This window comes from Hemiscyllium ocellatum, chromosome 15 (genome assembly GCF_020745735.1).
Source record: "Hemiscyllium ocellatum isolate sHemOce1 chromosome 15, sHemOce1.pat.X.cur, whole genome shotgun sequence".
Lineage (NCBI taxonomy): Eukaryota > Metazoa > Chordata > Chondrichthyes > Orectolobiformes > Hemiscylliidae > Hemiscyllium > Hemiscyllium ocellatum.
This window is the reverse complement of record NC_083415.1, coordinates 63,525,626-63,802,427: the sequence shown is the minus strand read 5'-3', so window position 1 is coordinate 63,802,427 and position 276,802 is coordinate 63,525,626. Positions and strand designations below refer to the sequence as shown.

Here is a 276,802-nt window from a genome sequence, read left to right as displayed (position 1 = left end):
GTAAAGTGAGGGGGAGAGAGGATGGAAGGAGGGAGTGAAGGGTAAAGTGAGGGAGAGAGAGGATGGAAGGAGGGAGTGAAGGGTAAAGTGAGGGAGAAAGAGAGGATGGAAGGAGGGAGTGAAGGGTAAAGTGAGGGAGAAAGAGAGGATGGAAGGAGGGAGTGAAGGGTAAAGTGAGGGAGAAAGAGAGGATGGAAGGAGGGAGTGAAGGGTAAAGTGAGGGAGAAAGAGAGGATGGAAGGAGGGAGTGAAGGGTAAAGTGAGGGAGAAAGAGAGGATGGAAGGAGGGAGTGAAGGGTAAAGTTAGAGAAAGAGAGGATGGAAGGAGGGAGTGAAGGGTAAAGTGAGGGAGAAAGAGAGGATGGAAGGAGGGAGTGAAGGGTAAAGTGAGGGAGAGAGAGGATGGAAGGAGGGAGTGAAGGGTAAAGTGAGGGAGAAAGAGAGGATGGAAGGAGGGAGTGAAGGGTAAAGTTAGGGAGAGAGAGAAAGACATGGCTTGGCTGGTGGTGAGAAGGGCTCTTCCTGTGAGATCCTTTATGCATGCCAGGACTCTCAGCCGCACCGCACGGTAACTGTGGGGAGGATGGGTCTGTCAAACACCTCCTTCTGGAATGTGCTTACACAGAAGAAGTCCGGAGAGGAATGCAGTGGTGTTTGTCGAGCAGTGCCGTGACGTGGGACTCTGTGCTCTAGATGCACACCAAGACGAACATCAACTGTGCCTGGAGAATCATCACCTCGGTGAAGGACCCTCTTTGGGCAGTCCAAAACCTGTTGATCTTCCAGCTGGAGGAGTTGACCCCGACTAAGTGTTGCAGACTGGCACATTCCAAGCTCCAGGACTACGTGTTGAGGGACGCACTGAAGCTTGGGGCAGCTGCCGCCAAGGCACGGTGAGGAAAGACCACCGTGTAACATCTGCCTGCCTAAGAAGAACAGGGGGCCCATGCAGTCATTTGGGCTCTGGTGACACCTCGGCTAAACATATGGACATATGATTGATAAACATACAGACCTGTATATAAAAATGATAAATTCTGATCTGAGTACGTAAATGTTTATGTATGTATGGCATGACCAACTGTACAGACCAACAAATTATTTTATGCGTAAAGTATATTTTTGAAATTTAAAAAAAAAGAGAAAGAAAGAGAATGGAAGGAGGGAGTAAACGGTAAAGTTAGGGAGAGAGAGAGAGAGAGAGAAGGTGGAAGGAGGGAATCAGAGTGGGTAAAGTTGGGGAGACCGGATGGAAGGAGGGAATTGGAAAGGGTAAAGGTGGAGTGAAGGGTAGAGAGTGAGGGTGCAGGGAGGAAGGGAGAGATGGTCGAAGGCTAGGTTGGAAGAAGTAGACAGGTAAAGGAGTGAATGAGAAAGGGGGAAAACATGCAGTGAAGGATAAAGACAAGAGTGAAAGGTGGGAAGGAGATTGGATTGGATGGAAGGTTGAAGCAGGGAGTAAGAGTGGGTAAAAGAGGAACTGATTGGTAGAGGAGGGAGTGACAGTGAGAGGAGGAAGGGAGAAAGTGGGAAATGAAATGGAAATGGGAGAAAAGAGGGAGTGAGGAGAAATATTAGGGGAGCTGAGGGGGACAGGACTGAAGAGAGAGGGAATAGGATTATTGTAAAAAACAAAACGTTCTGAAGAAAGGTCTCTGGACCTGAAATGTTAACTATGCTTTCTGTTATGCTGCTAGACCTGCTGTTTTCCCTCCAATAATTTCTGTTTTATTTCTATATCCAGCATCGGCAGTTGTTTGGCTTTTTTTGTATAGGATAATTGTAAATTGGCACTTGGGTAGATGTGGGCAGGAGAGGAGAATGTGAGGATTCAGGAAGCAATACAGTGCTATGGGAATTTAGGAAAAATGAATCAGGAATGTGTGTGGATAGAAGGTGTGGATGGTTAAAAGGAGCAATGGAGAAAAATGCCAGAGCAGAATGGTCAGTACATTCTGACATGTTTTTAATGGATATATTTGCTTCCTTTCACACATGGATCTAAATGTTATGTGAAAACAGCATTGCATGCACAAAATTCCCAAGTACATCATGGGCTCAGAAAACTTAACCCATAATGATGATTCGCTTGCCTCTTGCAAGTCATGACATTTATCCAACATTTACAGTGCTAATTACATAACATTTCACCTTTCAAAGGTGATGTTTATCTTAAAAAAAACGGTAGAGCAAGCTGGAGTAAAATGGTATAAATTGTCTTGCGGAAAACTATTTGTGATGTTTATATTGATTAGTGGGTTTCTACACTTGTACCAATACTCACTAAAAAATCAAAGCATGGAATCTTCTTGCCTGACAGAATATCCGGACCATTTAAAAGGTCAGGCAGGAGAATCCAGTTTCCCCATGGCAGCTTAAATTTTTTCTATTAAATTCTCAGAATATTCCAGGCAAATCAACTTTGCTGACCTGTCAGGAACATCTTTTGCATTTGTTTGTATGTTATGAATACTCATTAACACCCAAGCCCCTGGAATGATATTTACATGTCATAGAGTCATGCAGTCTTGTTAGACAAAACCAGGAAATGTTTGTGCTGACAGAGAGAGAGAGAGAGAGAGAGAAACTCAGCATATATGAGTCATGTCCCTGGCAGAGTAGACTTCATCTTCCAAGTTCTGGTGAATACAAACTTCTTCTGTTATTTGACTCTTCCTTATCAATTTTAAACCCTTCCACCTCTCCATTGCGGGTAAAAACCTGGTCATCAGATGTGAGGTATTCTCGGTGCTGTTGTACATGTTGCATACATTTGGTCCATTCCCAGAACCTGTGCTGTTCCAGTTACCCCGGCCATCTTCCATTTCATCAGGAGGCCTAGGATGGACTGTATCTGCAAGGGCACCATGTGCAAAGCTCTGGTGTAGCCAACACCGCTCTCATCCTGATGGTCACCTTTGTGTGTGGCTGCATCAAGCTTGGTAGACCCTCAGTACCAAGTGTCAAAAATGGTACTGAGGTTCTACCTGTCCCTGGTGTTAAGATTGGGAGTGGCCTTGGCACTGTCAAATGCTCCAAGTAATTGGATTATTCTGTATCACCTGTACTTTGTGGAGAAATTTGCAAAGAAAAGCATCTTTGACCACAAGACCATCAGGAAGCGGTCAGCACATAGTGGCTTTGAGACCATGTGGGAAAAGGAGAGGGTGGATCCTATCAGGTGGTTCCCTGAGCAGACTATCAAAGTCATTTGCAGAATGTCTCCTGGCAGAACTTGCCAACAAGCACTAAGACATTACTTGGCTGGTGGTGAGAAGGACACGACCTGTGAAATCGTGTGCCACTACAGGCTGCTTTTGGTGGGGACAGTGATAGAGAATGCCCACATCTCTTGCTAGAATGTGCCTTTGCTAGATAAGTCTGGAGAGAGATGCTGTGCTTTGTGTTGAGGTTCGTTCCGAGCAGCTCCATGACACAGGAATCTGTGCTGTACAGCCTGTTCCCAGGGACACATACTGAGACAAACATCGACTGCACTTAGAGGATCATCAACTTAGTGAAAGGTGCTCTTTGGTCTGCCTGAAACCTGTTGGTCTTCCAGTGCAGGGAGTTGACCTTGAGTGTGGCAGACTGGCACATTGTAAGATCCAGGACAATGTGCTGAGGGATGCAGTAAAGCTTGGGGCACTTGCTGCCAAGGTACAGTGGGGAAAGACTACTGTCTAAGAGATTTTAGCTAAAGTACAATGGGAATCTGTTCAGTTATTGGACTTTCCCAATGCCTCAAGTCTATGTAAATAGTATCCTTGCATTATGCTTTTTGTTAGAACTGTTAGAAAGCCAATTTCTAATGTTTGTTTGTTTGTTGTTTTCCTTCCTTCCTATGCAAGGACTGTACAAAACCAAACTGCTTTAGTGATTATGTGTGTATATAAAAAAATTTTTATAAATAAAGTATATTTTTGAAACTAAAAAAGTCAATTTTAAGCTCTTGCCTGTCACAACAATGTGGGCAGCATCTGCCTCTTGGGTAAAGACAGATTGAAGTATTCATTTAACAACCCAGCTATGCCTCCTGTCTCCATGTATGAGTCACCTTTTTGGTCCTCATTATCCCAAATCCTTTTAACATTCTTGTACGATTGATGTACTTATAAAAAATTTAGGGATTTACTTATTTGTTAGTCTTTTTTCATAATCCTTATTTGCTTCTCTTATCTGCCTTTTCACATCACCTCTGAACCTTCTGTATTCAGCTTGGGTTCTCAATTTTATTTTCTCCCTGCCCCATGTTGTAAACACACCTCTTACCTTCTCTCTACATTGTCATCTAGGGAGCTTTGGAGTTGTTTGTCCTACCTTTCCCTTTTGAGAGAATATACGTTGTGTGTAATCCATGTTATTTTGAAGGAATTTCTGTATTGCATCTCGTAGACAGTACACAGTGTCAGTGATGGAGGGAGTGAGTGTGGTGCCAATCAAGTGAGTTGTTTTGTCCTGGATAGTGTTCAGCTTCTTGAGTGTTATTGGATCTGCAGTCATCCAGGCAATGTTATTTTTATTCATTTGTGGGACCATGAGTATTGCTTGCTGGCCAGCATTTATTACCGGTCCCAAGGTGCCCTTGAGTTGTGGAGAGTATTCCATCATATTCCTAAATTGTATCTTGTGGATGGTGGACAGGCTTTGTGAAGTTAGGGATGAATTATTGTCTGTGGGGGATTCACAGTCTGTGATAGCTCTTATAGTCACTATATTTGTGTAACTGGTTCAGTTCAATCTCTGGTCAATGTCTGTATGTTGATAGGGAAATTCAGTGATGGTAACACCATTGAATATCAAGGCACAATGGTTAGGTTCTCTCTTGTTGGAGATGGTTATTGCCTGACATTTCTGTGGAATGATTGTAATTTTTAACATTTTTCCTTTCCTTTCTGTTCTCTTTCTCTCTTGGCTGCATGTGTGACTGAATGAGTGTCACAAGCCATTGCCTGGGTTTTGAACAGGAATAAACCCTTATTTAATCCTCGAGAATTTCCAACGAGTCATTTTAAATTGGACTTCACAAACAGGATTTAGTGAAACACACCATCATCTAAGAAAAATGAGAAAATAGAATTATAAATTACCCAAAACACATACAGGCGAGCGGACAGTAAAAATAATTCAACTGTCTTTCTTGTCCTGACACCTACATGCATAAACTATGAGCTGAGAAGTAGATAGTCACATGAGAAAACACTAATCCATCTCATTGAGCAGATTGACTTACTGGTTTTAGGCCCACTTCTATATTTGATCTATATAAAAAGCAAATTTTCCCCAGTTTTGCAATCATGTACCAAAGCTTTTTAATGATTTAGTTTTTCACAGGATCTGGGCATCACTGGAAAGGCCAGCTGATGATCTTAGTGGCTCTAGATCATTTCAGAGAGCAGTTAAGAGTGAACTACATTGTGGATCTGGCGTCACACGAAGGCCAGGCCTCTCATTTAGACATGGAAGACACTAAGGTCCCTTCCTACAGGATATTAGTGAACCGGATTGTTTTCTTTTCCAACAAGGATCATTTCATGAGCGTCATCCAAGAGAGTATCTCATCTAGAATTGAATTTAAATTCCACTAATTGTATTTTGAACCCATGCCCCAAGAACATTGGGTTCCCACCTCAGGCGACTGACTGTGTGGAGTTTGCACGTTATTCCCGTGTCTGCATGGGTTTCCTCCGGGTGCTCCGGTTTCCTCCCACGGTCCAAAGATGTGCGGGTCAGGCCATGCTAAAATTGCCCGTAGTGTTAGGTAAGGGATAAATGTTGGGGTATGGGTGGGTTGCGCTTCGGCGGGTCGGTGTGAACTTGTTGGGCCGAAGGGCCTGTTTCCACACTGTAAGTAATTTAATCTAATCTACAAAACATTAATCTATGTCTCTGGGTTATTGCTCCAGTGACATTACTGTGTCACCATCACCCCTGAAGGCATGACTCTGCTTTTGTGTCAGGAGGGAGGGTAATACTTTGTACATTTTGCAAATCCTTCTAGAATATTGCCCCACTCTATCTATACAACCTCCCCTAGTGCTATAAACATCCTGAAATCCTATCCTTTTCAGCTCAGTATTAACCATTTGAGCTAGAGCACTGTGCATTAAGCTGCATTGGTCTCTAGCGCTGCAAGATCCTCCCTGAACTTTTCCTTCAATATTTATCTGAAAACTTCCTTGGCTTTTTAAAAATAATCAATTTTTTCAGATTTGGTGGACAATCAATTCAAACCTTCAACATAATTCATCTTTATTTTGATCAAATCAACTGACATAAGAAATCAAAAATTAAGATTACTGAAAGGAAATATAAAACAGTCCCCTCATTTGGATCCTCAAATCCAATCCACCTACTCCAAGGAGATATAATGTGCTTTCATTTTGAAAGAATTTTTTTAAGAACCAAACCTTGTGCTTCATTTTGTGACAGATGCAATGTATTTGATTCTAAAGCTCGAAAAATCATTCATTAAGTGTAATAACGACATCATCGTGCTCTCCCTTCCATAACATTTCGCCCTGAAAGTCTAGCAGTCCATGCTTCCTGGCCCTCATCAAAATCCCAACGACTTTATCTGAGACAGTAACATATCTGTCAAACAGATTGGCAAAGGTAACCCTGGTTTTCCCATCCACTCCCAGTATCCCCATGGTCCTGATAATGAAGCACATCTCCTGCATTTCCTTGTACACGTGTTCCTGAGCTCGCTGGCCTCTCTCTGCCGTCTTGCTTCCCTCCTTTGGCTGTCCATAGCCCTGATCTCCTTTCTTCAATCGGAGGCTTTTGGCATAATCGTAGTCAAACTCATCACTGAAAGGGTTTGTCTTTTGCCTCTCAATGTGATCCTCGGCCCATCTCAGCCAGGCCTTCTTCAGGTCTTCCATCGTGCGCACTTGGGCATTTGGGACTGATCTCTTCCTTTTCCCTCTGTCAGCTGCATCATCCTTCTTTTTAGGTTCTTTCTCCTTCCTTTTCTCTCCTCCACTGATCCTGTCTTCGCCAGTCACACTGCCTTTCTCTTCCTTCTCCCACTTCTCCCAAGTTTGTGAGATCTCCGATGCCTTCTTGTGACACAAACGCCTCCTCGTGGGTGACCTGTTGGCCAAAAATGGTTTTGGTGCCACATCTGGTTCCGGCTGATTGAAACGGTCAGTCATGAAACTCACCAGCTCGTTACTCCCTGACTTGGATCTGTTATTAACTGTTTTAGTGACTGGAATAGTTCTGATGCTCAGTTCCGTTCCTTGAGATCCACTCAGCTCCTTGCTAGAGTTCACATTTCTGCCTGGCCGGGTGCTTTCGGGTTTAATTTGGAGAACCTTTGCTAGCCTTTCCTGCTTGGTGATCCAGCTTCTGTTTTCCTTGACAGGGTCGTCATCTTTAAAACCTTCAGGGAGCCAGCCTTGAGGCTCTGATTTCTGTCTGAGCGAATGCTCATTTGCCCATTTCTGCCAGTTTTTGGCCAAACTGTTCACCAGGGAAACGCACCTGAATTTCTTGATGGCTTTACTGGCTGGTCTTGGAGACCTGGTTTCGGTATTCATTGTGGCGTGAGCAGCTTACAGAGCGAGGAAGTGTGTGTTCAGCCTTGTTGAGCTTTAACTCAGCACTGGATGAGATTGATTTCAGCTGCTTTATATAGAACGTTGATTGGAAGGTATTTAAAGCATGAGCGGTATTTCAGTTTCAGGACAAGCTCCGGGCTCACTCTGAGCCATGGAAATGTACCCATCACAGATTGGCTTTCACTCTGAGGACTTGGCTGCGCTCCAGTCTCTGCAAAATTATGTCAAGCTACATTCTATATTAAAGTGACAGGTGGACAGACGCAGGATTAGTGCAGTCTATCTGATCTAACTAACTCAAGTCCAGCGGAGTCTCTCTCAAGACGAAAGCAATATTATCTGGAGCAAAACAATGCTGCAACAGTGGAAGGAAGAATACAGGGCTAATATGGTATGGCAACTTTGTGGTTATATTACCAGACCAGCAATCCTGAGCCTTAAACTAATGATCCAAAGAATATGAGTTCATATGCCATGAGAATAAAGATTTACAAGGATGTTGCCAGGGTTAGAGGATTTGAGCTATAGGGGGAGGCTGAACAGGCTGGGGCTGTTTTCCCTGGAGCGTCAGAGGCTGAGGGGTGACCTTATCGAGGTTTACAAAACTATGAGGGGCATGGATAGGATAAGTAGACAAAGTCTTTTCCCTGGGGGCGGGGAGTCCAGATCTAGAGGGCATAGGTTTAGGGTGAGAGGGGAAAGATATAAAAAAGACCTAAAGGGCAACTTTTTCACACAGAGGGTGATATGTGCATGGAATGAGCTGCCAGAGGAAGTGGTGGAGGCTGGTACAATTGCAACATTTAAGAGGCATTTGGCTGGGTATATGAATAGGAAGGGTTTGGAGGGATATGGGTCAGGTGCGGGCAGGTGGGACTAGATTGGGTTGGGATATCTGGTCGGCATGGATGGGTTGGACAGAAGAGTCTTTTTCCATGCTGTACATCTCTATGACTCCAACTATCTATGAGGTTGTTGGATTGTCTTTTAAAAGCTCATCTGGTTCATGAATGTGTTTGAATCACTGTTCTCCCCCAGTTGATATGTGACTCCAGCCCAGAAGAGTGTGGTTCACAAGTAACTACCCTCCAAAGTCATCTGTAAAGCCTCAGAGTAATGATGAACAATTGTGCTAATTTTTTAAGTTTTCACTAAGATAAATAATTTAGCAAACTCAATTTTGTCAGAACTTAAAATTATTACAAAAGAACCATAGGCAAATGGGGGAAAATATTTCAATGGTAGAAGTGGCTTGGATTTGGATACACAGCCTGATGAGTTGTTGGCTACAGCTTTATAGCCTTCAGAAGGGAACTGGACAATACACAATGCAAGAAAAATTGCCATTGTATGGGGGAGAAAGTGATACAGACTCAATGAGCAAATAGTCTCATTCTGTGCGATACAGCTCCAAGATTCTCATCAACAATGTGAATGAATATCAAAGAAGCCCATTTGGCTCCCAATGCACTTTTCCCTGTGCCTAAGAATTATATTTCAATTGATAAACACATCAGGGAAGGACGTGATCCATTGACCTTGAAGCATTAACTTGGAGAGGTGCTGTTGACACTCTAGCTAATTGGTTTATGTCAGACATTTTTTAAGAGCTCTGACAAAAACAGAAATTACTGAAAAAACACAGCAGCTCTGGCAGCATCTATGGAGAGGAAGAAGAGTTAACCTTTCAGATCCAGTGACCCTTCTTCAAAATTGATTGTAGCTAGGAAAAGTTTGGTATATATGCTAAAGATGGAGTCAGGGTAAGGGGGAGGAGTAAACAATAGGTAGAGATGGAGTCCATGAGAGAGAAAAACAGTTGGGCAGACAAGGAACGGGAGAATAAATAGCAGCTAATGGTGATTATTAGTGGATGATAATGGGTTGTTTGTGGCAGAAGCCCATGTGATGACAAAACCTGATGCGTGGAGGTTGGGGTAAGGACTGAGAGGAGGTGGTCAGATCCTAAAATTATTGAACTTGATATTGAGTCCAGAAGGTTGCAGGGTTCCCAAACAGAAAATGAGACACTGTTCTTCCAGCTTTTGCTGAGTTTTGCTGGAGCTACAGCAAACCCGAGACAGAGATGTTGGCCAGGGAACACGATGGTGCATTGAAGTGGCAGGCAACTGAAAGCTTGGGGTCATTTTTAAGGATAGAACATAGGTGTTCTGCAAAGGGGTCATCCAATCTGTGTTTCATCTCTCCAATTAGAGGAGACCACAATGTGAGCATAGAACGCAGTAAACTAGATTGAGTAAGTGCAGGTAAACCACTACTTCACCTGGAAGGTGTGTGTCTGGGGCCTTTGGGGACAAAGTAAATGGGCTGGTGTTATACCTTCTGTGATGGCATGCGAAGATGCTTTGGGGATGTGGGGAGGTGTTGGGAGTGGATCAAGGTATCCTGGAGGAAATAGTCCCTGTGGAAGGCTGACGAGAGGGGAGAGGAATATGTGTTTGGTGGTGGCATCTGGCTGAAGGTGGCGGAAGAGGTAGGTAATGTGGATACTGTTGGGATGGTAATGGAAACAAGGGGGACCCTTTCACCTCTGAGGGGGTGAGGCCTGAAGTGCGGGAGATGGGTTGGTCATGGCTGAGGACCCTGTCAGCCACAGTGGTGTCAATGGGTTATAAAATCCAAGAGAAATAATTCAAATTATCCAGGCTCAATTCTCTCACCACAGGAGGTGCCTGATCTGATAAACGTTTTCTACTTTGGAATCTTCTTGGGGGTTTGAGCAACGTGGGCTATGGTGGGATGTGTGGCAGAATTAGACAGGAAAGACCTGGTAAGGATGTTCGTAACATTGGCACTGTCTTGCTCTACCTTTTCTGTTTTTTACACTGTAGCTGGAGAGTTTCTCACCAGGCGGCAGCAAATTGCCAATTAAGGGGAATTTTTGTTTGTGAGATGCCTTGCAGGTGGCCCAATGCACCTTATAAATCAGCTTTCAATCTTTCCAAACTCACTAAACAGGCTATTGATGTCAAGGAAAAGTGACATGGAAACCAGGGGTGTAGCCGGATTCTGCCCGCCACTTGCTCCAAACAACTGGTGGTGGCATCCAACTGTAGGTATCGGAAATAACGACTAATCATGTGGATGCTGCTGCAATGGGAGGTGAGAACAAGGGGGCCCTTTCACTGTTGTGGGGCTGACATCTCAGGGCACACTTTATGAGCACCAGCCTCACACACTCCATGCCCATGGACACTGCATCCAATATATGCCAACCTCGAAGAACCCTCATGGCACACTCTCATGATCCACTTATAGCACACCTCTACACCTCAGTGCAGGAGCTAAGGTTGCAATTGTAATTGTTACCATTGTAATGCTGCAGCAAGGAAACTATATTCTCAGGGACACACACCCAGCTCATGGACTGGGCCATGCAGTATCTCTGGTCTCTTCTCTCGCCCTCACAGTGTTCAATCTCTTGGAGCCTGCCTCTTCCAGCATCCTTGGCCAGCATTATCTTGCCCTGCCTTTTTGCACTTTGCGTCCTCAGCCAGAGATACAAAGCTGACATAACTTCAGTCTTGCCACGCTATTTACCTCAGCCACACAGAAAGGAAGCTTATCATGGTTGTTAGCAGTTCTCAGTCAAATCACGGGGGATAAACTTCGCTCAGGGATCCACACACAATAAGTCAAGGGCAGCCTCTGGGACTAGTCCGGGGGTGAAAAATAGTCAGTCAGTGACTGAGAAAGTTACAGTCCGAATGCTGTTCAAATGAGGAGTGAGGAGCTGAACATTGGGCAGACCACTAACCTTTCTTGAATGTTTCTGCCTGATTGTGTGCTGTACTCCTCCTGGAATGAGAGAGAGGCAGATATTAATGGAGCTGAAAGTAGGTGGCACACCTGGTACTGAAGGTGTAGATAGGGATGATTCCCTACTGAGTGAGTAGGAAGCACAGAGGGCATGCAAGGTCAGCGGTGCCAGGAATTGGGATGGGTGACAACAAAAGTGAGAGTGGTTAAACAAGAGCCTCAGTGGGAGATGGGTATAGAAGCAGAGATAGAGTGAGTGGGACACTCTGTCAGTGCACCACTCTGTCAGCAGAACCAGGATCTTGCCTACACAAAGAGTTGCTGATTTCCCCCATCTGCCACGTCTGTGGCAAATGTCAGGGCACCATATCAGGCAGCTCCAGGTTGATGGTGTTTGTCCAGGTATTTACCAGGATCATGGTGTCATAAGTGAGTTCTAAAATAACCTGGCATAATGAGTTGTTCTGGGAAAAAGCACATGGTAAGATGTGACCAGAATCAGACATGAGAGTACTGTAGGTGCGGGGTAGGGAATTAATGAAACAGGTTTGGTAAGAAGCAGTAAGAAAACTCAGTCAGAAGGCATCATGGTGAAAATCCTTTAAGAATCTCAATGCAACTTGAACTTAGCAAAAAAAAATTAAGATTCAGCCCCAAGACTTTTCTGTTTTCATATTAGTTCCATGTTACAGTTGGACTTGGGGAAAGTTTCGGCATAGTGGTAATGCCACAGATTAGTAATCCCCAATGATCTGGGAACTTGGGCTTGAATCCCATCATGGCAGATGGTGAAGTGTGGAGAAAGTGAGGTCTGCAGATGCTGGAGATCAGAGCTGAAAATGTGTTGCTGGAAAAATGCAGTAGGTCAGGCAGCATCCAAGGAGCAGGAGAATCGACGTTTCGGGCATGAGCCATTCCTGAAGAAGGCTCATGCCCGAAACGTCGATTCTCCTGCTCTTTGGATGCTGCCTGACCTGCTGTGCTTTTCCAGCAACACATTTTCAGCTCAAATGGTGAAGTGTGAACTCAATCCTGAAATAATATTGAATTAAAAGCTAGTTCAATGGTGACCAAGTAAACACGGTCAATTGTTCATTGGGAAGGAAAGCTGACATCCTTAATCAGCCTGTTGTGATTCTCACAGCAACGTGATTGGCTCTTACTGTTCTCTGAAATGGCCAACCAAGCCACCCAGGGGCAAATAGGGATCAGCAATGACTGCTATCCCAGCCAGTGACACCTACCTCCTGTGAACATATGCCTTTGGGAGGCAGGAAGGCTATGAGAAACTATTTGGTGCCTACTAGAGGGATAAAGCAGTTCTTTCAGAATAGACAGTGCTCATAGCAAATTGTGTTGACAGCATGTACAGGATCCTCAATGGAAATAGCTCTATGATGAGGCAATGAAGCATAATAGACAGGAAAGTTACTGCAGAGTGACCTGTGTGATATTTTTGTGTGGATGCAGTATGCGTGCAATCTCCTGTACTATGTATCACTCATCCACAACAGAAGATTACAAGCACTGATGTTCCTGTGAGTCATGTACTTCATTTGTTCCACGTAAACGGTTTTGAACCTGTTGAAATCATGTCCAGAAATATATCGGTGTCATGTCCAATCTTAAAGGGACCACATCTTCACCAAAATTTGCTGCCAGGATAGTAGGAGTTTAATGAGACTTGCCATTAATAATGAACAAATTGTCCAACATCTCGAAGTTAGAGAGAGTTACCCTGTGAATTACAGATCACCGCAAATTTGAAGAAATTGCACTGCTTGCTATCAGCCTCACTGTGTGTTTGTGAAGTTGTTGGATTTTTAAAGATTATTCATGGGAAATGGATATCAATGGCTGTTCATCCCTAGTTGCCTTGAGAAGGTGTTGAGTTGCTTCTTGAGTACCTTCTTGAGTTGCTGTTGTCTGTTTGGTGTCAGTACACTCACAGTGCTGCTTGTGAGAGAGTCTCTGATTTTGACCCAGTATCAATGAAGGAACAGTGATATAATTTCAGGTAAGAACAACAAGTAGTGTGGAGATAGTAGCATTCCTATGTACCCTGCTGTCTTTGACCTTCTAGATGGGAGTGGTCATGGGTCTGTTCTAAAGAAGGGTCACTCGATCTGAAATGTTAACTCTGCTTTCTCTCAAAAGATGCTGGCAAATCTGCTGAATTTCTCCATTTTTGTTTCAGATTTCCAGCATTGAGAGTTTTTTAGTCTCACTGTCATATTATGGGTTAGGAAGGTGCTGTCTAAGGAGCTTTGGTGAATTTCTGCAGTGTATCTTGTAGATAGTACACACTGTGTCAGTGGTGGCCTTGCGAATTGTGGACAGGCTTTGGGAAGTCAGGAGGTGAGTTGCTCACTGCAGAATTCCTAGCACCTGACCTGTTCTTGGAGCCACTATATTTATATAGCGAGTCCGGTTGAGTTTCTGGCCAATGGTAACCCTAAAGATGTTGATAGTGGGAGCACACTATTGAATGTCAAGGGGCAATTCTTAGATTCTCTCTTGTTGACAAAGGTCATTTCCTGGCAGGCATGTGGCACAAATGTTATTTGTCACTTGTCAGCCAAGCTGGGATATTGTTATTTATTATACTGTCAAATATCATCATATTTGGAGATTGACCATAGTATTTCATTATCCAAAATGTTGTGGATGGTTGCTGAACATTGTGTAACCATTAATGAACATATCGGTTTCTGACCTTATGGTAGAGGCAAGGACATTGATAAAGCAGCCGAAGACGGCTGATCTAGGAAACTACGCTGAGGAACTCATGGAGCTGAGATGACTGGTCTCCAACAATCACAACCATCTTCCTTTGCACTAGGTATGATTTCAACCAGCAGAGAGACTTGCCTCAGATTCCGATTGGAAACATTGGAGCCAACTCCAGTTTTGCTCGGGATCCTAGATTCCATACTTGTCAAATGTGGTCTGAATACGTACCTTTAAGCGAGAGCGAATGCTGTTTTGCACTGAAAGCTTACAAGATCCTGTCATATGACTAGCTAGCAGTCCCAGAATGTACTGGAAAATAGAAAATATCTAACATTTGGCTGTGAAAATGGATATCTGAGTTGTTTTGACAACCTTTGAATCTAACTAATTAGTTTAAATTATGCCCCAGGATACTAAAACCCAATCAAGTTTGAATTTATTGTTTTTGCCAACTGTGAACCAATGGGCTGATCCGATGTTTGAGTATAAAGAAGCAGACATTTTGAAAGTTAGATAGAGAGCAAATTGCCATCAAGAAAAATTGCCATTCAATCTCCACTCTATCAAAAGTACCTTTCTTATATGAAACATCTTTGCAGTAAAGACACTGTGGCACAATGGGCGACATGGTGGCACAGTGGTTAGCACTGCTGCCTCACAGCGCCAGAGACCCGGGTTCAATTCCCGACTCAGGCGACTGACTGTGGAGTTTGCACATTCTCCCTGTGTCTGTGTGGGTTTCCTCCGGGTGCTCCGGTTTCCTCCCACAGTCCAAAGATGTGCGGGTCAGGTGAATTGGCCATGCTAAATTGCCCGTAGCGTTAGGTAAGGGGTAAATGTAGGGGTATGGGTGGGTTGGGCTTCGGCGGGTCGGTGTGGACTTGTTGGGCCGAAGGGCCTGTTTCCACACTGTAAGTAATCTAATCTAATACAAGTTTTTATGAATACAGTATATTGTTACTGAGTTAGAGGCAGATAACAAACGTTTAAGAGAAAGGAGGTTTAGAGTTGTAAATAGTTGGTTAATGTTCACTTTTAGAGCAAAGGAATAAATTGATATTATTTTCTTTAAGTAGTGGAAGTTGGGAGTTCTCTGTCACTCATTTATTTTTGTAAATATATTTATTAGCAAACGTATAAAATTATTGAAAAAAAACGATCAATCACAAATATCAGTATAATATAAAGAAAAAAACACAAATTACAATACAACTACTATCTACTAACTACTAACCTACTTTATAATACAAAGTAAACCCTAACACTGTGCAAAGCAACACCAAAAAAAGGACAAGAAATAAAAAACACAATATACAGAATAGCTATGCTCATCACAAAGCTCCCAAATAATGGAACAGAAGTATTGTATATATCCCCATATTAACTCGGGAGACACCCTCCAGGGCCCAGGGCTTAACAAATCTAACCATCCTGGTTAAACAAATGTCCTAGTTAAGATAACTGATAAATCTATATCCAAATAACTCAAGTTGGGCTGTCATGTCTTATAAAATTGTCTGTTGTGTGGTGCGCCATGTTTGTGAAAATGTCCAAAGGAATGTGCTCCATAATTCATTTCTGCTATCCCAGCAAGCCCGGCGGGTTCTCGTCACTCATATTTTAACAAATTATGAGGCGACGTGAGCTTTTCTGGGTGTTTGGAGTAATATACAGAAGGGTTTACCGCTGTATTGTAACACTGACTTCCAACAATCACAACCATCTTCCTTTGCACCAGGTATGAATTCAACAAGTGGAGAGACTTCCCTCTGAGTCCTATTGGAAACTTTAGAGCTGACTCCAATTTTACTTAGGAGAAAGTGAGGACTGCAGATGCTGGAGATCAGAGCTGAAAATGTGTTGCTGGAAAAGCGCAGCAGGTCAGGCAGCATCCAAGGAGCAGGAGATTCGACGTTTCGGGCATGAGCCCTTCTTCAGGAATCTTTAAGTGTTCGGGACACCACCCACGCCCTCCACCTCCTCCATGATTTTCGCTTCCCCGGTCCCCAATGCCTTATCTTCACCATGGACATCCAGTCCCTGTACACCTCCATCCCCCATCACGAAGGTCTCAAAGCCCTCCGCTTCTTCCTTTCCCGCTGCACCAACCAGTACCCTTCCACTGACACCCTCCTTGGACTGACTGAACTGGTCCTCACCCTGAATAACTTCTCTTTCCAATCCTCCCACTTCCTCCAAACCAAAGGAGTTGCCATGGGCACCCGCATGGGCCCCAGCTATGCCTGTCTCTTCGTAGGATATGTGGAACAGTCCATCTTCTGCAGCTACACTGGCACCACCCCCCACCTTTTCTCCGCTAATCGATGACTGTATCGGCGCTGCCTTGTGCTCCCACGAGGAGGTTGAACAGTTCATCCATTTTACCAATACCTTCCACCCCGACCTCAAATTTACCTGGACTGTCTCAGACTCCTCCCTCCCCTTCCTAGACCTCTCCATTTCCATCTCGGGCGACCAAATCAACATAGATATTTACTATAAACGACCGACTCCCACAGCTACCTAGACTACACCTCCTCCCACCCTGCCCCCTGTTAAAATGCCATCATTCGTAAAGAAGGGCTCATGCCCGAAAAGTCGAATCTCCTGCTCCTTGGATGCTGCCTGACCAGCTGTGCTTTTCAAGCAACACATTTTCAGCTCCAATTTTACTTAGGATCCTAGATTCCATACTTGTCAAATGTAGTTAGTCATATCTCACTTTTGAATAGCTGAGGCCAAATTCCCTGGCAGCCATGCTGGGATATGAACTCCTATTTCCAGACCATCAGTCCAAGGCTCAGGATTACTAGCCCAGTAACATAACTACTGTGCTATCATCTAAGAGATAGTGAGGACTGCAGATGCTGATGATCAGAGTCAACCACACTCTTCGACTACTGTGCTATCATATCTGTAGTTCAAAAGAAATACGTGTATTTGTGTATTTCTTTTCATGGGACAACTCAAAATATTTTCCAACTAATTAAGTCCTTTACAAATGTGGCTACCAGTCACTATAAGAGTCACTATCTTTGAGGTCGCTTCTGCACTGAACAGAGAGTCCTGGCTCTTGACATTTATGCTGGTTTTCCCAAGCTCAGCATGGGCAGGATAGGGTTTAATTTTCCCAGTTATGGTCCTATCATGACATGGTCATGCAAATTACATGATTGTTCCCTAATCCTCTGGTGTAGTCATGGCCAGACAGGAACACCCAGTATGTATGACACCCAATGAAAATCAGTCAGCTCTGACAGTAGACTCATTGAGTACATTCAAGGTAGAGGTGAGTAGATTTTCAGATACTAAGGAAAACATAGAAAATGCAGGAAGCTGGAGTTGGCATGGTTGATCAGCTCTGCTATATTGAATGGTGGAGCAGGCTGGAGGACTACATGGCCTGCTTCAGCTCCTCATTCTTTTTGACTAATGTGAATATATTATCTACACCTTTTCAAACAATTGACGGGAATATTTAACAACCACCTAAATCTGGTAAAAGACATTTAGATCAGAGCTGAAGCATGTCAGGGATGTCAAGACATCGGAGAGAGTGCAGGGAATCTTATCCAAAATCCAGTTCAGAGGAGAGACTGTGAATCCTGGGTTGTTCAGCTCAGTTCAGGGAAAGTTAAGGACAAATTTAATAGATGTTTTTGGAATTAATTTTGTTTTTTGTAAAGTAGGGAGAAACTGCAGCAGGAGGGTTGGGAAGGAGAGGACAGAGATTTAAAGTAAATAGTTAAAACGACCAGAGGTGGAGATGAGGTGGAATGTTTTCATGTAGTGAATTGTGATTTGGAGTGTGCTGCCTACAAGGGTGGTCAAAAGTAGATTCTAAAAAGTAAACTTCCAAAGGATAGAGTACTTAAAAGGGAAAAAGGTTACAGGTCTGTGGAAAAGTAGTGAAAAGAGTGGGACTAATTGGCTAATTAAAATCGGCAGTAATGGCAGTAAAGCCAAGAGCTTTTGTGACACAGTGATAGTTTCCTTATCTGTGGACCAGAGGTCTGTGTTCAAGGTCAACTTGCCCTGTGTTATAACATATCAGAACAAGTGTTAAAAATCTTTTTTTAAAATTTGTCAGCCATTTGTCAATCCAGTTGATTCAACCATCCATTGAATTCCACGGTATTGTCCCTCTCCCACATTAAAAAAGGTGCACCACAGAAAGAAGCCATTGGGCATTTCATATCCACCCTGGCTCACTGCAATTATTATATTAGCTGTTTGTTATTAAATAACACCACCCCTGAGTAAGGATCCACTGAGGGCGGGGAAAAAAGTGGGTTAAGTTGCTTTCGCTGGTTTAGAAAATAATATTCCCAAGGTGTGGCTGTCACTGTCCAGGCCACCATTTCCTACTCATCCTGAGTTGCCCCTCAGGGAGATAGTGAGCGAACTTTCTGAACATCTGCGATCTGTAAGGCTCTCAGAAGATAAGGGACTTCCAACATTTTGATGATGGAGGAACTGTGATATATTTCCAAGTGAGGGTCATAAAGCTAAAATAATTCTTATCCAACATCTCAATGTCAGGCCAAGCTCCTCATAGCATTATTCTATTTATAGAAGGTTGTAAATTACTTTAATAAATTCTGATGAAGAAAGTACATACAGCATGACTTGTGACGTTATCTGGGAGGTTAAGTTTCACAGCCTGTGTAATTTTGCAGTAAATATCGATTGCATTTTCTTTAAAACTGTCCAGTTATAATGGTGGCAAGGCAGCCAATGAATTAATTTTCCTCACACAGCTGACACTGATATCATTAGGGAATTTCAGATTATTTCCATTTGGTGACATTTGAAAATTAGGGGCAGTGATTGACACTGGTCCTGGTTTTACATGTTCCCACACTGGATGGAGTTGGGGTGTGGGTGGAGGTGGTGGTGGGGTGGCAATTAAAGAAAGAAGGATTTGTACATCTACAGTGCCTTTCACAACTTTGGGATCTTTTAAGCCAATGAAGAACTTTAAAGTGTACTTGCTGTTACAATGTAGGGAACACCGTTGCCAACTTTCAAACAGTGATCACCCAGGGCAGCAACGTGATGGTTGTTTTTGTTTATTTTTTATTTATTTGTGGGATGTGGGTGTCACTGACAAGGCCAGCATTTATTGCCCGTTTATAATTATCCAGAGAGCATATAGTATTCAAAGGGTCTTTGTGTCCACCTAAGGATCTTAGTACACCTCTATCTGAAAGACATAGGAGCATAAGAAATTGAGGTTGCAGTCCTGAAGAAGGGTTACATCCAAAATGTCGACTTCTCCACCTCCTCATGCAGCCTGGCTTGCTGTGTTTTCCTGTCTATTATATTGTCCCTCTTTTCTGGCCATTCAAGTGATTGTGAGTGATCCTTAGTCTCATGTCCATTTCCTCCCTCATCTCTTGATTCCAAAGATCTATTGAAGTCAGTCTTGATTGTTCAAACTGACTGAACACCTACAGCTATCATGGTTCACGTATTTCAATGTGAATGAAGAAATGTCTCCTTATCTCAGGCACGTCATCCTAACATTGTACCTCTTGTTGCTGCGTTCACGGACACTGTTGGAAATATAGCCCTCCCTGCACAGGGAAGGTCAGCCCGAATTCTGTGCTAAAGTCTTTGGAGTAGAATTTGAATGTACAACCTCTGACTCAGAAACAACAGTACTACAGAAACTAAAATGTGGAAAATTACTGCTCCATTCCCAATCTTGCTGCTAATTTGCATCTCCCAATATCAAACTGGGCTGGAAAGAAAGAGGAACAGCAGACACCCTTTTCAACACAGATAGGTGCCCCATTGCAACTTTAGTTGGAGTTCTAACTGATGGGGTTAATGACAGCTTTCCCCTCATGAAGGCTGGTGTATTCCCTCAAGTCTTACAGTGAAAACTTGGATCTCCTTTACATTGGGCCACACCTCTCCTCCTGATCTTTAAAGGCACTCTTCCCTTAACAAGTTGATCCCGTCAGAGGTCTTCCCTACTAACTGTAGGTGGTCTTTGCCCCTATCACCCATCCCCTCACCACAGCACGGGTCCCTGATTGCAACCTTCTGCCATAAGATTCCTAACAGATTAAATATCTGGTAAGGCCATAGAAAAAGACAAAAGCCCTAGGCAACCCCCACAGTAGTATATCCTGTCCAAAGGTCAGGGGAAATCCAATCAGTGCAATTACTGCCCTATTAGCATTCATCAGCAAAATGATAGCAGGTAGCCTTGATAGAGCTGTCAAGCAGCACATACCTCAGCAGTAACCTGCTCACACATCCTCAGTTGGGTTTTGCCAAGGTCACTCCAGATCTCATTACATCCCTGGTCCAAACATGGTTAAAAGATCCAAAGTTGAGATGAGGTGACAGGGTCTGCCCTCTACATCAAGGCAGCATGTGACTGAGTGTGGCAACAACTGGAGTCAGTGGGGATCAGGAGAAAGCTTTCCCCTGTTATCTGGCAGGGAGGATGGTGGTCACTGTTAGAATTGGACGACTCAGTTCCAGCATATCAATATCTCCCTTCCCTTTTTCTAATTATGTTAACAAATACAATACAAATTAGTCTATATAGACAAAACCTTATCATAGAATATAAAATAATACAGGACAGGAAATAGGCTCTTTGACCCACCATCTCTGTGCCAATCATGATGCCATTCCAAACCGATCCCATCTGCCTACACATGCTCTGTATCCCTTTGTTCTGCCTATGCAAGGGTCTATCTAAATGCCTCTTAAACATTGCTATCATATCTGCTTCTACCACCTCTCCTGGCACTGCGTTCCAGGGACCTACTACCCTCTGAAACAAAACTTGTCTCTCACATCTCCCTTAAACTTTTCCCTCTCTCCTTAAACCTCTGGCCTCTAATATTTGACATTTCCACCTTGGGAATAATGCTCACCCTATCCATGTGGCTCATAATTTCTATCAGGTCACCCCTCAGCCTTCGACGCTCAGCCTCTCCTGATAGCTAATACACTCCGAGCCAGGGAAAACCTTGGTAAATCTGCTTTTCATCCTCTCCAAAGCTTCCTCATCCTTCCTATCATGTGGCAATCAGAACTGCACACAATCCTCCAAATGTGACCTAACCAAAGATTTATATATCCGCAACATGACTTGCCAACTTTTATGCTCAATGGCCTGACTGATGAAGGCAAGCATGCCACCTGAATCATTTATGCTGCACTTTCAGGGACACATGGACTTGCACCCCCAGATCCCTCTGTATGTCAATACTGCTAAGGGTTTGACTCATTTACTGTATATTTCCCTCTCGTAATTGACCACCCAAAATGCATCACCTCATACTTGTCCAGATTAATCTCCACCTGCCATTTCTCTGTCCAACTTTCCAACTGATCTAAATCCTGCTGTATCCTCTAATAACTTTCCTCTTATCCACAACTCCACTAATTTTTATGCTGCCTACAAATTTACTAGCAAGATCGCCTATGCTTTCATCCATATCATTTTTATATATATTACAAACAATAGAGGTCCCAACATTAATGCTTGCCAAACACCACCGGTTACAGACCTCCAGTCAGAAAGACACCTCTCCACAAATACCTTCTAGCTTCAATGAACAAGACAATTCTATATACAGCTTGTCAACTTACCATAGATCCCATGTGACTTAATCTTCTGGACCAGCCTTCCATAACGAAACCTTGTCAAATGCTTAAGACAACACCCTCTGCCTTACCATCATCAATCATCTTTGTTACTTCCTCAAAAAGCTCATGTTTGTGAGACATCCTGTGAATAAAGTCATGCTGACTGTCCCTAATTAGTCCATTCTTCTCCAAATGCAAGTAAATCCTGTGTCTAAAAAATCTTCTCCTGTAATTTCCCTACCGCTGACCTATAATTTCCTGGATTATCCCTGTTGACCTACTTAAACAAAGGAACAACATTGGCTATTTGCAGTGTTCTGGAGCCTTGGTAGTGGCTAACTAGGATACAAAGATCTCTGTCAAGATCCCAGTAATCTCCCCCCTTGCCTCTATCAGTATCCTGGAATAGATCCCACCAGGCCCTGGAGACTTATCTACCTCAATGTTTTTCAAGACACCAACACTCCCTCCTGTATTATTCAGCTCAATGCACCTAACAGGTTCTTTAAGGTCTGTCCAAATAATTACAAGAAGACATGTGCATTTGATATGAAGCAGATTAATTCACCTAATCTACTTAATAAATATTAGAGACGTACGCAAACAAATGAATGAATCTATTATCTTAAACTACACAGTATACATATATACACAGACAAGTGAGTCACATACTAGCTTCTGACTATCAGGGATGTTGATAATAGTGGCACTTGGAACTCTATCTCAGGTTCCATGGCACCAGTCTCGTGAACCTCAGCCCAATGGTGTAAAGTCTGAAGAGTATGTCAAAAAGTCCCCGATATTAATACTATTCCTAATCTAAGATTATGTGCTGAATCTCTATTCGATAATGCTTGCAGTACTTTTCCAGAAATCCCACTGTGCAGATAATAAGTTGAAAACATCTCCAGATAGCTCTATGTTAACTAAAAACATGGTTTCCACAGACAATCATGGTTATACAGCTACCTCCCATCTACAAGAATCTCAGTGAGTCCCTCTCACTGCACCCACCAGGTCATCTCTGCCCTGAAGCTCTTCAGCCATTGTAAGGATGCCTAACTTGAAGAAGCTCTCCTCCTCCCTCTACAAGGATCTCAGTGAGTCCCTCTCTCACTGCATACCCCAGGTCATCTCCACTGCCCTGAAGCTCTTCAGCACATCCTGAGACAAACTCGCTACTACAGCCACATCTCTTTCCACTCCACTACCGAACAACTCAAATGGCCTCCTTCTTCAAAGACCGCAATTTCCCCTCTGACGTGGTCGACGACGTTCTCCACCGCATCTCCTCCACTTCCCGCACCTCCGCCCTTGAGCCCCGCCCCTCCAATCGCCACCAGGACAGAACCCCACTGGTCCTCACCTTCCACCCCACCAACCTCCGAATACACCGTATCATCCTCCATCATTTCCGTCACCTCCAGACAGACCCCACCACCAGGGATATATTTCCCTCCCCACCCCTATCAGCAGAGACCACTCCCTCCGCGACTCCCTCGTCAGGTCCACACACCCCACCAACCCAACCTCCACTCCCGGCACCTTCCCCTGCAATCGCAAGAAGTACAAAACTTGCGCCCATACCTCCCTCCAAGGCCCCAATGGATCCTTCCATTTGTGTCGCAAATTCACCCGCACCTCCACACACATCATTTACTGTATCCGCTGCACCTGATGTGGTCTCCTCTACATTGGGGAGACAGGCCGCCTACTTGCGGAACGTTTCAGGGAACACCTCTGGGAGACCCGTACCAACCAACCCAACCGCCCCGTGGCTGAACACTTTAGCTCCCCCTCCCACTCCACCAATGACACGCAGGTCCTTGGCCTCCTCCATCGCCAGACCCTGGCCACACGACGCCTGGAGGAAGAGCACCTCATCTTCCGCCTAGGAACCCTCCAATCACACGGGATAAATGTAGATTTCTCCAGCTTCCTCATTTCCCCTCCCCCCACGTTATCTCAGTCCCACCCTCAGATTCAGCACCGCCCTCTTGACCTGCAATCTTTGTCCCAACCTCTCCGCCCCCACCCCCTCTCCGGCCTATCACCCTCACCCTCACCTCCTTCCACCTATCGCATTCCCAACGCCCCTCCCCCAAATTCCCTCTCCCCTACCTTTTATCTCAGCCCGCTTGGCACACCAGCCTCATTCCTGAAGAAGGGCTTATGCACGAAACGTCAATTCTCCTGCTCCTCGGATGCTGCCTGGCCTGCTGTGTTTTTCTAGCACCACATTTTTCAACTCTACCTCCCAGCTACAACAAGTATTTTTTTTTCCCGACTAGGCCTATTTTCATGTATTTTTCCACTTTGCTTCAATTGTTCATTGCCATGAGCAATTAAAGTTAACAATTAACCCTTAATGGTCTGGGTGAAGACATCAATTTTAAGCCCAACACTACACCTCCTTCTTAATATCCACATGGCGCAAAAAATCAACATGCTACTTCCTAACGCTACCATCACCCATGTCCTTCTCCTTGGTGAATACCGATGAAAAATTTGAATTATTTCCCTTTGTCTCACTTTCTCCTTTTTAAAGTGCCTTCTTTTTGTTTATTTCGCCCAAAGTTCCAAAACAATGCAACAGCTTAGAAAACAATAATTACTGCTCTTCGAATTCAAGAAATCAGCTCCTGCACTGAAAATACTTCAAGAAAGGAGCAGCTTTAACAGCCACAAATGTTTCCTATCCTCGATCTTGGATTAATGGGAAGGTCCTGGGGATTATTGCTGAATAAAGAGACCTTGGAGTGCAGGTTCATAGTTCCTTGAAAGTGGAGTCTCAAGTAGACAGGATAGTGAAGAAGGCATTTGGTACGCCTGTCTTCGTTGGTCAGAGTATTGAGTACAGGAGTTGGGAGGTCATGTTGTGGCTGTACAGGACATTGGTTAGGCCACGTTTAGAATACCATATGTAATTCTGGTCTCCTTACTCATGAAAGAATGTTGTGAAATTTGAAAGGATTCAGAAAAGATTAACAAGGATGTTGCCAGGATTGGAGAGTTTGAGCTATAGGGAGAGGCTGAGTAGGCTGGGGCTATTTTCTCTGGAGCATTGGAGGCTGAGGGGTGACCTTATAGAGGTTTATAACATCATGAGGGGCATGGATAGGATAAATAGACCTTGGGGTGGGGGGAGTCCAAAACTAGACGACATAAGTTTAAGGTGAGAAGGGAAAAATTTAAAAGGGACCTAAGAGGCAACTTTTTCACACAGAGGGTACTGCGTGTATGGAATGAGTTGCCAGAGGAAGTGGTGGAGCTTGGTACAACTACAACATTTAAAAGGAATCTGGATGGGTATATGGATAGGAAGGATTTAGAAGGAAATGGCCAAATGCTGGCAAATAGGACTAGATTTATCCAAGATAGCTGGTCAGCATGGACGAGTTAGAACAAAGGGTCCATTTCTGTGCTGTACACTTCTATGACTCTAACTACTCATTAAGCAACTCACCTATTTGTACTAGTCCCACACATAAATTCTCTCCTTTCTCCTTGAGTAGACCTGCCCTTTCATTAGTGACTCTATTGCTCCTAATATACATATAAAATGCCTTGGGAATCTCCCGAATTCTATTGCCAGGAATATTTTATGCCCCCTTTATGCCCTCATCATTCCATATTTAAGGTCTTCTCTGCTTCCGTTATACTCCTCAAGCACCTTGTTTGATTTCAGTTTCTTAAACTTTGCAAATACTTTTCCTTTTTTTCCTAAACTTTCAATATCTCTTATCATCTGGGATTCCCAAATGATGCCATCCTTATCTGTCACCCCCACAGGAACATGTTGGTCCTGAACTCTGATTAACTAGCCTTTAAAAGACTCCCACTTGTCAGATGTGGATTTAACCTCAAGCAGCTGCCCATAATCTAACTTCTCCAGTTCCTGCCTAAAACTGTTGTAATTTGCTGTCCCCCCGTTTAGCAGTTTCACCCAAGGAGCAATCTTATCCTTATCCATAACTCTCTTACAATTTATGGAATTACGATCACTGTTCCCAAAATGCTCCTCTGCTAAACTACAATCACCTGGACAGGACCATTCCCCAATACAATGTCTAGCATGGCCCTTCCCCAGTTAGACTATCTACATATTGATTCCAGAAATCCTCCTGGATGCACCTAACAAATTCTGCCCCATCTAATCCCCTGGCACTAAGGGAGTCCAAGTCAATGTTGGGGGAAGTTAAAATCACCCACTACAACAACTGTGTTGTTTTATATCTTGCCAGGCAGCATCTCAGGAATAGAGAATTCGACGTTTCGAGCATAAGCCCTTCATCAGGCTTATGCTCGAAACGTCGAATTCTCTATTCCTGAGATGCTGCCTGGCCTGCTGTGCTTTGACCAGCAACACATTTGCAGCTGTGATCTCCAGCATCTGCAGACCTCATTTTTTACTTGTTTTATATCTTTCCATGATCTATTACAAATCTATTCCTCTATCTCTGGCTGGCTATTGGGAGGTGTGTAGTATGGACTAGAATGGTGCTAGAAAAGCACAGCAGGTCAGGCAGCATCTGAGGAGCAGGAAAAATCAACGTTTTGGGCAAAAGCCCTTCATCAGGAATGAGGTTTTTGCCTGAAACGCGATTTTCCTGGTCCTCGGATACTGCCTGACCTGCTGTGCTTTTCCAGTACTATTCTAATCATGACTCTAATCTCCAGCATCTGCAGTACCCACTTCCGCCTAGGTGTGTAGTATCGCCCTACCATAGCAAATGCACCTTCCTTATTCCTAAATTCTCCCTACATGGCACGCTGGATCAGCCCTCCAAGATGTCCTCATGTAATACAGCTGTGACATTCTCCTGAGTCAGAGATGGATCTTCCTCACTCCTTTCACATGCCTCTATATCACACCTGAAACATCAAAAACCTGGAACTTGGAACTGCCAGTCCTGCCTTTCTCTCAGCCAAGTTTCTGTAATAGCTACAACATTGTAGATCCACGCAGGCTCTAAGCTCATTGTCCTTACCTGTTATACTCCTTGCATTAAAATAATTGAACTTCAGATCTCCAGTCCAGCTGTGTTCATTAACAAGGCTCTGTCAGTTCTTCCAATTAGATTTACTTGATTTAATCTCTACCTTCTCCTCAATCACTCTTCATACTGACCTACTGCTCTGGTTCCTGCTTCCCCTGTACACTAATTTAAACCCTCCCGAGTGACAGGAGCCAAGCTCCCTGTCAGATTATTGGTGCTCTTCCAGTTTAGGTGTGATTTGTCCTTCTTGTACAGGTCACACCTGCCCTGGAAGAGATCCTGATGATCTAGATATCTGAAACCCTCCCTCCTACCCCAGCTCCTTTGCCATGTATTCAACTTATCTTACTATTTCTGGTTTCACTAGCACGTGGCATGGGGAATTATCCCAAGATTCCAACCCCAGAGGTCCTGCTTTTCAACTTCCTATCTTAGTCCCTGAACTCATTTAGCAGGACCTTATCTCTCTTCCTGCTTGTGTCGCTGGTGCCAATATGGACCATGACCTCTGACTGGTAACCCTCCCTTTTCAGAATGTCCTGTGCTCGCGTGGAGTCATCCATGACCTTGGCACCAGGAAGGCAACACATCTTCCTGGAGTCTTACTCAGAAATGTCTATCTGTCCCCTAGCTGTAGGATGCCTTGCCAGTACTGCTTGCCTAAGCTTCGACCCTCCCTGCTGTAGAACAGTACCAGTTGTGGTGCTAGCTGCTGCTGCTGTTACAGCCTGTCTGTTTGAGACAGAAATGGCACCAGGGGACTCCTGCACTGCCTGCCTACATCTATTAGGCTTCCTGATGGTCACCCATCTGTCTGAGTGGCCCAATTGGTGGTGTGACCAGCTCACTAAACATGCTTTCCACATTATTCTCAGCCTCGTGGATGCTCCCTCCCTATCTCCAGGTGCTCAATGTGACAAATCAGGAGCTGCAGCTGACTATAACTCCTGCCTACATAGTCACCATGGAGATTGGACGTGTCACTGATTTCCCACGTTCTACATCTGCTGCTAACCCGTGTTTCTGGAATTTTCAATCAATTTGGCCATCCTGCTAATGTGAAGCCAGATTTTTGCTGCCTGTGGGGCTTTGAGGTGGAGTTAAAATTCAACAGACATGGTCCCATTGAAGCAAACAGAAACAGAAACTATTGGAGAAACTCCACAGGTCTGGCAGCATCTGTGGAGAGAGAAACCAAGTTAATGTTGCATTTCTAGTAACTCTTCTTGGGATGCTCAACAGTTCAGAGTTGAAGGAAGATCTGCAGCAGATCACCACTCTTATTTATATTCAAGGACTTGTCTTATTGCAAAAAGAGATAAGATTATACCACCCGAGCACATTGCCTGATTGAATTTTTTTTTTAATTTACTTGTGGGATGTGGGCATCCTTGGCTGGGCCAGCATTAATTGCTGCAAATGTGTTGCTGGTCAAAGCACAGCAGGCCAGGCAGCATCTCAGGAACAGAGAATTCGACGTTTCGGGCATAAGCCCTTCATCAGGAATGAGGAGAGTGTGCCAAGCAGGCTAAGATAAAAGGTAGGGAGGAGGGACTAGGGGGAGGGGCGATGGAGGTGGGATAGGTGGAAGGAGGTCAAGGTGAGGGTGATAGGCCGGAGTGGGGTGGGGGCGGAGAGGTCAAGAAGAGGATTGCAGGTTAGGAGGGCGGTGCTGAGTTGAGGGAACCGACTGAGACAAGGTGGGGGGAGGGGAAATGAGGAAACTGGAGAAATCTGAATTCATACCTTGTGGTTGGAGGGTTCCCAGGCGGAAGATGAGGCGCTCCTCCTCCAGCCGTCGTGTAGTTGTGTGCACATCCCTATTACCTTTGAGAAGGTGGTGGTGAGCTGTCTTCTTAAACCACTGCAGTGCATGTGCTCTAGGTAGATTCACAATGTCCTAAGGGAGGGAGTTCCAGAAACCTGACCCAGTGATCTATTTCCAAGTCAGGATAAATGGCTTGGGGGGAACTTGTGGGGTGTGGTGTTCCCAGGTATCTGCTGCCCTTGTCCTTGTTCTGGAGAAGGGGCGCTGAACCTGAATCACTAACTCCACCTCCTGCTGCCAGACCGGCTGAATTCTCCCAGCAGTTTCTGTTTTTGTTTCTGATTTCCAGCCTCCTCTTTTTCCTCTTTTGCAAATCACTTTAAATCTATGTCCTTTTGTTCTTGAACCTTTTATGTTTGGGAAGGATTTCTCACGGTCTACCCTGTCCAGAGTGCTCATAGCCGTCCATTCTCCAAGGAAAACAGTATCATGACTTTGTCATTTCAGACTATCAAGAACTACCACCAGGCCATGAACTGGTCTGAGACTCCAAAGTTCAAGAGTAGCAAGAAGCCAATGAAGAAGAGAATTAGTTAGTTAACTAATTAATTAATTAATTAGTCAATCTCATGCCGTTAACCTCCAGTTCCCAAGCCACTGGGGACACTTTAGACGGTGGCATAGAGGCAGGATCTCTAGGTGGTGAGCAACTGGGCATGAGGAGTCTGTAGCTAGGGCAGAGGTAAAGGGTAAAAAGTGAGGTCTGCAGATGCTGGAGATCAGAGCTGAAAATGTGTTACTGAAAAAGCGCAGCAGGTCAGGCAGCATCCAGGGAACAGGAGATTCGACGTTTCGGGCATAAGCCCTTCAAATGGTAGCCCAGATGTTGGTCAGCTCTCAGCTGGTGAAGTCATATACAGATTCTTCTGCTGTGGGCATGTTTCAGTGGCGTGCAGGAAAATGCTGATGGACAAGCACAAAGAAATGTCCAGTGCCTTGGCAAGCCTGCCAGACAGGCTCATGTCAGCGTCAAGGAATGTAAAGGAATCTGGCTCCAAGTTGGCACATGGTTCCATACTGGCACCTGGAGCAGAGAACCTGCAGGTGTCACGGGAACTGAATTTTAGAATCTAACAATTGTCACACAGCTGACACATGCTCTACACCTGCCCTGTCCCAGAAGTCTTTACTTCAATAAGAGAAAATATATGAACATCAGAATGAATGTGAGAGCAGGGTAAGGGTAACTGCTTCTTCAGAACAGTGATAGGGTTCCCCTTGACCTTACCTGTCATTCCACCAGCATCCACATCCAGAAGATCATCAGCTGTTATTTCTGGCATCTCCAGTGAGATGGCACCACCAGAAACATATTCCCCTCCCCTTCCTTGTCCACCTTCCGCAGGAGACATTCCCTTCGGGACAACCTGGTCGACTCTTCCTTCACTCCCAACATCTTGTCACATTCCAACGGCACCTTCCCATGCAATCGCCAAAGGTGTAACACCTGCTCACTTCCCTCCTCCCTCCTCAGTATCCAAAGGCCCAAATGTACCTCCCAGGTGAAGTAGCACTTTACCTGCACTTCACTCAATCTAATCTACTGCATTTACTGTTCACAATGTGGTCTCCGTTGCATTGGGAAAATGAAGCATAGATTGGGTGACTGCTTTGCAGAAGATCTATATGTTCTGCCCGCATAAGAGACCCTGAGCTTCCCATTAACTTGCCACTTTAACACCCCACCCTGTTCCCCAGCCAATATCTCTGTCTCAGGTTTGCTCTGTGCTCAAGTGAAGCTCAGCACAACCTCATTTTCCATTCGGGACCCTGGAGCCCTCCGGACTTAATATCGAGTTCAGTAACTTTAGGGCCTGAACTCTGCCACATCCTAGCCCCACCCCCACACACCAAGCCTTGTTATTTCACAGTCTGCCATTACACACTACCTATTGTTAGCCACTAACAGTCTCCATTAACAGCTATTCACCCTCCCAGCCAGATCATTATCCAATCCTTTGTCCAACTGTCCTTCTCTCTCTCGGACTCTAACCCCACCACCCTATCTTTACCATACAAACCAACATTCAGTGTCATCATTTCACTCAGTTTCTATGATGTTTTATTGTTTATCATGAGATTTGATGTGTCCTATATTGGCATCACTAATTCTCCGGTGTTCACTGATTGTTATGTGTTGTAATCTTTTGTGAACTTGAATAAAAATATAGATATATAAACCAACATTTTCCTGGCAACCATCAGTTCTGAGGAAGGTTCACTGGATCCAAAATGTTAACTTTGATTTCTCTCCACAGATGCTGCCGGACCGGCTGAGATTTTCCAGCAACTTCTGTTTTATCTTCTGATTTACAGCATCCGCAGTGCTTTCGTTTTAGCTGAGTGTTTTATGTTGTGAGGATGTAGTCATTTAAAGGGATAACATCACAGTGATGTTACCTCTGACAATGTATCTTCAAGTTACAGGTCATGTGCATGTTTACTTACAAGACACCCTTCCTGCCAAAGATCTGCACTTTATAAATAAAAGACAAGCATTGGCTGCTGATGGACATCTACATCATAGTAAGACAGATGTCTGTGTTTACTTGTATCATGTAACTACAGTTAAATTTATTGGACAGTTTTTTTTCAATGTGTTTCATGGAGGGTTTCTGTCCGCAAGGCCTAATGAGGTCTCTTGCCATATCTCACCAAACCTGCCTCATTAACTATTACCATGTCTGTATAGAGACCGTCTTGCCTGATTCTAGCCCCACTTTACCACTCACCGTTCCAAGATCAACTTGTCCCCAGCTGCCCTCCTCAGTTATTGGCAATCGGTCTGAAGGTGTCAGAGCAGGGGAAGGTGGTACCATGATTCTCCAACAGGGACTGGTCCAGAGGAGGGCCATCCATTTCTGGGAGGACTAGCAGCAGGGACCATGCCACACACCCTGGCTTCTGGTCCAAAGTGGCCACCAAGGTCACTGCCATTTTCATGGTGTGCAGGAATAGCCAGGAATGTCACCGGAAGGTGAATAACCATCTCTGGTCTGCTAAGGTGAGAGCCTTCTTCTCTCTGCCATTTCACACTCAATATCTGATTGAAGATTTGTAGCTCGGGTATCCGTTGTTTTGGTTCTGCTCGCCGAGCTGTAAGTTTTTGCTGCAAACGTTTCGTTCCCTGGCTAGGGAACATCATCAGTGCGGTGGGAGCCTCGTGTGAAGTGCTGCTTTGATGTTTCTTCCGGTATTTATATTGGTTTGTTCTTGCCGCTTCCGGATACAAATCACTGCAGCTGAAACTGACACCCGGAAGCGGCAAGAACAAACCAATATAAATACCGGAAGAAACATCAAAGCAGTGCTTCACACGAGGCTCCCACCGCACTGATGATGTTCCCTAGCCAGGGAACGAAACGTTTGCAGCAAAAACTTACAGCTCGGCGAGCAGAACCACAACACTCAATATGCCACTGCACACAACTCCCAATCTCAGTACTTGCTGCACTATTTCCTCTCACCAAAACATCCCCCCAACCTCAGCCCTGCCCCTCCCTTAAGCATTGTGCTGTCCTTACTCACTCACTTGGGCACCTGACAGCCTTTGACCACCATTCATCCAACCCATTTTATATGAGCCTAGACTATTTCAAGATGGCAGCAGAGTAGAACACTCCTGCCAGAGCCCCTCTGCTCGACCCATTCTTTGTCTATTTCTCTTTCCTTGTGTTTTAAAAAAAAATTAACTTTTAAAACTTACTCAGTGGGGACTGGAGGCAGTCCAGAGGCTGGTGTAGGGAGGTGACTCCCAGACTGGAGGCTGGTGTAGGGAGGTGAGCCCTGGATTGGAGGCTGGTGTAGGGAGGTAAGTCCCAGACCAGAAGCTGGTGTAGGGAGGTGAGTCCCAGACTGGAGGCTGGTGTAGGGAGGTGAGTCCCAGACTGGAGGCTGGTGTAGGGAGGTAAGTCCCAGACCAGAAGCTGGTGTAGGGAGGTGAGTCCTGGATTAGAGGCTGGTGTAGGGAGGTGAATCCCGGATTGGAGGCTGGTGTAGGGAGGTGAGTCCTGGATTGGAGGCTGGTGTAGGGAGGTGAGTCCTGGATTAGAGGCTGGTGTAGGGAGGTGAATCCCGGATTGGAGGCTGGTGTAGGGAGGTGAATCCCGGATTGGAGGCTGGTGTAGCGAGATGAGTCCCAGACTGAAGGCTGGTGTAGGGAGGTGAATTCCATCTGTGAGGAAATTCCAGTCTGTGAGCTGGGTGTTGGGCCCAGCCTGTGAACTGCATACATGGCCCTGTGTGCACAGTGTCTTTGCCTGTTGCTGATGTGCCCTACTATGCAGCTCTGTGCTCCCTAAGCATCCTGAACATGTGTTGCAGAGGAGCCTAGAGAATCCTGAGAGGTTGGCAAATGTCAGCCTCTGAGGGGAGTGCCCAAGATGGTATTTGATGCTGAGGAACATGGAGAATGTTCACAGGCAGTGGTATGCTGAAATTGCCAAGTACCCGCTGTGTCGGGATTTTCTTGGTGTCTTGTTTGCCCACAGGAGGTGGTCGGACAGGATGCTGCACCTTATTAAGGACAGCTGTGCAATTAGTAGAATCATAGAATCCCTACTGTATGAAAAGAGGCTATTCAACTCATAGAGTCTGCACTGACCCACTGAATATCATCCTTTGGCCCCACTCCACCCCATCCCCATAGCCTCACATTTCCCATGGCCAATCCACCTAACCTGCACATCTTTGGGCTGTGGGAGGCAACTGGAGCACCCGGAAGGAACCAACACAGACAGCCACTTGAGGTTGAGAATTGAACCCAGGTCCCTGGCGCTGCAGGGCAGTAATGCTACCCACTGAGTCACTATGCCCCTCCCATTTATTAACGTCATTAACAATCCCCTTTAATCAGCAACTGTCCACTTCCAAGCAGGAATCTTGCCTCAACGCCTGGGATCTCGCTATAAGATGCGGCTCATTGCTCCCGACGTCGAGATAGGACTTACTGGGCTTCTCTCACGATTTTGTCACATTTCTAAGCAAAGCCTATACTTCATACCCCTGTGAAACTCCACTCACCGCCTCTGTGAGGCTTCAGGCCCTGTGCAGGCTGGATAACTCAGGCCCAGTGTTCAAGGCCCAGTGATCACCCTCTCCCTGAGGTGGAGCTCTGCCATGGAGGAGGATAGTTACTGTCCTTTCCTCCTTTTGGACCGGGCTTTGATCCTCGCTCGTACAGAAGTGGCTGTATGCTGCATACATGACATATTTTTTCAAATTTGTGTCAACCCTTTTACTGCAACAAGTGTTTGGGATGTGGACTTCCCACTAGTGTACTACAGGCCTTCAAAAGGGAATTGTATAATTACCCGAACAGAAAGGGGATGGAGGTGCTATGTGGAAAAGGCTGGAGTGATGGGATTAAATGATTTACTCGATAGGGAGCTGGCATGGATATGGAGGGTTGAATGGCCTTCTGCACTGTAACAGTCTATGATGCTATAACTCAAATGCACTGTAGCAAAATCTGCCAATTACTCTCCACCAACAGAGGAGCGGCGCTCCAAAAGCTAGTGTGCTTCCAATTAAACCTGTCGGACGATAACCTGGTGTTATGTGATTTTTAAATTGACAACAGCATGTGAATCCATGCACAGGAATATTTTCCCAGTGAAATTAGACCTTGCAGGCTGCTCTTTACCCTCTGAGATTCCACAATAAGCTCTTCCCCTTCACTCATCCCCTCCCCCGAACCGAGCCGTGGTGTCTCCTGCAAGATCAGTCAGGCTTCCAGTCGAGAGGAGTTTATTTATAACCTGCTGCTGAGATATAAGTTATTTGCACAAGGTGATTTAACAGGTGCTCAGGGGCCGAGGTCAAATAAAAATGAATGTCTATTTCAACCCAGCTTTTGCATTAGGGTTGCTTCACTATAAAATAAATTTTCAAAAGCTGTTCACAGGAATAACGGATCGATAGAGAGCAGGATGTTGTTGTCAAGTAATTGACTCCTCCTTCAGAACCCATTGGTTCCTTTCTGTCTGTTTGTTGTCTCTGTGCCAGGTAAAAGCAACATAAAGTCACAACCTGCTCCAGTAACCACCATTTTTATAACATCAGCCATCTCTTTGCACAGCTGCAAATGTGTTGCTGGTCAAAGCACAGCAGGCCAGGCAGCATCTCAGGAATAGAGAATTCGACGTTTCGAGCATAAGCCCTTCATCAGGAATAAGAGAGAGAGAGCCAAGCAGGCTAAGATAAAAGGTAGGGAGGAGGGACTAGGGGGAGGGGCGATGGAGGTGGGATAGGTGGAAGGAACGAGTCTGTTTGAGAACGTGGCTGAAGAGCTTCTGTGCAGAGGAGATGACCTGGGGGGTGCAGTGAGAGAGGGACTCACTGAAATCCTTGTAGAGGGAGGAAGAGAGCTTCTTCAAGGAAGGCATCCTTGTAAGAGGATTCGCAGTAGGTTAAAATCTTCGAGTAAAAAATGAGGACAGTTGCCTTGGTTCAAAACAGTAACTTTTTACTTCAGTTCAGTCTCAAAATAAAGGGAATGATGACATGGTCTTTATTCCCTGATTTGTACCCTGAACCCAGTAACTTTTTCCACTTTGAGGATTTTTCCAGTCCCTTTCTAAACTTACCCTCTTAAACAGGGCTGTCACATTAGCCATTTTCCTGTCCTCTGGGATCCTCCCTGGCTTAAATGATTCTTGAAAGATCACAATCAATGCCACCACAATCTCCACAGCTATCTTTGGAACTCTGGGGTGTGGTCCATCCGTTCCAGTTGATTTAACCACCTTCAGATCTTTCAGCTTCCCCAGCACCTCCTCCTCAGTGGTGGCCACTACAGTCACTTCTGCCCCTGACTCCCTTGAAGTTCTGGTATACTGCTGGCATCTTCCACTGTGAAAACAAATGCAAACCACCTACTCAGTTCCTCCGCTGTTTCTTTGTTCCTCATTACTACTTCTCCAGCCTCATTTTCCAGTGATCCAATGTCAACTCTTGCCTCTTTCTTATAGAGTCATAGAGATGTACATATCTAAATAAAACTCTTAAAGTCTTCTTTTATATTACCAGCTGGCATACTCTTACATTTCATCTTCTCCCCTCTCTTCTTGCTTTTTTTGTTATCTTCTGCTGATTTCTAAAAACTTCCTAATCCTCTGGCTTCCTACTAATCGTCACCAGTTTGGATGTTTTCTGCTTTGTTTTTATGCTATGCCTGACTTCCCTTGTCAGCCATGCTGGCTTCATTCTCCCCTAAGAATGCTTGTTCCTTCCTTGCAATGAATTTCTGCTGTGCCTCCCAAACTACTCCCAGAGACCCCCACCATTGCTGTTCCTCCATCTTCCCTGCTATGGTCCCTTTCTAATAAACTCTGGCCAGCCCCTCCCTCATGTCTTTGTAGTTTCCTTTATTCAATTATAATACCTTTACATCTGATTCCAGCTTCTCCCTCTCAAACTGCAGGATGAATTTTTTTACATTATGATTACTGCTCCCTGGGGGTTCCTTCACCCGATTTGATTTGATTTGATTTGATGTATTGCTGTCATATGTCCCTAAGTACAGTGAAAAGTTTTGTTTTGCAAGTAGTACAGGTAGATCATAACAAACAAGGACATACAGATCATAGGGTACTTAGAGTGAGGCACACAAGGTTATGGTTGCATGGGTGATACACAAAAGCAGGATCAACATTAGATTTGAAATTAGAGTGGTCCACGCACAGCTGGTTTCAAAACAGTTTCTATCCGACTGTTGTTAGAATACTGAATGGACTCACAAGCACTTAACCTTTGCCTGTACCTGTGTTTTTTGTTTTTGTCACTGTTTACCTATTATTTACTGATCTATACTACTTAAGTCTGTGAGCTGTCTATTGCTCGCAAGACAAAACTTTTCACTCAGCCTTTTATGTGACAGTAAATTCAATTCAATTCATTTCAATTCAATCTGTTCAGCAGTCTAGTAACAGTGGGGAAAAACCTGTTCTTGAACCTATGTGTGTTCAAGCTTCTGTATCTGCTGACTAACAGAAGAGGTTGGAAGAGAGAATTACCAGGGTGGGTGGGGACTTTGTTGATGTTGGCAGCCTTTCTGCAGCAGCGGGAAGTGTAAATGGAGACCATGGATGGGAGGTTGATGTCCGTGATTGTCTGGACTGTGTGCACAACTCTCTGTAGTTTCTTATGACCCTGGGCAAAGCAGTTGCTGTACCAAGCCATTACACACCCAGATAGAATGTTTTCTATGGTGCATCTGTAAAAGGTGGCCCTTAGGGACATGCTGAATTTCCTTAGCCTCCTGAGGAAGAAGAAGTGTCATTGTGTCTTCTTGACCGTTGCATCAATGTGGGAGATCCAGGACAGATTGTTGGTTATCGTCACTCCTAGGATCTTGATGCTGTCAACCCTCTCCACCTCTGCTCCATTGGTGTAGAAAGGGGCATATCCTCCTCCTTTCTTCCTGAAGTTAATGATCTTAAACTCCCGAATCAAATCTGCTTCATTACGCATCACCAAAGCCAGAATTTTATGTTCCCTAGTGGGCTCTACCACAAGCTATAGTGCCCTGGTTAGATCACACTTGGAGTATTGTGCTCAGCTCTGGTCGCCTCATTATAGGAGGGATGTGGAAGCTTTAGAGAGGATGTAGAGGAGGTTCACAAGGATGCTGTCTGGACTGGAGAGCATGTCTCATAAAGAAAGATTGAGGGAGCTAGGGTTTTCTCATTGGAGTAAAAAAGGACAAGAGATGACTTGATGGAGGTGTGCAAGATAATGAGAGACACAGATAGAGTGGATAGCCAGGGACTTTTTCCCAGGGCAAAAATGGCTATCATGAGGGGGCATAATTTTAAGGTGATTGGAGGAAGGTTTAGGGGAGATGTCAAGGTAGGTTCTTTACACAGAGAGTGTTGGGTGCATGGAATGCACTGCCAGCAGTGGTATTAGAGTCAGATACATTAGGATAGGCACATGGATGATAGTACAATGAAGGGTATGTGAATTAGTCTGATCTTAGAGCAGGGTAAAAGGTCAACACAACATTGAGAGCTGAAGGGTCTGTACCGTTCTCAGTTCCTTGTTCTACAACCTGCTCCAAAAAGACATCTCATAGACATTCCACAAATTCCTTTTCTTGAGATCCACTACCAACCTGCTTTTCCCAGTCCACTTGCGTATTGATGTCCCTCACCATTACTGTAATAGTGCTTTCCATGCCTTTCTGTCACTTGATGTGTTTTCTTCCCCAAATCCTGAGTACTGTTGGGAGACCTGTACACAACTCCCATCAGGACATTTTTCCCTTTGCAATTTCTCAACTCTACCCCCCCAGGTTCTATGCCTTCCGACTCGATATCACTTCTTGCTATTTATTTAATTTAATTTCTTACCAACCAGGCATCCATGCCCCTTTCTATTTGCCTGTCCTTTTGATTGTACATGTATCGTACATATTTAATTCCCAGCTGAAAATGTGTTGCTGGAAAAGCGCAGCAGGTCAGGCAGCATCCAAGGAGCAGGAGATTCGACGTTTCGGGCATAAGCCCTTCTTCAGGAATTTAATTCCCATACCTGGTGCCCTTTCAGCCACATCTCAACCACAACACCATACCAGCCAATCTCAAGCTGTGCTACAAACTCATTTAGTAAAAAGTGACCAACCAACCCAACCACCCCGTGGCTCAACACTTCAACTCCCCCTCCCACTCCACCAAGGACATGCAGGTCCTTGGACTCCTCCATCGCCAGACCATAACAACACGACGGTTGGAGGAAGAGCGCCTCATCTTCCGCCTGGGAACCCTCCAACCACAAGGGATGAACTCAGATTTCTCCAGTTTCCTCATTTCCTCTCCCCCCACCTTGTCTCAGTCAATTCCCTCGAACTCAGCATCGCCCTCCTAACCTGCAATCCTCTTCCTGACCTCTCCGCCCCTATCCCACTCCGGCCTATCACCCTCACCTTGACCCCCTTCCACCTATCACATCTCCATCGCCCCTCCCCCAAGTCCCTCCTTCCTACCTTTTATCTTAGCCTGCTGGACACACTTTCCTCATTCCTGATGAAGGGCTTATGCCCGAAACGTCGAATTTCCTGTTCCTTGGATGCTGCCTGACCTGCTGCGCTTTTCCAGCAACACATTTTCAGCTACAAACTCATTTACCTTGTTTCATATACTACATCCATTTAATTACAACACCCTCAGCCCTGTGTTGAATGCCCTCATTCTCACAGTTGTTCCCACATCTGCTGTGCCTGAAGTTAGATCCCTAACCCTTCCCATACTCTTGGAAACTAACCTCTGTTGAGCACCCGCCCTCCATTTAGTTTAGATGATGCTATGTCCCCAGTTAGTATCCTCTGGGTAAGCTTTTTGATGTAGGGAATCTTTGTGTAATTATATGTGCAGCCCATTGAAATCTGTGAGTTGGTGTCTTTCTGTTTTGAACTTTTATTTGTAGAGTGATGAGTCCATAAAACTATAAGAAATAGGAAATGGAGTAACCCTGTTCAGCCTCGTAAGCCTGCTCCAACATTGGGTGGATGTCCAAATCTTGAAAATGGATGTCCTCAAAGTGATCCCAGAATACCCAGCATCGCTTTGTCAAGGACAAATGAGAATGGCCAATCATTATTCTTATCATTTTCTCTGAACCCTTCTGGAAATGCGATAAAAACCTGTTTGATTGGAATGAGGAAGTCATGTGATAAAACCTTCAAGTATGGATTGAACCAAAGTGAGTGAGTCTAATACACACGGACATTCGGAGCCATATTCCTTTAATAGAAGGATAACTCCAGCCCTGAACCACAGCCGTGGTGAAATTAAAAAACGCCATCTGCCAGAAGGTCTCAGAAAATAGGTGAGAGAAACTAGTACCTACTCATATCACAGCTGGAGCACTGGGTGTGGCGGACTGGGTGTAGCAGTTCATTCTGACAATCCAAAGAATCAGCAAATGTCAAAACAGTATCAGGAGCCAGATGCCAGTGTCAGTAATCCGTTGTGGATTGATTGCACAGACTGGCCAGCAGATGGTGACAGAGTTTCAGCTACAAGGGACACACCATGTGTAAATTCTGTGGGAACTTCGGAACTGAGAAATGCAATAAAAATGGGGCAGCTGCCGGAACAAATGTCCTCCTCTTGACTCTGATCACTGGGGGATTTAATTGAATGTTGTATCAAGCAAAGAAAAAGCACGTAACTATCAAAGACATGTGCCACTTCAGAAGGTTGGACAGAATATCTTTTAAAATTATAACAAAATTAATACATAAACATTACAGGGTCATAGAGATGTACAGCATGGAAACAGACCCTTCGGTCCAACTCGTCAAGGCCGACCAGATATCCTAACGTAATCTGGTCCCATTTCCTAGCACCTGGCCCATATCCCTCCAAACCCTTCCTATTCATATACCCATACAGATGCCTTTTAAATGCTGTTATTGTAATAGCCTCCACCACATCCTCTGGCAGCTCATTCCATACATGTACCACCCTCTGTGTGAAAAAGTTGCCCCTTAGGTCTCTTTTATATCTTTCCCCTCTCACCCTAAACCTATGCCCTCTAGTTCTGGCCTCCCCCACCCCAGGGGAAAGACCTTGCCTGTTTATGCCAGCCATGTCCCTCATAATTTTACAAACCTCTATAAGGTCACCCCTCAGTCTCCGACGCTCCAGGGAAAACAGCCCTATCCTTTTCAGCCTCTCCCTATAGTTCAAATCTTTCAACTCTGTCAACATCTTTGTAAATAATTTCTGAACACTTTCAACTTTCACAACATCCTTCCAACAGGAAGGAGACCAGAATTGCACACAATATTCCAAAAGTGGCCTAACCAATATCCTGTACAACCACAAAATGACCTCTCAACTCCTATACTCACTACACTGAACAATAGAGGAAAGCATACAAAATGCCTTCTTCACCTGTGACTCTACTTTCAAGGTCTCTTTGTTCAGCAACACTCCCCAGGTCCTTACCATTAGGGATATAAGTCCTGCTAAGATTTGCTTTCCCAAAATGCAGCACACCACATTTATTTAAATTAAACTCCATCTGCCACTCTTCAGTCCGTTGGCCCATCTAATTAAGATCCTGTTGTAATCTGAGGTAACCTTCTTCGCTGTCCACTACACCTCCAATTTTGGTGTCCTCTGCAAACTTCCTATGTCCACATCCGCATAATTTATATAAATGATGAAAAGTAGTGGATCCAGTGCTGATCCTTGTGGCACTCCACTGGTCACAGGCCTCCAGTCTGAAAAACAATCCTCCACCACCCCCCTCTGTCTTCTACCTTTGAGCCAGTTCTGTACCCAAATGGCTAGTTCTCCCTGTATTCCATGAGATCTAACCTTGCTAATCAGTCTCCCATGGGGAATCTCATTGAACATCTTACTGAATTCAAGGGAAATCTATTTAGAAATACAAAAACAGATAGCAGAAGATCCGTAGCTATTTAAAACAAGAAAGAGTTAAAAAAAAAGGTGAGCATTAATCCTGTAAAAAGTGAGTCTGGAGAATTAACAATAGAAAATAAAGAGTGGGCTGATGAATGTAACAAATATTTTGCATCAATCTTCACTGTTGTGGATATAAATTATATCCCAGAAATAGTGGCAATTTAGAAAATGGAAGAGAAGAAGGAATAGGGTGTAGGTTTGCTCGCTGAGCTGTGGGTTTAATATCCAGACGTTTCATTACCTGGCTCGGTAACATCATCAGTGGTGACCTCCAAGTGAAGCGAAGCTGTTGTCTCCTGCTTTCTATTTATATCTTTCTCCTGGATGAGGTTCCTGGGGTTTGTGGTGATGTCATTTCCTGTTCGTTTTCTGAGGGGTTGATAGATGGTATCTAGATCTATGTGTTTGTTTATGGCGTTGTGGTTGGAGTGCCAGGCCTCTAGGAATTCTCTGGCATGTCTTTGCTTAGCCTGTCCCAGGATAGATGTGTTGTCCCAGTCGAAATGGTGGGTTTTTTTTTCATCCGTGTGTAGGGCTACGAGGGAGAGAGGGTCGTGTCTTTTTGTGGCTAACTGGTGTTCATGTATCCTGGTGGCTAACTTTCTTCCTGTTTGTCCTACGTAGTGTTTGTGGCAGTCCTTGCATGGAATTTTGTAGATGACGTTGGTTTTGTCCATGGGTTGTACTGGGTCTTTTAAGTTTGTTAGTTTTTGTTTGAGAGTGTTGGTGTGTTTGTGTGCTACTAGGATTCCGAGGGGTAAACCACCACACACTGCAGCACAGACGGACTTTGGAAAACAGAGGAGAACCACCTATACAACATATTCGAGAAGAAGGGATACTCAAAAAATACAGTGCGCAGATTCCTCAAGAACAAACCATGACAAGCAGACCAAACACAGCCAGAAACCCTAACCACCTAACCATCCATCAAAGAAGTTTCAGAAATGACAGCCAGACTACTAAGACCCCTCGGAATCCTAGTACCACACAAACCCACTTCAAGCGTCACATCCTGCCAATTAAAGACCCCTTCCTGCATGCTCTCTGCTTTATGTCAGTAAGCCAATGTTCTATCCATGCTAAAATGTTAGCACCTAATCCACAAGTTTTTACTGACATGATTTAAATGCAGTTTACCTCCAGCCTTTCCTTTATCTACAGCGTTATTCTTTCAAAGAACTCAAATAAATTGGTTAAATATAATTTCCTTTGAATGAAAGCATACTGATTTATTCTAATTGAGCTTTTCCAAGTACAATGTAATAATTTCTTTAATGAAGTCCCTTTCTTCAACAGTTATCAAGCTAACTGGTCCATAGTTTCCTGAGTTCAGTCTCTCTATATTTGCCATTTCCAATCCAGCTGAACTTTTCCTGAATCTAAGGAATTTTGGAAAATTAGTACCAATACATTATTAAGAGCCTGTTTTAAGATCATCTGGACCCAAGACTTAGCAGCCTGATGCTCCACCAGTTCCACTGGTGATTGTAATCTCTCCAGGTTCCTCTCTCCCTTCCCTCTTCTGAACTATAGCTAATACTGGAATGTTATTGTTATCCATAGCAAAGATAGAAACAAACTATTTGTTAATTTTATCTGCTGTTTCTTTATAGTCTACCATAAACTCCCCATTCTCACTCTCTACATGGCTAATACTCATGTTACTTACACTTTTCTTTAGATAAGAGATTAGATTCCCTACAGTGTGGAAACAGGCCCTATGGCCCAACAAGTCTACACTGACCCTGCGAAGGGTAACCCACCCAGACCTATTTCCCTCTGACTAATGCACCTAACACTATGGGCAATTTAGCACAGCCAATTCACCTTTGGACTGTGGGAGGAAACTGGAGCACCCGGAGGAAACCCACACAGACATGGGGAGAATGAATAAACTCCACACAGACAGTCACCCGAGGCTGGAATCGAACCCGGGTCCCTGGTGCTGTGAGGCTGCAGTGCTAACCACTGAGCTACCGTGTCGCCCCTATTTATTAAGTGCTTGTCTTGCTATCTGATTTTACATTCCTAGCTAGCTTTCTCTCAGATTCTAACTTATTCTGATTAAGCTTTTAGTCATTGTCTGCTGTTCATTCTATTCTGACCTGATGCTCAGGTCTGTTTTTTACTTAAGTTTGATGCTTTTCCAAACTTCTTTAGTTAACCACAGATGGCCGATATTCCTGTTAGCACCTTTTCTTTACGGTAGGATATACTGTAATTCTGAAATATCTTTTTAAATGTCTTCCACTGAGTCCTTAGTGATCAATCTCCTAGCTTGGTTTGCCAGTTCACTTCAGCTAGTTCAGCTTTCGTACCCACATAACTGACCTCAGTTAGAATGAAAACTATAGTCTTTGACCCAATCTTCTCCCTTTCAAACTGGTTAAAATTCAATCATACAGTGGTTACTGACAGCGGTACTATAAATCAGACTGCCGGGACATAGTCAGATGTGGCTTCACACAACCACAAAAGATCACTTCTTTTAGTTGTACGAGGATCCGTAACCAGAGGCCACAAGCTTACAGTAATCGACAAAATGATCTAGAGAGTTTCACTGCCTGTATAGGTAACGGAGCCAGATTTAATCATAATTTAGTCATAGAGTCATAGAGATGTACAGCATGAAAACAGACCCTTCGGTCCAACCTGTCCACGCCGACCAGATATCCCAACCCAATCTAGTCCCATCTGCCAGCACCCAGCCAACATCCCTCCAAACCCTTCCCATTCATATACCCATCCAAATGCTACTTAAATGTTGCAATTGTACCAGCCTCCACTACTTCCTCTGGCAGCTCATTCCATACACGTACCACCATCTGCGTGAAAAAGTTGCCCCTTAGGTCTCTTTTATATCTTTCCCCCTCACCCTAAACCTATGCCCTCTAGTTCTGGACTCCTCGATCCCAGGGAAAAGACTTTATCTATTTACCCTATCCATGCCCCTCATAATTTTGTAAACCTCTATAAGGTCACCCCTCAGTCTCCGATGCTCCAGGGAAAACAGCCCCAGCCTATTCAGTCTCTCCCTGTAGCTCAGATCCTCCAACCCTGGCAACATCCTTGTAAATCTTTTCTGAACCCTTTCAAGTTTCACAACATCTTTCCGATAGGAAGGAGACCAGAGCTGTACGCAATATTCCAACAGTGGCCTAACCAATGTCCTGTACAGCCGCAACATGACCTCCCAACTTCTGTACTCAATACTCTGACCAATAAAAGAAAGTATACCAAACGCCTTCTTCACTATCCTATCTACCTGCGACTCCACTTTCAAGGTGATATGAACCTGCACTCCAAGGTCTCTTTATTCAGCAACACTCCCTCGGACCTTACCATTAAGTGTATAAGACCTGCTAAGATTTGCTTTCGCAAAATGCAGCACCTCACATTTATCTGAATTAAACTCCATCTGCCACTTCTCAGCCCATTGGCCCATCTGGTCAAGATCCTGTTGTAATCTGAGGTAACCCTCTTTGCTGTCCACTACACCTCCAATTTTGGTGTGATCTGCAAACTTACTAACTATACCTCTTATGCTCGCATCCAAATCATTTAGATTAGATTAGATTACTTACAGTGTAGAAACAGGCCCTTCAGCCCAACAAGTCCACACCGACCCTCCAAAGATAACCCACCCAGACCCATACCCCTACATTTACCCTTCACCTAACATTACGGACAATTTAGCATGGCCAATTCACCTAACCTGCACATCTTTGGACTGTGGGAGGAAACCGGAGCACCTGGAAGAAACCCATGCAGACATGGGGAGAATGTGCAAACTCCACACAGACAGTTGCCTGAGGCAGGAATTGACACTGGGTCTCTGGTGCTGTGAGGCAGCAGTGTTGACCACTGTGCCACCGTGCTGACAAAAAGTAGAGGACCAGAACTGATCCTTGTGGCACTCCATTGGTCACAGGCCTCCAGTCTGAAAAACAACCCTCCACCGCCACCCTCTGTCTTCTACCTTTGAGCCAGTTCTGTATCCAAATGGCTAGTTCTCCCTGTATTCCATGAGATCTAACCTTGCTAATCAGTTTCCCATGGGGAACCTTGTCGAACACCTTACTGAAGTCCAAATAGATCACAGCTGCAAATGTGTTGCTGGTCAAAGCACAGCAGGCCAGGCAGCATCTCAGGAATAGAGAATTCGACGTTTCGGGCATAAGCCCTTCATCAGGAATGAGGAGAGTGTGCCAAGCAGGCTAAGATAAAAGGTAGGGAGGAGGGACTAGGGGGAGGGGCGATGGAGGTGGGATAGGTGGAAGGAGGTCAAGGTGAGGGTGATAGGCCGGAGTGGGGTGGGGGCGGAGAGGTCAGGAAGAGGATTGCAGGTTAGGAGGGCGGTGCTGAGTTGAGGGAACCGACTGAGACAAGGTGGGGGGAGGGGAAATGAGGAAACTGGAGAAATCTGAATTCATACCTTGTGGTTGGAGGGTTCCCAGGCGGAAGATGAGGCGCTCCTCCTCCAGCCGTCGTGTAGTTGTGTTCTGCCCCGCCCCCACGCAAACCTTCGTCACCACACATAACCCCGCCCCCACGCCGTCTTTCGTCGCTTCACGTAACCCCGTCCCCACGCTTATTTCCGTCACGACGCATGACCCCGCCCCCACATCGAGCAACGTCACCACGTCTAACTCCGCCTCTACTTCGATCTCTGTCCCCGCCCCTAACCCCGCCCCCAGCCCCAGCTCCAGCTCCAGTCCCACACCAGGTCCTAGCTCTCAGCCTTGCCGGATTTTCACCATCCCTCCAGACCTCCCCCTCTCTGAGGATGAAAGATCAGCAGAGGCCTCACCTTCATTCCCCTATGCCCTCGGATTAATGAGTTCAACACGCGGCGAGATATTGAGCAATTCTTCCGCCGCCTTCGCCTCCGTGCCTACTTTCACAACCAAGACTCCCGCCCACCCTCTGACGACCCCTTCTCCCGCCTCCAACACACCCCATCCACCTGGACACCCCGTGCTGGCCTCCTACCCGCCCTCGACCTCTTTATAGCCAACTGCCGCCATGACATCAACCGACTCAACCTGTCCACCCCCTCACCCACTCCAACCTCTCACCCTCAGAACGTGCAGCCCTCCACTCCCTCCGCTCCAATCCCAACCTCACCATCAAACCCGCAGACAAGGGAGGCGCGGTGGTAGTTTGGCGCACTGACCTGTACACCGCTGAAGCCAAACGCCAGCTCGCGGACGCCTCCTCTTATCGCCCCCTTGACCACGACCCCACCTCCCACCACCAAACCATCATCTCCCAGACCATCCAGGACCTCATCACCTCAGGGGATCTCCCATCCACCACCTCCAACCTCATAGTCCCACAACCCCGCACCGCCCGTTTCTACCTCCTGCCCAAAATCCACAAACCTGCCTGCCCCGGCCGACCCATTGTCTCAGCCTGCTCCTGCCCCACCGAACTCATCTCCCAATACCTCGACACGGTCCTGTCCCCTTTAGTCCAAGAACTCCCCACCTACGTTCGGGACACCACCCACGCCCTCCACCTCCTCCAGGATTTTCGCTTCCCCGGTCCCCAACGCCTTATTTTCACTATGGACATCCAGTCCCTGTACACCTCCATCCCCCATCACGAATGACTCAAAGCCCTCCGCTTCTTCCTTTCCCGCCGCACCAACCAGTACCCTTCCACTGACACCCTCCTTCGACTGACTGAACTGGTCCTCACCCTGAATAACTTCTCTTTTCAATCCTCCCACTTCCTCCAAACTAAAGGAGTTGCCATGGGCACCCGCATGGGCCCCAGCTATGCCTGCCTCTTCGTAGGATACGTGGAACAGTCCATCTTCCGCAACTACACTGGCACCACACCCCACCTTTTCCTCCGCTACATCGATGACTGTATCGGCGCTGCCTCGTGCTCCCACGAGGAGGTTGAACAGTTCATCAACTTTACTAACACCTTCCATCCCGACCTGAAATGCACCTGGACTGTCTCAGACTCCTCCCTCCCCTTCCTAGACCTTTCCATTTCTATCTCGGGCAACCGACTCAACACAGACATCTATTATAAACCGACTGACTCCCACAGCTACCTGGACTACACCTCCTCCCACCCTGCCCCCTGTAAAAACGCCATCCCATATTCCCAATTCCTTCGTCTCCGCCGCATCTGCTCCCAGGAGGACCAATTCCAACACCGCACAGCCCAGATGGCCTCCTTCTTCAAGGACCGCAGATTCCCCCCAGACGTGATCGACGATGCCCTCCACCGCATCTCCTCCACTTCCCGCTCCTCCGCCCTTGAGCCCCGCTCCTCCAACCGCCACCAAGACAGAACCCCACTGGTTCTCACCTACCACCCCACCAACCTCCGCATACAACGTATCATCCGCCGCCATTTCCGTCACCCCCAAACGGACCCCACCACCAAGGATATATTTCCCTCCCCTCCCCTATCAGCGTTCCGCAAGGACCACTCCCTTCGTGACTCCCTCGTCAGATCCACACCCCCCACCAACCCAACGTCCACCCCCGGCACCTTCCCCTGCAACCGCAGGAAATGTAAAACCTGCGCCCACACCTCCACACTCACTTCCCTCCAAGGCCCCAAGGGATCCTTCCATATCCGCCACAAGTTCACCTGTACCTCCACACACATCATCTATTGCATCCGCTGAACCCGATGTGGCCTCCTCTATATTGGTGAGACAGGCCGCTTACTTGCGGAACGCTTCAGAGAACACCTCCGGGCCGCCCGAACCAACCAACCCAATCACCCCGTGGCTCAACACTTTAACTCTCCCCCCCACTCCACCGAGGACATGCAGGTCCTTGGACTCCTCCACCGGCAGAACACAACTACACGACGGCTGGAGGAGGAGCGCCTCATCTTCCGCCTGGGAACCCTCCAACCACAAGGTATGAATTCAGATTTCTCCAGTTTCCTCATTTCCCCTCCCCCCACCTTGTCTCAGTCGATTCCCTCAACTCAGCACCGCCCTCCTAACCTGCAATCCTCTTCCTGACCTCTCCGCCCCCACCCCACTCCGGCCTATCACCCTCACCTTGACCTCCTTCCACCTATCCCACCTCCATCGCCCCTCCCCCTAGTCCCTCCTCCCTTCCCTTTTATCTTAGCCTGCTTGGCTCTCTCGCTCTTATTCCTGATGAAGGGCTTATGCTCGAAACGTCGAATTCTCTATTCCTGAGATGCTGCCTGGCCTGCTGTGCTTTGACCAGCAACACATTTGCAGCTGTGATCTCCAGCATCTGCAGACCTCATTTTTTACTCCAAATAGATCACATCTACTGCTCTGCCCTCATCAATCTTCTTTGTTACTTCTTCAAAAAACTCAATCAAGTTTGTGAGACATGATTTCTCATGCACAAAGCCATGTTGACTATCCCTAATGCCTTTCCAAATACATGTACATCCTGTCCCTCAGGATTCCCTCCAACAACTTGCCCACCATTGAGGTCAGGCTCACCGGTCTATAGTTCCTTGGCTTGTCTTTACCGCCCTTCTTAAACAGTGACACCACGTTTGCCAACCTCCAATCTTCCAGCACCTCACCTGTGATTATCGATGACATAAATATCTCAGCAAGAGGCCCAGCAATCACTTCTCTAGCTTCCCACAGAGTTCTCAGGTACACCTGATCAGATCCTGGGGATTTATCCACCTTTAACCGTTTCAAGACATCCAGCACTTCCTCCTTTGTAATCTGGACATTTTGCAATTTCCAAACGTATATTGGATAAATGCCTGAAAAGAACAAGTGTGGGAGTGCTGTGAGAGTTGGCGGTCTGTTGGAAAGGTATCCAGGTGCTGTTTTCCTCAGTCTAACATTCCGCGTAATCTCCAGGTAAGTGAGTTACAGAGTTACAAACTTATCACAGTGCAGAAGGACACATTGACCCATCGGGCCTGTACTGACATGTTAGATGAGCATCATTACCTAATGCCAATCTTCTGACTTCTCCCCCATAGACCTTTGCACATTACTTTTATCCAAATAATCATCTCATGACAAAATCCTTTGAAGTCTCCCATTCTGACTCAAAGTCAGAAATGTTTTTGCATGGTTCTGGACACAGGTTGGAAGTTTAACTTTCCTGGACAATTCCCTTGTGGTATTTTGGGGAATTCCAATCTATTTGGAGAGCAGAAGATCTGGTGATTGCTACTTGTCGGAGATTTTTAACTACCGTCTTTATTAGATGTGAGTGTAGCTACTAATACTCGACATTAGGACTCACTCTAGTCTACTCAGAGTCCTGAGATCCCTAACCGCAGCTGACAGTTCAGCTGTTGCGAACCCATTGCTCCAAGTGTTTTACATTTTATATGTTCTCCCAAACTAGGTTAAAAACAATGACTGCAGATGCTGGAAACCAGATTCTGACTAGAGTGGTGCTGGAAAAGCACAGCAGTTCAGGCAGCATCCGAGGAGTCAATCTGAATGCCCAAACCAAACCTTCTTAGGCAGCCGGAACTGTGGCGCAAGTTGGGGCCAGCACATGTTTGTTCATCATTTTGAAAAGAGAGATTTTCTGTTTCTTTCTGTTCATTATTGTTGCCCCTGTTCCATGTTATCGTGACAGCGCCAAGGCAAGGAGGCAGGTTCCGAGAAGATTTGAGCAGGGACAAGGATTCAACCAAACTTGATAACATAATTCTACATTACATCCAGCTAAGTGAGTTAACTAACATCTTAATATCGTGATTAAGGAATTCAACCAAACAAACTTCGCAGGAGTTTAGAATCAGAGGAAGTGAGCAGAGCAGAAACAATATTATTCGAAGAGGGTTTGGTAGGATGGATGGTTGCCCTCGTGGGAGAAATTAGAGTCTACAGTTTCAAAATAAAGAACCTCCCATTCAAGAAATAGATGATGAGGAGGTTTTATCTCTCAGTTGTTAGACTTTATTTCTCAGAGGGCAGTAGAGGCGGAGTCATTGAATATACACAAGCCTGAGTTAGATTTGTAATCGATGGGGAGGGGGATATCAAAGGTATGGGGACAGACAGGGAAATGGAGTTGAGACTGTAATCAGATTACCCATGAGCCTGGGCACCCATGTAGGTCAGAGTAGGGCTCCTAAGATGGAGCCCATCTGCTTTTCTGTCTTCTTTCCTTGCCTTTTCATTTTTGTTTTAGTTTTTTTTCTCTAGTTACCTTCTGGAGAGGGCTCGGTCATGGAGGCAGTGGAGATGTTGGCAGCGGCTGGGGGCTCGGCGTGGGGACTTTGCCAGATGGTCATGAGGCAGCTGGTGTAGCCCGGACAGAACTCTGACAGTCAGCAACATTGTGGAAAGCGGGGGGCTGGGAGTGGCACCAGAGTGGGACTGTGGCAACCTGTGGCGAGGCTGCTGGTGCGCCAGGTTAGGAGTTAACGGTGAGACGGTAGTGTCCATGCACAGGGATCGAGAGATCGAGCTCAGCATGAGAGAGAGAGAGATCGAGCTCATGTGGGGAGAGCCCATCATGGAGTGACTGCAGGCCCAGGGCTGGAGAAGGACTGTAATTTGAAACTTTTAAACTTTATTTTTTATTTACTAATTTATACTCATGAGAACTGTAATGTTGAACTTTTAAATTAGTTCTTTATTTTTCTACTTCCTACCTAAGGTTTTCTGTCTTGGTACATTGTACTAAGATGGCACCATTAATGGTGACATGGTACACTTTTCACTGTGCTCCTGTATCCATGTACTTGAGTACACATGATATTAGAACCTAATTCTAATTCTAACTTCTGGATTGGCTTGGCAGGATTGAGGGGCCGAATGGCATCCTCCTGTTTCTATCTTTTATTGTCACATGGGTTGGCAATCCTTTTCCTGGGTCAAGCTTTCTTTCCAAATAAGAAACATTTTTCAAGGCACTTCCCTGAAGTTTTTGAGATGAAATTCAACCATCGATCCCAAAGAGGGAGCTATTGTTTCTACTGATTTGGAGATGCCGGTGTTGGAGTGGGGTGTACAAAGTTAAAAATCACACAACACCACGTTATAGTCCATCAGGTCCCCACGACCACCTGATAAAGGAGCAGTGCTCTGAAAGCTAGTGCTTCCAATTAAACCTGTTGGACTATAACCTGGTGTTGTGTGACTTTTAACGTTGTTTCTACTGTTTGCAATGTCAGGACAGACAATTGGTTTTGATTTCAAAGTGGCCTTCTAATCTAATCTAAAAAAAACTCTTAAGTTAATCTAATGATTGGTCTTTTGGCAAGGAATGTGCATCTTACCATGAATTGGATCCATCCAGGTATCAATAGTCAGTCTGTTTGTATTAGATCTGGTGTAATTATAAATCTGTTATCGCACTTTTATTGAAAATCTGAAATATATAAGCAAACTTTTTATTAACCGGAACCTCTAGGAACAGGAATGTACCAGGTGATCAAATATTCTGGTTGATGAAGAAATTCACTAACCCACTGAAAACGCACCCTAATTAAGAGGAGATATGATTGGAAGAGAAACGCATATTTAGAAAACATTCTCAGTATTTAGTATTAATGTATATAAATATTGTTACTTTGAAGTCTAAGTCTGAAAATAATTCTTGTCTTTGCTTTCTCCTTGACTTGCAAGGCCGGGTGATGTGTTGTATCTGCATTACGTGGATGCTGGTGGACCTCATTGTGGTTCATAGTGACCACATTTACAGCAAGTGGTGGTTGCTCGAGAAACTCCAGCTCAGAGTTGATGACCTGGAATCTCAGATTTAAACACTGTGACACATCAGGCAGGAGGCAAAGTACCGGGACATTGTGTTTCAAGAGACAGTCACATCCTTTCGCTTAACAACCTCATGTTCGGTCAGTACTCAGGGACAGGAAGGTTTGACAGGAAGGTGCTGGAGATCAGAGTCAATTCCTGATGAAGGGCTCTTGCCCGAAACTTCGATTCTCCTGCTCCTTGGATGCTGCCTGACCTGCTGTGTTTTTCCAGCACCCCACTCGTGACTCCACCTGAATCATGCTAGGTCCAGAGTCCTGGCAAATCATGTAACTATGGTTATAGATAGGGCTTTAAACTAAACATTTATGGTGTTGGTGAGTGGAGGGGGAGGGAGAGTTCAGTTGCATGTAAAATTAAACAATCAAACTGTAAAGGGAATGTGAAAATGCAGGTTAGTGATGAGGGTGATAGTTGCCAGAAAAGGAAGGGATAGAGTGTGAGAATGTCACATTATACAAAGGAATCATACAAGAGTATGGAAAATTGATAACAGGACAAACCTAAGGCTTTTTTATTTGAATGTGCATAGAATACTCAGAATAAAAACAATGAGTTATCAGTGATAATGGAGACAAATAGGGGATATGGTGTGATAGCAATTATTGAGATGTGGTTACAAGGATCATCAAGGGTAGAATGTTTCAGAAGGATAGACTGAAAGTTGAAGGAGGTGGTGTAGCTTTGCTAGTAAAGGAAGAGATCAATACCACAGTGAGAAATGATTGGGGCACTGGAGATTAAGATGCAGAGCCAGTCTGGGTAGAAATAAGCAATAGCAAGGGAAAGAAGACATGGGAGTAATCTATAGATCCTTGAACAGTAAATCCACGTTCGGATACAGTATAATTCAAGAAATACTAAGGGCTTTTAAAAAAAGTACAATGATAATTATTGGTAATTTTAATATACACATAAATTGGATTGGCAAGGGCAGCTTTCAGAGAGAGACATCCAGGCAAATCTTATCTTATCTAAGTACATCAGGGTAATAGAACAGAATGCAGAATATAGTGTTACAGTTACGGAGAAGGTGCAGAGAAAGATCAACTCTAATATATAAAAGTCTGATAACAGCAGGGTAAGAAGCTGTTCTTGAAACTGCTGGATTCAGTTAATGAACACGGTTGATGAACAGCTGCAAATGAGTTGCTGGTCAAAGCACAGCAGGTTAGGCAGCATCTCAGGAATAGAGAATTCGATGTTTCGAGCATAAGCCCTTCATCAGGATGAAGGGCTTATGCTCGAAACGTCGAATTCTCTATTCCTGAGATGCTGCCTAACCTGCTGTGCTTTGACCAGCAACTCATTTGCAGCTGTGATCTCCAGCATCTGCAGACCTCATTTTTCACACGGTTGATGAACAGCAAATATTTAAGGATATATTCAATTCCTCCCAATTAAAATATATTCCAGGGAGGAACAAATATTTTAAGAGGGGAGAAACCATCATGGGCTAAGCAAGGAAGTTAAAGTTAAACAAGTTAAAAATGAAGGCATACCATATTGCAATGGTCATGGCAAGCAGGAGTATTGGGAAATTTGTAAAGACCAAGGATATGTTACTAAAAATGGTATAAAAGAGCAAAGGGAAATACTGAAATAAAGCTAGTGCAGGATATAAAAATGGAGAGCACAGACTTCTAAGTACATAAAAAGGGAGAGTAGCTGAAGCGCATGTTGTTCCTTTAGAGGACACGTTTGGGCAGTTAATGATGGGGAATGCAGCAGGGGCAGGGACACAAACTCAATATTTTGCCTCAGTTTTTATGATGAAGGACACTCATATTCTCCCAATAGTAACAGATGGTGCAGAGGAAAGGGGGAACATAAAACAATTGCTATCAATACAGGAAAAAAATTGAGAAAACTATTGGGATTAAAGGCAAACATATCCCCAGGGTTTAATGATCTACATCCTATTGCCCTACAGCAAGTGATCGAAGAAAGTGAATGCATTAGTTATCGTATTACAACATTCCTTGGATTCTAGTAAAGATTCAATGGGTTGGAAGAATGTTAATATAATGCTGTTATTCAAAAAGAAGGGGAGGCAGCTAGTAGGAAACTATAGACAAGTTAGTTCAATGTCTGTCCTCAGGAACTTAAAGGAATTCATTATGATGGATGTAGTAATGGAACATATGGCAAATCCAAGCAATATCCAACATAGTTTGATGAAGGGTAAATCATGTTTCACTAATTTGCTAGAGTTCTTCCAAGATGTAACAAATAATGTGGATTGGGGGGTCCTGTAGATGAAGTTTATCTGGACTTCCAGAAGGGGTTTTTGATATGTTGTTGCACAGAAGGTTAACACACAGGGTCAACCCACATGGGTTTAGAATAATTTATTAGCCTGGATAGAGGATTGGCTAACCAACAGAAAGAAAAGTGGCGTAAGTGGATCTGTCTCTGATTGGCAAAATGTAACCGGTGGGGAATCATAGGGTTCAGTCCTTGTCCCCGACTGTTTACAGTCAGAAAGTGTGGCACTGGGAAAGCACAGCAGGTCAGGCAGCATCCGAGGAGCAGGAGAATCAACGTTTCAGGCACAAGCCCTTCATGAGGAACCACATTCCTGATGAAGGACTTACGTCCAAAATATCGATTCTCCTGCTCATCAGGTGCTGCCTGACCTGCTGTACTTTTCCAGCACCACACTTTTCAACTCTGATCTCCAGCAACTGCAGTCCTCACTTTCTCCCAACTATTTACAATCTATACTAATGATTTGGAGGTAGAGACAGAAAAATTAGAACCAAATTTGAATATTACAGTTAAATAGGTGGAAAAATAATTTGGTATTGAAGAAATAAGAAATTTGCCAATGGTTTACAGTGAACTGGATGACTGCTTTACAATGCTTTACACTATGATGCCAATAGTGTCAGTTCAATTCTTACATCAACTGATTTTACCAAAGACTCTCCTTCTCAACCTCTTCCTCACCTGTGTTGCAGTGACCCTCAGGTTAAACTGCCATGAATTGTTTCCCTCTAATGTGAGAGCAGTTCTCTGGGGCTATGGTAACTTTACCTTTATTTGGATTGGTTAGAGGAATGGGCCAAAATTTGGCAGATGGAGTTTAACATGGATAAGTGTGAGGTTGCCAATTTGTGTGAAAGAATAAAAAAGCAACTTATCATCTAAATAGAGAGAAACTTTAAAATGTTTTAGTGCAGAGGTTTCTGGGTGTTCTCGTGCATAAGTCACAGGAAGTTAGTAAGCAGGTATAGCAGGTAAAAGGGGGAAAATGGCATTTTAGTATTTATTACTGAAGGAATGGAGCAGACAGGAAAGTGTTGTTACAATTGTGCAAGGCATTAAGACTGCATCGGGAGTATTGCGTATAGTACTTGACAAAGGACATGACTGCATTGGACACAGTTCAGGGAAGGTTCACTAGATTATTTCCAGAGATGAAAGGCTTGTCTTATGAGGAGAGATTGAGCAGTTTAGGCCTAAACTCACTAGAGTTTAGAATGAGTGGAGATTTAATTGAGCTATACAAGATGCTAAAGGGGATGGACAAAGATGCCCCCTATTGTGGGACAATGTAGAACAAGAGGTTATAGTTTTAGGAGAAGGGATGGCAGAATTACAACAGAGAGGAGGAGGAATTGCTTCTCTCAAAACATCCTGAATCTGTGGAATTCACTCGCCCAGCGTGCAGTGGATACTGGGGCACAGAATAAATTTAAGAAGGAGATAGATTTTTGATTAATAACAGTATAAAAGGTTACTGTTAGAAAAGCAGGAAAGTGGAGTGGAGATGAGATTGACCAGGATTGTAATGAACAATGGAGCAGGCTTGGGAGACTGGAGTTCTTGTGAGTGGGTAAGGTGCTACATAAATGTGAAAGCCTCCTTTAACAAGCTTTTGGAATTTGTCCAGCTTCATCATATTGCTGCAGGGGAAAATAAAGCAAAATGTAATCATAGCCTCCCAGGGCACCAATTTGTTAAACTGTTCAGAATATAAACAAGTGGAGGGGGCATACATCAGTGCTCCTTAAGGCCCTTTGACCCAGATTCAACTTCACTCTTTGCTCACAGGAGTACACTCTGATTTGTCTCATTGTCTATTATTTCATGCAGGCTACCTTCACTACCCTCTCTGTTTCTTGGACAGTGTACACTCATTCTCTGCTTGTTCCTCTTCCAGACTCTCTTCAGGAAGCAGCTCCTTCAGCAGTTACAGCAACAAGAGTCACAGCTGCGTTTGGTGCAGCATCAGGGAACGTTGGCCTGGATTTGTTAGCAGCAAATCACCTTTACCGAATTCATTGTAGTGTTGATGTAACAGAGATGGCTGAGATGGGTAAACGTGATTGACGTAACAATGGACGCCCAATAGTCATTTGATAAAGTGGCTCATAGTGGGTTTGTCAGGAAACATTGCTCAGCATTAAAAGACCTGCTTTTCTTAATCGATATTAATGACTTAGACTTGGATAAAATTTCAAAATTTGTAGTGGCACAATATTTGAAAGTGTTGTGAACTATGAGGCTTTAGTGATGATAGACTTTAAGAGGACATAGACAAATGGTGGACTGGGCAGACAAGTACAGAGTAAATTTAATACAGAAGTATTTCATTTTAAAAGGAAGAGTAATGGAAGTAATAAAGGAAAGGTTACAATTGTGACAGAGGTAGAGCAGCAGAGAGATGGTGGTGGTGGTGGTGGTGGTGGGGGGGGGGGGGGCGTGTATATTGTGGGTAATTTGCTGACAGTGGCAGTATAGGTTGACAATTCCAGGCTATAGTGCAGTATAACAAGATTCATGTAAATCCTCACGATATAACTGATATATCATGATATAACGTGGGTAGGGAGTCCAAAACAGGAGGGCATAAGTTAAAGGTGAGAAGGGAGAGATTGAATATGGATCTGAGGGGCAAATATTTCATGCAGAGATAGTGCGCTTTTCCAGCAACACCTTTTTCAGCTCTGATCTCCAGCATCTGCAATCCTCACTTTCTCCCCATTGGTTATGCCACTTTTGGAATATTGTGTGTAATTCTGGTCTCCCTGTCATAGGAAGGATGTTGTGAAACTTGAAAGGTTTCAGAAAAAAGTTACAAGGATGTTGCCAGGGTTAGATGGTTTGAGCTGTGGGAGAGGCTAAATAGGCTGAGGCTGTTTTCCCTGGAGCATCGGATGCTGAGGGGTGAACTTACAGAGGTTTATAAAATCAGAGGGGCATGGACAGGATAAATAGACAAGGTCTTTTCCCTGGAGTAGAGGTGTTCAGACTAGAGTGCATAGGTTTAAGGTGAGAGGGGAAAAATTTAAAAGGAACCTAAAAGGCAACATTTTCACACAGAGTGTGGTTGGTGGCTGGAATGAACTGCCAGAGGAAGTGGTGGAGGCTGGTACAATTACAACATTTAAAAGGCATCTGAATGGGTATATGAAAAGGAAGAGTTTAAATGGAAATGGGCCAATTGCTGGCAAATGGGACTAGATTTATTTAGGATATCTGGCCAGCAAAGACAAGTTGGACCAAAAGGAGTTGGCGAAGATTCTTAATGATTAGGAGTCAGCAGCCTAAGGGAGAGCGTATGTGCAGATATTCCCAGACCAGAGATACTCTGGAATGGTATCATAATGTGCAGATGGCAATATTAGCTTAAAGCACAAAGTAAAGCAAACAGCTTGGAGAAGCTGGGAAGGAGATTTGAGATAGAGGGCAGGGCAGATAGAGCAAAACTGTTTGTTTTTCTGGAAGGGCTGAGACCCTGAGGATATGTGATTGAGATGATTGGCAAGAAAAATGGCAACAGGGGAAAAAGCTGTTTACACAGGGAGTGGTTGTGATGTAGAATGTGCTGCTGGTGGTGGCAAAACCAATCATCTTCAAAAGAGAGCTAGTACTTAAGAGATAACAATTGCTAGCCTTCATAGGGAGAGCAGGAGAGTAGGACAAATTGAGCTGCTCTTCCAAAGAGCTAACATAGATAGGATGGGCCAAATGGCCTCCTTTGTGCTATAACCATTCTATGATTCTATATCTATAGGAGTCTGGTCTGGTTTCAGGCCTGGTCTGTTCCTGATTCTGTTCTCTGTCAATGTATTGAGGGCTGGGAGTCAGGGGTGAGGGGAGAGGAGGAGGCAGTGCCCAAAGAAAGAGGCGGAAGAGTGGAGGGAGTTGCTGCTTCTCCACCATGGCCAGTACTTCCCAGTGTACAAGCAGTGTATACACTGTTGTGGACCAATTCATCCCAGACAGTAACAACTGGAAATGGGATGTATGACACTGCTATTTGTTTAGGGACTCTTCAGCAGTTGGTACTCATGGGAAATGAGGGCGGAAAATGAAGTGCGTGCTGCAGCATGTGGGAATTTGGCATAACAAATTCTAATTCCTACAAATTCCAAAAAATTGGTGCAGTCAGAGCAAATTCAATAGGCTTTGTGTTTGGTATAACTGCAGATTCCAGTGCTGTTGGAAATGAAGCCAGTTTCTGATTCATTCTGATTCATTCATTTGGATACATCCTGTCAACATGTTGGTGTACACGTATCAGTGGGTAACTTTAATCCAACTACTGAATGGTTTAAAATGCTCAGGTTAATGACAGTTAGAACAGGAGCAAACTGATGTACAGGTGGAAGACTGAAACATCCAAGTCCTCATTACTCTCATGTTCTGATTGTTTGTGATAAGTTGGTATAATGCACAGTGTGCATGGGATACAGTGTCTGGAAGAATGGCTGAAGATCCTCTTAATCCTGAAGTTCATTTCAAAGTATCCTCACATTTGTGTCAGTTTCTGCTGGAAGTTGTCAGTTGCATCTTTGTGAATTTACTGAAACAAAACAGAAATTGCTGACAAATCTCAGCAGGTATAAAGAAGGGTCACTCAACTCAAAATGTTTACTCTGTTTTCTTCCCATAAATGCTTCCAGACGTGCTGAGTTTCACCAACAATTTCTGTTTTTGTTTCAGCTCTCCAGCATCTGTAGCTCTTTGCTTTCTTTCAGAGAATTTACTGCCTGGTCACATTGAACATTCTATTAACATGGAGAACGTGAGGACAGCAGATCAAATTCAAAAAGTGTGGTGCAGGAAAAGCAGGTCAGGCAGCATCTGAGGAGCAGGAGAATCGATGTTTCGGGCATTAACATGTTGAGGAGAGAGGAAGTCAAAATGAAAGGCATGTTGCTGCTTCAAAGCCAATCAAAGTTCAATTCAATTTCCTGTAATTATTACACCAGGAAGATTACTTGCTGAATGCCTGCAGAATGTAAGTAATACAGACTCTTCACATGATTGCAAATTCAGCTGGGGAATTGTGCTCAGCTCTGGTTATGGTATAAGAATTTTTATAACATATTGTAAGTACTTGTTGACTTACATCTGTTCACAGAATACTAGCAATAGCTACATCAGAGCAGCATCACTGATTGAATCACACTTTCACTCAGCTGGTCAGACTCTCATGTAGTTCTACCAAAGGACTAGAGGAGAGAATGTTCCGGATACACAGGACAGAATCTTTCCCCAAAGAGGGAAGGAGAGGGGGAAGGTAGGTCCAAACCAAAGTGGGGGAAAGAGGTCACTTGACTTAAAAAACATTGTTTGAAAGCCTTAAACAAATATATTTTCAGATGAATGGATTGTTTCTTATGTGGCCTGATGGTGAAATGAGGCCATAAATTAAGTACAAGGAATTGAATCTACTCACTGGAGCTCTGAAAGTGATTCAGTGCAGTAAAGAGTTAGACTCAGCTCAAAAATATCGGGCAAGGCATTTAAGGTTTCCATTTGCGATCAGTCTGCGTTTTGTCCCCCAGTAATGTATTGCTTGGCCCTGCCTGCTTTGAAGTCAGATTGTCTTATTAAAAATATAGCTGAAAATATGTTGCTGGAAAAGCACAGCAGGTCAGGCAGCATCCAAGGAGCAGGAGAATCAATATCTCGGGCATGAGCCTATAGCCCTGCACAGGTCTTATGCTCTCGTGTCTGGAGTTGGTCGGTGGTGTTCATCAGGGGCTGATCAATCGTCTCTCTTTGGTTTCAGTAATTCAGAGTTTCTTACAGGCACTGTTTTCAGAACTGATTGTTCCAATCATCCATCCTCTGTAAACATAAATCATCCAAAACTCTCCTGCCCAAATTCTAAACTTTCACCAATTCCCATTTGGCTGTGACCTCAAGGCATTCCTTCAATTCTAGCCTCTTTGTGAATCCCTAATATCCATTGGTGATCGAGATTTCACCTGGCTGCAGCCAAGCCCTGGAATTCCCTGGCTAAATCTCACTACCTCTGCATATCTTTATTAAGAAGCTCCCTAAGACCCACCTCTTTCACCAAGTTTCTGCTTCCTAGTTCGAAATAACTCCTGAAGTAATTTGATGTTTGTTATTCCACTGTGAGGCATTTTCTGAAGTTTTGCCCCTAAGCAGTCAAGATAAATAAAACTTGATGTTGTCGTTTGTGGTTTATTAGATCGGTGGCTGCCACTGAATACAATGAAGATGCGCAGAGATAAATCAGGTAGATTTGTCAGGTGTACAGCTTCTCTGCTTCATCATCATTACCTGAACCTCAACCTATCGTTGTGTCAGCTACAAACTTAGCACCAATTTGGGGCAGCACAGTGGCACAGTGGTTAGCACTGCTGCCTCACAGCGCCTGGGACCTGGGTTCAATTCCTGACTCAGGCGACAGACTGTGTGGAGTTTGCACGTTCTCCCCGTGTCTGCGTGGGTTTCCTCCGGGTGCTCCGGTTTCCTCCCACAGTCCAAAGATGTGCGGGTCAGGTGAATTGGTATGCTAAATTGCCCGTAGTGTTAGGTAAGGGGTAAATGTAGGGGTATGGGTGGGTTGCGCTTTGGCGGGTCGGTGTGGACTTGTTGGGCCGAAGGGCCTGTTTCCACTACTGTAAGTAATCTAAACCTTTAATTCCTTCATCCAGATCGTTAATGTATAATGTGAATAACTGTGGTCTCAACATGGACTCCTGTGGACTTATGCTAGTCACCGGCAGTCATCCTGAAAGATGCGCCTTTATCCCCAGTGTCTGCCTTCAAAGATGTATGGGCATGAACCCCAGAGTCCCTCTGATTCTCAGCACTTCTGAAAATCCAACTATTCAACATGTACTCCCCTGCCTGATGGATCTCCCAAAATGCATCACCTCACATTTTTCTTTTCAGGATTAAACTCCATTTGTCATATTTACTGCACCCATCAATTTTTATGTCATCTGTGAACTAGCTGATCATATCTCCTGCATTCATGTCTAGATCATCAATGTTCACGACAGACAATAAAGGATGCAGCTGTGAACCCTGTGGTACACCACCTGACACAAACTTGCAGTTTCAAAAACATCCTTCAAGCATTACTCGCTGTTTCCTGCCACTAAGCCAACTTTGGATCCAATTTGTCAAAGTATCCTGGATTCCATGGGAGCTCTTAGCTTCTTAATCAGTGTACCATGTGAGACCTTGTCCAAAGCCTCACTGAAGTTCAAAGAGTAAAAATCACCAACAATCTGTCCCGGTCCATCCATGTCAACACTAAAATCAAGAAAGCACATCAACACTTCCATTTCCTCAGGAGGCTAAGGAAATTCACCCTGTCCATAAGGATTCTTACCAATTTTTATAGATGCACCATTGAAAACATCCTATCCGGATACATCACAGAGTGGTACAGCATCTGATCTGACCAAGACCTCAAGAAACTACAGAGAGGTGTGAACAGAGCCCAGTCTATCACACTAGCCACCTTCCATCTTTTGGCTCCATCTACACTTTCCACTGCCTCAGGAAAGCAGCCAACATCATCAAAGACTCCCCCCACCCCAGTTATACTCTGTTCCACCCTCTTCCACCTGGCAGAAGATTTAAAGTTTGAAAAACCATGCTAACAGATTCAAGAACAGCTTCTTCTCCACTGTTATCAGACTTTTGAATGGACCTCTTATACATTAGAGTTGATCTTTCTCTGCACCTTATCTGTAGCTGTAACACTATATTCTGCATTCTGTTCTATTCCTCTGATGTACTTGTGTAAGGTACCATTTGTCTGGTTAGCACAGAAAACAGTACTTCTCACTGTATCTCAGTATATGTGACAATAATAAATCAAATCAAAATCAAATGTCGACTGCATCAACCACATTTCCCTCATCCATACACCTAGTAATCTCCTTGAAAAACTCAATCTATCCTGTCAGACCTAACCTCTTGCTTGCAAAACCATGCAGATTGGTTATTCCATGCTGCTCTGAGTGGAGATTAACTCTGTCATTCTCTAAATGTTTTCCTACCTTTGATCACACTCACTGGACTGTAGTTCTCCAGTTTATCCTATTTTCAACCTGCTAAAACCTTCTCCCTCTCAATTATAGGTTGTATATGTATATCACCAGCACACACCCTGATTTCAATACCTACATCTTCCTTCTTTATGGTGAATACAGAGATAAAGTATTCATTTAAAACCTCACCTATATCTTTTGGATCCACACACAATTTGCCACTTGGGTCCCTAATGGGCCTTACTCTTTCCCTAGTTATTCTCTTGATCCTAATATACTTAAAAGATGGCTATGGATTTTCCTTTGTTTTAACATCCTAAAGTCTTACAAGTTTGCTCATGAGGCAGTAGATGCAGGATATTAATTCTCCAAAATTCCTTTCAATTTTGAAAAGATCCATCAGACTGGAAAGCAGTAAAATAACTCATCTGCTCAACAATTGGGGGTGGGGGTGGGTGGGTGTTGGGGAGGCAGAAAACAGAAAGCTATAGATCTATTTACTTGACATTTGGTGCTTGTAAACAGGCAAGGGAATGGAGAAGAGTCAGCGTGATTTAAAAAAAAAGGGCACTGTGGGGAAGGGGAAATCCAACTGATGTACTTGGATTTTTGGAAAGCATTTGAGAAGTTTCCACTTGAAAGATTATTGCACAAATGAGGAGGCCATGGTGTAGAGACAACATTCCAGCACAGATAAAAGAAGACTGGCTGGCTGGCAGAAAACAGAGTATGCATCAATGTTTTTTATCAGATTGTCCCGATGTGTTGAGTGGGATGCGGCAGTGGTCCCTTCTGGCCCCTTAACTTTTTACCTGAAGATAGATAGGAAGGAATGTTGTAAGGATGACATAACAAGGTTGTACAATAATATAGATATCTCAAGGTCAATGGTAGGCAAAAATCTAGCAGATGGGATATAATGTAGGCAAATATGAGGTCGTTCACTTTGGCAGAGAATAAAAAAGCAGATTGCTATTTAAACAGTGAATGGCTATAGAATTCTGAGGTGCAGGGAAATCTTGGTATTCTAATGCATGAGAAAAAATGTCTTCTTAAACACTTGCAGGTACAACAAGTGATTAAAAAAACTAGAGGAATACTATCTTTTAAAGTAAGAGAAATTGAACATAAAGGTTCAATGTTAAAACAAAGTTTACTGTATGAGAGACTTGTTACATTGAGTATTAGTGAGACCACATCTCCAATACTGTATGCAGTTTTTGTCTGTTTATTGTTGGAAATTAGGGTCTTCTTTAAAGCTGAAATTCTTGCAGTATCTCCTATTTAGTATTTCCTGGGTGGTCTACGTTACTGTAACTAGCTTTCTGCAAATATAAACAGGTCTCTAGTACAGCAAACTTTGTTTTAACTGGCACCTCATGCACTCGTACACTTGACAGACCCACAAAACTTATATCCCTCAAATACCACTATGTTTACTGTGTTATCCTGTCCAATTATTATAGTTGTTAAATTCAAATGGCCACATGAAATATCAACAGCTGATTCAATTTCAAGTCAATTTCTCCTCAAATACCTCACAACCACCTGATGAAGGAGCAGCGCTCCGAAAGCTAGTGCTTCCAATTGAACCTGTTGGACTATAACCTGGTGTTGTGTGATTTTTAAATCTCCTCAAATACCACAACTTAGCAGTAGGCAGTTGAGGGTATAAGTGAGGAGGTTCCCTCCTTCAGTTGGTTTTATTTAAGGCAAAGTTGCATTATTATGTAAGTGATTTGTGCTGTAAATAAAGGATATCAGTGATGCATATACCCTCTGCGTTACATTTCTATCACCTAGAGTGTGTTTTTACATTGATTGAGTGGACCTCATGAATTTCTGGAATATTTGATCAATCAACACACTCCTGGTCCAATAAGTGCTGGATTACTGTATCTGAAAGCAGAGGAAAGGTTATAAGGATTAGCGAGGTCATGACTCTCCTTAAAGATTTATCAGGCAGTACCCTGCCCTATTCTCAGTCAGTGTTCTGAAAAATAAGAAGCTTTTGTCTTCAAAAGAAAGAAAATGTATTTCCAAATGGAGCTGTGAAAGTGAACAACGCATCCCCCCGGTATCATGAGTAACTGCTCACAGCTGCCGAGAGAATCTAGACGGTGATTCTTAGAAGAGATGGCTGGCCCCAAAATAAAGTACATCAGCAGTGATAGGCAGCGAGGACAGAGTGTTACAAAAGGATCTGGGGGGATGAGCTACCATCTTCTTGGGGGCAGACCAAGAGAAGATCAAAGACTGTTTCTACCAAAGATCATCAAAGATTACCAAAGACTGAACGGTATCTGGCCCGAAACGTCAAATTTCCTGTTCCTTGGATGCTGCCTGACCTGCTGCGCTTTAACCAGCAACACATTTTCAGCTCTGATCTCCAGCATCTGCAGACTTCACTTTTTACACAAATAATCAATTGCCTATGTTAGGTATCTGTGACCATGAAATCCCCCTCCAAAATTCATATTATTCAAGGATGGATGTTTGTGCGTGTGAGACAGTTCAGGGTGGGTTTATTAGATTGAGATCTGGTTTAAGTCGGTTGTCTTATGAGGAAAGTTTGGATAGACTGGGACTGTTTATCTGGATTTTAGAGGGGTGAGGAGTGATCTGATTGAAGTTTATAAGACCCTGAAACGTCTTGAAAAGGCAGTTGTTTCCTCCTGTGAATAAGGCCAGAGCCATGAGACATTGTTTTGAACTTAGAGGGCACCATCTTAGGACAGGGCCAAGGGGAATTTATTTCCTCTCAGAGGGCTGTGTGGGAGTCTCTGTTTCAGAAGGTGGTACAGGCAGAATTATTGAACATTTTTAAGACAAGTTCAATTCTTGTTAAACACGGGGAAATAAGGATTATCAGAGACAGGTGAGAATGTGCAATTTGGAACACAAACAGATCAGCCGTGACCTTACTGACTGTCAGAACAGACTCAAGGGGCCAAATGATTGACTTTTGCTCTTAATTGTATGATGGTGTAGACTTGTCAAAAAGCATTTTTTCAATTTTTTTGGGGGGATAAATAAGTGAAAATATTCAAAGAAAATGAAAAGCACAAATATCTCTTTGAGTTTACTCTTGGGTATTGCCCATAGCTACATCCGAGAGATTAACTTGCGACCATTGGAGACTGCAGGGCAATTCTGGACATTTGAAACTGTCCCACGGTGATGGTTTTATTGTTGAATGGCTCATAGTCTCTCGCTCCCTCATACTTGACAACAGATCAGCAAAATTGATCATCGAAAAGAGACATGAAACTGCCAGCCCTGCTAAGCAATCCCGATAAAAGGAACACCTTTATTTGTGCTTGACTGAAACCAGATGCGGTCTTCACAAACAACGACAGGAATTGCTGGAGAAGCTCAGCAGGTCACCGGACCTGAAATGTTAGCTCTGATTTTTCTTCACTGATGCTGTCAGACTTGCTGAGCTTTTCCAGATGTGCTCTTGTCAGTCTCGCTGCCACACCATGAGCCAGGGAATTCCGTTTGCTTTGTTTTCTCAATTCTGAGCTTTAGAATCCGTGAGGGATTCAATGGGGATCACTGCTGATATAATTCGAGCCTTGCTTCCTTGCATTAAAAAAAACTCAAGTTTCATTTTTGACAATTTGTGATGAGTTTGGGATGTGAATGTCTGGGAAAGTGAATAAAATAAAGATAAACAGCATTCACTTTTTCCTTACAACATTATGATCAAAGTTAAACTCAGAATTGTACAGTCTTCAAAAGTATAAAATGATTAAGCAAGGAAGAGGCCATTCAGTCCAGATACTTTTGCTACCTCTTTGGAAGAACTCTGTTCATCCTCACTCTCCCCCAACTCACCAAGTATTAATTGAAAAGAACGTTTCATACAAATCCATAAAATATTTTTCTTTTCAAAAATAAACAGTGCACAGCAATGTTTGACTTTTTCTGTTTGTTATTCAGCTTGATTCAGGGCTTTTGGCTCTGGGTCAAAGTTTTAGCTCATCTGAATCTCTGGGGGTCAGTTTCATGAGTTGTGCATGCAGCGTGGTTTCTGTGTGACTGTTTTTAAATGCTCTGTGTCTGTTGGTGTGCTGAGAACTGAGAAATTCCCTGAATGTTTTCTAAAGGAACTTACTCTGTCAAGTATAAGTGCTGAGGAATCATATTCCCAAACCCAGGCACATTGTCATCGAAGGCTAAAATATCTCATTTAGTAACAGCTAATGGAGCTGAAGAAGAGATATCTTACTGTCCCTATTGTTATAGTGATTTATGTTTCATAACAACTAGATGGAAGCACGCAACCATTCTTATGCTGATTTAACGGCATGACTTGGTGTGTTTCATGGAAACTGATGATAGTAAATTACTGGGTTCTACAATTTTATAGCATTTTCTTTCACGTCATCATTACATCTCAAAGCATTTCACATCCAATCAATTACTTCCCGAAAGGTAGTCATTGTCATTTCGCTGACAAATAAGAAGGGGCGATGTAGTGTTGTTGTCACTGGACTCGTAATCTGGAACGTCAGGAAAATGTTCTAGGGACCTGGGTTCAAATCCCACCACAGCAGGTGGTGACATTTGAATGCATTAAAAATCTGGAGTTGGGGGAGGGAAATATCTAACGGGTGGCACGGTGGCTCAGTGGTTAGCAATGTTGCCCCACAGCAGCAGGGACCCGGGTTTGATTACACGCTCGGGTGACTGTCTGTGTGGAGTTTGCACATTCTCCCTGTGTCTGCATGGATTTGCTCTGGTTTCCTCCCACAGTCCAAAGACGTGCAGATTAGGGTGGATTGGTCATGCTAAATTGCCCATAGTGTCAAGGGATGTGCAGGCTAAGGAGGATTAGCCACACTAAATTACCCATAGTGTCCAGGTGTGCAGGTTGGGGTGGATTGGCCATGCTAACTTGCCCATAGTGTACAGGGATGTGCAGTTTAGATGGATTGGCCATGGGGAAATGCAGAGTTATGGGCAATAAGGTTAGAGGGGATGTATCTGGGTGGGATGCTCATCAGAAGGTCAGTGTGGACCTGATGCATTGAATGGCCTGCTTCCTCACTGTAGGGATTCCATGATTTTTCTAATGGCAATTATCTAGATTGATGTGAAAAGGAACTGCTTCACTATTGCCACTTATGGAGGAAAATCTGTCGTCCTTACCTGGTCTGGCCTACAGCAAAGCAATATGGTTGGCTCTGAGCTACCCTCTGGAACATTAAGAATAGGCAACAAATGTTGGCCCAACCAGTAACAGCCACACACCATAAACAAAGGAAAAACAGAAGCCAGTCTGGACCCTGCAATATGGTAATGGCGGGATAATCTTCACTTTGTGATGTCGGTTGAAGGATAAATATTGCTCAGGGCTCAGTTTTTAATCCAGACAGAGTCCTGGGATTTTTTTACATTCTGAAGGAGAGAGGCCCTTGTAATAAGGTCACATCTGAAAGAACGATGGCAGACCCAGCAGTGGAGCACTCCCTCAGTATGACACACGGAGCTCAACCTAGGAATGAATTTTCACAAGAGCTTTTACTTTTCCACTGCATTGCTACTTTGTTAACAGTAGAAGGTAGGACTTTGGGCATTTGATGTGGAGGAGGAATCTAGTCTGTGTTGATCAGTGCAGACAATAATGAAACCAGCCCCTGCAGATTCTTGCATGCAGAAGCCAATGCAGATGCCTGGGAGATTTCTGAAGAGCAGGAGGTTACGCTATACAGAAGCAAGAAAGGCACACCTCAGTCAGATTATGGCTGTAATGTAAGGCTGAATCCTGTGTTCAGACATATTTGTGTTTTACAGGATTTTGGGGGATAGTCTTGTCATGTGAGGTGCCACAAAGGAACCCTGAATGCTTTTGATTCCTCACAACTTGTGAATTCTTAACTTTGATTTCTGTCACATCTGCTCATATCTGGCATCTAATCAACAACAAAATAGCTGACCTGAAGCATTCACATTGTATCAGGAAGCACAGTAAGTGCAAGCAAATATTGTTTATTTTTTGACTAATTATAAAAACCTTTCGAAGCAGTTCCGATCTACATGCTACATTCCACTCAAGTCTGGGTCCAGGGAAAGCAAAAACATGCAGCATCATGCAACTGCAAAGAAAGCCATTGTTATCCTACTGGAACAGAGGGCTGCTCTCTCATTACAGAGAGACAGCTGATGGTGGTTTAACCTGAGGGTCACCACACCTCAGGCAAGGGGAGACACCTATCATGGTAACCTCAGCTGGTGTAGGAATTGAACCCACACAATTGGCAGCACTGCATCACAAGCCAGCTGTCCAGCCAACTGACCCATGAAGTGAAGGCCTACATGATAGGAGTCTGCTCAAGGCTCTACACTTTGCCCACACTAGGGGTTGGCATGGGGTCACACCTCAACAGTGCTGCAGATGTTCAACACCACTTCTGATGCTTGTTTCAGGCTTGTTCAACTTCAAAAACAAACTATGCATTTTATTCCTGAAGCCCTCTCCTAATAGTGGGGCCACACTTTGCTCCTCAGTTTAGAACGGCTAATTCTTCAAAGAGGCATATGTGGAGTTGATGTGGGAAAACATATTACTGTGATGCTTAAAGGACAGCCAGCAACTCATTTCTGAATGTTTTTGTTGGGTTCCTGAGACTCTAATGTACAAACATGGGCAGTAGAACCAACACAAGAATAAAATCACTCAACACCAAGTTATAGTCCAACAGATTTATTTGGAAGCGCTGCTCTTTCATCAGTGCTTCCAAATAAACCTGTGATCTATAACCTGATTTTTAACTTTGTACACCCCAGTCCAACACCGGCACCTCCAAGTCACAACACAAGAATGCTTGAATAGACTAAGCTGACTGTGTTGAATGGGATGGTCTTAGCAGAATTGAACTGAAGGAAGTGAATAGTTTCATTGTCACCTCCATTATAATCTACTGGTGTCCTGAACAAAGTCACCAACTGGGATCTACAAACATTCCTGAAGGTAACATCGCATAACCATCCCTTGCCAACCACCCATCCCCACTCTCCTACCATTGGTCACCTACACCTGGCATGATTCCCCCACCTTCCCATGACAATTGAACACTAAGTAGTCTCTTCCTTACCCGACTGAAGGATTCCAACCTATATTTTCACCATGTCCATTATTCTCATAACTAATGAACTAAAAAAGTTTTAAAAAATTAAAATGCTTCCATTTATTTTAATGCCCATTTGATTTTTCTCATTGCTCGCAGCAGTATCCAAGAGGGCAATGTTTAATTCCTGGAGAATCCAGGGTCATCTTGGGGCATTGCCAATCTTGGGCATTGAAAACCAGGTACTATGGAGAGAGTGCTGAGTGTCATTCCCTCCGCACTAGCTCAGCTAATGAGCCTTGGCCTTATCCTTCTCAATCAATGCCACTTGATTCATTCACTTCTGAAGTGGTCTCTCTGAGCGTGATTGGCAGCTGAAGTCAGTTTGCAGCAATGTGTTCGGTATTGTGCTGTGAATCCACCAATCCTTTCTTTTTTATTTTTCTTTCATGGGCATCACACACATCCATTGCCCTAAGTGCCCTTGAATTGAGCAGCTTGCTAGTGTCACTTAGATAATTTAGATGTCAACCACATTCTGAAGGGTGTGGAGTCACATGTAGGCCAGACCAGGTAAGGTTGGCAGATTCCCTTCCCTAATGGACATTGGTGAACCAGATGGGTCTTTCCAGCAAACAAAGATAATGCAATCATGGTCACCATTACTGAGACTAGTTTTCAATCCCAGATTTATTGAAATTTGTGTCCTCCACAACCACCTGATGAAGGAGCGTCGCTCCGAAACCTAGTGTGCTTCCGATTAAACCTGTTGGACTATAACCTGGTGTTGTGTGATTTTTAACTTTGACCATCATCAAAGACCAATTGCATCCTGGTAATAATCTCTTACAACCTCTTCCGTCAGACTGAAGATACAGAAGCCTGAACACAGTCACCAGCAGGCTCAGGTACAGCTTCCTCCCAGCCATTATTAGAGTGATGAATGGACTGTCTGTTTTCAAATAATGCACTGACCTTGTTAACGTTCATCTCCCTAAGCACACGCCCTGTGCAATGTTACCTGTGTGCTTCTGTCTAAGTTTTTTTTGATCTGTACATCCTTGCTCACTATGATCTGCCTGCACTGCTGGTAAACAAAGCTTTTTACTGTACTTTTCGGTACATGTGACAATAAATTAATCAAGCTGGACTTGTACAGGCTCCTTCCAAATGTCATTAGGGAGTTGGAGTTTCAGATTAAAAGAAAGAAAGACTCATAGGATGTCCCAAAGTGTTTCACAGTCAATGTACACACAGCATGACCTGAGAGTGTGTCAGGATTTTGATTTGTTGTTTTAGCTGAAAGAAGGAACAGCTAATAATGAGCACTTCCACAATGCTGTTCTGGGTGTGTCAAAGCCTAATTTTTCTTTTTCTTTAACTTCCCAACCTTCTTATTACCTAATGTTTCAAGAGGCTGTTGAGAAATCCATGGGATGTACTCTGTAAAGGTTTTGAGATGAAGAGTGCCACCTACAAGAGACACAGTTGTTAACCAACTTAAATACCGTCACTATTTTCGATAGCTGTTGAGATGTAATCTATTCCCTGTATCCATTTGTATTGTGTCAGCCAGTAATCTGTGAGTGTAACATTTGGGAATATTACTGCAATGCCTGTTACTTTCTGTAGTGCCTAGGAATAGACCAGTGTAAGGATCTGATCAGAGTGCATTTGGAATATTGTATCTAAAAAAGAATGTGTTGACCTTGGAGGGAGTCCAGACGAGATTTACAAGAATGGTCCTGGAGATGAAGGGCATGTAGAATGAGGAGAAAGTGAGGAGTGCAGATGCTAAGATCAGAGTTGATAGTGTGGTGCTGGAAAAGCACAGCAGGTCAGGCAGCATCCGAGGAGCAGGAAAATTTATGTTTCAGGCATAAGCCCTTCATCAGGAATTACCTATGAGGGTGATAGGAGGAGCCTGGGCCTGTACTCAATGAGTTTAGAAGGATGGTGGGGGTGAGGGGTGGGGGCTGGGGGGGGCTGGTAGGTGGAGGAATCTGATTGAAATTTACAGAATACTGAGAGGATAGAGGGCACATGGAGAAGATGTTTCCACAAGTAGGAGATGCTAGGACCTGAGGGCACAACCTCAGAGTGAAGGGATGACCCTTTAGAACTGAGATGAGGAACAATTCCTTCAGACAGAGGGTGGGGAATCTGTGGAACTCAATGTCACGGAGGGTTTTGGGGATCAAACCGTTGAGTATATTTAAGACAGAGATGGATAGATTCTTTATTAGTAAGGGGATCATGGGTTACAGGGAGAAGGCAGGAGAATGGAGTTGAGAAACATATCAAACATGATTGGATAGTTGAGCAGACTCGATGGGCCGAATGGCCTCATTCTGTTCCTTTCCCATGTAAGAGTCCCTGGGATTTCACATTTTGTCTATTTCTAAAAGATATTACTTAACCCATCCCGTTCAGCCAGTCCTGAAGTAGGGTTACACCTGAAACGTCGACTTCTGCACCTCCTAATGCTGCCTGGCTTGCTGTGTTCTTTCAGTCTTCTGTCTATTTTGGATTCCAGCATCTGCATTTTTTTTGTCTTTAACATAAACCTGGCAATCTGCTCTGGCATCATAACAATGTCCTGAACCCCTGTCAGTGTCAGTACACAGGGCAAAAAGTGTCAGTGGGAAGAAAAGATAAATGGAGAAATATTACAAGTCCACGAAATCTCGTTCATCTGTCATTCCCATCCCTGGTGTTCCCAAGAAATTCTGATGCTTCTTGTCCTCTAACAAATTAACGTTTGTCCTTGAATCTCCACGGGGTTTCCTCATGCTTTTCACCGCACCCTTCTCCAGCCGATAAGCTCCCTTTGTACACTGCGACCTTGGCATCTGGTCTGCTCCACTTTCCCATCACCCCAAGCACTAAAGATAGCCAGCTCTCCCCTCTCTTCAGCATGCTCACTAACTTAGACTTAACTAAGGCAGGAAGCGGATATTGATTAGGAATGATCAGCCATGATCATATTGAATGGCGGTGCAGGCTCAAAGGGCTGAATGGCCTACTCCTGCACCTATTGTCTATTGTCTATTGTCTCACCTTTCACGTCCTTTATCACTTTCTGCCCAGTTATTTATTCAGCCAGTCTTTGGCTCAACTCAGCTGATTTCTCTTTGTTTTAGTTTGGAGATACTGTTCTCCATTTACTTCCATTGCTGAAGTCCCTTGGGATGTGTTTTATAAAGATGAAGGGTCCTATATAAATGTGAGTTATTGAAACATTTGAATCTGGTGACACAGGCCATCAATCCAATGTAGGTTTCTTGCTAGAGCAACCCCAAATCACTTCTATTGCTCCTGTATATGGCTATTGACTTTATCCAGTTGTGTTCTGGGGCTGAAAGAGGAAGGGAAAAATAGTGAGAAATGCAGGGGTGGATCGATCCTCCATGAAAGGGTAAAACTGTTCCTTCCAACCGAAAATTCTTTACACAATTATCTGGAGTAGGAATTCAAGCCAATTGGAATCTATTACTTTCAGGGGTTCCACTTCCTTATCAAAATTATAGTGAACATTTTAACTAAAAAAGGATGTATCTGTTTCTAATATCATAAGCATATGTACATTGCTTAAATGTGTTTAAAATCCCCATTAATATTCAGAACTAGTCGCTAACAATCTTTGCAAAACTTGTCCTGAAGCTTCTGAATTGAATTAGTTCTGAGCAGGAGATCCTCTGGAGTTAATTTTTGAAACCATCTTCAGTTTTGGCCATCTCATGCAAATTCCTCAGAGCAGAGATTCCCCACTGAGCCCCTCTTCGGCTGTAACTGATCAAATCTAACCAGTGTCTGGGCCAGTCTTTCTCTCTCTTTCTGTCCGAAAAGAAAGGGTTTGTTGTCTGAGCTCCCTGGGGAGCACCGTGTACTGGCCGTTGTCAGAAGTCCCCAGGCCTGATCATCATGGTGGTTGCCTGCAGTGAGTAACTGGGACCTCGGAAGTAATGCCACTTGATGCCATTGAGTTTTCGGATGTTGTTTCCGACTGTGTAGTACATCCCATTCAAATTGGACAATCCACATGCATCAAACCACCAACCTGCAAGGAGAGGGTCACAAAGGATCAATGGTTGCTGGAGCATCTCCATGTTAGATAAATACAATAGAGCTGATATAAAGAACAACCAACATTTTGAGTCAATTTCTCCTTATTTTAGGAGAAATTTGCATTTATATTGCTCCTTTACCATTTTTAAAAGCCCCAAGACACTTCACAAGAATAGAGTCGTTGAGTCATAGAGATGTACAGCCCTTCAGTCCAACTTGTCCATGACTGACCAGATATCATAATCTAATCTAGTCTCACTTGCCAGCACTTGGCCCATATCCCTCTAAACCCTTCCTTTTCATATACTCATTCAACTGTGTTTTAAATGCTGTAATTGTACCAGTCTCCACCACTTCATTCCATACAAGTATCACCCTCTGTGTGAAAAAGTTGCACCTCATGTCCCTTTTCTGTCCTGCCCCTCTCACTCTAAACCTATGCCCTCTAGTTCTGGACTCTCCCACCCCAGGGAAAAGACTCTGTCTATTTATCCTATTCATGCCTCTCATGATTCTATAGGTCACCCCTCAGCCTCCGACGCTCCAGGGGAAACAGCCCCAGTCTATTTAGCCTCTCCCTGTAGCTCGAATCCTCCAACTTTGACAACATCCTTGTAAATCTTTTCTGAACCCTTTCAAGCTTCACAGCATTCTTCCAATAGGAGGGAGACCAGAATTGCATGCAATATTCCAAAAGTGGCCGAACCAATGTTGAGTCACACAGTCATACAGCACGGAAGCAGACCCTTCGGTCCAACCAGTCCATGCCCACCATCATCCTAAACTAAACTAGTCCCAACTGCCTGCACTAGACCCACATCCCTCCAAACATTTTTTTTTGTGTACTTCTCGAAATGTCTTTTAAACTTTGTAACCATACAGGCATCCACCATTTTCTGTGCAACTTCATTCCACACACCAGCTACACTGTCAAAATTGCCCCTCTTTTTAAAATCTTTCTCCTCTCACCTTAAAAATATGCCGTCTTGTCTTGAAATCCCTTACCATAGGGAAAAGACACCTGCCATTCATCTTATCTGTACCCCTCGTGATTTTATACACCTCTATAAGGTCAGCCCTTGACCTCCTACACTCCAGTGAAAATCGTCCCAGCCTATCCAGCCTCTCCTTATAACCCAAACCCTCCATTTCCAGCAACATCCTGGTAAATCTCTTCTGAATTCTTTTCAACTTAATAATATCCTTTCCATAATCAGGAGACCCTGAACACCGTACTCCAGAAGAGGCCTCATCAATGTCCTGTACAACCTCAATATAACATCCCAACTCCTATACTCAAATGTCTGAGCAATAAAGATTTTGATGCTAAACATCTTTTTAACTACCAGATCTAGAAGTGACGCAAACTTCAAAGAATTATGTACCTAAAGACCTAGGTCTCTCTGTTCGACAACACCACCCAAGGCCCTACTTGTGATTGTATAAGTCATGTCCTTATTTGTTTAACCTTGCATCAATCTAAGTTAAACTCCATCTGCCACTTTTCAGCCCATTGACTCAACTGATCACAACCTTTCTGTAATCTTAGATAACCAAAAAGGTGGATGAAGGTAAAGCAGTTCATGTGGTGTCTATGGATTTCAGTAAGGCATTTGATAAGGTACCCCATGGTAGGCTATTGCACAAAATATGGAGACATGGGATCGAGGGTGATTTAGCAGTTTGGATCAGAAGTTAGCTAGCTGAAAGAAGACGGAGAGTGGTGGTTGATGGGAAATGTTCATCCTGGAGTTCAGTTACTAGTGGGGTACTGCAAGGATCTGTTTTGGGTCCACTGCTGTTTGTCATTTTTATAAACGACCTGGATGATGAGGAGAAGGCTGGGTTAGTAAATTTGCAGACGACACTAAGGTCGGTGGAGTTGTGGATAGTGACGAAGGATGTTGTAGGTTACAGCGGGACATAGATAAATTGCAGAGCTGGGCTGAGAGGTGGCAAATGGAGTTTAATGCGGAAAAGTGTGAGGTGATTCACTTTGGAAGGAGCAACAGAATACCAAGTACTGGGCTAATGGTAAGATTCTTGTAGATGAGCAAAGGGATCTCAGTGTCCATGTCCACAGATCTTTGAAAGTTGCCACCCAGGTTGATCGGGTTGTTAAGAAGGCATATGGTGTGTTAGATATTATTGGTAGAGGGATTGAATTTCGGAACCATGAGGTCATGCTGCAGCTGTACAATGCTCTGGTGCGGCTGCAGGTGGGAGTATTGTGTACAGTTCTGGTCACCGCATTATAGGAAGGATGAGGAAGCTTTGGAAAGGGTTCAGAGGAGATTTACTAGGATGTTGCCTGGTATGGAGGGAAGGTCTTATGAAGAAAGGCTGCGAGACTTGAAGTTGTTTTCATTAGAGAGAAGAAGGTTAAGAGATATCTTAATTGAGACATATAAGATAATCGGAGAGTTAGATTGGGTGGATAGTGAGAGGCTTTTTCCGAGGATGGTGATGGCTACCATGAGGGGGGCATAGTTTTAAATCAAGGGGTGATAGATAGAGGACAAATGTCAGAGGTAGTTTCTTTACTCAGAGAGTAGTTGGGGCGTGGAATGCACTGCCTGCAACAGTAATAGCTTTGCCAACTTTATGGGTATTGAAATGGTCATTGGATAGGCATATGGATGAGAATGGAATAGTGTAGGTTAGATTGGTTTCACAGGTTGGCGCAACATTGAGGGCCGAAGGGCCTGCACTGCGCTGTAATGTTCTATGTTCTATAACCTTCTTCACTGCCCACTCCATCACCAATCTTGGTGTCACCTGCAGACTTACTGCAGGCCTTCTAAAGTCTTCTGCAGTTGTCAGAAACAAGTGGATGTCACTTCACATAAAGTGATTAGACTAGTAATGAAGACCTTGGTTAAAAAGCTTCATGGAGTGTCTTAAGAACAGAAGATGTTCAGGGAGAGGATTTCAGAGATTATGAATTAGGCAGCTGAAAGCACAGCATCAGTGGTGGAGTGATGCTAATTGAAGATGTGTAAGAGGTCCCATTGGAGGAGGGTGGAGGTCTCAAGATGGTTCAGGTCAGAGGAATTTGAATGCAATGCTATGGCAACATTGAGGCATTGCTGGACTGGAGCCAATGTGGCTCAGGGAACACATCTGGTAATATCTGGTTTGGGCTGGCATTTGGAAAATAACCATTAATATTGCTTAAACTTGTTGTAAAAACCATAGGCTCATTGCTATTCTTTAAGAAACGAGGAAACTCAATGCTCTGAGTCAGATGGTGTGACCTCAATCTAAGTATGGGACTCCCAACTTTCTTCCAAGTGTCTCACCTTCATAAATACCACAGCAGCAGCTTTGACACTACGATGCATCAGTTCAACGAAAAGATTCATCCCCACACATCATGTGTCAACTTTGTCAGCATTACCCACATTCTGTGAGCAGAGTGAACACCTCAGTGCAGCCTCTCAATGTATGTGAACCTGACCCAACCCAGCAAGGTCAAACCTGTGACCTCCAGCACATACATGGACAAGGACAGCAGGGCAATGGGAACACCACCCCTTTGCAAGTTCCCCTCCAAATCACTTACCATCCTGACTTAGAAATGTACTGCTGTTTCTTCACTGTCATAGTCAGAGAGGTCTACAGCTGATCAAAAACAACCACCTAACTATTCTAATCCCATTTCCCAACACCTGACCCATAGCTTTGTATGCCTTGACATTCATATAGAATCCCTACAGTGTGGCAACAGGCCATTCAGCCCAACAAGTCCACAGCAACTTTCTGAACAGTATTCCATCCAGACTCACCCTGCTATCTATCCCTGTAACCCTGCATTTCCCAAGTCTATTCCACCTAACCTATATATCACTGGACACTGTGGACAATTTAACGTGGCCAATCCACCTAACCTGTATATTTTTGTGGGAGGAAACTGGAACACCCAGAGGAAACCAACGCAGACACGGGGAGAATGTGCAAACTCCACACAGATAGTCGCCCGAGTCTGGAATTGCGACTGTGGCACTGTGAGGGAGCAGTGCTAACCATTGAGCCACCATGACGCCCCATATCTAAGTTATATGTTGTGGTTCTGTTCGCCGAGCTGGAAGTTTTTGCTGCAAACGTTTCGTTCCCTGGCTAGGGAACATCATCAGTGCTATTGGAGCCTCCTGTGAAGCACTGCTTTGATGTTTCTTCCGGTATTTATAGTGGTATAAATACACCACTATAAATACCAGAAGAAACATCAAAGCAGCGCTTCACAGGAGGCTCCAACAGCACTGATGATGTTCCCTAGCCAGGGAATGAAACGTTTGCAGCAAAAACTTCCAGCTCGGCGAACAGAACCACAACAACGGACACCCGAGCTACAAATCTTCAACCACTATAAATACCGGAAGAAACATCAAAGCAGCGCTTCACAGGAGGCTCCAATAGCACTGATGATGTTCCCTAGCCAGGGAATGAAACGTTTGCAGCAAAAACTTCCAGCTCGGCGAACAGAACCACAACAACGGACACCCGAGCTACAAATCTTCAACCACTATAAATACCGGAAGAAACATCAAAGCAGCGCTTCACAGGAGGCTCCAATAGCACTGATGATGTTCCCTAGCCAGGGAACGAAACGTTTGCAGCAAAAACTTCCAGCTCGGCGAACAGAACCACAACAACGGACACCCGAGCTACAAATCTTCAACCAGCCTTTAAACTAAGTTATATCTACATCTATATCTATATCTAATGCTTCCAGATTCCAGATTCCCCACCTTATGGATGAAAGAAAATTTCCTCAAATCCCTGGATGTAGGTTTGCTCACTAAGCTGGAAGATTCATTTTCAGATGTTTTGTCACCATACTAGGTAACATTATTGGTGAGCCTCTGACTGAAGCTCATCCGGAGGCTACCTGATGATGTTACCTAGTATGGTGATGAAACATCTGAAAATGAACCTTCCAGCTGAGTGACCAAACCTACATCCAGAACCTCAACCTGAGCTACAAATCTTCTGAAAACACACTTCCTCAAATCCCATTTAAACCTTCTTCCCCTTTCCCTTAAATCTATGCCCCTGGTCATTGATCCGTCCACCAAGGGGAACACTTCCTGCCTGTCTATCCTGTCTATGCCCCTCATAATGTTATACATCTCAATCAAGTCCTCCTCAGTCTTCTCTGCTCTAAGTCTATCCAATCTTCCTTCATAACTAAAATTCTCCAGTCCAGGCAACATCCTGGCAAACGTACTTTGTACCCTCTCCAGTGTTATCACATCCTCCTATATTATAGATCCCATAATATATGGGGGCTGGGTCAAAATCCCAGAACTCTCTCTCTAGTGGGAGCAACTTAGCACATGGACATGGGTCTTTTGAACATAGGATTCAGCAAGGAGGGGTGGAATGCTGGATTGTCTGAGGTGCTGTTTTCAGGTGAGATGTAAACCCAGCTGCACAGTATGGTGCACAGGAGAGTGCTGAGAGGAACTGAGGACTGCAGATGCTGGACAGTCAGAGGTGAAAAGTGTGGCACTGAAAAAAGCTCAGCAGGTCAGGCAGCATCCGAGGAGCAGGAGAGTCAAAGATCCAGGCATAAGGCCTTCATCAGGAATGTGTTGATGGGTCGGGGTGGAGGTGGTGCATGGGGCTGGCAAGGCGATGGGAAGGTCCAGGTCGGGGGGTAATGATGATAGCTCAGAGGGGAGGGTGGAGCGGTTAGATGACAGTTCAAGAGGGCAGTGGGAGGGTTGGATCTGGGCTGAGGTGGGGGGAGGGGAGGTAAGGAGCCAGTCTAATTCAGGATGTGGCTGGAGAGCTCCAGGGCAGAGGAAATGACCTGGGGGTGTGCAGTGAGAGAGAGAGAGAGTGAGATCGACGCTCCTGCTCCTCGGATGCTGCCTGACCTCCTGTGCTTTTCCAGTGCCACGCTTTTCAAACAGGCGAGTACTGGTGTCCAAGCCTATATTTCTCCCGGGACAATGTCCCTGTAACAGGTGATCCGATCATTTTTCCCATTGTGGGATCCTGTAGCTAGCTGATTGGTTGCTGTGACCTCCATCACTGCAACAGTGACAAGGTTACCTCTGTGGTTTCAAAAGCACTTCCCAAGGGAGGGGGTAAATGACGCAAACGAAATGCAAGACCATTCCTCCCTCTTTCTTTAAGGGCCATCAGGAACAGTTAATAAATACCAGCCTCTCTCAGAGATTCCCGTCTCCCAGCTCCCAATTAATAATGAAATCAGAAGCATCTGCTATTCAGGCCTCAGTGTGAGGCAGGACAGTCAATCCATGAGCAAGGGGTCAATTCAAAGCAATGTGACAGAAGTATTTAAAGTGATGATGATTTAGAGACAGCTGCAGTTGTTGGGGGGGTCTGCCGTGGTGTCTGGGGGTGCGGGGGAATGTTCTAAATGTACAGCCTGTTAGTCTGTTCGATGAATGCTGTCACATTGACTAACTCTCCTGTCTGCACTCATTAAGTGCTGCAAACTCTGTGAAACATTAGCTCTCCCATGGTGATATTTGCCACTTTGTTCCCTTTACTCGTGACCTTTGTCCCCTGTTTGCATGAAATCTTTCCCACATTTCAAATATAATTCCTTTGGGAAATGAACCTTCCCTAGTCAGCCCTGCAATGGTCTTACTGAGAGTAATGTGCTGCATGGCCTCAGCTGGTGAGGTCGTGAGTTGTCAGGTTCTGAGGGAGTAGCAGAGATTCATTGCACTATAATAGAAAGTAAGAGAAAGGTTTATGGTGCATTTATAGAACAGCAGCAAGCCATTTGACCTTACAGGTCATGCTGAATTTCCATTTACATTACACCTTTGGTCATCCCATCGTACTCACAGCCAATAAATTTCATTTGAAATGTAGTTTTTAAAAATGTATTTCTGGGACCTGAGTATTGCTGGCTGGGTCCAGTATATATTGCCTGTCCCTAGTCACCCTTGAGAAGGTGGGGATGAGCCACCTTCATGAATCATTAAAGCCCACGTGTTGTAGGTTGACCCACAGTGCCCTTAGGGAGGGAATTCCAGGATTTAGACCAAGTGACACTGAAGAAATGGCGAAATATCTCCAAGTCAGGATGGTGAGTGTCTCGGAGCAAGGGGTGGTGTTCCCATGTATCTGCTGCCCTTGCCCTTCTAGATGGAAGTGGTTGTGGGTTTGGAAGGTGTTGTCTGAGGAATTTTGCTGAATTTCTGCAGTGCACCTTGTAGATAGCACACACTGCTGCTACTGAGAATTGGTGGTGGAGGGAATCGATGTTTGGGAATGTGATGCCAATCAAGCGGCTGCTTTCTCCTGGATGGTGTGGAGCTTCTTGAGTGTTGTTGGAGCTGCCCCTATCCAGGCAAGTGGGGAGTATTCCATCACACTCCTGAAATCAATGACGGTTGCACCACTGAATTTCAGGGGTGAATAGAATTTCCCTTGTTAGTGATGGTCATAGCCTGGCATTTGTGTGGGATGAATGTTACCTGTCACTTGTCAGCCCAAGCCTGGATATTGTACAGATCTTATAGTCACAGAGGGAATGTGCAAGGGTGATGTTCCCATGGGTGGCATGGCACAGTGGGTAGCACTGCTGCTGCCTCACAGCGCCAGGGACCTGGATTCAATTCCCACCTTGGATGACTGTCTGTGTGGAGTTTGCACATTCTGCGTGGGCTTCCTCCCAAAATCCAAAAAGATGTGCAGGCCAGGTGAATTGGCCATGCTAAATTGCTCATAGTGTTAGCTGCATTAGTCACGAGTAGTTGTAGACAATAAGTAGGAGCCTTACATGGGTATTCTTGCTACCCAGCTGGTTTAAGGATGAGTATAGGACCAGGGAGATGGTATCTGCTGTGGACCTGTTGTGCCGCTCAGTGGATTGCAAAGAATCATGACAGTTTAGTCGTCTGGACTTGGTGTGAGCCAAGACCAATCTCACGAAGCACTTCCCAATGACTCCCACAAGCATTCATCGGTGTTGATTGAGAGATAAATATCCCAAATATCACCTCCACCATCTAGAAGGAGAAGGGCAGCAGATAGAGTGGAGCATCAACCCTTTCAAGTTACCCTCCGAACCATTCATCATCCTGATTTGGAAATATGTTGTTGCTCCTTCACTGTCACTGGGTCAAAATTTTGGAATTCCCTCCCTGACGACATTGTGGGTCTACCTACAGCACATTGACTGCAGTGGTTCAAGAAGGCAGCTCACCCCCACCTTCTCGAAGCTCAGCCAGCGATACCCAAGTCCCATGACTGATTTTTTAAAAATCCATGCGCATCCCCTGTTCCATCAGTGGAACTGGGAATATTCTCGGAAGTGGAAATTTTGGCTGTGGAACTGGGATTCTGTGGGTTATGCCATTGTTAGGGAGAAGACCAACCCACTTCCTTCCCACAAAGATATTCCTGGGGGAGTACTTACAATTGAAGGCCTTCCAAAAATCTCTCTGTTCCGATCTTAAATATGAAACACAAAATGGGGAAGCCGCTCTGTTGCGGTAAAGGTCATGTGAATAGTGATTGCACTCTTGCCTCTTACCCCCAGTTAACATCAGGGCACACTTGCAGTGGCAGTTGTCATGGTCGGCATCTCGGGTGCTGAAACTTGCCCCATGAAGAGCCAGGCTGCTCTGGCGACCTGCTGTTCCACTGTATCCTTTCAGGAAAAGCCTGTCAGAGAGACGGCAGAATGAGTCACTAGAATGATTTTTTTAATGCCGTTGTGTATCAGCTCTTCAGCCACAGTAGGTATCCCCTGCCGAAGGTACACCCGCCATCAGCCAACATAGGCCTTGTCTGCATCCTGATCCAAGGGGCAGGTAGAAAATGCCTCTTGGAAAGAACCAAACTATAATTCTGTGGGAGCCTTCATTCACAAAAACTTTTCAAACACGATCAGTCAAAACTGGCACCAACCTTTCAAAGCTGTTCTTGCTGTGACCCAACCTAGGGGCAAAGAGAGAGGCCAAACAGAGCTAGCAAACTCTGACTGCCTGGAGGGGACGGAGAGGGAAGGTAAGGGTGGGAAATGGAGGTAAGAGTAGGCCAGGGAGGGGAGGGATGGGGGTCTCTGGGGTGGAGGTGCAGTGGGGTAGGGGTGAGGAGGGGTGGGGCTTCGTGGCTGCGGTGGGGTTCAGGGAGTGTGTGTGTGGGAGCTGTGTTGGGCTGTGGTGGGATGGAGAGAGGTAGGGAGGGGAGGGGTCTGGTGGTTGGCATGGCATAGGGCGGGAGGGGTAGAGAGTTAGGATAGAGTGAGGTGGGGAGGAGGTGGGTGTGGGGATTGGTGTTGGGTGGGAAGGGGTGTGGTGTTTGGTGTGGGGAGGGGTGCAGAGTGAGCTGTGGTTGAGAGGGGTGGGGAAGGGAGGGGTGCGGATGGACTGGGTGCAGTGCAGTTCAGGGAGGGAAGGATGGGAGTTGTGGTGTGGGGGGGATGGTGGGGAGGATTTGCTGTTGAAGAGGCCTGTCTGGGGTATTTGAGACTTTGCCAATGGATTAGAATGAGACAAAAAACAAACTGCAGATGCTGGAATCCAGAGTAGACAGGCAGGAGGCTGGAGGAACACAGCAAGGCAGGCAGCATCAGGAGGGACAGGCAGGAGGCTGGAGGAACACAGCAAGGCAGGCAGCATCAGGAGGGACAGGCAGGAGGCTGGAGGAACACAGCAAGGCAGGCAGCATCAGGAGGTGAGGAAGTCGATGTTTTGGGTGTAACCCTTCTCCTGTTCTGCCGGGTTCGCTGAGTTCTTCCAGCCTCCTGCTTATCTACAATGGGTTACAATGATGCAGCAAACTTGCTCGAGCTGTGCCCGAACCCCACCTCAGCACCTTCACCTCCCAACCTCCCCTTGACCCGCACACAACCCACCCCACCAACCACTCCTCCCTGCCCCCTCACCCCATCCACTGCTCACTGCCTCCTCACCCCACCCACTGCTCACTACCCCCTCACCCCAGCCACTGCTCCTTGCCCCCTCATCCCGCCCACTCCACCCGCCCCCTCACCCCACCCACTCCTCCAGGCCCCCTCATCCCACCCACTCCTCCAGGCCCCCTCACCGCACCCACTCCTCCTTGTCCTCCTCACTCTCCCCACTGTTCCCTGCCCCCTCACCCCGCCCACTTCTTCCTGCCTCCTCCCCCCCACCCACTCTCCCTGACCCCTCACCTCGCTCCCTCATCTCTACCCCCTCACCCCACCCACTGCTCCCTGCCCCCTCACCCCACCCACTCCCCCTGCCTCCTCACCCTGCTCACTGCTCCGAGACCCCTCCCCCCACCCACTCCCCCTGACCCCTCACCTCGCTCACACTTCTCTGCCCCCTCACCCCACCCACTGCTCCTGGTCACCTCACCCCACCCACTGCTCCCTACCCCCTCACCCCACCCACTCCCCCTGCCTCCTCACCCTGCTCACTGCTCCATGCCCCCTCACCCCGCCCAGTCCTCCCTGCCCCCTCACCCCACCCACTCCCCCCACCCCCTCACCTCGCTCACTTCCCCCTGCCCCCTCACCCCGCCCACTTCTCCCTGCCCCCTCACCCCATCCAGTCTTCCCTGCCCCCTCACCCCACTCACTCCTCCCTGCCCCCTCACCCCGCCCACTGCCCCCTCAACCCACACTCCCCCTGCCCCCTCACCCCACCCTCTCCCCCTGCCCCCCTCAACCCACACTCCCCCGCCCCCTTACCCCACCCTGTCCCCTGCCCCCCTCAACCCTCACTCCCCCCCACTCCCCTCTACCCACACCCCCCTGCCCCCTCACCCCACCCTCTGCTCTCTGCCCCCTTAACCCCCACTCCTCCCTGCCCACTCAACCCCCACTCCTCCCTGCCCCCCTCAACCCTCACTCCTTCCTGCCCCCTCATCCCGTCCACTGCTCCATGTCCCCTCATCCCACCAACTCCTCTGTCCCTTTGCCCCCCCTTTCCAACCCAACCCACTCACCTTTGCCCCTTGCCCCACCCACTCCTCCCTTCATTCCACCCATTCCTCCCCTCACTCCACCCACTCCCCCCTCACCCCCTCGTCCCACCCACTCCCCCCTCGCCCTACGCACTCCCTCCAATGCTCCTCCCCCTGTAATGTGTTGCTGTTGTTGTGTGGAACTCCAAGGTGTGAGTGTGAGGTGCGGCTGCACAGTTTCGCGGGAAACATTGCTGCCAGTCCCAAACTAACCGTCTCATGCCTTTCAAAGCTGTCTCCCTGAATCCATGAAAATTGGGCTCTGGGATTCCAGTATGAAAATTCCTTATTGGGTAAGTTTTTTTTCTCATCATTCACTCTGTCAAGATCCTTGAGAGTTTCATAAAGTTCAATGAGACTATCTCTCATTTCTCTAAACTCCACAGAACATAAAGTGTTGTGCTCACTCTCCTCCCAGTCCCCTCCTCCCAGAGTACTGGTAGCACTCGATATGGTCGGTGAGATCATTCTACTTTGTGTTTGAGGGAAACAGTAAGCATCCAGACCCAGAACTTTGAGACTTTGCCAAAACTATGTTCAAAAAAGCTGTTGGGATGAATCATGGGGTGTCAGAGAGTGTGACATGACTGAGGGTGAACGAGTGAAAAGACTTTTATCTGGAGAGTTTGATTGTGTTGGATAAACAGTCAGTTGGACGGGGGAGCGATCCAGTTACATTCTTCAAGGTTACCACACTGACTAAAGTACAAAACCGTGAGCAAACAGTCCGTCCCATCAGAAACCAGCTTAAAAAAAACACATTACTGTTTGCATTGGCTACAGCATACAAGATTTATTCCATCTCATTTGTGACAATTCAATCCGTGATCTTATATTTCAGACTGTCTGTACTTCTGTATGAGAGTCTTTTCTGTTTCTCCTGGACTGTTTGTCATTCCTTCTCTCAAACACTCTGCCTTTGTTGAAATCTCTGTTGACGTTTTGCTCTGTGTTCCCCATTCTCTCAGGGGCTGTCTCTCTTGCTCTCTGCCTCAGTCTACGTCCTTATGTCACCATCTCTCCCTGTCTCAATTTCTGTCCTTCTCTCTGCTTCTGTATATCTCTCTCCCTACTGTTTCTGTCTGTACCCTCCTGTCTCTTATTCTTTTCTTGAACCTGTTTGTTAAGTACTCATTACATTCAAGTAAAAGAAGAAATTGAGCCAGTCTGATGAAGCACTTCAAGGTTGATCAGCTGCACCCAGGTGTTTAGACTGAGACAACTGAGAAAGTTGGCTGAAGATGGAACAATCAGGAAGCAGTGTAATGGTTTCTCTAACACTGGGTCTTTGAGCGCAAGTTCATCTTAACCATCTTAGTGGATAGAGACCAATCACCAAGAGACAGATTTGCTGGCCTTTTGTATCATTGTGGGATCATGCAGTGTTTTCTACATAACAACTTGGCTGTCCATCAAGGGAGAGAAATGGAAGGAAGGAATGGGTTTGGCTGGGAGGGTGAAATGACATAGTTGAGAACAGAAACAAGGCATACATCTGAATGAGGTTTCATGGAAACATATTAGAGAGCCTTATAGAATAGGTGGACAGAGGCTGTTTCCCCACATTGGGGAATCTATGTGGTGCCATAGCTTCAGGCTAAGAGCATTCTCATTTGGGACTGTGATGAATGAAGGTACATCCCTTCACTTGGAGGGTTGGGAACCATTGGAATTCTTTCCCCCAGGGCTCAGTCATTGACTCTATTGAAGACCGATCAATTGTTTTTGGACAGTGAGGATATCTAAAAATATAGGGATACTGGTGGGAGGTGCAAGATCAGTCATGATCATATTAATTAGCTCAAGGTGTACAATAGCTGTCTCCTCTTCATATTTCTGAACACAATTTGTGAACACACTCCTCCTCAACGTTATGGGCATAATCCAGACTGTCACAGAAGCCAAACTGCCATCCATGGACTCCATCTACACCTCTCGTTGCCATGGAAATGCAGCTAACATCATCAATGACCCCTCCCAGCTCGGACACAATCTCTTCTGTCAGGCATAAGATACAGAAACTTGAACACACTCACCAACAGGTTCAAGAACAGCTTCTTCCCTGCTATTATCAGACTGCTGAACGGACTTCTCTAACTTCAAATCTAATGTAGACCTTGCTTTGTGCTCCTCCTAAGCAGTCATAACTCTGTATGCCTTACTTTTCCGATGATCTGTATGTCTTTGTATGGTATGATCTGCCTGTACTACATGCAAAACAAAACTTTACACTGTACTAAGGTTCAACAATAAATTAAAATAGCAAGCATTTAAGTTCTTAAACAGATAAAATCCTTTAAACCTTAGGGCAGGGGTAGTCATGAGATATTGTTAAGCTTTGTGTGCTCTCACCCTGCAGCCTGGTTGCCCTAACTGGGTTAATCTTCATGCAGGTTATTTAACAATGGATCATTGTACAGTGCCTTCAATCAGTTTCTACTTAACTTGGTTGGCTGGAAAGACGGTTTGTGATACAGTGATACCAACAGCATGGGTACAGTTTCTGCGCTGATTAAGGTTACCATGTAGAACTCATCTCTCCCTTGCCTGAGGTGTGGTAACCCTCATGTTAGAAAACCCCATTCAGCCCTCTCTCTCTGTCTAATGAGAGAGAGGACTACGGTGACTTTGCCTTGTAGAGTTTTAAAAAATAAACTTTTATCTAAGCAAGAATTTTATCTGTGATCCTGGCTAATACTGGGTATACTTGCAAAGTAGTAAAATCTGCTAGATCAAGTTTGATAACTTCATGAATCACAGGAGTCTTGGAAAGTGTGGAGAGTGATATTGTTGTTTGGAAATCATTCGTTTTACTCAGAGTGACTTTTATTAGTCTCTCAGTGACTGTTTCAAGCAAAACCAAACACTGTACCTGTAATTCTGCTTCTCACTGCTCAAGTGGAACTTCTCATATAAGGAGTAGACTTGGTTTCCATCCCAGTCCCTCAGCTCAATCCGTAACGAGTGGAGCCGCTGGCTGGTCAGCAGGTAAATGGCCTCATTCCCCAGCCAGTACTCCCCAGCTCCATCTCCGAAACCCTGCCAGAGAACAGTGTCAGTGGTGAAACAACAGCCAAGGGAACTACTTCACCAGGAAAGCAGCAGGACGAGCAAACTTGCATTTCTCTAGCACCTCTCACGCAACTTCAGGATGTCATAAAGCCCTTTAGCAGCCAATGAAAATAATTTTTAACAGAACTTGTAGAAAACATCCAAATTTTCTGTGACTTGCAAACTTACTCTTTAAAGTTAGAAATCACACAACACCAGGTTATAATCCAACAGGTTTAATTGGAAGCACTAGCTTTCGGAGCGCTGCTCCTTCATCAGGTGGTTGTCATAACCTGGTGTGTGATTTTTAACTTTGTCCACCCTAATCCAACACCAGCATCTCCTTCCTTTCAAGAAGGACTTGAGAGCAAATAAAAATTTAGCCGATGTCCTTGATGTGGTAATTATTGTTCCATTTTCATTTCCGCATTGATCACAACTCGTGGTTAAGATTCGCTTTTACAACTGAGAAAGCAACGCAACTGGACAATCAAACTTTAAAAGTTAACTTGACTGGAGCTCATGCCTTCGTCTGTCCAAAGGGCCCTGAGCAGCAGCATTAGCATTGTAAGAACAGTCACCAGATAATCTACCCAAAGTTCAGATCAGAACAGGAAACAGAACAGCAAATAACTCCAGGTCTCCTTTTGAAATCAGAAGCATATTCACAAGAAAGGTCACTGGACATGAAACATTGACTCTGATTTCTCTCCACAGATGCTGCCAGGCCTGCTGAAATTTTCCAGCAATTTCTGTTTTTGCTTCTGATTTGCAGAATCTGCAGTTCTTTTGTTCAGGAGAGAGAACAGGCAGACCTTTATCCATTCCTTTGCCTTCCCTTCTGCTGGTCTCTCTCTGGGCTCCATCTCCACCTATCAATTACCCCTCTCTGACACCCTCCCCCTCTCCCCCCAGGCTTCGATAAATATTCCAACCATTTCTTAGCTACAATCAGTTCTGAAGAAGGTTCACTTGATCCAAAAGGTTAACTTTCTCTCCACAGATGCTGCCAGACCTGTTGAGTTTTTACAGCAGTTTCTGGTTTTGCTTCAGATTTCTAGCCTCAGCTGTTTTTTATTTTCGTATTTGATGGGCAACAAGTCGTTCATATCCCATGAACGAAAAAATTAATCAAGGATCAGTCTGCCCCTCTTACGTGGCTGTGAAAAAGTCTGGCCCATGTTAAAGCAAGAGAGTTCTTCCTGATATCTTGGCCAATGTCATTAATAGGGGTTAACTGGTCATTATCACATTACAGCTTGCAAATTGGGGCCTTATTGCAGGCAAACTTTTTGTCATTTCCTACATTATAACCTCTGTCCCCTCCCACTCCAAAATCCTAGGATTTCATCTGAAATGAAGGGTATATTTAGACCCTGAACAAATACATGTATGTAAATATGATTGGAGAAGATACGAAAGTAGAAGAGAAGTTTATGATGGAGCGTGATGAACATAGATAGAGAAGGAGGAGAAATAGAGTTGAATGCCATGTGGAAAAATAGGTAGAGAAATTTGCTGTTGAATTGGACATTGACTGTGATCCAGGTTGACTCAGATTGGATTAGGACCAGACCACTTCAGAAATGGATTCGCAAATTTTTCTAAGGCATCGTCTAGCTGTGTTCAGAGATGGCTTTCTCAGCTTGGGAGTTACTTTGGCTCTTCGTCTACAAGGCCTTGTGCCAAATACATTCTTTTTGTTTTGGAATGTTAGGATTATTGGCACAAGGGGCTGCCCCACGGGAAATGTCCCGCTTCTCTTTCCAAGTGGATGGTAAGAGCCCCGCACGTCTCCCGATCCTCCATAATCCAACAAGGATGTCGAGACATTGGGGAGAAGTTACACAACTAGGACTTTCAAAGATAAAACTACTTTGGAAAGGTCATAACTATCAGTAATAACTAAAGAAACTGGTTCTCTTACCTTCAGAAAAGGGAAGGCTGGAGGGGAACCAGCTGCAGATCTTTAAAATTGTGCAAACATTTGAAAATAGATTCAGTGAAGATGTTTGTACTTGCAAAAAAGATCAGGGCTAACAGTCAAAAATATAAAGAGTCACTAATAAATCCATTAGGGAATTCAGATGAAACTCCTTTACTAAAGGATTGATGAGAATGTAGGATTCGTTCCCAGAAACTGGAATTGAAGGCAATAATGCAGATGCTTTTAAAGGGAAACAAAGTAAGTGTATGAGGGAGAAAGGAGTAAATGGTCTGGTGGTGGACTGAGATGAGGGAGGAGGAGTGAGAACAGTCCTGTGATGGTGAGCTATTGGGCAAGGTCCATTAGGGCTGAATGGCCTGCAAATTCTATGTTAGATATTAAGGAGCAGACAGATCAATAACAGCCCAGTCAGTCTAAACCAAAGCCTGAGGCCTTTACTCCTCCTGTAGATATTCAAAGGTCAGAGAGAGAGCCCTGCCGAGAGGGCCAGGTAGCTAGAACCGTGGCATCACTTGTTGTATGGAGAGCAGCAGCTAATACCTGGCAGTGGGATCACCAGCCAACTGTGCCATTACTGAAGTCTCTGTGTGGCGATGTTGTATTGTACTGAATGGTCCATGCCATGAAAACAGCAGCAACAACAAAGTGCATTGATGTAGTGTCTTTACTATATCTCAAGCTGCTTCAAAGTGTGTCATCAAGTAAAACCCGACCCCATACAACATCAAAACATATTAGGACGGGTGATGAAAATCTCAGTCAAGAGGTAGATATAAGGAGTGTCTTAAAGGAGGAGGTAGATGTTCAGAGATGGAGGGGTTCCAGAGGCAGAGGTGTTGACAGCTCATAGAATCATGGAGATGTAGAGCATGGAAACAGACCCTTCGGTCCCACCAGTCCATGCTGACCAGTTATCCCAACCCAATCTAGTCCCACCTGCCAGCATCCAGCCCATATTGCTCCAAACACTTCCTATTCATATACCATCCAAAAGGCTTTTAAATGTTGTCATTGTACCAGCCTCCACCACTTCTTCTGGCAACTCATTCCATACACATACCACCCTCTGTGTGAAAATGTTGCCCCTTAGGTCTCTTTTATATCTTTACCCTCCCACCCTAAATCTATGCCCATTAGTTCTGGACTCCCCGACCCCAGGGAAAAATATTTGCCTATTTACCCTATCCATGCCCCTCATAATTTTGTAAACCTCTATAAAGTCACCCCTCAGCCTCCGACAGTCCAGGGAAAACAGCCCCAGTCTGTTCAGCCTCTCCCTATAGCTCAAATCCTCCAACCCTGGCAACATCCTTGTAAATCTTTTTTGAATCCTTTCAAGTTCCACAACATCTTTCCGATAGGAAGGAGGCCAGAATTGCATGCAATATTCCAACAGTGGCCTAACCAATGTCCTGTACAGCTGCAGCATGACCTCCCAACTCCTGTACTCAATACTCTGACCAATAAAGGAAAGTATACCAAACGCCTTCTTCACTATCCTATCTACCTGTGACTCCACTCTCAAGGAGCTATGAACCTGCACTCCAAGGTCTCTTTGTTCAATAATACTCCCTAGGACCTTACCATTAAGTGTATAAGCCCTGCTAAGATTTGCTTTCCCAAAATGTAGCACCTTGCATTTATTTGAATTAAACTCCATCTGCGACTTCTCAGCCCATTGGCCCATCTGATCTGAAGGCACAGGCCCTAGTGGTGAGCCTGATGAAAATTCAATGGGTATCTCATAGGCTTCAGGGGCTGGAGAAGTTCAAAGATTCCCAGGTCCAACCTTAAGCCCAGGACTTTCTCCCACCTTATTACTGACAGGCCGCAGGTACTGTGACCTCCAGCCACTTTTTCAAAACAAAATATCATATGAACCAACCGAGCACAGGAATATAAGCAGTTGTAATATTAACAGTTTCTGTAAGAAAATGTGTCCTTGTATGCAGCCACTCATACTTCCCCCTTACACTGTGATGGAAAAGTTTGATCCTTAATGTTACTTTTGCAGTGAGTAATGGGGAAAGGTTTTGGGATGTACTGAGGTTGTAGTAGGCACTATATGAATGTAAGGATTTTCTATCTTCTCAGAGATATACTACTGTCTATGCATTGACACTCCGGTTTACATATGTACACATTGGGAGCACCCATTAAAATAGTGGAATTCTGACCAAATCTGCACCTTCACCACCTCTGAGGCTAATTCTAGTGTTCATTCCCAACTCGAAGCCACTTGCCCCAGCTCCACCCAGACCTGATTTGAGTTCATTGCTTTATTGCAGATTGAATTTGCTTCCATTCCATTCACTCACTGCTCCATCAAGGCAGCATTTCTCCAAGGGTTACATACTTGATGTGGTTCTGACAGTGCTCAATGTATTCAATAAAACTCTGTGCTCAATGCTATTTTTAAACTCAATCTGATTTTTATGAGCTCGCAGTTTTCTGTGTAATCAGAGATCTTTCCCACACAATCAGCTTGTTTAATACCAGCCTGGTTTTGTCATACTAGATCAGCTGTACAGAGAGTTCCAGGTCTGGAGTCCTCCAATTTGAAGACACATTGAATGAGGTTATTCATGTCGGACTCTGGCTTCAAACCCCAGCTCTTATGTTACTCAAGGCCAAAGCAAAGGGAAAAACACACCCTTTTCCCATTTTACAACTGAGGTAGCTTTGCCCCAGAATTCTTCTGCTGTCTTCCTTCAGGCAGAAGATTCCAGTTGATGGTAGTGCAGGACAAATCTGATCCTCGTGTAAGACAAAGTTTGAAAGACCACAAGTTTAATTTTGCAATTTGTTTATTGCAGTGATCAGTTGTTGACCATATCTACAAGAATCCACAAATGTGCTTTTGACAAAAGAACATGAAGGTTTATTGCACAAAAGCATTTTCCACCAGCAAAGAACTATTTGTAATGGCCTAAATGCAAATATTAGAAACAAAAATTCAATCCTGCGCTCCCAGCACCAACCTGACAGATACTCAAATTTCAGTGAAGGGTCACACTGTCTCTAATTTAAAGTTTCTTTCTCTGTGGCCGTGGCTGGAGTTTATTTTTGGTAAACTTGTGCATTCACTGAATGCTTTTTAAAAATATCTCTTCCTGAGCCCTTAAGCAAATTGCTAACAAAGCTCACTTATTTCTTACACGAGTTCCTTAAATTCTTCTTTCATTGCCTTTTGTCGCTGTTGCCTTTGTCTTACTGACATTAAGCCATCCAGGACTTGTCTCCTTCAGCCTTGATTGTTTTGGAGACTGCTAAGCTGCATTGTTGCTATTGCTGGCCTTTTTCTACCTACCTTTGTCCCTGATAGAAACCTACACATTCCTTGATCTTTTGTCTTGATGGTTCTGTCTTTCTAAACGTACTCACTTCTGTTTCTGTCTTCCTGTGTTATAGCTCATTGCTCAGCAAAGCCTAATATTTTTCTAGCTTCTACATATTTCTTAAACACTGAACTATTTGTGTTAAAGAATTTTAAAAAACTCAATTAAGTGCATGCAAACAAACTTCCAAACATCCTACCATTACTGTCAGACTCCAAAAATATAGCTCAACCTATATATAAAGCTTCCCTTCTTAACCCACACCATATGAAAATACAAATCAAATCTTGAGATACAGATGATTCTGTCAACTATAGATTAAGTTTCCACATCATAATAATTATATGTTGTGAACCTTTGCCACAACTTGTACAAATGTACAGGAGGTCAGGCAACATTCGAGGAGCAAGAGAGTTGACATTTCAGGCAGGACCCTGCTTCAGGACTGATGAAGAGTTTATGCCCGAAATGTCAACTCTCCTGCTCCTCGGATGCTGCCTGATCTGCTGTGCTTTTCCAGCACCACACTTTATTAACTCTGACTCTCCCACATCCGCAGTCCTCACTTTCCCCCAGATGAACAGGGACCAAACTCTCTTCAAATCTCTGCATGTTGAACATAAACTGCAAGGGTTTGACATTCCTCTTAGGGCATTGGTTGGAAAGCATAAAAAAAACTGCAAAATCAAACTTTTTATTTCTTCTCTGAGAGAGACAATTTTTTTTAAGCAACAGTATCAAGGGATATGGAACACAGTTCGGCCATGACTTCATAGAATGGCAGAGCAGGCTAAAGGGGCTGAATGGCCTACTCCTGTTCCTATGTTTCTTACAGCAGTTACCCACTGAGTATATTAGTGACCAAGTGTCATAAATATATGACAGTCATGAACAAATCCAAAAGGGAGTTCAGGGAAATGTTTCCCACCCACAGACTGGTTGGAATATGCAATTCCCTCTCATGGCGGGTAGCTGAGGTGAAGTGTCCTGGACCAATATTTATCCCAAAACTATCCAACAGTAAAACAGGTTATCTGCGAATTGATCCCATTGCTAGTCATGAGAGTTTGCTGTGTGCATGTTGGCTGTCTCATTTCCTACATTGTAGTGTCTGCTAACTGAACCTCAACTCCATCTTTCTCTTTACTTTTCACTTTGTGCTGTTAGAGAGTCATTGGGTCACAGAGATAAACAGCATGGAAACAGACCTCTCGGTCCCACCCGTCCACACCGACCAGATATCACAACCCAATCTAGTCCCACCTGCCAGCACCCAGCCCATATCCCTCCAAACCCTTCCTATTCATATACCCATCCAAATGCCTTTTAAATGTTACAATTGTACCAGCCTCCACCACTTCCTCTGGCAGCTCATTCCATACATGTACCACCCTCTGTGTGAAAAGGTTGCCCCTTAGGTCTCTTTTTTATCTTTCCCCTCTCACCTCTGGCTATCAGAGAGATTCAGTCAGACCAAGGGTCAGATTTTACTGCTAAGCTGTTTAAGGAGATAATGGATACCTTAGATACACAGCACGTTAAATCCAGTGCGTATCATCCTGGATCCCAGGGAGCTTTACATAGAACATAGAAAAGTACAGCACAGAACAGGCCCTTTGGCCTATGATGTTGTAACGTGATTTAATCCCAATGTAAAATATAGTAACTTAACCTACACACCCCTCAACTCACTGCTATCCATGCGCATGTCCAGCAGTCGCTTAAATGTCCCCAATGACTTCGTTTCCACCACCTCAGCTGGCAACATATTCCATGCATTCACAACTCTCTGCGTAAGAACCTACCTCTGACATTTCCTTTATACCTTCCTCCTAATATCTTCAAACAATGACTTCTCGTACCAGTCAATCCTGCCCTGGGGAAAAGTCTCTGGCTACTGACTCTATCTATTCCTCTCGTTATTTTGTACACCTTGATCAGGTCTCCTCTCTTCCTCCTTCTCTCCAGAGAGAAAAGTCCGAGCTTATTCAACCTTTCTTCGTAAGGCAAGCCCTCCAGTCCAGGCAGCATCCTGGTAAACCTTCTTTGCACCCTCTCCAAAGCCTCTGTATCTTTCCTATGGTAGGGTGACCAGAATTGGACACAATATTCCAAGCGTGGTCTCTTAAACTCAATCCCCCTGTTAATAAAAGCCAAAACACCATATGCTTTCTTAAAAACTCTATCCACTTGGGTGGCAACTTTGAGGGATCTATGTACTTGCACACCCAGATCCCTCTGTTCCTCCACACTGCCAAGAATCCTGTCTTTAATCCTATATTCAGCATTCGAGTTCAACCTTCCAAACTGCATCACTTCGCCTTTATCCAGGTTGAACTCCATCTGCCATTTCTCAGCCCAGCCCTGCATCCTGTCTATGTCATGCTACTGCCTGCAGTAGCCCTCTATACTATCGATGATACCTCCAACCTTTGTGCCATCTGCAAATTTATGAACCCACCCCTCAACCTCCTCATCCAAGTCATTTATAAAAACTACAAAGAGCAGAGGCCCAAGAACAGAGCCCTGGGGGACCCCACTCAACACTGACCTCCAGGCAGAATACTTTCCATCTACAACCGCTCTCTGCCTTCTGTCAGCCAGCCAATTCTGAATCCAGATAGCCAAATCTCCCTGTATCCCATACTTCCTGACTTTATGAATGAGCCTACCATGGGGAACCTTATCAAATGCCTTGCTGAAGTCCACATACACCACATCCACTGCACAACTGTTGTCGACCTGTCTTGGCACCTCCTCAAAGAACTCAATAAGATTTGTGAGGCATGACCTGCCCCTCACAGAGCCATGCTGACTGCCTTTAATCACACTATGCTTTGCCAAATAGTCATAAATCCTATCCCTCAGAATTCTTTCCAAAACCTTGCTGACCACAGACGTGAGACTGACTGGTCTGTAATTGACAGGGATTTCCCTATTACCCTTCTTGAAAAGAGGAACAACATTCACCTCCTTCCAATCCTCCGGTACGACTCCTGTGGAGAGTGAGGAGGCAAATATCCTCGCCAGCAGCTTAGCAACCTCCTTTCTCTCTTCCCGGAGCAGCCTGGGATAAATCTGGTCTGGCCCTGGAGACTTATCAATCTTAATGTTTGCCAAAATTTCTAGCACATCAACTTCATCAATCTTGATCTGTTCAAGACTGTATCCTAGCTCCTCTAAGTTTCCATTTACAACAAGTTCCCTTTCCTTGGTGAAAACCGAAGCAAAAAACTCATTTAGGATTTCCCCTACCTGCTCAGACTCCACGCACAAGTTCCCTACTCTATCCCTGATCAGCCCTACCTTCTCCCTGATCATTCTCTTATTCCTCATGTATGAGTAAAATGCCTTTGGGTTCTCCCTAATCTTTCCTGCCAAGCCTTTTTTGTGCCCCTTCCTGGATCTCCTCAGTCCATTTCTGAGCTCCTTTCTAGCAAGCCTGTAATCCTTTAAAGCTGTACTAGATCCTTGCTTCCTCCACCTTACGTAAGATGCCTTCTTCCTTTTGACGAGAAGTTCCTTTGTTCTTGTCATCCAATGTTCCTTAATCTTACCCCTTCTTACCTGTCTCAGAGGAACAAATTTGTGCATCACTCACAAACAACTGCTCCTTAAATAGTCTCCATATGTCTGCTGTGCCCTTTCTGTGGAACAATTGCTCCCAGTCTATACTTTTCAACTCCTGTCTGATAGCGTCATAATTTTCTTTTCCCCAATTAAATATCTTCCCTTGGTAACGGCTCCTTTCCCTTTCCAAGGCTTCACTAAATGTGAGGCAGTTGTGATCACTGCCACCAAAGTGTTCTCCCACTGCAAGATCTGACACCTGTCTTGGCTCATTGCCAAGCACCAAATCCAAAATGGCCTCTCCCGTCATTGGTCTGTCTACATACTGAGTAAGGAAACCCTCCTGAACACACCTGACAAAAACGGCTCCATCCAAACCATCTGCACTTAGGAATTTCCAGTCGAAATTGGGAAAGTTGAAATCACCCATAACAACAACCCTGGTACTTTTGCATTTTTCCAGAATCCGCTTGCCTATGAGATCTTCAATCTCTCTACTGCCATTAGGGGGTCTGTAGAAAACCCCCAATGCGGTGGCTGTTCCCTTGCTGTTCCTAACTTTCACCAATACTGACTCAGTAGACAAACCTTCCTCAACAGCCTTGGTTTCTGTAGCTGTGATGCACTCTCTGATTAGCAATGCTGCACCCCCTCCTCTTTTTTCCGCCCTCCCTGTTCTTTCTTTTTTATTAATAGATATTTTTATTGAAAAGTTAACATAGTTTTACAAGTTTACAAATAAAATAAAACCCAAGTATAAACATTAATATACAATTAAATCTTAAATAAATAATAACCAAAATCTATCAAACAGAAAAAAGAGATACCGAGAGAAAATAAAACAAAACTCAACTAACTATTAATCTAACCTACAACTAACCAGAGTGTATAATTAGGTCTTTTACATTATTCGGGGAAAAAAAAACCGACGGATAACACAGAAATTGGGTTGTGAGATACGTGCTCGGAATGTATTAACATTAAAATCGTAACAAAACCTGTATTCGTGCAGGATTCCTCTCCCAAGGGGCCCCTGACCAGCCAGGTTCGCCATCTCAATTAAATAAAAGCCCTTGTTAGGATGGCCGAAATATCTGTATTTATGTAATTCAAGAAGGGCTGCCATATCTTATGGAATAATGCGGTCTTTTGGTGTACCATATTTGTAAGGAAGTCAAGGGGAATACATTCCATGATTAATCTCTGCCAATTCGAAAGTCCAGGGGGGCCCTCAGCCACCCAGTTTACCAAAATATTTTTCCTTGCACAGAAAGAGAGAATAGAAAATAATCACTTCCAGGGAGGGTAAATTCGAAAAGCCCAAAAGGAGAGATACAGGGTCCACTCTAATTTCCGTTCCTAAGATTTCTGTCAGAGCACTTGCTACTTTAGTCCAATATCTACAAATCTTATGACAGGCCCATAAGCAATGTACAAGAGTGCCCACCTCTATTTTACATTTGAGACACATTGGAGATGCTCCTGCCTTAAATTTTGCAAAGCGGTCCGGTGCTATATGGGCCCTATGAAGTATCTTCAACTGAATGGCCTGAGTTCTGCTGCATATCGTAATTCTTCTGGCATTTTCCCAAATGTCATTCCACATTTCTATCGAGATTTCCAGTCCCAAATCCTGATCCCATTTTTTAAGCAGATTGTCCATATCTCCCGATACTTCATCATGTAATAAATGATAAATAGTGCTTACGGAAGATACCCTCATTGGCCATAGCACTCTACATTCTCTATCTGATTTATAAAGACTATCTAATAACATAGTCTTCTTCTGTATGTGGTCTCGAATTTTGTAGTATTGAAAGAGGTCTCCATTAGGTAATCCGAATTTCTGACGCAGCTGTTCAAAAGACATCAGGACCCCTTCTTTAAACAGATCCCCTAAACATGAGAAACCCCTGGATCTCCAGAGTTTGAAAGTGACATCTGTAAGCCCCGGTTGAAATCCCCTTACTCCCATTATCGGAGCAGAGGGGGATGTTTTATGTGAGTTGCCCTCATTTTGCCGCATTATATTCCAATCTTTAATTGTGTTTAGTATTATAGGGTTTTTACATTGATTCGTAATGATTTTCCTCTTGTCTGAAAAGAAAAGGCAAATAAGTGGGCATTTTACTTGAGAAGCCTCGATGTCCAGCCAGATTGATTGCGGGTCAGATGAGACCCAATTGGCTATGTAACTTAATAGGGAACTTAACTGATATTTCCTAAAATTTGGGAAATCCAATCCTCTCCTCGCCTGTGAAAGCTGTAGCTTCTTCAGCTTGATGAGGGGCCGTCTATGATTCCAGATAAAGGAACCGAACCAGCCATATAATTTACGTAGTGCCAGCCTTGGCAGCATCACCGGAAGCATTCTCACAGGGTATAGGAGACGGGTGGGAAATTCATTTTAATTAGTGCTATTCTACCTAGCCAGGAAATTGGAAGGTCTCCCCATCACTGGAGGTCCTGCCCTTACTTCCACTCCTATGTCTTATGGTCTTATCCTTTCCAGTAAATGTACAAAGTTAGCCTTGTATAACTGACCAAATACTGGGGTAATAAAAATGCCTAAATATAAGAAACCCTCCAGGGACCACCGAAAGGGAAAGTGGGGTCCATCCAATAAGTGGGATATACTAGCAAGGCCACCCATTGGCATAGCCTCCGATTTTAAGAAATTAATTTTATAGCCTGAAAATACACTAAATGTATTAATAACTTGGATTAAACGAGGCACAGACATCAAAGGATTACTGAGAAATAGAAGAACATCATCTGCATAAAGGGTAATTTTATGTTTACCTGTACCAATCCTCGGGGCCGTTATATTAGGATCAGCCCGTATAGCTTCTGCTAGCGATTTGATTATTAGCTTAAATAGCAATGGCGAAAGAGGACATCCCTGACGGCAGCCCCTATCCACACTGAAGCTATCCGAGTCTAATCCATTGGTAATCACAACTGCTTTGGTATCACTATACAGTGTTGAGACCCATTTGATAAACACTTTTCCAACATCAAACCTTTCCAATGTGTAAAACAAGTATGACCATTCAACCCTGTCGAATGTCTTTTCCGCATCTAATGAGACTACTACACTTGGTATCTTTCCCTGATGGCAGGCTTGAATCACATTCGAAACCCTCCTAACATTATTGGATGATCTACGGCCCTTAATAAACCCCGTCTGATCCTCCTTTATGATATGTGGCAATGCCCTTTCTAGCCTCAATGCTAACATTTTAGAGAGGATTTTAAAATCTATATTTAGCAAGGATATTGGTCTGTAAGATGCGCAGTCTTCTGGGTCCTTTTCTTTTTTTGAGGATAAGAGAGATATTTGCCTCTTTCAGCGAAGGCAGGAGACAACCCTGACTGTACGAATAGTTATACATGTCCATAAGTGGACCAGCCAATATTCTTGTAAATTCTTTATAGAATTCAGCTTGAAAGCCATCTGAGCTGGGCGCCTTACCGCTCTGAAGTTGCCTGATTGCGTCAAGTATTTCTTGGATTGTTAGGGGAACATTCAAGACCGATACCTGTTCCGGAGTTATGTCCGGAAAGGTCAGCTTTTTAAAAAATGACTGCATCCTCCTAGTCCTGTCTTCAAAATCCTGCGATTTATATAAATCAGAATAAAATTTTCTAAAGATTGCATTAATCCTTTTATGATCATGAGTCAGAATACCCATACTTTCCTTGATAGATGTGATAGTTTGAGGGGCCTTTTTTTGCTTTGCGAGAAATGCTAAGTATCTACCAAGTTTATCGCCAAATTCATATAACCTTTGTTTTGCAAATAATATTTCTCTCTTAGCTGTTTGGGTAAGCGTGGTGTTTAGAGCTGTCCTAAGGGCCGTAATCCTTTGTAATTTGATAATAGAAGGTCTGTCAGTATATGCTGTTTCAGCCGCTCTTAAGTGAGCTTCGAGCAGATGCTGTTGGAAATAATTTTTTCTGGGTCACTGAGTATAAAATGATCAAATCTCATGTGTAAGCTTTGATGGTCTCCCACATCATTGATGGGTTGCTAGCCGTACCTGAATTAATTTCTAAAAAAAGTTTTAAATTCTTGAGAGAATACTTTATAAATTTACTATCTTTCATCAGAAAGGGGTCCATACGCCAATGCCGGGGGAGATGTCTCATTGTTCCTCGCCTTGATTTCCATATATACAGCAGCGAGATCGGAAATGTGCCAAACTGCCTATTTTACAGAATGATATGGAATTTTTAAAAATCGAGGGGGCAAAAAACAAATCGATTCTGGTATGACATTTATGTGGATTGGAATAAAAAGAAAAATCTCTGCCCTGTGGATGAAGGCATCTCCATACATCTAGTCCTAATTCTTTGTTCAAATCCACCAATTGTATAGATCTGGGAGATACTCCTGCAGTACTCTTGGGTATCTTATCTGTTTCACAACTGGATCCATAATACAATTAAAATCTTCCCCTATAATTGTATGATGAGCACTGAGAGCCATCAATTTTGAGAAGGCTTCCGTTATAAATTTAAAAGGATGTGCCGGGGGACAATACAGATTTGAGATCCCATATTCCTTTCCGTTTATAAGGGCTTTAATCAGAATATATCGTCCAGATTCGTCTTTTATCTGGTTTAGGATTTTGAAAGGGAAATTCTTCCGAATAAGGCTAACAACTCCCCTACTTTTTGAGCTGAAGGAAGAAAAGAAGGCCTGATCAAATCCACCCTGTCGTAATTTCAATTGTTCTTTATCCAGAAATGCTGTAAGCTGGCCTTCCTCTTCCTGTTCGGGAAGGCCCAGCAAACAAATATTTTTTCGACGACCTTGAGAATCGAGGTCGTCAATGTGATTCTCTAAGGTCCAGACTCGGTGTTCGAGAGTCCGGACCCGATCCACAGCCGATTCTGCTGTAGTCTCAGAAGTCGCGGCCTTTAGCGTCGCCCCTCTGACTTGCCACTTGATTTCCTTGATGTCTCGGTCGTGCTTTTGTAGCACGGCCGAAAGTAAGTCCCATCGGCTCCGGATTCTTCGATGAAGGCGTCGATCTTCGCGTCATGTTTGGAGATTATTTCCACGAGGCTCACCGCCGTAGGTAAGTCCCCCGGGACGGCTGCGGACGCCTCAGCTGCAGCTGGAGGGGGGGGGGAGGGGTTCCTGCTTGCTGAGAGCTGCGGGCTCCCTTCCTTTTAGTCATTTTTACAGGAGATTAGATTGTTTAAATTCAGTACTGAGCAACTAATTACATTAAGTAAAAACTATTTTAGGTGATTTGGTGAGTGTGGAGGAGAGGGTGGCCTACTTTGCCCAAGTCTTGGGAGGAGCACTATAGACTCAGACTAGCTGGGTCGCTGCCATCTTGGATCCTCCCTCCCTATTCTTTCTAAATGTTCTAAACCCTGGAACATCAAGCAACCATTCCTGCCCCTGTGAAACCCATGTCTCTGTTACGGCCACAACATCGTAGTCCCAAGTACTGATCCATCTTTAGAAAGGTGGCATCAGACCTTGAAGACCATGTTGAGATGTCATGATTAACTGAGTAATTGGGATAAAGGTATCCCATTCGTATTGTTTGCCATTAGAGATGTCCCAAACAAATCTATTCAGTTCACTCACTTTGAGTTAATTATCAGGCATGAAGTGAGAGGTCCTTTGAAAATAATTAAAGAAAAAATGACAGGACCAATGTTGGAGATCTCACACTTAGATTATCGGAGGTGAGGGAGAGATTAGATCGAGTAGGGTGAGTTAGCTAAACAGTACCCGAATAGGGCACAGCATAGAGTGAAGCAGGTGGCAGATAAAATCTCTGAGACTTGGACGTTTTCCTGAGGGGATGACATGTTATTACTGTTACCAGTGATAGGAGATCCCTTCAAAGGCCGGTTTAGCAGTCCCTATCAAACTGAGAAGAAGTTGAGTCAGCTGAACTAACTAGTAAAGATGTCAGATAGGAAAAAAAGGTATCGGGTGTGTCACGTGAACATGTTGAAACTGTATTATACTGGAGAGAAAGAACTGGAGAAACAGGTGTTAGTTACTGCCCCGCAGCGTGAGGAATCAAATCCAGATGATGAGGGTTTTGATGTGCCTCAAAATAGATTAAAAAATGAAGAAGTCCTTGAGGAGTGGGATAGGTTAATAAACTATCTGTCTCAGGTGCATAGAACACAGTTGAAAGATTTGTTACTGCAGTATAAGGACATATGTAAGAATCAGATGGCGAGGACTAATGCAATTGTACATGAAGTAAACGTAAGGAATACTGCTCCGATAAAACAACATCCCTATTGGCTTAATCCTTTCAAAGCCAGACAGGTCCAGAAGAAGGTGGAGGCCATGTTCGATGAGAACATCATCAAACCAAGCCAGAGCGAGTGGTTTTCGCCGATCATCTTAGTTCCCAAACTGGATGGGACTCAATGATTCTGCGTGGAATATCGGAAGGTCAGTGCCATTACAAAATTGGACTTAGATCCAATTCTGAGATTGGAGGACTGTATCAAGAAAATCAGACAAGCCAGTTCCATCACCAAGTTGGACTTAATGCGAGGTTACTGGTAGGTAACTTTATCAGAGTTGGCAAAAGAAATCTCTGCATTTGTAACCCCACGTGGGCTATATCCGTTTAAAGTGATGCCCTTTGGAATGAAGAACGCACCCACCACATTCCAAAGACTCATGATCAGAGGTGCGGCTGGGTAAACAAACTTTGCAGTCTGTTTGGACAATGTAGTGACTTTTAGTAAGTCCTGCAAAGATCACATGGTACAGTTGGCAGAGCACTTTGAACAACTATGAGAAGCAAAACCAGTGATAAACTTAAAACTGAATTTGCGGAAGCAGAGGTGACGTTCTTGGGACATAACATCGGCCATGGAAGGTTGACCCCATGGAACGCAAAGACGAAGGCCATCAAGGAATTTCCACAACCAACCTCAAAGAAAGAGGTGATTCAACTCTTAGGACTCAGCGGATTCTACTGGAAATTTGTTCCAAACCTCAGCAGTGTAATGGCACCATTAACCGATTTGCTGAAGAAGAACACAATGGACAGAATAATGCCAGGATATAATCGACCATTTGAAATTGATATTAACCACCAAACCAGTTTTAGCTACACTAAACTTTTCAAAACCTTTTTAAGTTGCCATCAATGCTCATGACATTGGGGTTGGAGCTGTACTCCTACAGGAAGGTGAGGGTAGGATTGAACTGTCTGTTGGTTACTTTTCAAAGAAGATCAACATTCACCAAAAGAAATACTCTACAATCAAAAAAAGAACTGTTGAGTTTGGTACTAGCCTTACAACATTTTAATGTGTGTCACAAACAATGTGTTAGAGACTGTTATGTACACGGATCACAATCTGCTTACATTCTTAGAATGCTTTAAAGACAAGAACATGAGATTATTTCACTGGAGTCTTATGTTACAGACTTAATTTTAAAATCGTGCATTCGTACATCTTGCAGGTTGTAAGAATATAATTGCAGATGTGTTATCAAGTATTTAACTGAAAAAGTTTATATATATATATATATAGGTATATGGGAAGAAGTTAAGGCAAACCTATATTAAAGTTATCTGTCTGTTATGGTAATGTGTTTAAAAATAGAAAATAAAATTAAGCCATCTTTTCATGATGATGGCTCATTTTTTCTGAAGGGGGGAGATGTTATGAAGATGTGAACGTACTGTACCTTTAAGAGAGTTAAAAGCTGGCAGAACAACCTGACATTACCAAGTGTTTTCAATAGGATACAATGTAACATGTGCTCTAGCTACTGGCATAGCTAGGGTAGCTGGTTGCTTGGAGACAAAAACAGATTTGAATTAGGTCAATCAGTTTAAATATAACCCCCCAAAAAACAAACTCCAATCCAATAGAATTTAGTCTAGTGACAATCTTAAAAGCCAATGACACAATCCGATGCTTTGGCGGGGAGGGGAGGGGATATAACCTGGGAAAATTGAACAGTTGGGAGGAGAACTGCCAAGCCAGCATCTGCAAACTGCCCAGAGAATAGCTCTCTTAAAAGTACCTTTATTGATCAGTAACTTGTGAAGCAGAATCTCCAAGAAGAAGAAAAGAAGGCAGGAATACAGAGAAGAACCAAAAGCTGCCTTGTTTTGAGATAAGAAGTTTAGTTTTGTAAATCTTTATTTGGAGTTTTATCAGACTAGTACTATAGAAGGGAAGGTAAAAGATAGGTTAGAGGAAAGAGTTGTAAATGGTTGTTAATTTATCTCTGCTATACTTTAAGAAATAAAGTTGTTAATTTTTACTTTAAATAGTTCTTGAATTCTCGAATTTTCACAGATTACTGCATGGGATAGATCTTTTTGGTGTTGGTGGTTTTAAATTAGCAGAGGGGTTTACCCCGTGTCATAATAAAGGTGTCATCAACAGCACTATCAAGCAGCACCTGCTCAGCAATAACCTGCTTGGAGACGCCCAGTTTGGTTCAGCCAAGGCCACTCAGCTCCTCACCTCATTGGAGCCTTGGTTGAAACATGGATAAAAGAGTTGAATTCCAACAACAAATAAGTAACACCCATCTCAAGAGTGACTGCATGTCACAAAAATGCATCAGTAGTTGTAAGCACTTCCAGCTGTCCCCAGCTTGTGAAGGATGCTCGAACTAAGCAAGTGTTTTACTCACCATTTTATACTCCCTCCAGTTCCTCTGAAAGTCTGTGCTGCCATTCACTCTCCTCTGTATAACAGTCCAGCCCCCACCACTGGTCTCCATGTCACAGTAAACCTGCCGAGAGAAAGAGGGAAAACCGACACTGTACATAGTCACATGAATGCAAAGCTTAATGTCATTGGAATGTCAGCTGTTTAAATGGAGGGTTCAAAAAGCCACTGAATATAATGAGCAGGCAATGGCAGGCAACTTAATGCCAGAGACAGCTTAATCCTGCCCTAGTTGCCTTAAACTTTCTTCGCAAGACGTGCCCTCCAGTCCAGGCAGCATCCTGGTAAATCTCCTCTGTATCCTCTCTAAAGCTTCTACATCCTGCCTATAATGAGGCAAGCAGAACTGAACACAATATTCCAACTGGCATCTCACCAGGGCTACATAAAGCTGCAGCACTACCTTGTGGCTTTTAAACTCAAACCCCCTGCTAATGAAAGTCAACACACCGTATGCCTTTTTAACAACGCTATCAACTTTGAGGGATCTATGGATGTGGACCCCAAGATCCCGCTGTTCCTCCACAATGCCAAGAATCCTGTCTTTAACCCTGCATTCTGCATTCAAATTCAACCTTCCAAAAGGAATTACCACACTTTTCCAGGTTGATCTCCATCTGCCACTTCTCAGCCCAGTTCTACATCCTGTGAATGTCCCATTGTAACCTACAACAGCCCTCCACACTATCCACAACTCCACCGACCTCGTGTCATCGGCAAACTTACTAACCCACATCCAAGTCATTTATAAGAGTCACAAAGAGCAGAGGTCCCAGAACAGATCCCTGTGGAACACCACTCCAGGTTGAATACTTGCCATCAACTTCCACCCTCTGTCTTCTATGGGCCTGCCAATTCTGTATCAAAACAGCCAAATTTCCCATTATCCCATGCCTCCTTACTTTCTGAATGATCCTATCATGGAGAACCTTATTTAATGCCTTGCTAAAATCCATTTATGCCATGTCTCCAGCTCCACCTTCATCAATGTGTTTTGTCACATCCTCAAAGAATTCAATAAGGTTTGTGAGGTATACCTGCCTCTCACAAAGCCATGCTGATTATCTGTAATCAAACTATGCTTTTCCAAATAATCATAAATCCTGTCTCTCACAATAATTTGCCAATAATTTGCCCACCATTGACATAGACTGACTGGTCTGTATTTCCAGAGTTATCCCTGTTCCTTTTCTTGAACAAGGCAATAAAATTTGCCACCCTCCAATCATCTGGCACTTTTCCAGTAGACAGTGAGGATGCAAAGATCATCATCAAAGACGCAGCAATCTCTTCCCTTCCTTCCTCTAGTAACTTTGGGTATATCCCGTCTGGCTCAGGGGACTTATCTATCCTCATGTTTTTCAAAATGTTCAGAACATCATCCTTCTTGACATCAACCTGTTCATGCATTTCAGCCTGTTTCACATGATGCTCACAAATGACAAGATCCCTCTCAATATTCATTAAGGACCTCTTCTACCTCTTCCGACTCCAGGCACATGCTCTCTCCATTATCCCTGATCGGCCTTACCCTCCTTCTGGCCATCCACTTGTCCCTCACATAAGTGTAGAATGTCTTAGGGTTTCCCTTGGTCCTATCTGCCAAGGCTTTTTCATGCCCCCTTCTAGCTCTCCTAATCCATTCTTCAGTTCCTTCCTGGCTACCTTGTAACCCTCTAATGCCCTGTCTGATCCTTGCTTCCTCAACCTTAGGTAAGCTTCCCTGTTCCTCTTGACTGGCTATTCTGCATCTCTTGTTATCCAAGGATACTTCACCCTACTACTCCTTCCCTGCCTCAGTGGGTCAAACCGATTCAGCACTCGCAGCAAGTGCTCTCTGAACAACCTCTACATTTCTGTCGTGCATTTCCAAGAATATCTGTTCCAAATTTATGCTCCACAGTTCCTGCCTAATAGCATTTAACTTTCCCCTGCCACAATTAAATATGTTTCCATGGTGTCTGCTCCTATCCCTGTCCATGAGTTTAGTAAAGGTCAGTGAGTTGAAATGCTCTCCCACTGAGAGATCTGACACCTGACCTGGTTTGTTGCCAAGCACCAAATCCAATATGGCCTCTCCTCGAGTTGGCCTATCTACATGTTGAGTCAGGAATCCTTCCTGGACACACCTGACAAAGTGTGCTCCATCCAAACAATATTAGGGAAGTTGAAGTCACCCATGATAGCAACTCTGTAATTCTGCACCTTTCCAAAATCTGCCTCCCAATCTGCTCCTCTGTGTCTGCTGCTATTGGGGAGCCTGTAGAAAACTCGCAATAAAATGACTGCTCCTTTCTGTTTCTGACTTCCACCCAAACTAACTCTGTAGACAAACCCTCTTTGATGCCCCCCCAATCTGCAGTTGTTATACTATCCCTGATTAGCAAGGCCACTCCCCCACCTTTTTTACTTCACCCCTTTTCCTTTTGAAATATCTAAACTCCAGAACATCAGCAACCATTCCAGCCCCTGTGTTATCCAAGTCTTCGCACAACATCGTAGCTACAAGTATTGATCCATGCTCTACGTTCATCAGCCTTATTCCTGACACTTCTTACATTAAAATAGACACACTTCAGCCCATCACACTGACTGCACTATCAACTGTCCATCCATCTTCAGAGAATCTCTACACACTGTGTATGCCTGCTCACCAGCTACCCCATCCTCTGATCCATAGCTCCGGTTCCCATCCACCGCCAAACTAATTTAAACCCTCCCGTAGGGCTCTACCAAACCTCCAGCCCAGAGTAATCAAGATGGCATACAGCACACTTGCCTTCATCAACCGTGATATCGAACATAAAAGTTGATAAGTTACGTTAGAGTTGTATAAAAGTTTAGTGACGCCACATTTGGAACATTGCCCGCAGTTCTGGACACCACACTACCAGCAGGATGTGGATACTTTGGAGAGGGTGCAGAGAAAGGTGACCAGAATGTTGCCTGTCTGGCGGGTTTTAGTGGAGAGTTTGGACAAACTCAGAATGTTTTCACTGGAAAGACGGAGCGACCTGAAAGAAGTTTCCAAAATTCTGAGAGGCATGGATAAGGTGGATAGTCAGAGGCTTTTCCCCAGGGTGGAAAGGTCCATTATACAAGGGCACAGGTTCAAGGAGAGAGGGGAAGAGGTGTGGGGAAAAATTTCACACAGAGTGGGGTGGTGCCTGGTACACATTGCCAGTGGAGGTGATGGGGCACTTTATCAACATGTAAAGTGTATCTTAGATTAGATTAGATTACTTACAGTGTGGAAACAGGCCCTTCGGCCCAACAAGTCCACACTGACCCACCGAAGTGCAACCCACCCATGCCCCTACATTTACCCCTTTACCTAACACTACGGGCAATTTAGCATGGCCAATTCACCTGACCCGCACATCTTTGAACTGTGGGAGGAAACCGGAGCGCCCGGAGGAAACCCACGCAGACACGGGGAGAATGTGCAAACTCCACACAGTCAGTCGCCTGAGTCGGGAATTGAACCCGGGTCTCTGGTGCTGTGAGGCAGCAGTGCTAACCACTGTGCCACCGTATCTTGATAGACGCAAGAATAGGAGGCAAGCAAAATGACAGAAACCACGCATGGACATTAAGTAGCAGGTTTAAATAGCGATTAGGAATGAGTACAGGCTTGGTTGGCTGAACAGCCTGTTCCTGTGCTGTTTGTATTGTATTCAATCTTACAGAATAAAAAAGCACCTTATTGCTGTAGAAATCTCAATTTCTCTCTATATTTTGCTTCATGAATCAATGGGCTAAAGTGAATTCCCAATGAACCTTTATTCCAGTTCATTCCTGGATATAGGTGCCATTGGTAAGGGCAGTATTTATTGTCAGTGTGATAGTGGCGGTGAGTCACCCTACTGAACAAAACATAGGAGCTGGCTATCAAAGAAAATCCGAATAAGAGTCATACTGGACTTGAAACAGTAATGCTGTTTCACTCTCCACAGACGCTACCAGACCTGCTGAGTTTCTCTAGCAATTTGTTTTTGTTTCAGAATTCCAGCATCAGCAGTATTTTGTTGTTACTTGAGTAGATAACTAATTTGTTTCTGAATAAACAGGGTCTTTGTGGATTTGGAGGCACATATGGATCAGACCAGTTGATGAAGGATTTTCATTCCCTCGTGGGAAATCAATGTCTTTTTGCATCAGGTAGTTTCATAGTCTCTGTAAGTGACATTACTTTTGTCTCCCAGATTTCCAGGCTGAATGGCTTCCTGGAACCAAATCACTCTCTTTATTTCATGATACAGTTCCAACAGCTACAATGGGGTTTGAACTTCTATCTCAGATCATCAGTCCTGATCTCTGAATGACTAATTTAGCAGCATAACCACTGTCACTCAAAGTTAATCCTGTGTTGTATTTTTATCCACGCATGTTTTCCAGCCTCTTCTGGGCTTTAAAAGAGCACTGGCTGTAACTATTTACAAATCAAGAGGAAACATTCGCGTCTCAGAAAGCAAATCAAAAACCAATGTCATTTACAAAATGCCGTGTAAGAGCTGTAACAAACACTACCTTGGACAAACCAGCCACATGAACATAAACTAACTACAAAAAGACATGACCCACTCTCACTAGTATCCTCACATACAGATGAGGAAGGACACCCACTTTGACAGGGACAACACATCCATCCGAGCACAAGCCAAACAAAGACACGCTCGAGAATTCCTAAAGCATGGCATTCCAACCGGAATTCTATCAACAAACACATTGAGTTAGACCCCAACTACCACCCCCTGAGAAAAAGAACAGGGAGTGACTTCACCACAGGAAATGACATCACCAACCAAAGAAACCCAAACACATAAATAGAAAGCAGGAGTTATCAGCATTGCTTCGCCTGAGGCCCACTGAAGATGTTACCTAGTAAGGTAACGAAATGTCTGGAAATGAACCTTCCAGCAAATCAATGAATAAGTTTCTCTGTGTTTGACCCCAAAACAGCCACATTCCATATCCACAGATATCGAGGGTGAGAGAAACACAGTTAACATTTCGAGACTGGGTGTGGTTTTCCTAGTGCTGGATAAAGTCTTTGATCATAAAATGTTTCATGGGGCATCAGCACCAGTACTGGAGCTATGCCAATGGAATGGGCTCCACCTGAATCATACTGGGACCACAGTCCTGGCCAGGGATAGGTTGTGGATAGGGCTTTAAACTAAATCATGTGAGAAAGGGGCGTTCCGTTACATGGAAAATGTTAGAGGGGGTGGGGGGAGAACTCAGCAGAGTTTATTAAACACAGACCACATAATAGAATAGAGAGTATGGAAAGGGTCAGTCACAGCAGATAAGGGCACAACTGTGAGAAGGGGGACAGTCAACGCAGGACTGAGGATTGGGTAATTAAATGCACACAGTGTATGAAACAAGGTAACTGAGCTGGTAAAGCAGGGTGGAATTGGCCGGTATGATGATGTGAGTGTCACAGGGCTGGGGAACTAAATATCCAAGGATACATGTCCTACTAGAAGGACACATGGATGGGCAGAGGGGGCAGGGTTGCCTTGTCGTAAGAAATGAAATTAAACCAACAGCAAGAAATGAAATAAAGCTAGGAGGTGTAGAATCTGTACAGGTAGAGTTGAGAAACCACAAAGGATAAAAGAACCTGATGGGAATTATGTACAGGCCTCCCAGCAGTAATCAGGATATTAGAAAGAAAATAAGCAATAAAGGGGGAGAAGATGAAACATGAGAATAAGCTAGGCCGTACGATAAAAGAAAATTGCAAGAGTATTTTAGATATCTAAATGGAAAGAGAGAGGTAAGAGTGGATGTTGGACCACTGGACAATGAGGCTGGAGAAGTAGTAACAGGAAACAAAGAAATAGTGGAGGAACCGAACAGGTGCTCTGAATCAGTTTCCACAGCATAAGACATCAGCAACCTTACCAAACTCCAATAGAGTCAGGGACAGAGGGGAGTGTAATAACCACCTCTACGGAGAAGATACTGGGGAAGCTGCAAGGTCTGAAGGTGGCAAATCACCTGGACTGGATGAACTATAGCCCAGAGTTCTGAAGGTGATAGCTGAGGAGACTGTAGAGGCGTTGGTGGTGATTTTTCAGGAATCACTGGAATCAGAGGGTGCCAGAGGACTGGAAAATGGCTAATGTAACACCCTTGTTTAAGAAGGGAAGGATACAGAAGATAGGGAACTATAGGTCAGTTAGCCTAACCTTGGTAAGATTTTCAAGTTCATTATGAGATTGAGGAGTTATTGGAAATTATTGATAAAGTAGGGCTGAGTCATCATGGCTTCATCATTGCAGGTTGAAATAACTGCACAGAGGCCAGGTCCTGTCACCAGATCCCCCTTTATTTACTGTGGCCAACCAGCTCAGAGTCAGTCCTCAACTGAGGAGATTGGTCATCCAGGGCTTTCCTGATTGGCCCAGGTTAACAACCCCAATCAATGACCTCATAGTCAGTGAGGTCCACCTGGTTCCAATCACTACATGGTCATGCCCGAGAAATTTGTTTAAATTCTTGGAGGCGGTAATGAGCAAGTTAGATAAAGGAGAGCCAGTGGATATAATCTTTTTGGATTTTCAGAAAGGCCTTTGCAGAAGGAACTGCACAGGAGGCTGCTTAAACGGCCTCCTGTGCAGCATGGTGGCACAGTGGTTAGCACTGCTGCCTCACAGCGCCAGAGACCCGGGTTCAATTCCCGACTCAGGCGACTGACTGTGTGGAGTTTGCACATTCTCCCCGTGTCTGCATGGGTTTCCTCCGGGTGCTCCGGTTTCCTCCCACAGTCACAAAGATGTGCGGGTCAGGTGAATTGGCCATGCTAAATTGCCCGTAGTGTTAGGCAAGGGGCAAATGTAGGGGTATGGGTGGGTTTCGCTTCGGCGGGTCGGTGTGGACTTGTTGGGCCGAAGGGCCTGTTTCCACACTGTAAGTAATCTAATCTAAACAAGAATACAGCCCATTTTGTTAGGGACAAGGTTCTGGCATGCATAGAGAATTAGCTGACTGGCAGAAGGCAGAGAATGGGAATAATGGATACAAAGATTGGTGGAGTTTTCATTGTCAAAGGATACAGCAGGATATAGATCAGCTGCAGATGTGGGCAGAGAAATGGCAGGTGGAGTTTAACCCAGGTAAGCGTGAGGTGCTGCACTTTGGGAGACCAAATGTTAAGGATAAGTATACAGTTAATGGCAGGACCCTGAACAGCATTGATGCACAGAGGGATCTTAGGGTTCAAGTCCATTACTCGCTGAAAGTGGCCCCACATGGAGATAGGGTGGTAAAGAAGGTGTACGGCATGCTGCCTTTATTGGTCGGGGAATTGAGTACAAGAGTCAGGATGTCATGTTGCAGCTTTATAAGACTTTGGTTAGGCCACATTTGGAATATTGTGTCAAATTCTGGTTGCCACATTATGGGAAGGATGCAGAGGCTTTGGAGAGGGTGCGGAAGAGGTTTACCAGGATGCTGCCGGGATTAGAGGGTATGAGCTATAAGGAGAGGCTTGAAAAACTTGGATTGTTTTCTCTGGAGCAGCGGAGGCTGAGGCGAGACTTGATAGAAGTCTGTAAAATTACGAGATGCATAGATAGGGTTGACAGTCAGAATCTTTTTCAGAGAGTTGAAATGTCTAAAACTAGGGGCAAACATTTAAGGTGAGAGAGGAAAAGTTCAAAGGAGCTGTGAGGGGTAAGTTTCTTGCACAGAGAGGGGTAGGAGTGTGGAACACACTGCCAGGAGTGGTGGTGGAGGCAGATATGATAGGGGTGTTTAAGGAACTTTTAGATAAGCACACAGACATGCAAAAGATGAAGGGATATAAATCCAGGGCAGGCAGAAAGAATTAGTTTAATTTGGCCTCATGTTCGGCACAACATCGTGAGCCAAAGGGCCGGTTCCTGTGCTGCACTGTTCTATGTTCTAAGATGTTTCAAACAGTAGGAGAGACTAAGATCCAAGGGCACAGCCTCAGACTGAAGGGACGACCCTTTAGAACTGAGCTGAGGAGGGATTTCTTCAGCCAGAGGGTGGGGAATCTGTGGAACTCATTGCTGCAGAGGGCTATGGAAGCCAATGTGTTTCAGACAGAGATGGATAGGTTCTTGATTAGTAAGGGGAGCAAGGGTTACAGACAGAATGCAGGCAAACGGAGTTGAGAAACAAATCAAACATGACTGAATGGCGGAGCAGATTCAATGGGCTGAACAGCCTAATTCTGCTCCTGTATCTGCATTCACAGACAGGTTTTTCCTCATTGACTGTCTCTGACTCTGCCTTAAAAAGGAAGAAGAGACAGACCAGACTCAAAACATTAATGCTGTTTCTCACTCTACTCATGCTGCGAGTTTCTCCAGCTCTCTGCATTTTGTTTCAGATTTCCAGCATTTGCTGTGTTTTGCTTTTACACAGATTTCAATGCAATTTCAGCAACTTCACATGGAACGTGACGGGAGACTCTGACGCGCGATCATAGTGTGATCTCATCTTCTTCTAATATCTGAGCAATGACGAGCATCTAGTGACTGACTTGCTATCGATCAAAACCAGGAAAACTTCTGGTTACTGGAACCAAAACTTAAAAGCAGAGACTTACTGGGGAAGGTTAAAAATCACATGGTACCAGGTTCTAGTCCAACACGTTTATTTGGAAGGACAAGCCTTCAGAGTGCTGCTCCTTCCTTCAGGTAGTGAGCTTGTACTTCCAAATAAACCTGTTGGACTATAACCTGGTGTAGTGTGGTTTTTAACTTTAACACCGGCTCCTCCCAGCATTATTGAGAAGCATATCCAGTGGCCAATGGCCAAGAGCCAAGAGCAGGATATGGGATCTTGCCCTCCTTCTGTGAGTGCCTGGACCAAACCCCATTCAGAAAAGGTCAATGAGAGGTAAATCCCTCAAAGTCCAGACCACCTCTAGTTTTCAACTCTACCTTGTCCATACACCATACCAACTTCAGTTGGCCATGTCCCTGGTGGTGTAATCACATGGCTTGGTTGGCTTGGTTAGCTCAGGTGATTAGACTGTGGCGCTGATAATGGCAAGGTCATGGGTTCAATCCACACAGTGACTAGCTATAGCAATGGGGTTTGCATTTTCTGGATCTGTGTTAGGGTGGCATGGTGGCTCAGTGGTTAGCACTGCTGCCTCACAGCACCAGGGTCCCAGGTTTGATTCCAGCCTTGGGTGACTGTCTGTCTGTGTGGAGTTTGCACATTCTCCACGTGTCTGTATTGGTTTCCTCCCACAGTCCAAAAACATGTAGGTTTGGTGAATTGGCCATGCTAAATTGCCCATAGTGTACGATGCAGGGGAATGGGTCTGCGTGGGTTGCTCTTCAGAGGGTCAGTGTGGAATTGTTGGGCCGAAGGGCCTGTTTCCACACTTTAAGTAATCTAATCTTTCTATACCAACTGCCCCCACCCCCTCAACAAGCTCACCATTGGTCACCTGACAAGTCCATCCTGATAATAGCCTCTCAATGGGACATGGTCTGAATTAATTTTAACTGTCAGGGGGCCGTTTCTTTTCCATGGATTACATTTTAATGTTTTCATTGCTCTGGAGAATTTTCTTGTGTTCTGAAGGGTCACCTTTAAACCCTGTGGGCTCCAGGGCATTTTTGAAGGGTTGGGGGTCTGTGCATTTATGACCAGTAAAATGATGTAGGGGTAACTTTATTTGAGATCGGAATGTTTTGAAGAACAAAGAGTGGAACTACCAACCAAGACAATAATAACACCCTCAGAATGTGACAGAAAGTGACATGCTATTGAAGGGCCTGTGCTAACATGGAGACTGAGCAGGAGGAGACATGGAATTACTTACCTTCCGATGCTCTGTCATGTTCTCAATGTGGATTGTGTAAATCCCACTCACGTTGGCCCCAGACTCCAAGGCATCTGCACAATCTTTGAAGATCTTATCTTCCTTCTTACCCATGGCTGTTTGACAAAGAATTAAGTTAGAGAACTGTCAGAGAAAAAAAATGAAAATTCCACTGCTAGAAACCTGATGGAAGTTCAGAAAACAGTTGAAAATAAAAAAAAGGAATAGAAATAGGAGCTGGACTTGGGCCATTCTGCTGCACCCCAAATGAATGTGTCATTTGGCTGATCTTCCACCTCATCCTCACCTTCCGACACTATCCCCATAACCCCCTGAGTGAGTGAAACTCTACTGACATCAGGCTGGAACAGCCTCCACAGTCTCTGGGGCTGAGAATTCCAAACATTCACCAATTTCTGAGTGACAGCATTTCTCCTCAAAACTCAGTCTTCAGCCCAAAGTAAGACAGTGACCCTGCATTCTAAATTTCTGAGTTGGGTAACATTTTCTTTACATCTCCGTATCCCTTAAGAATTTTATAAGGTTCAATTCAATCCTCTTCCCTTCTTCTCAATTCCAGGAAATAAAGTCACCTGCAAAAGATGAGTATTTCTGCAGATGTGCGGCCTTTTATCGGTTATAGGCCTGAATCTTGTCTTTTGTACCTGTATGGGATGTGGGCCTCACCAGCCAAGACTTGCATTTGTCGCTCACCTTCGTCATCCTTAAACTGAATAACCTGCTAAGGACCACATCGGAGCTCAGTCAAGAGTCAATTGCTTTGCTGTAGGTCTGGAGTCAGGTTTATGCCAGATCAATGAGAATGGCAGATTTCCTTCCCTAGAGGCACATTAGTGAACCAAATGGGAGTTTATAAAAGTTGACACATGGTTAAGTAGTTACTATTAGACAAACTTTGAACTGAATTCACATTTCATCTTCTGCCATGATAGGATTCAAACCCATATCCCCAGAACATTAGCCTGTGGTTCTGTACCACTAACACCAACATTAACACTACACCACCCCATCCCCTGGTCTATAAAGCTGGGCTCAGTAATGAGCCTATGGTGACCATCTGGTTGTTATCAGCCTCCACGTATCTCCTGGCCCACCGTAACATGATTGACAATTAACTGCCCTCTGAACAGCCCTTTCAGTTCAAGGGCAATTCGGGTTGGGTAACAAGCACTGGCCTAGGCAACAACACCCACACTCCGTGAGAGCATTCATACAAAAACCAGCTGTAGGTGCTGAGGGTCAGTTGGACTTGTCAAGGTGGAAGGGGAGGTCATTTCGATGGGTAAGAGTGTTGAGGAACATGGAGCAGAATGAGTAACTGAAACTGAGCACAGTTCTTTTACAATCTGATCGAATAGTTTGAAATTCTGCACCTAATATTGAAAAGATGGAGGCAGAAAGTGTGGGTGTTTAAGGAAGTGTTGGATTGTACAATGAACTGAAGTACGCTGCAGTAATGGATGAAATAGTAAGTCTCACATGGTACCTACCCAAACTTAATAATATTTCAATTTTACATGGAGACCTTTTCTATGGATTAATGAAAAGGAAGAGGAATAACATGGCCACAATCATCCCCATTGCCTCACTCCGGTGAAGGTTAGTTTATTGTTATTATGGCTTCTTAGAGTTTCATTTCTCCAAACCACGGATTTGGAGTGGAGTGGTGATGTGGAGATTGCAGCCAGTCCTAAACATGTGAATCATGAATAAATCTCTGAGCGTATATCAGAAATCTCCAACAAGCAATTGAATGTGTAGCAGATTCCGGGAGTCTGTCGCTCTCCTGACCCATTCTTCACTCATGTATTAAAGCATTTTCCCAAGGCAGCACATACCAAGTCACCCATGGGAGAGCTCAAATTGGATATATTGTAGAGAAAGTTTAAGCAGGGAATTCTATTTCACTGCCATTCACCCTGTGAAAAAGCTAAACATTTGGGTGTGTTTTACATCCAATGCTTTCTCTCAGTCCTGTCATCTCAAGCTGTTGTCTGTCAGGAATATATATGAAAGATGAAGAGGTCACTTTATTGGTGAGCAATGATTTTCTCAATGCTACGGATGTCATGTGGAGAGTAGTTTTGGAGTAGTCAATACGAATAGTTGAGGCAGCTTAGCAAGGATTTCTACATTTGGATCAAGTGTCAAGATATTGGGGGAGAAAAAACAGAATTCTAAACCATTTTGCCACATAAACAGGGAAAAATGATGGTGGGGAAGATGCCATTGAGATCATCCTGTCTGAACTGACTGAAAGAGAGTTATTGTAACCTGATCACAGTCTCCAGCTCAGGGTCCAGAGCCATGTACATTCCAACACCTTAGCTTCATATTCACATGTCATTTTTTTAAATTGGCTGATCTGTCCTTTCAAACAGTGACTCCACCAACATTTGGGAAAACATTCCCCTTAATGACCAGACCCTCCCAATCTAATCAAGTGTTTCTCACTCTAGGGCTTGCAGAGAAATAGATTCCAGGCTGGTTAGAGACAAAAAAAAACTAAAGATGCTGGGATCCAAAGTAGACAAACAGGCATTCTGGAAGTACACAGCAAGCCAGGCAGCATCAGGCTGTTGGCCATACTGATAGGGGCTGAGGGTGGAGGTGGGGTTTAAGAAGGAACAAGGTGGGGAGGGCACGGACTTGGATCATGACCAGCCTCTCTAACGACCATTGTGGAATCAGAAGGAACAGTCCTGCTTCAGGTCTCCGAGCTGTCCCCATGGTCATCAGGAGTGAATCACTAAGACCCTGCTCTAGGACACAAACACTGATGGGGCCATTCCATAAATATGACGATACTTTTCATGCTCTTCCATTCCCTCATGAGGAAAGGAGGAAAGAACAAGAAATAGTCTGCTGTTGTCCAGTCAGGTAATGAAAAGACTGGACACTTTCTGATTGGCCGTGGGAAGAGTGAGGAAGGACAAGCTGCATCACCAATGGCGTGAGTGAAGGAGTGCATTGTGGGAGTGGACTTACCAAGCAACCAATTGCTGAGGAGCAGAAGACTTTGACCATATGAGGAAACCTGGAGGTGTGTGACTTCTGACCTTGTCCACCCCAGTCTAACACCAGCACCTCCACATCCAATGAGTACAAGATTCTGAAGGCGTTAAGTGGAATTGTTGTTCCAGGGAAATAGTTCAAGTGAAGGAGTCTCAGACAAGGGGAACTAATCAAAAGTTAGAGTCAAATGTCTTGAGTGAAATTGGGAAACTGTTAGTAGGCTAACGATTCTTACAATATATATTAATGAGATAGAAGATGGTATTAATAGTAACATTAGCAAATTTGCTGATGATACAAAGCTGGGTGGCTGGGTGAAATGTGAGGAGGATGTTAGGAGATTATAGGGTAACCTGGACAGGTTAGGTGAGTGGACAGATGCATGGCAGATGCAGTTTAACGTGTGGTTTAAATGTATGGTTATCCACTTTGGTGGCAAGAACAGGAAGGCAGATTACTACCTAAATGGAGTCAAGTTAGGTAAAGGGGCAGTACAAAGAGATCTGGGTGTTCTTGTACACCAGTCAATGAAGGTAAGCATGCAGGTACAGCAGGTAGTGAAGAAAGCTAATAGCATGCTGGCCTTCATAACAAGAGGAATTGAGTATAGAAGCGAAGAGGTTCTTCTGCAGCTGTACAGGGTCCTGGTGAGACCGCACCTGGAATATTGTGTGCAGTTCTGGTCTCCAAATTTGAGAAAAGACATTCTGGCTATTGAGGGAGTGCAGCATAGGTTCACGAGGTCAATTCCTGGAATGGCGGGACTATCTTACGTTGAAAGATTGGAGCGACTGGGCTTGTATACCCTTGAGTTTAGAAGACTGAGAGGGGATCTGATTGAGACATATAAGATTATTAAAGGATTGGACACTCTGGAGGCAGGAAACATGTTTCCACTGATGGGTGAATCCCGAACCAGAGGACACATCTTAAAAATAAGGGGTAGACCATTTAGGACAGAGATGAGGAGAAACTTCTTCACCCAGAGAGTGGTGGCTGTGTGGAATGCTCTGCCCCAGAAGGCAGTGGAGGCCCAGTCTCTGGATTCGTTTAAGAAAGAGTTGGATAGAGCTCTTAAGGATAGTGGAATCAAGAGATAAGGCAGGAACAGGATACTGATTGAGGATGATCAGCCATGATCATAATGAATGGTGATGCAGGCTCGTAGGGCAGAATGGCCTACTCCTGCACCTATTGTCTATTATCTATTGATTTAGAACTTTCTTTGGTAATCAATGTTCAATAAATTGTTAATTTTATGTTTGATATTAACAGATTTTTAAAGGTATTGAGGGCACAGGTGGGGTGAAGGCAAGTCAGCCACAGTCTCAGTGAATGGGAGGAAGAGTCTCGAGAAGAGAAAAGCCACCTGCAGTTTTTCAGGAATCCCCAGTGAGCCCTGATGCTGCATGCCCTGATCAGTTTCTACTCCAATGCACTCAGCAAGAGTTTGCCATGTAATCATCATTCTGAGTGGCTCAAGAACAGGGACTGGTACCCCTCCCCCATCACTGACTCACCGTCTGCTCTAATCCAAAGCCTGCTCCTTCCAGGTCAATGATTCGGACAAGCAGCAAGTCTGAGTTATCAAACAATCCACTTCCTAACAACTCAGGCAGCTGACAATTGAACAACATTCACTCACATAGCCTTTAGACAGACAGCGGGGATTGTTACATGAAGCTCAGACTAAATTTGCTCTGTGACTATTTCATTTCCAAATTTGGAGCCACCAGTGAGAGTTTCAGAGATAATGGGAGTCTGTGTCCTGTCTGATACTGACTCCCATGTCTGGGGCATTACTGTGAAGAACAGGGAGGGGTTTCACTGGGGTTGTGGGTCAGTATTTACTCATTAACCAACAACATTGAAACAGGGGATCTGGTGATTATCACATTGCTGTTTGTGGGAGTTTGCTGTGCACAATTTGGCTGTGCCACATCCCACGCCACAACAGTGAATACACAGCAAACATTTTATTATCCATCATCTAGGAACCAGAGTGTATCAATTGTTCAAAATCAAGAGGTCCACATAATCAATGTAAAAACGTACTCTAAGTAATAGAAACATAATGCAGAAGGTAGAAACATCACTGTAATACTTTATTTACAACATAATCCACTTACATAATAATGCAACTTCACCTTAACTAAAATTTCCCTTCTCACTGGTACCATCGACTAACTAATCAGGGTAGACTGTAGCATTTGAAGAGAAATTGACTCAAAATTGAATCAACTGTTGACATTGCATGTGGCCATTCGATTGAACAACAAGTATATTTACATTGGGGTAAATAGATTAAAAACTATAATATATGGACAGAATAATACAGTAAACTTCAGTAGAACGTAGTAAATTACAGATATGTAATTCTTGCGGTTTATCAGGAGTGCTAGTTCATCAGGAGCCAGTTAAAACAAACTTTGCTCGACCTTATAAATACTTCCTTAACTGGAAGGTGAGTTGGAACATTCTGAGGTTGTTAAAGGTGATTTGGAAATTCAAATCTGTTTGTCGTTTCTTCCTGTCTCTACTGCAATGATATTGGCACCTTCTATTTTTAGAACATTTAGGATGATGTATTTGGTAAAGCAATATTTTTTCATATTTTCTAGTTGCCAGTCACCTCAATCATCTGACACAATGCCTAGGATAGAGCTCAGCTGAATCAATGTCTCATTAAAAGAGATGCATGTCTCGATATGAGTGAAGGAGCCATTAGTAAATTTAGTTTACTCAAAGTGATTTATTTAATTACTGCTGGTCCCAACTTAAAACAGGGACATTCTAATCTAATTTAAGCATTTGGGAATAGCAGCAGCATTTGAATCATCAGTATTCTCCTTCATTTCCAGCTCCCTCAGCTACAGCAAGACATGGAATCTTTCTTTCCAGTTGTTTTCGAGACATGGGCATCACTAACACGACCACGTTGCAGTATTGGGCCTTCAGTTATGTGTGACTACTGCCACAGCTGAATGGGCCAATTCGGAGGGCATCAAGGGTCACGTGGTCTGGATGGGAATGGAGTCATAAACCAGACTTGGTCCAGAAAAGGGAGAATTTGCAGTTAGGTAGCCCCAGGGCACCTCAAAGCTCTCTGCTATTGGAAACACAGCTGATGATTTTTACATTGCAATCCAAAAGCAAAATATTGTGAATGTTGGAAATCTGAACTAACAATGGGAAATGATGGAAATATTCAGCAGGTTTGACAGAGAGGGAGAGAGAGAGATTGGTTGTGATGAGGGGTCACAGGCCTGAAACATTGAAACTGTCCCTGTCCACTGCTGCCTGAACTGTATGAACTGGAGCATTATGGGTAAACACTTGCTGTCACTGATCCTCTTGTACAGTGCAGTGATCTGAAAGGGCAATTTGTTGGAAGCTCCATCAAGCTCCACCCAATCTGATGGATTTCAAAGGATTTCAGTGGGGGGAAGACAGATCACCTTGGGATCTTGCAGGATGAGAACATAGATCCACAAGTCTCCTAACAGATTTAATAATGATTTAATTTGCAATCATGCTACAAACTATATCTTGCTTAAGACAATGGCATCTTCTCAGTAAGACTCACTTATGTTGGCTTGCCTGCTAATATAAACCGAACAGATCCTTTAAACCCAGTCTGGGACAGGAGGTGATAACAGCCAGAAGCTGGCAGCAGTTTCCAATGTAATGTCTATACATTCATTCCCAAAATCAAAGCTTCCAGCTCAGTGAGCAAACCTACATCCAAAACTCATTCCCACCCCAACATTCCCCTGCTCCACACACAGATGGTCATCTTTAATGAACTTTGCCTTAATTTTTACTTTTTTTCTAATCTATGACTGATGCCATCAGTACAGATGCTATGGTATGGCAACTTATAAAACTTTTCACTTTTTTTTTCATAAAAGTACAAGTGACAATAAATTGCTATTCTGTTCTATCTCCTAGAAATTGAAAGACACTGACAAATTCCTTTTTGACCCCCCTCTCTCTCTCTCTCTCAGGCAATCAAAACCAGGCCAAGAGTGCTCACAGGGCTTTGAGTTATCTGTTGTGCAGGATATTCTGGTGGCTCAGTGGTAAGCTCACTGGATGGAGTGAAACATAGAGCCCACAGTTAACATTTCGCTTTAGGGGCATGGATTCAAATCTCATCACAGCCACTGATAAAATTGAACTGAAATGAATAAATCTGGAATAGGCCACAAGACCAAAAGGTGTTAGAGCAGAAGTTGGCCATTCCGAGTCTGCTCCATCATTCAATGAGATCACAACTGATCCGATCCCTCAACTCCACTCTCCTGGCTTTGCCATAGCCCTTGATTCCCTCACTGATGAAAGACCTGTCCATCTCAGCTGTGAATATACTTAATGTTCCAACCTCAACTGCTCTTTTACATAAAGAATTCCACAAATTCACTCCACTCTGACAGGAGAAATTCCTCCTCATTTCTGTCCTAAATGTGGGACCCTTTACTCTGAGATTAGAGAGCGAGTCTCAGTTCCGTGGTCACCATCGCTATCATTGATTGTTGTACAAACCCATCATCGCCAGACCATCACAACATGATGGCTGGAGGAAGAGCGCCTCATCTTCCACCTAGGAACCCTCCAACCACAAGGAATGAACTCAGATTTCTCCAGTTTCCTCATTTCCCCTCCCCCCACCTTGTCTCAGTCCCAACCCTCGAACTCAGCACCACCTTCCTAACCTGCAATCTTCTTCCTGACCTCTCCGCCCCACTCCCACTCTGGCCTATCACCCTCTACTTAACCTCCTTCCACCTATCACATTTCCAATGCCCCTTCCCCAAGTCCCTCCTCCCTACCTTTTACCTTAGCCTGCTTGGCACACTCTCCTCATTCCTGAAGAAGGGCTCATGCCCGAATCGTCAATTCTCCTGCTCCTTGGATGCTGCCTGACCTGCTGCGCTTTTCCAGCAACACATTTTCAGTACAAACGCATCTAGTTCACTGATGTTCTTCGGGGAGAGAAAACTGCTGTCCTCACTTGGTCTGGCTTACATGCACTTTCAAGCAGAGGAACAAAGGATCATAGGAATGGGAGTAGACCATTCAACCCCTCAAGCCTGTTCCACCATTGAATGAGATCATGACTGACCTATGGCCTACACCAAAAACCTGTCGTTGGCCCAGATCCCTTAAAACTTTTGCTTAACAGAAAAAAAACTACCTTGTACTCTACATTAAATATCAATTTAAAATTGAAATTGAGCTGCTCAGTTCAAGGGCAACTAGGGAGGAGCAAAAAGTGCAGTGCCCATGACCCATGAAATCATGAAGAAACTTAAACTTCCATTGGGAAAATGGGAGGAAGCTCGTTTCAACAATGAGATTCATTGCGACAATCACCTCCAATTCGTTTCAGCTTCAAAAAAAAGACCTTCCACTGGTAAAAACAGAGACAGTCTGTGTCAGCAGCAGAATTTACAGATTAGCTTTAATCAATGACTTAGATCAGATAATGAATCACGTCTGAAATCTGGGGGTGAGAGTGAACAGTCACATCCTGGAGATAAATACAAGCTGTTGAAGTTTATGTGCTCTGGCTCGTCGTTATTTATCTTGCAATTGTTCCTTAGGAATTCATTCCAATGAAATTTCTTTCTGAAGCCAAAGCCTAAGATACACACTGAGAGCATCTTGGGACTTGACCCCTGACCAAATTAAACATTCTTGCCCAAAAAAAGAAAAAAAAAACAAGACTTCCAGCTCCAGTTGTGGGAGAACAGTCTTACAAAGTTTTGCACAGCACATTTATACTCTGCACTCTGCAAACAGAAGGTGAGAGAATGTGCCAGGCTTTCTGGCATGTCATGACACGTCAGAGATTTGATTGATGCAGCAAGTCAGGATGGCACAGTGGTTAGCACTGCTGCCTCATAGTGCCAGGGACCCAGGCTCAATTCCACTGTTAGGTGACTGTCTGTGTGGCATTTGCGAATTCTCCCTGCGTTTGTGCAGGAGTGCTCTGGCTTTCCCCCACCGTCCAATGATATGCAAATAAGGTGGATTGGCATTGGGAAATTGCCCAAGAATGTGCAGGGTTACAGGGGTTGGTGGACTTGATGGGTCGAATGGTCTGCTTCCACACTGCAGCAATTCTATAAAGTAGAGGATTCAAGGTTTCAGGCTATAATGAGCAGCTAGTTTTGTACAGATCTAATAGAATTTCACCAAGTCTACAGCACTGAAAGAGCTACAATAAACCCATGTTCGAAATCCCCCTTCTCCTCCTGATTCTGAGTGCCCGCTAACAACAATGATCTTTAGAAGTATATCTCTCTGTCTCTTTCCCCTCATGTGTTTATCTGCATTAAACTACTCATTTGGGGAAAAATGTTTCTCCTGAATTCTCTATTGGATTTATTCAAGACTACCCTATAATGACGATCTCTCGGTTTGCTCTCTACTAGCTCTATACCAGTTTAATGTGACTAGTATACTTTGCAATTCTCTCACTCTAGAAATGAATCTCCGAGCAGGATTCTTAAAATGGTCTTGTGAACATATGTTGCCAATTTTAATGAATTGTGTCCAGTCCTCTAATGTTCTTCACCCTCGTTTAGAGTCCTATCGTCCACACAAAATATGTTCTAGTTCATTTTTAACTTTAACACCTCAAAATGATCGACAATGAAATCCTAAATTTCTCTCTTTTTTTGCTGAAGAGCTCTCCTTTCTTCTCTTTGGAATCCTTCAGCATTTTTAATTGATCATTTTTCATTGATCTGTCAGGAGGGAAACACCAAACTGTTTGGCAAGGGGTTACCGCATTTGAATCAGATTCTGCCTTAACCTCATCTGTCCATGAATTCAAAGTTTATGGGTGTCTTTAGGAAGGCCAACATCTATTGTCCACCTCGAGGTGGTGTTAGGACAATACACGTCAAAATCACACCAAAATTCCACAGTGATTGGAATGATCTGGAACAGAGAGTGAATAGTCAGAGACTTCTTTTCCCCAGGGCAGAAATGTCTATCATGAGGGGGCAGAATTTTAAGGTGATTGGAGGAAGGTTTAGGGGAGATGTCAGAGATAGGTTCGTTACACAGAGAGTATATGGAATGCACTGCCAACAGTCAGATACATTAGGGACATTTAAGTAACTCTTGGATAGGCATGGATGATAGTAAAATGAAGAGTATGTAGGTTAGTTTGATCTTAGAGTGGGAATAAAGATCGGCACAACATCGAGGGCTGAATGGGTCTGTACTGTGCTGCACTGATCTATGTTCAATGCTGCCTAAATAGGTAGTGGGCACAGATTCAGTATTAATGTTCAAATGGGAATTAAATAAATACTCAAAAAGGAGATTCTGAAAGGATAAGGTTTCAGAGGTAATAAGCTGGGACTAATTGGATAACTTTCAAAGAACCAGTACAGGCATGATGGACCAAATGGCCTCCCTTTGGACTGTACATTTTAACTGCATTCTATCTCCAAATATGGCCAGTTCCTAAAGGAAGTCATTGATGGTGACAGAAAGCAGGAACCCTGACTAATGCCTTCAGACCTTCAGCGATTAACTCTCTTGTATATTACATCATTCACATCCTTGGACATCCCAAATAGCTTCACATCCAGTTAATACTTTCAAATGCGACAGCCTGTTTGAAAGATGACACAAAAAGCAATGAGATATACAGTTGCAGGATAACAACGAAAGAACTTGCATTTCCATGGCACCTCTCAACCAAAGCCTGGTCACTGACGTACTGTAGGGGAATGAATTTGCTCACAGTAAACTCCCACCAGTAGCTTTGAGGCGAAGGCCCAGATCATTAAGTTTTTGAGATGTTGGTTGATGGATAAATATCGGCCAGGACACCAGGAGAAAGCCTCTACCATTCTTTGAAATAATGCAGGGGAATCATTTGTATCCACTCGATGGGGCCATAGCCCAACATCTGACTCCAACTCCTATTACTTATGCTCTTGAGGGTTTAAAAGATAGGATTCAAAGCCTGACACATTTGCTCATAGTTAGCCCAGGACCTCTGCCTCTCTTGCCACTTACCTTTGCCCTGGGAGATGAGGGCAATGAGGTGGTGAACAGTCTGGAGGAGTTCAAGCTGCTGCTGTTGGAGGCCACTGTTGTTGCTGCTGGCAGAGAGCAGGCGTTTCTCCAGCTCCCTGATGGTGTTGACCTGGTGACCCACTAGCTGCTGGAGCAGCTCTTTCTCCTTCCTCATGGAGCTCAGCTCTGCTCGGTGTTTGGCCTCAATGTCGGAGACCTTCCTCTCTAAAAGACTGAAGAAGCCATTGCAATTCACATGGAGCAATAGAATTAAACAACACAGAAAAAGCTCTTCGGCCCATCGGGTCTGCGCTGACCTAGCACCATTAATCCCACCATGCAGCAAATCTCTTGTTCAAGCCAACCAAATCCCACTGCATTGTATTATTGACATGTATTTCACTTTAATGATGGGAAAGGCAGGGAATGTAAGTTTTACATCAAATATACATTTAGGATTAAAATGGTTCTTAGTAAATGTAGAAACATTATTATTTATACATGGATTGGGTAGAGAGCAATGTTTGCTCCTGAATTCCTGAAGAAGGGCTCATGCCTGAAACGTCGATTCTCCTGCTCCTTGGATGCTACCTGACCCGCTGCGCTTTTCCAGCACCACATTTTCAGCTCACATCAAATAAATCCCAATTAGCCCAGATCGAAAGGGATTGGCCCCTTTAATGGACACCGTAACAAAAATCAAACCTTTGAAATTTAAATGAACAGAATTCAATTTAAAATTCCCTTTTGCAGGTAAATAACACTGTCCAGCCCCTGTGCTGCCCATTGGCCAGGGAAAGGTTTGAGTGTGTGAGTGGATACCACTCCACAACCAGCTGGGAATGAGCGAGGGGTTAGCAGTCAGGTTGACTGGCCCTCTCCTGCCTACTACTGGGAGCTAGCCAACATTCCTAGACCCAGGAGCAGACCAAGAAGGGGACCCTTGAAATTGTTTGCTCACCTCACCCCTCCACCACCATCCTCTGCCTTCCCCACCATCACCTGCACCAGGTTTTCCGATATTGGGAATGTGAGGCTGGCGTGCAAACAGCATTTGAGGAGCTGCCGATCCCCATCAGAGAGTGAGCCCCCCACTCCACACCACCTCAGATTGGCAGGGAATGAGTATGGGTCAGGGTGCCCATTGTATGTAGCATTGGGACCAAAGCTCACTTTTGTAATGGGGTATTTCAGCTTCTCACCCTTCCCTGCCACAGGATGAGCCACAGTCCCTGAGCATGCATACTTAATGAGAAGGTAACCCTGTGAGGGACACTGACTCGTTGTTGGGAGGAAATGACACTCACATCCACGGCCCAATTTTGACTGTGCAAAGGAAGATCCCACTCCATTTGGGTCAGACTTTAGCCACATATGATAATAGATTGTTGTCAGATTGTTAGAAACATTGACAAATGGAGCATGTTTCAGCCTCAGATCAGATTAATAATTTAAATCATGACCCCTTGATCTTATCCCAGTGATAATTTGGCAGTGATTCCGGATAATTAGGTCAAACGGCTTGCTCCAGAACAGTCACACGTTTAGCTCCCTCATTAATCTTGCACTCCTCAACTTGATCCTTCCAGCTCTGCAGCAATTTAGGGTTTTAAATATGATGAGTGTTTGTGCATGTTGAGATGATGGATGGGTTTTCCTTGTCTCTCTGGAGTACCACTGACCAAAGTCAGGAGTTTTCATTAAAACTTATCTGCTGAACTACAGATTGAATCATTTTGACCCTCGCTTTTTGCAAGCCTGATTAGAGAATCATAGACTCATAGTCATACAGATCCAGGATTTTTACACCAAACAAGGCCAAGAGGATTTCATGTGTTGGCAAGACAAGGCCAGAATGTATTACAGATGTAGAAATTAGGTCAAATTCAAAAATAGACAATAGGTGGTGAGCAAGGGAGACCTGACTCAAGCAAGCACATACATAGAATCCTGACACACCGAGAGACACTCTCCTCAAACGACAATAACCCTCCCAAATACCCAACACACGCCCACACCCACACCCACACACACCTACACACACGCATCCACACAAACACCCAGCACCACCCATCCACCCAACACACACACACATACCCAGCACCACCCAACATACACCCACTCATACTCAGAACCCCCTAACACACACCCATGCACACACCCAGCAACCCCAATATACAACTACACACACACACAACTAGCACCCCAACACACACCCACATACACACATCCAGCAGCCCCCGACACATACCCACACACCCAGCGCACCCCAACACATACACACACACACACACCCAGCACCACCCAACACATACCCATGCACACATACATGCACACACCCAGCACCACCCAACACACACCCTCACACACACCCAGAACCCCCCAACACACACACACCCAGCAACCCCAATACACACCCCCACACACACCCGGCACCCCCAACACACACCTACACACACACAACCCGCACCCTCAATACACACCCACATACACACACCCAGCAGCCCCTGACACATACCCACACACCCAGCACATCCCAACACATACACACCCACCTCCACCCCCCCACACACACCCACACACACCCAGCACCCCACAAGCACACACATACATATGCACACATACCCACACACCCAGCAGCCCACAATACACAAGCACAATCCACCCCCCCAAAAACACACAGACACCCAGCACCCCCCAACATTCACAACCACACACACACCAAGCACTCCCCAACACACACTCTCTCTCACACACATACACACACCCAGCACCCCCAACACACACTCTCTCTCTCACACACATACACACACATATACTGTATATGCACAAACACACACACACGCACAGACAGGCCCCCAATACATGAGCGCACGCACACACACACACTCGTACGCACACATGCAAGCACGCACACACATGCACATACTCCTTAAACATATTAAAATAATCCCAGGTTATCTGTTGTGTTTGAGAAACATGCATTTCCCACCCAGCAGGCTTTCTTCCCACAATGTATAGAGACCAGAACTGCCTCAGTGACCTGATCCTAGAGCTTGCTAACATGGTCTGGCCCCTTGCACTACATTTGAATTTGTTTGTGTTTGTTTAACTAATGGTTACTTTTGTTCACGGAGCCCTGAATGATATTTTTACTCCCTGAATGACAAATGATTTACTGGACATTATGACAAAATAATACAGGCGTGAGCTACCACCTTGAGAGTGGGACCCAGGGACAGGGGGCTTTACTTTTTAAGCTCTGCTAACATCTGAAAGCCTCTCTCTGAACATCATAGTCTAAGCAGGAAATCTCACTAGCAACATGAGTTCCAGCTATCCTCTGCCAATGGTTTAGTTTCCCAGGTAATGTTAACAACACCGTATGTGTTGGGTTTCCAACCCTCCAGGATTGTCCTGTAGTCTTTAGAAATTGAAGAATAAACTGCAGGATACCAATGCTAGCGATCCTACGGCGAAGACTGATTTCTATTTTACAAACTGGCTACACTAGTGGGACAAGGGCAACAGACACATGGGAATGCCAAGACATATAGGCTTTCTCTGAAGTCACATATCAATCTTGATGCAGAATTATAATTGCTGTTCCTTCATCGTTGCTGGATCAAAATGGTGGATTTCCTAGCCAACAGTACGCTGGACTGCAGCAAGTAAAGGGCTCACTACCCTATTCTCCAGGGTATTTAGGGATGGGCAATAAATGCTGGACTTGTCAGCACCACTAGCCATTAAAAATCACCAATACTCATAGAGTCATAGAGTCATACAGCACGGAAGCAGACCCTTCAGTCCAACTCGTCCTTGCCAATCAGACATCCCAATCTGATCTCATTGCCAGCATTTGGCCCATAACCTCCAAATCCTTCTTATTCATGTACCCATCCAAATGCCTTTTAAATGTTGTAATTGTACCAGCCTCCACCACTTCCTCTAGCAGCTCATTCCATTCACACACCACCCTCCACGTGAAAAAGTTGCTCCTTCGGTCCTTTCTCCTCTCACTCTCAATCTCACTGGCAGGAAACACATTTGGGATGTTGTGGTCACAAAAGTGGTTCTAGAGATGATTGTGCTCTTTTCCTCAAGGTGAACATACCCAAGCATAGCCCAGGATGGGTGAAGATACCCAAGCACAGCTCAGGATGGGTGTACATACTGATCAATGCCCAGGAAGAATGGACATTCCCAAGCGTAGTTCAGGATGGGTGAACAAACCAATCACAGCCCAGGATGGGTGAACATACCCAAGTATAGCTCAGCATGGGTGAACATAGCAATCACAGCCCAGGATGGGTGAACATACCCAAGCACAGCCCAGGATGGGTGAACATACCCAATCACAGCCCAAGATGGGTGAACATACCCAATCAATGCCCAGGATGGGTGAACATACCCAATCACAGCCCAGGATGGGTGAACATACCCAATCACAGCCCAGGATGGGTGAACATACCCAATCAATGCCCAGGATGGGTGAACATACCCAATCACAGCCCAGGATGGGTGAATATACCCAAGCACAGCTCAGGATGGGTGAACATACCCAAGCACAGCCCAGGATGGGTGAACACACCAATCACAGCTCAGGATCGGTGAACAAACCAATCACAGCCCAGGATGGGTGAACATACTCAAGTACAGCTCAGCATGGGTGAATATACCCAATCACAGCCCAGGATGGGTGAAATACCAATCACAGCCCAGGATGGGTGAACATACCCAATCAATGCCCAGGATGGGTGAACACACCCAATCACAGCCCAGGATGGGTGAACATACCCAATCAATGCCCAGGATGGGTGAACATACCCAATCACAGCCCAGGATGGGTGAACATACCCAAGCACAGCTCAGGATAGGTGAACATACCCAACCACAGCCCAGGATGGGTGAACACACCAATCACAGCTCAGGATGGGTGAACAAACCAATCACAGCCCAGGATGGGTGAACATACTCAAGTACAGCTCAGCATGGGTGAATATACCCAAGCACAGCCCAGGATGGGTGAAAATACCAATCACAGCCCAGGATGGGTGAACATACCCAATCACAGCCCAGGATGGGTGAGTATACCCAGGGCTGAAAATGTGTTGCTGGTTAAAGCACAGCAGGTTAGGCAGCATCCAAGGAACAGGAAATTCGATGTTTCGGGCCAGAGCCCTTCATCAGGAAGGGCTCTGGCCCGAAACGTCGAATTTCCTGTTCCTTGGATGCTGCCTAACCTGCTGTGCTTTAACCAGCAACACATTTTCAGCTCTGATCCCCAGCATCTGCAGACCTCACTTTTTACTCGAACATACCCAGGCACAGCCCAGGATGGGTGAACATAGCAATCACAGCCCAGGATGGGTGAACATACCCCAGCAGAGCTCAAGATGGGTGCATACCCAAGCACAGCCCAGGATGGGTGAACATATCCAGGCACAGCCCAGGATGGGTGAACATACCCAGGCACAGCCCAGGATGGGTCAACATACCCAGGCACAGCCCAGAATGGGTGAAACAGTAAGGTGGATTCTTTATGTGAAGATAATGCAATACCAGAATGGTCCGTATGATCCACCTGGTTTCTATAAGAGTACTTAACTAGTCATGGGATTGCTACATTGCATCCTATCAAGTAGTTTAAGATATGACCTCTTAAAAGTACATCTCATCAGCTGGATATTTTCTTTATCTTGCGTTTCTGTTTCTTTAAGTTTGACTCTTGTTTTTAATTCTAACTATTTCATTCTAAGATGATGCCAGTGAGTGGTGACTCATGGTACACCTGGACTCCTCTACTTGGGTACACGTGACAATCAAATCTAATCTAATCTAATCTAGCCTAATCTAATCTAACAGGGATGAGGAATCTCAGTTACATCGACAGATTGGACAGAATGGGACTGTTCACCTCAGAGAAGAGAATGTTGGGATGAAATTTAATTGAAGTTTTCAAAATTATCAGTGAGCTGAATAGGGTGATTATGGAGAAACTGTTCCCATTGATCGAAGAAACATATTGAAGTCAATTGGCAAAGTACTAATGATGATATGAGAAATCTTTTCATGCAGTGAGTGATTGGGATGCACGGCCTGAGAGTGTGCTGGAGACAGGGACAACTGAAGCTTTCACAGTAGAATTGCATTATTATCTGAGAAAAGGAAAAAATGTGAAGGGCTATGGGGAGAAAACAAGGGGGTGGGAGTGGAACTGGGGTGGATAGTGCCTTTGGAAAGCCATTACACACAACATGGCCTCTTTCTGTGCTGTAACTGTGCTGTGCTTCATGATTTTGTGAGAGGTATTAGAGAAATGTTAGTTCTTTCTCTCTAGATCTGACTGGAGACAAACTCCTGGGTTTGTCCAATGGATATTATGATTGAATGGTTAGCTTGTGAGACATAGGCAGACTGCATTACCTCACTGGTAAAGTCCTTCAATGACATTCAAGATAAAGAAGCCTTTACTCTGTCTTTCAAAGACATTGCCCTTAATGGGCTTTCACATTCTCGAGCCTGAGCACAGCTCATCAATCCTGAATCTCTCAGTATAACAAAGGACTGGTCTTAAGATGTGGACATAGAGTGACCGCGAAGCAGTCAGGAATAGCAAGAGATGACCTTACCAGTTCCTCTCTTGTATTTTGCTGATCTCATTGGTTTGCAGCATCAGTTGTTTCTCTAGTTTGTTGGTGGAGAGGGAATTTTCCAACAGTTGAATTTCAATTCTTGATGTCTGGTTTAAAACCTGCAAAGCAAATCATACAATTTGTGATTTAATTTCCTGCAGTGGGGTCATTGGGGCAACAAATTCTTACTCATTCTGTCACAGACTGTCTGTCTCCTGTCATACAGGATGTAAATATTGTTGGAAAAATGCCAAAACATTTCATCTGACTGTCATCAGGACAAGTGCAAGATGGCCACATTTCAACACATCACAACAATGTTGACCACAGGAGCAAATGGTGCTGATTGGTTGACAAGTCAATGCTCATTGACCAATGTGTTGTCATGAAGAAGGCAACAGGAAACCACAAGCAGCTCAAGTTTCCAAGTAATCCAAAAAATGCTCAAGGCTTGAACATAAATCTTCTGTTTAGAATAGAAGGTTCACGTAACTGATACCTTCATTGGGGAAGGAGTGACTTATAAAGAAACATAGAAGCATGGAAGATAGGAGCAGGAGTAGGCCATTCAGCTCTTTGAGCCTGCTCCACCATTCAATATAATCATGGCTGCAGTCACGTGTTCCCACTTTCTCCCTATATTGTTTGATCCCTTTTGTCCAAAGAGCTATATCTAACTCCTTCCTGAAAATATTCAATGCTTTGGTCTCAACCACTTTCTGTGGCAGAAAATTCCACAGGCTCCCCACACTCTGGCTGAGCAATTTCTCCTCGTCTGAGTCTTTAAAGGTTCTCGACTCCACGGTCACCAACAACATCCTGTATTTACCCGACCTAGTCCTGTTCAAACTGTAGAGGTTTATATGAGATTGTCACAAGTCAAGAGTGTGATAGAATACTCTCCGCTTACCTCAAAGGGTGGAGCTCCAACAACACTCAAGGAGCTCGACACCATCCAGGACAAAACAGCCCCCACTTGATTGGCACTACATCCACAAACACACACTCCCTCCACCACTGATGCTCAGTAGCAGAAGTGTGTACCATCTACAGGATACACTGCAGAAATTCACCAAAGAACCTCAGACAGCACCTTCCAAGTCCAAAACCACTTCCATCTAGAATGACAAAGGCGGCAGATACATCATAGAATCATCTCATAGAATCCCCACAGTGTGGAAACAGGCCATTTCGCCAACAAGTCCACACTGAAACTTCAAAGAATAATCCACCCAGACCTACTCCCCCCCTACCCTATTACTTTACCCCATGACTAATACAACTAACCTACTCATCCCTAAAGATCATCCGCGATTTAGCATGTCCAATTCATCTAACCTGCACATTTTTGGACTGTGGGAGGAAACCCCCACAGACACGGGGAGAATGTGCAAACTCCAGGGACCTGGGATCAATTCGCGCCTCGGGCAGCTGTGTGGAGTTTGCACATTCTCCCCGTGACTGTGTGGGTTTTCTCTGGGTGCTCCGGTTTCCTCCCACATTCCAAAGATGTGTCGGCCAGGAGAATTGGCCATGCTAAATTGCCTGTAGTGTTAGGTGCATTAGTTGTGGATAAATATAGGGTAGGGGAATGGATCACTCTTTGGACGGTTGGTGTGGACTTGTTGGGCCAAAGGGCCTGTTTCCACACTGCAGGGAAACTAATCTAATCCACAAAGACAGTTGCCAAGGGTGGAATCGAACCCAGATCCCTGGTGCTGAGAGGCAGCAGTGCTAACCACTGAGCCACACAAGCTTTCCCCCAGCAGCTCATCATCCTTATTTGGAAATATAGCCAGTGATGTCCACACCTCACGCGTGATTAAAAGAAAATGGTATGATAATGTGATACAGTGAGGAAAAGAGGGCACAGATTTCAGGTAATTGGTAAAAGAAGCAAGAAAGAGACAAGAAGTAAACTTATTGCAAAGTGAATGGTTAGGATCTGGAATGTTCGACCTGAGAATGTGCAGGAGGCAGGTTTGATTGAGGCATCCCAGAGAGAATTGGATTATTATTGGAAAAGGAAGAAGTTACATGGGTAAGGGAGGAAGTGGGGTGAGTGGTACAAGGTAAGTTGTTCCTATGAAAAACCAGAACAAATCTAACATACCCAATGGATTCCTTTAATACTGTAACTTTTCTCTGATTCAGTGGGCATGAGCCCTTTCCTTTTAGCAGTGTGGGACAATTTCTGCATTAGGAGAATTTACAGCATGGGGATTATGAAGAGAATTTATCCTGTGCATTGTTAGATGATTGATTGTTCGGAGATTTTACTGTGTGATTTGCTGTGTTATTTGACTGTGAGTTGCTGCTTGTCTGGAGTCAGCATGACCTTTGGTGATTGTATTGTGACTGTCAATCCTTCAATGCAGAGACTAATCAGTGTAACTGCCCGAACCATAGCATCTACTGGAGTGCAGCCTGGCTGCTCTCCCTCCATGAATTTTGTTGCTACTTGAAAAACTGTGTCAGGAGAATAAAGCAGATGAAAAGCGATTTAGGAGAGAGTTAAGAAAATATGTTGCTCAACTTGGAGAACAGTCAAGGCTGTGATCTTGCCTTGGCAACATAATGCATTTTTAAAAAGTACTTTTAGCTCTGTTCTCTCATTACAGAACAAGTTTAAGATTTGAGAAGGACATAAGTAAGACAAAAAAGTAATAAAATGGCAAGTGTTAGTTGAGTTTAATGGAACTGAGTAAAACAAACTGGAAAAGCTCCCTGAAGAACTAAGAAATAGAATAAGAGTGGGAAATGTTTAAAGCAGCAACAAAGAGATTCCTGGAGAATCTATTGCACTGAAGGAACCAGTAATGAGAAACTACACATGAATGAAGAAGTAATGTTACAGTTATAGAAGGCGTTGGTGAGGCCACATTCGGAGTACCGCGTGCAGTTCTGGTCACCTTACTAGAGTAAGGATATGATTAAACTAGAAAGAATGTAGAAGATTTATTAGGATGTTACCTGGACTGGAAAGTTTGAGGAGAGGTAGGATAGGGGCTTTTTTACCCCTGGAGCATAAGAGCCTGAAGGGTGGCCTTATAGAGGTCTATAAAATCATGAGGGGCATAGAAATCCCACTCCTGACATGTCTCCCTTTGTGGGCAGCACGGTGGCACAGTGGTTAGCACTGCTGCCTCACAGCGCCTGTAGACCCGGGTTCAATTCCCGACTCAGGCGACTGACTGTGTGGAGTTTGCACGTTCTCCCCGTGTCTGCGTGGGTTTCCTCCGGGTGCTCCGGTTTCCTCCCACAGTCACAAAGATGTGCGGGCCAGGTGAATTGGCCATGATAAATTGCCCGTAGTGTTAGGTAAGCGGTAAAATGTAGGGGTATGGGTGGGTTGCGCTTCGTCGGGTTGGTGTGGGCTGTTGGGCCGAAGGGCCTGTTTCCACACTGTAAGTCTAATCTAAAAGGTAGATAGCCGACAGCTTTCCCTCACGACAGAGGAGTCTAAAACTAGAGAGCATAAGTTTAAGGGAAGAGGGGAGAGATACAAAAGTTGAGAGAGGGGTAATTTTTTTCATACAGAGGGTGCTGAGTGTCTGGAACAGCTGCCACAGGTAGTGGTGGAAGCAAGTATAATTTTGTCATTTAAGCAACATTTAGATGGGTACTTAGATGAGATAGGTATGGAGGGATATGGACCAAACACAGGCAAATGGGAGTAGTTTAAATTGTGAAAACTGGGCAGCATGGACAAGTTGGGCTGAAAAGCCTGTTTTCGTATTGTAGATCTCTATAACTCAAAACAAGGACAACATTGAAATGGAAAAAAAACATTATTCACAAAATACAGAGACAACAAAGGGGAGAATGCCAACAGGGAATTCGGAATGGTTCAAACAGAGGTAAACATGCATTATGAAGGAAAGGAAAACTACAAAATTAAATTGTGAAGATATACAAATATACAACAAAAAAAAGCATTCTTTGAGACATAACTGACAGTAGAGGTGCCAGGAGAGGGATAAGATCAGAAAATGATACATGTGACAAAGTTCCAACTAAATGTTATGAAGTGTCAGAAATATGAAAGAGTTATTTTGTCTGTATTTACCAGTGAGATTAATAAGTTGACATTAAAGCAGCTAAATAGCTTCAGCCCGTTAGCCAAGATCCCTGGAGAAACCTCTTTAGCCAGAGAGTGGGAGAATGTGAAAGTTGCTGTATGGACTGGAGGCTGGGAATAACCTAGATGTATTCAATGGGAATCTCGGTAACCAGTTAATGGAGAACAAAATACAAGGAGATTGTGTGTGATTTAGATGAAAAAGGTTAGGAGAACATTCCAGCAGCTTGCATCTGTTTGGCTGAAAGGTCTTTTTATGCAGTATAAGTACTTTGTGGTGGTTAATATTTACACAGAGCCAGAGGATTCAGCCAAACTGATCCAAATTACTCTTCTCCCTCCGAACTTCATCTCATCCTGTCAACGTATCCCATAATTCATAACCATATACGTTCTGCATCTTGAACCTATTTTATCCTTCAAGAAGATTATGGCTGATCTGATTGTGGCCATAACTCAATTTTCCTACTTGCCATTCAACATCAAGAAGTTGTTAAATCCACCTCCACTGTTTTCTGGAGAAGAGAATACCAAAGATCAAATACTGTCTGAGAGAGGTAATTTCTCTCACCTGTTCCTGAACTCAGGAAGATTCTTATTTTGAAGTGACCTACCTCATTCCAGATTCCCCCATTAGGATAACAATTATCTCAGCATGCACCCAGTCAAGTCCCCTCAGATTTTAATATGATTCAAAAAGTTCCACCTCTCATTCTGATAAATTCCAATGAGCATAGGCTCAAGGTATCTGCATAAGAGAACCCCTTCATCCTGGGAATTCTAGTAATGAATCTTTTTTGAACCGTCTTTAAGGTAATTAAATTCAAACCCAAAACTGCACAGTGTATTCCCGGAGTGCATTCACCAATGTCCTATCCAGTCGCAGCAAGGCTCCCTTCCGTCCGCACACAATGCTCTTTGCTGTAAAGCAGAGATTTCCAAATTCTTTTTCCTGCTGTGAAGCCAGTTTGAGTCTTGAAATTTGTTATGACCCCCTCAGTGAGTATTGTGACAGTGGAATGGGAGGAAGATGTATGAGAGGCAGGACTGTGATAAGAATACCTGAAGGTGCAGGATGGGTATTGGGGTGGGTGTGGTGGTGGGCAGTGGGGAATAGGGACTGGGGGATGAGCCCATCCGTGACCATTGCTGCCTGAGAACTAGCAATGCCTAAACTTCAGCTTGTGAAGTTTTGGTCCTGCCCCCTTTTTGGGAATCCTTACTATAACGGTTCATCCAGTCTGCTTCCTTAAGAAACCTGCTGTTTCTGTACACTAACTTTTCACGATTCATTCTCAAAGAAACATTTTTTAAAAATCACAATTTCTATTTCACTAAATCCAGGTGATTCTGCCTGATTTAGTCATGGTTTTCCAAGTGTCTTGTTGTTGCTGCTTTCACATGATTTGCTTTCTCAAGTGTGAGTTTTTCCATCTTCCTCTTAAATATACCCATACTATTCTAATCCATCTCTCATGTTGATCGCAAGTTTCTCATTTTAATCCTGCCCCAGGGAAAAGAGGTGTCTCCTGAACTCAGTGCAGGACTGATCACTGCCTGAACAATAGGTGAAGCTAGTCATTTCATGTTGCTGCCAGGTAGTCAGTGCAAATAGGATCCTATCATTGAGTCAAAAGAGTATTCTGGATATCACACAATTAAGTAATGTGGTGTATTAATTTTAATGATAGTGTGCTGTCAGGCCTAGGCTGTGCATTTCATTGCTTGCAAAACTTAGAACATAAAATCCAACATTAAATATGATTCTGTGATAAGACAACACTTGCTAAACAATCTTGATTGTGCTAAGAATGCACAAAATGGACTCACTATGTGGCTCACTTAGTTTTGCGTGAAGGTATGTACGATCGCAGGCAGGTCTGTCCTTTACAAATAGACAGAACCTGTCCATGCATTGCACCTTTTCAACCAAACGAAACATGTAGGACAACAATTCCTTGGTCTATTCCTAATGGCAATGCATTAACCAATCAGAATTGACTTCTTAGTTAGAATTTAAACAAAAACTTGCCAGTTAATAGGTCCTTGATGCACTCTCATTGGCAATACTTCTATCATCAGAGTGTATTTGAAACCAATCAGTAGCATCTTCTCATACAGTATAAATTGTTGTTCATTTGAAATTTGGTATTCTTGTAACTGTGTTCTGATACTTGATAAAAAAAACTTCAACAGAATATCTTTTTTTTCAGCAATATGCATTATGAATGATTGGATTTTATTTATGGTGCCTAAGTTTGGACTCTGATAGAAGAAGACAGCTTCTTAATTACCAAGGCAAGGAAAGATTCTCAGGGAAATGTAGGAATGTAGATTGAGGTTAAAATCAGATCAGCCATGATCTTACTGAATGGCTGAGCAAGCACGAAGGGCCGAATGGCCTATTCCTGTTCCTTGTTCCTTGTTTTAATGTTTGGAACTGAAAACATATAGATTAGATCTGCTCCTTGAAATCATTCCTGATATCCAATTCCCTCTGCATGGTGAACATTTAAGGTTCACTTTTTACTAGAATCCCCAACTAGAAAATTTGACTGTTGGGATTTGAATGTTAATTTGAATCCTAATTGATGCCAGATGCCTCCTATTCCAATGTAATCCAGGCATCTGACTTGTCTCTGCATTGCTCAGTCGAAGGTGAGGTTCTCTGCTGATACGATTTAGCCAGTGGAGTGGACGAGACATTTGTTGGCATCCTTTATATGTTGACTCTGTCTTTTACTGAGTCTTTATGTCTGGGCTCAAACTCAAAGCTCAGTTTAATGTCAGGATAAGGATTGTCACAAGTTATTCACTAAAAAAAATGGACTCAACAGATTTGATTAAAGTACATTTAAATAAAAACGAGTTGTGTTGAATAAATCAACTCCAAAAGGATAAAGAGCCTGATGTGGATAGATCGAAAGAACTTAGGGAGAATGTAGCAGGTACTCACATTTAATCATAGAATCCCTACAGTGTGGAAGCCAGCCATTTGGCCCCCATCAAGTCCACACTGACCCTCTGAACAGCAGCCTACCCAGACCCGTTCCACTACCCTAACACCCCACAATTCCCACAGCTAATCCCCCTAGCTTACACATCCCTAGACACTATGGGCAATTTAGCTTGGCCAATCCACCTAACCTGTGCATATTTAGACTGTGGAAGGAAACCAGAGCATCTGGAGGAAACCTGCACAGACAGGATGTGTAAACTCCAAGCAGACTATTGCTGAGACTAGAATTGAGCCCAAGTCTCTGGTGCCGTGAGGCAGCAGTGCTAACCAGTGAACCTACTATGTTGCCATGATTCAACAGAAAAATATACAGCACCAGAGGACAGACCGGGAGCTAAGGTCATTCTGATTTGAAAAGGAAACAGAACATGTCTTGAATTATCAACCAGTCAGTTTAGCATTGGTTGTTCGAAAAATAATGGAATCCTCAATATAGGAGAGAATAGAGGAACATTTAGAAATTAGAAATTTAATAATGAATTGTTAGCATGAATGTTAAAAGGGAAAAATTTGCTTGACCAACCTTATTGAATTCCTTTGAAGAGGGAACAGAGGAAGTGGACACTGATAATACAGTCGATTAAACTGGGCGTGGCAGCACGGCGGCACAGTGGTTAGCACTGCTGCCTCACAGTGCCAGAGACCCGGTTTCAATTCCCACCTCAGGCGACTGACTGTGGAGTTTGCACGTTCTCCCCGTGTCTGCGTGGGTTTCCTCCGGGTGCTCCGGTTTCCTCCCACAGTCCAAAAGACGTGTAGGTTAGGTGAATTGGCCATGCTAAATTGCCCATAGTGTTAGGTAAGGGGTAAATGTAGGGGTCTGGGTGGGTTGCGCTTCGGCGGGTCGGTGTGGACTTGTTGGGCCGAAGGGCCTGTTTCCACACTGTAAAGTAATCTAATCTAATCTAAACTCTCCAGGATTTTCCAAAGAGCTTCGATAAAATAACCCATTACAGACTAATGAATGTCAAGTCAGGAGCTTTGTGGCAAAATGAATTGCTGGCTGGTTTCAAGACAGGAAGCAGAGAGTGGGAATAAATAGTTGTCATTTAGATGCAGAGGTGTGGAGTGGTGTTGGATCTGGAGGGGATAGGTTTTTAATTAAGAGGCTGAATAGCCTATTCCTGCTCTGACTTTGTATGTTCTTCTCAGTGCTAGGACCATGCTGTGCACAAGTTACATTAAAGCTTTGTATTAAAGATTTAGTCGTGAGAATCAAGAACAGTTTCTGCATTTGTAGATCACATCAATTGGAAGACAACCAATGATGAGGACTGTATCAAAGTACAGGAGGACATGAATAGGCTTGTAAAATGGCGATATAATTGGCGAATGAAGTTCAACACAGAAAAATATGAGGTAGTACATTTTTGTGAGAAGAATATTTGGAAGACTAGAATACCATTTTGAAGAAGAGTCCAGGTGGGGTCAAGGAACAGAAAGATCTTGGAGTAAAGATACACCAATCATTAAAAGTTGCTCCTTAGGTTAGCAATGTTGTAAGAAGCAAATCAAACGGTTGGCTTTCTTTCTGGAGAGATAGAATAGAAAAGGGAAGTTGCATTAAATCTATACTGAACTTTAGTTAATCTAAATGTATAGCATCAAGTGCAGTTCTAGTTACTGTATATTAAAAAGAATATAGAGGCACTGGACAGGGTTCAGAGATGGTTTATAAACATGATACCAGGAACATGGGATTTACTCCTGAATTCATAAGAATGAGAGGTGAACTATTGGTGTCATTAACATGATGAAGGTTTTGTTTATCAAGTAAAGACAGGGAATGATTCCTCTTGTGGAGAGGAGCATAAGGAGCTGTCAGTGTAAGATGTCACCAAGAAACCAAAGAGAATTCCAGAGAAACCTCATTACCCAGTTGGAGTTGGGAACAAAGTAGAACTCGCTTCCACAGGGAATGGTTGAAGTATTGACAAGTGGATGAAGGAGGAATGAACTGAGGGTTAAAGCAGTAATTGGAACAAAGGCCAGTTGAGTCTCATTGACTATGAGATCCTTGATTGGGGTTGTAACCTGGGTCAGTCAGGGAGCCCTGGCTGACAGATAAAAACAGGGGATTCAGAGAGTCTCCTCATTCTAGACACTGGCTTTGAGCTGGCTGGTCAGAGCCTATATACTGTGCAGGTGCAAATAAAAGGTGACTTGGTGACGGGATACCAGACTCTGTGCAATTATTTCAGTTAGACAGTAGATTTAGTTGATGAAAGATGGGAGGAGACTTGAATGTCGCATAACAATCTAGTAGCTTGTGTAACTCAGCCACAATAACTAATTCAGAAAAAATATAGCAGATGCAATTTAATGTGGAGAAGTATGGAGTTATCCATCAGAGTTTGAGAAAAAGAAACTATGATGTCATTTTAGAGGTTAAAACTTTGGAGGACCAGAGAACTATAGTTGTGGGTGAGGTGCCGGAAGACTGGAGGTTGGCTAACGTGGTGCCACTGTTTAAGAAAGGTGGTAAGGACAAGCCAGGGAACTATAGACCAGTGAGCCTGATGTCGGTGGTGGGCAAGTTGTTGGAGGGAATCCTGAGGGACAGGATGTACATGCATTTGGAAAGGCAAGGACTGATTGGGGATAGTAAACATGGCTTTGTGCATTGGAAATCATATCTCACAAGCCTAGTGGAGTTTTTTGAAGAAGTAACAAAGAGGATTGATGAGGGCAGAGTGGTAAATTGAAATGGACGTCAGTAAGATGTTTGACAAGATTCCGCATAGGAGACTGGTTAGAAAGGTTAGATCTCATAGAATACAGGGAGAATTAGCCATTTGGTGGTGGAGGGTTGTTTTTCAGACTGGGGCCCTGTGAGCAGTCTGGTGCCACAAGGATCGGTGCTGGGTCCATTACTTTTCGTCATTTATATAAGTGATTTAGATGTGAGCATAAGAGGTATAATTAGTAAGTTTGCAGGTGACACTAAAATTGGAGGTGTAGTGGACAGTGAAGAAGGTTACCTCAGATTACAACGGGATCTTGATCAGATGGGCCAATGAGAAATGGCAGATGGAGTTTAATTTAGATACATATGAGGTGCTGCATTTTGGGAAAGCAAATCTTAGCAGGACTTATACACTTAATGGTAAGGTCTGAGGGAGTGTTGCTGAACAAAGAGACCTTGAAGTGCAAGTTCATAGCTCCTTGAAAGTGGAGTCGCAGGTAGATAGGATATTGTAGAAGGTGTTTGGTATGCATTGCCTTATTGGGCAGACTATCGAGTTCAGGAGTTGGGAGGTCATGTTGTGGCTGTACAGGACATTGGTTAGGCTACTGTTGGAATATTGCATGCAATTCTGGTCTCCTTATCGGAAAGATGTTGTGAAACTTGAAAGGATTCAGAAAAGATTTACAAGAATGTTGCTAGGGTTGGAGGATTTGCACTATAGGGAGAGGTTGTGTATACTAGGGCTGTTTTCCCTGGAGCTTCGGACGCTGAGGGGTAACCTCATAGAAGTTTATAAAATCATGAGGGACACAGATAGGATAAATAGATACGGTATTTTCTCTGGGTCGGGGAGTCCAGAACTACAAGGCATAGGTTTAGGTTGAGAGGGGAAAGATATAAAAGAGACCTAAGGGGCAACCTTTTCACACAGAGGGTGGTATATGTATGAAATGAGCTGTTAGAGGAAGTGGTCGAGGCTGGTACAATTGCAACATTAAAAAGGCAAGTGGATGTCTATGTGAAAGGAAGGGTTTGGAGGAATATGGGCCGGATGCTGGCAGGTGGGATTAGACTAGGTTGGGATATCTGATCGGCATGGACAAGTTGGACCAAAGGGTCTATTTCCGTGTTGTACATCTCTATTACTCTATAACATGGTAATAAACTGAATGGGCAGAATGGCTTATTTCTCCATTTTCTGTCCAGTGTAATTCTACAGCACCTTTCACAATCTCAGCACATCCCAGAGCAGTTTCACAGTCAGTGAAATGCTTTTCAACTGCAGTCATTTTTGGAAAGTAGGGAGTAGGTGACATTCCTCATCAGGCACCCGGCATTGATTTTAAGCAGAAAGATTGCCTCTATGTTTTGAATTTTCTTCATTCCCTGTTGGAACTGATCTTTCCTGGGACACTGGTTATATTCAATGTCAGTAGAAGAATCATATTATTTAATCCATTGCCACGGAAGGCTGTGGCAGCCAGGCCATTGAGCTAGATAGGTTCTTAAGTATCAAGGAAATCAAGGGTTATGAGGAGAAAGTGGGAGAGTTGGGCTGAGGAACATATCAGCCATGATTGAATGGCAGACCAGACTGGATGGGCTGAATGGCTCATGTCTTATGGTGTTATTTGCTTCACCTTTAACTAAAAGCTGTTTGTGGAAGAAACGTTTTGAAAGTGGAGTCTTAGGTAGATAGGATAGTGAAGAAGGTGTTTGGTATGCTTTCCTTTATTGGTCAGAGTACTGAGTACAGGAGTTGGGAGGTCATGTTGCGGCTGTACAGGACATTGGTTAGGCCACTGTTGGAATATTGTGTGCAATTCTGGTCTCCTTCCTATCTGAAAGATGTTGTGAAACTTGAAAGGGTTCAGAAAAGATTTACAAGGATGTTGCCAGTGTTGGAGGATCTGAGCTATAGGGAGAAGCTGAACAGGCTGGGGCTGTTTTCCCTGGAGCATCGGAGGCTGAGGGGTGACCTTATAGAAGTTTACAAAATTATGAGGGGCATGGATAGAATAAATAGACAAAGTGTATTCTCTGGGGTCGGGGAGTCCAGAACTAGAGGGCATAGGTTTAGGGTGAGAGGGGAAACATATAAAAGACACCTAAGGGGCAACGTTTTCACACAGAGGGTGGAACGTGTATGGAACGAGCTGTCAGAGGAAGTGGTGGAGGCTGGTACAATTACAACATTTAAGAGGCATTTGGATGGGTATATGAATAGGAAGGGTTTGGAGGGATATGGGTCAGGTGCTGGCAGGTGGGACTACATTGGGTTAGGATATCTGGTCAGCATGGACAGGTTGGGGACTGAGGGGTCTGTTTCTATGCTGTACAACTCTATAACTCTAAGAATGCTGGAAGAAAATTCAATACTAACCTTCAAAAAGGGATTTGATAAATATAGGAAAGGACTGGTCTTCAGTTGAGTGAAGCCTAAAGTACAGAAGTGTCGTTCTAATGATACACCATTTTCACATCTCCAAGACAGAACCAGGTTCAACTGTGGAAGATATGTGAGAAATCCTGGAAGTTTCAATGACAACCTACATTTTTATAATCTTGCAAAACTTCTTAAAACAGGGTGAGATCAGACAAAATCTGACTCGGGGCCAGATGAAGGTAGAAAAAAGAGGTTCTAAGGAGTGTCTTATTTGAAGACAGAGAAATGTAGAGGTGGAGAAGTTTTAAGAGGGATTTTAAGATGTTGGGATGTGCAGGGTTGAAGGCACAGCTGGCAGGAGATGAGTGATGGATCAGAGGCAAGATTTGAAGCAGAACAGAGGAAGAGGATATAGGGATAAGGATGGGCAAAGAAATTTGAAGGAATTTGAACACAAATTTAAAATCAAGCTGTTGCTACACCTGGAACCAGTACAGATTACTAAGGAAAGGGAAATCTGGACTGTCTCCCTGGAAGGCTATTGATATTGGCCTACTGAAACACTCAAGGCAGAGATAGATAGATTTTGGTTGAATGAGGGATGTGTTGATTTATGATCAGAAGTGATTGGGTGGTGAATCCAGACCAAAAGCCTAATGAAGCTCAACAAGCATGAAGCTGATGGGGGAACGGGACTCATGCTGACTTTGAATAGCAGATTGTTGAAGAGAAGCGTGAGTGTGAGGAACTAACATACCTGTGCTTCAACATCAGTGAGCTTGCGGGTTTGTTCAGCTGTCTGGCTCAGGAGGTGTGTGCCAATTTCCAACATGGTCACTGTGTGATTCTGCACAGCACTCTGCTGCATCTGAGACATCTCAGACCTGATGTTATCCTGGATGTAGCCTTCAAGCTGTGAGAGAATGAAAAAAGGAGAATTGGAATCATTATTTAAAGAGCTTGCAGTAATTATGGTGTGCTGTGATTCAGTAGATAGCACTGTTGTCTGTGAGCTAGCTGGCTGTTGGTTCAAGCACCACTCTAATGATTTATCAACATGGTAAGACCATAAGGTAAAGGAACAGCAATAGGCCATTCAGCCCATCGTGTCATTTGATCATCAACCCCAATCTTTTGCCTTCTCTTCATAACCTTTCCACTTATGAATCAGGAACCCACCTATCTCTGTCCTAAAGGCACTTGGCCACCACAGCCCTCTGCAGCAATGAGTTCCACAGACTCACTACCCTTTCGATGAAGAAAGTCCTGCTCAACTTAGCTCCAAACAGGGTGTCCCTTCACTCTGAGTCTGTGCCCCCGGTCCTAGACTCTCCTGCCAGTGGAAGTATCTTCTCCATGTCCACTCTATCCAGGCCTCTCAGTATTCTCTATGTTTCAAGCAGAGCTTCCCACATCCTTCTAAACTCCACCCAGTACAGACCCAGAGTCCTCAATCGTTGCTTATGCCCTTCATCCCCAGGACTGTTCTTATATAATTCCTCTAGACCCCGTCCAAGGCTAGTACATCCTTCCTTAGATACGGGGCCCAAAAGTGACCAGGGTATTACAAATGTGGTCCGACCAGAGCCTTACACAGCCTCAGCAGTACATCTCTACACGTTATATTCTAGCCTCTGGTAATGAATGCTAATGTTGCATTTGCCTTTCAAATTGAACCTAAATGCTAACCTTAAGAGAATTTTGCATTATGACTCCGAATCCCTTTGTGCTTCAGATTTCCCAAGCCTTTTCCCATTTATAGTCTAAGCATCTATTCTTCCAAGTAAAATGTATAAATTCCCAAATTCCCACACTGTATTCTGCCACTTTATTGCCCACTCTCCCAGCCTGGCCAAGTCCTTATGCAGCCTCCCCATTACCTGTCCCTCCACTTATCTTTCTGGCATCTGCAAACATAGCAACAATGAGTTTGGTTCCTTCGTCTACGTGGTTAATGTATTATGCGAATAGCTGTGGTCCCAACACTGAACCCCATGGAACTCCACTCGTCTAACTTGTTTGTTCCTTCTTCAAAGAATTCTAACAGATTCTAACCTGAGCTCCCCCTAACGAAGCCAAGCTAACTAATCTAGACATAGAGTTTTTGATGGGACTGAGGGCGCACTGTACTGCCTTTTGGATAAGAAATTAAAACAAGACCCTACTTGCTCCTCAGGTTGATAATCTGTGATCATAACACAACATAAATAGCTCAAGGTGCTTCACAGTACATAACATCATCAAATTTGGACAATGAGCCCATAAGCAGCTACAGGAACAGGAGATCCAAAATGAGGTCAATGAGATAGGTTTTACAGAGTTTACTAAAGAAGGTGGGAGAGAGATTGTAAGGCCGAGAGGTTTAGAGAGGGAATTCCAGAATGGGATAGATCCTATTGTGACAAGAGGAAGAGCAGGGATTGTGGGAGCTTGCTTTGTGTAAACTGGCAGCCATTTCCCTTACATTACAACAGTGATTTCATTAAGTGTGACCAAGAAAAGGTGTTATATAAATACACGTCTTGTTTTCTATATTTTGTGATCTAAAATGTAATTGTCATTTGTGAAATCTTTTTGTGCATAATATGTTTTCTATGTTTCTAATAGCTCAACATTTTGAAACTGCTTTAAGATGTCCTAAAATAAAGGACAGTATAAATCTAGGAGTTAATTTTTAAGGCCTTTTAATTGATCTGAAGATTATCTCTTAAAGCAGCCCTTGTATGTTTTAGCCTTGGAGTGTGTGTTTAAACATTTAGGTAGCTCACAAGAGAACTCAAGGGTAACTTGTGTTTTTGTGAAGTGATATTGACTGAGTGTTAAGAGACACAGCAAAGCAGAGACAGGAAATCATAGGATTAAGCCACATGGGGAAAGCAGCCAGGGTTCAACAGAATAGGAACTTAGAGTTAAATAGTTTAATTATTTAATGTATTGACAGCACAAAGCACAATTAGAATTCGGAATTTAAATCTAAATGTTGACAAAACTGAAGTCCTAGAGTTCCCTCAAGCCAATATTTAACAGAAACTTGATTCAAATAAATAATTTGAGAGCAGCGTTGTTGCCAAGAAAATTAATTAACGTCTCTTTCAAAATAATGAAAAAAAAGCCATATTCAGTATATATGCCAAGTTTATAAATGTATGTGATTTTCTGCAGGCTGATGTAATTAATTGGAAGAATGTTTCAGTGCAAAACATAAATATTTTCCAATGTCCAGTTTCTTTTTGATTGGAAGAGCGTAACTTTTATTTGGATAAAAGCGAATGAAAGAATGAATCCCCTTCAGAAACTCAATGAAACCACTCACAGTCACTGATCTCAGGCTACCGAGGTTTCGCTATTATGAAGCAAGGCGTTCAGGTGGGTCAGTCACTGTAGCAAACAATGTCAATGCAATCTCTGGTATTCTAACATACACCGAGAAAAGAATCATACTTAGGCCCGACTAGCTTGAGTTCCCATTTCCGAAGGATGTTGGTCAGGTTTAATGAAATGGAGGAGTTGGTGTTGGACTGGGGTGGACAAAGAAAAAAAATCACACATCACCAGATTATAGTCTAACAGGTTTATTTGGAAGCACTAGCTTTTGGACCTCTGCTCCTTCATCAGGTAGCTGAAAGCTACTGTTTCCAAATAAATCTGTTGGACTATAACCTGGTGATGTGTTTTTTAGGTTGATTAATTCACTCCACAAACTTGTACTTGAAAACATTTGAACAGAGAGGATGGCGGAATCAGAGGTGGGGAGTTGTGTAATTTGACATGCCCAGTTTGCCAGTTCACCCTAGCTCCATTTTGAGCCATTCCTTGGAGGTTGGTTTGAGAATGGAATAGCGATCTGTGTTCACATGCCAGCCAACAGTTCAAGGCCAAGAACCCAACCAGAATTTTTGATTAAATCTGTAGAATCCTCACAACACAGGAACACAGTGCTGGCTTCCGAGGGGTAGATAGGAGTCAAGGGGGTTAAATGGAGGGGAGTAGCTGACATTCCATGATAGTTTGAGGGCTTCCCTATTTACCAGGCTCCAGCCGCAGCCAGACGCCAACCTTCCCTCTACAATTATGGCTCAGCAGATTCAGCCAATTTTTATTTCAGATTTTCTAAAGTTTCCAAGAGTGCACCTGAAAAGGTGCCTTCCCTCTCCCTCCCTTACCCAGGGTGGCAGGCTGCAGCACCTTCCTATTGGCCCTCTAGCTTCGACATCTCACCTGCCATGCCCCACAAATTGATTGTGAATACAGTGTCTCACCATTTTAAGTCCCATGGTAAGACATAGAACATAGAGCGTTACAGCACAGTACAGGCCATTCAGCCCTCGAAGTTGCGCCGATTTATGAAAATAATCTGATGCCCATCTAAGCAACATCATTCCATTATTATCCACATGTATGCCCAATGCCCATTTAAATACCCTTAATGTCGATGAGTCTACTACTGTTGCAGGCAGGCCATTCCACGCCCCTACTACACTCTGAGTAAAGAAACTACCCCTAATATCGGTCCTAAATCTATCACCCCTCAATTTAAAGCCATGTCCCTTTGTGTTAACCTTCACCATCTGAGGAAAAAGGCTCTCACTGTTCACCCTATCTAATCCTCTGATACGTCTTGATTAAGTCACATCTCAACTTTCTTCTCTCCAGCGAAAACCGCCTCAGTTCCTTCAGCCTTTCCTCGTATGACCTTTCCTCCATACCAGGCAACATCTGAGTAAATTTCCTCTGAACCCTTTCCAAAGCTTCCACATCCTTCCTATAATGCGGTGACCAGAACTGTACTCAATACTCCAGGTGTGGCCTTACCAGTGTCTTGTACAGCTGAAGCATGACCTCCTGGTTCCGAAACTCAACCCCCCTACCAATAAACGCCAACACACCATATCTCTTATCAATGAGGGTGGCAACTTTCAGGGATTTATGCACCTTGACACCAAGATCTCTCTGTTCATCTACACAGCCAAGAATTTTACCATTAGCCCAGTACTGTGCATTCCTGTTACTTCTTCTGAAGTGAACTACCTCACACTTTTCTGCATTAAACTCCATTTGCCTCTTCTCAGCTCAGCTCTGCAGCTTATCTATGTCCCTCTGTAACCCACAACATTCTTCGGCACTATCCACAACTCTATCTACCTTAGATGTCTACCTTAGTTGGTAAATATGCAAATTTACTAACCCATCCTTCTAAGCCCACCTCCAGGTTAGCAGTGCCCTCAAAACAGATCCTTGCAGTACACCACTGCTAACCAGCTCCGGGATGAACATTTCCCATCAACCACCATCCTCTGTCTTCAGCTAGCCAATTTCTGATCTAAATCACTGTATTTTGTGCAATACCCTACCGTGTGGAACCTTATCAAATGCCATACTGAAGTCCATATATACCACCTTCATCCACCCTGTTTTGTCACCTTCTCAAAGAACTCTGTAAGATTAGTGAGGCAGGACCTACCCTCTCAAAACCATGTTGACTATCCCTAATCAAATTATTCCTTTCCAGATGATTATAAATCCTACCTTTTATAACCTTTTCCAAGACCTTACCCACAACCGAAGTAAGGCTGACTGGCCTATAATTACCAGGATTGTCCCGGCTCCCCTTCTTAAACAAGGGAACAACATTTGCTATCCTCCAGTCCCCTGCACCACTCCTGTCGACAATGATGACATGAAGATTAAAGCTAAAGGCTCTGCCATCTGGCTTCCCGGAGAATCTGAGGATAAATCCCATCCAGCCTAGGGGTCTTATCTATTTACAGATCTTCCAAAATTGCTAAAACCTCCTCTTTGTCAAGTGCAATCCCAACTAATCTTGTAGCCTGTATCTCCATACTCTCACTAACATTGCCCTTTTCCGATGTGAATACTGATGAAAAGTATTCATTAAGCACTTCCCCTATATCCTCAGATTCCACACACAACTTCCCACTACTGTCTTTAATTGGCCCTAATCTTACTCCAGACATTCTTTTATTCCTGCTATACCTATGGAAGGCCTCAGGGTTTTCCTTGACACTATCCACCAATAACTTCGCATGACCCCTCCTGACTCTTCTTAGCTGTCTCTTTAGATCTTTTCTGGCTAACTTATAACTCTCAAGCCCCCTAACTGCGCCTTCATGCCTCATCCTTGAATAAGCCTTCTTCTTTCTCTTGACAAGAGCTTCAACTTCTTTAGTAAACTATGGCTCCCTCTCTCGACAAGTGCCTCCCTGCCTGATAGGTATATACTTATCAAGGACCCATAGTAGTTGTTCCTTAAATAACCTCCACATTTCAAGTGTGTCCATCCCCTGCAGTTTCCTTCACCATCCTATGCATCCTAACTCAAGTCTAATTGCATCATAATTGCCTTTCCTCCAGGTATACCTCTTTCCCTGTGATTTATGCCTGTCCATACCCACTGCTATTGTACACATAGCTGAATTATGGTCACTATCGCCAAAGTGCTCACCTACCTCCAAATCTAACACCTGGTTGGGATCAGTACCAAATCCAATATGGAATCACCCCTTGTTGGCCTGTTTACATACTGTGTCAGAAAACCCTCCTGCATACACTGAACAAAAACTGCCCCATCTAACCTACTTAAACTATAGTTTTGCCAGTCAAAATTGGGAATGTTAAATTCCCCTTAACAACTACCCTGTCACTCTTGCTCCTATCGCGAATCATCTTTGCAATCCTTTCTTCTACATCTCTGGAACAATTCGGAGGCCTACAGAAAACTCCCAACAGGGTTATCTCTCCTTTCCTGTTTCTAACCTCAGCCCAAGTTATCTCAGTGGATGAGTCCTCAAACGTTATCTCAGCTGCTGTAATATTGTCCTTGATTAACAATGCTACACCCACCCCTTTTACCACCTTCACCATTTTTATTGAAACATCTAAATCCCAGAATCTGCAACAACCATTCCTGTCCCTGCTCTAACCATGTCTTTGAAATGGTCACAGCATCAAAATCCCAGGTATCAACCAATGCTGCAGGTTCACCCACCTTATTCCGGATGTTCCTGGCATTGAAGTACACACATTTCAAACCAACATCCTGATTGCCGGTGCCCTCTCGCAACCTTGAAAACCTACCCCTGACCTCATTACCCTCAACCCCCTGTACATGGAACTACAATTCAGGTTGTCATCCCCCTGCAGCAGTAGTTTTAAACCTCTCCAAAGGGCATTAGCAAAATTACCCCCTAGGATAGCGGTACCCCCCTGGTTCAGGTGAAGACCACCCTGTTTGTAGAGGTCCCACCTTCCTCAGAAAGAGCCCCAATTATCCAAAAATTCAAAACTGTCTCACCTGCATCATCCCTGCAGCCATGTGTTCAGCTCCACCCTCTCCCTGTTCCTCGCTTCACTAGCACATGGCACGGGCAACAAACCAGAGATAACAACTCTGTATGTTCTACCTCTTAAGCTTCCATCCTAGCTTTCTGGATTTCTGCCTTAGATCCCCGCCTTCCTACCTACCTATGTCTTTAGTACCTATGTGGACCATGACTTAGGGCTGCTCCCCCTCCCCCTCAAGGATCTCGAAAATATAATCAGAGACATCATAAACCGTGGCACCTGTGAAGCAACACACCAATCGTGAGTCTTTCTCATTTCCACCAAACCTCCTATCTGTCTCCCTAACTATGGAGTCCCCAAAGACTATAGCTCTGCTCCTCTTCCCCCTTCCCCTCTGAGCTACAGGGACAGACTCTGCACCAGAGACCTGGGCCACATTGCTTACCCCTGGTAATTCCCCCCTCCCCAACAGTATCTAAAACAGTATACTTGTTGTTGAGGAGAACCACCACAGGACATCCCTGCACTGCCTGCCAGTTCCCTTTCCTACCTTGACGGTAACCCATCTACCTTCTTCATGTACCTGAGGTGTGACTACCTCCCTCTAACTCCTCTCAATAACCCCCTCTGCCTCCCGAATGATCTGACGTTCATCCAGCTCCAGCTCCAGTTCCCTCACGCAGTTCTCAAGGAGCCGGTGTTGGGTGCACTTCCCACAGAGGAAATCGGCAGGGACACGAGAGGTGATCCTTACCTCCCACATTCTGCAGGAGGAACATTCAACTGCCATAATCTCCATTCCCACTAATCTAAATTCCCAAATAGACCACTGAAAAAATGAAATATGAAAGAAAACAATTATCACCTTATCAACCGACGCATAAAACTACTTTTTCGGTTAGCGGAAGAGGATGGGTGGGAGATACTACCCGAGTAGTGTTTCAGGTAAAGCTACCAACCAAATATGTAACGTCATGGTCTCTCTGACTGCCTCCAGGAACTGAACAGCGCCTGACCGTGTTGGCATTGGAAGGTGGGTTCACAAGATAACCCTAATAACCCATTACATGGAAGTCAGACAGTCAGGATGGGAGACTGCTCAGCTTGGCCATCCTGCAGCCCACTGCAATTTGTTGGTCCATAATAGTGGACCCATCCAATGGCAGCCTCTGGCCCAAGCCTTAAGACCAACGCAAGGAGGAAAGACCAATAGAATATGTGATTGACGTTGCGTGGATTAATAACAGCCTGTGCTCAATAATCAAGTGTTATTTCTCACTGAGGTAATGCATTGGAAGTCAAACCTCACTATTCCCAGAGTTACCACAAACGTGGGAGAAAGTGAGGACTGAAGATGCTGGAGATCAGAGTCGAGATTGGGATGCTAGAAAAGCACAGCAGGTCAGGCAGCATCTGGGGAGCAGGGGAATTGATGTTTTGGGCAAGAGTCCTTCATCAGGAACCACCACAAAAGTAGAAACTTTTGAAAAATATGTAAAATTTCACAAGTTAGCTGCCTTGTTCTGCCAGGTTTCAGGCTGGGTTTCTGTTCTTGGTATATGACGGTATTACAAATAATTAGATTCCAGTGACAGATATGTAATCGTGAATCATTAATATATAACTCCAAGAATTAATTTTTAAAAATTGTTTCAAAAAACAGTTTTGGAGTCACTTGTCGGCCAGACCAGGTAAGGATGGCAGTTTCCTTCTCCTAAGGACATGAGTGAACCAGTTAGATTTTTGATAATGGATTCATGGCCATCGTGAGGCTTTTAATTCCAGATTTTTATTGAATTCAAATTCCACCATCTATCCCAAAGCATTACCTGGGCCTCTGAATTAAAAACCCAATGATAATGCTTCTCCAGAGTTTAAAACGCTAAACACTTTTAAACTCCCCCTTACACCAACACAGAGGCAGACACAGAGAGGGGAAAATAGACTCAAGGATGGAAAAAAGACTGGGAAAGCATTTCAGTGGTCTTCATTCACAATCTGTGTGGAGTTGGTTGTGACTGGTCAGAAAGTTGCTTCCCAAATGCATCTAGTGATCTGCAAAAGGCATGCAGTGGCTGGATCATTTACTAAATACAGAACTTATCAATTCAAAATCTCAGATTACTGCAATTGATAAAGGAAAGCTAACTCACCTTCTACTCCTGATCACAATGGAATAGGCTTTGGCGAGGAGGGAAGGTGCTCTAACCCATCAAGGTTAAAATATTCGCTAACTTACTGTGAATAACATAATGAAGAAGTGACTCCTCCTGTATGGATGGTATTTGTTCCCCTAAGCATGACACACTACTCCATTAGGGTGTCACTGAGGTTAGGTAGTAATATTGCACTAGTGAGGGGCACCAGGACAGGAGGGGGATATTTAATCATTTACCCTTCTCCTCTGCTAAATTACAACAAGGTGCTGGTCTGCACATGTTTACCCAGCAAAGCTCCATATTCCCTGTGAACCTATAGCTTTGCTGCTATCTTATCAGTTAGCTTTAATATCATTCCCTCAACCATGAGCACACAGTGACTACTGCCTGCACAGTCTACCAGATGCTTTGCAGTAACTGAATAAGGCTCCTCAGGCAGCACCTTCCAAAACCTACCATCGAGAAGGACAAGGACAGCAGATACATGGGAACATCACTCCCTGCATGTTCCCCTCCAAGCCACCCATCATCCTGACTTGGAAATATATCACCATTCCTTCACTGTCACTGGGACAAAATCCTGGAACACCCTTCTGAATGGCCCTGTGAGTGTGTCTGTACCCCAAGGACTGCAGTGGTTCATGAGAGAGTTCACCATCACGTGGAGATGAAAGAATGGATGAAAGTTGTGCTGTGATGCAGTGCCTCTCTATTTGTTCAGAAATCTCTTTCTAGCCCATCCATACCTGTTACATTGTCAGCTGATTGCAGGATCTGCCGATGAATATTCAACCTCAGTGCATAATCATACCTGTCTCCCATATCTGCCGCCTGAACTTTAGCTGTGATTGAGTGTGAGATGTCCCCCAGTACAAAAACTAAAGTGGCACTCACTTCTGGTTCTATACGGAGCCCGTGTCCCTGCTTTATTTATTCCTTCATGAAATGTAGGTAACACTGGCTGGACCAGAACTTATTGTTCATTTATTATTATTCTTGAGAAGGTGAAACTGAGCTGCATCCTTCTGAACTAGTTATAATCACAATGCCCTCATGGAGGGAGTTTTGGGATTTTGTCCCAGCGACAGTGAAGGAACGGTGATATATTTCTAAGTCGGGATGATGAGTGGCTCGGAGGAGAACTTGCAAGAGGTTATGTTCCTGTGTATCTGTTGCCCTTGTCCTTCTCAGTGGAAGTGGTCATGGGTTTCAAAAGTGATGACTAGGGATCTTTGGGTGAATTTCTGCATCTTGTAGATAGTGCACACTGCTGCTACTGACTGTCCATGATAGTGGGAGTGGATGTTTGTGGATGTGGTGCCAATCAAGCGGCTGCTTTGTCCTGGCTAGTGTCGAGCTTTTTGAGTGTTGTTGGAGCTGCACCCATCCAGGCAAGTGAGGATTATTCCATCACATTCCTGACTTGCGCCTTGTAGATGGTAGACAGGCTTTGGGGAGTCAGGAGGTGAGTTACTCACTGCAGTATTCCTAAACTCTGACTTGCTCTCATAGCCGTTGCATTTATATGGCCAGTCCAGTTGAGTTTCTGGTCAATAGTAACCCCCAGGATATTGATAGTGGGGGTATTCAATGATGGTAACACTATTAAATTCTGCCCAGTTTTTCTGTTCATTCTGTCATTTCAATGAATGATTTCCATCTCCAGGAATCACTGCAATGTGAAGACCTCAGAGCTCCACACAGCAGCAAATGAAATGGCAGAACATTGCTCATCACAACCTTTATTACCAAGTTAAAGAATAAACTACTGCTGGTAACCAGCTCCCTTCTGTTGGATAGCATTGAGTTTTTTTTTAGAGGTATTTTTATTGAAGAGCCCAAAAGCAGGGATATTGGATCCAAGCTTATCTCTGTACCCAAGATCTCTGTCAAGGCATTCACTACTCTATCCCAATACTTGTGGATCTTATGGCATGTCCATAGACAATGCTTCAGTGTACCAACTTCTGTTTTACATTTAGGACACATTGGGGATGCTCCTGCCTTGAATTTTCTGAATCGTTCAGGTGTCATATGAGTCCTATGGAGTATCTTTAATTGGATAGCCTGAGTTCTATTACAAATAGAGATCTTTCTGGCATTTTCCCAGATGTCCTCCCACATTTCTAAGGAGACTTCTAACCCTAATTCTTGATTCAAAGTTTTAAACAATCATTCCATGTCCTTAGATACCTTATTATATAATGAGTGATAAAGAGTACTGACCGAAGGGGACCCCATCAGCCATAGCACTCTCCTTTTCCAATTTTTAGGGATTAATTATCTGTGTGGTCTTCTTTTGTATATAGTCTTGTATTTGGAAATACCAATAAAGGTCCCTGTTAGGCAGTCCAAACTTCTGGTGCATCTGCTCAAACGACATTGTAACTTCCCCATCGAACAGATCTCCCAAGCAGGAGATACCTCTGGCCTTCCAAGTTTTAAATGTAGGGTCTGTCACCCCTGGCTGAAATCCCAATGCTCCCACCATAGGGGTATAAGAGAAGGTTGTTTGCAGGTTAACCTTATCTTGAAGCATTATCCTCCAGGCTTTAATTATATTTAATAAAATAGGGCTTTTACAATAGTCCATAATAGCTCTCATCTTGTCCATAAATAAAAGATTGATGAGAGGACATTTTGTTTGGGGGGTCTCAATATCTGACCAGATTGGTTATGGGTCACAATACATAGGGTCACAATCAGCTACATAGGATAATAAGGAGCTCCTAAAGTCTGGAAAGTCAGTCCTCCCCTTGTTTGTGGGAGCTGCAGCTTTTCTAATTTGATAAGGGGTCGTCCATGATTCCAAATAAAGGAGCCGAGCCAGCCGTAGAGTTTACATAACGCCCGTCTCGGCAGCATCAAGGGGAGCATTCTCACAGGGTGTAGAAGACGAGGCAGAATATTCATTTTAACTGGGACTACTCTGCCTAACTAGGGTATTGGGAGATCTTCGCAGTGTTGAAGATCCTGTCTTATATTCTCTAATAAGTGTATGAAATTGGCTTTATACAGCTGACCAAATACTGAGGTGATAAAAACACCTAAGTATAGAAAACCTTCTAGCGACCACTGAAAGGGAAAGCAAGATCCGTTCGGTAATTTGGATACACTGGCAAGATCTCCCACCAGCATGGCCTCAGATTTCATAAAATTGATTTTATAGCCTGAGAACATACCAAGTAGATTGACCACTTGGACTAGGCGGGGCACGGATATCAAAGGTTCACTTAAGAAGAGGGGGACATCATCCGCATAGAGAGTGATTTTACGTTTGCCCACTCCAACCCTCGGAGCTGTTATGTTAGGGTCAGTTCGTATAGCTTCCACTAGCGGTTTAATCAGTAGCTTGAATAATAATGTTGAAAGAGGACATTCCTGACAACAACCCCTGCCAAAGTAAAGCTATCCAAACCTAAACCATTGGTGATCACAATCCCATAGGGAGGGCCTCAACTGGGACCTTGGGTTCATGTCACATTACAGGTGATCACCATTGCACTACACACACACACACAGATATTTCTACACACACACACTCTCACATACACACGGACACAGGTACACACAGACGTGCACACAGACACCCACACACACACCCTTAAAGACACACACATTTCCACACTCACACATGCACCCCCTCACAGACTTAAGACACTCTGCACCCGCTAAACACACACACACACACACACACACACTTTCTCATACTCACAACCCCCACCCCAGACAGACACACACACACACAGACAAAGACCCACATGCGCACACATATATTGTGTGGGGTGAATTTGTACTTGCAGAGTTACATTGCACTTTGCTCAAAAACTGCATACAATCATGTAGAACTCTGAGCTCAAAACCTGCATGAATTTATGTAAAACACTGTTATATCACTTATTACATTAGAATCAATCTAAACATCAGGTCATTGACAGAGAACACAGGGGGCCAACACCTTCAACATATTGTCTAGCTCTCACCATTGTTAGCAGCTAACCCGAGAATGCAACTTTTAAAAAAAAGGTTTTGTGTTTTACACATGAAAGAAGTGAAACTATCACTGTATTCTAACAGATGAAAGGCTTAACAGACAATCAATTTTTCAATGTATAATTTCAGTTATATCACACTGCAAATCTTTGCTATAAATTCTGTGTTACGATCGAGGCCTCCACTACCACCTGATGAAGGAGCGTCACTCCGAAAGCTAGTGTGCTTCCAATGAAACCTGTTGGACTATAACCTGGTGTTGTGTGATTTTTAACATTGGTGATCACAGCTGCTTTGGGATCATTATGTAATACTGAAAGCCATTTAGTAAATACCTCTCCGACACCGAAACTTTCCAATGTATAAAACAAGATATGGCCATTCTACCCGATCAAATGCCTTGTCTGCGTCCAATGAGACAACTAAACCTGGTATTCTTCCCTGTTGACAGGCTTGTATCATATTTAAGACCCCTTCTAATATTATTAGATGACCTGTGGCCCTTTATAAACCCCTTCTGGTCCTCTTTTATGATATATGGTAAGACCCTCTCCAGTCTTAATGCTACCATTTTAGAAAAAATATTGAAATCCACATTTAGCAAGGATATGGGTCTATATGATGAGCAATCTCTGGGGCCTTTCCCTTTTTAAGAATAAGTGAGATATTTGCTTCTCTCAACGAAGGCGGGAGGTAGCCCTGACTATGTGAATAATTATACATATTTATCAGTGGCCCGGCTAGTTCCCCTATAAACTCTTTATAGAACTCAACCTGGAATCCATCTGGTCCGGGCGCTTTGCCACTCTGAAGCTGCCTAACCGCGTCAAGTACTTCCTGGGTTGTCAGGGGGGCATTCAAGATGCTCCGAGATTAAACCCAGAAGGGCCAAAGTTTTAAAGAAGGGTTCCATCTTCTCAGTTCTATCCTCACAGTCCTGCGATTTATACAGTTCAAAATAGAACTTTCTAAGAGCTGTGTTGATCTTTCTATGATCACAAGTCAAGGTACCGGCACTTTCTCTAATGGATGTAATGCCTTGAGGAGCCTTTTTCTTTCTAGCAAGGTACGCTAGGTATCTGCCAGGCTTGTTGCTATATTCAAATAATCTCTGCTTTACAAATAATATTTCTCTCTTTGCTGTTTGGCTAAGTGCGATATTCATGGCTGCCCTAAGGGCTGTGATCCTCTGTAGCTCAGTAATGGAGGGCCTATCAACATACACTGTCTCAGCTGCCTTCAGACAAGCCTCAAGCACGCGCAGTTGTTCTCCCTTTTGTCTTTTCCGGGTCGCAGAATATGAGATGAGCAAGCCTCACATATATGCCTTAGTGGTCTCCCACATCATCAATGGGTTACTGGCCGCACCTGAATTAATTTTCCAGAAGGTTTTGAATTCCTGCGAAAAATACTTTATGAATTTGCTATCCTTCAATAAGAAGGATCCATATCCCAATATCGGTAGGCTATCTCATCATCCCTAATCTTGACTTCCATATATACTGTGGCATGATCAGGAATAGCTATATTACCTATTTTACAAGACAATATGGAATTCAAAAGGGTCGAGGGTGCAAAACACATATCAATTCTGGTATAACACTTGTGTGGGTGAGAATAGAAGGTAAAGTCTCTACCCTGGGGGTGAAGGCACACAGCTTCCTCCTTATTCAGATCCGTCAGTTGTCTAGATCTCAGAGATATACCTGTAGTGCTCCTTGGTATCCTTTCTGTCTCTGGGTCCATAATACAGTTAAATCTCCTCCTTTAATTGTATGGCGGACCTCAAAAGCCATCAACTTAGAGAACGCTTCCATTACAAATTTAAAGCGGTGCGTCGGGGGACAATAAAGATTCAAAATTTCATATTCCTCTCCATGTATTAGGGCTTTGATCAATATATACCATCCAGACTCATCTTTAATCTGGTTTAACATTTGGAAATGAAGATTCCTCCGAATAAGAATGGCTACTCCCCAACTTTTTGAACTGAAAGATGAGAAAAAAAACCTGATCAAATCCACCCCGTTGTAGCTTTAAATGTTCTTTATCAAGCAGATGTGTCTCCTGTAAGAGAGCTACATCAACCATTTCTTTTTTGAGACTTGATAATATCTTTTTCCTTTTGATTGGTGAATTACTCCCCTTGACATTCCAGGTGTATGATCTTCCAGGCAAGCCCCTGATTCCCAGGAGGAAGAACCTCATCCAAAACACCTTGAATGAGGACCATAGGAAATTCACAAATACAAAAATTCTTTTAAATATTTAAATCAACACAATTAATAAATATTCCTACATTAAAAAAATGCAAAACATATTTGAAAGGAAATGTTTCCCCTTGCTCCCAGGGGGCATAACTACCTATCGATAACCCTAACATACTGGGTGGCATGGTGGCTCAGTGATTAGCACTGCTGCCTCACAGCGCCAGGGACCCAGGTTTAACTCCTGCCTCAGGCAACTGTCTGTGTGGAGTTTGCACATTCTCTTCATGTCTGTATGGGTTTCCTCTGGCTGCTCCGGTTTCCTCCCACAGTTCAAAGATGCGCAGGTTAGGTGAATTGGCCATGGTAAATTGTCCATAGTGTTAGGGGTAGGGGAATGGGTCTGGGTGGGTTGTTCATTGGAGGGTCAGTGTGTAATTGTTGGGCCAAAGGGCCTATTTCCACACTGTTGGGAATCTAATCCTAACCTCTCCTTGCTAGGGCCCCATCCTCTGCCCAGGCATCATAGAATGGAGTAGACAAATTCAAGTATTTTATAAACCAAAGGTAAAAGTGAGTAACACCCCACCCCATCCACCCATGCCCACCACACCAACACCTGGGTGTATTTAGCAAACACAGTACAAAATAGAAATATATGAAATTATAAAATTACAGTCCCAACGAGTATTAGGCAACTAAGTAAAATGAGGAAAGAGAAAAACCCCGCTCTAAAAAAAAGGGCAAAAACATAACAAGCCCACCTTGCCCACAAGTTGAGTAAGCCGCATGAACTATAAAAAAGAAACCAAAGTGAGAATAAAGAACAAGCACTCCCCATCCCCAGGGAAAGATGACTGGAAGAAGGATGAAAAAAGGGGTAAACAAAGGGGGGGGCAAAATAAAGTCGTTATCCCCATACAGTTTGAGTCCCACAGTCTATTTAAGAGAGTCCAGGAATTCTTTTGCTTTTTCCGATGACCCAAAGTTATAAATGGATCCTCCATGGCTGAAGTGCAGCGTTGCTGGATAATGCATGGAGTATTGAATATTTAGGTCTCTCAGATGCTTCTTCGCCTCATTGAATGCCCTCCTCATGCAGACCGCGGATGGACAGAAGTCCTGAAATAACATTATTCTGGAACCCTTGTGCATCATGGCCAGGGGATCCTTCCCCAGGAATCTAAAGGCTTCAAGGAGCATTTGTTTTTCTTTGTAGCATTGGAGTTCGATTAGAACCAGGTGGGGCTGCTGGTCCGACCTGGGCCTGTGTATAGCAACCCAGTGGGCCCACTCCACCCGCAACCGGCCTGCTCCCGACTCTAACTTCAGTAACTGTGGAAGACACCGCTCCAGAAAGTCTACAAGCTGGCCTTCCTCTTCTCGTTCAGGAAGGCCCAGCAACCAAATATTTTTTCGACATCGCCAATCGTAGAAGTCGTCGATGCGCTCCCCCAGGGTCAGGATTCACTGCTCGGGAGCCCATACCCGGCCCACGCATGACTTGGCAGCAGTCTCTGAGATCGTGGCCCATTGCTCCGCCCCTCCAACATGCTGCTCGAGTTTTTCAATTTCTTGGTCATGCTTCTGCAGTATCCCACCTGGACCTGGACTCCTCAATAAAGGCATCGATCTTCTCTTGAAGTCTGGCCATCCTGGAGAGCAGACTCGTGTCACCAGGTAAGTCCCCCGAGGCGTTGCGGACATCTCCGCTGCTGTGGGACAGCGTGGGGGAGGGGTCCCTGCCTGTTGTGAGCTGCGGGAGCTTTTGCCCTTAGTCATTTAAAGAACAACACCAAACTATTAAAGTTTGATGTAAAATGACCGACTACGCTGAACAAAAGCTTTCTTAAATGATTTAAAGGGTGCGTGAAGGCGGGTGCCTCACTTTGCCCTAGTCTTAGGCAGAGCACTACAGACTCAGACTTGCTGGGTCGCCGCCATCTTGAATCTCCAGAGTTTTGTTTTTAAGCAGCAAGAGGTTGTGATGAAACACTTACAGATTGTCCAGTAGATTGATATACTTATTTTAACTAGAACAAGATGGTAGATAAGATTTGAACCACAACATTTTTGCTTTTTCCTAAATTAATCATAATGACTCATTTGAAGCATGATTTGTGTAATAACAGAAAGAAAGGCAATTATGGGACAATCTAGCAAACTAGCAAATGTAGAGTCTGACAGGAAGTCAACAAGCTGCCAAACAATAAATAGTCTGAACTGCTTTGTAAAGTGTGAAGGAAACGTTGTGTGAAACAACACACATTGTCGAACAACATAGAATCTGGAGCACTGGAACAGGCCATTCAGCCCATCTGAACTATGTTGGTTGCTCTGTTTGCAGAGAGATGATTATGTCACTGGGCTGATAATCCAGAAACCCAATGTTCTACAGGCAAGAGTGGAACTAGCGGAATCTGAACTGAATTAAACCCAGAAGGCAAACCAAAGATGGTCTCAGTTATGGCAAACATGAAACCATTGATTGATAGGAAATTCCATCTGGTTCAGATCTTTCTCTGAAGGAGGTCTGCAGTCCTTCCCTAGTCTGATCTCCACGTGACTTCAAAAGGACAACAATGTGGCTGACTCTTAACTGCCCTTTTGTAATGGATTGGCAAATCTCTGAACTCAAAGGCAATTGGGAGTCTTGTCCCGCAGACGGTGAAAGGCGACGTTTTGTTTTTCTCATTTTTAAAGCAGAAGTATTTCAATTCTTGACTAGTATGGGAATGAAGATGGTCATACTTCGACAGGAATGCGAAGTTTACTTAACAGTCAGATCAGCTTCTAACCAGGCTTGAGGGGCTGAGTGGCCTACTCCTGTTGCTTATTTGGATATTTGTTAGTCCTAGTCACCTTAGGCACACTCTGCAGTAACGAGTTTCACACTTTAACCCCTCCAGAATATAATATTTGTATTTAATGAGCTCAATAAAACCCGATTGTGATGGTGCAGAGAACATGTGATGTCATCACAAGTGACTGATTAATTTTCATTTCTCCATTGTTAGCTTTGAAGATCGTAGAGTCATGAAATCCCTACAGTGTGGAAGTAGGCCTTTTGGCTGATCAAGTCCACACCAACACTCCAAAGAGGAGACCCACTGAGACCCAACACCCCCCACCAAACCCCTATAATTCTGCATTTCTGATGGCTAATCAACCCAGCCAGCACATCCTGGACACTATGGGGCAATTTAGCATGGCCAATCCACCTACCCTGAGCATGTTTGGACTGTAGACCTGCTGGTTCACAGCCTCCCAGAAAGTGTTGAGTAATTAGTAGATTTGATTCGTGAAGATGGAGATATGAATGATTACCAACTAGTTGCAGAAGTGCTTCAGAGAGCTAGCACAGACTTGATGGGCTGAAATGCCTCCTTCTGTCTGAAGAATTCAAAATTACTAAATTATGAAAACAATGGGGAGTAAAATGCAACAAAGGAAGTTGCATTGAGCATTTTGCTTGCTGTGTACAGGGATATTCTGATTGTCTCCATTTAATGGAATTTCATTGTCCAATGGTCCAGATTCGCAATGACCAGTGTCTATCAGGTAGGCGTGAGTCAAACGTCAGACCATGCAGAAATCCCGATCCCTGACTCTGTAGGATTTCGTGAGAAATTGCAATTTCTTCAGGGTTATTACTTTGAATCTGTAACCCTCTCAGGAATTACTTGAATGTCGGCGATTTTGGAGTGGTTTGACTCATTCAGAGTCATAGAGTCATGGAGATGTACAGAAGGAAACAGACCCTTCGGTCCAACTTGTCCATGCTGATCAAATATCCCAACCATATCTAGTCCCACCTGTCAGCGCCCAGCCCATATCCCTCCAAACACTTCCTATTCATATACCCATTCCAGATGCCTTATAAATGTTGCAATTGTACCAGCCTCCACCACTTCCTCAGGCAGCTCATACAGCTACCACCCTCTGAGTGAGAATGTTGCCTCTTAGGTTTCTTTTATATCTTTCCCCTCTCACCCTAAACCTATGCCCTCTAGTTCTGGACTCCCTGACCCCAGGGAAGAGACTTTGTCTATTTATCCTATCCATACCCCTCATAATTTTGTAAACCTCTATAAGGTCACCCCTCAGCCTCCGATAGTCCAGGGAAAACAGCCCCAGTCTATTCAACCTCTCCCTATAGTTCAAATCCTCCAATGCTGGCAAAATCCTTGCAAATCACTTCTGAACCATTTCAAGTTTCATAACATCTTTGCAATAGGAAGGAGACCAGAATTGCATTCAATATTCCAAAGTGGCCTAACCAATGTCCTGTACAGCCACAACATGACCTCCCAACGCCTGTACTCAATACTCTGACCAATAAAGGAAAGCATATCAAACGGCTTATTCACTATCCTATCTACCTACAACTCTACTTTCAAGGAGCTATGAACCTGCACTCCAAGGTCTTTTTGTTCAGCAACACTCCCTAGGACCTTACCATTAAGTGTACAAGTCCTGCTAAGATTTGCTTTCCCAAAATGCAGCACCTCACATTTATCTGAATTAAACTCCATCTGCCACTTCTCAGCCCATTGGCCCATCTAATCAAGATCCCGTTGTAATCTGATGTAACTCAGCACCGATCCTTATGGAACTCCATTGATCACAGACCTCCAGTCTGAAAAACAACCCTCCACCACCACCCTCTGTCTTCTACTTTGAGCCAGTTCTGTATCCAAGTGGCTGGTTCTCCCTGTATTCCATGAGATCTAACCTTGCAAACCAATCTCCCATGGGGATCCTTGTCAAATGCTTTACTGAATTTAGGATCAATAATTACTCAGGAAACATTATCTGATTAAAAACCTACTCTAACACCTGGGGAAGTATTGAACTGACTCATCGTTGATCTCCCAACGACTCTTCCCTGATCCTTGGCATTTTCTGACTATTTGCACCTGCCAACCCCCAATCCAACACTGACCCCTGACCTTGATCTAACTCAAGCATTCATCCCCTCACTCCCTCAGCCAATTGATATCTTACCCTCATATGCACCTGTTACCCCAATCCCTCACCCACCTGCCACTTTAAACACAAACCAACCTGGCACCCTAGCCCTCAAATCCCCTCAGCTCCCTCCTCCATCACTGCCATCCCCACAATTACATTACATACTCTCTGTACTTGCCTCTACACTGCAGCTACCAATGTGGCTGCACAACATTTAACCCTCAGAACATGGCACACTCACTGATGAAAAAGGGGGACATGGTTTCCATAGCAATGACTCTGCTACAAGCATTCCCGGACTGGACCCTGGAAGAGCATGTTCCTGTTTAGGAGATTCCTGGGTTGAACTGGTCAAAAGGTAAGTGTATAGCCTTGAATCCAACCAGGCTGGGAAAGAGGACTCCTGTCCCTGACTGGAACATCTGGGTCATTACAGACACTGGAAGACCAGCACTACAACTTTACTTGTAATCTACTGATTTGGTTTGTTTCTATTACTTCAAGGGCTTCGTTATGACCTATCCCTAATTGCCCTTCTGTAGGTGATAATGAGTTGCCTTCTTGATCCACTAAGGCTGATTTCTTGCAGATACCCCAACAATGGTGTTAGGGAGGGAGTGACTCAGCCACAGTGACATAATGACAACATAGCTCCATCTCAGGGTGGTCCTTTTATTGTAATCATGCTTCTCATTTTGGTGACTTGGGAAGTGGCTTGACATAGTTATTGCTGAGAGGATGTTTCTCCTCATGGGAGAGTCTCGAACCGGAGGGTATAGTCACAGAATTAAAGGACACCAATTTAAGATTGAAATGAGGAGGAATTCCTTCTCTCAGAGGGTTGTGAGTCTTTGCAATCCATTGTCATAGAGAGCTGGGGGGGGGGGGGGGGGGGGGGGGAGCAGAGTCTTTGTATATATTTAAGGCTGAGGCAAAGAGACTCTTAATCAGTCAAGGAATCAAGGTTTATGGGGAAAGGCGAGGAAAGTGGATGTGAGGAATGTCAGGTCATCGAGTGGCGGAACAGGCTTGAAGGGCCAAATGGCCCAAGCCTGTTCCTATTTCTTCTGGTCTTACAGCAATCAATGTGCTGGCACGTTGACATCTTGTTTCAGAACTGACTGCTGCAGACAGACAAAAATATACAGGGAGGATGTGCTTGAGGGGCAAAAGATTTTAGCTTTTCAGTTGAAAGAGGGTAGATTAACACTCCTTCAGGACAGGCACTGGAGGGTATCAGGCTAGGTGATGGGTTTCTGGTTAGGGAACAATTTATGTATTTGATAATAATTATACTTTCTTATGGGCAGTTAAGGATGGGCAACAAACGGTGGCATTGTCAGGCACTGCCTACGTTTCATGAAAGATATAAAAAAGCTGAAATTGGCCTGACTGAAGATATACTATCTATTGCTCTAAGCTGTTTCAGCTGTAGGAGAGTCAGGACAGTGTCACAGAAATCTGGAAACAAATTGTGTCCTAAAATAGACAGTTTTATACATCGGGTCTGTCAGGATGATACAAATTCCCTCTGTTAAGCCAAGACAGCTCCAATCCAAATTGAGATGAATGATGGAGTCTATATATTCCTTCCCCTCCCCCTCACTATGTCTCGAACAGAATCACCGTTTGAACAGCTGGCCAGGATTCCCCAGGCTGCAGAACCCACAGCTGAGAGGGACACATGCTCAGGATGGGGTAGTTACAGAATTAAGGAGGTGCGATGCCTTCACAGAATTCGGAACCAAGAGTGAAACATCCGAACATGGAATGGGGATGTCAGAGATCACGGGGCTGAATGGTGAACAGAACTTGGTGCAAGTCTAGAAGGAGCTCGGGTTTCTGAGATTGAGTGCCTAGCCCAGGGAATGTTGGAACAATCACATTTAGAGATTTTAAAAAAGGCATTGGATGATAGAACAGAGAAAGAGACCATTCAGCCCACTGTGCCTTTGCCAGCTTGTGAATGAACAGTTCAATCAACCTGATTCATCTCCTACCAGTTTGAATTTTGGGGGCATGCTGTGGGCGTGCTGTAAGTTGGATGATTAAAGAGTTGAGAGGAAATGTTTTCAGCAATTTAATTTGATATAAATGCATCGGATGTGTTCACTGGCTGCTTTTTAGATTAGACTTAGACTTACAGTGTGGAAACAGGCCCTTCGGCCCAACAAGTCCACACCGACCCGCCGAAGCGCAACCCACCCATACCCCTACATTTACCCCTTACCTAACACTACGGGCAATTTAGCTTGGCCAATTCACCTGACCCGCACATCTTTGGACTGTGGGAGGAAACCGGAGCACCGGAGGAAACCCACGCAGACACGGGGAGAACGTGCAAACTCCACACAGTCAGTCGCCTGAGTCGGGAAATGAACCCGGGTCTACAGGCGCTGTGAGGCAGCAGTGCTAACCACTGTGCCGCCGTGCTGCCACGCCGTGCAGCGAATGGATTGCTGGAAACATTAAAATTACCACTAATTATTGATTAAACAAAGGACCAGGGCCAATTGGCATTGACTGAACTCCATAAGAGGAGTATTTTTTGTTGAGCTATGTGATCTACTGTCACAGCAGAATTGAGACCATGGTCAACTGATGAGCAGCAAAGCTTTCTTTCCACATTATATTGAAGATAATGATGATGGTGATGATGATGATGATGATGGTGATGATGGTGATGATGATGATGGTGATGATGGTGATGATGATGATGATGGTGATGATGATGGTGATGATGGTGATGATGATGATGGTGATGATGATGATGATGGTGATGATGGTGATGATGATGATGATGATGGTGATGATAGTGATGGTAGTGATGAAGGAGCTGGGACATTAACTTCAGAAACTTACTCTGCAAAGCCACTTAATTGGCAAGCCAGCAGCTACATTGTGACAAACAGAGTGAGTGCTGGAGAAACTCAGCAATCTCGTAGCATCTGTGGAGTGAGAGAAACAGACTTAATATTTCAAGTCCGATACAAATCTGATGTTCTGAAGAAGGCATTATCTCTGTTTTTCTGTCTGTCCACAGATGTTGGCAGATCTGCTGAGTTTCTCCAGCATTATTTGAATTTGTCTCAGATTTCCAGCATCTGCAGCATTTTGCGTTTAACTATGTTGTGACATTTGACAAAGGGGAAATAAATGAACGATGTTGACAGCTCATTTGTTTGCAGAAAGGGACAACAAAGTGTGCAATGCTTTTTAATACTGTAAAATAAATATAACCATAACAGCCAGTTTATTAATACAGTCTCCACCATTTAAAATGACTGGACTGAAAACACCCAACAATGGTGGTTTAATGTATGAAGTTTGTTGGTTATACCGTCTTCAGTGATCTGTTAATTTTGACAGAATTTCACAGCTGCACATGGCCAAGGTGCCCTGATGAGTCAATATCCTCAGAGGATGCTGGAGAAACTCTTGTTTCAGATTTCTAGCACCAACAGTATCTTACTTCTGTTTGAGTAAATAACCTCTTGTTAATTTTCAATTGCCATGAGACCAGAAAAGCCCTCCTAATCCTTACAATGGTTTGTATCAAGACTGCAGTTTAAATAAATTAAACCACAACTCGGAGTGGAGCAGGAAACAATTATGTACAAAAGGGTCACTGTAAAGTCACAGTCTTGTGATACAGGAGAATGCAGGGAACCATGTTAACCCATTAAAGCCAATTGTCAATCATATTTCCACAAGCTGCCCTATTCAACACATCAGAAACATAAAGCATTGTGTTTAGCAGTATCATTAAGGGTTCTGCAATTTTGGTCAGGCTTCCCACAGACTGGTTGGTTGGTTACTTGGTGGCCCAGGAGTAGTGTCCTGGAGAGTAGATTGCATGTGCCCTGGCCAAGGTAGCTCAATGTTGGAAATGGCTTTGTCTGAAAACCTCACGGACCCAGTGAAGGTGGGGGGATGTTGGCTGGGACGGGCCTCTGAGTAGAGTAGTGTGTTCAAGAACTTGCATAGATGAAGGTTACAAACCAGTTTCATGATGAGTCAGTACACACATGGTGGGCTGAATGGTCTCCTTCTGCACCACAATAGTTCTGTGATTCTGTGTATTATGTAAACACTGAGCAGACAAGTGATTGTTTACTAACTGCCCCTTTTATTAATAGACAAATTCCAAATAACTTTTAGGGTAGAAATTCTTCAAGAGAAACTGAACTAGTTTGCAAGTTAGGTTTGACTGAACAAAATGAGAGTTTCTAAGGAACTGAATTCAAACTCATTTTTGTTCTAGACCCTGGGGATTAAGACATTTAAAGACAAAAGACCCCTCAGACAAAAATGGGTCATCAATTTGGTGAGGCAGCTATTGCGTCAATTCTTCTGAAACCTCTGCCTGCCCTCATCAATCTTGACAATGTTATCACTTGTGGGAGGGGTGATAATTCTGTGCACAGAAAGATCCCACAAACAGATGAATGGTGCATTTTTTAAAAAATGACTGTTAGTTGGGTTGGTGGTGAGGAGGAATGTTGAGACATTAGCTTTGGGGACCATGGGATCTTTCACAAACCAACGGACACAGTCTGGGGTGTCCTTTGAAGGTACTTGACAATGCAAGAGCAAAAAGAATCTAAAAAGTCACCTCCAGTTAAAGAACTGTCAGTATTTTGGTCTTTTGATCAGAGTTAAAAAGCTACAAAGATCTCCTCCACAGGATAAAGTGGAGGATGGCAGAAAAAGGGGTAAGATGTAGTTGGATGATAAATGCCACTGATCAGTTATAAAATCATGGAGTCATAGAACTGTACAGCACGGAAACAGATCCATTGATCCAACATGTCCATGCTGACCAAATATCCTAAATTAATTTAGTCTCATTTGCTAACATTTGGCCCATATCCCTCGAAATACTTCCTATCCATATACCCATCCAAATGCCTTTTAAATGTTGTAATTGTACCAGCCTCTGCCACTTCCTCTGGCAGCTCTTTCCATACACACCCCACCCTCTGCATGAAAAGGTTACCCTTTGGATCCCTTTTAAATTTTCCCCCTGCAACCTTAAACCTGTGCCCTCTAGTTTTGGACTCCCCTACACTGGGGAAAAGACCTTGTCAATTCACCCTATCCATGCCCCTTTTGATTTTATAAACCTCTATAAGGTCACCCCTCAACCTCTGATGCTCCAGAGAAAACAGCCCCAGCCTGTTCAGCCTCTCCCTAAAGCTCAAATCCTCCAAGCCTGGCAACATCCTTGTAAATCTTTTCTGAACCCTTTCAAGTTTCACAACATCCTTCCTATAAGAGGGAGACCAGAATTACATGCAATATCTTGGCCTAACTGATGTCCTGTACAGCTGTAACATGACCTCCTAACTCCTATAATCAATGCAAAGACCAAGAAAGGCAAGTGTACCAAATGCCTCCTTCACTATCCTATCAACCTGTGACTCTACTTTCAAGGAACTATGTACCTGCACTCCAAGGTCTCTTTGTTGAGCAACACTGCCAGGGACATAAGTATGGAATGAGCTGCCGGAGAAAGTGGTAATGCTGGTACAATTGCAACATTTAAAAGGCATTTGGATGGGTATATGAATAGGAAGGGTTCGGAGGAATATGGGCCGGGTGCTGGCAGGTGGGACTAGATTGGGTTGGGATATCTGGTTGGAATGGACGAGTTGGACCAAAGGGTCTGTTTCCTTGCTGTACATCTTTATGACTCTATGAGTTTATAGGTCCTGCCTTGATTTGCTTTTCCAAAATGCAACACCTCACATTTATCTAAATTAAACTCCATCTGCCACTCCTTGGCCTATCAGTTTAAAGTCCTGTTATACTCCGAGGTAACCTTCTTCACTGTCCACTACACCTCCACTTTTGGTGTCATCTGCAAACTTACTAACCATTCCTCCTATTTTCACATCCAAATCATTTATATACATGACAAAAAACAGTGGACCCAGCACCAAAAAACAAACATTGCTGGAAATCACAGCAAGTCAGGCAGCATCCATGGAGAGAAAGCAAGCTAATGTTTTGAATCTAGATTATTCTTCCTCAGAGCTGATGTGGAGTGTGGAGGGGACAGGATTTATGCAATAGTTCCGGGGGCATGGAGTACTGTGGGAGAAAAGATGTTGCTAGTGCAGATTAAGTAACCAGAATATGAGAATGGTAGAACAATGGTCTGTCTAACTGTCAGATTGGAAACAACATGCAATCCCATTGGAGTAGGGGAAGGGGTGAGAGGACATGGTGACAGAGAACATAACAAGTAAAGCTAAAAGAAAGGGAAGGAATGGGAGTGGGTTCACAATCAGAAGTGGGAGCCTTGCGGCACAGGCCGCAAGTCTGAAAAACGACCATCCACCAATGCCCTCTGTCCCCTACCTTCAAGCCAATTTTGTATCCAAATGGCCAGCTCTCCCTGGTGAGACCTAACCTTGATAACCAGTCTACCATGTGGAACCGTGTCAAACACCTTGCTGAAATCCATATAGAAATCGTCCACCGTTCTGGCCTCATCAATCTTCTTTGTCACTTCTTCAATGAACTCAGTCAAGTTAGTGGGACACAATTTCCCACGCACAAAGCCATATTGACTAACTCTATTCAGTCCTTGCCTTTCCAAATACATGTAAATCCTGTTAACCAGGCACAACACAGTGAAAGGATGAGATGAATTTCAGAAGATGTGAGGATGGAGGAAGGTAGACTTCCTTCGATAGCACCTCCCAGCCCATAGCCTCTATCAACTCGAAGGACAAGGGAAGCAAATTCCTGGGAACACCACCATCTGTAAGTTGCCTTCAGTGCCACTTTCCATCCTGCCTTGGAATTATATTGCTGTTATTTCACAGTCACGGGGTCAAAATCCTGGAACTCTCTCCCTACTGACATTTGGGGATGGACAATAAATGCTGGTCTAGCCAGCAATGCCCACATCCCATGAACAAATATAAAAGGAATAGCTACTGTTTGTGTGGAGGGATCACTGGCTCCTAATCCTTGTCGTAAAGCCGAATAAAGAGCAAAAGGAAAAGAATAATCTGATGAGATTACTTACAGTGTGGAAACAAGCCCTTCGGCCCAACAAGTCCACACCGACCCGCCAAAGCGCAACCCACCCATACATTTACCCCTTACCTAACACTACAGGCAATTTAGCATGGCCAATTCACCTGACCCGCACATTTTTGTGACTGTGGGAGGAAACTGGAGCACCCAGAGGGTGCCCACACAGACACGGGGAGAACGTGCAAACTCCACACAGTCAGTCGCCTGAGACTGGAATTGAACCTGGGTCTCTGGCGCTATGAGGCAGCAGTGCTAACCACTGTGCCACCGTGCCACCCACTGATGATAATGTTAATCCTGATGATGTTAATGGTTATTAGTCAATAAGAGTGTCGCAGTTTCTTATTGCTTGAGTCCCCTCTGTTTCTGGCAGATAATCTGATGAGAAATAGCTTGCCTTGCTTTCTCGCCAAAATGAATGGCTGAATCTTCAGAGTTAACAGCTCACATGACAAGAAGATCAGATAGAGAGAGTGCCTCACCCCTACAGAAAGACAGGGTTTGGTGTGGGCCTCTGGGTGGAGTGGGTAATCATTCAATATTTACATTGTGAATATACACACTATTTTTAAAAAATAAGCAGAGGCCTGATAATGATTAATGGGGGAGGCAATGGCCTAGCGATATTATCACTGGGCTATTAATCCAGAAACTCAACTAGTACTCTGGGAACCTAAGTTCAAATCCCATCATGCAGATAGTAGAATTGGAATTCAATAAAAATCCAGGTCTAATGACAACCATGAAATCGTGGTCAATTGTCAGGAAAGACCCCACTGGTTCACTAATGTCCTTTAGGAAAGGAAATCTGCCGTCCTTACCTGGTGTGGCCTATATATGGCTCTAGGCCTGCAAGAATGTGATTCTTAACTGTTCTCTGGGCAGTCAGGGATGGGTAATAAATATTGGCCTAACCAGAGATGCTCACATCCCATAAATGAATAAAAAAAACTCCATGGATTGCACTCTTTATAATGCTCAGATAAAGTGAGGATGGCAGATGCTGGAGATCAGAGTCAAAAGTGTGGTGCTGGAAAAGCACAGCCGGTCAGGCAGCATCTGAGGAGCAGGAGAATTGATGTTTCAAGCATAAATTCTGAAGAGCTTATGCTCGAAATGTCAACTTTCCTGCTCCTCGGATGCTGCCTGACTGGCTGTGCTTTTCCAGCATCGCACTTTTTGACTCTTTATAATGCACTAAGCTATAGCACATGGTGCCTATCATTGTGTGTTGCGTTAATCTGTTTCGCTGACAGTTATCTACACGTTATTTTGGCTATTCCATAGATGACATATCCCTCTCACTGACGAGATCTGATTAGAATGCACTTTCTCATGGCTCAATCTTGTTTGCACAAACTCAGACTGGAAGGGGGTGAAAGGTCAAAGCACAACGTGAAGGCCCAGATAACTTGGCTCAAGTCTTACTCGGCCAACATCAATGACGTTGCATCCTTAGTCCTTTCTGGCTGGCTATGTATGATTAATGATGGTGATTTATTTTGTGATTTATGCTGTGGAATGAGCTGCCAATTGTTCAACTCCACCGGGAAAAATTATGTTCAACAGTGAACCCAACTTCGCAGATAGCTCAGTCCCAGAATGAAACAAAACCCAAGGCCCCATTTACAGACTTATCCAAATACTATCAATATTAGAAAACTGAAATAAGAAGCAGAAGATGCTGAACATTTTCAGCTAGTCTGGCAGCTTCTATGGGAAGAGAAATTGAATTTACTGATGAGCCTTTTCTTATTCTGTAGATGGTGATGCGCTGGGATGCAGAGGCCTAGAAAAGTGGTCAATTCTGTTTGGACATGTTCCCACCAGTGGTTCCTCCACATGTTTATCATCGTTTTACTCAGTTTCCCTACAGCTAACTGGAATGCTGGCAGACTCTTTTTGTACCTGATTGGATGGCTTTTGCCTGTCAGTATTTCTCCCATTTCACAACAGACAGAAACGTTGAAGGATTTCTCTTTTATTCAAAAATACAACCTTGTTATTAGCTTTGCATTGTTTCTCCTTGATATTGCTTACCAGTTGGGGGCTCAGTTGTCTGGACTGCAATACAGACTGACACCAACAGCATGGGTTCAATTCAGGTCACTATGAAAGTCCAACCTTTGCAACATCTCCCCTCAGCTGAGGTGTGGTGATCCTCTGGTTAAACCATCATCAATCACCTCTCTCTAATGAGAGAACAGCTCGGTGGGTCACAGTAACTTCACTTTTGGCCACCTATGTCCTGGATAAATTCCTGGAGAAAATTTGCTAAGTTAAAAGTGCTATACAAATGCAACTTGTTGGTGGCAGAATCTGTCCTCAGTACCCCTCAATGGGTGGATTGGGGGGTGGTGGCATATTGGCTCAGTGGTTAGTACTGCTTCCTCACAACACCAGGGTCCCAGGTTCAATTCCAGCCTCGTGGCAACTGTCTGTGTGGAGTTTGCACATTCTCCCTGTGTCTGCGTGGGTTTCCTCCGGATGCTCCTGTTTCCTCCCATAATCACAAAAGATGTGCAGGTCAGGTGAATTGGCTATGTTAAATTGCCCATAGTGTTAGGTACATTAGTCAGAAGGAAATGGGTCTGGGTGGGTTATTCTTCAGAGGGTTGGTGTGGACTTGTTGGGCCGAAGGGCCTGTTTCAACACTGTAGGGAATCTCATTTCATCTCATTACCATTGTGAGGGAGGATTCTTTTTACAAACGTTAGGGCAGTTATTTGTCAGATTATTTTTTGTGGGAAATCATTCTTCCTGAAGAAAATGATAGAAATAAAAGCTAGCAGGCCTTACCAACTGAGGAGACAGTTTCTCTTCCTTGGCTGATCCTGTCTCCCCACCAGACTTTCCCAATACTCAACAAAGGATATTTTAGAGGAGAAAGTGAGGTCTGCAGATGCTGGAGATCAGAGCTGAAAATGTGTTGCTGGAAAAGGGCAGCAGGTCAGGCAGTATCCAAGGAACAGGAGATTCGATGTTTCAGGCATAAGCCCTTCTTCAGGAATCTGAAGAATCCTGAAGAAGGGCTTATGCCCGAAACGTCGAATCTTCTGCTCCTTGGATGCTGCCTGACCTGCTGCCCTTTTCCAGCAACACATTTTCAGCAAAGGATATTTTAGCCCAGCGTCAGCCCAGGATGCAGAGGAGTCTCAAGTAGATATTTTGTGCAGGATGTCCTCCGTCAGACAACGGAGACAAAAGCAAATTGTAGACACAGAGTAACTGAACTGTAAAGGGAAGGTAGATTTATAACGAGAATCCCGGGGACATGATAGGCTCTGAATATGGAGATAACCTGAGAATGTAAAACTCTAAAAGCAAAAGGTTTGGGTAAATAATGAATGAAATTGAATTAGTAAAGAGAGAATCGGGAGACCACACACTGTAGCTAGACAATGTGCAGAAGCAATTAAGAAAGAAAGATGAGATTTATATGGTTAAGCACAGATCCACAGAAAATGCTCAAATAAGATGAAACACAGGTCATGCTAATCTTGGAAACTTGGGTCTCTGAACTGTTGAACGCCTTGATTGAAGTAAAACTTTAGGCTCATTGTCTAGTGCTGTGTTAACGTCTTGCTGCACTGTTGGAGGCAGCATCTACATTTAACTTTACAAGCGAAGGTTGTGCCTGCCTTCTCAGAAGGGCATAAACAATCCCAGAGCAACATTCTGAAGAAGAACAGAGATCTTTCTAGTGGTTCTTGTCAAGATTATTCCCCTAATCTACATCACTAAAACTGACGATCTAATCATTTCTCTCAGGACTTCTGGGGGCAGCTTGCTGTTCACAAAATTTCTTCCTGCAATTCCTGCATTACAACAATGACTATACTTCCAAAAGTATATAATTGACTTCAGAGCATTTTGGGATGCCTCAAGATTGTGAAGAATGGCAGAACATTGTAAGTTTTTCTTCCTAAAGAATGAGCTGAGGCAATTATTTTATGAGGAAACATTGGCCCACGCCTTAGAATTTGGAAGAGTGCGGTGTTAGAAATGAAGCATATCAAATCCTGAGGGTAATTGAGAGAGTAGCTATCGAAGGGATGTTTCCCCTTTGTGAAAGAGGCTGAAACTAGGGAACTGTACTTATAAATAAGGATCGCCCATTTAAGATGGAGGTGGAATGTTTTTTCCTCTGAATGTTGTTAACCTGTGGCACTCTCTTCCCAAGTGGGTAATCAGCAAAGTCGAGCTAAAGCCATTATCTTACCAAATGATGGAGCAGGATCGAGAAACTGAATGGTCTCCTCCTGCTCTTCCTGAGAACATCACTTGGCTTTTGGCAGAAATCAGTTACTTTTGTGGCTACTATTACTCTGGACTCAAGTTCACTAAGCCATTGTTGAGCAATTTCAACTCTTCATTTTGCCAGAGCGGTGAGGAGAGAAGGAGAGGTGAAGTGAGGGCTTCCAGGAAGGATGAGTTTTCCCGCATTAAAAGGGACTTCCCTCGGGAGTCAGGCCTCCATTTGCCGAGAGATGCAAGGGAGGAACGAAGGACTTCTGAGAAGTCATATATTTGTGTGGTTGTGTTACCCGACACACTACTCGGGTGGTGTCTCCCACCCATCCTCCTCCTCTAACCAAAAAAAACGCTCTGTGCACCAGGTTGGTAAGATAACGAGTTTATTTTTTTTCCTTGTTTTTTCAACAGTCTCTTTGGGAATTTAGATTAGTGGGAATGGAGGTTAGGGCACTTGAATGTTCCTCTTGCAGAATGTGGGAGGTAAGGGCCACCACTAGTGTCCCTGCTGACTACATCTGCTGGAAGTGCACCCAACTCCAGCTCCTCAAAAACTGTGGGAGGGAACTGGATCTGGAGCTGGATGAACTTCGGATCATTCAGGAGGCTGAGTGGGTTATTGAGAGGAGTTACAGGGAGGTAGTCACTCCTAAGGCACAAGAAAAAGGCAGATGGGTTACAGTCAGGGGACGGAAAGGGAACCGGCAGGCAGTGCAGTGATCCCCTGTGGCCATTCCCCTCAACAATAAGTATACCATTTTGGATACTGTTGGGGGAAAGACTTACCAGGGTAAAGCAGTGGGGTGCAGGGCTCTGGCACAAAGTCTGTTCCTGCTGCTCAGAAGGGAAGGGGGAAGAGGAGCAGAGCAGTAGTCATTGGGGACTCCATAGTTAGGGGGAGAGATAGGAGGTTCTGTGGGGACGCGAGAGTCTCACGGTTGGTGTATTGCCTCCCAGGTGCCAGGGTTCATGATGTCTCTGATCGTGTTTTTGGGATCCTTAAGGGTGAGGGGGAGCAGCCCCAAGTCGTGGTCCACATAGGCACCAACGACATAGGTATAGGAAGAGAGATGGGGATTTAAGGCAGAAATTCAGGGAGCTAGAATGGAAGCTTAGAGCTAGGACGAACAGAGTTGTTGTCTCTGGTTTGTTGCCCGTGCCACGTACTAGTGAGGCAAGGAATAGGGAGAGAGAGGAGTTGAACACGTGGCTACAGGAATGGTGCAGGAGGGAGGGTTTTGGATTCTTGGATAATTGGGGTTCTTTCTGGGGTAGGTGGGACCTCTACAAGCAGGATGGTCTTCATCTGAACCAGAGGGGTACCAATATCCTGGGGGAGACATTCACTAAGGCTATTAGGGTGGGTTTAAACTAATCCAGCAGGGGGATGGGAACCGAGATTGTAGTTCGTGTATAGAAAAGGTTGAGAGTAAGGAGGTCCAAAATCGAGTTTCAGGGACACAAGATGGCACCGGCAAGCAAAAAGTTGGTTTGAAATGTGTCTACTTCAACGCCAGGAGCATCTGGAATAAGGTGGGTGAACTTGCAGCATGGATTGGTACCTGGGACTTCGATGTTGTGGCCATTTTGGAGACATGGATAGAGCAGGGACAGGAATGGTTGTTGCAGGTTTCAGGATTTAGATGTTTCAGTAAGAAAAGAGAAGATGGTAAAAGAGGGGGAGGTGTGGCATTGTTGGTCAAGGACAGTATTACAGTTGCAGAAAGGATGTTTGGGGACTCATCAACTGAGGGAGTATGGGCTGAGGTTAGAAACAGGAAAGATGGGGTCACACTGTTGGGAGTTTTCCACAGGTCTCCGAATAGTTCCAGAGATGTAGAGGAAAGGATAGCAAAGATGATTCTCAATAGGAGTGAGAGAGGCAGGGTAGTTGTCATGGGGGACTTCAACTTTTCAAATATTGACTGGGAACACTATAGTACGAGTACTATAGATGGGTCAGTTTTTGTCCAGTGTGTGCAGCAGGGCTTCCTGACACAGTATGTAGACAGGCCTACAAGGGGCGAAGTCACATTAGATTTGGTACTGGGTAATGAGCCTGGCCAGGTGTTAGATTTGGAAGTAGACTTTGGTGATAGCGATCACAATTCTGTTATGTTTACTTTAGTGATAGAAAGGGATAGGTGTATACCACTGGGCAAGAGTTACAGCTGGGAGAAAGGCAATTACAATGCGATTAGGCAAGATTTAGGAAGCATGGGATGGGGAAGGAAACTGCAGGGGATGGGCACATTAGAAATGTGGAGCTTATTCAAGGAAAAGCTCCTGTGTGTCCTAGAAAAGCTACTGTATGCCAGGCAGGGAGGAAGCTGTAGAGCGTGGGAGCCATTGTTTACGAAGGAAGTGGGATCTCTGGTCAAGAGGAAGAAGGCGGCTTATGTTAGGATGAGATGTGAAGGCTCAGGTAGGGCACTTGAGGGTTACAAGGTAGCCAGGAAAGACCTAAAGAGAGAGCTCAGAAGAGTCAGGAGGAGACATGAGAAGTTGATGGCAGATACGATCAGGGTAAACCCTAAGGCTTTCTATAGGTATTTACGGAATAAAAGAATGATGAGAGTAAGATTAGGGTTGAAAAATGTGGTGCTGGAAAAACACAGCAGGCCAGGCAGCATCCGAGGAGCAGGAGAATCGACTTTTCGGGCATAAGCTCTTCTTCGGGAAGAAGGGCTTATGTCCAAAATGTCGATTCTCCTGCTCCTCGGATGCAGCTTGGCCTGCTGTGTTTTTCCAGCACCACATTTTTCAACTCTGGGACTCCAGTATCTGTAGTCCTCAGTTTCTCCGAGAGTAAGATTAGGGCCAATCAGGATAGTAGTGGGAAGTTGTGTGTGGAGTCAGAGGAGATAGGGGAAGCACTAAATGAATATTTTTCGACTCTAGAAAACGACAATGTCGTCGAGGAGAATACTCGACTAATAGACTACGTGTGATTGAGGTTCACAAGGAAGAGGTATTAGAAACCCTGCAGAGTGTGAAAATAGATAAGTCCCCTGGGTTGGATGGGATTTATCCCAAGATCGCCTGGGAAGCCAGGGAGGAGATTGCCGAGCCTTTGGCATTGATCTTTAAATCGTCATTGTCTACACGATTGTGCCAGAAGACTGGAGGATAGCAAATGTGGTTCCCCTGTTCAAGAAGAGGAGTAGAGACAACCCTGGTAATTATAGACCAGTGGGACTTCAGTTGTTGGTAAAGTGTTGGAAAAGGTTATAAGAGATAGGATTTATAATCATCTAGAAAGAATAATTTGATTAGGGATAGTCAGCACAGTTTTGTGAAGGGTAGGTTGTGCCTCACAAATCTTATTGAGTTCTTTGAGGAGGTGACCAAACAGGTAGATGAGAGTAAACCAATTGATGTGGTGTATATGGATTTCAGCAATGCGTTCGATAAGGTTCCCCACACTAGGCTATTGTACAAAATGCGGAGGAATGGGATTGTAGGAGATAAAGGAGTTTGGATCAGTAATTGGCTTACTGAAAGAACACAGAGGGTAGTGGTTGATGGGAAATGTTCAACCTGGAGTCCAGCTCCTAGTGGTGTATCGCAAGGGTTGGTGTTGGGTCCACTGCTGTTCGTCATTTTTATAAACGACCTGGATGAGAGCGTAGAAGGCTGGGTTAGTAAATTTGTAGACGATCCTAAGGTCGGTGGAGTTGTGGATAGTGACGAAGGATGTTGTAGATTACAGAGAGAGACATAGATAAGCTGCAGAGCTGGGCTGAGAGGTGGAAAATGGAGTTTAATGCGGACAAGTGTGACGTGATTCATTTTGGTCGGAGTAACCGGAATGCAAAGTACTGGGCTAATGGTAAGATTCTTGGTAGTGTAGATGAGCAGAGAGATCCCGGTGTCCATGTACACAGATCCTTGAAAGCTGCCACCCAGGTTGACAGGGTTGTTAAGAAGGCATACAGTGTTTTAGCTTTTATTAATAGAGGGATTGAGTTCAGGAACCATGAGGTTATGCTGCAGCTGTACAAAACTCTCGTGCGGCCGCACTTGGGAGTATTGTGTACAGTTCTGGTCACCGCATTATAAGAAGGATGTGGAAGCTTTGGAAAGGGTACAGAGGAGATTTACTAGGATGTTGCCTTGTATGGAGGGAAGGTCTTACGAGGAAAGGCTGAGGGACTTGAGGCTGTGTTCGTTAGAGAGAAGAAGGTTGAGGGGTGACTTAATCGAGACATATAAGATAATCAGAGGGTTAGATAGGGTGGACAGGGAGAGCCTTTTTCCAAGTATGGTGACAGCGAGCACGAGGGGGCATAGCTTTAAATTGAGGGGTGATAGACATAGGACAGATGTCAGAGGTAGTTTCTTTACTCAGAGAGTAGTAAGGGTATGGAACGCTTTGCCTGCAACGGTAGTAGATTCGCCAACTTTAAGTCGTCATTGGACAAGCATATGGACGTACATGGAATAGTGTAGGTTAGATGGGCTTCAGATTGGTATGACAGGTCGGCACAACATCAAGGGCCGAAGGGCCTGTACTGCGCTGTAATGTTCTATATTCTATGTTCTAGTTTAGCACAGTCACCTTGCACACTGACAATATGATTTCAATTGCAGAAGTAGGCCCTTCAGCCCATCAGAGCTGAAAATGTGTTGCTGGAAAAGGTCAGGCAGCATCCAAGGAGCAGGAGAATCAACGTTTCGGGCATGAGTCCTTCTTCAGGAATGAGGAAAGTGTGCCAAGCAGGCTAAAATAAAAGGTAGGGAGGAGGGACTTGGGGGAGGGGCGTTGGAAATGCGAAAGGTGGAAGGAGGTTAAAGTGAGGGTGATAGGCTGGAATGGGGGTGGGGCGGAGAGGTCAGGAAGAAGATTGCAGGTGAGCATCCCTTGTGGTTGGAAGGTTCCTAGGTGGAAGATGAGGTGCCCTTCCTCCAGCCGTCGTGTTGCTATGGTCTGGCGATGGAGGAGTCCAAGGACCTGCATATCCTTGGTGGAGTGGGAGGGGGAGTTGAAGTGTTGATGCTAACCTGCAATCTTCTTCCTGACCTCTCCGCCCCCACCCCACTCCGGTCTATCACCCTCACCTTGACCTCCTTCCACCTATCGCATTTCCAATGCCCCTCCCCAAGTCCCTCCTCCCTACCTTTTATCTTAGCCTGCTTGGCACACTCTCCTCATTCCTGATGAAGGGCTTGTGCCCGAAACGTCGAATTTCCTGTTCCTTGGATGCTGCCTGACCTGCTGCACTTTTCCAGCAACACATTTTCAGCTCTGATCTCCAGCATCTGCAGACCTCACTTTCTCCTTCAGCCCATCAGGTCTATTGCCAGTGTTCCGAGTGAATATGAACCTTTTCCAACCCTAGTTTAACTTGCCCTTCTGTTCCTCTCTCCTGCAGGTAATTCGTCCAGCTTCCCCTTAACTGCATCTGCTATTAGACCCAACCACTTCCCATTTGGCAACTTCCATATTCTTACCTTTCTCTGTATAAAGACATTTCACCTGACCTCCTTATTGGATTGATTACTGACTGTGTTCTGTTGAAGGGTCAGTAGTTTTGGACTGTCCCACAAATGGAAACAAAAATCATCCAAAGCTTTTTTTCATATCTCTGGTGCCTTTTGAGCATGGGAATTTTACATTTCTCCAGCATTTTAGAATCTGTTATAAATAGTAGCCTGAATATGAATGGAGTCTCATCCAGATCACATTGCTGATAAATTCTTGCTTATTTCAGGAATGCCTGTGCTGGAAGTGTTGACCCCCTTATATCCTGTTTCTGTTACTGTGGGCCTTGATATATCCATGAAGTAACTGACCCCAGGTCATAGCTTCCCAGAATTACCAGCTGCCAGGGATTAGAACAGTAACTAATGACTAATGACCTTTTATCTAAAATTAGTCAAACAGAACAAGTCGTAAATGTAGTAGGAGTTGGCAGTTAGTCCCAAATGGATGGAGCTGCAGAAAATATTGTGGAATATGTAAGGAACTAACCATAAACATCTCTTCACTGCCATACTCCAGCCTCATGCCTCAACATAAAATCCAATCTCTCCACCAAAAATAACCCAACCAAACTTGCTGGAAACTCGGAGGCACTATCAGTGACAGAACCTAAGGAACTCAGTTACCTTGTATCTGATCAAAATGAGGGAGGCAGTAATGCTCAAACATACAAATTAGCAGCAGATGCAGATGCTTCAGCTGTTCAGGTCTGCTCTGTCATTCAATGCAGGCAGCTTAATGGCTCCATTAAAGCTGTGAGCAAACGACCAGTTCCCGGGTCTGAGTAATTTCTGTTACAAACAACAGTGATTGCAACAGCGATCTCTACACCATCACTCTGCACTACCCTGAGCTAGCGAATACTGTGTGCAGAGTACTCGAGCTGGGAGATGGAGTTTATCCGAATTGAAACTGCTGAATGCAACTCTATGTAATGTTTCTTAAAACAAAAACAAAATAATTCCTATTTTGCTCAAGGTCAAATTTCAATAAAACCCTAGGGTTCCTCAGTCAGAGTTTGACCTTCTGAATCCCTTCCTCAAAGCTTTATGTCTTGTCCCTTCCCTGCGAGCCTCCTTCCCAGATTGTCTCTCTTTCTCTGTCCCTCGTGGTTTTGTGCTCTGTGTTTTCTTCTGCCAAGTCCCTCTCTCTGATTTTCAGCTCTATTTCAACATGGATGTTCATGTTGTGGGTCAATACTTTGAACTCCCCTCAGTTCAGACTGGTTCTGTCTCACATAACCTCTGTATTAGCCCAGAACAGCCAAACGTGGCTAACACATTGTTCTTTACCTCCAGGTGATTGAAACTACTTAGAATATTATATCTGGAGTTCTTGTTTATGTTTTTCAGGTTATCACAATGCCATTGGCCAATATTGAAAGTTAGTATGTAAGAATAGTATGGAGAAATGGGAATACAGTGAAAGTCACGGAATATTAATTCTCCCAGTTCACACCAGCTGTTCCACATTTGCTGATCAGTACACCTCCTGGCCAATGGTCGTTGTGGTAGTGTCCCTATCTCAGGACCCATCTGGTCCAGAGGTGTGTCATAACAACTCTGAGCTGGTTACTCAGTAAATATCTATATTGTCTGCCCAGTCCTCACTACAATGATGCAATATCTCAACAATAGTGTGATAGGGCTTGCTAGGAGCAGAAACAACAAGGAATTAAGTTTACTTTATGTGTGTGATGTCAATCAGCAATTTGTTAAATTGCTGGAGCCCAGGCTGCGATTGGACCAGCGAAAGCTATCCTAGTAAATGCACCGAAAATGCCAAGTCAGCCAGCTGTATCTGTGTGTGTGTGTGTGTGTGTGTGTGTGTGAGAGAGAGAGAGAGAGAGAGAGAGAGAGAGAGAGCAAGACTGTTTAAGGAAGGCTAAAAAAGATGGACAATGTGCTTATGAGAGAGGGAGAGTGTCTGACTGAGAGGGAAGGACTGTTGGAGCCAATGTTAGAGAGACTGATTGTGGGGAATGAGTGAATGAGAATGAGTGTGAGACCTGTGTGTCAGTGTGAGAGTGAAAGATAGTGAATGGAGAAATAATCAGTTTGGTGATGATCAACAGTTAACTGCCAATCTCATTTACATTTCTTACAAAAGCCAGGTTGACTATGATTGATCAAGGCATTACCCTGAGAAATGAACCAGGGAGTGGCTGCCACCTATCTTATTGCATTGAAACAGGCACAGTATGTGGACACCTTCGTTCCTTCTGTTTTCTTCTGCAATACTCAAGTTCTGAACTTTCAAACAATTAGAAAGTAGAGAATCAATTTAACCAGAGGCTCCATGGGAGCAAAGAGAATTAACAAATGAAACCACAGAAAACTCTCTCGAGTATAGCAGCATTATTTCTCTAGCAAAGTGCAGGAGAGTTTCATACAGGGAATAATGCCCCTAAAATCAATTTCTACCATTCGATTGAAAGCAGTAATCACCCTATCATCTCCATTCTACTGGGATATGAAGTTCATCACAGACTTCCATTATTTTTTTCAGCACCTTCGACCTCTTGGTTGTGGTGCCATCTGATATATTGTCTGATTGTTCTCACATCTATCTCTCATTGTGAGATTTTAAACTCTGGAACCACGGATTTATTCCCATAACCACAAATCTACCATCTACTCAAGTTCTGTAATTAGCTTCTCATGTAGGTAATGAGCTACTTAACCATCGAGGATATGGAATGAGATTCTGCATCCAGCTGTGGAAAGTACAAAGTATTTCAAAAGCCTTTTCACAAACACATTCAACTGTCAGAACAAGCAGTCAGACCCTTGGTTCAAGGGCCAGCCGTGTAATGGCTAAACAGAATAGCATTCCCAGTTTCCTGGAGTGGACCTTGACAATGACCCTGAGCCAGCACAGGGGGAATTGTAAACGGGGGGATTGCCAGGATGATCATTAAAGGCTGTTTAAACCATAGAGTTCCTTTCACTAAGCCTCCAGCAAGCCAAACCTTTTGCACAACATTCCTTTGATCATCTTCACTGTTGCTCATGGCGATGTGATATGTCCTAAACTTCCAAACACCCCTCAGTTTCACTTTGCTTCTAGTTAAGTCAATATTACCCATGTTGTTTTTAAGACGTCCATATTTGCCACCAGCCTCAAGTCTCGATCATTTTGTTGTTTTCAGTGTCAGGCAGACTGTCTCCTTTCATCTTGGCAATGTGTAGAAAATATAGAATGAGTCCATTCAGCCCCGGGAGAGTAATCTTTTCCAAACCCACTTCCTAGCTCTTCACCTGTAGCTGTATAGGATACATCTCAAGCATATTTTTAATGCGAAGAGACATTCTGCTTTTTTTTTACCCTTTTTGGAGGCAGACCCTCTACCCTGTGGCTGAAAAATATAACATTTTGACTGTCTGTTTATCTTTCCACCAAGTGGTCTTTGGTAATTCACTCCTCTGCTAAAGGAATACATCTTCCTATCCACCAATTCCAGATTCCATAATTTTGATTTAATTAAAACTCCTTTTTTTTTCCAGAGGGAATATCTCAGCTCATCTAATCGTTCCTCAGCGCCAGGGACCCGGGTTCAATTCCCGCCTCGGGCAACTGTCTGTGTGGAGTTTGCACATTCTCCCCGTGTCTGCGTGGGTTTCCTTCGGGTGCTCCGGTTTCCTCCCACAGTCCAAAGAAGTGCAGGTTAGGTGAATTGACCATGCTGAATTGCCCGTAGTGTTAGGTATGTTAGTCAGGGGTAAATATAGGAGGGTGGGTTTCTCTTCGGAGGGTCGGTGTGGACTTGTTGGGCTGAAGGGCCTGTTTCCACACTGTAGGGAATCTAATCTAATCTAATCTAATTTGGTCTGATCTCAGTTGATAGAACATAGAACATAAAACATAAACATACAGTAGGGCACCCCCCTCAATGTTATGGCAACTTTTTAGCCCACTCTAAGATCAGACTAACCCACATACCCTTCACTGTACTAACTTCCATGTGCCTATCCAAGAGTCACTTAAATGTCCCTAAGGTATCTCATTCCTGATGAAGGGCTTATGCCCGAAACGTCGAATTTCCTATTCCTTGGATGCTGCCTAACCTGCTGTGCTTTAACCAGCAACACATTTTCACCTAAGGTATCTGATTCTAGTACCACTGCTGGCAGTGCATTCCACACACCCACCACTATCTGTGTAAAGAACCTACCTCTGACATCTCCCCTAAACCTTCCTCCAATCATATTAAAATGATGCCCCCTCGTTATAGCCATTTCCATCCTGGAAAAAGATCTCTGGCTATCCACTCTATCTATGCCTCTCATCATCTTGTACATCTCTATCAAATCACCTCTCATCCTGGATAAATGTCACTGTCTGAGTGAAGCCTGGCTTGGTAGACTCCAACCTGATTTTTGTTATAAACTGTGGGAGTCGGTGACTGAATGAACCTGCCAAAGTAATTTTAACACAAAAACAAAAAGTTTATTAAACAGGAACAAGCATGAAATATCTTAGACTCAATAAAGCTGTCAGAAATATTTCAATACAAACACCAGAAAATAACTCAATTTCGCCCTATTCCTGTTATCAATATTCAATAATACAATATTCCTTCTGTCCCACCCATATCTGTATAATCACTCAAACCCCAGCTAAGATTCACCACCATTTCCATACTGACACTCAGGCTGCGACTACGCCAACTTGATACCTTCCGATAAATTTCTGTTCATTGACTGGATCCTTTCTTCGGCAGGTCTCTCCCTGAGACACCTAAAACATACTGCAAACGAAACTCACAGTTACTTTAACTTCAGAGGAAATACAAGTTCCCTAAGCTGACTTCCTTGCAGTTTCCTTCCTTACCAAAGACTTCAACACTTTGTCTCCACTCTCCGGTAAACCCAAACTGATTTTGTGTAATTGTCAGTCCCCTGTTGCTAGGCCATGGCACACTTCTCATATTTTTTTGGTTAATTATCCTAAACTATGAATCCCCATCTTTTCACTGCAGGGGCTGTAAAGCCTCATTAAGATGCATGCGACCAAATAAGACTGCAGACTTCTTGCTGCTGAGCTCACCAGCAATGATGTCTCCCTCAGGTTTTAATGCACAAAATATAAAAATGTCAAGGAAACTTAAAATTATAAAGAGTGAAAAAACTGCCAATGCTGTAAATCAGAAACAAAAGCAGAAGTTGCTGGAAAAACTCAGCAGGTTAGGCAGCATCTGTGAAGAGAAATCAGGGTTAACCTTTTGGGTCTGGTGACCCTTCCTCAGAACTTAAAATTATACATTGTTTCTGACATATCCTGGCAACATCCTTGCAAATGTCTTCAGTTCCCAATCTGATCACATCTTGCATGTGGTGCCTTGTGTTCTAGCTGCAGCCTGACTAGTGTTTTATACTGTCTGAGCAGAACCTCTCCGCTCCGTCACAGCCAATGAACTTGACTGAGGTGTTGGTGTAGCACAACGGGAAATGAAATTAATTGTAGGCTGTAACACAAACCAGATGATTAGTGATGCCACGTTTAGAATACTGCATACAATACTGGTCCCTATTCTACAGAAGATGTCGTTAAACTTGAGAGAATGCAGAAAGGGTTACAATTGAATTTATTGTCACATGTACCGAGGCACAGTGAAAAGCTCTGTCACGAAGCAATACAGCCAGATCACAGAGTTAAGTAGCATCGATAGTAAATAATAGGTAAACAGCAGCAAAAACAAAAATACAGGTACAGGCGAATGCTAGGAGTTTGTGAGTCCATTCAGCATTCTAACAACAGAAGGGCAGAAACTGTTTCAAAACCATCTCGTTTTGTATTCAGGTTTCTGTACCTTCCCCCCGATGGTAGAGGTTGTAGAAAAACATTGCCAGGGTGAGATGGATCTTTGAGAATGCTGGTGGCCTTTCCTTGACAGCAAGCCTGGTAGATGGATTCTATAGATGGGAGGTTGGCCTTTGTGATTGTCCGGGCTGAGTTCCCCACTCTCTGTAACCATCTCCGATCTTGAATGGTACAGTTGCCATACCAGATAGGGATACATCCAGACAGAATGCTCTTGTTGGCGCACCTATAAAAGTTGGCAAAGGTATTCGCCGTCATGCCAAATTTCCTCAGCTGCCTGAGGAAGAAGAGATGTTGTCGGGCCTTTGTAACCAGTGCATCCCCATGGAGGTCCAAGAAAGCTTGTTGTGGATGACCACCCTCAGGAGCTTGACATTCTTGACTCATTCCACCTCTCTGCTCTTAATGTGTAGGGAGGCATGAATAACATCCTGCCGAAAGTCAATAATAAGTTCCTTGGTTTTGCTGGCATTGAGAGTTAGGTTGTTCTCAGAGCACCATTTTTCCAGGTCTTCCACCTCCTGTCTGTGGTCTGTTTCGTTGCCATCTGAGATTCGACCGACTATGGTGGTGTCATCAGCGAACTTGTAAATGGCATTAGTCTGGTATTTGGCGACGCAGTCATGGGTATACAGTGAGTACAATAGAGGACTGAGTACACACCCCTGGGGGGGCTCCAGTGTTGAGTGTTAGTGAGGATGAAATATTGTCCCCAATCTTCACTGATTGTGGCCTGTGGGTCAGGAAACTGAGGATCCAGTTGCAGAGACTGGGGCTTAGTTTGAGATCACTAAGCTTCGTAATCACAAATTTACAAGGATGTTGTTGGGATGGGAAGATTTAAGTTATACGGAGAGGTTGAATAGGCTGGGGCTATTTTTCCCTGGTGTATCAAAGACTGAAGGGTAATCTCAGTTACATGATGTTTAAAAATCATGAGGGACATGGGCATGGATGGGGTAAATAGCCAAAATATTTTCCCCAGGGTAGAGGAGTTGAAAACTTGAGAGAATAGGTTTAGGGGAGAGGGGAAAGATTTAAAAAGGACCTGAGGGGTAGCTTTACAAATAGGGGGTGGTGCGTGTATGGAACATGCTGCCAGAGGAAGTGGTGGAGGTAAGCACAATGACAACATTTAAAAAGAGACACTTGCCTTCAAAGAAGCATCTCAAAGTTACAAGGAGGAGGGACTGAGCATTTTCAGGTAGTCTTTAAGATGAGACTGGGTGAGGGGAAGGTGATGTTTATTCTGGGCTTTCACTGACCATGTGCTCTGGCTGTAAAATGTTATGCCACCAACAGAGAAGGAGCTTTTAGCATTGTGGTTTCTAACTACCCGGACCCTCCAACAACCCCTGCAGTCTCTTTGGCGAGGTAAATAACAGGTGACAGAGAGTACACTCAATATTCCCTGGAGTTTAAAAAATGCGTTGTGATCTAATTGAAATGTAAAATTCAGAAGAAGTCTGACTGATGCTGGGACGATGTTTCTCCTGGGTGGACAATGGAGGGTTCACTCTTAGGATAAGTGGACAATTATTTCAAACTGAAATGAAGAGAATTTTCTTCAACTGAGGGTTGCAAATCATTGGAATGCTCTACCTCTGAAAGCTATCGAAGCTGACATGAGCCTGATGGGAAGAGAGAGCAACTCAAGCTCTCCTATTCAACAAGGTATCACCAGTGGTGACAATTTAGATTAGTTTAGATTCCCTACAGTGCGGAAACAGGCCCTTCAGCCCAACAAGTCCACACCGATCCTCCGAAGAACATCCCACCCAGACCCATTCCTCTACATTTACTCCTGACTAATGCACCTAAACACTATGGGACAATTTAACATGACCAATTCACCTAACCCGCACATCTTTGTGACTGTGGGAGGAAACTGGAGCACCTGGAGGAAACCCACGCAGACGCGGGGAGAGTGTGCAAACCCCACACAATTCCCAGGAATTGAACCTGGGTCCCTGGTGCTGTGAGGCAGCAGTGCTAACCACTGAGCCACTGTGACACCCCACAACAACCAATTTAATATCTACCACAGTTAATGTCTGAATGTGTCCACTCTCTCAGAAAGAAAAGAAACTCACACCAGGCTGAATCAACTCACAAGAAAACAAAAGCTTATTAATTATCAACAAACATCCTCTAACATGTGGCAAAATGGATAATGAATTGCTAATATGCAATCTCAAATGATAACTCCTGTAAATCCAAACATGGACGCATTAATTCATAAATAGGACAGGCCCAACAGATGATTTTGCAGAAATATAATGGAAGGAAATATAAATGAAAGGAAGAAATTCTATTGGTCAAGAGTTCAAACCATAAGGGTGAAATGAGGTGGTTTTCTCACAATTCTTTGGTTTTTGATAATAATATTGACAATGGGCACCCAACAATTTGGCAGCTGGTCAGTTGGACCTAGGTTTTTTTATTTCTGGCATTTCTGGCAAAATCGACATTTCTGGCAAAAGCTCTTCATCAGGAATGGGCTCATTCCTGATGAAGGGCTTTTGCCCGAAACGTCAATTCTCCTGCTCCTCGGATGCTGCCTGACCAGCTGTGCGTTTCCAGCAACACACTCTCGATTCTGATCTCCAGCATCTACCGTCCTCACTTTTGCCTAAAATTACCAGGTGCCAGCTAGTCTTACAAAAATATCAAAATCTAACTTCTCTGAGAGTTACATTCCCCATGTATAACACCAATAAGACCATAAGAAATAAGAACAGGAATGGGCCCTCGCACACGCTCCATCATTCAATAGGATCATTGGCATTCCTCATGTCCACTTGCCTGCCCTTACCAGTAAACCTTGATTCCCCTGATCTATCTATCTATCTATCTATCTATCTATCTATCTATCTATCTATCTATCTATCTATCTATCTATCTATCTATCCATCTATCTATCTATCTATCCATCTATCTATCTATCTATCTCAACCTTAAAAATATACAAGGACCCTGTCCCCACATCTCTCTGTGACGATGCCCTCTGTCATGGACTCTCCCATGAAGGGAAACATTATCTCAGCATTTATCCCGTCAAGCCCGTTAAGAATCCTACGAGTGAAAATCATTGCATTGAGTCTGCGAGTTGAAAGGTCATGTTGCGGCTATACAGGACACTTTTGAAATACTGGGTTCAATTCTGGTTTCTCTGCTATAGAAAAGATTTTGTAAAATTTCAAAGGGTTCACTAAAGATTTATAAGGGTATTGGCGGGATTGGAGGGTTTGAGCTATAGGGAGAGGCTGAATAGACTGGGGCTATCTTCGTTGGAGTGTCAAAGGCTGAGGGATGACCTTATAGAGGTTTATAAAATCATGAGGAGCATGGAATGGGTGAATAGCAAGGTCTTTTGCTCAGGGTAGGGGAGTCCAAAACTAGAGGGGATAGGTTTAAGGTGAGAGGGGAAAGATTTAAAAGGGACCTAAGGGGCAACATTTTTCACACAGATGGTGATGCATGCATGGAATGAGCTGCCAGAGGAAATAGTGGAGACTGGGACAGTTGCAACATTTAAAAGTCATCTGAATAGGAATGGCTTAGAGTAATATGGGGCCAAATGTTGGTAAATGGGACTAGATTAATTTAGGATATCTAGTTGGCATGGACAGGTTGGACCAAAGGATCTGTTTCTGTGCTGTACATCTCCAAGACTCTAATTGCTTCAAACTGTAAAAACAAACTAGCTAATTATTTGCAATACAGCAGTTTTCAAATCTTTCTGTTTATCCTTCAAATTAAAAATATGTAGCCCTTAGAATTCTGAGTCATTAAGTTATTCAAGGCTGAGATAAATAGAATTATAGAGTATTTTAAGAGTTAAGGAATGTGGAGTGGAGCAGTAAGTTGGAGTTGTGTTTGAAAGTCAGACATGATCTTATTGAATGGTAGAACAGATCTAATGGTCTCCATCAGCTCCTACCTCTAATATCCTTACAAATTATCATGAAAATACCAAGAGAGTTGAAATTGTTCCATGTCACACTGCACTGTTGTGTGAGTTTAGCAGACTCACTGGTAGCAGCAGATTGGCAATAAATAATTCATCAGGAAATAATCCTGCTTCTATTTAGTCTGTAGCCTGGGCTGGAGCCTGTCTCCTCACTGATCAAACTGATTTGCAGTGTCTGGATTTCACCTCTGCAGCAGCTTGATCCGACCCAGCGCAGGAACAGAGGAAACAGCGAGGAACATTAAATGCAAACGAGGGCAGAAATCAGTGCCTGAAAATATCTTCCCGAGAGTATGGACCTTTCAAAGGCAACAGAACTCCTTTCATAAGAACCAGCTGAAAGAATTGACCTTTGACTAATAGCTGGGTGAGAGTCGTTTTCACCTTAAACTCAAGGATGCCATTTCACTGAACAATTAGATTGAAATTCTCATCACCAAACTTCAAAATAAAATCTACATTTTAAACAGACATTAACTGAAATTTGCAAAAATTCAAAAAAATCGTTAAACCTTTGCATTCGCCGATCAGGCTGTAGCTCGTAATGCCTTCGTTTGCTTTGGGCCAAGGCACCAATTGGGTAAAACACAAATAAAAATATTTCAAGGCACTTTCTCCAGGTTTTTCCCTGATGTATAAGGGTTTTGAGTGGACGTTGGGGGCATAAAATGAATAGGATGAATTTGAATTATTTTCTGGTGTTTGTATTGGAATCTTTCCAACCTCCCCTGCAGCTGATTTATATTATGGAATCACTGAACAATACAAAACAAGGGGAGACTATTCATCCTCCTGCCCCTGTGCTGCTACCTGAGAGCATTATTCAATATGGGTAAATAGCAAGGTCTTTTGCTCAGGGTAGGGGACTCCAAAACTAGAGGGCATAAGTTTAAGGTGAGTGGGGAAGGATTTAAAAGGGACCTAAGGGGCAACCTTTTTACCCAGAGGGTGTTTATCCCACTCTCCTATTCTCTCTCTTTTTGTCACCCAGGATTTTCCTTCTCTCTTCAAATATTTGTCTGATTTCCTTTTGGAAGTTATCACTCAATGTATTTCCACCACGATTTCAGGACCTGCATTCCAGATCTTCGAGTAAAAAATGAGGTCTGCAGATGCTGGAGATCACAGCTGCAAATGTGTTGCTGGTCAAAGCACAGCAGGTTAGGCAGCATCTCAGGAATAGAGAATTTGACGTTTCGAGCATAAGCCCTTATGCTCGAAACGTCAAATTCTCTATTCCTGAGATGCTGCCTAACCTGCTGTGCTTTGACCAGCAACACATTTGCAGCTGCATTCCAGATCATCAAATTAATTAAACACTCTTCACGTCACTTTTGATTCTTCTGTCAAAAATTTTAAATCTACATATTCTGGTTACAACTCCTTAGAAATGCAGTAACACATGTTTATAAAATAAAATGGCAAAATGTAGAGCAATATTTCTGACAGTGATGTCCACTCCAGAGCGTCTCACCTCAGGGTCTGTACTGAGAGCCTGATCACTTGTCCTAGACTCTTCCCATCAGATGAAACAGCTAGTCTAGCGAGTCCTGTTGAATTTTATCTGTTTTAGTGAGATCCCTCTGAATCTGCTGAAAACAATTTATTCTGACTTGCCCTGAAAAATATTTAAAACTTTTGAAGGTAATACATCTCCCTTCACATTCATTATTGAAAGGAGAACAACCCCAGTTTCTGCTCTCTCTCCATCTACTCAGATCATTCATCCTTGGAAGCATTCTATCAATGGACTGGGAAATTAAATACTTCAAACGACTATCTAAAATAGCTCTCTGGATCTGAATCTGTTGTTGTGCTCATTCATGATGTGAAATGCAAACAGAAATCGCTGGAGAAATTCAACACTTCTGGCAGTGACCTTGGAGAAAGGAATAGATGTTAAAGGTTTCAAGTCCAACATTACTCTTCATCTGCTTTTTGCTAATTGGACAAAAAAGAAAGTCTTGTTTTGCCACAGCAACTTTCTCAACATCAGGACTTTGCAAAACACTCCAAAGCTAATGAAGTACTGTTTGAAATTTAGTCAACGCTGTAACATAGGAATTGAGGCAGTCAATTTGCACACAGAAAACTCCTCAAACAGCCTTAGTAGTGAAAGTTCCTCCATTAGAAACCTGAAAGATTAGCTCTGCCTTTGTTTCCACAGTCGCTGTCTGACCCGACCAATCTTCGCAGTGGCTTTATGTTTTAACCGAGTTCAACATCTTCAGTATGTTATTTGGAAACAGTTTTCATGACATTAATTGAGTGATAAATATTGGTGAGAACACCAGAGAGAGCTCCCCTGCTGTTCCTAAGATAGTGCCAGGGGTTCACTTTTGCTTCCAACTAAAGCGTTTAACACCTTATCTGATAGGACAATACTCCCAGTGCTTGACTGAAATGTCAGCCCAATTTAGGACCTCCAGGGGGTGATGGGTTCTGATTTGGAATCATAACTATAACTAGCCAAGTAATAGAAAGCAAGCAACTTCTTCTCAGGAAGTCAACAAACCAACCTGACACGAGGTGACATACAGAGGGAGAACATGAGACCAAATATTTGACCAAAGAGGTAGTGTGAGTGCTCCACCTCCACAAGGATATTTTACCTGAAGTGGTCATGCTTGCTATCTCGGAGAATACAAGAAACTGGGTGTGGATCTAATGGTACTGAAGAATCCAATGGACATTTATTACAATTAACTATTATGTAAAAACTTTACATTCCCCAGACACACAGGTGTGTGGGCTAACATTAAGGTAGAGGTTGTACCTCCTTAATCCAGCACTCTGTTTCAGCAACTACAGCGTAGTCCCAGATCCGGGTCATACAAACGTCTTTGTTTAGGAGATGAGGTTATGGAGTACACATGCCCATTCTACACTTGCACTTAATAGAGAGAAGTGCTTTTACTTTTCTGTCTGTCATAATTCAGATCATTGTCATATAACTTGTACAGTGCAGAAAGAGGCCATTTGTCCCACTGAGTCGGTATTGACCCTCCATAGGGCATCTCACACATCCCCAGATCCAGACCCTTACCCTATCCCCGTAATCTCATATTTACTATGGCTGATCCACCTAGACTACACATCCCGGGACACTATGGGCAATTTAAGCATGGCCAATCCCCCTAACCTGCACTTCTTTTGGACTGTGGGAGAAAACTAGAGCAACCCACACAGATACAAGGAGAATGTGCAAACTCCACACAGACAGTCACCTGAGGGTAGAATTGAACCCAGGCTCCTGGTGCTGTGAGGTAGCAGTGCTAACCACTGAACCACCACGCTGTTCCAACTTACCGGAGCCTTCAATATGATAATGTATTTTGTTGCCCTCATCTGGGTGTGGATGGCATTATAAATGAAATAATTTAACGTCACATGGGAATGGTTGTCTGTGGCACTGTCGGTGCTTATGCAACTTTAGTCTTTTCCATTTTCTATATTGTGGAACATTATTTGTGCTAAAATATGAATTACAATAGGGAAATTTAATTGAATTAAAAAATAAAATACAGATAGCTTGCAACTACCATGTTGCATGGTGCTTTCTCAAAGCATCTATAAACTCCGGTGCTGTTAAAAAGGAATGAATGGTTAGACCAGGAAAGTACAGGCCAGTCAGTGTAGCCTATGGTGGGGAACTCTTAGAAAGAATTCTGAGGGACAGAATACATCTGCACATGGAGGAGCACAGATTAATCAGGGATAGTCAGCATGGATTTATTAAGGGAAGATCATGTTTGGCAAGTTTGATTGAACAGGAGAGAGTGTGGACTGCAGATGCTGGAGATCAGAGGCGAAAGTGCGGTGCTGGAAAAGCACAGCGGGTCAGGCAGCATCTGAGGAGCAGGAAAATTGACGTTTTAGGCATAAGCCCTTCATCAGAAATGAGGCTTGTGGGCTGGGTGGGCTGAGAGATAATGGGTGGGGGTGGGGCTGGGGGGAAGATAACTCAGCTCACTGTGAGGCAGCAGTGCTAACCACTGAGCCTACTGGCTATGCTGGAACTGTACAAAATGCTAGTTAGACCATAACTGGAGTACTGTGTGCAGTTCTGGTCACCACATTATTGGAAGGATAGGATTATACTGGAGTGGGTACAGAGGAGATTAACGAAGATGTTTCCTGGACTGGAGGGTCTGAGCTGCAAGGGAAGATTCAAAAGGCTGGAGTTGTTTTCCCTTCGGCAGCAAAGGTTGAGAGGGAGACCTGATCACGGTGTATAAGGAGATGACAGGCAGAGGAAACCACGTATCCATATTTGGAAATTAAAGGATATGGGGATAGTGTAGGAAAATGAGAACTGAGGTAGAAAAGCAACCATGACTGGGGTAGACGCAGGTACATTTACAACATTTAAAAGGCATTTGGAAAGTACATGAATAGGAAAGGTTTGGAGGGATAGGGACCAACCGCAGGCAAAAGGGAATAGTTCAGTTAGGGAAATTTGGTCAGTGTGAATGAGTTGGGCAGAAAGGTCTGATTCCATGCTGTTAAACTTAATGACTCATGAATGGCCTACCCTTGCTCTCATTTCTAATGTTTTTACATTTTTTGGTTCTAAACCACTCTCCCTCTCTTTCCTCAGTCATGGGCATCAGGAAAGGTGTGAATGCACTGTAGAGAACACAGCAGTGATTTACAGGAATGGTTCCAGGAATGAGGAACTTTAGTTCTGAGGATATATCAAAGAAGCTGGGATTCTTTGTTCTGTTTGGAATGAAGAAGGTTGAGAGGAGACCCGGTCAAGTTTTCAAAGTCACAGGCAGACTTGACGGGATGGGGAGAGAAACTATAAAAGAAACAAGTAGGAGAGGGCATAGATTTAAAGTAATTTGCCAAAGAAGCAAATCTGATTTGAGAATTCCTTTTTCACCCAGTGAGTAGTTAGAACCTGGAATGTACTGCTGGAAATGTGGTGCATGGAGGTTCAGTTGAAGCATTCAAGTAGGCATTGGAGGGGTATTTTAATACAAATAGCGTGCAAGGGTATGGGGGTGTGGCATTTAGTGATGATGCTCATTTGAAGAGTCAACGCAGACATAATGACCTGAAAGAGCTCTTTCTGTGTCATAGCAATTTTATGATTCTCAGACTCTCCCTTGCTTCCTGTTTTATTGTCACCATCACAAAGTCACACAAAAATCTCTTCTTCGCCCAATTTCCCAGTGTCAGCTTTTATTTCATTGAGCTGTTTTCTTGCCTGCCTTAATGTTTGACATGGGAAGAGTGATACCACAGCCTATTATCATATAAACAGAAGACCATTCAGTCTGTCAACTCTCTTCCAGACGTTAATGCTGCAAATGTGTTGCTGGTCAAAGCACAGCAGGTTAGGCAGCATCTCAGGAATAGAGAATTCGACGTTTCGAGCATAAGCCCTTCATCAGGAATAAGAGAGAGAGAGCCAAGCAGGCTGAGATAAAAGGTAGGGAGGAGGGACTAGGGGGAGGGGCGATGGAGGTGGGATAGGTGGAAGGAGGTCAAGGTGAGGGTGATAGGCCGGAGTGGGGTGGGGGCTGAGAGGTCAGGAAGAGGATTGCAGGTTAGGAGGGCGGTGCTGAGTTGAGGGAACCAACTGAGACAAGGTGGGGGGAGGGGAAATGAGGAAGCTGGAGAAATCTGAATTCATACCTTGTGGTTGGAGGGTTCCCAGGCGGAAGATGAGGCGCTCCTCCTCCAGCCGTCGTGTAGTTGTGTTCTGCCGGTGGAGGAGTCCAAGGACCTGCATGTCCTCGGTGGAGTGGGAGGGGGAGTTAAAGTGTTGAGCCACGGGGTGATTGGGTTGGTTGGTTCGGGCGGCCCAGAGGTGTTCTCTGAAGCGTTCCGCAAGTAAGCGGCCTGTCTCACCAATATAGAGGAGGCCACATCGGGTGCAGCGGATGCAATAGATGATGTGTGTGGAGGTACAGGTGAACTTGTGGCGGATATGGAAGGATCCCTTGGGGCCTTGGAGGGAAGTGAGTGTGGAGGTGTGGGCGCAAGTTTTACATTTCCTGCGGTTGCAGGGGAAGGTGCCGGGGGTGGAGGTTGGGTTGGTGGGGGGTGTGGATCTGACAAGGGAGTCACGAAGGGAGTGGTCCTTGCGGAACGCTGATAGGGGAGGGGAGGGAAATATATCCTTGGTGGTGGGGTCTGTTTGGAGTTGGCGGAAATGACGGTGGATGATACGCTGTATACGGAGGTTGGTGGGGTGGTAGGTGAGAACCAGTGGGGTTCTGTCTTGGTGGCGGTTGGAGGAGCGGGGCTCAAGGGCGGAGGAGCGGGAAGTGGAGGAGATGCGGTGGAGGGCATCGTCGATCACGTCTGGGGGGAATCTGCGGTCCTTGAAGAAGGAGGCCATCTGGGCTGTGCGGTGTTGGAATTGGTCCTCCTGGGAGCAGATGCGGCGGAGACGAAGGAATTGGGAATATGGGATGGCGTTTTTACAGGGGGCAGGGTGGGAGGAGGTGTAGTCCAGGTAGCTGTGGGAGTCAGTCGGTTTATAATAGATGTCTGTGTTGAGTCGGTCGCCCGAGATAGAAATGGAAAGGTCTAGGAAGGGGAGGGAGGAGTCTGAGACAGTCCAGGTGAATTTCAGGTCGGGATGGAAGGTGTTAGTAAAGTTGATGAACTGTTCAACCTCCTCGTGGGAGCACGAGGCAGCGCCGATACAGTCATCGATGTAGCGGAGGAAAAGGTGGGGGGTGGTGCCAGTGTAGTTGCGGAAGATGGACTGTTCCACATATCCTACGAAGAGGCAGGCATAGCTGGGGCCCATGCGGGTGCCCATGGCAACTCCTTTAGTTTGGAGGAAGTGGGAGGATTGAAAAGAGAAGTTATTCAGGGTGAGGACCAGTTCAGTCAGTCGAAGGAGGGTGTCAGTGGAAGGGTACTGGTTGGTGCGGCGGGAAAGGAAGAAGCGGAGGGCTTTGAGTCCTTCGTGATGGGGGATGGAGGTGTACAGGGACTGGATGTCCATAGTGAAAATAAGGCGTTGGGGACCGGGGAAGCGAAAATCCTGGAGGAGGTGGAGGGCGTGGGTGGTGTCCCGAACGTAGGTGGGGAGTTCTGGGACTAAAGGGGACAGGACCGTGTCGAGGTATTGGGAGATGAGTTCGGTGGGGCAGGAGCAGGCTGAGACAATGGGTCGGCCGGGGCAGGCAGGTTTGTGGATTTTGGGCAGGAGGTAGAAACGGGCGGTGCGGGGTTGTGGGACTATGAGGTTGGAGGCGGTGGATGGGAGATCCCCTGAGGTGATGAGGTCCTGGATGGTCTGGGAGATGATGGTTTGGTGGTGGGAGGTGGGGTCGTGGTCAAGGGGGCGATAAGAGGAGGCGTCCGCGAGCTGGCGTTTGGCTTCAGCGGTGTACAGGTCAGTGCGCCAAACTACCACCGCGCCTCCCTTGTCTGCGGGTTTACCCCGCACCTTTTCCTCCGCTACATCGATGACTGTATCGGCGCTGCCTCGTGCTCCCACGAGGAGGTTGAACAGTTCATCAACTTTACTAACACCTTCCATCCCGACCTGAAATTCACCTGGACTGTCTCAGACTCCTCCCTCCCCTTCCTAGACCTTTCCATTTCTATCTCGGGCAACCGACTCAACACAGACATCTATTATAAACCGAATGACTCCCACAGCTACCTGGACTGCACCTCCTCCCACCCTGCCCCCTGTAAAACGCCATCCCATATTCCCAATTCCTTCGTCTCCGCCGCATCTGCTCCCAGGAGGACCAATTCCAACACCGCACAGCCCAGATGGCCTCCTTCTTCAAGGACCGCAGATTCCCCCCAGACGTGATCGACGATGCCCTCCACCGCATCTCCTCCACTTCCCGCTCCTCCGCCCTTGAGCCCCGCTCCTCCAACCGCCACCAAGACAGAACCCCACTGGTTCTCACCTACCACCCCACCAACCTGCACATACAACGTATTATCCGCCGCCATTTCCGCCACCTCCAAACGGACCCCACCACCAAGGATATATTTCCCTCCCCTCCCCTATCAGCGTTCCGCAAGGACCACTTCCTTCGTGACTCCCTTGTCAGATCCACACCCCCCACCAACCCAACCTCCACCCCCGGCACCTTCCCCTGCAACCGCAGGAAATGTAAAACTTGCGCCCACACCTCCACACTCACTTCCCTCCAAGGCCCCAAGGGATCCTTCCATATCCGCCACAAGTTCACCTGTACCTCCACACACATCATCTATTGCATCCGCTGCACCCGATGTGGCCTCCTCTATATTGGTGAGACAGGCCGCTTACTTGCGGAACGCTTCAGAGAACACCTCTGGGCCGCCCGAACCAACCAACCCAATCACCCCGTGGCTCAACACTTTAACTCCCCTTCCCACTCCACCGAGGACATGCAGGTCCTTGGACTCCTCCACCGGCAGAACACAACTACACGACGGCTGGAGGAGGAACGCCTCATCTTCCGCCTGGGAACCCTCCAACCACAAGGTATGAATTCAGATTTCTCCAGCTTCCTCATTTCCCCTCCCCCCACCTTGTCTCAGTCGGTTCCCTCAACTCAGCACCGCCCTCCTAACCTGCAATCCTCTTCCTGACCTCTCAGCCCCCACCCCACTCCGGCCTATCACCCTCACCTTGACCTCCTTCCACCTATCCCACCTCCATCGCCCCTCCCCCTAGTCCCTCCTCCCTACCTTTTATCTCAGCCTGCTTGGCTCTCTCTCTTATTCCTGATGAAGGGCTTATGCTCGAAACGTCGAATTCTCTATTCCTGAGATGCTGCCTAACCTGCTGTGCTTTGACCAGCAACACATTTGCAGCTGTGATCTCCAGCATCTGCAGACCTCATTTTTTACTCCAGACGTTAATGATTCATTATAGAACCATTTACCCAGTTTTGCACTGTATTCCTTGCTGACCTTAGCTGTCAGAAATCTATCAATCTCAAAGATGTTACCTTTGTATCATCTGTTGTCACTTCTTTGAGATGTGGGGGTGGAAGGGGGTTGGTTAGTGTTGGTGGAAAGGGCTCCACCATTTCTCCTGAATTGTGTCCATAGTTGGGATCGCTGAGCTCCTGGGATGTCAGTGTATGAAGAACAACTCTCTGTATGATCAAGGACAGATGTGCCCTGCCAATCACAGGGAGGGAGAGCTGTAACTGAGGTGTATTGGTGAGATGTTTCAACAATCCCACATGATTTGTTTTAAGTGAAGATAAGTGTGTCTGGCAATTTGAGTGACAGTCCCAGATGCACTGCCAATAGCATCTGGTTAACTCTTAACCAGCTAACCAGGTGAAAGCATCATGGTTCCTCCTCTCACCTGGTAATATGTTGGAGCTGACAACTCCATCATGTCCTTGTGCCACATGCTTCAAGGTGGCAGCTCACCACCTCGTTCTCAAGGGACCATCAGGGATCAGCAATAAACAATGGCCACGTCTCAGGAATTAATTTTCAATGTAGTTGGGATCAATTTTGTTTATTATTCTTTCATGGGTTGCGGGAATCATAAGGAGAGCCCAATCCTAAATGCTCTTGAACTAAGTGGCTTGCTATCTTTTGAAGGACATCTAGAAGTACCGTGCTGCTGTGGGTCTGGAGTCACATACGGACCAGATCAGACCAGGATGGCAGCATTTCTGTTGCCTTAGGGCAGTGGAAAAGCAGATTTTACAAGATGGGCGTCAGGATTTCCCTGACTTCTGAAGATCCTGGTTGAGGTGTCAGGAACCCCCAAGCTGCTAACTTTGAATGTGCAGTGAATCAGAGGATCAGAGCTTCATTTAAACCAACAGGAGTCAAACCAGAAGCACCAGGCTTAGCCAAAGGAGCAAGGGTTTAACTACAGAGCATTGTTAAAGCTGTCAGTGGGGCATTGAATTAGTGGGACACTGTATCAGTGGGGTATTTGACCAGAAGGGTATTTAATCAGAGGGGTATTTCATCAGATGGATAATTAACCAGAAGAAAAATAAATATTGAAAGAAAACTCCTTTCATGATCTCACTTGATCCCAAAGGATTTTGTAACCCTCCTTCCCAGCAATTTTAAACAGTAAACGTTGGCCCTGGAAATGAATGGGAACACCAGCCAGCCCTAGGTTTTATTCCATTCCCCACTGCAAACTCCCACTGACAGCAACACGCTGATGGAGACTCTGTTGTTAGTGTTGATCATTGAGGAATAAGTACTGGGGATAATTGCCTGAGAATCATGGCAGTGGTATGGAATATTTTAGCAGCCATGTGAGAGAGTAGTCAGGTCATGGATTAGCATCGGATTTGAATACAGCTCCTCTGACTCTGCAACACACCCTCAGTACCTCACTGGGATGCATCTTTCTTACCTGATTTAGGTTTATATAAGACTCTGGTCTCATAAAATCAAAACAGCATAGGATATACTAGCAAATGTAGATCATTCAGTCCATCATATTTGCTCCATCTGTTCATTACCATCTGAGAGGAAGTTCCTCCTCATCTCTATCTTAAGTAGGTGACTGCTTATTCAGAGATGTTGTCCTTTTGGTCCTGGACACCTCCATAAGGAGAACCAACTTTCCACATCTACCCTGTCAAGTTCCCTCAGTGTTTCATTCTTCTAAACTTCCATGAGTACACTCTCAACCTACTCAACCTCTCCCTAAAAGACAATCCTTCTACACCTTGTATCGGTTAAGTGACCCTTCTCTGGACTGCCTCCAATGTCACAGAGTTATAGAGATGCACAACACAGAAACAGATCCTTCGGTCTAACTTGTCCATGCTGATCAGATATCCGAAGTAAATCCAGTCCCACTTGTCAGCATTTGGCCCATATCCCTCTAAATTCTTCCTATTCACATACCCATCCAGATGTCTTTTAAATGTTGTAATCGTACCACTTCCTCTGGCAGCTCATTCCATACACACACCACACACTGGGTGAAAAATTGCCCCTTAGATCCCTTTTATACCTTTCCCCTCTCACCTTAAAGCTAGGCCCTCTAGTTCTGGACTCACTTATTCCAGGGAAAAGACCTAGCCTATTTACTCTACCCATGCCCCTCATGATTTTATAAACCTCTGTAAGATCACCCCTCAGCCTCTGACGCTCCAGGGAAAATACTCCCAGTCTGTTCAGTCCCTACAGTTCAAGCCCTCCAACCCTGGCAACATCCTTGTAAACCTTTTCTGAACCCTTTCAAGTTTCACAAAATCCTTCTTATAGGAGGAAGACCAGAACTGCACGCAGTTTTCCAGAAGTGGCCAAACCAATGTATAGCCGCAACATGACCTCCCAACTTCCATTCTCAATGCACTGACCAATAAAGGAAAGCATACAAAACACCTTCTTCACTATCCTATCTACCTGAGACTGCACTTTCAAGGAACTATTAACCTGCACTCCAAGGTCTCTTTGTTCAGCAATACTCCCCAAGACCTTACCATTAAGTGTATTAGGTAAAAACAATGACTGCAGATGCTGGAAACCAGATTCTGGATCAGTGGTGCTGGAAGAGCACAGCAGTTCAGGCATGATTTCGCTGCTTGTTGGATTCTGCCTGAACTTCTGTGCTCTTCCAGCACCACTGATCCATTAAGTGTATTAGTCTTGCCCTGATTTGCTTTTCCGAAATGCAGCACCTTGCATTTATATAAATTAAACTCCATTTGCCACCCCTTGGCCCATTGGCCCATCTGATCTAGATCCCATTGCACTCTGAGGTAACCTTCTTTGTTGTCCACTACACCTCCAATTTTGGTGTCATCTCCACGCTAGACATCCGAGGAGATAGGGGAAGTGTGAAATGAATATTTTTTGTTAGTATTCACACTGAAAAAAGACAATGTTGTTGAGAAGAATACTGAGAAACCGTCTACTAGACTAGATGGGATTGAGGTGTTAGCAATTCTGGAAGTGTGAAAATAGACAAATCCCTTGGACCAGATGGGATTTATCCTAGGATTTTCTGGGAAGGCAGGGAGAAGATTGCAGAGCCTTTGGCTTTGATCTTTGTGTTGTCTTTGTCTACAGGAATAGTGCCAGAGGACTGGAAAATAGCAAATATCGTCCTCTTGTTCAAGAAGGGGAGTAGAGCGAACCCTGGTAATTATAGACCAGAGAGCCTTACTTTGGTTCTGGGTAAAGTATTGGAAAAGGTTATAAGAGATAGAATTCATTATTATCTAGAGAGGAATAAGTTGTTTAGGGATAGTCAACACTGTTTTGTGATGGGTAGGTTGTGCCTCACAAACCTTATTGAGTTCTTTGAGAACAAAGAACAAAGAATAAAGAAAGTTTACAGTCCAGGAACAGGCCCTTCGGCCCTCCAAACCTGAGCCAATTCAAATGTACTGTCTAAACCTGTCGCCCAATTCTTAAACATCTGTATCCCTCTGCTCCCCACCTACTCATGCATTTGTCCAGATGCATCTTAAATGAATCTACCGTACCTGCCTCTACCATTTCTGCGGGCAACACATTCCAAATGCCCACCACCCTCTGTGTGAAGCACTTACAGTGTGTATCCCCCTTAAACTTTTCACCTCTCACCTTGAAAGCACGATCTCTTGTTATTGAAACCTTCATCCTGGGAAAACGCTTGTCTCTATCCATCCTGTCTATGCCCTTCATGATTTTGTAAATGGTGACTAAACAGGTGGAAGAGGGTAAAGCAGTGGATGTGGTGTATATGGATTACGTAAGGCATTTGATAAGGTTCCCCACGGTAGGCTATTACACAAACTATGGAGGCATGGGATTAAGGGTGATTTAACGGTTTGGATCAGAAATTGACTAGCTGAAAGAAGACAGAGGGTAGTGGTTGATGGGAAATATTCATCCTGGAGTCCGATTACTAGTGGGGTACTGCAAGGATCTGTTTTGGGTCCAATGCTGTTTGTCATTTTTATAAATAACCTGGATGAGGGTGTAGAAGGATGGGTTAGTAAATTTGCAGATGACACTAAGGGTCGTAGAGTTGTGGATTTTGCAGGTTACAGAGGGACATAGATAAGCTGCAGAGCTGGGCTGAGAGGTGGCAAATGGAGTTTAATGCAGAAAGGTGTGAGGTGATTCACTTTGGAAGGAGCAACAGGAATAAAGAGTACTGGGCTAATGGTAAGATTCTTGGTAGTGCAGATGAGCAGAGAGACCTTGGTGTCCATGTACATGGATCCCTGAAAGTTGTCACCCAGTTTAATAGGGTTGTTAAGAAGGCATTCGGTGGGTTAGCTTTTATTGGTAGAGGGATCGAGTTTCGGAGCCACGAGGTCATGCTGCAGCTGTACAAAACTCTAGTGCAGCTGCACTTGGAATATTGTGTACAGTTCTGGTCACCGCATTATAGGAATGGTGTGGAAGATTTGGAAAGTGTTCAGAGGAGATTTACTAGGACATTGCCTGGTATAGAGGGAAGGTCTTATAAGGAAAGGCTAAGGGACTTGAGGTTGTTTTCATGAGAGAGAATGTTGAGAGGTGACTTAATTGAGACATATAAGATAATCAGAGGGTTAGATAGGGAGAGCCTTTTTCCTCAGATGGCGATGTCTAGCACGAGGAATTAAAGCTTTATGTCGAGGGATGATAGATATAGGAGAGATGTCAGAGGTAGTTTCTTTACTCAGGGAGTAGTAGGGGCATGGAATGCACTGCCTGCAACAGTGGTGGTCTCGCCAACTTTAAAGGCATTTAAATAGTCATTGGATAAACATATGAATGAAAATGGAATAGTATAGGTTAGATGGGCTTCAGATTGGTTTCACAGGTCGGCGCAACATCGAGGGCCAAAGGGCCTGTACTGTGCTGTAATGTTCTACATTCTATACCTCCTATATTCACATCCAAATCAATTACATAATTGACAAAAAGCAGTAGACCCAGCACCATATCTTGTGGCACTCCACTGGTCACAGGTATCCAGTCTGAGAAACAACCCTCCACCACCACCATCTGTCTTCTACCTTTGAGGCAGTTCTGTATCCAAATGGCTAGTTCTCCCTGTATTCCATGAGATCTAACCTTGCTAATCAGTCTCCCATAGGGAACCTTGTTGAACACCTTACTGAAGTCCATATAGACCATGTTCGCCACTTTGGCCCCAGCAATCATCTTTGTTACTTCCTCAAAAAACCCAATCAAGTTTGTGAGACATGATTTCTCATGAACAAAGCCATTTTGACTATCCCTAATCAGTCCTTGTCTTTCCAAATACATGTGAATCCTGTCCCTCAAGATTCCCTCCAACAACTTACCCACCGCCGATGTCAGGCTCACTGGTCTATAGTTCCCTGGCTTTTCCTTACCACCTTTCTTTAACAGTGGCACCACATTTGCCAACCTCCAGTCTTTCGGCACCTTGCCTGTGATTATTGATGATGTAAATATCTCAGTAAGAGGCCCAGCAATCACTTCTCTAGCTTCCAATTGAGTTCGAGGGTACACCTGATCAGGTCCCGGGATTTATCCACCTTCATGAATTTTAAGACATCCAGCACTTCCTTCTCTGTAATATGGACATTTTTCAAGATGTCACCATCTATTTCCCTACATTCTGCATCTTCCATGTCCTTCTCCATCGTAAACACTGATGTAAAATACTCATTTAGTATCTTCCCCATCTCCTGTGGTTCCACACATGGGTAGCCTTGCTGATCTTTAAGAGACCCTATTCTGTCCCTAGTTACCCTTTTGTCCTTAATGTATTTATAAAATCTTTTTGGATTCTCCTTAACCCTTTTTGCCAAAGCTACCACCTGTCCCCTTTTTGCCCTCCTGATTTCATTTTTAATTATACTCCTCCTGCCTTTACACTCTTCTAGGGAATCACTCAATCTCTGCTGTCCATACCTGATGTATGCTTCCTTCTTATTTTTGATGAAAACCTCAATTTCTCTAGTCACCCAGCGTTCCCTATACCTACCAGCTTTGCCTTTCACCCTTTTAGGAACATACTATCTCTAGACTCTCGTTATCTCATTTCTGAAGGCTTCCCATTTTCCAGCCATCCCTTTACCTGCGAACATTCGCCCACCAATCAATTTTTGAAAGTTCTTGCCTAATACCCTCAAAATTGGCCTTCCTCCAATTTAGAACTTCAACTTTTAGATCTTGACTATCTTTTTCCGTCTCTATGTCAGTATATCTTTCCTTTGATAACGGTCCCAAAAATGCTCATGGTATCCAGCTGCAGTTCAACTACTACCTGGCATAGTTTAGGCAATACCTCCCTATATTTATACCCCACTCCCTTTGATATAAAGGCCAACATTCCTTGTGTTTTCCCTGTTGCCAAGTGAACTTGGATCCTTGTATTTTTTTGTGATTTATACTCTCAGACTCCCAAATCTTTCCTGCAGTTTTTCTCCAAGTTAAATAATCTATCATGTTTTTGACACTTGGGCTTAGCTTCTACAAGGAGAAAGTGAGGACTGCAGATGCTAGAGATCAGAGCTGAAAATGTGTTGCTGGAAAAGCGCAGCAGGTCAGGTAGCATCCAAGGAGCAGGAGAATCGACGTTTCGGGCATGAGCCCTTCTACAGGGCATTCCTGAAGAAGGGCTAATGCCTGAAACGTCGATTCTCCTGCTCCTTGGATGCTGCCTGACCTGCTGCGCATTTCCAGCAACACATTTTCAGCTCTTAGCTTCTACATCCCTCTACAGACTCTTTGTGACATCCTACAGTCAGTCATACAGTCATACAGCATAGAAACAGGCCCTTCGGCCCACGCTGTCTGTGCAAAATAACAAATACCAAACTAAACTAGTCTGTAGCCTACTATGCCCTGGTATGCTAAATGCTCATCCAGATGTTTTTTAAGTGTTTCGACAGTACCTGCCTCCCCATCCTCTCTGGCAGCCTGATCCATATTTCTACCACCCTCTGGATGAAAACACTCTTTCTCATATCTCCTCTAAACCATTTGATCTTCATTTAAACTTGTGCCCTCTGGTCTGAGACATGTCTGCCATGGGGAAAAGATTCTCACAATCTACTCCATCTATAATGTTGTTTACCTCAATCAGATTCTCCCTCAGCCTCCTCTGCTCCAGAGAAAACAATCCCAGCCAATCCAGTCTCTCCAATAATGGAGACTTTTCATCCAAGGTGACATCCTGGTGAATCTCCTTTGCATTCTCTCCAGTGCAATCATGTCCTTCCAATAGTGTGGTGACCAGAACGGCGCACAGTATTCCACCTAACTAATGTTTTATAAAGTTGTAATAAGACTTCCTTGCTCCTATATTCTACACCCAGTTAATGAAGGCAATCATCCCATCTACCTTCTTCCCCACCCTGTCTCCCTATGCTGACACCTTCAGGGATTAATGGGCTTCTCCACCAAGGTCCCTCTGTTCCTCAGTCCACCCTGGGGACCTCCCATGCATTGTGTATATCCTTCCCTTATTACACCTCCCAAAATGCATCACCTCACACTTACCAGGATTGGCTTAATTTACCAGCTGATCAATATCAGACTGGAGCCTAAGCCCATCCTTCTCGCTATCAACAACACCACCGATTTTCGTGTCATTTGCAAACTTGTTAATTATACCATCCACATTCACATCCAAGTTGTTACCGCAGAATACTTGCCTTCCCTCTACTCTTGTGTCAACCACTATCTTGTCAATAGTACATTCCTTTCCCTCAACCAAGTCATGAACATATAGTTTAAATAAACATAGCCCCAGCACTGAGCCCTGTGGCATTCCAGTAGTTACAGGGTTGTTATCTTGAAAATGCTCTCCTTCTGCCATACCTCTGTCTTCTGTTAGTACGCCAATCATCCATCTAATACACTGCCCCCAACACCATGGGCTCTTATCATATTGAGTAGCCTCATGTGCAGTAGCTTATCAAATGTCTTCCTGAAATTGAAACTATATCCACTGCTCCCCTTTATCTATCCTGCTTGTTATCCCCTCAAAGAATTCTAATACTTTTATCAGGCAATAGTTCCCCTTCATGAAACCAGACTGACTCTGCTTGATCAAATTATATATTTCTAAACATTTGGCTATAGCATCCTTCATAACAGACTCTAACGTTTTCCCGATAAAAGGTGTTGGATGGCCGATAGTTCTCCATTTTTGTTGCTTCCTCCGTTCAAATAAAAGGACAACAACATGGTTAACTCTTTGCTGTCTAATGAGTGTGTTGAGTTATATCAAACCACTACTGGGCCAAGAGCAGAGCTAACGAGCACATTCTCAAAACGGTTAGCGATGGGTGAGACACATGCCAGGCATGAGTGCATGAAGGATCCTACCTTCAGCAGCCACTGGGTATTGTTCTCTGTCGCTGTCTCCAGATGGCGGAGTTTCTGTAGGGAGGTATCTGGCTCACTGGGTGGAGCGTCCCGTTGGAGAGCGTTGGTATTCTGCTGCTTGTTGGCTCTGCAGTGACCTGGCTCAGGCAGGACGAAGGTGTAGGTGCAGTGCCCATGCTGGACACGGTGGTAGTGCCCACGTGGACTGTCCGCTCCTCGCCACTGGCTGCTGGATCCAGTCAGACTGACCGAAACCCAAAGTAAATTCAGAGTGAGAGCTGGTACCCACATTCTACCCACTCCCTGTGCCTGCCTTCCTCTCCACCCTGGCCAAAGGCTGGCAGGCACTGTTTGAATGCTGAGTTTATCTCTGGTCTACCTCCTGTCCCAACCACATTCAGGCAGGAACCTGAACCAGTCCGAGACCCAGCAACACAACTCTGACAGGAATGCAGCTTTGCTGCTTCCACCAGCTGACTGTCAAATTCCTTCTGATCCAGCTCCTGTTACATTTAATTCCTCTCTCTGTCTCTGCTTCCCCTTTCTCTTCTTGTCACCGTCTCTGTCTGTCTCTCTGTATATTTCATGTTCCCTCTATCGCTCTGTCTCACACTCCAGCTCTCTGACTCTCACCAACTTTATGTTGCTGTTCCTGCTCTTGTCTGCCTTTCACTGTATCCTCCTCTTGTCTGTCTTTCTCTAACTCTGTTTATCTTTCTCTCTTTCTCTCTCCCTGCAACATTTGCAGCCAATCCTCAAGCGAAACTGAGCAAAGCCAGTCTGCGAGCAACATTAAAAGCTCCCTGATGATTTTTGCAAGTTTTCCTCTGGTTGCCAGTGCAATGGGTGTCGAGTTACAAGATTGATTGGATATGTGATTGGTGACTGAAAGAATGCACAGTCCCCTATCACATCACAACCCAGCAACAACACAAAGTACAGAGGGAATGGGCACAGCACAATCTGCTGCTGATTTGTCAATCAAAACTCCAGCAGGAGACGAGAAAGTTATATCTTGTAGACTCTTGAAGCTCAGCACACACAGGATTTTCCCAAATATCAATCATTTGGATAAAGCACAGATGCAGGAACAGTGATTGGGAAAGTGAAATTAATGTCTTTTCAATTCTCAGTCCTCTTTGGCTGATATGTAAGGCCAGACTTTTAGCTCGACAATTGCTTTGCTTACCTCCCAATTGTGCTGCATCGACAATTTATTCTGAACGTTTCTGTGTTGTTCAGAAGAACTCTTCACTCATGGTCAAGACCAGTTCCCTGTCTCTACGGGACTGCGTGAGGGAAATGTTGAAGGAATTGGGTTGTGAGACAAACAACAAACATCTGTCCAGCGGTTTTGGCCACTCGCTGTCGCTTGACCGTTTCAGATGGAGCTGTAATGAAATGTTTGAATGTATTTAACATGGTTCAGAACATTCTGGAACACTTTTGCGAAGTGGTTCGTTTTGTTGTGAGTAAAATGAAGCAGCCAGTTTTCACAGAGTCACATGACAATGAGCAGATAATCTGTCAGTCAATGAAGTTGATGAAGAGATAATTATCGACTGGGAAGAGATCACCAGCTCTTCATGAAGATCTTTCCGGGATTATTTAAATCCTTGAGAGAGTAATCAGTACCTGTTAATGTCCCAACTGCAAGACAACCCCTCCAACAGTGCAGCACCATCTGTGGCTGGATTTTGTATCCATATCTCTGAATTTCACTAATTGCAAGAGATGCTGACTTGTGGATAAAATGTTAAACTGATCATTAAGGGGAATTCTACCAGATTTCCTGGGCCGCTATTTAGTCCAGAACTAAAACGTAAACAGATGGTCTGGATCATTGTTGCATTGCTGGTTGTGGAATCTTGCTGTGCACAATTTGGCAGCAGCATCTCCAACATGACAACAGTGGCTAATGCTCTTTGCTGCTTGGGTACAACACACACGACACAGTCTCCTGGACAGCTACAGCCTGGTCATCCCACAGCCACAGGCTTACAGCCTCCAGCTTCACTTACTTAAAGGTATCACACCCAGACGTCACACCCAGATCTTAAAGATGTCAAACCCACAGGACTGACACCGTGACAGTTATACAGAGACTGTGTGTTCACATTATCTGTAACTTAAAACTTCACTTCCATTTATGGACAAATTGCCTGCCTCATCTTACACCTTTACAAAAGTAACCATATTCCTAATTACTTCATCGTAACTTAAACTTCATTCACAGAATGTGGGTGTTACTAGCCAGATCAGCATTTATTGCCCATCCCTGACCACTCAGAGGGCAGTTAATAGTCAGTCACTTTGCTGTGGGTCTGGAGTCACGTGCAGGCCAGTAGCTTGGACTAGATTAGGTTGGGTATCTGGTCAGCATGAGTCTGTTTCCATGCTGTACATCTCTATGACATTAGTGAAACATATAGGTTTTTCCCAACAATTGATTTATGGTCATCCCCATGAGACTCTTAATTCCCAAATATTTATTGAATTCAAATTCCACCACCTGCTATGGCAGGATTTGAACCCAGATCCCCAGAGCATTACCTGCATCAGTGGATTAACAGCCCAGTGATAACACCACTGGGCCATTCCCTCCCCTGCCTCAGGGCTGTAAATATTGCTGTATAAATACAAGACCTATCTCTCTGTGTGCGAGCAATTAGACATGTCTTTCCATTAACAGCTATCACTGTTAGGAGTAAATATGTCATATGTGGTCAATAATTGTGCAATACTACTGCAATCTGACTCCCTGTAACACTAATTGTATACATGGGTTATTCCTAACTATGAACTTTTTAGAATCTGAAATACCAGCATTGGACACAGTCACTCATGAAATTGATCCATTTCACAACTTGTCCCAGTTGTTTGTCTAGTTCTAGTATCTGTATTCAGTGCAATGATTGTTTTTGAATAGTGGACTAAGGCTCCCTTCCACCTAACATGGTGTGTCACATGGAGAAAATGAGCTTTACTCTTTTTTCTATGTTCTCCTTCCCTCCTTTCACCCTCTCTCCATATCTCCTTCCCTTCATCCTCCTTCCTCTTTATGAGGAACAAAGGCCTCACTAAATCTTGACTCAAAGAATCATTGCTGACTCATTGCTGACCATGTGTAGCAATATCAGTGTGACCTCAGGACATCAGAAACTAAATCCAGGGGTTTCAGAGACGGCGTCCTCTCTTACTGCTCTCTCAATATCATTATGTTTAATCAAATGGTAATGTTCACTCACCTGAGTGTAAGCTGGATTTTTCTCTCTCTTTCCCTCCATCCATTGCTGCCTGTCAACTATTACAAATCTGAAATATAACCAAGAAGTTCTGGAGAAACTCAGTAGGTTTGATAGCATTTGTGGAGAGAGAGAGAGAGAGAGAGAGAGACTCCATCATACACTTCTTTACAATTCACATAGTTGCTGCCAGACCTGCTGAGTTTTTACTTTGTCATTTGAGATTTCTAGCATTTGCAGGATTTTGCTTTTATCTGAGCTATTTCTTTTTTCAGATAATTCTGCTGCTTTTGCAACCCTATTTCTCTCATTCACAGTCCTTCATATTTCCTCATCTTTCTGGCTTCTCTTGTGCTTCTTCTCAGCTCACTCTTCACTCTCCCCCCCTCTTCATCCTCTTTATTCTTCACCCAGGTGATGACTTACACTCAGAGCTGAAAGAAGGAATACCAAAATTGCTTGCCCTCCCAGAAAAATGATGAGTCAAATGGCCACTGTTGAGCCAGTGAAATCCCATCGTTCTGAACTCCCTCTGCTGTTCAGTGAACTCCATGAACCCAGATGGAGCTACCTTTTGCTCAGCTTGAGCTCACAGCTACGTTTCAGGATCACTCCTGGGCTCTGTAAACTCACTCAGACACTCTGTTCTATCTTCAGATGGAAGCTTTGTCATAAATCTGTCTCTAAAGAGCCCTATGATTGTTGTTAATATTGTTGTTAATTGTTGTTAACTGAATTGTTGTTAATATTCCTTCCTTTGCAATCTTTTTTCCAGAATCTCAAGATGAAATTGTTTCTTTACTTTAATTCATTCATGGAATGTGGATGTTGCTGCCACCTAATGCCCGTCCCTAGTTGCCCTCGTTAAGGTGGGGGTAAGCTGCCTTCTTGAACCGCTGCAGTTCATGTGCTGTAGGTAGACCCACAATGCCCTTGGGAAGGAATTCCGGGATTTTGACCCGTGAAGGAATGGTGATATATTTCCAATGGTGAATGGTTTGGAGGGGAACTTGCAGGGAGTGGTGCTTCCTATTCCTTCTGGATGGAAATAGTCCTGGGTTTGGAAGGTGGTGTCTGAGGATCATTGCTGCATTTCTGAAATGCATCTTGTAGATAACACACACTGCTGGGGCTGAGAATCGATGGTGGAGGGAGTGGATGTGGTGCTAATCAAACAGGCTGCTTTGTCCTGGATGGGAACAAGCTTCTATTGCTGTGTAACTCATGAGACCATGTGATAGGAGGCAATAAAGGTGTTCAGTAAGTGTTATTGAATGATAAAGGACCAACATCTGGATCACTTTCAAGAAAAGTACAACCAGATTTGAAACATTAACACTGTTTCTCCCTCCCAGATGCTGCCAGACCTGCTGAGTTTCTCCAGCATTCTTTGTGCTTGTTTCCGGATCGCTCACCTTTCCTCTTTGTCTGGGTACTGCCAGAATAGCCAATCCCCTTTGCACTTGCAGCTTTGATGATTCAACCATTTTTGACCATGTCTGAACCAGAACTTATTGAAGTTTATTTTCACTGGGACCCAGAGGGAGGGAAATTGAACTGAATGAAATTGAAATTTAATGCCAGACAGCAGTCTGTGACCCCTCACAGGGTCGATTTCACAGCAACGGAAAAGTGAATATAAATTTTGAAAGAACCAGAAATGAAATTTCAAAAATCCTCCCTACTGAGCTGTCATGTTGAATAAAAAATGTTGCATTATTTGTATAAATTTATTCATAAAAAGCCATTTTCAAAAAAGGAAATCACAGGATGAGGGTGTCACTGGCTGGGCCAGCATTTATTGCCCGTCCCTAATTGCCCAGAGGGCAGTTAAGACTTAACCACATTGCTGTGGGTCTGGAGTCACATGTCGGCCAGACCAGGTAAGGATGGTGGTTTCCTTCCCTGAAGGACATTAGTGACCCAGATGGGCTTTCCCCCAACAATTGATTCATGGCTATCATTTCACTCTTAATTTAGATATTTATTAAAATCAAACTCCACTATTTGCTGGAGTAGGATTTGAACCTGGGTCCCCAGAATGTTCCATGGCTCTTTGGATTAACAGGCCATTGCCTACCCCTGTTCCTTATTGAATCCATTGATTGTTCTTCTTTGAATAAATTGTGTCTTTGATGTTTATAATATTTTAAGAGTGAATGTTGAACTTTAAAATTCTTCATCTTTGTCTTCAAGAAGGGTGGCACGGTGGCTCAGTGGTTAGCACTGCTGCCTCACAGTAACAGGGTCCCAGGTTTGATTCCAGACTCGGGTGACTGTCTGTGTGGAGTTTGCGCATTCTCTGCGTGGGTTCCCTCCCACAGTCCAAAGGTGTGCAGGTCAGGTGAATTGGCCATGCTAAATTGCCCATAGTGTGAGGTGTATTAGTCAGAGGAAAATGGGTCTGGGTGGGTTATTCTTTGAAGGGCCTGTTTCCACACTCCAGGGAATCAAATCTAATCTAAATCCTTTCATGTCCTCCTACTCCTGTATCCCCTCAAATCTCTGAGTATGTGTGTTCATGAGTGACTGTGAATTTCATATTGAGAGCTCACTCCATGATCTAACACTCAGGAAGTTATAGGCCTGAAGCTGGGATTTTCCCAGTGACCTTCAATACACCAGCTCTTGGTCAGGAAACCTTTGCTGGGGCTGGAATGTAACTGTACTGAATGGAAGGACAATCTTTGTGTTGTAGGTAGAGTTATACTGCCACTCGGTGGCCAATACTGGAAAATGATCTTGGTCGAATGTTCACCCTCTTGCATTTTTTCCTTAGAATCCTGATGTTGGACATTAGTAAATCGGCAAATCTGATGTCTGCAGGTTGCAGTGGGCTAGAAAAGTCCAGTCAGAATTTTCCTATTTCTCCTATCACCAAATCTTGATTAGTCTAGATGCCATGTATATTGAAAAAAGAATAAGTTTGGACATTTCTTCCTGCTTGTGAACTACAACAATAGCGCAGCACTTCAAAAACTGGTACACTGGCCAATAGATGGCAAACGATAGTCAATGATGAGAGATGTGAAGTGATTCATCTGGTTGGAAGAATATGAAGACACAATATATAAAGAACAAATAAGGACTATACACTGTATCTGTGTTCTCCAATCCAGTGACTCACTAATGTAAGTTAACTCAATTCCAGGGATTCACCAATATATATGTGCTCTAATCGAGAATTTACACCTATAGTTGTGTGCTCTATGTCAGTATTGTTATGAAGGTGTGCCATCCAAAATATCCATTTTTATTGTTGGTTGAACATTATTTATAAAATACATATCTTATATTTTGAGTTTTCTAATGGAGTCTGCGAGTCTGCAATACTTCCAAAGAGAATTTAGAGTGTGATAGAAAGGTGGTGGTGCAGTGCATGTATGATCGGACTAGAACAGCTGTCATAAGTTCAAATCCCTTCAGACTCAGCAATGATAACCACAGACTGTTAAGATTAAATTCATCAACCAGGCGAAAGTGGGTACTGCAGACGCTGGCGATTAGAGTCAAGATTAGAATAGTGCTGGAAAAGTACAGCATGTCAGGCAGCATCCGAGGAGCAGGAAATTGATGAAGGGCTTTTGCCCGAAACGTCGATTTTCCTGCTCCTCGGATGCTGTCTGACCTGCTGTGCATTTCCAGCAGTACTCTAATCCTGACTCTAGACTCATCAACCAGTCACCAACTGCCGCCGTGACATCAACCGACTCAACCTGTCCACCCCTCTCACCCACTCCAACCTCTCACCCTCAGAATGTGCAGCCCTCCACTCCCTCCGCTCCAATCCCAACCTCACCATCAAACCCGCAGACAAGGGAGGCGCGGTGGTAGTTTGGCGCACTGACCTGTACACCGCTGAAGCCAAACGCCAGCTCGCGGACGCCTCCTCTTATCGCCCCCTTGACCACGACCCCACCTCCCACCACCAAACCATCATCTCCCAGACCATCCAGGACCTCATCACCTCAGGGGATCTCCCATCCACCGCCTCCAACCTCATAGTCCCACAACCCCGCACCGCCCGTTTCTACCTCCTGCCCAAAATCCACAAACCTGCCTGCCCCGGCCGACCCATTGTCTCAGCCTGCTCCTGCCCCACCGAACTCATCTCCCAATACCTCGACACGGTCCTGTCCCCTTTAGTCCAAGAACTCCCCACCTACGTTCGGGACACCACCCACGCCCTCCACCTCCTCCAGGATTTTCGCTTCCCCGGTCCCCAACGCCTTATTTTCACTATGGACATCCAGTCCCTGTACACCTCCATCCCCCATCACGAAGAACTCAAAGCCCTCCGCTTCTTCCTTTCCCGCCGCACCAACCAGTACCCTACCACTGACACCCTCCTTCGACTGACTGAACTGGTCCTCACCCTGAATAACTTCTCTTTTCAATCCTCCCACTTCCTCCAAACTAAAGGAGTTGCCATGGGCACCCGCATGGGCCCCAGCTATGCCTGCCTCTTCGTAGGATATGTGGAACAGTCCATCTTCCGCAACTACACTGGCACCACCCCCCACCTTTTCCTCCGCTACATCGATGACTGTATCGGCGCTGCCTCGTGCTCCCACGAGGAGGTTGAACAGTTCATCAACTTTACTAACACCTTCCATCCCGACCTGAAATTCACCTGGACTGTCTCAGACTCCTCCCTCCCCTTCCTAGACCTTTCCATTTCTATCTCGGGCGACCGACTCAACACAGACATCTATTATAAACCGACTGACTCCCACAGCTACCTGGACTACACCTCCTCCCACCCTGCCCCCTGTAAAAACGCCATCCCATATTCCCAATTCCTTCGTCTCCGCCGCATCTGCTCCCAGGAGGACCAATTCCAACACCGCACAACCCAGATGGCCTCCTTCTTCAAGGACCGCAGATTCCCCCCAGACGTGATCGACGATGCCCTCCACCGCATCTCCTCCACTTCCCACTCCTCCGCCCTTGAGCCCCGCTCCTCCAACCGCCACCAAGACAGAACCCCACTGGTTCTCACCTACCACCCCACCAACCTGCGCATACAACGTATTATCCGCCGCCATTTCCGCCACCTCCAAACGGACCCCACCACCAAGGATATATTTCCCTCCCCTCCCCTATCAGCGTTCCGCAAGGACCACTCCCTTCGTGACTCCCTTGTCAGATCCACACCCCCCACCAACCCAACCTCCACCCCCGGCACCTTCCCCTGCAACCGCAGGAAATGTAAAACTTGCGCCCACACCTCCACACTCACTTCCCTCCAAGGCCCCAAGGGATCCTTCCATATCCGCCACAAGTTCACCTGTACCTCCACACACATCATCTATTGCATCCGCTGCACCCGATGTGGCCTCCTCTATATTGGTGAGACAGGCCGCTTACTTGCGGAACGCTTCAGAGAACACCTCTGGGCCGCCCGAACCAACCAACCCAATCACCCCGTGGCTCAACACTTTAACTCCCCCTCCCACTCCACCGAGGACATGCAGGTCCTTGGACTCCTCCACCGGCAGAACACAACTACACGACGGCTGGAGGAGGAGCGCCTCATCTTCTGCCTGGGAACCCTCCAACCACAAGGTATGAATTCAGATTTCTCCAGCTTCCTCATTTCCCTTCCCCCCACCTTGTCTCAGTCGGTTCCCTCAACTCAGCACCGCCCTCCTAACCTGCAATCCTCTTCCTGACCTCTCCGCCCCCACCCCACTCCGGCCTATCACCCTCACCTTGACCTCCTTCCACCTATCCCACCTCCATCGCCCCTCCCCCTAGTCCCTCCTCCCTACCTTTTATCTCAGCCTGCTTGGCTCTCTCTCTCTTATTCCTGATGAAGGGCTTATGCTCGAAACGTCGAATTCTCTATTCCTGAGATGCTGCCTAACCTGCTGTGCTTTGACCAGCAACACATTTGCAGCTGTGATCTCCAGCATCTGCAGACCTCATTTTTTACTCATCAACCAGTCAGTTCTATATCAGAGACCTTGACTGAAGGAACCTTGCTAGGTATTTGGTTAAGTAGATTAAGGATTTGGATTTATTGAAGGGGGATTATAATCAACACATTTGTGAATGCAACAAAAATTGTTTGGGTGGTCAAATAGAGAGGAAGATAACCATTAAGTTATCAATGTAATCAGATCAAGGGGCCAAATAGAATTCATCCTGGAAAAGTGTGAGGTAATGCACTTGGAGAGGGAGCTAAAATGTCAAGGGATGACATGATGAACAGTTTAATTCATAGTGGAAAATACTGAGGATCAGAAAGATCTCGGTGTGCATCTCCGCAGATCACTGAAGGCAGGTGGATAGAAAGGTTAAGAAAGCATTTGGGATATTTGTCTTTTATGAGCTGAGGCAATGAATAAAGAGCAGCTGGGTTACATTTGGACTGCATAAAACAATGGTTAGATCATTACTGGAGGATTGTGTACAGTTTTGGTCACCATATTATAGGAAGGATGAGATTAGGAAAGATTGACCAGATGTTGTCTCTCCTGGAGGGTCTGAACTGTGAGGAAAGATTAGAAAAGCTGGGTTTTATTCTGGAAACAGCAACAGTTGAGAGGGGACCTGATAGAGGTGTACAAGTTAGGAAAGGCATCGATAAGATGGCATTTTTTCATTAGTAGAGGGGGTCAGTAAACAGATACAGATTTAAATTAAAATACCGAAAGCTAAGAGGAGGGTTGAGGAAAATTTATTTATTTCAACCAGATGGTAACTTCCTGTGAGGGTGGCTCAGTCTGGTAAGATTTAAGCAGTGTTAACATATTCACCTTCATCCCACGGTTATGGACCAAACGCTGAAAAACAAGGTTCATCTTGTTGGATTTTTATTGTACAGCATGGAAATGATGGGCAGAATGACCTCATTCTATCCTGTAAACATTTATGAGTTTTTAAAAATATATATTGGATTTGAACACAGTGTGTCTAACATACCTCAAGGGTTTGGAGATGCCGGTGTTGGACTGAGGTGTACAAAGATAAAAATCACACAACACCAGGTTATAGTCCAACAGGTTTAATTGGAAGCATTCTCAGTGGTTGATGAAGGAGCAATGCTCCAAAAACTGGTGCTTTCATTTAAACCTGTTGGACTATAATCTGGTGTTGTGTGATTTTTAACTTTGTCAGAGTGTGACTGTAAGTGAGGCAGGTAGGGGGAACCTGAGTTCAGGAGTGCAGGAGCCTCAGCCCTTGACCTTGTCCAACAGGTATGAGATTCTTGCTCCCTGTTCGGATGAGGAAAAGGGCTCTGGACAGGATGAGCCAGCTGACCATGGCACCATGGTGCAGAAGGCCATTCAAGAGGGGGGAGCTAATAGACAAGTAGTGGTTATAGGGGATTCTATAATTAGGGGGACAGATAGTATCCTTTGCAAGCCGGATCGGGAGTCTCGCATGGTATGTTCCCTGCACGGTGCCAGGGTGCGGGACATCTCCGACCAGCTTGAAAGGATATTGGAGCGGGAGGGGGAGGATCCAGTTGTTGTGGTCCACGTTGGTACTAACAACATAGGCAAAGCTAGGGTGGAGGACCTGTTTGGGCATTACAAAGCACTAGGCAGGAAATTGAAGCACAGGTCCTCAAGGGTCATAATCTCCAGATTACTGCCCGAGCCACGTGCCAATTGGCATAGGGACAAGAAAATTAGGCAAGTAAACAAGTGGCTAAGGGATTGGTGTGGGAAAGAGGGATTCCACTTCATGGGGCATTGGCATCAGTTTTGGAACGGGGGGGATCTGTACCGTTGGGACGGTCTCCACCTGAACCGATCAGGTACCAATGTTCTTGCGAAGAGGATAAGTAAGGTGGTCAGTAGGACTTTAAACTTCTGAGTTGGGGGGAAGGGAAAGTGAAAGTGACAGGGAGTATGGCGTTAAATGGAAAGATAAGCAGCAGGATAGCATGTGTCCAGGCGGATTTAAAATTGAGGCAGACTGAGAATGCAGAAAAAGCAAGGATAACTTAGGACATCATATGACTTCCAATATCTCTAATGATAAGAAAGTTAGCATTAAGGCACTTTACCTGAATGCTCGTAGCATTCATAACAAAGCAGATGAACTAATGGCACAGATCTTCGTGAATGATTATGATGTGCTAGGCATCACAGAGATGTGGTTGCAAGGGGGTCAGGACTGGCAGTTAAACCTCCAAGGATTTTCAACTTATCGAAAAGACAGGGAGGTTGGCAGAGGGGGTGGGGTTGCCTTGTTAGTTAAAAACAAAATTAAATCTATGGCACCGAATGACATAGCGTTGGATGATGTGGAGTCTGTGTGGGTGGAATTGAGGAACTACAAAGGCAAAAAAAAACCATAATTGGAGTTATGTACCAACCTCCTAACAGTGGTCAGGACCAGGAGCACAACATGTACCGGGAGAGAGAAGGCATGTCAGAAAGGCAAGGTCACGGTGATCATGGGAAACTTCAATATGCAAGTGGACTGGGTAAATAATGTTGCTAGTGGATCCAAAGAAAGGGAATTCATGGAATGCTTACAGGATGGCTTTTTGGAACAGCTTGACATGGAGCCCACAAGGGAGCAGGCTATTCTGGACCTAGTGCTATGTAATGAACCAGACTCTATAAACAATCTTAAAGTAAGGGAACCCTTAGGAAGAAGCGATCATAATATGGTAGAGTTCAGTCTGGAGTTTGAAAGAGAGAAGGCAAAATCAGACGTAATGGTGTTACAGCTAAATAAAGGTAATTATGAGGGCATGAGAGAGGAACTGACAAAAATAGACTGGAAGCAGAGGCTAGCGGGGAAGAGAGTAGAGCAAAAATGGCAGGAGTTTGTGGGTATAATTGAGGACACTGTACAGAGGTTCATCCCCAAGAAAAGAAAGATTATCCGGGGAGGGATTAGACAACCATGGTTGACAAAGGAAGTCAGGAAATGTATTAAAGAAAAAGAGAAATCCTATAAAGTGGCCAAGAGCACAGGGAAATCAGAAGATTGGGAAGGCTACAAAAACAAATGGAGGATAACAAAGAGAGTACTAAGAAAGGAAAGGATCAAATATGAAGGTAGGCTAGCCAGTAATATTAGAAATGATAGTAAAAGTTTCTTTCAATACATAAGAAACAAACGACAGGCAAAAGTAGACATTGGGCCACTTCAAACTGATGCAGGAAGCCTAGTGATGGGAGATAAGGAAATAGCAAGAGAACTTAACAAGTACTTTGCATCAGTTTTCACAGTGGAAGACATGAGTAATATCCCAACAATTAAAGAGAGTCAGGGGGCTGAGTTGAGTATGGTTGCCATTACAAAAGAGATAGTGCTAGAAAAGTTAAAAAGTCTTAAAATTGATAAATCTCCTGGCCCCGATGGGATACATTCTAGAGTTCTGAGAGAAGTGGCTGAGGAAATAGCAGAGGCATTGGTTGAGATCTTTCAAGAATCACTGGAGTCAGGGAAAGTCCCAGATGATTGGAAGATCGCTGTTGTAACCCCCTTGTTCAAGAAAGGATCAAGACAAAAGATGGAAAATTATAGGTCAATTAGCCTATCCTCGGTTGTTGGTAAAATTCTAGAATCCATCATTAAGGATGAGGTTTCTAAATTCTTAGAAGAGCAGAGTCTGATTAGAACAAGTCAACATGGATTTAGTAAGGGGAGGTCATGCCTGACAAACCTGTTGGAATTCTTTGAAGTAGATTAGACCAGGGAAACCCAGTGGATGTGGTCTATCTAGACTTTCAAAAGGCCTTTGATAAGGTGCCACACGGGAGGCTGCTGAGCAAGGTGAGGGCCCATGGTGTTCGAGGTGAGCTACTGGGATGGATTGAGGATTGGCTGTCTGACAGAAGGCAGAAAGTTGGGATAAAAGGTTCTTTTTCGGAATGGCAGCCGGTGACGAGCGGTGTCCCGCAGGGTTCAGTGTTGTGGCCACAGCTGTTCGCATTATATATTAATGATCTGGATGAAGGGACTGGGGGCATTCTAGTGAAGTTTGCAGATGATAAGAAGTTAGGTGGACAGGCAGGTAGTACTGAGGAAGTGGGGAGGCTACAGAAGGATCTAGACAGTTTTGGAGAGTGGTCCAGGAAATGGCTGATGGAATTCAACGTGAGCAAATGCGAGGTCTTGCACTTTGGCAAAAAGAATAAAGACATAGACAACTTTCTAAACGGTGAGAAAATTCATAAAGCCAAAGTACAAAGGGATCTGGGAGTGCTAGTCGAGGATTCTCTAAAGGTAAACATGCAGGTTGAGTCCGTGATTAAGAAAGCGAATGCAATGTTGTCACTTATCTCAAGAGGGTTGGAATATAAAAGCACTGTTGTGCTACTGAGACTTTATAAAGCTCTAGTTAGGCCCCATTTGGAGTACTGTGTCCAGATTTGGTCCCCACACCTCAGGAAGGACATACTGGCATTGGAACATGTCCAGCAGAGATTCACACGGATGACCCCTGGAATGGTAGGTCTAACACATGAGGAACGGCTGAGGATCCTGGGATTGTATTCATTGGAGTTTAGAAGATTAAGGGGAGATCTAATAGAGATGTACAAGATAATACATGACTTAGAAAGGGTGGACGCTAGGAAATTGTTTCCATTAGGCAAGGAGACTAGGACCCGTGGACACAGCCTTAGAAATAAAGGGGGTCAATTCAGAACAGAAATGCAGAGACATTTCTTCAGCCAGAGGGTGGTGGGCCTGTGGAATTCATTGCCGCAGAGTGCAGTGGAGGCCGGGACACTAAATGTCTTCAAGGCAGAGATTGATAGATTCTTGTTGTCTTGAGGAATTAAGGGCTACGGGGAGAACGCTGGTAAGTGGAGTTGAAATGCCCATCAGCCATGATTGAATGGCGGAGTGGACTCGATGGGCCAAATGGCCTAACTTCCACTCCCATGTCTTATGGTCTTATGGATTTTTAACTTTGTATGCCTCAAGCTTTTACCTGGTCTCTTCTTCTGAAATTTCTCTCTTTAAAGTTTATGAGTTGAAAGCCAACTGGAAGACTTCATCACCACAAGTGGATGGTGAAATCAATACCACAGTCTCTAAAACAGCAATTTCTGCCAACCCCCCAAAACTGAGCACAATGTTAACAGCTTGTCAACAAAGTGACTATCAATACCATCCAGCACTTGGGACAATTTGTCAATGGTTCTTTTTTTTTCTGAATTTAACTGTTACTTAACCACAGTAATTTTAAGATAACACTTCACAATGTCTATGTATTTTCCCAAGCTTAAAGGTTTTGTGTTTATATGTCTATGTTATTTAAAAAGATAGATAGAGTCATAGAGATGTACAGCATGGAAACAGACCCTTCGGTCCAACTCATCCATGCCGACCAGATATCCCAACCTAATTTAGTCCCATTTGCCAGCAATTGGCCCATATCATTCTAAACCCTTCCTATTCAGATATCCATCTAGATGCTTGTTAAATTTTGTAATTGTACCAGTCTCCACCAATTCCTTTGGCAGTTCATTCCATACATGCACCACCCTCTGCATGAAAATGTTGCCCCCTTAGGTCCCTTTTTAAATCTTCCCCTCTCACCTTAAACCTATGCCCTCTCGATCTGGACTCCCCTACCTAGGGAAAAGACTTTGTCTATTTAACCGATCCATGCCTGTTATCATTTTATAAACTTCTATAAGGTCACCCCTCAGCCTCTGATGCTAAAAGGAAAACAGTCCCAGCCTATTCAGCCTCTCTCTGTAGCTCAAATCCTCCAAACCTGGCAACATCCTTGTAAATCTTTTCTGAACCCTTTCAAGTTTCAAAACATCATTCTGATAGGAGGGAGACCAGAGTTACACATAATATTCCAATAGTGGCCTAATCATTGTCCTGTACAGCCGCCACATGACCTCCCAACTCCTATATTCAGTGCTCTGACCAATAAAGTATTGCTCAAACACCTTTTTCACTATCATAGAACATAGAACATAGAACAGTACAGCACAGAACAGGCCCTTCAGCCCACGATGTTGTGCCGACCACTGATCCTCATGTATGCACCCTCAAATTTCTGTGACCATATGCACATCCAGCAGTCTCTTAAATGGCCCCAATGATCCTGCCTCCACAACTGCTGCTGGCAACACATTCCATACTCTCACAACTCTCTGTGTAAAGAACCCGCCTCTGACATCCCCTCTATACTTTCCTGCAACCAGCTTAAAACTATGACCCCTCGTGTTAGTCATTTCTGCCCTGGGAAATAATCTGGCTATCGACTCTATCTATGCCTCTCATTATCTTGTATACCTCAATTAGGTCCCCTCTCCTCCTCCTTTTCTCCAATGAAAAAAGTCCGAGCTCAGTCAACCTCTCTTCATAAGATAAGCCCTCCAGTCCAGGCAGCATCCTGGTAAACCTCCTCTAAACCCTCTCTAAAGCATCCACATCTTTCCTATAATAGGGCGACCAGAACTGGATGCAGTATTCCAAGTGCGGTCTTACCAAAGTTTTATAGAGCTGCAACAAGATATCATGACTCTTAAACTCAATACCCCTGTTAATGAAAGCCAAAACACCATATGCTTTGTTAACAAACCTGTCTACTTGGGTGGCCATTTTAAGGGATCTATGTACCTGCACACCAAGATCCCCCTGTTCCTCTACACTGCCAAGAATCCTATCCTTAATCCTGTATTCAGCTTTCAAGTTCGACCTTCCAAAATGCATCACCTCGCATTTATCCAGGTTGAACTCCATCTGCCACCTCTCAGCCCATCCCTGCATCCTGTCAATGTCCCGCTGCAGCCTACAACAGCCCTCTATACAGTCAACGGCACCTCCAACCTTTGTGTCATCAGCAAACTTGCTGACCCATCCTTCAATCCCCCCATCCAAGTCATTAATAAAAAGTACAAGCAGTAGAGGCCCAAGGACAGAGCCCTGTGGAACACCACTCACCACAGACTTCCAGGCAGAATATTTTCCTTCTACTACCACTCGCTGTCTTCTGTTGGCCAGCCAATTCTGTATCCAGTCAGCTAAGTTCCCCTGTATCCCATTCCTCCTGACCTTCTGAATGAGCCTACCATGGGGAACCTTATCAAATGCCTTGCTGAAGTCCATATACACCACATCCACAGCTCGGCCCTCATCAACTTTTCTAGTCACATCCTCAAAGAACTCAATAAGGTTTGTGAGGCATGAACTGCCCCTCACAAAGCTGTGTTGACTGCATTTAATCAAGCCGTGCTCTTCCAGATGGTCATAAATCCTATCCCTCAGAATCCTTTCTAACACCTTGCAGATGACAGATGTGAGACTTACGGGTCTGTAATTGCCGGGGATTTCCCTATTTCCTTTCTTAAAGAGAGGAATTACATTTGCCTCCCTCCAGTCCTCAGGTACGACTCCAGTGGAGAGCGAGGATGAAAAGATCTTCGCAAGTGGCGAAGCAATTACATTTCTCATTTCCCAAAGCAGCCGAGGACAAATCTGGTCCGGGCCTGGCGACTTGTCAATCTTAATGTTTGACAAAATTTTCAGCACATCAGCTTCCTCTATCTCTATCCATTCCAGCATGCACACCTGCTCTTCAAAGGTTTCATTCACTACAAGGTTCATTTCTTTTGTAAAGACAGAAGCAAAAAACTCAGTTAGGGCTTCCCCTCCCTCCTCAGACTCTACACACAATTCTCTATGTTATCCCTGATCGGCCCTACTCTTTCTTTGATATCCTATCTACCTGCGACTCCACTTTCAAGGAACTATGAACCTGCACTTCAAAGTCTCTTTGTTCAGCAACACTCCCTAGGACCTTTCCATTAAGTGTATAAGTCCTGCTAAGATTTGCTTTCCAAAATGCAGCGCCTCACAATTACCTAAATTAAACTCTATCTGCCACTCCTTGACCTATTGCCCCATCTGATCAAGATCCCATTGTGCTCTGAGGTAACCTTCTTCGGTCCACTACGCCTCCAATTTTGGTGTCATCTGCAAACTTACTAACTGTACCTCCTATGTTCACATTCAAATCATTACTATAAATGATGAAAAGCAACAGACCCAGCACCGATCCTTCTGGCACTCCACTGGTCACAGGCCTCCATTCTGAAAAACAACCCTCCACCATCACCCTCTGCCTTCTCCCTTTGAGCCAGTTCTGTATCCAAATGGCTAGTTCTCCCTGTATTCCATGAAATCGAACCTTGCTAATCAGTCTCCCATGGGGCACTCTGTCAAATGCCTTACTGAAGTCCATGTAGATCACATCTACCACTCTGCCCTTATCATTCCTCTTTGTTACTTCTTCAAAAAACTCAAGTTTGTGAGACATGATTTCCCACGCACAAAGCCACGTTGGCTATCCCTAATCAGCCCTTGCCTTTCCAAATACATGATAATTGTATGTATTTACATATTTATTTGAGAATGTTTTGTTTGCAATTAATTAGTTCTTTATTTGTTATTCAAGGAGTTGGCTGACTCAGTTTTGATATTGAGCTACATATAGTCAGATATAAAATTAGCAATATCACATTTCATTAAAATTTGAACTCTTTTGTCACCAGAGGACAAACAAAGGTTCATCTCTTTGAATTTGTTGTAGGAACATGAACAAGATCAGCCTCAATTCTCGATTATTTAGAACAATATTTATTGTTGGCGACTAATGGTTAAATATAAAACTGTTCAGATTCAGTGCAAAAGCTCACACAAAAGCATATTTCACATTAGATTTTAGTAAATGTCAGATGAGGATTAATACAAATTTTCAGAATCTGCAAATACGACGAGGCCATTTCCTTCTTCGAGCCTGCCCTGCCATCCCTGCTCAATAGCACTCCTTGGTTTCAGGCTTTGTTCCATATTCCATCATACCCTGACCCAACATCCAGGTTCCAATCCAAGCCTCAACATTTTCAATTGACAAACACTATCTGCATTAGTGATCAGACAGCTCTGACTCTAAACTGACCCGAATGTGCTGAATTTCTGGTGGTTCCCACCGACTGACTCATTGTAAGGAAAGGCAGCTGACCGTGCACACCCTGCTCTGGGGGCAAGCAGCAATGTAGTGAGACTTGAGTCACTCACAAACAGCTTATAGAAGGTCGTGCCTGAAATGTGAACAGCATTAGAGGCACAGTGAGTCACATGACATGTAACGGAGTTCCATCAGCTTCATGTGATCATCGACAGATGGTCAGGAGGTGTCTGTATTGGTGGAGCACAACTTTCCCCTATGCTGGGATCATCAGTTGTATCCAAACCCAATATCTGGAGAACTAAACCTGGTCAATTTTAAAGACAGTGCTTAAAAGGCAAAACATAATATTTTACACTATCACACCATCCATGGAGAAAGACCAATTCCCACTTAATAGGGATATTATCTACATCATAAACAAACATTTTCCGGTAGGAATATTTCAACAGAGATATGGTAAGCAAAGCAATATATTAATTGCATTAGGAATAAAACTTGCATGTTATTTTAGCTGATAAATGTTTCGCTTTAATATCAAATCTCATTCCACAAATTGGAGAGTTAGGGGTGAGTCTGCAACTAACCATTAAAACTATTTACTGTGCAAACCAGCTTGCTTTCCAAATCAATTTACAATTCACAACAGCGTGCTTTGGTCTGGCACAGTGGCTTAATGGTTAGCACTGCTGCCTCAGATCGTCAGGAACCCAGGTTCAATTTCATCCTTGGGTGACTGTCTGTGTGGACGTTGCACATTCGCCCCATGTCTGTGTTGGTTTTCTCACGGTGCTCTGGTTTCCTCCCACAGGACAGGTAGATTAGCTATGGGAAATGCAGGGTAAGGTGCTGGGCATGGGTGGGATGCTCTGTGGAAGGTTGATGGGCAGAATCCACAGCTGAGTGGAAATTTGTACGTGCCCTTAAGCAGGTGCAATAATGCTGTTTATTGTCTGGAATATTCCTACCCCATTTTTTGTGAAATGGTTGGCCTGGATTTTGGGTTAATTAGATTCAAATTATATATAGAAGAATAAATAAAGATTGAGAAAGAGAGGAGGAATTATCAGAAAGATATAAACGGCAGAAAAAAATTAAAAATCCATTTTAAAAAAAATTAACTTCTAAAGAATGAGAAACTCTTCATGAAAAACTGAATCTTCAGTGACAGAGATGTGCACTGTTATTTTCTTTCTGTGAGATGTGCCACTAAATTTCTTCTGACCTCTTTAGCGAGAATTAATGCAGACATGTCCTAACAACATGGGATTGCAACGATTTCAGTGCAAAACATAGTTTCAGATGCAGGAGAAGGGACTTTCAGCTTTAAGAGCACTGCTGTGGGCACCAAAGTTGCTGTCCAACTTATTTATCAGTGGGTATTAGCCCCTTCATTGTTCCAAACACAATATCTAGGCTAGTTTATATTTGACAAGCTGCTTTTACTTGGGAAGATAGATGATCAATAAGAAGATGTAGGAATCTCAGCTCTGAAATATTTTCTTGCATGTTACCAGCAACTAATTCTCCCATTACATAGTGTGGATGAGACAGCACCCAGAAATGGAAAACGTGCTGCACAGGGGAATCACACAGGCTGTGCATAGTTAACTAGAAGAAAATGAGCACTGCAGATACTGGAGAGCAGAGTCGAAACGTGTGGTGCTGGAAAAAGCACAGCAGGGCAGGCAGCATCTGGGTAGCAGGAGAGTCAATGTTTTGAGCATAAGTTCTTCATTGGGAATAATGAAGAGCTCATTCCCAAAACATCGACTCTCCTGCTCCTTGGATACCGCCTGACTGGCTGTGCTTTTCCAGCACCACACTTTTCGGTGTTGCATAGATAACACTCCCTTTGCAAAGCACACATTCTAGTTTGAGTCAGTTTTAAAATGTCTGTGCAGTGCAGCAACCATAACCACAGAACTTAGAGAGAATACTTCCGGCAACATAATTAATTTGCATTTAGATAGTGCTTTTAGTGCAATAATCCATCACGAAGGAAGGTACCCAGACAAATAATTAATATCAGGTCTAAAAAGGAACTACCAGGACAGATGAAGAAAGCTTTGTCAAAGCAGGAGAGTGGTGTTAAGGAGCATCTCACCGCTGTGGAGAGAGGTTGAACCATTCAGGGAGGAAATTCTTGAGCTGAGGGTCTCAGTGTAAGACCATCAGAATTAGGAACAGGAGGAGGCTCCACCATTCCTCATGTCCACTTTCCTGCCCTTTCCCTTTAACCCTGGGTTCCCAAACAAATCAAGAATCTCTCTGTCTCAGCCTTAAATATACACAAGGACTCTGCCCCACAGCTCTCTCTGTGGCAAGGAGTTCCAAAGACACTCAACCCTCTGAGAGAAGAAATTCCTCCTCATCTCAGTGTTAAATTGGCACTTGTTTATTCTGAGACTCTGTCCTCTGGTCCTAGACTCTTCCATGAGGGGAACCATCCTCTCAGCATTTACCCTTCAAGTCCTTTAAGAATCCTGAATGTTTCAATGAGATCACCAGGGAGTAAAGTCCCAACCTGTTTAATCTTTGCTCATAAGACAATCCCTCCACACCAGGGATCATCCTCATGAACCTTCTCTGAACTGCCTCTAATGAAACAATACTTTTCCTGAAATAATAGGACCAAAACTGCTCACAAACCCCAGATGTGGTCTCACCAGTGTCTTGTACAGTTACAGCAAGGCTTCCCGACTACCGCAGGAAATGTAAAACTTGCGCCCACACCTCCACACTCACTTCCCTCCAAGGCCCCAAGGGATCCTTCCATATCCGCCACAAGTTCACCTGTACCTCCACACACATCATCTATTGCATCCGCTGCACCCGATGTGGCCTCCTCTATATTGGTGAGACAGGCCGCTTACTTGCGGAACGCTTCAGAGAACACCTCTGGGCCGCCCGAACCAACCAACCCAATCACCCCGTGGCTCAACACTTTAACTCCCCCTCCCACTCCACCGAGGACATGCAGGTCCTTGGACTCCTCCACCGGCAGAACACAACTACACGACGGCTGGAGGAGGAGCGCCTCATCTTCCGCCTGGGAACCCTCCAACCACAAGGTATGAATTCAGATTTCTCCAGCTTCCTCATTTCCCCTCCCCCCACCTTGTCTCAGTCGGTTCCCTCAACTCAGCACCGCCCTCCTAACCTGCAATCCTCTTCCTGACCTCTCCGCCCCCACCCCACTCCGGCCTATCACCCTCACCTTGACCTCCTTCCACCTATCCCACCTCCATCGCCCCTCCCCCTAGTCCCTCCTCCCTACCTTTTATCTCAGCCGGCTTGGCTCTCTCTCTCTTATTCCTGATGAAGGGCTTATGCTCGAAACGTCGAATTCTCTATTCCTGAGATGCTGCCTGGCCTGCTGTGCTTTGACCAGCAACACATTTGCAGTTCCCGACTCTTATACTCCAACTCCAAGGACCAAAATTCCATGACCCTTCCTGATTCCCTGCTGCCCAGTGTACTGGCTTTCTGTGTTCTGTGCACAATTTCCACCCCCAAGACAGCTTTCTGCACTTTCTCTCCATTTAAATAACACTCCATACTTTTGTTTTCACATCCAAAATGAAAATCTTCACTCTTTCCCACATTATACTCCATTTGCCAGTTCTTTTGCCCACTAACCTAATCAACCAATATCTCTTTCACAAACGTTCTTCTCACCTATTTTACTGTTGCCTGAAAATTTAGTTACAGTATGTCCACTTCCTTCCTCCAAATCATTTATGTTAAACAGTTGTGGTCCCAGCACTGATCCCTGTGGAACCCATTGGACACAGGTCATCAACCTGAAAAAGACTCCCTTATCCTCACTCACTGTTTCCTGCCCATGAGCCAATTTTCTATACTACCTCCAACACCATGGGCTCTTGTGATTTCACTTTCTGTGCGGTACCTTGTCAAACTCCTTACAGAAATCCAAATACAACACATCCACTGGGTCCCCTTGCTCCACTCTGGTTGAGACTTTCTTGAAAAACTCTAATTTATTAATCAGGCATTATTTCCCTTTCACAAAGTTATGCTGACCCTGCTTGATTAGATTATGATTTTCCAAATGTGCCGCTATTATTTCCTTAATAATCAATTCCAATACCTTTCAGCAATGGATTAGGCCAATCAGCCGATAATTACCTGCTTTTTGCCTCCCTTCCTTTTTGATCAGTTTTCCAAAATTCTCATACTTCACCAGAATCCAACAACTTTTGGAAAATTACAACCAGTGCATCACTATCCCTGTAGCTATCTCTTTTAGGATCCTAGGATGCAAGCCATCAAGATCAGGGGGTTTATCTGCCTTTAGTCCCATTAATTTGTCTAATACTACTTCTCTAGAGATGGTAATGGTACTTAATTCCGTTCCTATATTCTTTAGTATCCATGGAATGTCAAAGTATCTTCCGCAGTAAAGAATGGAGGAGGAATCGAAGTGTGAATTGGTGCTGATCGAAGTAAACAAACCTTATATATTACAAGAAACTGAATTCTTTGTATCTCCATTAAAAATCTTAACTTGGTTAATTTGTACCAACAGGAACAGTTTTTGATAATGCCTTTAGCAACACTAAAGCAAAAGCTCAATTTAATCGCATTTTAAAAGTAACTAGAGAGTATAATAGAACCTTTTGTTTCGATGTCCCAATCCTTGCTAAACTTGTCAGTGGTCAGTTTAGAAATGGAATGAATAAGATGTCTGAATTATCAGGCGTTCCTTGCCTTGCTGCCATAATCATTACCTTCCATTGAACTTTCAGGCTATTTTTAATAAATTAAAAGATGGATATTCTGTTTGAAGAAATTTCAAATAACTGCCTTGCTGACTTTTGCAAGACATCAGAAGAAGAAGGCTAACATTTTTGTTTTAATTGAAGATTTATGAATTGAAAATAATACAGTTAACAGATTTTTGATATAAATATACAATGATTTTAATGGCAATGGGTAATCTCTGGAGAAATCTTCTAAGTGACATAGCATGGAATAAATATTCTGGATAGAATGATGTATTATGCAACTTAGTCATAGCCAGGTAAGTATAGCTCTGATAAATAAAGAACCAATGGGGGATAGCTATCAGATGAAGAGAGAAAAAAAGGATAACAAGTGAAATACAATTATAAATCTGCATTCATATAGAGGCTTTCCCTACCATTTTAAAATTATTTACACACAGAATGCGGGCATCACTGGCCAACACAGCATTTATTGCCCATTAGAATCTTAATTCCAGATTTTTATTGAATGTGAATTGCACTATCTGCTGTGGCAGGATTTGAACCTGGGTCCCCAGAACATTACCTGCTCCTCTAGATTAACAGTCCAACAATTACACCACTGGACTTTTGCCAAAGTTCTTTTGGTGTTAGACTGGAAAGCTAATGGTTAGCCTATTACAAGAGACAGTATGGTGAAAGGGAAGCATAATGTGTTGTGTAAGAGTCAGTAGGATAAATTACTCTGATGAGTATCATTGCAGAGTTTGATCCTGTGCTTGTTTAATGCACTGACCATGTGCCTGATTTAGCAGCGTAACTGTAACTCGGCTCCTCCCCACACCACCCCTCACCCCTAACCCTGAGGTAGGAAAGCCATTGCCCTGGCTCAGACTGTCTGATTCAGGACACCATCCAGGCATGGAGTCTGAGGCTAATACACAATTCAGACTGAACCAGCTTCTGCAATCATCAACCTTTCCCAGGAACACAGACAGAGCCAGTAACTGTGGAAATGGAATGACCAGATTTGGGAAAATGCCAAGCAGCTTTTGAAGAGAGGACCTGGTTGTTTTTCTCTTTAAAGAAAAGTTATGCAAGTTTGATGATGGAAGTGATGTTTAATTTTCTCCCTCCAAAAGGTAATTTTGGGAATTCATTCGGGGATGTGGCCATTGATTGCAAGTTCAGCATTTGTAAATCATCCTGAATTACACTCAAACTAAATTGTTTGGCTGTTCGGGGGGCGAGGGTGGGAGGGGGGCAGTGGGGGCTGGGGGAATGGTCAAGATTCAATCACATTGCTGTAGATCGGGAGTCATGTGTGGGCCAGAGCGGGACAGTAGGTCAAATTGGAAGGTGCAGGGGAACCTCATGGGTCTGGCAGCATCCGTGACGCAAGAGACATTTGGAGTGAGATATGGATCTTCACAGGAATTCAAGGCAGATTTCTTCCCCCATGGGCATTAATGTATCAGATGGGCTTTTACAACTGACAATGGTTTCATGGTCACTATTACTGAGGCTAATTCCAGATACTTTAGTTGAATTTACATAACACCAGCTGCCCTGTTAGGCTTCACACTGTTCTCAGAGCATTACCAAGGGCCTTTGGATTACTAACCCAGTGACATTGCCAGCCTGGCACTGATTCCACTGCTGCCCATCTCCCCTAATAGTCCTGACGGTGAATGATTTGCTGCAGATGACACTGATCGGGAACAAGCTGCCTTTGTCTGAGTTGTTACACAACATGGCAAAGAGTTGACTTCCTTTGGTCTGTCTGCTGGCTTTAGTGGGCCCCTGTAATTTAGCTTTGACAAGCATCATCTGCAGGGGATTAACCAACACTGTGGGCAAGTTAAACAGCACGTTTCGGAGAAGGATAGCTGGCTGTGGGTGAAGTGGAGACGCAGCATGCGCTGCAATTTACTTACTGTTTGTTGCAAGGATGAGAGCACAATCAAATACACAATCAAGGACAGAGCAATGTGAACACATAACCACACAGCAACAGGGGCCATTCAGTCCCTCACTCCTACTTTGGATATTCAACTACACTCTGCCTGATCTGTACCGAGGGAACTCCATTTCCTTTGATATCCTTACTCGACAACAACTTGCATTTATATAGAACCTTTCATTCCAAGATGATTCCCAGGAGCTTACAAAACAAAACCTAACACAGAGTCACACAAGGGAACATGAGGACAGATGGCCAAAAGTTTGCTCATAGAGGCAGGATTTACACAATGTCTTCGAGAAGCAGAGAGACAAAGGGAAGGAAAGGCTTTGGTTAGGAATTCTGGCACGCTCACCACTGATGAAGGGTTAAAAGGAGGGAATGCTCAAGAGTTCAGAATTAATCTCGAGACCCATATGTGATCTGACGACTGTGTTCTATTGGACAGTTCAAGTTGACCGCCAGCAGCACAGCCCTGGGGAAGGTAAACAATGTGTCAAGGAGATCAAATATCTGGAACTATCAGTCCAAAGTAAGAGATACAGTCTGGACACTGAGATATTTCTCTTGCTGATTTTCAATGTGGGTCTGTTCAATCCCAGAGTTCTTGGGTTGGCATCATCAGACAAGATCAGTCATGCTGCCGTCCCCTCCCCCCATCCCCTGTAATCGGGTCCAGAGTTTAGGAGGAGGAATCATCTTCATCAGATTGCACTTCAGCTGCCAGCTTCTTCTTTTTATGCTTATTCCTTCTGTTTTTATTCATCATCTTCCTTCTCTCTGTAAAACAATAATGGTGCTGAATTATTGGGTATCCTTTTTGGATAAACTGAAAACAGACATTTTATTGCAAACTCAGTACCCCTTGTTGCTGCAGATTGTAACCCTCTCCTGCTGAAGGGGCAGGGAAGGGTTGGAAGGCCAGGATTATTAAAAATTGAGCTGCTGGATAGAAAGTCCCTGGCTCTTTAGGGTGGGAGGGCGAAAGTTTAAAGGAGATTTGTGAAGAAATTGTTTTTAAACAGAGGGTGGTAAGTGCCAGCAGAGAGCAACCAGGGGAAGTGTTAGAAGCAGATACGATAGCAACATTTAAGAGGCATAGACACATGAACAGGCAGGAATATTGGGATATGCACTGTGTGCAGGTAGATGGGATTAGTTTAGAATAGCATCATAGTCAGCACAGCCACGGAGGGCCGAAGGGCCTGTCTCTGTGCTGTACTGTTCTATGTTCTTATATGCTGGGGTGGCAGAATTATCAAAACCCAAACAAAATACCTTCCTTTTCTGTAAAAAGCAAGAATGATTAAAATAACCCAATTTAGAAACATAAAATAATGCAAAAGAATAGAACCGAATAAAAGAATAAACAATGGTCAAATGTAAATTGCTGTGAAGTTCTGAAGTGATAAATGAGGTGAGAAATGACAATTCATTTTCAATGATGCAACTACATTGAAAACAAGTCAAAGCTTCTGGACAATTCAATGTTTTAGAACCCACAATAAAGTATAAAAATAATAATAGAACTCATAAGTCCAAAGTCCACTGTTGAAATCCGGTGTTAGCGACAAAAGGTTTAGTCTTCAGACAGAAGAACCAATTTTGAATTTTGCAGGAAAACACTATGTAACAGTACAGGTCACAAAACCAAAGATGAGGAAAGCTGCCTTTCCACTCCCAACAGTTTCATTAAATTCTGCGCAGAGCGAGGGATAGAGGGAGAGATAGAGGGAGACAGACGTCAACAGAATCAAGGCACAGAAAGTTCCTTACAACCCTCACCACAGAAACAATTAGACTTCACGAGAATGTAACCACAACAAGCAAAACCCATGAAAATTCAATTCATTGACCACAAATGTGATGTTTATTTACAAACAGACAAAAAATCAAATTAATTATCTGGAATTCAGAAGAAACTAGCTCCCAATCTATCGACAATTCACTCTGGAGACTCATTTTTCAAAATGAGTCTTATTGGACCATAAAACCAACACTTAAATTAAACCACCAAACACAGTACAACTATAGACAGAATGTTTCAAGGGGAAATATGAAGTGATAAGAGACTTTGGTGGCTCAGTGGTTAGCACTGCTGACTCCCAGTGCTAGGGACCCAGGTTCAATTCCAGCATAGGGTGACTGCCTGTGTGGAGTTTGCACATTCTCCCCATGTCTGCATGAGACCCTCTGGGTGCTCCTGTTTTCTCCCACAGTCCAAAGATGTGCAAGTTAGGTGAATTGCCCATAGTGTTCCGCGATGTGTTGGTTAGGTGCATTAGTCATGGGAAATGTAGGGAAATGGACTTATTGGGCCAAATAGCCTGTTTCCACACTGTAGGGATTCTATGATTCTATGAAATGCAACAGATTTACTCCTGTGTTCATTGGCCAAGCCAATAGAATGGGAAGTCAGGCTCCAGCCTTGACAGATCAATCAGAATCAAATGGATCTGCTTCCCTGCACACATCCTGACTTTCACCGACTTGCTCAGACGCAAGTATTCCCTCAAACTCCCTGACAGGCCCTTGCCCCACTCCCTCACCCACCCTGAAATGCCCATACTCACCCTCTCAACTCCCTCACTCACCGTGATTCGAACATGTGCCCTCACCCACTCTCACTTCATTGGGTTAAAGTGAAAATATACTCGTGCAGTTGCTGCAGCAGGACAAGCGGTGGTTTCAATCACTCATAAGGATCATGGAGCTAGGGCTGTTCAGGTGACTGAATTGGAGTCCATCAGTCATTGTAGAATCAGTGCAGAAACAGACTCTTAATTCAGAATCAAATGTTTTAACTGACAGCTGATTATCACAGTCACATGGTGCATTTATTTGGCCAATGAATGCCTGAGCTCTGCAGTTTCCAGGGGGTAATGTGATAGACGTCTTCTGCTGAACAGGGACAATTATGTGTGGGAAGCGCTTTGAGGAAGTGAAAGTTCTGAACCAGTGCAAATGAAATGTGGAACCTACAGAGTGAAGTGGTTTTGGGCACAAGCCACTAACATTTAATATTTTCTCAAACTGTTATGTCACGTTAATTCAGTCCAAATCTCAAAGTTATTCAGGTGGGAATCATACAGAAACTTCAGACTGCAATATCTTGTTGTTTATCTCATGAGCTACCTGCAGCTGGACTGCACTTCAGCATGATGACGGAGATTACAACGTTGACTTGGGACAACAGGCTGATTAAGTAACGTCTGTATTCCTCTTAAATATAGAAAGGTGAGGGTTTTGAATGATGAAGTGATTGAAGAGGGCACATTCGGAAAATACTTCCACTGTTGTGGTTCTGTTCGCCGAGCTGGGAATTTGTGTTGCAGATGTTTCATCCCCTGTCTAAGTGACATCCTCAATCCTTGGGAGCCTCCTGTGAATCCTCAGGAGTTTCACAGGAGGCTCCCAAACACTGAGGATGTCACCTAGACAGGGGATGAAACGTCTGCAACACAAATTCCCAGCTCGGCGAACACAACCACAACAACGAGCACCCAAGCTATAAATTTTCTCCCAAACTTTAAATACTTCCACTGATGAGTGAAAATTGAACGAGTTGATATGGAGCTGAGTGGAGCTATGGAGTTCCAAAGTGAAAGTAGCAAGCAATATTTCACACTAAAGACAACAGTTGCTGGGGATCTAGGATGCTGAGGATCAATTTGATCTTGCAGCCGGAGATTGAGAAATTCTTGTTGGTGCAGTATTGAGTGATTCAGAGCGCAGGTGAAAATGGAGTTGGTGCAACTCAACCACTGAGCAATACAGCAAGCTCAAGGAAACCAACCAATGTCCCTGCTGCTCCTATGGGTCTGAAAGTGACTCATTCGCTCTGAAACTCTATTTGATCTGAAAACATAAATATAAATTTTCTCTCACTGAATGTCACATGGCACTGATACAATAGGCTTTCAGGTAAATGGTATGTTTTTTGCTGTTTCCATCAATCTACTTGCAGTGTCTTTCATCAAGGGTGGGAGACAATTCGAAGGATTCAACACCAACATTCTGTAAGAATTTGACCAAAAGCAGATGCTTGTAACCTCCTCTGGTACTAGTCTGAATGTTAAATGGACACATCAGTAAGGCCTAGCTAATCACAACAGTAAGCCCATTGATGAGCTGGGGGCAAAAATGACAGTGCTTTGGTAACAACTTCATCTCCGTATTTCCCTCAAAGTCACACTAGATTACCAAACAGACAATAGCAGTTTCACCATCATAGAATCAAAATTCTGGAACACCATTCCTCATGGAACTGTGGGACCTCCCACACCAGAGGTACAACCAACACTTTCTGATTAGCAGCAAACCATTAGACAACACCACTAGTCATGCCCACATCCCGTGATAATGAAATGTGAAAGGCCCAAAGTTCCACACAAGGACATTTCCTCTGAGCCAAGACTCCCTGCTGACTGGGATAATCCACCTCCTCTCTGTGCCTAAGCACGCACTCTTCTGCTCAGCTTCACTACCTCTGCCACCTGCTAGTTCGACTTGAACACCAAGAAGCAATTTCTTACCTGTTTTCTTGCCCAAAGCAGAGTCTGGCCATTAAAACTGGGTCAAATCTGACTGCAGTGCTATTTGTCTCTTCCTCAGACAGCAGTGACTCTTGGTTAAAGCTTGGGTTTCTACAAGCTAGACCATGGTCGCAGCAACTACAGGTGACCACAATATCTCTTGCACAGGAAAAGCTCAGGCATCTCTCTGACTGCATTGAGAAATGTGATAGGATCATAGAGTCATCGAGTCATACAGCATGGATACAGACCCTTCGGTCCAGTCAGTCCATGCTGAACATAATCCCAAACTCAACTAGTTCCAGCTGTCTGCTCCTGGCCCATATCCCTCCAAACCTGGTGGGCCATGATTCCCACCACATTCAAAAAGCTATGAGCTTTTATTCATTTCTCAGATGTGGATGTTTCTGGCAAGAAGGAGGCACACGCTTTGAATACAAGGGAAAACCAGTTCCAGAATTCTGACCCAGCGACAGTGAAGGAACAAAAATATATTTTCAAGTCAGGATGGTGAGTGGCTTGGAGGGGAACTTGCAGGGCCGGAATATTCCCATGTATCTGCTGACCTTCTCCTTCTGGATGGTGGACGGTGGGAGTTCGGAAGATGCTGTCAAAAGAAGTTTGGTGAGTATTGCAGGGTATTCTATAAATGGTATATGATGCTTCTATTGTGCTCTAATGGTTGAGGGAGTGACTGTTTAAGATAAAGGATAGTGTGTCAAACTCTACCAATCTTGAACAAGTTTGTGAAGCCTGTACCCATGTAAAGGCCAGAAAAGAACTAGGAGATAACAGGCAATAATAAAGGCACATAGAACATTTTAAGCAAATGACAGAACTGAAATATTTGGATGGAATCCCACAGAAATCTGCAGTGGATAAGCAAAGTCCTATTACTTTCAGACATAGTCATTTCTAGCTCCAGACCTCTGAGAATGAATCTCTAATGGAAATGAATAAACAAGCAAAACAGTGATTCTAAAAATGATCGCATATTGACCACATTCCAATTCTAACCTGTAATGATTTTGAAATTCAGGTCAGAAATTGAGAGTTCATCACAATTAAAACATTTAAGGAATTTTCCCACTCAACCACAGACAGAGTGCCCATTAAAAGTAGCCAAGAGGCCGTCTACATCTAACAGCAAATTACACACCATTTAGATTTGGTGCCTGGTCATTAAATGAGTTTAAAAAAATAAGTAATCTTTCTGCTGGGAGATGAACTACTTAGATATTTCTCCAGAGTTTGTAAAGTGATGAGTGTTCATTATTGCATCTATGGACTTGTCAAAGTTACCTGTAATTGCCTATCTCCAGGGGAATGTTATCGAACAGAGAGACCCAGGGGTTCAGGTACATAGCTTCTTGAAAGTGGCATCATCAGTAGATAGGGTGATGAAGGAAGTGTTTGGCATACTTGCCTTCATTGGTTAGAGCAGTGAGTACAGGAATTACACTTGTACAAAACATTGGTAAGGCCACACTTAGAGTTCTGCTATATTTTTGGTTGCCCTGCTATATGAAGGATGTTATTAAACTAGAATGAGATTTACAAAGAGATTTACAATAAAATTACCAGGATTGGAAGGCTTAAGCTATAAGGAGAGGCTGGATAGGCTGGGACCTTTTTTCCCTGGCGTGTAGGAGACTGCGGTGTGACTTTATAGAGGTTTATAAAATCATGAGGGGCATTGATAAGTTAATTAGCCAATGTCTTTTTCTCAGGGTAGGTAAGTCCAAATGTAGAGGGCATAGGTTTAATGTGAGAGGGAAAAGAATTAAAATGGACCTGAGGGACAACCTTTTTACACAGAAGACGTTGTGTGTATGGAACAACTTGCCAGAGGAAGTGGTAGAAGTAGCTGCAATTGCAACATTTAAAAGACATTTGGACAGGCACATGGATAGGAAAGGTTTAGAGGCATATGGGCCAGACACAGGCAAAAGGAATTAGTTCAGTTGAGGAAACCTGGTTGACATGAATGTGTTTCAGTGCTGCATGACCCCTGATTCTGACTCATGGTTACACCACATCTCATTCCTAAAGCATCTTCCAACCAATGACACATTTCCTGAATTGTTGTAAATGTCAGAAACAAAGTAAGCAATTTGTGCACCAATACTCTGTTTTAGGTTCTGGGGAAAGGTCATTGAACTGAAACATTCACTCACTTTCTGACTCCAGACTCGGCCAGACCTGATAAACATTTTTTATAATGTTTTAAGTGCAGGTTGCCCTGTAAGTATTGTCCAGGACAATTCCAAAAGTGTATGTGGGATCCTTGATCTCCACCCGAGCACAAGTTAATGAGAAAGTCAACACCTTCAACACTGCAGGACACAAGCAAGCAGTACACTGATACATCTGCCTGGATTATGGGCTCCAATCGCTGGAATAAGATTTGAACTCATATGTGTCTCACTTCCAACTCAGAGCTGAGAGCACTAGGGCAAGAGGTTAACCCAGATTACAATAATAAACTAAGGATACATGAACAAAAAAATACTACCTTGCAGGTAGAGAAGAAAAGGTTAAGCAGGTGACTAAATAAAGGCCTTTAAAAATACTTAATAGAGTAAAAGTAGTGAAAAGGTTATCGCTCATCAGGAAATAGGAGCTAGAGGTCATAGATGTTAAATTGGTCATTAATCTATCAAATAAAGAACTTGGGAAAGCCCCCTAGCCAGAAAGATGGTAGAATTCTCTCCCATATGCGATACCTTAGATAATCAACATATATCCCTTTAATGGGAAGCTACAGATGGGATTGAGATAAATAATGGAAATTGAATCTGAGAGGCACAGGCTGAAAATACCAAAAGGAAGCTTAAAACTAAAATTGGGTAATGCTTCTTTGCTATTGAAGTGATACGTGTGCGTAATTAATTCCAGATAGAACACTGGGGGGAAGAAAAGCTTTGATATCATTTTTAAAAAGCCTTTAGATGATGTGTATGATTAGAGAGAATGAGCAGCTCCCCTGGATGAACACACTAAGATGGGCCCAAAGGTCTTTCTCATCTATTAAGGTCTTGAAGCTGGCAACTTCTCACTGAGTAAAAATTGAAAGAACTTCCGATGCTGTAAACCAGAAACAGAGGTTGCTTGAAAAACTCAGCAGGTCTGGCAGCATCTGTGGAGAGAAATCAGAGTTACCATTTCAGATCTGGTGATCCTTCCTCAGAAGTCTCACTGAGCAAGCTTTTGGAGTGTATCACTTTAAATTCCCAATGAGGGAGTCATGGATCATTCTTACCCCCGGGGCAGTATCTCGCCTTTATCCTGCATTTCCTTGACATCGACAATGCTACACATGGCTCCCATTCCTTTGGCCAGGCTGTCAGGGTTTGTCGTGTCCTGGTCTCTAAGCCCCACTTGAAGCCACACGTCTGTTGGTTCTTCAGGCAGGGACCCCACTCGCCCCAGGATCCAACATCACAACCATCTGTGAAAAAAGGACAGAAAGCCATCAAAATCACTGTCAACATTAACTTAAAGAGGCTATTCACCATCTCAACAGGATTCCATTGCAGTGATCCCAGGACAGGGGTTAGGAGTTGCTTTATTCCAGCCAGTTATTGGAGCCTGTGGATATATAAACCTCGGCTGAACTCTCTTCCCTCTCGATAGAAGAAATTTTACAAATCATTCGGGTTATAGTCCAATTGGTTTATGTGGAAGCACTAGCTTTAGTACTACTTCGTCTTGAGGTAGTTATGGAGCAGGACCATAAAATACAGAATTTATAGCAAATGGTTACAATGTCATGTGGCTGAAATATTTTGAACAAACTTAGATTAAGTCTTTCATCTTTTAGAATGGTTTTGCTAGACTTGTTTCATTAATATGTAAATCCCAGAACTCCTTTTAAGTCATATTGTCATAATAACTCAAGTTTTCTAACAAAATGTGTCATCTCAGCTCAGACAATGCATTAAAGGTGTGAGGTTAGTCTGTCTGTGTCTGAATTTTGAGTTAGATTGGTTCTATTTCTAAAGTGGGATTTACAGAACCTTACATGGATCGACAGTAGGTTATGCATTTTTTCAGCAAAATAAAATTGCTATTTTGCAGAATTATATTTTATTTTGCTCAAAAAATGCATAACCTACAGTCAATCCATGTAAGATTCTGTAAATGCCACTTAAGAAATAGAACCAATCTGACTCAAAATTCAGACACCGACAGACTAACCTCACACCTTTAATGCATTGTCTGAGCTGAGATGATACATTTTGTTCAAAAACTTGAAGTTATCATGAGAATATGGCTTAAAAGGAGTTCTGGGATTTACATATTAATGAACCGAAACTAGCAAAACCATCCTAAAATGTGAAAGATTAATCTAAATTTGTTTCATATATTTCAGCTGCATGACACTGTAACCATTTGCTATAAATTCGGTGTCTTATGGTCCTGTTCTGCAGCTACCTGATGAAGAAGCAGCGCTTCAAAAGCTGTGCTTCCAAATAAATCTGTTGGATAATAACCTGGTGTTGTGTGATTTTTAACTTTGTTCATTCCAGTCTAACACTGATGGGTGAGTTCAGAACCAGAGGGCAGAGTTTAAAAATAAGGGGTAGGCCACTTAGAACAAAGTTGAGGAGAAACCTCTTCACCCAGAGAGTGGTGGGTGTATGGAATGCTCTACCCCAGAAGGCTGTGGAGGCCAAGTCTCTGGATACTTCCCAGAAAGAGATGGATAGAGCTCTTAAAGATAGTGGAATCAAGGATTATGGGGATAAGGCAGAAACAGGATACGGATTGTGGATGACCAGCCATGATCATAATGAATGGTGGTGCTGGCTTGAAGGGCCGAATGGCCTACTCCTGTACCTATTGTCTATTGTCTATAACACCAGCTCCTCCAAAAAACAGAAGAAAAAAAATCTTTCATTGTCCTCCCAAACAATTGCTAGCCACTGACATTGTTTGAAGTGTAGTCACTGTTGTAATATAAACTTTTCAGACTGTGAAATATTAAATTTTAATGTTACGATTACAGAAAATCAACATTAGAAACAGTCAAAGATGAGTCACTTACCCACACATTCCATCAATCTGGCATGTGGAGCTGTCCCTTTTGGACATGTATTGTAACACTTGCCCTTCAGCAGGTAGTGCTCAGATTTACATCTGATGCAGAACTCACGGCTAAAGCAGCTTTCACAATTTGCTGTCTTACATCCTAGCACACAGAGACATGAACATTTATTAACTTAGTTTCAGGCCATGTTCCAAACTTTATCTGATATAAAAAAATCAAAGCAACAGATGGTGCAAAAAAGATTGCAAGGATGAAACTAAAACTTGAATTAGCTTTATTGTCACGTGCACTCAAATGAGTACAGTAAAAAGTTTACAGTCACCAGATTACAACACCATCTTAGGTACAAAGGTATCTAGGTACAAATATTTAAGGTCAAAATCTTAAGGTACAAAAAAATGTAAAGAAACAAATAATCCAGTATTACAGGCCTAGGAATAAATGAGAAAAATAAGGAAGTAAAATGTTCAGTATAAACTACACCTACCAAGAAAAAGGTGGACAGGCTTTAACGCTTGAAAAAAAGGTGATGGATGATCATGGGTTACCAAAATTATGAAGATGTTCAATAGGGTAAATATATTGAAGATATTTCTACTTTAGTTAAAAAATCACACAACACCAGGTTATAGTCCAACAGGTTTAATTGGAAGCACTAGCTTTCGGAGCGACGCTCCTTCATCAGGTGGTTGTGCAGTCCACAATGAAGGAGCAGCGCTCCGAAAGCTAGTATTTCCAATTAAACCTGTTGGATTATAACTTGGTGTTGTGTGATTTTTAATTTTGTACACCCCAGTCCAACATCGGCATCTCCAAATCATATTTCTACTTGTGAGGGAGAACAAAACTAGAGGTCATAATTACAAGATAGTGACTATCCACCTGAGCAGACTGCCTGATAGGAATGTTTACATCTTTGATGATAAGCTTTAATGGAAACTTGAAGTCTAAGTGCAATTTCCCAGTGTCCAAAAAGGAAATAGCTCTGTATCAAACTTCTAGGATATTAATATCAAACATTTTTTAACTCTGGGACTATACCTGATTGGTGCTGAGTACCAGGTACAGGCATTTAATATATAAAAGTACTAACAGGAAGATATTTAATTACTTAGGAAGAAGATTAAGAATCACTTCATTGATTGAACTCAACCTTAGCTATCAATAGGATTCTGGCATTTCCTAAGTGCATAAAAGGAAGGAAACAGCAAGTAAGAGATGTGGAACTCCGTAAGCTAATATCCAATCATTGAGTCCACCACTGAGTGAAAATAATAGTTATATCTTACATTTATTCAGCACCTCTAACACAATAATATGTCCCAAGGTACTTCACAAGAGAGTTCTCAAATAGAATTTGGCACAGGAGATAATAGTCCAGATGACCAAAAGCTGGATCAGGGAGATAAGCATTGAGGGCTGACTTAAAGAAGGACCGAGCGGGAAACAGTCTGAAACTTTTCGAGAGAAATTTCAGAGTCTGGGGTCTAGGCAATTTCCTAATTCAAAACCACTTTGTTAAATCTCCACAGAGAAAGGGCAGGCTCAGGGAGTAAGGTCTGGATGAAAACACAGCTGCAAATGGTGGAGATATTTAAAACTGGGGTGTAATAGAGGCCAACATTGGAGGAACGCAGAGATCTTAGAAGGTTGCAGTACTGGAGGAGGATCTAGAGGGATCAAGGTGAGGGCAGTGTGCATATGTTGGGAGTAGAAGAAAGTGTTCATGAAGCTCATGATCTTGAGTACAAGGATGAGAATTTTACATCTGAGCAGCAGCCAGACTGAGAGAGCTTTCCTTTTCTGAAAACTTGTTCATTTGTTTGAACTTACTCAGACATCTGTTTGTGGCCTGTCCACGTATGCTATAATGCCCCACAGGACAGGCATGCACACACTCCCCTTGCTGTCGGATCCCCTCTCTCTTAATCAAGAGGAAGAGTCGCTGCTGGCAGGTCAAACAGCCATTGTCAGGTGAGCATTCCTTACAACTTCTGCAGTTCTGGAGGGAGCTTGTGTTACCTGCAGGCAAAGATCCACAGAACATGGATCAGATCAGAAAACCCTCAAACTCAATAAGATATTGTCCTCAGAGTCAAAGGTTGGGCCAAGGTTGTCAATCCATAGATTTAGCAATTGCTCCATTTAAAACACTTCAATAAAACTCCGCAGAGAAAGGGGAGCCCTTGGGATTATGTAACATTCCTTCCAGAGGAGATAAAACATTGTTGGAAAAATACATTTTGTTTGAGCTTTTCATCTTTTACTCATTGGGCGTTTTGTTAGAATAAAAATCAAAGGAAAATCTAGGATTTATTCTTCATGAGAGGAGAGTGTTGAATGGTTGACAAATGGACTGTGATTGGTAGAGGTGTTGCCATGAAAAATGCACCCATTAATGTTGATTGACAGTTAATAGCTGGACTTTGTTTAAATTTTAAACCAGGTAGGTTGACTCTGATTGGTCAGAATATTGACCTGAGAAATGAAACATGCAAATAGTTGTCACCTATTTATGAGTTGGAACAGTTACAGTGCATGTTCTTTGTGTTTGCAAACAAAATGGCGCTGTGTAATAATTAATATATGTAGCTTCAATGCAAACAAATCTGTCACACTCTTACGGTACAGTAACAACATGAGTGTTTTTCGCCACTACAGGATGCTATCATCAAACCCAAAAAAGACATTCTGCCTATTACATAAGTGAGTAATGTGATACATGAATTTCAGTGGTGCTGGAAAAGCACAGCTGGTCAGGCAGCATCCGAGGAGCAGGAAAATCAACGTTTTGGGCAAAAGTCCCTCATCAGTCCTGATGAGGGGCTTTTGCCCAAAATGTTGATTTTCCTGCTCCTCAGATGCTGCCTGACCTGCTGTGCTTTTCCAGCACCACTCTAATCTAGACTCTGATTTCCAGCATTTGCAGTCCTCACTTTTGCCTACATGAATTTCAGTGTCAGTGTGACATTGGATATGTAGGCCCCATGTCCTAAAGACTGGCAGATCATGGCCTTAATATGTGGGAAATCATGATCTCTCAATATTCTGGACATCTAGAACATTCTATCAACTGCAGGAACTTGACCTTAGGGTTTTTGAGATTGAGTAGTGGTTGGAGTCATGGTGTTAACTCCTCAGCCTTGACCCCCACCCGTCCCCAGGTGTAAATCCCCTTTTTGGTTCCTAATCAGTCCTACTCCTCCTTTTACAACTACTTTACCATCTACATGGTAGATCACTAAACTAGGCATTGTATTTAATCAATCGATGTGAGGCTGGAAAAGCACAGTAAGTCAGACAGCATCTGAGGAGCAGGAAAATCAATGTTTCAGGCTGCCCTACTGCTCAGATGCTATCTGACCTGCTGTTCTTTTCCAGCTTCACATCAATTGACACACACTCCCAGAATCTGCAGTCCTTACTGTCTCCATTGTGTTTAATCAGCTTGCTAGAACATTTTGAAGACGTTACAGAAAGTGTTGAAAAGGTAACACTGTTGATGTGATGTACATGGACTTTATTTGGTACAGAGTCACATAGCAGAATGGTGAGAAAAGTTATAGCTCATGGAATAGAACACAAAATAACAGCACTGATATAGAATCTGGCTGAGTGATAGGAAGCAGAGATGAATAGTCAGTGGATATTTTTCAGAAATATTGTAGTGGAGTTCCCTGGGTTAGTCTTGGGATCCTTGCTTTTCCTGATACATATTCATGATCTGAATCTTGATGTCAGAAGACAATTTCAAAGTTTACAGATGATTCATAACTTGGAAGAATTGTAAACTGCTAGGAGGATAGTATAGAACTTTAGAAAGACATAGACAATTTGGTGACAATGGGTGGACAGGTGGCAGATGACAGTCAATGCAGAGAAGTGTGAGGTGATGCATTTTGGTCAGAATAATCTAGCCAAACAATATAGAGTAGAAACAAAAACAGAAATTGTTGGAAAAGCTCAGCAAGTCTGGCAGCATCTGTGGAGAGAAATCAGAGTTAATGTTTTGGGTCAAGTGACCCTTCCTCAGTTCAGATCTGCTGAACTTTTCCAGCAACTTCTGGTTTTGTTTCTGATTTACAGCATCTACAGTTCTTTCAGTTTCTTTAAAGTAGGAGGTACAATTTTAAAGAGGTGGAGAGACCTGGGTGTATACGTGCACAAATCATTGAAGGTGTCAGGAAGGGTGAAGATAGCATTCATGGGATGTTGACTTTGCTGATTAGGCTAGCACAATTTGACCATGAACTGAATGGTTTGCTACTTTATTTAGAGGCAGTTAAGAGTCAAGTCATTGCTGAAGGTCTGGAGTCAGATGTTGACCAGACCAAATAAGGAAGGCGAATGTTTTTCATATTAGTGAACTAGATTTTTTTAATATAACAATCAACAATGGTTTCATGGTAGCCCATTAGGCTAGTTTTTAATTCCTGATTATTTTCCCCTTTTTATTGTATTCCAATTTCAACAGCTGCCCTTTGAACTCACATCTCGGCACGGTGGCACAGTGGTTAGCACTGCTGCCTCACAGCGCCTGTAGACCCGGGTTCAATTCCCGACTCAGGCGACTGACTGTGTGGAGTTTGCACGTTATCCCCGTGTCTGCGTGGGTTTCCTCCGGGTGCTCCGGTTTCCTCCCACAGTCCAAAGATGTGCGGGTCAGGTGAATTGGCCAAGCTAAATTGCCCGTAGTGTTAGGTAAGGGGTAATATGTAGGGGTATGGGTGGGTTGCGCTTCGGCGGGTCGGTGTGGACTTGTTGGGCCGAAGGGCCTGTTTCCACACTGTAAGTCTAATCTAATCTAAAAAAAAATCTCCAAAACATTAACCTCAGGTTGTGGTTTATGAGTCCAGTGACAAAACCATTGCACAACCACCTTACCAAAGATAATAAAGCATACAGCATCTGGGTTCTGTCAAGAGGGGAATACCGTAGATGAGAAAAGATGCTCTGTTGAACTTGTGCAAGACATTTGTTCGACCTCAGATGGAGTATTGTGGCCAGTTCTGGAACCACACTAGAGGAAGGATATGAACACAATGGAGAGAGGAGAGAAACAATCTACAAGAATGGTCCAGGGATAAAAAAAACTTCAGTTATAAGGATAGATTGGAGGAGTTGGGGCAGTTCTTTACTCATTTTGTTCCTGTATATTAACAGTGTGGCATTCTTGTGTGAACTGGAGCTGCATATCCTCAGGGAGGAGAAGGATGAGAGAAGAATTTTATGGATGTTTTCAAAATCATGATGAGCTAGGTACAGTAGATAGAAAGAAACTGTTTTCTACTCATAAAATTATTAAGAAACAGAGCTCAGGGATTTGTAAAAATAGCAAATGTGTGGTGAGAGAAAAGCTTTGCCACAAAATGAATGGTTTGGGTGTGGAATGCACTGCATGGAAGTGTTGTGGAGGCAGGCTCAACTGAGACATTATTTCAATGATTATTTAAATAGAAATAATGTGCAAGGGTATGGCAACAAGGCAAAAGAACAGCACCAAGTCATGATTCTCTTTTGGAGAGCCAGTGCAGACAAAGTGGACTGAATGGCCTCCTTTGGTGCCATTATACTTCTCAGGTCAAATTAAACAACATGTCTCTTTGACTGCTTGCAACAGGTAAGGGCTAACTGTACTCGCTCAACATGTCCAATCAAAACTTGAAACATGGTGTCCAACATTAGAAGTGATTCTACAAATGGCCAACATTTGCTGCATAGCCCAGTTTGTGCAAGGAATTACCATTACAATCTTAGGATAATCAGCTGCAAATGTGTTGCTGGTTAAAGCACAGCAGGTTAGGCAGCATCTCAGGAATAGAGAATTCGACGTTTCGAGCATAAGCCCTTCATCAGGAATAAGAGAGAGAGAGCCAAGCCGGCTGAGATAAAAGGTAGGGAGGAGGGACTAGGGGGAGGGGCGATGGAGGTGGGATAGGTGGAAGGAGGTCAAGGTGAGGGTGATAGGCCGGAGTGGGGTGGGGGCGGAGAGGTCAGGAAGAGGATTGCAGGTTAGGAGGGCGGTGCTGAGTTGAGGGAACCGACTGAGACAAGGTGGGGGGAGGGGAAATGAGGAAGCTGGAGTGCAGGTTAGGAGGGCGGTGCTGAGTTGAGGGAACCGACTGAGACAAGGTGGGGGGAGGGGAAATGAGGAAGCTGGAGTGCAGGTTAGGAGGGCGGTGCTGAGTTGAGGGAACCGACTGAGACAAGGTGGGGGATGGGGAAATGAGGAAGCTGGAGTGCAGGTTAGGAGGGCGGTGCTGAGTTGATGCAGGTTAGGAGGGCGGTGCTGAGTTGATGCAGGTTAGGAGGGCACCCTCACCTTGACCTCCTTCCACCTATCCCACCTCCATCGCCCCTCCCCCTAGTCCCTCCTCCCTACCTTTTATCTCAGCCGGCTTGGCTCTCTCTCTCTTATTCCTGATGAAGGGCTTATGCTCGAAACGTCGAATTCTCTATTCCTGAGATGCTGCCTAACCTGCTGTGCTTTGACCAGCAACACATTTGCAGCTGTGATCTCCAGCATCTGCAGACCTCATTTTTTACTTAGGATAATCAATTGGGGTCAGAGTGTGGCACACTTGCATGCACTGGAAGCTACATATATCATTATACAGTGACCTGGACTTTGTAGACAGAAAAAAACATCTGTGCATACTGCACCCATTTCAACTCAACAAAACAGTCAGTGGTTCACTTCTCAGGCTACTGCCCTGACCAATCAGAGTCAACCTGCCTGGTTTAAAGTTTAAATCAAGTGTGGCTGTTAACTGCCAATCATCTTCTTCATGGCAATGCTTCCACAAATCACAGTCCGCTTTCCAATCAGCCAGCACTCTCTTCTCAAATAGTAATGTTGATTGTCCATAAATTGGCATTCTTGCAAAACATCCTGATGAGTTCAACACGGAAAGCATTTTTGTTAGACAATACTCAAGTTCCAAAATACTGAAATTCATAATTCAAAATTTGTGATCACTTTCTCCCAAACATCATGATTTGCCCCAAGCAATGTGGTGTCTGGGGGTAGTGAGTAATCCCCACTGATTACTCTCCTCAGTGGGGAATGGCTTTCCCTAAATCACACAAGATATTCCAAATAAATCACGAACAGATCATTCCAAACCCAGAAAGTTACTCTTAATCCCACACCCTGAGCAAAATTCTGAGATCCATGGAGAGGAGTTAGACCAGGGATCAGAAGAGAAACATTAAATGGCACAGTGGTAGTGTTATTACCTCTGAACCAGGTGGCCCCAGATTCACCGGACCCAAGACGTTAACTTTAATTTCTCTTCACTGATGCTGCCAGACCAGCTGAGCTTTTCTAGCAACTTCTGCTTTTGGCCTAGATACAATTTCATCTGCTCCAGAGGTGTATCATAATTCAAGCATCTCCGAACATGCTGACTGGGAAAAATGTTCACAGCAAGCCTTCTCTGTGACGTAGTCATGTCTTCAACATGGTGGTCTGGTGTTGAACTCCTGGTGCTCCTGTTGGGGGAACCTCGTCAGCAGCAGCCAGACAGCCAGAGGCTGCTTGTCTCAACGATGAGATGAAAGATCACACCCATTTCCCTGAGCAATGTCCACTCCATTCCAATACTCCTGCTGGCTCTGAGCCTCTTTCATTTCAACACCATATGTGGCTCCCTGGTTGACGTCCAGCATTTACCTCTGCTGCTGGAATTGGAGCATCAGGAATCATCCCTCCCTCTCTCTCTCTCTCTCCAGCCTGCTTCCCCCTCTCTTGTCTCCTGTATTTGCAGGGTGGAGAAGGCCCTTTTGAACATTGGGAGCCAGGTGGGCCTGAAGAATAGGAGAATCCTGACCTGAACCGTGTGGCCCAGCTCAGCATGAGTACAGCTCAGCATTTGACCAGAAATGGAAACCAACATTTCATCTCCATCACAAGACCCAACATGTCCTTTTGAGAGTGTCAGCTGAAATGAGCAAACACCTTGGACACCCAGTGGGTGACCCCTTTGAGGCTGTTACCCAGTAATAAAAGACAAAGGAAATGCACATCAATCTCATCTCCCTTCAACTCCCCCAAGTTCATTAAAGAATTGGGATGGGTGGCATGTGATGAAACTCACTTATACTGTTGCAAAACTCAGGTATGCTCACACTGGATCTGCTCTCTGTCCTAACATCAATGGACATGAATATCACTCAGAGTATGGACACAGGGCACAGAGATTCCATCTATTTAGAGCAGTGCCCAGACACATTTCCCACCACTTCCCAATTATCCCCATCTCAGGCAGCTGGTACATGAGGAGGTCAATCCATTCTGGTTACCAGGTTACCATTTTCACTCTGTTCCATCTTGCTGCCCTTCACCACTGGTTGTGCCTCACACCAACACACATTTTAGCCTCGAGCCAGTCGCATCTCCCTTGTCTGACACAAACTATGGGGGCTCGCACATATCTGGGGGAAAACTGAACGCCAAGTCACCTAAGGTCAGTTGGATAAAAACCAGACTTTCACTCTCCCAAACAAAATATGGTATGTTGCAAAGTGGCTGCAGCAGAATAAACCAGTGCTGCGGGTTAACCTTTTGAAGTGAGCCACTTCAACTCTGGTCTACTCCAATTAATGCTCTTTTCTTGTCAGAATATAATTCCAAACTTTAAACAGGAATTATGTGTGATTTTATTCCTTTTTAAAGTGTGTCGGTTTATGAAGGAAAGTGGAATCCCATTCAGCAGCTTTGTAGTCAACATCACACAGTAGAGTAAAAACAGTTATTCAACCTACAGACCTTCACATCAAAGAAAGATTGTAGCTTTTATCCATTATTCCTCTATTGTTCAGAATGTGGTTAGCGCAGAAGGATAGGGTGAGAATGAGGGAACAATATTAACATGGATAAATAAAACTTAACTGATAGGCTTAATATTGAATATAATATTTTTTTAAAATTGAATGATTCACATGTGGAACACACCGCCTGAGAGTGTGGAGAAGGCACATTCCTTTGAGGCCTGAATAAAAAAAATACAGGGCTACAGGGTAACCGTGGTGAGATGGGACAGACTGAGTTATCCTTCAAAAGAACCAACACTGATGCATCCCCTTCTATTCTGTAACCATTGCATATTCCCATGATTTGATGAAGATTGAGTGATCTATTGATGATTACTGTTTCCTTCAAAATTACAGTGAAAGAAAGAATGAAATGAAATAAAGATTTTCTTCAAGTATCTGTTCACAGGATATGGGCATCACCGACCTGGCATTTAATGCCCATCCCTAATAAGGAAGGCAGTTTCTTTCTCTAAAGGATATTCATGAACCAGATGGGCTTTTTTTCCTGACAATGGATTCATAGTCATTAGATTAGATTAGATTACTTACAGTGTGGAAACAGGCCCTTCGGCCCAACAAGTCCACACCGACCCGCCGAAACGCAACCCACCCACACCCCTACATATACCCCTTACCGAACACTACTGGCAATTTAGCATGGCCAATTCACCTGACCCACACATCTTTGGACTGTGGGAGGAAACCGGAGCACCCGGAGGAAACCCACGCAGACACGGGGAGAACGTGCAAACTCCACACAGTCAGTCACCTGAGGCGGGAATTGAACCCAGGTCCCTGGCGCTGTGAGACAGCAGTGCTAACCACTGTGCCACCGTGCTGCCCTTAAATCAATAAACTCTCAATGCCAGATTTTTATTGAATTCAAATATCACCATCTGCTGTTGTAAGATTTGAACCCAGGTCCTGAGAACATTACCTGGGTCTCCAGATTAACAGCCCAAAATAATACCACTAAGCTATTGCATCCCCTGAATAAGGCCCAGAGAAGGTCACGAAAACATCTGTGCTGTTCTGTTATTGCTCAGATCTTCAAGTATGGGAGTTAGGATGTTATGTTGAGGTTGTACAGGACATTGATGAGGCCTCTTCTGGAGTACTGTATGTACAGTTCCAGTCACCCTGTTATAGAAAAGGTATTATTAAACTGGGGAGGGCTCAGAAAAGATTTACCAGAATGTTGCTGGGAATGGTCAGTTTGAATTATAAAAATAGATTGGAAAGACTAGGAATTTTCCCACTGGAGCATTGGCGGTTGAGGGGCATCAAGAGGGTCTTTTCTGTAGGATGGGCGAGTTCAAAACTAGGGAGCATATTTTTAAGGAGAGATGAGAAAATTTTAAAAAGGACATGAGGGACAACTTTTAATGCAGAGGGTGGTTCACGTGTAGGATGAACTTCTGGAGAAAGTGGTGAATGCAGGTATAGTTTCAACATTTAAAAGATATTTGGATAAGTTCACGAATAAGAAATGTTTGATGGGGTATGGGTCAAGTACAGGCAGATGGGACATTTAGTTTGTGAACATGATCGGTTTGGACTGGTTGGATCGAAGGGTCTGTTTCCATACTGTATGACTCTATGACTCTATGACTGCTGTAGAAAGTGCTACTTGTGCGACTAGGAGGCAAATTGTTGTGTGAGCATGATGTTAGAACTCACTGAACTGTGAGGTGTGGGTTTATGGGTTAACCACATTGCTGTGGGTCTGGAGTCACATATCGGCCAAACCAAGTTAGGATGACAGATTTCCTTCCCTAAAGGAAATTTGTGAACTAGATAGATTTTTATGATAATTGACAGTATTTACATGGTCATCATTAGTCTATTTTTAAATTCCAGACCCACAGCAATTTGTTTGACTCTTACCTGACTTCTGAAATGGCTTACCAACACAATGAGTTGAAAAGCAACTAGGGGATATGCATCAAATGCCCTCCTTGCCCGCAATACCCACATTCCACACAGGGATGAGTTAAAAGGAAAGGTAACAGCAGACTGAGAGAAAAATACAGGGTATCAAAAACCCTGGATGAGTAAGGATGAGAATGTAAGGAAGAAAAAGGAGGCGTAAGATGCACACCAGAATAATAATAGCAACAGAATAAGGAAGTACCTCAAATGCAGGAGAGAAGCTAAAGCTGAAATAAGGAAGGGTAAGAGGAAAAGTGAGGAAAGAATTGCAGCCACTAAAACAAAGAGCAATATGTTCTTCAAACATATTCATAGTAAAAGATTAGTGAAGGATAGAGTAGGGTGCGTAAGCAACAAGCAGGGAAAGCTGCTCACTGAAGCAAAGGATATGGCAGAGATACTAAACGAATATTTTGCTTCTGTCTTTACCAACTCTGAAGATGGTGACAACGGCCTAGTTGAAAATGTGGGTGTTGAGCAACTGAGCAGTTCAGTAATGGATAAGACAAGGTGATAGAAAAGCAGAGACGTTGCCAGCCCCAGATCAGATGTATCCCAAATTACTAAGAGAGTTAAGGGAGCAAATTATTAACAGAAATTTGCATGGCTTCTCTGACCACCTAGGGGATTGAAGAATTTCAAATGTGACACCATTGTTTTAGAAGGGACAAAGGATAGCCTAGCAAACTATAGGCCTGTCAGGTTAACATCAAGAGTGGGAAAACTGATGAAGGCCATACATGGGGTAAGGTAAATATATACTTAAAGAAAAATAAATTAATAAGAGACAGTCACCATTGCTTTGCTGAGGGCATGTCATGTCAAAACTCAAATTTAATTGAGTTCTTTGATGAGGTGACACAGACAGTGGATGAGGGTAGTGTTGTGGATGTTGTATATTTGGATGTTCAGAAAGCATTTGATATGGTACCACATGGCAGGTTAGAAATGTTTAGGATTGATGAATGGCAGTATGAATTAGAGGTTTGATATATGATCAGAAACAGAGGGTAGGTATAGAAGGGCATTTCTCAGATTGGAGACAAGTGCCCAGGAATCTGTGTTGGGACCCTTGATTTATATACATGTTTTGGAGATGGGTGCTGAGGGAAAAATCTCTCAATTTCAAATGGTACTTAGCTAGGGAGAATAGTGAATTGTGAGGATGATGCTGAGTGACTTCAGAGGGACATTGACCAGTTGGCCAATTAGGTAAAAACAATGATTGCAGATGCTGGAAACCAGATTCTGGATTAGTGGTGCTGGAAAAGCACAGCAGTTCAAGCAGCATCCGAGGAGCAGTTTGGCCAAGTGGACAGACACATGAAATTTAATGCAGAGAAATGTGAGGTAATGCATTTTGATAAAAGAAACGTAGAAAGACAATACAGGCCACAACGATACAGGTTTGAGGGGAGTACAAGAGCAGACGGTTCATGTGCATGATTCTCTGAAGGTGTGTCCAGGCAAGTTGAAACAGTTGTTAAAAAAACTTATAGGATCTTTGGGTTTATAAATAGAAGCATAGAGTGTAAAAGCAAGAAATACTGCTACACCTCTACAAATGATTGCTCAGACCACATTTGGAGTTTTGTGTTCAGTTCTGGCACCTTACTTAAGGAAGGATGTTAAAGTCCTGGAAAGAGTTCAAAGCAGATTTACCAGAATGATCCCAAGAATAAAGGATTTTACATGAAAGGAAAGATTAGAGAGATTAGGCTTGTTCTCCTTGGAGCAAAGAAGATGAAGAGGTGACCAAAATCATGAACAATTTTGCCAGGATTTTAAAGAGGATGTTCTGTTTCCATTAGTTGTTCTGTCAGTAACTAGGGGTCACAATTTCAAGGTTGTCAGCAAGAGAGCTAGGAGTGAGATGAGGAGAAACTTCTTTACTCAGAGAGTAGTTAGGATTTGGGATTGTGCTGCCTGGGTGAGTGGGGCAAGTGGATTCCATAGAAGGTTTCAAAAGAGAGCTGGATATATATTTGAAAGAGATGAAGTTAGACGGCTATGGAGATAGGGATAGAGAATAGGACAAGCTGGGTTGCTCTTTCGGGAGTCAGTGCGGACATGATGTTTTGAATGACCTAGTTTCTGTCCTATAAAATTCTATTATTCTAATAAAGCCCTTCAATGATCTACAGGCAGGCAACCAATCATTGTTCTCTTCACCCCACAACCTGTGTAGTTGTACTGGGTCAGGATTGGTGAGTAATCAGTGAACAGGCCACAATTCCCACAAGTTCAAACCTGTTAATCGTGAAGCATTAGATCCAGCCCTGAGTAAGAAATGCACTGTAGGCAGGTGGGTACTAACTGGAGATAATGAATTGATGGATGGTAACAGGTGAATGTTAGCTGGTACACAGGAACACACACAGATGCACAGTAAGCAGGCAGTGACAGACACAGGAACACATGCACTATCACAAATGAACAACACCAGGTGCACACTAACATATCTAGAATAAACAGGAAATAGTAACAGCTATATTGTAAATGGGTGCACTATAACAGAATAGTGAACAGGCACACCAACCTGGTGCACTCTGCCAGAAACACATCCACTTTAAAAGGTGCCCACATAAAGTTAAACTCTAAAACAGATACACACTAAGAGGCACACAATAACAGTCATCCATTTAGCAAAAGCACAATAAACAGATGCAGATTATCATGTACATACTAATCAGAGGCACTGTAACAGGAGAATGGGTACAAATGTGCTGTAATAGGTACAAAATGAACAGCTGCAAAGTAACAGGGACTCTGAATAACAAAAACTTACATTAGTATAGCAACTTTAAGATGAAATTAACATAATAAAGTATCCCAAAACTTTCATAGGAGTATTAATGAAAATTAGTATCGAGCCACATTGAACAATGTTAGGTTGGATGATGTCAGAGGCAAGTTTCAAGGAGTGTGGTAAAGGAGGAAAACAACATAGAGAGGTGGACAGATGTAGGGGGAGACTTCCAGAGCATAGCGCCCAGGAAGTTGAAGGTACTTCAACAAATCAAACCTAAAGAACACTGGAGAAACTCAAGTGGACCCAGTAGCATCTCTGGTGAGAGAAACAGTGTTAACATTTCCACTGCGTGTTCTGAAGAGAAGTCATACTGGACTTGAAATATTAACTCTATGTCTCTCTTGACAGATCCTGCCAGACTTGCTGAATTTCTCTAGCATTCTCTGTTTCAGATCTCCAGCATCCGCAGTGTTTTGCTTTTGTGAGTACTGTCACCACTGCTGGAGCAATTAAAATCAGGAATGCTCAGGAGGCTATTATGGAGGAAGACAGAGATTTTGCAGAAATCATAGAGATGGGAAGAGGTGAGGCCATGGAAAAAGGATTTGAGAAGATGATTGATGGTGAGTCTCTGGCTACGATTAGAAAGATAAGACTGGATTCAGGGTGCAGTCTTATCCAGCAGTGCAGAAATGTTGGAGGAGAATGGTGTGCAAGGCTGCAGACAGGTCAAGAGGATAAGGAAGGGCAGTTCACATTTAGTACAGTCACACAGGACATCGATAAAAGATGTTTTGGTACAGTGACAGTGATAGGGCTTGATACCTAACTTGGGAGATTCAAATATGGGCGTCAAGGAAATATGGCCAGAAATTTGGGAGGCGATAATACTTAAGGACTTTTGAGAGGAAAAACAGTTTGGAGATGGGACACTAGCTTAAATGCATGCTTTAAGCAGTGTTTTTTCCTCTTCCTACTGTTGACCCCACCCCACCACTCCTTTCCCCTGTACTTTTTCCTCTTCTTCTTCATCTGTCTACTCTTCTGTCTCTTCTTGCTCTTCTCCCATGTCTTTCTTCACTCTGCCCATCTCCTCCAACATCTCACCTTCCTTCTCACCCTCTTGCTCTCCCTCTTCCTCCATTTTCTGGAAGCTATCATGTGGATTTCCTTTGTACTTCTAACTGTGACTGACAGTCTATATAGTTTTAGAATAGGAGGGAAGAAAATAAACATGAAGCCATTAGATTCGTGAATATTAGGTTGAGCAAATATGTTTAAAAGTTTCTGAATTCAGTTTGAAGGTCCTGAATGAAATCAAATGGAAGAATAGTTTCTCCAAGGAAAATGGCATTTAAGGAAATAATTTGCCTCAGTGTAAAAGTTTCCATTTGTGAAAACATCCAGACCAGGAGTATTTGCTTAGAATTCTATATTATTATTCAAAGGTGAGAAAGGTAACTCAGTGGTATGAAATCCAAGGAAATACTTCATAGTTCACAGGACAGGAAGTGAAGAAAACAGCAGATAAGCTTAATGTACAGAATGGGCAGGAAAGGGAACATTTCTCTGGTTTATTTTGAGTTACTGTAAAGTTATGACATTGAGAAGTAGATGGGATTTTATTCTGCCATGCATTTTGAAATCTTTCAAACTGCATTATATTTTAATAGATTAATTTAATTTATTTCCTTTTTTTAGTTTATCCTATGTAATAACCTTATGTTTACCTATTAAAACTGAATCTGCAGTCTTGTATGTTTATGTTTCAGTGAAAGACTGCCTCATCAAATTTAAAGGAAGCAAAATGTTATCTATCAAACTCGATTTCATTCTGGAATTTGAATTATCCAGAGGTGACATTAAGAGGGATTGTAACAAGAAGAGAATGCTGAAGAAAATGTAGAAGAAAAGCAAACCAGTAACTAACTTATAAATGCAGTCAGATCCCACTGGTGAGTGGGTCTTTAGTATGAATTTGCTGAGGAGCAGCAATGTTGAATGCTTTGTCATTCTGCTTGTGAAGATTCTCCGACCCAATACTGTTGCATATTTCTACCAGATTCTTGCTATCCTAGTTGTCACAGAAATACGCACTTTGACATTCCCAGATTGTCAACCGAGTAAGGTTAGAGAATAAAAAGGACTTGCTTCCCTTATATGTACCAGCTATCACATGGTAACATCAAAGGTCCAATATTTGGATCATAGCAAATGGTTGAATGAATGATGTATGGGTGAGTGGTTGAGAGACTGAATGGGCAGGTGAGTGTGATCATTGAGGTTGGTAGGTGGCTGGAGTTGATAGATACCCATTTGGGTTTGTAGGTAGGTGAGTAGGATGTGTAGGTGGGTGAGTAGGTGCATAAGTGGGTGGGTCAACTCATAGCCAGGGCATGGGGTGTTTTTGGTCCAGGGTGGTTGAGTCAGGGGGGTAATCAGTAGGAGGAATAGTCAGTTCATGCTGCGGGGAGATTGATGGAAGTTGAGGATAGTGGGGTGGTTCCTTTTTAGAGTTACCCAAATATTAAACTAATGTCACAAAGCTGTAGCTGCAATGTTATATATTTTATGAAGAAAGCTAATCTGTCTTTAAAATTGACTCAGAGTCTTACAAAATAGCTTCTGAAAATGACACGACTTCTCCTGTGGTTTCAACTGCTGTTAAAAGCAGGCAATCAGACAGTGAAAAGGAGCATTCAAGAATTCCAGGACTGTCTATTGAACATCAAATTGTCTGAAGACTCAGCTTCTGTTGTGAGAACAGGAGACAGGCAGAAGGGCACAAGGAATTCCATCGTAATTGCTTTGCTTTGTGGAACAATGATACATCAAAATTAACATTTGTAGGTGTTATGTTTGATAGTATTAAAGCTGCTGGGGTCAGCTAGTGAAAGAGAGGACTATTTGAACACCATGAAGAAGCTTTCTTGAAACAGAAATTGCTTCTCAACAGGAAGGTAGAGTAATATTCAGTCCAGAAAATAGCTGCTGTACTGAAGTAGATTAACAAGAGCCACCATCTGTATTGCCTTAGAACAGACACATGGAGCATTCACTCACTTCTAGTATCTGTTCTGTTGGCTGAGCTCACCTGTAGCAGTAATCTGTAACTGTTCAACTTCACAGCTTATCTCAGCTGCTGAATCTGGTCTAAAACCTGAACATCTTTAAGCAAGCCAGGTCTGCAATGCTCTTGGAGACTAATCTTATTTTCATCTTCATACCTTACTTATATTCTTCCTTACTTTCAAACATTGTATTTTATTTCATAGCTTTCTCGCTTATTTCTGTAACTTTCAGTTTTACTTGTGTAATAAACTCACCTTGTATCTTCTTTACATAACACTTCCACAGCCACCTGAAAAAGGAACAGCACTCCAAAAGCTAGTGCTTCCAAATAAACTTGTTGGACTATAACCTGATGTTGTGGGATTTTTAACTTTATACACTCCAAGTTGTTAACACACGTTTACCCTGCTATACCAGAATAACACTTCCCAGTGAGCATTGAGCATGCCTGACCTTGCCATTATAACCCTCTGTTGATCAGGTAGCTGTGTTGCCCTATTTCTACAGCATACACAGTATCAGGAGCACAACAAAATTCCAATTTACAGAAGTAGATGTATTCAGATTGCCAGCTGCACCTTCGTAAGATGTCAAAAATGGTGATCAGTGATGGACTTTTTAAAATAGGTTTTTGATCCTGACAGTTCAGGAATATTAAAGTAGTCACCCTGAATTTAACGAGGGGGGGGGGGAGGCGAAGACAAGAGGATTGTTAAACTTAACTCGAATCTAACAGTATACTCTACATATTGTTAAACTCAGTTAAATGCAAAACGTTTCCTCATACCATTACCCTCTCAGATTATTGGATCAATATTATTAATAACTGGTGTTTGCCATACTGTTCACCATGAAACAATAATTAAGACGAGAGAGGTGAAAGTTGGCAAAATGCAATTTAATAAACATTTATTTATCATTAAACAGGTAGAATGAGTAACATCAAACACAAAGTTTGTCCTTCCTGATCAGCAGAAACTCTTCTCGAAAGACACATCTGTCGAAGAGTTTCTGTAGGTTAATTGGTTCTGCCCTTTCAATTACATCTTCTATCACAGAGACAGCTGTCAATCAAAGTGTCAAGTCATCTGGATGTTCAGTATTCAATGAGATTAAACAACTTGAATTAGCTGCTCATTAGATCTCCATCAAAGTGTCATACCGTAATTGTACCAGATTACAGATATCTTTGATATGCCCCAAGCTATGGACTGCTAGCTACTCTGGAATCAATGCAACCTGAAGTATCTCCACACAGCTGAAATATGAGCCATCTGTATACTCTGGCAGCAAAGACAGTCTACAGAGACCACGGACCACTGGGCACTGACAGTGGAAAATGGTGTTTAACATGAATTGCTTATTATACACAGTGAGCCAGTGGTGGTGCCCCTACCTTGGAACCAGGAGACCTGGGTTTAAGTCAAGATTAGAGTGGTGCTGGAAAAGCACAGCAGGTCAGGCAGCATCCAAGGAGCAAGAAAAATCAACGTTTCATGCAGAAGCCCTTCATCAGGAATGGTGAAGGGGTCCTGCCCGAAACGTCAAGTTTCCTGCTCCTCAGATGCTGCCTGACCTGTTGTGCTTTTCCAGCACCACTCTAATTTTGACTCTGGTCTCCAGCATTTGCAGAATCCATTTTCACCTCCCTGACCCAGGTTTAAGTCCCACCTGCTCCAGAGATGTGTCATAACATCTCAGAACATGCTGATTGGGAAATATCCACATCTGTGCCAACCAGAGCAAGGAAATCTCTGAATGTTCAACATGACTTATATCCAATAACACTTTGCAAAGGGAATTATAGTTTAACAAGAGGCAGACGCTGTCTGATACATTATCTACTAAATAGGCAACTGGGCTGTATGAAATAGACTACCATTGAAAACATCTGTGTTAATGTCATCTACACAATACATCATAAACATAGCAGGAGTAGGCCATTCAGCCCTTCAAACCCTCTTCACTATTCAATATGATTATTGATTGATCATCCAACTCGGTACCCTGTACCCAGCATTCTCCCCATATCCTTTGATCCTTTTAGCCCTAAGGACTATCACAATGCAGGTTACAGCTTGGTGTATGGACAGCGAGTGACACTGTGACTCCCTTTTTTCTCTTATTTTCAATGATACTCATTCATGGCGCTATTTTGCAACATCATTGTTCAGGGCTGAAGATTCCTGACATATTTATCAATTGATAGCTTTGCAAGGTTCACAAATGGTCAGTCTGGCTTCCCTCATTTTACCTTCAGGATGATCCTTATCGTGTAGTTTGGAGTTTCATACCTGATGGAGACCAGAGCACTGCTGGGAACACCTGGAGGCTTCCACTTTGTATGCTCCTGCCACTGGCTTCTCACTGTATCAAATCTGATGGGACATTGCCTACTCCGCCAATTGGAAAACAAACAAATTCTTTCATTAGCTGATTCAACAATTTTCTAACTCTAGTCAAGCTGCATTCTGTCTCATTTATAAATGTTTAAAATAATTAATGAAAAGTGTATGAGGGAAATGAGAAACAAGACATCGACTCCCATAGTTTTAATAGCCTCCTGATCATATTTCACCCAGGTTATGTGGAGGTTCATTTTTAATTCCTGGGGACTGAAGGACATTCAGGGTTGGCTCCATGATTCCCAGTTTCCGCATGGTATTCAAGAACTGAGCTCAGTGATTTGCCAACATACCAAGAATCTAACTTAAAGTCATAGAGATGTACAGCATGGAAACAGAACCTTCAGTCCAAATCATCCATGCTGAGCAGATATCCTAACCTAATCTAGTCCCATTTGCCAGCATTCGGCCCACATCCCTCTAATCTCTTCCTACTCATATACCCATCCAGATGCCTTTTAAATGCTGCAATTGTATCAGCCTCCACCACTTCCTCTGGAAACTCATTCCATACACGCACCACCCTCTGTGTGAAAAAGTTGCCCCTTAAGTCCTTTTATATCTTTTCCCTCTCACCCTAAACCAATGCCCTCTAGTTCTGGACTCCCCCATCTCAGGGAAAAGTCTTTGTCTATTTATCCTATCCATGCCCTTTATGATTCTATAAACCTCTATAAGGACACCCCTCAGCCTCCAATGCTCCAGAGAAAACAGCCCTAGCCTATTCAGCCTCTCCCTATAGCTCAAATCCTCCAACCCTGGCAACATCCTTGTAAATCTTTTCTGAACCCTTTCAAATTTCACTACATCCTTCTGAAAGGAAGGTGACCAGAATTGCACACAATATTCCAACAGTGGCCTAACCAACGTCCTGTACAGCTGCAATTTGACCTCCCAACTCCTGTACTCAATACTCTGACCAATAAAGGAAAGCATACCAAACATCTTCTTCACTATCCTATCCACCAAGGTGGAGGAGGATAAGAGCTGTAAGAGCTGCTCCTTTTTTAAGGTGTTGGAGGTGGATTCATTGAATTCCAGGAGCAGAAATTACTATTTTACATGCTGTTGCATTGTTTTGGAATTTTGGGGAAAAAAGATCAAAGCAATGGCAGTTTTAAAAGAAGGAAGGCAGTGACCACATGGTCAGTGAGGGAGAGAGAGAAAGAAACCTACACTGCTAACTGACACAGCAGTGAATCTGCACAGTTACTGCCTTTGCATTTGAGTTCATGTATCTCTGGACATCAGAGTGCACCTAGGAAAAATTAACAAACAGTGAAATTCACAGCTGACCTTGAAACTTGTTTGGGTAATTTCATTGACTCCAATACAAGTCTTGATGGCTTACAACTCAGCTTGGATATGGCAAAGAAATAAAGGATTTGCGATTATGCAGTGTCTTTCATGTCTTCGGGATGTTCCATAGCACATTGCAGTCAATGAAGTACTTTTGAACTGTGGTAGATGCTGTATTTTCAGAGCTAATGTGCTCCCACAAACTGTAAATCACTGAATAATCTATTTCCATGAATGTTGGTTGAAAATAAACATTGGCCAAGTGTTGAAAAACACTCCTCCAAAGTAATGCTGTAAGATTTTAAACATCAACCTGAGAGGACAAAGAGATTAGTATAACTCTCTATCCAAGTGATGTGACCTCCAACAATGCAGCACTCCCTCAGTACTACACTGGAGAATCTGCCTGGTTCACAGCCTCAAGCCCCTACAGCGAGGATTAAATCTGCAATTTCTTTGTTCAGAGTACTGCCCATTCAATGTAAACATAAGAAGTGGGCCTCAGTTTTAAGGCCTCACCTGAAAAAGGGATGGCTACTCAAATGCAATTATTAACAATTGGAATTAACAATATTGACTCAAGGGATAGTCAATACATGAATGCTGTTTGCCACTAACAGAATGCTGTCATCAAGCCAAAAAAGCAATTCAACCTATCACACAAAGGAGTAATGTACTATATGAATTTCAGTGCTGGTGTGGTGTGATGTTAGATCTGAAGACTGTATGTCTCAAACACAGGCAGATCATTTCACACATACTGACTGTAGCCAACCAGCCTGCACTTGCAAAACACACAGCACAGTATCCAACATTAGATACAATTCTGTAATCGGACAACACTTGCTGGATAAACCCAAATAAGCAGGTAACCAATTTAGATTCGTCATGGTATTGTCTTTCTGTGAGGACAGGAAGCTACACATATTAATACACAGGCTCCTGTTCTTCTCAGAGAGAAGGAACATGTGCATACATTGCACCTGTTTCAAGTCAACAAAATAGGTGACAATCGTTCCCTGGATCAGGTCTCAAAGTATGTTCTGACCAACCAGAGTCAACCTGACTCTGTTAAACAAAACCTAACTGTTAACTGTCAATCAGTATTTATAGGCACCTTGTCTATGGCAATGCTTCTACCAATCAGGGATCACAAAAGAAAAACTATTCAGCAAAATTTTCTCAATTTGAATTAAGGCTGTATTTTATCCTATTGTAACAACAAAAAAAGCAGCTTTCTTGATGTTATACACTGAAACTCTTGATCTAACCTGCTTTTGCCTTGCCTGATACATTTTCACCTTCAAAATCTAATTCTCTAACAAAGCCTTGGTTTATGATTTATAAAAATAGTCTAAAGATTGATTTTAACATAAATGCTGGTAAAACAGGAAATGCTCATTTGAAGAATCATTGGTGCTTCCAACAGTAACCTGCAAAAGAAATGACCAATGGTTCCAATAGTAATGACCAGGAGTTGACATATACTGACTTGTCAAAATTTAATGGGGCGTTATGTTGCTTGACCATGATAAAATATATCGAGGTGAACTTAAGGAGATCAGTTGTTACTCTCTTACTGTAGTCATTAAAGCCAGAGAAAGGAAAAATAAAGGAAAATGTATTACATTGCCAACAAATAAGCGTAACTTCCTTTGCGTGGGTAAAGTATACTCATTAAAAGTTATTGGTGCCTGTCTATTTAAGGGTTTAACGCCAGGAAATGGAATCCCTGAGCCTTCCCTGATATCGAGTAAAAAATGAGGTCTGCAGATGCTGGAGATCACAGCTGAAAATGTGTTGCTGGTTAAAGCACAGCAGGTTAGGCAGCATCTCAGGAATAGGGAATTCCCTATTCCTGAGATGCTGCCTAACCTGCTTTGCTTTAACCAGCAACACATTTTCAGCCCTTCCCTGATATCAAAAGGGGATGAATATTGCTAAATGCAACATATAAAACATATAATGTTTCCAGGTGTGAATCAGAAAAGAAGGAAATCTCTAGGTTCTTAGAGAGGCTTGAACAAAGTGCCCAGAAACAATGGTTTATGGAGCAAGGCTTCTAAACCAAGGATGGAGTGGGAAGTTAAAATAGATTTTAATTTTGAGGCATCCAGCTATATATGGGGAGAATGGCTTTAAGGGAATGGCTGTGTGTTAAGTACTTTGAAAGGGAAAGGTTAGGTTGGTTGGGAAAAGAACTTGGAAAAAATTAAGAGGCATCAGAACTGCTGCTGGATAGTCAACGTGGTACTCTCGAACTAAAAAGAGCATTCCACAGGAAGACAGAGAGTTAATTTCAGGACCAAATGACTCAGAAGAACATATGAATTATATGATGTCAAGCAATCATATTGTTAAGATGAGTAGCTTATGAAATACACTGAAATAGACTAAAACATCTTTGGACGTGCTCATTACTCAAAGCTATTTGACCTTTCAGCCCCACCAGGATTTGGCATTACCAACTCAATGTCAGGCATAAACTTCATAAGCTTTGTGTTCTGATGCATTTATTTGGCACTAAATTTTACTTTCTGTTCATTCATGAAATGTGGGCTTCGCTGGTAATGCCAGTATTGAATTACTCTGCTGATACCCCACATGAATTTCTGGTTGCTCAGTTTTGAGTTGCCAGATCAGGCAGTGTGATACTGCCCTCCTATCTGTAGAGTTACTAATTCTGTTTGCTCATAGCATTTGTTCAAGTACCCTGTGTGCTTATTAAAGATTTGCTTTAATTTGTGGTTAATCAAATGTTCTAATACATGGTCTTGTTTACCAATTCCTTGTTTAATGATTTGGGTAAGTACCAGTTATTCATTCACTTCAGCTTGGTCTTTTAATAAGTGGTTAGATTTTAAAGCTGTTGTCATCATTTATAAGAATACATAAAATATAAACAGGAATAGGCCATTCAGCCCCTTACATTTCCTCTGCCATACAATGAGATCATGGGGCTTCTGTCTCAACTTTGCTAATGCATTCTTTATTTTTATATGTACGCAAAACCCATTAATCTCTGTATTCGTAATGATCAATGACTGTGCTGCCACAGTCTCCAGGAGTAACCACTTCCAAAGATTCACAAATCTTTGAAGAATTTTCACCTTGTCTCAGTCCTAAACGGTTGATCCCTTATTCTGAGTCAATGACAACTACATCTGGAGTCTTCAACAAGGGAAACAGCCCACATTAGAAGAAAATTCAAATATTTTTTATCCTTCTCAAGTCCAGACAATATAAACTCATTCCACCCAATCTATTCTTTCTGGACAGCCCTCTTAATTTTGACCAGTTAGCAGGCTTAATTTGGCTCAATTTTGGCTATCAAACAGAACCTTAAAAAAAACGAAACCTCCAAAAAATGTTTTGATGAAGAGTTAAGATGAAAATGATCAAGAATTGTCTGATGGACTTTGATGAGTATTTCTAAAGGCTAAGTGTCCAAACATTAAAAGATTGTCAACTTTTGATTCCAATTTTCACCCTTTCCTCACAGACACATGATCCAGCTCTTCCCACCCTTCCTTGATTCCTTTGTGTTAATTTCTGGGGACTGTGGTCAGTCAATTTTTATTATAAGTTATTGACTCCACTAGTTACCTGGACAATACTTATTGATAGCTGAAAATGTGTTGCTGGTTAAAGCACAGCAGGTTAGGCAGCATCTCAGGAATAGGGAATTCGACGTTTCGAGCATAAGCCCTTCATCAGGAATGAGAGAGAGTAGCCAAGCAGGCTAAGATAAAAGGTAGGGAGGAGGGACTTGGGGGAGGGGCGATGGAGGTGGGATAGGTGGAAGGAGGTCAAGGTGAGGGTGATAGGCCGGAGTGGGGTGGGGGCGGAGAGGTCAGGAAGAAGATTGCAGGTTAGGAGGGCGGTGCTGAGTTGAGGGAACCGACTGAGACAAGGTGGGGGGGGAGGGGAAATGAGGAAACTGGAGAAATCTGAATTCATACCTTGTGGTTGGAGGGTTCCCAGGCGGAAGATGAGGCGCTCCTCTTCCAGCCATCGTGTTGTTATGTTCTGCCGGTGGAGGAGTCCAAGGACCTGCATGTAACCTACTGCGAATCCTCTTGCAAGGATGCCTTCCTTGAAGAAGCTCTCTTCCTCCCTCTACACGGATTTATCTTAGCCTGCTTGGCTACTCTCTCTCATTCCTGATGAAGGGCTTATGCTCGAAACGTCGAATTCCCTATTCCTGAGATGCTGCCTAACCTGCTGTGCTTTAACCAGCAACACATTTTCAGCTGTGATCTCCAGCATCTGCAGACCTCATTTTTTACTCGAATACTTATTGATACCCTGCTTCATGTACAGACTCGAATCAATTTTCCCACTTTCTCAGTCGTCTTCATTAAATTTGTTTGGATAATGGAATAGAATCTGTACATGCAGCAGTGTGTGAATAAGTATTGCCAAGGTAATTATATTTTAACTCTCTTAATTATATTTCAACACTTTAACTCTCCCTCCCACTCCACCGAGGACATGCAGGTCCTTGGACTCCTCCACCGACAGAACATAACAACACGACGGCTGGAGGACGAGCGCCTCATCTTCCGCCTGGGAACCCTCCAACCACAAGGAATGAACTCAGATTTCTCCAGTTTCCTCATTTCCCCTCCCCTCACCTTGTCTCAGTCGGTTCCCTCAACTCAGCATCGCCCTCCTAACCTGCAATCCTCTTCCTGACCTCTCCGCCCCCACCCCACTCCGGCCTATCACCCTCACCTTGACCTCCTTCCACCTATCACATCTCCATCGCCCCTCCCCCAAGTCCCTCCTCCCTACCTTTTATCTTAGCCTGCTTGGCACACTCTCCTCATTCCTGATGAAGGGCTTATGCCCGAAACGTCGAATTTCCTATTCCTTGGATGCTGCCTAACCTGCTGTGCTTTAACCAGCAACACATTTTCAGCTAATTATATTTTATATTAATTATGTGCTTTTTCTTTAATCCTCCAGGCAATAATTCACCTCCACCATGAATTGACAGAGCCCTTGATAATGTTCATTCTATTCCATGCCCTTCTACATGCACATTTCCTTTCCTCCAGACTGAATCTTTTGGTCTGCACTATACTGGGAAAGAGAAGGTATTGACTGCAGATGTTGGAGATCAGAATCAAGAGCATGGTGCTGGAAAAGGATGCACGTCAGGCAGCATTCGAGGAGCAGGAGAATCAACATTTCGGTCATAAGCCCTCCATCCTGATGAAGGGCTTATGCCCAAACCATCGATTCTCGTGCTCCTCAGATGCTGCCTGACCTGCTGCACTTTTTCAGCACTACACACCATACTGGAGAGACCTAACGCAGGATGCTTTGTTCAGTTTGCAAAAATGAGCCGAGCTAACAATTGCCTGACATTTTGATTTTCCATCTTGCCCAGACAGTGTTATTTCTGTCTTTTATCTGTCACATTGTTCCAATGAAGTGTAACACAAGCTCCTCATCTCCCAATTCGGCATCTGACAGCTTTTGGACTCAATGTTGAGTTCAAGCAATTTTAGATAGTAACCTGTGCCCCATTTTGCTTTGTGCTTCTTTGGCTATATGCCTTTCCCTCTAGTTTATATTCTTTTTTGAAATCTGCTTTCCAACCCCTGGGTTTTCGGGATATTTCTATTCACATTTTCCCCAGTACTAATGAAATGTCAGTGAAACATTAACTATATTTCCTCTCCGCTGGGGTACTGCAAACCCCTCTGAACATTTCCAGAATTTTTGTTTTGTTTATAAGTCTGATGACTGACACTGCCTTATGTTAAGGGAAGAAGTTTGCATTGATAGAGCATCTTTCACATCCTTGAAATGTCTTTAATGCTTTCCAGTAAGCCAGTTTTGAAGTCTAGTCAGCATTGTCACTGGTTGTAACTTGAGACAACCTAAAGCTGTGAAAGATGCTATTTAAAAGCAAGTATTTCTTTTATTTCCACATCCATGTTTTTGTTACCTGAGTATGGTGCTTATTGTACGTGTTTCTTTGTACTTTAGCTACACTTCAGGGGGTATTTGTACAATAGCTTCTTATGTAAGTCTGTTGGTTGTTTCTTTTCTGCCAGACAACCTTCTGTTTAATATTGATCAGCTGAAATGTTGCACAGAAAGAACTTGGCTTGTACACGGTTACACATATACACAGAGCTGTACTCATAATTTAAGCCTCATTCTGGTGAATTTGCACTGAAACCCCTCCAGCGTCAGTATATCCTTCCTAAAGCATGGTGGTCAAAGCTGAACACAGTGCTCCAGATGGAGTCTGCAGTTCTATTTGAAGCTTATGAATCCGTTGCAAATCCTTTTGTATTTTGCACCTATAGTTCCTTCAGTCCTAAAGTCCAAATCATTTACACGGATGGTAAATAAGAACAGACCTAGTAGAATTTTTCACCACATCATTCCTGTCTCAGAAACTTCCTTTTACGCCTACACGTTGCTTTCTACTCCACAACCAACTTTCGATCCATTTGGCAGTAATTTCACAAACCAATATCTTTGCCAATAGTCTCCTGTGCGGGACCCTTATGAAATGTTTTATCCAAATCCACACAAGTCACACTCTTTGCAATTTCTTTATCTATCCTTTCTGTTATTTCTACAAAATATTCTATAAAGTTGCTGAACTAGAATGTTTCTTTGAGGGACTCAGCTGACATTGTCATTGAGCAGATGTTACTTAAAACTTTTACAATTACATCTTTTATTGACTTATTGAATACTTTACCCAAGAACTGAAGGAACACTAGCTGGACTATATATCCTGGATTCTCTCAGTCACCAATTTTAAAGAAAATGTTTTCATTTGTCAGCCTCCTGCACATCGTTCTCTCCACAGGTCATTAAAATTTAACTCAGAGCCCCTATAGATCTTCAGATGAGGAGAACTTAGTGTGAAATAACAACTTGAATTTATGTAACTCTTATTTCTCATTCTACTCCAGAAGCCTCTGTTCAAAGGCGTGAGTGTTACCTACTGAACCAGGACTGACAGACACTTAGTGGAATTTCAGAGGCTATACATTAAGTAGAAACAGCTGAAACTTTGTCCTCCAGAAGCTTTCTCTGGGACTTGGATCAAGATTTCATACTGCACTGTCACTGATGTTGCTCAGAATTCCTAGCAGAATCCATCTGTTGATGTACAGCTGTGCGCAAACACTGACACTGAGTTAGACAGTGTAGCAACTGATGCAGTTATATGGAGATTTAACAAATAAAGTGAGAGAAATGACACAGTCTCTCACATTCTGGATTCAATGTAGGGCAGCCCAGAGACTACAAAGAGAGGATGTTAAACACATCACACACGAACACACACACGAACACACACACACACACACACACACACACACACACACACACACACACACACACACACACACACACACACACACACACAAAACCCACTGAAAGAGACACCAATTCAAAGACATGACTTGTAGCCAGAGACACTTGTACTTGCTCACATAGAACAAATAAATTAGGAGCAAAAGGAGGCCATTCACACCCTGAAGCTTGTTCCATCTTTTGATAAGATTGTGGCTACTTAGATTGTGACTTAACTCCACTTTTCTCCTGTCCCCAGTAACCTGTCGTAGTCATGAGACACTCACATAGTTAAATATTCATGACATCCTGTGCTCCTAGACTCTCCTACAAGGGTACCTACAATAATCAGGACACAGGCAGGAACATTGTCTTATTATTTAGTGAATGCCAAACAAGACACCACCTCCTCATTTGTTGAGCTTAACATGTTTAGCTTGTCACTTAGTTTGTAGATGGGATATTACACTCAGTACTGGAGCGTCCAGGTATTGGAGCATCCAGAGATGGGGTGATCACTGATCCAAGGGGCATCCAGAAGAGCATCCCTTGACAAAAACACCAGTGTCCTGAAGAGGTTGGCATGAAACATCAACACTGTTTCCCTCTCCACAGATCGGCAGAACTTTTGAACTGTTTTTTTCTGTCAGCCACACTCAATTTTCTGCAGAGGGAGGCACAGAAGAATACAGTGGTAGAGGGAGGGTAGATAGAGGGAGGGTGGATAGAGGGAGGGTGGATAGAGGGAGGGTGAATGGATGCAGACTTGGAGAGATGGATTGATGGATATATGGAGTGTAGGGAGGTACAGGGGAATGAATAGAGTCATAAAGTTATATAGCACAGAAATAGATCCTTCAGTCCATGGCTAACGTGGTCCCACTGTTTAAGAAGGGTGGTAAGGACAAGCCAGCGAACTATAGACCAGTGAGCCTGATGTCGGTGGTGGAAAAGTTGTTGGAGGGAATCTTGAGGGACAGGTGTGCATGTATTTGGAAAGGCAAGGACTGTTTAGGGATGGTCAACATAGCTTTGTGCATGGGAAATCATGTCTCACAAACTTGGTTGAGTTTTTTGAAGAAGTCACAAAGAGGATTGATGAGGGCAGAGCAGTAGATGTGATCTATATGGACTTCAGTAAGGCATTCAACAAGGTTCCCCATGGGAGACTGATTAGGTTAGATTATCTACAGTGTGGAAACAGGCCCTTTGGCCCAACAAGTCCACACTGACTCTCCGACAAGTAATCCACCCAGTCCCATTTCCCTCTGACTAATGCACCTAACAATACGGGCAATTTAGCATGGCCAATTCACCTGACCTGCACATCTTTGGATTGTGGGAAGAAACTGGAGTACCCAGAGGAAACACATGCAGACACCAGGAGAATGTGCAAACTCCACACAGACAGTCACCCAAGCCTGGAATCAAACCTGGGACACTATGAGGCAGCAGTGCTAACCACTGAGCCACTGTACCGCCCTGGTTAGCAAGGTTAGATTTCATGGAATACGAGGAGAACTAGCCATTTGGATACAGAACTGGCTCAAAAGTAGAAGACAGAGGGTGGTGGTGAAGGCTTGTTTTTCAGATTGAAGGCCTGTGACCAGTGGAGTGCCACAAGGATTGGTGTTGGGTCCTCTACTTTTTGTCATTTATATAAATGATTTGGATGTTTGCAGATGACACTAAAATTGGAGGTGTAGTAGACAGCGAAGAGGGTTACCTCAGATTACAACAGGATCTTTACAACAGGATCTTGGCCAGATGGGCCAATGGGCTGAGAAGTGGCAGATGGAGTTTAATTCAGATAAATGCGAGGTGCTGCATTTTGGGACAGCAAATCTTAGCAAGAGTTATATGCAGGTTCATAGCTCCTTGAAAGTGGAGTCACAGATAGATAGGATAGTGAAGCAGGCGTTTGGTATGCTTTCTTTTATTGGTCAGTCTATTGAGTACAGGCATTGGGAGGTCATGTTGCAGCTGTTGGAGTATTGTGTGCAATTCTGGTCTCCTTCCTATCAGAAAGATGTTGTGAAACTTGAAAGGGTTCAGAAAAAATTTACAAGGATGTTGCCAGGGTTGGGGATTTGAGCTATAGGGAGAGGCTGAACAGGCTGGGGCTCTTTTCCCTGGAGCGTCGGAGGCTGAGGGTAGACCTTATAGAAGTTTACAAAATCATGAGGGACATGGATAGGATAGATAGGCAAAGTCTCTTCCCTGGGGTCATGGAGTCCAGAACTAGAGGGCATAGGTTTAGGGTGAGAGGGGAAAGATACAAAAGAGACCTAAGGGGCAACTTTTTCATAGACGGAGGTATGTATATGGAAGCTGCCAGAGGAAGTGGTGGAGGCTGGTACAATTGCAACATTTAAAAGGCATTTGGATGGGTATATGAATAGGAAGGGTTTGGAGGGATATGGGCCGGGTGCTGGCATGTGGGACTAGATTGGATTGGGATATCTGGTCGGCATGGACGGGTGGGACTGAAAGGTCTGTTGCCATGCTGTACATCTCAATGACTCTATGACTCATCCATATCGACTACATATCCTAAAATTAATCTGGATCCATTTGCCAGCCTTTGGCCCATAACTCTCTAAACCCTTCCTGTTCATATACCCAAGCAGATGTCTTTTAAACAGCTGTACAAAACTCTAGTGCGGCTGCACTTGGAGTATTGTGTACAGTTCTGGTCACCGCATTATAGAAAAGATGTGGAAGCTTTGGAAAGAGTGCAGAGGAGATTTAGTAGGATGCTGCCTGGTATAGAAAGAAGGTCTTACGAGGAAAGGCTGAGGGCCTTGAGGCTGTTTTCGTTGGAGAGAAGAAAGTTGAGAGGTGACTTAATAGAGACATATAAGATAATCAGAGGGTTAGATAGGGTGGACAGGGAGAGCCTTTTTCCAAGTATGGTGACAGCGAGCACAAGGGGACATAGCTTTAAATTGAGGGATGATAGATATAGGACAGATGTCAGAGGTAGTTTCTTTACTCAGAGAGTAGTAAGGGTATGGAATGCTTTGCCTGCAACGGTAGTAGATTCACCAACTTTAAGTACATTTAAGTCGTCATTGGACAAGCATATGAATGTACATGGAATAGTGTAGGTTAGATGGGCTTCAGATTGGTATGACAGGTCGGCGCAGCATCGAGGGCCGAAGGGCCTGTACTGCGCTGTAATGTTCTATGTTCTATATATCGTAATTGTACCAGCCTCCACTGCTGCCTCTGGCAGCTCATTCCATACATGCAACAGCTTCTATGTGAAAAATTTGTCCCTTACCCCCCTTTTAAATCTTTCCTCTTTCATCTTAAACCATGCCCTCTAACTTTGAACTTTGCTATCCTGGGGAAAAGACCTTGATCACATATCCTATCCATGCCCCATATGATTTTATAAACCTCTATAAGGTCATCCCTCAGCCTCCGACATTCCAGGGAAAATAGCTCCAGCCTATTCAGACTCTCCCTATAGCTTAAACTCTCCAACCCTGGCAACATGCATGTAAATCTTTTCTGAACCCTTTCAAGTTTCACAAAATCCTTCTTAAAGCAGGAATACCACAGGTGAATGCAATATTCCAAAAGTGGCCTAACTGATGTCCTGTATAGCCTCAACATAACCTCTTAAGTCCTATACTCAGTGCACTAACCAATAAAAGCAAGCATACCAAATGCCTTCTTCACTATCCTGTCTACCTGCAACTCCACTTTCAAGAAACTATGACCCTGCACTCTAAGGTCAAACATAAAATGTTTGAAAGGAATGGAGAAAACAGCACCACGCCCTTAGAGATCCTTTGAGAAATGTAACAAACAGAAGGATCTGCATTTATTTACTACTTTTCAGGATCTCCAGATGTCTCGGAGTGTTTGACAGTCTCAGAAGAATTTTTGAAGTGTAATTTCTGTTGCAGATACAGATAGAGAGAGAGACAGACCTGGAGTGACAGAGAAATTGAAAGAGAATGAGAAAGTGGCTAATTAATAGGTTCAGAGAGAAACATATGAATAGCTTCATTGCTTAGACCAGAAGACATGTGGTCTAATGGTACAACATAAGAGTAAAAATAGCCATTCAGTCCATTGCTGCGAGTCAACACAATCCTGGTTCATCCGATAATCTTTAATTCCGTTTACCTTATTTATCTCCAAAACCCTTGATTCCTTTACTGATTAAAAACCTATCTAACTAATTAATGAGTCGAGAGTGTGGTGTTGGCAAAGCACAGTAGGTCAGGCAGCATCCGAGGAGCAGGAGAAAGGCTTCCCGATGAAGGGCTTATGCCCGAAACCTTGATGCACCTGCTGCTCAGATGCTGCCTGAGCTGTTGCGCTTTTCCAGCACCCGACTCTCGACTCTGATCTCCAGCATCTGCAGTCCTCACTTTCTCCTCCTTGAATATAGCTAATGATGCAGCCTCAACAACCTTCCACAGTAAAGAATTCCACATTTCACTTTCTTTTGAGAGAAAAAGAAAATCCTCTTTTATCTTTGCCTTAAGTGGGCAAGCTATTACTCCGCTAGCATACTCTCTTGTCCTAGACTTTCCCACACAGAGAAATCTTTGCCTATCCACCCTGGGAAGCTGCTAAAAATCTTGTATGTTTCAATAAAATCACGTCCAGTTCTCTAAATTCTCGAAATTAAAAGTAGATTAAAAACAGAGATGGATGATGGACAGATAGAAGCAGATATTGATAAAGAGTAAATAGACAAAGATAGTGAGAAAGATAGAGAGTTAAAAAGGGAGGAGGCAGACACAGGGACAGAAAAATAGTAAGACAGACATACAGAAAGAGACAGTGAGATACAAAGATAGACAGAGACAGAGAGAACAGAGAGGTTGAGACTGAGAGGAGCAAATAGACACATACAGTTGGAGAGGCAGATAGGTAGACCTGGACAGTGGTAAAGAAATGGACAGAGAGAGAGGTAGGTAGAAAACGAGACAGACTGAGACAGAAAGACAGACGAAAAGCTGAAGTTATTGACAGATAGATGGGCAGGTATATAGATACATTTAAGACCTAGCTAGATGTGAGAACACGGTGTACCGTCTGACAGAGAGCCGTGTGGTCCATGAGGGAGTTCCCTGAATGAGGTTCTCACCGGCAGCTCTGGGGATGCTCTGTAGGTTACAGCTGGATAATCTCGCTGAAGGCACATGGAGCAGAGTCACTACCATCCCGGACACACACACACTCAAACACACACCGGGTTAGGGAACACTGACACAGCCGCTCAGATTGTGTGTGTGTGTGTGTGTGTGTGAGAGAGAAACTCCGGCTTTCAACACGAACCTCCCGTTGCATCCTCTCTCCAGTCAGGAGACCTGAGGTTACCCCCCGAGCTAGATTTCCGGCAGATTTGTACAAATTTCAAACTCACCCAAAACATCGGAAACTCATGCAGACACATTGACACCGACTGTTAAAAAACACACATAAACCAGGGTAAAAGATTAGTGCAGCAGTCAGGGTGAGGCTGGAAGCGATGAGAGTGAAGGCTCCAGGCTGGAGTAAGGTGCAGGAGCTGTTGGGTTTACCTCTGTGCTCAGTGCTCTGTTTGCCGATGGATGCTGTCCCACAGTACAGCATGAAGAGTGCCACCGCCACCGCCCGCAGATACATCTGTGCAGCCAGCTCCTGCTGAAGCGCCCTGTGCCCTGGCTCTTCCCAGGGAAGCCCACTGCCACTCTGGGAGGTGGGGGGTGTGTGCGGGGACCGGAGCCCGGGGGGGGAAGAGTTGAGTTGGAGCCGGATTGATGCCCCGCGAGTGGTTTCAGGGATCCCACGCTCTCACCGATCTGGAAAGAGCGAACTCAACAACAAACACATTGCTGAAACCTCTCCTCCAGAGCTTTCCGGGAGCGTGACAGC

General features: G+C 43.9%; 3 protein-coding genes across 3 annotated transcripts; all 3 read right to left on the bottom strand.

The window, feature by feature from the left end:
- Positions 1 to 6,278: 6,278 nt before the first annotated feature.
- abraa (actin binding Rho activating protein a) lies at positions 6,279 to 7,586 on the bottom strand. The gene has a single exon (XM_060836552.1). It carries the CDS (start codon positions 7,545 to 7,547, stop codon positions 6,465 to 6,467), a length of 1,083 nt encoding a protein of 360 aa, XP_060692535.1. The 5' UTR covers positions 7,548 to 7,586; the 3' UTR covers positions 6,279 to 6,464.
- Positions 7,587 to 67,962: 60,376 nt separating this feature from the next.
- Positions 67,963 to 209,675, bottom strand: angpt4 (angiopoietin 4). The gene is made up of 9 exons (XM_060836547.1): positions 208,862 to 209,675; positions 145,161 to 145,316; positions 132,226 to 132,347; positions 125,591 to 125,823; positions 114,509 to 114,624; positions 104,645 to 104,746; positions 86,948 to 87,114; positions 81,653 to 81,783; positions 67,963 to 73,117 (listed from the first exon to the last, which is right to left on the bottom strand). Exons 1-9 carry the CDS (start codon positions 209,150 to 209,152, stop codon positions 72,957 to 72,959), a joined length of 1,479 nt encoding a protein of 492 aa, XP_060692530.1. The 5' UTR covers positions 209,153 to 209,675; the 3' UTR covers positions 67,963 to 72,956.
- Positions 209,676 to 241,496: 31,821 nt separating this feature from the next.
- Positions 241,497 to 276,553, bottom strand: LOC132822853 (R-spondin-2-like). Its single transcript, XM_060836227.1, has 4 exons — positions 276,469 to 276,553; positions 245,138 to 245,326; positions 243,302 to 243,445; positions 241,497 to 241,702 (listed from the first exon to the last, which is right to left on the bottom strand). The coding sequence occupies exons 1-4, from the start codon at positions 276,551 to 276,553 to the stop codon at positions 241,497 to 241,499; spliced, it is 624 nt and encodes a 207-aa protein (XP_060692210.1).
- Between the last annotated feature and the right edge of the window lie 249 nt (positions 276,554 to 276,802).

Coding starts and splice junctions, on each gene's coding strand:
- angpt4 (XM_060836547.1), bottom strand. CDS start 209,152: ATGTGGGTACCAGCTCTCACTCTGAATTTACTTTGGGTTTCGGTCAGT. Junction 87,115..104,644: donor ACTGGAGGGAGTATAAAATG/GTGAGTAAAACA, acceptor GTTCTCTGGCAG/GGTTTCGGAGATGGAGCTGG. Junction 81,784..86,947: donor AGTGAGAAGCAGAATTACAG/GTACAGTGTTTG, acceptor TCTCTCTGACAG/GCTTTTCCTGAAAGGATACA.
- LOC132822853 (XM_060836227.1), bottom strand. CDS start 276,553: ATGTATCTGCGGGCGGTGGCGGTGGCACTCTTCATGCTGTACTGTGGG. Junction 245,327..276,468: donor ACAGAGCACTGAGCACAGAG/GTAAACCCAACA, acceptor CTTTGCCTGCAG/GTAACACAAGCTCCCTCCAG. Junction 243,446..245,137: donor GGCCACAAACAGATGTCTGA/GTAAGTTCAAAC, acceptor TCTGTGTGCTAG/GATGTAAGACAGCAAATTGT.
- abraa (XM_060836552.1), bottom strand. CDS start 7,547: ATGAATACCGAAACCAGGTCTCCAAGACCAGCCAGTAAAGCCATCAAG.